General features: G+C 41.8%; 5 protein-coding genes and 1 pseudogene across 37 annotated transcripts; 2 read left to right on the top strand and 4 right to left on the bottom strand.

Moving 5' to 3' along the window:
• Positions 1–5,103: 5,103 nt before the first annotated feature.
• Positions 5,104–32,234, bottom strand: RBM10 (RNA binding motif protein 10). 14 transcript variants are annotated; one of them, XM_070606398.1, is made up of 24 exons: positions 31,970–32,234; positions 29,740–29,881; positions 20,111–20,294; positions 18,386–18,616; positions 16,433–16,502; positions 14,548–14,621; positions 13,061–13,147; positions 10,880–10,940; positions 10,564–10,740; positions 10,029–10,189; positions 9,760–9,857; positions 9,586–9,673; positions 8,789–8,975; positions 8,539–8,681; positions 8,310–8,427; positions 8,133–8,224; positions 7,870–8,034; positions 6,754–6,903; positions 6,594–6,659; positions 6,323–6,511; positions 6,156–6,230; positions 5,756–5,862; positions 5,550–5,679; positions 5,104–5,445 (listed from the first exon to the last, which is right to left on the bottom strand). In XM_070606398.1, exons 1-24 carry the CDS (start codon positions 32,232–32,234, stop codon positions 5,320–5,322), a joined length of 3,186 nt encoding a protein of 1,061 aa, XP_070462499.1. In that variant the 3' UTR covers positions 5,104–5,319. The 14 variants fall into 14 exon arrangements, with proteins under 14 accessions (XP_070462499.1, XP_070462501.1, XP_070462500.1 ...); XM_070606400.1 differs by having other exon boundaries at positions 8,789–8,903; XM_070606399.1 differs by having other exon boundaries at positions 10,032–10,189.
• A 409-nt stretch (positions 32,235–32,643) lies between these two features.
• NDUFB11 (NADH:ubiquinone oxidoreductase subunit B11) lies at positions 32,644–35,571 on the top strand. Its single transcript, XM_070606532.1, has 3 exons — positions 32,644–32,997; positions 35,043–35,173; positions 35,345–35,571. The coding sequence occupies exons 1-3, from the start codon at positions 32,791–32,793 to the stop codon at positions 35,469–35,471; spliced, it is 465 nt and encodes a 154-aa protein (XP_070462633.1). The 5' UTR covers positions 32,644–32,790; the 3' UTR covers positions 35,472–35,571.
• Positions 35,572–57,314: 21,743 nt separating this feature from the next.
• Positions 57,315–72,572, bottom strand: RGN (regucalcin). 6 transcript variants are annotated; one of them, XM_070606519.1, is made up of 8 exons: positions 72,068–72,561; positions 70,728–71,006; positions 70,316–70,494; positions 68,145–68,327; positions 61,875–62,090; positions 60,072–60,203; positions 59,558–59,712; positions 57,315–58,854 (listed from the first exon to the last, which is right to left on the bottom strand). In XM_070606519.1, the coding sequence occupies exons 3-8, from the start codon at positions 70,476–70,478 to the stop codon at positions 58,804–58,806; spliced, it is 900 nt and encodes a 299-aa protein (XP_070462620.1). In that variant the 5' UTR covers positions 70,479–70,494; positions 70,728–71,006; positions 72,068–72,561; the 3' UTR covers positions 57,315–58,803. The 6 variants fall into 6 exon arrangements, with proteins under 6 accessions (XP_070462620.1, XP_070462623.1, XP_070462624.1 ...); XM_070606522.1 differs by having other exon boundaries at positions 70,316–70,491; positions 72,068–72,141; XM_070606523.1 differs by lacking the exon at positions 72,068–72,561 and adding an exon at positions 71,109–72,028 and having other exon boundaries at positions 70,316–70,491.
• Positions 72,573–88,198: 15,626 nt separating this feature from the next.
• JADE3 (jade family PHD finger 3) lies at positions 88,199–216,794 on the bottom strand. Of its 15 annotated transcripts, none has more exons than XR_011536289.1 (14): positions 216,635–216,698; positions 182,245–182,365; positions 177,438–177,505; positions 155,087–155,143; positions 154,229–154,320; positions 133,074–133,231; positions 118,392–118,582; positions 115,169–115,380; positions 109,997–110,164; positions 107,547–107,663; positions 94,798–95,268; positions 93,251–93,368; positions 92,698–92,908; positions 88,199–91,270 (listed from the first exon to the last, which is right to left on the bottom strand). XR_011536289.1 is itself a non-coding variant. In XM_070606447.1 (14 exons), the coding sequence occupies exons 5-14, from the start codon at positions 155,130–155,132 to the stop codon at positions 90,360–90,362; spliced, it is 2,484 nt and encodes an 827-aa protein (XP_070462548.1). In that variant the 5' UTR covers positions 155,133–155,143; positions 177,438–177,505; positions 181,694–181,734; positions 182,245–182,365; positions 216,635–216,698; the 3' UTR covers positions 88,199–90,359. The 15 variants fall into 15 exon arrangements, 11 of the variants coding, with proteins under 11 accessions (XP_070462548.1, XP_070462546.1, XP_070462553.1 ...); XM_070606447.1 differs by lacking the exon at positions 92,698–92,908 and adding an exon at positions 181,694–181,734; XM_070606445.1 differs by lacking the exons at positions 92,698–92,908; positions 216,635–216,698 and adding exons at positions 181,694–181,734; positions 216,239–216,341.
• Positions 120,419–121,290, top strand: LOC103541295 (small ribosomal subunit protein uS5 pseudogene; annotated as a pseudogene).
• A 24,222-nt stretch (positions 216,795–241,016) lies between the features above and the next one.
• RP2 (RP2 activator of ARL3 GTPase) lies at positions 241,017–279,256 on the bottom strand. The gene is made up of 5 exons (XM_070606517.1): positions 278,927–279,256; positions 267,233–267,898; positions 262,345–262,459; positions 245,244–245,329; positions 241,017–243,358 (listed from the first exon to the last, which is right to left on the bottom strand). Exons 1-5 carry the CDS (start codon positions 279,029–279,031, stop codon positions 243,275–243,277), a joined length of 1,056 nt encoding a protein of 351 aa, XP_070462618.1. The 5' UTR covers positions 279,032–279,256; the 3' UTR covers positions 241,017–243,274.
• Between the last annotated feature and the right edge of the window lie 6,968 nt (positions 279,257–286,224).

Genomic DNA, 286,224 nt, shown 5'->3' with positions numbered 1-286,224 from the left:
TGGAGGGGAGTGAGGAAGAGATCGTTGGGAGATGAGATCTGAGGCTGTCAAGTAGGGCATTGTAAGTCAGACTGAAATGTTTGGTTTTTATTCTAAGATCTGTGGGGGGCCGTAAAAGCAGGGGAGTCACATTATATAAATTATGTTTTAGAATAAACAATCTAGCTGCTCTGTGTGGAGAGAACAAACTGTAAGGGGAAAGGGGGAAGCAGAAAAACGAGTGGGAAGGCCACTGCAAGAGTCCAGGAAATGATGAGAGGATAAGGCTCAGGCGGTGAAAATGGAAGTGGTGAGGGGGCTTGGACTCTGGATTGATTTTGAAGGTAAAGGCCAGGATTTGCCAAGAGATCAGACATGGGGCATGAAAAATAGAGAGGAGTCCTGGCTGACTGGAAGCAGCCTGAGCAGCTGGAAGGATGGAGTTGTCATCCACTGACATGGGAAGTATTTCATGAGGAGCAGGTGTAGGGCAAGATCAGGAGCTTGGTTTGGGATGTATTACATTTGAGATGCCTGTTAGACATCCAAGGTCTGGTATGTGTCAGTTGAGTGAACAGTCGGGGACCGGGTCTGAAATTCAGGGGGTGGTCTGGGCTGGAGGTACAGATTTGGGGACCATCGGAGGTGACAACTGAAGCCATAGGTGTGGCCGAGTTCTTCTCTGAAGAATTGATTGCCTTCAAATGGATCAGTGGGACTAATTGAGGCTGCATTTGGACTTTCCCGAGAGGGAAGGGCATTCCAGTTGGAGGGAACAGCTTGAGCAAAAGCCTGTGGAAATAGGGAAGCAGAAAAAACAGAGGGAGAGGGGGAGGCTGGGGCGAGAGTTGTAGCATTTTACATTGCTTCCAGCCATGTATGAGAGTGCCTGCTGGTTCACAGCCTCACTGAGTGGATTGTCAGAATTTAGGTTGTTTGCCAATCCCATGTAATTATAATTTGCGTTTCTCTTATTAGGAGTGAGGTTGGGTATCTTTTCATAGATTTAAAGGTATTTACAGGGGCCAGCCCGGTGGTGGAGCAGTTAAGTTTGCACGTTCCGCTTTGGCGGCCTGGAGTTTGCTGGTTTGGATCCCGGGTGCGGACATGGCACCGCTTGGCAAGCCATGCTGTGGCAGGCGTCCCACGTATAAAGTAGGGGAAGATGGGCACGGATGTTAGCTCAGGGCCAGGCTTCCTCAGCAAAAAGAGGAGGACTGGCAGCAGATGTTAGCTCAGGGCTAATCTTCCTCAAGAAAAAAAATTTTTTTGAAAGGTATTTACAGTCTGTTTTCTAGGAATTTTGTGTGTGTCCCTTATCCATTATCTATTGGGTTATTGTACTTCTTATGGATTTTAAGGAACTTTTTATATATTAGCCTTTTTAAAAAATGGAGTCTTGAGGATGAGAGTGATTTGAACAGTTGTGGTGTATTTATTCGTGCTTCCAAGGTCTGGTACCTGCCAAACTCAGTTCTAGGCATTTAGGACACAGGTGAGCAAGGCACACCAAAGTCCCTTCCCTCGTGGAGCTTTCATTCTAGTGAAGGAGACAGACAATATGGGAAAGGAAGAAAACACATGGTACATTAGAAGGTGAGAAGCGTTATGGAGAAAAGTAATGCTCAGAAGGGGTCATAGGAGTGTGGCAGGGGAGGGTTTGGAATTCTAAATGGGGTAGCCAGGGCAGGACTCATTAAGGAGGTGACATTTGAACATTCAAATGGCATGTCTCCTTCACTCTGGAACAGTTCTTCAGTCTTCCCTTGACCTTTATGATTTTTATGACCTTTGGAAGATTACAAGCCTGGAATTTTGTAGAATGTCCCTCAGTTCGGCGTTGTCTGATGTTTCCTCATGGTTAGATTCAGCTTCTGCATCTTGGATATGCTGTCTCCTCATTTCATCCTATCAGATGGCTCATGATTTTAATGTGGATAATGTTCACTTTGTTCCATTCATTAAGATGGGGGCTGCCAGGTTTCTCCACAGGAAAGATAATGTTGTTCCCTTAGGAATTAACTAATGTATTTCATGGAGAGATACTTTGAATCTATGTAAATATCCTGTTTCTCATCAAAGTGTAACCACTAGTTTTAGCACCCATAGTTCCATCACTGTTCTGTAATTAGCTGACATTCTACTCTAAGGAAGATATTTCTTTCCTCCTCCATTTATTTATTCTTTTATCCATTATAAGTATATAAGTATAGATTCACAGATTCTTGAACCTTATCAAACGCTTTTTCTGTGATTGAGACGATTGTTTACTTTTGGTCTGTTAGTGGAGAACTACATACATACTCGCTTTTCTGTTGTTGACCCAATTTTGCCCTCCTGGGATAAACTCTATTCGATCAAAACATATTTGCTAAATATACTATTGGCTTCATTTAGCTAAGATTTTATTACGGATTTTTACATCTTCAGGTATACGTGAAATGGGCTTGAAATTTTCTCTTCTTGTATTGTCTCATCTGTTTTGGGGATGGAGATTATGCTAGTCTCATAAAATAGACATGCTGTGGTAGGCGTCCCACATACAACGTGGAGGAGGATGGGCATGGATGTTAGCTCAGGGCCAGTCTTCCTCAGCAAAAAGAGGGAGATTGGCAGTAGTTAGCTCAGGGCTAATCTTCCTCAAAAAAAAAAAAAAGCAATTAACTGTTCTTTGGGAGTTTGGTAGATCAAACCTATAAAAACCATCTGGATCCTTTTTTTGGTGGGGAGAGGGAAGCTTTTGACTACCATTTCAATTTCTTTATTACTTTTTGCTCTGTTCAAGTAAGCGGTTTCTTCATGGAAGTTTCCACATTTTATATCCTTCTAGGGATGTATTCATTTCATTTAGACTTTCAGATATACTTTCATTATTTTTAAAAGCTCTGTGACATCTGTACTACAGATTTACTACAAAATTAAACTACAAATTTAATTTTGTATTTGGTTTGCATCTACTGTCTTCTTTAATTGATCAGTCTTGCCAGAGGTCTGTCTTTCCTCTTAATTTTTGTTTCAAAGATTCTGCTTTTGGTTTTATTAACCTGTTGTTTTCCTCCCTATTGCATCTCTTTCTGTTCTTCTCTTATTTCCTTCCTTCTTATGGAGGTTTGCTCTGGTGGTCTTTTCCCAATTTCTTGTCTAATTTACATATGATAAAATGCTCCGATTTTAGTTATACAGCTTGTTGAATTTTTAGTTAAGTATACACGTGTGACCAGCCAGGATACAGAACCTTTTCATTATTCCAGAAAGCTACCTTGCAACCCTTTCCAGTGAATAACACCCTCCCCACCTCCACCCCACTCTGACTACTAAATGTGTTCCGCCTGATGGAGAACTTCACGTAAATGGAATCATACAGTATGTACTCTTTTTTGTCTGACTTTTGTCACTCAACATGTTTGTGAGATTCGTTCATGTTAATGTTCGTATCAGTATTTTGTTCCTTTATATTGCTGAGCTGTATTCCATTGTATAAATCTACCATAATTTATCCATTCTCTTGAATATTTCGGTTGTTGCCAGTTTTTGGCTGTTATGAATACAGCTGCTATTAGTATACATATAACGCGTCTTTTGGCAGACACATTTGCAATTATTTGGGGCAAATATCTAATAATGGAATTGCTGGGTTATAGGGTAAGTGTAAGCTTTATACAAAACAGCCAAACAGTTTTCCACAATGGCTGTACCATTTACTACTGCCAGCCAGTATGAGGGTTCCTTGTGGGATTCTGGGAGCCGTGCTCTGGGGGATGGGAAGAAGGAAGGGAACATGGGAGTGCCTCCAGACTAAATGCCACCCATCCTGACACTGAGGCTCTTCCAGGTGGTCTCTTTCTATTCCTATTTCCTCTCCCTCTCCCCTCTCCTGCATCCCCTCCCTCTCTCACTGGGCAACACCCCTACCCCAGATTGGCACCATTCCACCTCTAGAGGCCCCCTTCTTTCTAACCCCACCTCCTACAACCGGTACAGGGTGATGTGACAATGCATACCAGTAAGTGGGGGAGGGGCTTTGGGACAACTGCTCTTCCTACGCCACCTCCCTTCCACCTTCTTGTCTCACAAGCATGTACAGGCATACCTCAGAGATATTATGGGTTTGGTTCCAAACCACCATAACAAAGCGAGTCACAAATTTTTTGGTTTCCCAGTATATATAAAAGTTATGTTTATACTATACTGTAGTCCTTTAAGTGTGCAATAGCATTATGTCTAAAAAACCAATGTATATACCTTAAATAAAAAGCACTTTACTGCCAAAACATGCTAACCATCATCTGAGCCTTCAATGAATCATAATCTTTTTGCTGGCAGGGGGTCTTGTAAAAAACACATTATCTGCAAAGCATAATAAATTGAAGTGCAATGAAGCGAGGTATGCCTGTCTGTTTAGGGGAGGGGCAGTTCGCAGCCCTGGAGAGGGCAGCCCCAGCACTCACACCTGTGCTCAGTACACACAGACTTGGGAATCACAGGGTGCAGATTGGCTGGCAGTGACTGGAGGGGTGGGGCACTGTGCTAACTCTCTGTGGAGAGGAAGGGGACGAGGGTGGACCCAAGTGGTCCTGGTGGGGCAGCCCTGGGACCTGGGATTGGCAGGCTGAGCTTCTCTATCTCCACTCCTCTGGGGTCATCAGCCTGTTTAGGGGACAGGGCCTACTGGCACCAGAGTGCTCATTGTTGTCCACTTGGAGATGCCCTCGGGCATGGTCCCGAGACCCAGGGAGGGCCAAGCACTGTTTAGCTTTATGATTGTAGAGCAAGTGCAGCTGTGGGGTGGCGACACCACGGATGGGGGGTTCCCAGTCCTGGCTCTGACCCAGGGGGACTTTAAGCCTGATAGTGCCCTGGTGGTGCAACATGACCTGCTGGACCTGACAATGGTGAGGGGCTGTGACCAGGATCTTGTGGGCTGGGGTACAGGCCAGAATCCTATATTCTGCACCGCCTCCCCCCGCCCCCCGACTAAAGTGGTAGCTAGATGCACTAGACACTGTGAATGCCATCACTGCTACCCACCTAGGCCTGACGAGGCCCCTTGTCCATCTGTGTTTATTTTCCTCTGTCTGTGGGCCACAAACTATGAGGGAACATGAGAGAGAGATATGCAAGCTGTGGGCTTTTGAGCTTTTATTACAAAAAGAAGAACATGATCCCAGCCCAGTTCTCCAACTAAAGTCACCAACTCAAAGTCTGACTTGGTCAGGGCTTCTCTGGCTGGGGACTGGGCTGGTAGACAGGTGCAGGGCTCCGCTCAGATCACCCAACACTTCATCCTCCCCAGTCCCGGGCTGGACACCCCACATATATAGAAGTAGCTCTCGCAGCTGCTCACTGGGCCTCGTTGAAGCGGGTCACCATTGTCTTGTGCAGTGTCTCCTTGTAGGACTCAGTGGAGGTGACCCCATAGGAGCTCCCTCGGGCACCCAAGCCAGAGCCCCGCACCCGTGTCTGGGCCTGTATAACGGAGGCAGGCTCTGTCAGGTAAGCCAGGTGATGGGGGCGAGGCAGGGCTAAGTGGGGAGGACTGGAGAATGGGGAAGGGATCATGGGAGACTCACTTCAATGGGTGTCACAATGCCCTGCTTCTTGCGGCCCAGGCCGCTGCCCTCTTTCCAGCCCATGGCCTGGAGCATGCGACTGCCAATGTTGTCACTGCCCAGCCCATCCCGTGTGGGCTGCTCAAAGTCCCTGCAGGGGGCAGTGGTACAGCATGAGTGACCAGCCTGCCAGCCCTGGGCCCCCTCACCTGGCCCTGGGAACTCACACGGAGGCCGCAGACATGCCACCATACTTCCTCCTCTTGGGCTCTGGCGGCTCAGGGATGCCATACTTCTCTCTGCGTTCAGCTGCACGGTCCCGGTACTTCATTTGCTGAAAGTTTGTGTGTGTGAGAATGGGGGAGCTGGTTACTATTTACAGGAAACATGGGCACAGGGGAGGGGGCCCTATGGGGAGCTGGATCTGGCTAACAATCTGAGGTCCATCATGGGCGCAAGTAGTCAGTGTAGGGGAAGTGGGAAGAAACCTTGCAAGAACAGGACGTGAGATGGCTGATGGCAGCCAGGTTGTACCCAGCTGAGAAACTTGAGTGCCAGCTGCCTGAGGGGACAGGGACTTGGCAAGAGACACAAGGGATGGGAGCCCGGGAGTGGGTCACACCTCACCTCCATGTCATTCTTCTCAAGTGCTTCCAGCTCGTTTTCTGACAGGTGGGCTCGCCGGTGAATCTCAAGGTTTTGCTGCAAGGGGGACAGGACGAGGAGTGAAGTGCCTGGCTGGCTGGGCTGGGCTGCGGTGGGCCAGGGTTCCCTGCCAAGCCTCCCTCAGTCACCTTGTGAAGCCCGGAGAGCTGCTGGTGCCGGATGAGTGCCTCCTTGCTGGGGAACTGGCGCCGGCAGAGCAGACAGGCCAGCTTCTGCCAGTCAGTGAGCTTCTCCTCTCGCTCAGGACCCCCACGTTCCTGCTCCTCCTCACTGTCGCTCTCCCCACTGTAGGCTGCCACCAGGCCCCGGGGTGGGCTCTGTAGAAATGATGGTGAGTGCGGGAGGTAAGGCTTGGCTAGATCACAGCCCCCTGCCCCCTTTTCTGCCCTGGGCACTCACTGGGCGGTCATCACTGGCCAGTTTCGGGAGGTCCATGCTGGTGTGCTGTCTCTCAGCTAGTGCTCCCTGGGGTGGAAAGACAGAGAAATTCAGGGACTCCACGGAGGGACTGGAGGGATGACAAGAATTGGGGGGGTGTGGATGGGTGGCCACAACACACCTTCTTCTCCAGGATGGCGTAGCCGGCATCTGCGGTGGCGGACTCTCGCCTTTCATCGTCTCGCAGGGAGCTGATGGGCTGGAAGCTGTTTTTGAAGTTTTCTTTTTGCTTGTTGAGGCTGCGGGCCCAGCGTTCCATGTCCTTGGCAATCTAGGGGCCAGGGTTGGGGTGAGGTTCTCAGGAACCCTCCAACTGCTGGGGCCACCAACTCCATCCACTGCCCCTGAAGCAGCCTGCCCCTCCGTGCCCTGCAGCCTCAAGCAAAGGGTGAGAGGCAGCAGTGACAGTTCCCATTTCTCTGTCATCAGTGCTCCTCATCAAGCCCCCTTCTGGCTTTGCCCCCATCCTGCTGACACGCACTCACACTATTATGTTCGCTGTGTATTTTCACTTCATCATTCTAAAATGCACATGATGGCTTTCTCTGTGCATAATTTTAATTTACATGCCTGATACTACACCACATTCCATATTCTGCTTTCCCCCCAGGCACAAGACCATTTTTAGAATTTACCAGGTTGCCAAGGGAACACTTAGTTCTTGTTTCTAAGTGCTACACCCAGACTGTCAAAAACTCTTCCTCCACAGACAGACACTGAGGTTCCCTCCAACTGCCCACTGCTCTTAAACACTGCGATAGCTGTTTTCCTGCTGCCCCCCGAGGGGCCTGTAAGCAGTTCTCTGGGACATACACACATATAGACACAGACGCACATGAGTGGGGTTCAGGGCCCAAAGGAGTATGCATGCCTGTTCGCTTCCACACACAGGGCTAGCCTGGCTTCAGGCATGTCTGTACCAGCCCATACTCCCACCAGCAGCGTGAAGGTTCCCACTAGGGGACAGGAAAGCTGACAGGGCTCACCTTGGATGGCACTGGCCACCTCAGGGAGGTGGGTAGCCTTGCCACATACTGAGGAGACTGCCCTGGCTCAAAGTCATGCAGCAAAGGGCAGAGCTGGACCAGGAGCCTGGTCTCTCTTGAGCACAATTACTGCCTACGTATTCATCCCTGCAACCCCCCTCCCTTAGCAGTGGAGGATAACAGATGACAGAAATGCATTCATTGCGAGACACTGAACAGCCTGCCAGTGACTGCTGGACTCCAGTCTTCACCTGTTGGGCTGTCTTGGTCTTGTGCTTCTCCTTCTTCTCTTTGCCCTCCTTCGAGGGTGCCCCCGTCTCCTTATGCCCATCGGCTGACTGCTCCAGGGCAGGAACATAGGTTCGTCTTTCCCCATCCCAATACAGGTATTGCTGGCTCTGAGCGTTGTAGTAATACTGGGGGAGGGGTAGGAAGGAGGGGGCATGAGGGAAGACCTCGAAAAGAGGAACTGCTGGACCCCCCTCTCTCCCCATTCCCTGGGCCGCCCTATCACCTGGGAGTTGGGGTCATAGTAGAGACCGGTCTGGGGGTCATAGTAGTAGCCGGATGTCTCATCGTACTGGTAGGTGGAGACATCAGGAACAGCTGAGGGGTGAGAAGAGGGGGTCACACTCATCTCTGCTTTGTTAAGGAACTCCCCAACCCCCACCCACAGGCTGTGGCTACTCACGGTACTGGCTGTAGGACTCCTGGGCAGTGGGGCTGGTGGCCGGTGGCAGAGCAGAGCTGGGATGGGTGGGGCTCTGGAGCTCAGATTTGAGCACAGCGGGTGACATGATGGTGTATGACTGGTCACAGGGCCAAACAGGGGAACAGGGCTCAGTGTCTGTCACTGCTCCCTGTGCCCCCCTAGGATCCCTCCACCTGTCCCCCCCAGGATCCCCCTTGAGCTCCCTTACCTGGCTGTTGGCAGCAGCACCCTGGCTGCCACTTGCCTCGGCTGCTGACTGCTGGTAGATGCCAGGAGCGGCACCAGGCTGAGCACGGGAGAAAGCCTGCAGTGACACAGAGTCTGCCCCAGGCTCCAGGGAGGCCTCAGGACCTGTAACGAGAGACAGGGAGGGAGGAGAAAGCCTGTGAATGGCAAAGCCCAGGACCCTATGCCTGCCGGCCCCCACAATGGACTCAGGGAAAGATGCTGGGGCTCACCTGTTCCAGCTGGGTCCCCTTTGGTTCCAGTAATACCGGGGCCCTTGGCGCCCTTGAGGTAGCCATGGGCATAGAGGGAGGACTCTGTGCCCTGGGTGCTGCCATAGCCCTCATCCTGTTGGTAGTAGCTGTAGTCGACCGGTGGCTCCTCGGGGGTGGCCCAGGCACCCTCCCCACCCTGGGAGGCCTAAGGGGCAGGTGGGAGGGACTCATTAGCAGAGGAGGGAGTGTGGGGGGAGAAGACCCTGCGCTAAGAAGCATCTGTCCACAGGTGATGCTAGTGTCTGTCTGCTGACAGAAAGCATGCAGCCCTCAGACAAGTGAAACACGAGAGCCACCCACAGCATAGCAGGGCAGCAGCAAAAACAAGACCGGGAACCAAGACGCTCGCCCAAATGCTCCAAGGGCTGACGGTGTGTGTGCTGTGTGGTACGTGTGCTGGGCGTCAGACCAAGAAGATATCATCCTCCCCTCCTTTATTCTCAACTCCCAATTTTCTTTCAGCTATTTACAAATTCCTTTCTATTAAAGAAGTTGTAATAATTCAGGATGACAAAATAATTACAAAACAGAAGAGAAAAGCAGTCACAACAGTATTGAAAATGAAAGCCTGGGAGGAGGTAAGTGGGAAGGGAGCTGCAGCGAGGCCCTCAAAGCCTACAGTAGCCAGTGAGAGAGGGTTTGGTTCCACAGAGAGCCAAAACTGCAAGCCGGCCCTCCTGTTGGCAGAGCGGGCGCAGGAGGGTCGAGGCAGCCCAGGTATCGGGATGCTGGGGTAATGGGGAGTCTTTGAGTACCTGTGAGATGGCCCACTGGGCCGCGGCAATGGCAGTGCTGGCCACAGAGGCAGCATTGATGCGACTGCCTTCGTTGGAGGCCATGTCCCTGGGGAGGATGTCAGAGACTGGGAGTGAGATGGGAGGCCCCAAGCTGGGGGGCAAGCTGGGAAGGGACACAGGTGGGGCCCTGACCTCTTAGAACCCTTGGCAAACTCAACGTTGATGGTCTTGCCGTCGATGGTGAGCGGCGGGTGCAGAGCCTGCAGGATCTGCAGAAGCTGGGCTGCCTCCTGGGGGAGGAGGGGAGGCAGGGGCAGAAGGGTCAGGCCCGGGGAGGCCCCCGGCTCCATTGCCCCATTTCCAGGCTTGGGGCCGCGGAGGGGAGCTAGAGTCAGAGTCCCTCCTCCCCACCCTGGGGGCCGGGACCCTGGCTGCCCGGCCCCCCCCTGTGCCGCCCTCACCACGATGGTGGAGAGCTGGATGAAGGCGAAGCCACGGTTCAGTTGGGTCTGCTTGTCCTTGATGACGCGCACATTAGAGGAGGACAGCACCGCGTAGGGTGCCAGGGCCCCCAGGATGGAGTCCATGGTGCTGTGGGGGTTCAGGTTGCGCAAAATGATGGCTGCAGGAAGGGGCCCAGCATTAGGAGATATTCTGCTCCAGCCCTACCCTCTGGTGGTCCCCCATTGCTCCCTCTCCTCTGGCCTCCACATCTTTGCACCTGCTGCTTCCTCTTGCCTCTTCCTCCTGGATAAACTCTGCTTGCCAGTCCAAGTCCCAGCTTGGTTGCTCACCTGCCGAGAACCTTCCCAATACACCCCCAAAGTCGAGTGGGGCAATGCTCCTCCCCTACTCTCCTTGTATTACGTTTGTCCCCCCACCAGGTGGAGACCCCTGGAAGGACTAGGTCCTGATCATCACCAACTCTCTGGCCTCGGAGAGACCAGCCCAGACACCCTAGGGCAGGGACGAAGGAGGAAGGAACAAGTGACTCACTGTCATTGGCGTTCTCTGAACTTGGCTCCGAGCCCTGTGACAGGGCTTGGGAGGCCAGCACTCCCTGGGCCTGGTAGGGCTGTGGCAGGGGAAGCAGGCCCTGGCTTAGCTCCCGTCCACCCAGTGGCAGCGTCTGCTGATCCAGCCTTGCACCCAGGGGCAGCTTCTGCTCTGCCTCTGTCAGGGGTGGCAAAGATAGGCTGGTGACAAAAGGGGAGGCTCCAAGGCTGGTCACCCTCCTCCCAGAGCACTGGCCCCTGACCCTTCTCCCCATAGTGATCAATGTCCCAAGGAGAGGGGGGTAGTAGGGCCTCACCTGACTTGGGCACACCACATTTGAAGCACTTCTCGCGGCGTTTGAAGTTCTGGACACCACACTGTGAGGCACAGGCCAGGCCATCAGAGGGGGTGGGGCTTTCCAGTGCGCCCTCCAAACTTGGATCCAGAGATCCCCCAGGGAACCCCGAAACACCCCGGGAAGGAAGGTTCCAGGGTCAGGGGTGGTAAGGGGCTCTAGGGCTCTGGCTGTCATTCTCCGTCCTGTGAATCTTTCCTTTACACAGTCTCAAATTTGTCCTCAGTGCCACCCCCTCAACTCAGGAATCAACAACTCCCTCACCTGTTACAACTGCCGCCTCCTCTGAAGTACTAACTCCGAGGACTGCCCCCCAATCACGTCTTTTTAGTAGGTTCCTCTTCCCAAAACTTGCTTCCTTGTTCAGAAATCTTCAACATTTCCACCCCTAAAAGCCAGTAGCCCCTCTCTTGCCAGACTCCCACCCCTCCTTTATCTTGAGGACTGGGTCAGATCCTGCCGCTCTTGAGAAATTTGCCTCGGATAGTCCAGCCTCCAGAGACCCCAGCTGCCACCACATTTCTATCTCTGTCCCACGGTCAGGTACTGAGCACTGCTCCTGTGCCAGCTCTGCCCCGCACGCCTAGGATGTGGCCTCTGGCCTCACAGCCTAACAGCAGGTAGCAGATGCAGCCCAGAGGACAGGTTAGTCTGTGGGGACAGGCACCAACGGGGGCTCAGGGAGAGGAACAGACCAAGAGGGATGCGGCTCACTCGCGTGGGGACAGTCAGCAGGGATGTTTGATCTGGGAGGCCCAGAAGTTTGGTTTGGTTTGCTTATGCTGGGAAGCGATTGCTAGCAGAGGGAACAAGAGATTTTCCTAGCTGGAATAGGAGGATGAGGAGAAAGGCAAAGGCCGAGGCTGGAGAGGGAAGGTGATGCTAGATTATGGAGGATCGTCATGCTTAAGCTCAGAGTTGTGGGGGTTTTAAGTGGAGAAGGAGGGACGTGGTCAGAGGTGGTTTTGAGGAATGTTACAGGTGAGAGGGAGGGAGAAAGACTGGCCTGGGCAGTGGGAATGGGAAGGGAGGGTACTTCTGTGATGGAAGTGATAGGACCTGGTGAGCAAGAAGACGTGGGGGATAAGGGAGGGGAAAGAAGAGAATTCCTTGGTTTCAAGGAGCATCTGAAAACATAGGAGGGATAGAGTTCCACTGTCACTTTGTCCCTATCTTCCCAGAGATGTTCTACACCCGCCTTCTGACATTATTGTTATTTTTAACAAACAGGCACCATGCCCCTTACTAGGCAGCGTCCTTCTTGGGAAGAGGGTTGGGGCCTCCACAAGCTCTCAGTCCTCCTCTTAGGTCTCAGGACTGCCAGCCAGCTGTGGCAGGTGGAGCTATGGAGTCACAAGGCTGCCTCGGGGCTGCTTGTGAGGCTGGCCCCAGGGGAGACCTGAACCCATGGTGGCAGCCATGACCACTGTGATTAGGAGCAGGTCACAGCTCAAGGCCAACCTATGGTTTCACCTCTCTGAACCTCAGCTTCCTCTTACAGAATATGACTGCAAACCCTATAGCTTGTACCCTCAGCCTCAGGTGGACATGGCTTTGTCAGAGTGGCCTTCAAGGTTGGGTCACCTGACACAGGCTCTCAGGTTGTCCTGCACTTTCCTTCAGGATAACAGCTGACATTAAATGGTGCTAACTTTGGGCCAGGTGTTGTCTCAAGGGTTACCCTCTCGTCGCCACATTTTAATCCTCCCAACCACCTGTGGGGAGAGGTGGCATTACTGTTCACACTTTGGAGATGGGGAAAGTGGGGCAAAGAGAGGTTAAGTCCCCTGGTCAAAATCAAGGCAGATCTGGAAGAGACTAATTTCAGCCAGTTTAGCTCTGAAGTCTACATTTCACACACCACGTTATGTCTACACTGTCACCAGTCAGTCATTTACATAAGTATTTGTTGAAAGTCTACTGGGACTTCAGGCAAGATTGTGCTTCATGAGGGCAGAGCCTGGTGCTGAGTGAAAGCTCAGTCCACACTGGTGGTGGGGGCGTGGCAAGGAACAGTGGCTACCTGAGCTGAGCCACTCCTCAATGCCCATGCCACCTCAGAGACTCCAGGGAGACAGAGACGTTGCCACCACTGCTGCTGCTGTCTCTATCCATGGCAACCACTGCCCACCACCCCTGTACCTTATTACACAGCCAGTCCTCATTGATCTTGGGCTTGGGGTCGCTGTAGTGCATGGACACCTTCTGGCCCAGGATGTTGAGGGAATGCTGCGGGAAAAAGCAGAGCACAGTGAGGCCCAGGCAGCAGTGCCCCACGCACCGTTTCAGCACAGGAGAAGAGAGTGAGCGAGCCCTTCAGCTGGATGGATGAGGGACAGGGAACGGAGGGAGGTCGGAGAACGGACGAGGGAAGAAGGAAGGGAAGGAGGGAGGGAAAGCGCCACAGCCCTTGGGCGCAGCTGTTTGCTGCCTTTCCTGGCACGCACACATGAACACACGCCACCAGGCACACAGTGCTCGGCTGACCAACGCTTGCCGGACAGTGGGGAAAACCCCCCATTCGGCCCTGACACTGCCAGGCCACACCCAGGGCCAGGACTACACAGGCTACACTTGGGATGATGGGGGACGGGGAGGGGAGGGTGAGGAGGGGAGAGAAAGAGAGAGAAAGCGCACACACGCGCTAGTGCTGGAGAAGGGGAAAAAGAAAGAGCCATATTTAAAAGATGGAAGTTCCTGCTGTGAGGCTGTCTTCCTGTGGCTGGCTGGGTCCTGGGCCCAGGCACTAGCCTACGGACTGGCAGAGATGGCCCCAGGGCCGCCCCTGCTGAGCCCGTTCCACCACATCCGCCCCTTCCTCCCGAGGCTTTCCTTCAGTGTTCCACACCAGTGAGCTGGGCTCTGGGTGGGCCAACAGAGCAGATCCTTGGGTCTCTGAAGGTCCCAAAGCTGCTGGGTTGGGAGCCTGTGCCAGGTTGGGGGAGCAGGCTCCCTTCCCTTCCCAAGGGCACAGCTCCTTGCTGAGAAGGCAGGCCTGCCCCTAGGAGAGCAGGGGCTAGCAGTGACTCCTGTGGGGGTAGGTGCAGTGGGAGGGGTGGGGCAACTGAAGTGAGTCCCAGTGAACGAAACTATCACATTTGACTGGTACTTTAGATCAACAGAGCAGTGCTGGCCTCTCATGTGGAAATCAAAGGGCCAAACTCACATGCGGGGAGAGAGCTGGCAAAACGGGACTTGCTAGTTAGTGTGCCAACAGCTAAGTTTCCCGGTGGCTGGATTTCCAGTGGTGCCTGAGAGGAGAATGAAGTCCTGGCTCTGCCTAACCCCAGAGCAGGGCAGTCCCCCAGGGAGTGGGAACCTTGGTGGAAAGACCCCCCTGGCAGCCTTTCTCTAAAAGCTCAGCCGGGAGAGGTGGAGGGGCAGAGCTAGTGCCTGGCGGTGGGAGGGGCCAGTGGTGAGTGTGGATTCTTGATGGGAAGCCCAGTGGGTAGCGAGAGATGGGAAGAGGAGATAGTGAGGATCAGGAAGGGGGAGAAAAAGGGGGCGGGGGGGGGGTGGGACACAGGGCCACAGGGCAGGGAACTGTGTCCATAAGAATCAGGCGATGGGGAGCGCTCGATTACAAAGTAGTATTTGTTTGGGGGGGGGTTCAAGTGCGGCAAAGCAACCTGATTGGCTTCCATCCATCGTGTAGCGTCCTGCAAGTGACTAAACTCGACGAAGGCGAAGCCCCGGCTCTGACCTGGAGACAGCATTCAGATACAGACGCAGTGGGTTAGTCAACAGCTTTGGACACACGGCGTTCCCGGGGGCGGGACCCGAGGGGAGAGGACCAGGGGCAGAGAGGGAAGGGGAGAGAGGAGAAAGGAAGAAAGGGAGAGAGAGAAGCAATCAGAGAGAGAAAGACCAGGGGGTGGGAGGCAAGGTAGATGGCAGGAAAGAGGGAAGGGGGAGGGAGGAAAACAGCTGGAGAGAGGTGGGCTGGGGGGAGGGGGTGGAGATACACACGCACCAGCTGGGAAGAGAGAGAGATGGGGCTCAGGCAAACCTGCCTGGCCAGCCTGTGGTGACAGAGACGGAGAGAAGGAGCTGGGAGGGAAAGGGTACAAGTAGAAGCCTGTCTCCAGAGAAGGAAGGAGGGCAGATGGGCAGACTGCTGGCTCCACATAGGCCAGAATAAATAACCGAAGGGCAGGGCCAAGTACAAGGCCAGGGGCGCCCAGGAGGGGCCCTGTAACATGTGTTTAATCAAAGGAGCAAAAGAGAAGCTTGGCCAGGCAGCTCGGTGAGGCTAGGGCTCCAGCCCATCAGAAACCAGGAGGAGTTAGGGACCTAATGTCACCTCAGCCTCACCACAGTGCAGGGGAGGTGGGCCTCACCAGGGAGCCACCTCAGGGCCAAGCTGGGAAGATTACAGCCACCCACAGTCCAGGTCCTCCCAATGAGCAGGAGAACGGGGGCCAGGATTGGCCAGGCAGACCTCAGAGTAAAGAATCAGTGGGTGCCTGGAAGAAGTGCCCAGGGCCACAGAGGGGGCTGCACCTGGGACATCACCTTGGGGAGAGAAAGACCAGAATCCTGTCAGCGTGTGGTTTGGCTGGGGTGAAGCAGAGAAAGACCTATGTGCTACCAAGAGAGACCCCAGGCCTGGCTAGGGTTGGAAAAGGGATCCAGGGCTTGTGGCCGTAGGAGAGCAGCTCCTCCTTTGGAGGTGCACACACAGGGAGGGCTTAGACGTGGCAGGGCTTCGGGGAGCATGCTTGATCTCCAAAAGAACAACTGTTAAGATGTACAGGAGAATGGAATGGTATAATTAGAGAGAGAGACAGAGAGAGAGAGGGAGGGAGGGAGAGAGAAAGAGATGGAGGTGTGGGGAGGAGAGAGACTGAGAGATGGAGAGAGAAGCCCAGGCAGAGTGAGGCCCCACTGTGCCTGCCTTCGGGACCTGGGCCAGAGGTCCTGCAGAGACAACTCCCCCCCACCACCCTGCTAACCTCAGGCCAGCTCCAAGCAGCCTACAAGAGGGAGGGAGGGAACAAGTGAGGCCAGAAATCCTGGCTGCTCCTTGGGATGTGCTCTTGGAGAAGAGCCATCCCCTGCCTTCCCTCTTGGGACACATGGGTGGGGCCATGTCAGACCTCCTTTCTGGTCAGAGGCTGTTACCAGAAAAATATGGGGGAGAGCAAGGGCCAGGGGAAGGAGAAGAAAGAAGAGGGAAAGGAATATACTGGGCGAGGTTACCATCTCAGATACTCAGAGTCCCAAAGAGGAGGTTCCCTGGAGCCTGGCCCTGGCCCTGCCCCCGGGTAGCACTCAGCTCTGCTCAGAGCTGCACCCCCTCCCAGACAGCCCCGTGCAAGAGGCTGTTGGCCGGAGCTGTGAGGAGAGTGGGATGAGGGGGAGAGAAGAAAAGAGGGTACCCCCAAGCTGCCCATTCCCAGCTGTGGCAGGAAGGCAGGGTAGGGAGGGTGAGGGAGAAGGCAGAGGCAGGAGGGAGACTCGGAGGCTGAGGCTGGCCAGTGGAAGGGGAGGGCACTGGGAACAAAAGCTCACCTGAGGATTTGTTCCTCATCAGCCGGACCTCCCGTGCTTGGACGCCGTGGGACTGCAGCTGGCCACGGATCTGTACGGGGAGATACAGATTGGGGCGGGCTCAGCACAAGGTGGACTGCTGGGTATCTGAGTCTGGCTGGAGGCTTCCAGCACCTTGAGGGGTCATGGGTGATGTGCACACGTTATCTCCTCTCCCTCTCTCAGGGCTCTTCCCCGAGTGACCGCAGCCCCAGACTCACGCCCAGTCCCCAGTCTTAGCTTTCCGTCCCAGACTCGCAGAGTGAGTCAAATGAAGAAAGGGGCATGGGGCAAGGTGAAGCATGGCAGCACGATAACCCTCAGGGGCAGAGAACAATAGAGGAAGCGAGCCAGCAGCTCGAGAACGGTGGGCAGGGGTGGCCTGACAACACGCTTGGTGCGGCCACAAAGTGAGGAAAGCTAGGATGTGATTCTGGCCCTTCGCCAAGGTTCTGCCCTCCAGCTTGCTCCAAAGAGACCCATGACACAAATATCAAACTGGGAAGGACTAGTCAAACCCCAGCCACGTGCCCTAGACCGAGTGGAGCAGTAACTTTGGGTGGAGACAAGGAGTGGTCACAGGGTTTGGAAAGCTTCCTGGATGAAGTAAGCCAGAGGGAAGCTGCAGAGATAATTTGGGATTTGGACCAGGTGAGGCAGGGTCTCTAGGCCAGTGGCACCTCTTGCAGAAGACTGGGAGCCTGTGCCAGGCATTCTCGGGCAGCAGTCTTAATGCCTCTGGGCCTCAGTTTCCTCATCAGGTTAAAGAACAGAAAGAAGATTAAATACACTCACATACATACACGTGCGCACACACACATGGATGGAAAAGAAAGACGCACAGAGGAGCTTATCAGGACTGTAAATACCAGGGAGGGCTCAGGAAACAGCAAGAACCTGAGTTCTGGGGTCCAGCTTCCCAAGTTCAGACCCCAACTCCTCTCTGTCACTCATTGGCCATGGGACCTGGGGCAAGCCACTTCACTGCTGGGGGTCTGGCTTCCTCATCCACAGGTGGAAATACAAAGAGTACCTTCCCCGCAGGGTAGCTGTGAGGATTAAATCAGACCTGGCGTGTGGCCCACCCTGTGATAAATCCTCAATAAACAGCAGCACTCAGCCACCGACTAACCCTGAACAGGGCAGTGGGCCAGACTTGAGAAGCTCTCAAATACACAGGTGGGCTTTTCTTTGGGACAAAATGGGCAGCCAGCAGATTTGAGAGGATTGCTAAGCAGAGACTTCATGGGGGGCAGGGAGAAGGAGGAGAATCAGGGAGGCTGGTGAGAAGACTATTCTAGCAGCCCTCTGGGGTTTCACTGGTGCTCATTAGGGAAGTCCGTATGAGAAGGAAACAGGAGAAAAGGGATGAACATGGAAGGGAAAGTCATAAAGGAAAACAGGGTGGGGAGCTGACAGCAGCAGTGAAGGAAGTCAGAGAAGAACTCAAGGCCCTGGGGCCAGGCCAGCAGGGAGATCTGATGCTTCTGACAAAAGAGGGCAGGCAGTGGGGAATGAGAATAAAAACTCAGAAAAGCCCACAGGGACCATCCTTACTCCCAGGGCTGCAGGGCCCCTGCATCATCTCTGCCACCAGCAATACCTGGCACCGGGCCTAGTGAGTATCTGGCCCTCAATCAACATACGCAGAATGGATGGATGACCAGTGGAATGTGCAGGAGGAATGCTCTGTTCCCTCCCACACCCACCACCGCAGCCCCTTGGCCAAGCCAGTCTATCCCACACTTCTCCCTTCCAGATCAGGAGATGACGGGGCCTGCCCAGAGGACGGATCAGTGCTGGGGTACAGGAGCCGGTGGGGAGAAGGGATGAAAGGTACAGAGGTCAGGGGTGAGGGAGAAGTTGAGGGCCCTGGAGGAGACCCAGCCTGGCCTCCTGCTCTGCTGCCTGCCCGGGGCCACGGGGGGCACGTACGTCATCCTCAGTGGCTGCCTGTGGCAGCATCCTCAGCATGACGATGTTACTGGCCTTCTCCTCCTCCTCCTCCTCCTCATCCTCCTCCTCCTCCTCCCCTTGCTCGGTCCGATAGTCCTGGTCCCGATAGTCGCCGTCTCGGGGGAAGCCTGGCGGGCCGGTGGGGCTGTGCCTGTGCCGCCGCCGCCGCCTACGCTGAGTCTCGGAGCCCGGGGAGGCCTCGTAGGAATCCTGGCCGACAGAATGAGATGAGAGACACCAGGCGGGCAGTCAGTCTGGGGTGGGCCTAGGGGCTGGCCGCTGGCTCTCTGAGGCAGGCAGGCTCTGAAAGCCAGGGGTGGGCGGGCTCCGGCTAAAGGCTCGGGGCAGGCAGGGTGGGTAGGCCCTGGACTGCAACCCTTTTGGGGTTTGAAATTCTCCCCGGGACACTTTTGGGGGCTGCCTTGTTGGGGAGTGGGGAAAGGCCAGTGGCAGTACTGGTGTGGAGGAGGAACTCCTACAGACAGGTGACCAGACACCGCTTAAACCTCCTTGGGAAGAGATGGTCTGGGGTTGGCACACTAAACCCTGCCCTCCGTTTGTCCCTGCTCCTCCCTCGCCAGGTCAGCTAGTACATGCACAATTGTTCCTTGTACCACAGAAGGCCACACATCACCTGGGCCTGGGCCTTGCAACAAGTTGTGGGTATAAGAATAGCTTAAGATCTGGGCCAGAGCCAGTCAGCAGGGGCTGGCAAAGGTGTGAGGGCCACAGTCCCTGATCCTCTGCCTGGCCAGTCCTCTATCACCACTAGGCTCCCTCCTAACAGAGTGTGGTCGTTGGGTTCTTGGGGATTGCCCAACCCATCATTCCAGGACTACGCAGGCTGGGCCTGGGTCCACACCCTTCCACCCTCAGGGGGGCCAGATAACTCAGTGCTCCACTCCCATTCTTCTCAACAGGTTCACCCAGAGCCCACCTAGTGCCCTGCCAACATCCAGGCACAGCTCACACCTGCCACTGGGGAAGCTTGGCTGCCCACCACAGGGGTCTTTGCATAGCCACCCAGGGCTAGGTTTGCAAGAGTATGTTTCCCACCCTATGGGATAGGAAATCTGCTTGCTTGGACCATGGCCCTGACCGCCCCCTCAAAGTGGGGCTCCCCAAGGCAAAGCTGCTTCTTCCCCTCAGATGGAGGGTCCCTGCTGGTGAGCATCATGCCTCCCCCTTCAGGCTAGGGCTAACTCCCCAACATGAAACTGGCTACCCCTGAGCTCCAAGAAGAGGCCCAAGGGGGTATTTCCCTTCTGTCAAGGGGCTCTGCCACCACTAGGAATGCTCACCGCTGGCCTCCTAGAGCTGCTCTGCTTGGTGATATCCAGTTTCCCAGTTGCCCTCCCAACTCCAGACGCCGGGTCCCATGTAAGAGGCTCTTCAAGGGCCCCAAAGTGTCTGGGAGCAGGCAGTCTAGGGCTTGCAGTAAACCATGGACCCAAACTGAACACCAGGGAAGAAGGGAGAGAGGTGGTGGCCAGGGGCCCTCCGAAATATAGAGTCAAGCATGTGGAAGTCTGGAGACCCAACTGGGGAGAGGAGCCCTCAGAGAGGGGAGTGGGACAGACCCTCCAGGCGAGGCAAAGCCATGGAGCACAGTCCGAAGGCATGGGAGCTGAGAGGTACCTGCTCACGGTGCTGCAGCCAGACAGAGGCCCTGCAGGAGCCTGCCCACCCAGGCCCGGCCCTCACCTCTGCACTCTGCTCCTCAGACGAGTCGTCATAGTCGTGCTTGCCCTCCTGGCTGCCGTACTCGCGGGGATACGAGCGGTAGTCCATGTCCCGGTAGTCATGGTCTCGGCTGCGGTTCTCCCCACCATCATCCTGCGAACGGTCGGTGGCTCCATAGCGGCCAGTCCTGTCTCCACGACCACCTCTGGGGGAAGAAGGATGGGGAGGGATTAGAGGGTAGTCCTTTCTGAAAGGTGAGTGACCCCCTCTCACTCACTCCCTCTAGACCTTCAGCCCCACTCCCCAACAGGGATCCCTAGATCCTGACCCTGCGGGGCGAGCTGGATCCCACTTCTCTCCTTCCTTCCCCCTCTCTCCAGTCCAAGCTTGTCTTCCTTTAACGGGCCCTCAGTGTGGCGTCCTAACTGGTGTCCTCACCTCCACCCAGGCCTCCCCAAGTCATTCTCTACACTCCAAATGTGAGTGAGTGTTCTACAAAGCAAAGCCAATCGAGCCCAATCATATTGCTCCCCTCAACAGCTCCCTCTTATTCTCAAGATGAAACACTGAAATGCTCACCAAGGTCCTATAAGGTCTCCAGGGTCCTGTGGGGTGAGGTCCCTGCCGACCTCTCTCCCTCCACTTCATCGCACACTGTGCCACCCTGCCCCTCTGTTTCACGGTCACCTTGCTAGCACTGGCAGCTGTTGTGTTAAAATTACTCCTGTTGCAATAACTGTAAAATAATTATCTCGAAGTTGATTTAACATGCATTTCTTTGATGATTTAAAAAATCAATAGACGGTGACTTCTGGGGAATGAGTGAGGGATAGGGCTCACTGCCCTATCCCCAAAGCTTACCTTAGTGTATAGTACTCAGTAGGTAACCAAAAATGATTTTTTTGATAAAATAATAATTCAAAAAGTACTCTAAAAGCAACCAATACATGTTACTTAAAACAAGAAAAAACAGATACCACAGTAGACTACTTCTAACAGGATCCCAATGCTGGTCAGGAATGACACCAGAATGTCCATTATTGAAATCATTATTAAGTTATTCTAAAATACTAGCTAAAACAATTAAACAAGGGAAGGAAGAAAACAAGTTAAAAGCTGGAAAGCAGAAGGTATAACTACCATTATTTGTAAATGATATGAGAATATGCCTGCAAAGCCTAAGAGAATCAACTGAAAAATGATTACAAATAATAAATCAGTAAGGGTGCTGGGGATAAAATTAATATACAAAAATAAATACCCTCCCTGTATTCAGAGACCCACTGTTTAGAAAACAGGAAGATGCCAAGTGTAACCGCATTAAAAAGGTTAAATACCAAGCCAGCCCTGATGCCCTAGTTGGTGAAAGTTTGGCATGCTCTGCTTCAGTGGGCCAGGTTCGGTTCCTGGGTACAGAACCAAACCACTCGTCTGCCGGTAGCCATGCTGTGGTGGCGGCTCACACAGAAGAACTAGAAGGTACTTATAACTAGAATATACAACTATGCACTGGGGCTTTGGGGAGGAAAAAAAATTGTGGAAAAAAAAGGTTAAACAACTAGATATGTGCAAGATCTTATGACTATACTTCACACATACAAACCAGGATATATTTGAAATGGGTCAAAGATTTAAATGGAAGAAATGAAACCATCAAAGTAGAAGAAAATGCAAGATAATTTCTTGATAATCTTGAAATGGAGAAAACTATGACCCAAATCTAGAAGCCACAGAAGAAAAGATGATTAAATCTGACTATATAAAAACAAAACACTTCTGCTTTGAAAAAAACAAAGACCACCATAAGCCAAGTCAGGATGAACTGGGAAAAAATATGGGGAGAGGAAGAGAATTCACAGAAAAGAAATACAAATGATTTATATTTGACAAGATGTTCTCTCTCACTCATAATGAAAGATGAAAATGAAAACTACACTGGATAGACCACTTTTAAATAAGCATTTAAAATTCACTTTTGTATATTTTTAAAATCATTTTTATTGTGGCAAAATAACAAATTTACCATTTTAACCTTTTTTTTTTTTTTTTTTGAGGAAGATTGGCCCTGAGCTAATATCTGCTGCCAATCCTCCTCTTTTTGCTGAGGAAGACTGGCCCTGAGCTAACATCTGTGCCCATCTTCCTCAACTTTATATGTGGGATGCCTACCACAGCATGGCTTGCAAAGCGGTGCCATGTCTGCACCCGGGATCTGAACCGGTGAACTCTGGGCCGCTGAAGTGGAACGTGTGCACTTAATGGCTGAGCCACCGGGCTGGCCCCTTTACCATGTTTAAGTGTACAATTCAGCACCACAAAATACATTCACAACGTTGTATAACCATCACCACTATCTATTTCCAAAATCTTTTCATCCTCCCAAACAGAAACTCCATACTCATTAAATAATAACTCCTCCCTGCCCCTGCAACCTCTATTCTACTTTCTGTCTCTATGAATTCGCCCGTTCTAGGTACCTCATATAAGTGGAATCATATAATATTTATCCCTTTATGTCTGGCTTATTTCATTTAGCATAATGTTTTTAAGGTTCATTCATGTTGAAGAATGTATCAGAATTTCATTCCTTTTTACGGCTGAGTATGTACATATGTATGGTATATACCATATTTTGGTAATCCATTCATCTGTTGATGGACACCTGGGTTGTTTCCACCTACTGGTTGTTCTGGGTATTGTGAATAACGCTGCTATGAACACCAGTGTATAAGTATCTGTTTGAGTCCCTGCTTTCAATTCTTTTGGGTATATATCCAGGAGTGGAATTGCTGGATCATATGGTAATTGTATATCTAATTTTTTGAGGAACAGCCAAACTGTGTTCCACAGCGGCTACACCATTTTACATTCCTACCAGCAAAGCACAAAGGTTCCAATTTCTCCACATCCTCACCAACACTTGTTATTTTGCATCTTTTCATGTGCTTATTAGCCATTTGTATATCTTCTCTAGAGAAATGTCTATTCAAGTTTTCTGCCCATTTTCATTTTGTTTGGTGAGGAAGATTGGCAACAGACGCCAATCTCTTTTTGCTTGAGGAAGGCTGTCCCTGAGCTAATATCCGTGCCAATCCTCCTCTATTTTGCATGTGGAATGCCGCTGCAGCATGGCTTGATGAGCGGTGCATAGGTCCACACCCGGGATCTGAACCTGCATTTTGCCCAATTTTGAATTGGGTTTTTCTGTTGCTGTTGTAGGAGTTCTTTATAGATTCTGGGTGTTAATCCCTTATCAGATATATGATTTGCAAACACGTTCTCCCATTCTGGGGGTTGTCTTTTCACTCTCTTGAATAGTGTCCTTTGATGTACAAAAATTTCTAATCTTGATGAAGTAAAACTTCCTTAATAATTTTAGATTTATGGAAAAGTTCAAACAACAGAATTCTTGTACACCCTTCACCCAGTTTCCTCTAACGTTAAGAGAACCATGGTAAATTTGTCAAAACTAAGAAGTTAACTATAGACTTTATTAGGATTTCACCAGTTTTTCCACTGCTATGCTTTTTTTGTTCCAGGATCAAATCCAGGATACCACATTGCATGTAGTCATCACGTTCCCCTTAGTCTCCTGTGGCCTGTAAGTTTCTGTCTTGCCTTGTTTTTTAATGACCCTGACAGTTTTGAAGAGCACTGGTCAGATCTTTTGTAGAATGTACCTCAACTTGGATCTGTCTGATGTGTTCTTGTGATTAGAGTTGAGGTTATCGTTTTCTTGGGAGAAGAATACAATAGAGGTGAGCTGCCCTTCTGATTGCATTGTATCAGGGGACACATGATATCAATGTGACATCACTGGTGATGTGGACCTTGATCATCTGGTTGTGGTGGGGTCTGCCAGGTTTCTCTGCTGTAAAGTTTCTCCTTTTCCCTTTCTACATTCTATTCTTTTTTTTTTTTTAAAGATTTTATTTTTTTCCTTTTTCTCCCCAAAGTCCTCCCGGTACACAGTTGTATATTCTTCGTTGTGGGTCCTTCTAGTTGTGGCATGTGGGACGCCGCCTCAGCGTGGTTTGATGAGCAGTGCCATGTCCGCGCCCAGGATTCGAACCAACGAAACACTGGGCCGCCTGGAGCGGAGCGCACGAACTTAACCACTCGGCCACGGGGCCAGCCCCCTACATTCTATTCTTTAGAAGCAAGTCACTAAGACCAGCCCACACTCAAGAGGAAGGGAACAAAGCTGTACCTCCTGGAGTGGGGAGTATCTACGTATGTTATTTTGAATTCCTCTATAAGGAAGATTTGGGATAGAACATTTTTAACTCAACATATCTGCAAAAGTGCAAATGTTTGATAAACTGTTGGCAAGGCTGTATGGGAAATAGTCACTCTCACATTGCTGGTAGGAGTGACCATGGAACAAGCCCTCTGCAGGGAAATCTGGCAAGAGCTGGCAAAACGAAAAACCTATATATCCTCTGACCCCCATTCTTCTCCTGGGAATTTAATGTACTGATATACTTGCATACAAACAAGACATTATTCAATGCAGCACTGTTTATAACAGCAAAGGACAAGAAATGACCTAGAAGAATCAGGAAAATTCTATTAAAAAGAAAAGACTAATGGGAGGGGGGGAGGAGCCCTACTGAATATTAAAACATATTATAAAGGTGGAACAATCAAAACACGAATGGAAAGATCAGTAAACCAAATAGAGTCCATAGTACACACAAACACATGGGGAAATTTAGAATAAGCCAAAGGTTGCATTTCAAATGAATGGGGGAAAATGGATTAGTTATAAATACTAGTGATGATAACTGTCTAGCCCAGGGATCAGTAATCTACAGCCAGTGGGCCAAATCTAGTCACCTAAATAAAGTTTTCTTTAACACAGCTATACCCATTCATTTCCATATTGTCTGTGGCTGCTTTCAGCTGAGCAGTTGTGACAGAGACCATATGATCTGCAATGCCAAAAATATTTACTATCCTTTACAGAAAAAGTTTGTTGATCTTTAAGAGAATAAAGTTGTTTACTGACCTCACTTCTTACACCAAGTAAACTCTAGATGGATCAAAAATTTAAATCTCTGAATAGAAACCATAAAAATATCAGAAAGAAAACATAAGAAAAAAAATCAATCACCTCAAAAATGGGGAAGGTCTTTCTAAGCAAGACAAAACCCAGAAGTCATTACAAAAAAAACCCCTGATAAATCTGGCTTCATAAAAATTTTAAAATATCTAAAGTGTAAAAAAAGCCCATAAATAAATAAATGTGATAAAGTAAGTATGCTAAAATGTTAACGGCAGAATTCAGTGGATGGGTACAGTACAGAGGTGTTTACTATAAAATTCTTTTAACTTTGCTATATGCTTGAAACTTCATAATAAAATATTGGAAAAACACCATAAAGCTAAAAGATAATTAATGGGGAAAATAAATGTTTCCAGACATTTGGGTTGGTTTCCAATGTTTCATAGTTGTTTGTTCATTCATTTCTTCATTCAGCAAATATTAATGTAACATTTGCTATGTGTCGGGCATCATTCTAGGTGCTGGGGACACCGCTGTGAACAAAATGAAGTCCCTGTCCTCGTGAGCTCAGCTTGGAACCCAACCTGTTTCTTTATGATAAATGCCTTGACAAGAAGTGGCTGGTATGAGTGGTATGAGTATTTTTAAGGTTTATGATACAAACAAGTTTTTTCATGTTTATTTACTATAGGTATCCCTCACTATTTGAACTCTAGTCATCCGAATTTAAGAACTGAACAGGTTTGAATCAATGGTCCAATGAAATCCTGAACTCTGACATTCACATCTAAACCAAATACATTTGGCTATGGAACTCTTGCTGTCTAAACTCAGGAGGGAATGATTCAGGTCCAGTGGCCACAGAGCACTTTGACTAAACACTTTCCAAAGGCAGACCCCGTTTATAATACATTTCTAGGAAGCTGGACAGAAGTATCATATATGAGGACCTCCACAAAATGAGATTTCTGGAAAACATAAAATGCCAAAATTGGCAGAAGCAGTAGACAAAGTGATAATAAAAAACCCAGGCCCTTTTAAAGGTGAGTTTTACCGAGCTTCCAAGGGACAGATCACTCCTATCCAACTTTCTCCAATAAAGAGAGAAACACCAAAAGCTGCCCAATTCATGTCATGAGGCTACCTTGATTCAATGCCAGATAAATACTAGAAAAGGACACTAAGAGGGCCACCTCACTAATGAACACAGATGCAAATATCCTAAATAATACAATATCTAATCATCTAATCAACGTGTTTTAAAAATATATATAACATTACTAAAATAAATTTTCAGCCAAAAATTCATGAGTAAACATTAGAGAAACCCCAATTGAGAAACACCTACAAAGCAACTGACCTGTACTCTTAAAACATATCAAGGTCATAAAAGACACAGAAAGACCGAATAACTGTTCTAGACTAAAGGAGACTAAAAATACAAAATAGCTCAATGCAACACACGATCTTGGATTGGATCCTGGATTACAGAAAAATAGCTATAAAGGACATTATTGGGATAACTGATGACATCTGAATATGGATTTTATATAAGACAAAAGTATTGTATCAATGTTAAATTTCCTGATATTAGTAAGTGTACCACGGTTATGGAAGAGAAAGTCCTTGTTCTTAGGACACACATGCTATAGTACTTAAGGGTCATGTCTGCCACTAACTCAAATGATTCACACACAAAAAATGTTATGTATACAGAGGGGGAAGGGGCAGGGGGAGGGGAAGAAGGGGGAGAGGAAGGGGGAGAGGAAGGGGGAGAGGAAAGGACACAGGGAGAAGGAAAGGGAGAGGTGGAAGGAGCGGGGAGGAGGAGGGAGGAAGGGAGGGGAGGGGGACTGAGGGAAGGAGGGGCACGCACGTAGGTAGATAAAGCAAATGTGGCAAAATATTTACAATTAGTGGCTCTTGGTAGAGAATATATGGGAGTTCATTGTACTTGTAACTTTTCTGTAAATCTGAAATTTTTTCAAAATACGTTATACACATACATACCATGATCGAGGAGGGTATATCTTAAGAATGCCAAGGATGTAATTTAATGCAATTTATGAAATTAGTGGATAAAAGGAGGAAAAATGCATGTAATTATGAAGTTCAATACTCATTTCTGAGCAATCTTAGCAAACTAAGATCAGAGAATTTCCTTGATTTATTAAAGGCTACATTCTAAAAGCCTACAGCACACGTCATACTTGATGGCTAAGCAGACGGGGCTGCCTATCAGGCCTGGACTGACTACCTATCTGCAGATGTCCTTTATGGGAAAGAAAATAAACTATATTGTTTCAGCTACTATTCTTTGGATTTTCTGCTACAACCTGCCAAAATGAATCTTAAATTTGTGCACCCAGCATCACTGACATTAAAGAAAATAAGCTGTCAATGAAAACTACTGAAATACTTAGGAATTACTTTAATGAACAATATGCAAGACCTGTATTTTCAGTTATTCAGATTTTTATGTCTCTCAAATGAAATTTAAGTTAGTTAGTTTAGAGGTCTTGAATGAGATGGTTACTTACAAAGATGACAATTCTCCCCAAATTAATATATAAATTCAATGCACTCTCAATCAAAACTCTGGAATGTTTTTGAGGGACTTGATACACTTTTTATATGAAGCTCCACAAATGGCTAAACTGACTTTGAAAAATAAGAGGAAAGTGGGCGCTATTAAGACACTCTATAAAGCCACAATAATAAAAACAGTAAGATTCTGGCATAAGAATGAGCAAACGGACCAAGGAAACAAATCAGATCACTCAAGACAGATTCATGTACAAGAGGGAACTTGAAATGAGATGAGGTACCACAAGTCAACAAAGAAAGAATGGACTATTTAGGAGGTGGTACTGGGAAAACTGCCTACTATATGGAGGAAAATAAAACCAGAACCCACCTTACACCATATTCAAAAGCAGACTCTAGATGGATTTAAAGACCTCAATGCAAAAGGTAAAACTATAGAGTGAAAACAATCTTTGTGATCCAGAGGTAGGAATGGAGAAGATTCTGAAAGCACAGATCATAAGACAAAAAAGTGATGAATTTTAGCACATCAAAATTAAGAACAGGTATCCAACCGTGGGGGAATCATTAAGTAAAAGGCAGTAGGCACACCCCACGGTGTCTTTGGGGCCAATTAGAAGCAAAGCACTAATATACACACGGCAATATAGACAGATCTTAAAAATGCAGCGCTGAGTAATACAAAGTTTAGGAAACAGAATGAAGACTATAGCACTCTGCCATTTGTGTAAACTGAAGACACAGACACTCAAAACAACACTACATATTTTAGAAGGATACATTTCAAACATGACAGAGCAGCTGCCTACAGCTATGGGAATTGGGAATAAAAAGGAAAAAATAAATATGGCAAGAGAAGGCCTTGTACCGACCTATGACAGACACCTACCTTGAACTGGAAAAGTAAGGTTAAGTCAAATTTCTGCACTTGAGGTCCTTTAAAAGCCAAAAGAAAGCCAGTAGCTTTATTTGCTAAATAAAGCCTGAAGCAAGTATGTCACCTACTCAAACTCAGAAACTGCCACAGAGCACCTCCAGTGAATACCACCCAAAACTGAATGCCTTTCAAAAGACGTTTTTCAAGAAAGTCAAGACTGAATAACACTAGATGATGGCCACATCTCAAATTTGGGCTCACTTTTCAGAAAACAAAATACTATAATTCTCTATTTTTTAAAAGGGGTGGCAGTAGAAGAAACCCTTTGTAAGACAGTAAAAAAATTATTTCATCCCTTTTTGTAAATCTACTGACTTTCAATAGAGGCTTTCTGGGCGAGTTAGGTCTGCCTTCCTTTGCAATCTTAAAACATCAGCAATAGATCAACTGCATTGGAATCAACCGGGGTGATCCAGTAGGATGGTGGTAAGGGTATGGCTCAGGATCTCTGTATTTTACCAAGTGTCCCAACTGTTTCTTGTTCATACCCGAGTTTAAAACTAACTGTACGAGAGCGTCCCTTCCGAGAGAAGTATCGTGCCAACTTCAGCCCACCCCATCCCTGAAGTCTCCTGCTGTCTGACCCGGCTTGCCCCACGTTTGTCTGGGACAAATTCCTGACTCTGAAGGCACCACTCTCATCTACCCCTCAAACCAAAACTACAGCCCACACCTCTCCCCTGAGGATCCACAGGCGCTTGCAACCCACCACCCATCTGCCCTCCACCTCTGCCTGTCCTTCTGCAGTGGCTGTCCACACCTTGGTGAATGGCACCACCCACCTATTTGGGTCACCCAAACTGGAAACCTGGGTATTAGCCTCCATTCCTTCCTTTCTCTTGATCCTTTCCCATCCTCACAACCGAGCATGCCACCAGTCAAGCTGTTTTGTAATCACCTGGAAACTGTGTAGTCTCCCTTGTGAGACCCTGAGTAACAAGGCTGCAGTCTTATCTGTCTCATTGCCTACTGCACTCCCAGAGCCTAGCACAGGTCCTGGTTCACAAGAGACGCCAAACAAATGCCTGCTGAAAAGAAATCAGTCATCTGCTGCGTTGTTACCTCTGCCTGGAAACTCCCTCCTAGCACCCTCCTGGATCGATTCTCACATGGGGACAAGCTGAGGCTGCTTGGTGGTGATGGGAGTGGGTAACTCACCGTCTTTCATACTCCATGTCCTGATAGGGCCTGCGGGGACTGCTGGGACCCCTCCTCAGCCGCTGGCTCCGTTTCACTTCCCAGCCGCCCCCGCTGCTGCCACCATGATCTGCCAGCCTGGGTGATGTCTCCTGCAAGGACTCTAGGGAGAACGGAAGAAAGAAAGGGGTCAAGGCAGTCGGGGCAGAGAGGGCCTCCTTGAGAAACCCTCATTGTCAAGCCTCTCTGCTGTCCCTTAGCTCAGGGATGTTGCTTTCCAACTCCTCGTGCTCCTGTGGACCAGAGCAGGAAGGCAGCCCCTACTTGGCCTGCTCCTTCCTTTCCCCACAAACGTGAGGCCAGAGCTCAGTGGCCTAGAAATAGCAAGGCCTTCAGCAGACAGGGAACAGACCTCATGGTGCCACCCATTCGGCGACCACGGCTTTGCCATCTGAGACTGGTAGACAAGTTCAAGCCCCAAGCTACCTGCCCAGGGGCACTCTCGGTGCTAAATGACTTGTCTGAGATCAGGCATGTTAGGCATGGAGGCAAGACTTCACGACGGGAGTCTCAGGCACCCACCAGGCTCCTTCGATGGGCCCTCAGGTGCCATTTCATCCTCCCAACAAGATGCTGGCTGTCCCCTACAAGACGGCAGGAGAGGGGCCAGCCCCGTGGCCGAGTGGTTAAGTTTGAGCGCTCCGCTTCGGCGGCCCAGTGTTTCTCTGGTTTGGATCCTGGGCGCGGACATGGCACCGCTCATCAGGCCATGCTGAGGCAGCGTCCCACATGCCACAACTAGAAGGACCCACAACTAATATATACAACTATGTACCAGTGGGCTTTGGGGAGAAAAAGGAAAAATAAAAATCTTAAAAAAAAAAAGATGACAGGAGACCACAAAAGGCTTAGGCGGTGAAGGGGCTAATGTGGCAACGAGACAGCTGCCGCCTCCCTGGGCTCCTGGCCAACACAGCTTTGACCCTCACAAGGCAACTGGCTCAGCCCTGAGCCCTGTCTCTTAGGTGCAGCCAGGTCCCAAGACGGCTCTCCCCGCAGAGCTCTAAGCTCAAGTTATTCAGAGGCAAAAAGGAGTCCTTGCGGAAGCTGTCCCAAACCACTGTGCTATTCTGCTGGGATGGAAGGACAGTCACCTCACCCAGCCCTCAGGGCTGCTGTGAGAACTAGGAAGTCTCAAGAACCATGTGATCCGGCCAGGGGTCATCTCGAAGTATCCCAGAATCTTCAGGCCCCACCCTCTGAAAAAGAATCAGGCACAGCCGGGCCGTAACAGCACCTGCCCAACACTAGATTGCCACCACGCCTTTCCTTCATGTACAGTATACACACACAAATTTTTTCCTCATCTTCAAGCCACAGGGAACCAGAGTTACCTGCTCCCGGATGGAGAGAGTTAGAATCACAACCCCAGCGGAGAAAAGCCAGATACAAACCCTTCAGTAGACTCTGGCAAAGCGGCCAGTGTCACACACTGGTATCCACAACAGATAGGAACCAAAGTCACAGACACGAGGCCGAAATAACTACGTCCCCAAATCACAGACAGGAACCCACAATAAATCCGGGCCAAAATCACACACTGAGACCCCCTTTCAAGGGATGAGCGTCAGTCACAGATACGAACTGCCAAAAAGAAGAGGCAGTAAGTCAAATACACATTCCTTGCACTCCCTCTCCACCCAGTAAATGGGTTAGGGCCAGTCGCCAAAAGACTCCCTATGGTTAAGGACTCCTCCCTATGGATAAGGACCAGAGTTATAGACACGCGCCAAGGATAAAGACTAGAGTCATACCGACGTTCTCCCTCTCCCTCCCACCGAGAATAAGGACCAGAGCCGCAAAACACTTTCCCACGGGTAGATAAGTACCAAAGTCACACAAAGCAGACAGCACACCCCCTCCCCTATGGATAAACAGCAAAGTCGCAGACACCCGCTTCCCCACGGATAAAGTTCGATGTCGCAGACACAGTAAGCCACAGTAGCCCACTCTCATCCGTCCCTCCCTTCCCCCAACCCGCGTGCACCCTTCCTGTGTCCCGATCGCGCACGCGCTTCTGCTCTCAAAAGGGGGGAAAAAAAGACACCCCCTCCCGGGCTCAGACAGTGCACGCATCCCTCGGTTCCGCGCGTAGCCCAGGCCTGGGCCCGCAGTTTGCCCTCGCACCTCCTCGACACTCCGCCGCCCCCGGCCCCTTACCTCCGCCCCCACGACCAGCGTCGACGCTCACCTTCTCGGCCCGGGCTGTCAAGGGAGGGCTCCCAGACATCACCTCGGCCCGCTGCCACCTCCTCCAACTCTCCCAGCTCAGCCGGAGCTGCTCCGGGCAACAGCCAAGTCCAAGGCTGGAGGCAGGAGGGCAAAGGAGCGGGGAGGGGAGAAGCGCCAAGAGCGCTACCCTCCCCGGGAAACCCACTGCCGCCTACTCCCCGCCGGCCGCGATCCCCAGCACAAAATGGCGGCGACAAGAAGGGAGCCGGCGCTCCGACCACCATCCACCTACTAAGGGAGCGCGCTCTGGCCGGCCTCGTCTATTGGTCGCCGTCCCCTGTCGGCCAGCCCTCGCCTGCTCTGATTGGCAAGCGTCTGCCACCTCTCCACTCCCCGTGCGAACGCCCGCAAGTCGAGAAAGGGAGCAGCTATTGGCCAATCCAGCGAGGCCCGCTTTTTAGAAGCTTGGCTTCCTTCGAAGATGAAAGACAAGCGGAAGCTCCGCCCCTTTCCCCAGTGGGCAAGGGAAATCTGTGCGATTGGCTGGGAGCTGAATCCGCCCAAATCTCACCGCTGTCTTCCCAGGGAGGAATTGAGCGGACTTCTGTCAGTAATGTCCACAGCCTGCCTGAGAAGATAAGAAAATGGTTGTTCCCACGAGGCCATGACAGGGAGGGAAAGAGGGCTGCTTGGCGCCTAACTCATTCGAAAACGAAATCCAGACTCGGGACATATTTAGCGCGGCGGGGGCGGAGCGACAATTATCGCGCTCGGGCCAAGTGCAGCTGCGCAGAGTCGCATTTCCGTCCCCGCCCCTGAGAGCCTGCAGAACAATCTGTCATGGCGGCCGGGCTGTTAGGTTTGTGCACTCGCCGCCTTTTGGCAGCAGCGGCGACGCGAGGGATCCCGGCTGCCCGTGTTCGCTGGGAATCCAGCTCCTCCCGGGCTGTGATCGCCCCGTCCGCTGTGGTGGGGAAGCGGGGGCCAGAACCGACTACACGCTGGCAGGAAGACCCAGATACCGAGGACGAAAACCTCTATGAGAAGGTGAGAGGGAGGGGAAACAGGACGCGGGAAGGGTCAATCGGCGACCGGCGGACGGGGCGCCGTAGAGGACGTTCTTAGGTGGCTGAGGTTTGCGCAGCTGGCGAAGTTCTCGAAGACTTGGGAATTTTGCCTAGCTTCTTTTTCTCTTTTGTCCCCTGATAATCTTCGGTTCAGGGCCAGAGGCGAGATTGGCCTTATTTTGCAGACAGATGTCAAACTTGAAGTGGGCAGTGCTCAAAACACGTTAGAGGCAATACAGTGTAACGACGATAATATGGCACTTGCTCAGTGCCCGTGTTCTAAACACTTTACATACATTAACTCACCTAGTTCTCAAAACAACCCTATTTCGAAGTAGGTACTACTAGTATACCCATTCTACAGATGAGAAAACTGAAGCGTAAAGATGGTAAGTGACTCGCCCAAGCTCACATAACTGAATATGTGGCGGAACCAGGTCTGCTGTGCTGTGTTGATAGCAGACCCTCTGAAATTAGAATGCTTAGGTTGGAAAACAGGCACTGACAGTTACTCACCTATGTGTCTTGGGCAAGTAGCTTAAACCCTTGATGCCTCAGTTTCTTTGTAAAATGGGGAAAATGTTAGGACACCTTCTAAAAACTAAAATATCACACCACCTCATGTGATGAAATAAGTCAAAATGCTCAGAACAGCAGCTGGCACTTAGTAAGTACTCAGCATTGGAAGGCGTTAATTATTTTATTTTATTTTATTTTTTTAAACATTTTATTTTTTTCCTTTTTCTCCCCAAAGCCCCCCAGTACATAGTTGTATATTCTTCGTTGTGGGTCCTTCTAGTTGTGGCATGTGGGATGCTGCCTCAGCGTGGTTTGATGAGCAGTGCCATGTCCGTGCCCAGGATTCGAACCAACGAAACACTGGGCCGCCTGCAGCGGAGCGCGTGAACTTAACCACTCGGCCACGGGGCCAGCCCCTGGAAGGCGTTAATTATTATTGTCACTTTCCACCTCGCTGGGATATTGTGAAGTTTGTGGATGTGAAAGGCCTGGCACATCATAGCTACTTCATCAGTACTAACCTCAGGCGGAGAAGCTTGGATATACAGGATGCTCATTCATTTGTTCATTCATTCTGTACATGCATATGGAGGGCCTGTATATGCTAGGCGCAGTTCAGGGCCCTAGGGGTTCAACAGTGTGGAAATCAGGTAAAGCCCTTGCTCTCATAGCTTACATGATAGTGGAGAACACAGGAAATAATGTGAAATATTTGAAAACAGTAATATAGAATATGTAATTGATGATATAAGGTTAATGTGATACAGAGGATCTGGGGGAATGCTTCTTTGGTAAACTAATAAATGCTAGAAAGGAAGTTAAATTAAGCAGGATAAGTGGGTGGAGAGTGACTTGGGAGTAGGGGATTATTTTATTAGTTGAATCATAGGAAATTGCCAATATTCAACTTTTTTTTTCTTGAGGAAGATTAGCCCTGAGCTAACTGCTGCCAGTCGTCCTCTTTTTGCTGGGGAAGACTGGCCCTGAGCTAACATCTGTGCCCATATTCCTCTAGTTTATATGTGCGACGTCTGCCACAGCATGGCTTGCCAAGCGATGCCATGTCCACACCCAGGACCCAAACCACCGAACCCGGGGCCACCGAAGCAGAATGTGTGAATTTAATTTAATGGCTGCACCACCAGGCAGGCCCCTATATTCAACCATTTTTGACCTACAAAAATGGCAGTTTCCTATAGTTCAGATTACTAAACAAGGTCACTAGAGTGGGAATACCTCCTAAAGGAAGTGATGATGAAGCTGAGACTTTGATCAAGGAGACAGATCCAGCCATGGGGGAAAGGCTTTCCAGGCAGAGGAAACAGCAAGTGCAAAGGCTCTGTGGTGGGAAGGGCTTGACAAGTCCTAAGACTAGAAAGAGAAGAATTTAGGGAGGGAGGGGAGATTGGTCTGTGGTGAAACTGGAGACCCGCTTATGCAGGGCCAGCGTAAGGCTTTGTGGAGCAGCAGGAAGCCCTCATTGATCTCTTCTTCTCCTTGCCACAGAACCCAGACTCCCACGGTTATGACAAGGACCCTGCTGTGGACCTCTGGAACATGCGAGTTGTCTTCTTCTTTGGCTTCTCCATCGTCTTGGTCCTTGGAAGCACCTTTGTGGCTTATCTGCCCGACTACAGGTGCATGGGGTATCCAAGAGAGTGGGGTGGGTGGGAGCAGAGGCAGGGGTAGAGATTGAAGGGGACTCTGCCAGGAATCGTGTTCCTGCACTGTTGGGAGATGGGGAATTAAGATGGGGATTGGTGTCCAGTGAGGCACCCTCACGTCTGCCCCCACGCTGCTGCCTCCAGGATGCGCGAGTGGGCCCGCCGGGAAGCTGAGAGGCTTGTGAAATACCGAGAGGCCAATGGCCTCCCCCTCATGGAATCCAACTGCTTTGACCCCAGCAAGATTGAGCTGCCGGAGGATGAGGACTGACTGGTTGCCTAGTGGGGCTCAAGAAGCACCACCTTCTCCACCCCCTGCCTGCCATTCTGCCCTCTCCTCAGAGCACCTAATTAAAGAGACTGAAAATCTGGCTGGTGTTGCTTTTGTTGTGAGGGAGATGTGGGAGTCGGGGGGTGTCAGGCCTTTAAAGGGCCACTCAGCCTTTTCTGGGTCTTCTGATTATTGCTGTGGAACAAACACCCTAAAACCTAGTGGCTTAAAACAGCAATGTGGCATTATCTTTCCTGGTCCTATGGTTGACTAGGCTTGCCTAGGTGGTTCTTCTTGGGGTCTTGGGTGCTTGCAGTCAGATGGTAGCTGGGGCTGGAATCATCTGAAGGCTCAGCTGGGCTTGGAGTCCGAGAAGCCTTCTTCACTCACTTGTCTGGCCCTTCAGTCTTCCACGCGGCACCTCTCTCCAGCGGAGCAGCTTGGGCTTCTTGCGTGGTGGCTCCTCTGGATGGGGGTGTAGCATGTAGGAAGAAATTGATGGCAGCTGTCTTCAGGGAGAAGCTGCCACACTGGGACCTCCTATGTTGGCAGAGGGGCCAGGGCGACCAGGGTTTGAGGGTGGTGGGTCAGAGCAGGGCTTTTCTACTGCTGAGGGTGGGTGTTTGTCCCCCTCGCTCCTTCTCTGTTTCTCTCACTTTGAGGTTTCTGTCTCTGTCTGTGTCTTGGTGAGTCTGGATGCCTCTCTCTTCCCTTCTGCCCCAAATCTGGGTGGTCTCTAACTCAAGGTGCATACCTCTGTGTGTGTGCATGTGTGTCCTCCGCCCCCCTCCTCTCTGTCTCTCTGTGTCTTGTCTCAAGCCAGAAGTCGCTCCCCACACCCCCCTCACTTCTCTCTGGGAATAGGCTGTCTCCTTGCATCAGGCGCTCTTTCACGTTCTGTCTGTCTCTGTCTCTGTCTCTGCATCTGGATCTGGATCTGGCAGATGGAGTAGGAACTTGCTGGCTCTGGCTGTCTTTGCTTTTTTCCAGGGAGCCTCTCCTAGATCCCTGGTAAGTCTGGCTGCCTGGGCTCCCCTTCCTGCCCCTGGCATCTCTGCTGTCTCCCTGATGGGCCCACCACCAGAGGTGATGCCCCTACCCCTGGCTCCTGAGTCTTCTTATATGTGACTGAGGCAGGCGCCGTGTCCATGTGAACCTTCCTGGAAGTGAGCAGTGTCACTCCCTGAGTGCTTCCTTCTCGGGCCAGCCTCCCAACTCGAGGATAGGCCCCAAAGCAAAGAATCCTAGTGTGTAAAGGGAGCACTCTCCTTCCTCCAGCCTGCGGTTACTGGGACTATGGGAGTGAAAGGGGCATGTTATCCCAGCCACTAAGTATCTGAGCGTATTGGGGTAATACCCCCTGTAATAAACCTCAGCCGGTTGCAGCCATACCTCACCAATGGCCCAGAGAACACGTCCCCTCACTGACCCCCACCGTGTACACTCCATGAGGGCAGGTGTTCAGGTGTCTGTTCACTTAGAGCAGGGATTGGCACAGTATGTGCTTGGGAAATGGTGGTGGCGTTACTGGTGTGGGTGCCATCCCCTACCATCACTGCCCTTCCAATCCCCCAACTCTGCCCCTCGTCAAGCTCTCAGGCTCTCAAGAAACCTCCATTCCGGTCAAAAAAGAGGCTGCACTTAGACCAAATGCTAAAAGCCATGCCCTTGCCCCCTTTCTGACAGCAACAATACTACCTTCCCCCTCCCTGATTGGGCTCCAGCCACACTGGCCACGCCTTCTTTTCTTAAACCATTGAATTAGAATGTACATACAGAAAAGTATTTACAGTAAGTTTACAAAGCTCATTTACTTTTTACAAACTAGACACACCCATGTAACCAGCACCCAGGTCAAGAAAGAGAACGCGAACAATCCCAGAAGCTCCCCTCAGGTCCAACCCCCCACCCCAGGGGTAACCACTCTCCTGACTTCTAACAACGGGGGGTAGTTTTGTCTGGTTAGGGGCTTCATATAGGTGCGTTCATACGTTTCTGTATCCAGCTTCTTTTGTTCAGCACGATGTCTGTGAGATGGATCCACATCGTTACCTAGTCAGTATTTTGTCCATCCTCATTGCTGTATTCTCTTCCATTGTATGAATAGACCACACTTCATCCATTCCAGTGTTGATGGGCATTTGGGTAGTTTTCTATTTGGGGCTATTAAGAATAATTCTGTGTACATGTCTTTTGATGGACATACACACTCATTTCTCTTGGGCACATACCTAGGACAGCATTCCTAAGTCATAGGAGCGGACATATGACCAGCTTTAGCAAGTCATGCCAATTTTCCAATCTACACTTCCCCAGTAATCAATGCCACATCCTTGCCATCACTCAGCACGCTCCATATTTTTCATTGTAGCCATTCTGGTGAATGACTGACCTTTTAAGGACCACACTGGGATGAAGGGGTGGAAGTTGAGTGCCTACTGTGTGCCAAGACCTGACAGCGCACCAGGCACTGACAGATACCAGGATCCCGGTCCTCAGGAATCTCCCAGGGTGCGGGTGGGGGCTGGTGTGAGTGGTCAGAGAACTTAAACACAATGTTTTCACCCTATGGATAATTGAACCTTGATATTTTGGACCCAGCTTTTCTCTGGGAACATGGCAGATGCCAACCTTCTTCAACCTTCAATCTAATAGAGTATTTATTATAATAGAGTATTTGTTATGTACAAGGCCCAGTCAGAAGTCCCCAGAGCAGACGCTGGCAGTTCCCTGCCCGTATCCCTGTGACCTTACTGCTCTAGTGGGTGCTGGCCACTGCCAACTGCCGGGGTCTGCATCTCTTCACTGGAGGGCTTCCCCTCAAGCTGCAGAAGGCCGTTTTGCCTGTGGGCCTAGCAGGCTGGAAGGACCAGGAAGTGAACACCCTCTGGCAGCAGCACTCAACCAATGACTGTTGAAAGCTGGTAGATAAATACCCCAGCCCCCTTGCCCCTCAGGTTGGACATCTCTAAGGCGTGTGTTCTCCACTGGCCCCCAGAATTCTGTGGTGGAAAGATGCTCCAGTTGCTCACGGTGCCAAGTCACTTGATAACAGTCTTCACTGGCTGCCTTCTCTTCTTTGGCTCCCTTCCACACTCCCCGATTGCCCCACAGGTGCTTCCTGGAATCATGTCCTAAAGAAACGACTTGACTTCAATCCTTGTCTCAGGGTCTGCTTCTGGAGGGACCCAAACTAAGACAGTCTCTGTCCTCAAGAAGTTCACCTCAAGGCGGTGGGTAAGAAGGTAAACAAGCACAGAAATCAACAGATGAGATAAGTTCTGCCAGAAGGCCAGTGTGGTTGGAATATTGTGCTTACTGGAATCACTGGAATCTTCCAGGAAAAGAGTGGTTAGAGATGAGCTTGTAGGGGTGGTCATGGGCCAGATCCACAGGGCGCCATGGTCATGATTGGAAGGAGTTTAGATTTTACACACTACACAAAGTTGACCAGAAGCTTATTGAAAACCCAGCTTAGCAAAGCCCATCCCGGACAATTCTGGATGGTCTAAGGGAGATGCTTACAGTTTCTCTCGTGGATTACCCAGGAAATAAAAACAAAATATCTGACCACATTCACAAAATGACTATTACTGATAAACACAAGCACCACAGAATAAACAGACAACAGCTAAAACTATGAACTTTAAATGTGTTGAGGGAAAACAGATGGAAGGATCCAATGTTCTCAACAAGACGTGAACCTGCAAGTTTTGATCCGGAAACATTAGACTTGGTGAAAATTGGCCACAAATAAAGCTCAGAATGACAGGAGCTATTCATTCAACAAATATGTATTCAACAAATATGAGTACCTACTGGGGGCAAGGCACTGTCACAGGCAGTGGGGATGCAGCAGGGAACAAAAGATTCAAAACTGCGTGCCCTCCGGGAGTCTATTCTAGCAGAGGGACAGAGACAATAAATCAGGCAACAAATTACATTATTTGTATATTGGGAGGTGAGAAGTATGCATTAAATTAAAAACAAAGCCAGTAAGGTGGGTCGGAGTGCAGGGTGGGAGACGCTTGTGTTTAAATAGGGTAGTCAGCTTAGGCCTTGTGGAAAGGTGATTTTTTTTTTGAGGGAAAATTGTGAAGAAAGCAAGAGATGAGCCACACAGATACAAGAGCATTTCTGGCAGAGGGGACAAGCAGCAGTACAGTCCCTGAAGCAAGAATGTGTCTGAGCTGTTCAAGGAGCAGCCCGAGGCCAAGGAGATATCTGGGATGAAGCTATGATTGCTGAAATATGACACAGATAAGAAAAATTGATGCGCGGATCGAATCGTCACCGGAAAAATTAACCCGAAAATGATTCATCCAACTGAAAACAATTTCAGGAAAATGAAAATGGCCAAAATTGGCTTTGGGTTAACTGCATCACTGGATGGCATTGAACAAGGAATTAAATTGCCTCAGAATTCACTCCAGGGCAAACTTTTTCAATACAAATTCATCTGAGGTGGTATAATTCCAATTTTAAATGTTAATGTTTGTAAGCAGAGCCAATACATCAGAGGTCAATTGCATGTGAGTCAGAGGAGCGAATCCAGGACAAACCAGGATCCAGGAGAGGCAGCTTAGAATCAACCGTCCTTGGAAGGGTTCATTCACGCATTCACTCATTCATTCATTCATCTCACAAATATTTACCAAGTGCCTACTGTGTGACAGAGAATATAGCAGTGACTGAAACAGGCAAAGACCCCTGCCCTCTTGGAGCTGATTTCTAGTGTGAGAGACGGACAATAAATGTAAGGAACAAATAACCATTTTGGGTAATGATAATTGCTAGATAAATAGGTAAAATGTATAAGACGATAGTGGTAAGTGTTAGGAAAATAAAGCAGGAAAGGGTGTAGTAAGTATTTGTGTGTGTGTGTGTGTGTGTGTGTGTGTAAATTTTAGCTAGAGTGGCCAGGGAAAAGGGCTCACTGAGATGACATTTGAGAAAGACCTAAGGAAAGTGTCTAACTGAAGAGAGAACTTTGAAAGAAGAGCCATGGTTTCAAGATCGTCTAACACAGCGGTTAAGGACTCGGATTCTAGACCCTGTTCAAATCACAGCTCCTTCCATACAAAATGTGTGACTTTCTTTATGTTCCCATCCTGTTGAGAGGATTAATTGGAGAGTGAGTGCTTATAATATTGCCTGACAGATTAGATGTTTGTGAATATTGGCTGAATGAATGAATCCGCATTAACATTAACATAGTAACCATGGGAGTTTTTTAATAAGTGCCCTAAGAAAGGAACTTCTGGTAACCATGGTTTTGGGAATGTTCAGGTTGTGGAGCCGGGATGGAGGGTAGTTTTGGAACCCTGGCAGTCACTACCAAGAGGTCTGGGGACTGGTATTGAAAAGTGGTGTTTCCTGAAGACGAGGTTTGAAAAACCCAGCCAGTCAGGGCCTTTTGTGCAGTAGTTGTCGGAAAAGCTGCAGGATTCTTGCAGTCAGTCATCTCAAAGGTAGAGAGGGTCTGAGAAACTATACCAGGGTCAGAATGAGGATCCAGGGTCTCAGCTGAAGTTTAGGAAAAGAGCAGCCATTGCTGAATGCCACGAGGTACAGTTCTCGGGGCCCTGAAATGCTGTAGTCTTATCTTTTTATTCTCTTTCCAAATTCCTCACCTCCTTCAAGTCTTTGCTAAATATCAGCTTCTCAAAGAGGACCCCCCCCCTTATTTGACATTCCAACCCCCCTTACTATTCATTCTCTATGATGTTGAGTTTTTTGCCTCCATAGCGCACACAAACCGCATCAGGTGTGTTGTCCTTGTAATTGTGGTCATGCTAACCAAGAATTTAAAAAAATAAATTAGGTTGTTATTTTAATGAGAGAGAGAGACAAAAAGAGAGAGAGAAGGAGTAGGAGGAGGAGGAAGCGGAGGAGGAGGACGGAGAAAGAGAAAGTAAGAGGGAGGGAGGGTAGTGGGGAGGAAGGAACTCTTCAAAAACTCTAAACCTATCAAGATGAGGCAGGACTGGTGTTTTGGGGCCAGATCACACAGGGCTCTGAATGTCAGGCTGAGGTTCGGGGAAGGGGTGTGTGTGTGTGTGTGTGTGTGTATGTCTGTGTGTGTGTGCATTCAAACAGCATCTACCTAAATGAAAACCACTCTCTGCACGCACTTTCCAGCCTCTTCTGCCAAGATTCTAAGTCATATCAACCTCTGGGCCACCATTTTTCTCACAAGGAATTTGCTTTCTCCCTTTTCCAGAAAATTCCACTCACCCTACAAATGTGGCCTCTTTGGGGGAAGCCTTCATTTTGAAAAAACAAGCTCAGGTGGGTCAGTTTGGGATCTGACCCTGAAAAAGGCTTTTGATTAATGAAATTTACCATTTTAAATTTGAAGTCTATTTTGTCTGATATAAGTATAGCTATACCTGCCCCTTTTTTGGTTACCATTTGCTTGAAATACCTTTTTCCATCCCTTCACCCTCGTCTATGTGTCTATGTGCATCTTTAAGGCTAAAGTGAGTCTCTTGTAGGCAGCGTATTATTGGGTCTTGGTGTTTTTATCCATTCGGCCATTCTATGTCTTTTTTTTTTTTAAAGATTTTATTCTTTTTCCTTTTTATCCCCAAAGGCCCCCGGTACATAGTTGTATATTCTTCGTTGTGGGTCCTTCCAGTTGTGGCATGTAGGACGCTGCCTCAGCATGGTTTGATGAGCAGTGCCATGTCCGTGCCCAGGATTCGAACCAATGAAACACTGGGCCACCTGCAGCGGAGTGCGCAAACTTAACCACTCGGCCACGGGGCCAGCCCCCCATTCTATGTCTTTTGATTGGAGAATTTAATGTATTTGCGTTTAAGGTAATTATTGATAGGTAAGGATTTACTATTGCCATTTTGTTCATTGCTTTCTGGCTGTTCTGTAGATCAATTGTTCCATGTTTCTTATCTGCTTTTTTTGTTTTGATATCTTTTGCTATCAGTAGGTTTTGACTTCTTTACCATGTTCTTTTGTGTAATTACTACAGGTTTTTCCCTTGTGGTTACCATGAGGCTTACATAAAATATCTTAAAATTATAACACCCTATTTTAAGCTGGTAACTACTTAACTTCAATAGCATTACTAAACTTTACATTTTTACTTCTCCCCTTCACAATTTAGGTTATTGATGTTACAGTTTATATATTTTTTATATTGTATAATCAATAACACATTATTGTAGGTATGGTTATTTTTACTATGTTTGTTTTTTAGCTTTTAAACTAGAGTTGTAAGTGAATTACACACCACCGTTACCATATTACAGACTCTTACAGAAAACACAATTACAGATCATTTAAATATATATATATTTTAAAAATCACACACATGGGCACACGTGGGTAAAATTTCCCATACCGGGATTCAATTCTGGCAATCCGAATGAAATCCAATGCTAAACGCTAGATGAGAACATCAAAGTAGCAGCTCTCCCAGTTAATCTTGAAAAGTGTTTTGGACCCGCCTCCAGGTTTTAGTTTTCCGTGATGCGGCTGCGCACTTCCAGTCAGGGACATCAACACTGCCCCAGGGCCTCCCTTCCCGGGTGAGACTGGGCACCGAATGCGACACCTTAAAAGGATCAGCAGAGAGAAGCTGAGATGGGCTCAGAGCCTCTTTGCAGATCCGCCTGTGTCTGTGCCATTAGATGTCCGGGAAGAGGCTGGAGCCAGTTGTGACAGATCTGTGGGCCAGTGACAACCCATGGGTTAATCAGCTGTTCATCAGAGCAGCTTTGACACCTTTAGACCATGGGCTCTGCAGCTGAATGGGCAGCGGGTAGCCAATCAAGAGGTCTTGCTCGTGGGGGCTGGGTGTGCTGAGCGAGAGGGTGGAGGGCTGATTGACTAGGCGGCCTGTCGGTGAGGACTGGGCTGGACCCGCAGCTCCTCTGCAAGCAGGGGGCGGGATGGGGACTTGATTGATAGCCTTTCCAACCGGTGAGGACGTCTGAGCCCTGTGTCGTTTGGCAGTCGAGGGTAGGGTCTTGGTTTGACCGACACACTTATCATCCAATAAGCATATCAGTTTGAGCTGGGGGCGGGGCGACTGGTTGCAGAAAATGCGGGTCTTGTCCTTGACTGACTTGTTTCGCTTAACGAGGAACCCGAATTCCACGAGTAGCCCCCCGTTATCAGTTTTTAAGAAGGCTTATGATACTTTAAAAAGTTTGCAAATCACAGCTTTAAAGCACTTAAGCTTTCCCCTGCTGGGCAGACACGGCAACCTCACTGCACCTGTGAAAAAGGGCAGCTCTTAGAAAACGTGGTCTTAGGGTTGGGGACTGGAAATAGAAGTGGTTCTTAGATGCAGCTTAAAGGCAGTTGGCATAGAATTGAAACTTGATTTGAGGTTTTAGGGACTGAGAGACTGAGATGGAGGAGGTTGTCTGATAGATGGTCTCTGGTGAGAGTGCTGGGGGTTTCTGGGGCAATGATGGAGGCCTGTGGGGATCAGTATGGCTGGTTAGTGACTGAGGTCAGTCTGGGTCACCCATGTAGACGCCCATAGTAAGAGCCTATTCTCTGATGAGACCGACTGAAATCAAACAGCTGATGGAGCTTGCACTGCCCAGATCACTGCCATTGCCCCCTGGACTTGGCAACACATCCACCATCAGAGACTGGGCAGAAAGTAAAAGACTCCATGCTTCTGATGCAGACCATTTGCAGTGTGACAGTGATGCATTCAACAATGGGCCAACAGTCAAGGTATTCGATAGACATTCCATGCTCCCTACCATCAGCAGGTATCTGATATTGTTGAGCACTGAAGTGACTCCTCAAAAATGGACTCAAAACGATTTCAGACTCTACCTCTCTCACCTCCTCCTGGTCCACACACCTTAGTAAGGTAGTTTGGTCACTGAATGTGGCTGTCCCCAGAAAGGAGTCATCTCCTATTGAATACCCCCTGGATAATGATCAGGACAAAAGAGGTGAGTTACAGAGACCTATTTTGAAAATTTAGGGGTTCTGCCCAGCCATTCCTGGACGCGATGTATCTTTCTTTCCCCTCACAGCACTCCCAGGCCAGCCTAGTTGGTAACCCTCTAGGTGGCAGCTCAGCCCAAAAGGGGCCTAGGGGATTGGAACTTCATTCTGGTTTAGTCACCTGGATTCTCTTGTTGGGTGGACATGGTTCTAGATGATAACAACAATGACCACTTTATTGAGTACATGCTCACTGAGTTCCCCTACTGTGGCCCACACTGGCCAAGATAGAAGACATTAAAAATATCTCTGTAAATTTTATAAAAATGGCTTTGGTCCTCTTGCACCTGACCCTTCTGGATGAATGGTCTGGGTGCAAGTAGGGGATGATTGACTAAAAGTGAAGTTGTAGGCCCTGGGATGGGACACAGCGATTTCATGGCCATGGGAGGAAAGTCCTTGGATTAGACCCTGTGAAGTTCTGGATGGGGAGACAATCAGTGCTCTCTTTGTCCTCTAGATCAAGCATGGGAGCTGGGCAAAATCTTATATGGCCTTGTGGGGTCAAGAAGCAGGTGCAACTGGCAATCTGACCCACTGCCAGGTTTGTCATCACTTCCTTGGGATGAGAAAAAACAGAAAAACTCATGTGAAAATGGCGGGTCCTAAATTATTCTGCTGTGCCTGATGCATCAACGTCAGCTCCTGAACACAGACCTCCCTCGTACCCATAAACACACACAGGCCAGCACGACCTTGTTTAGGTCTGACTGATACAAATTCCTTTGCTTCTCCTGATACCCGAGTGGCCTTGGTAATTGGTCTACTAGCATTTGATGACACCACCCATGGGACTTAACCAAACCAATGTAATGGTGATCCCAATCAAGCTTAACAACAAATTCTGAACTGAAATGAACCATGCCCCTTTGGGTTATATATTTGTTTATGGCAGAAAGAATGGGGAACAGAATGTCTTTCCGTCAGGGATGGGGTTTTTTTTGGACCCGTGTATTGGCCCCTATAATTATTGACAGTGACACCAAACATCAGCAAGTCAGTCTAAACTCCTTTGTGTGAGTTGCAGTATAATAGTCTGGCCTTAGACTACTTCCTGACCATCTAAGAATACAAGGCCCTGACCACTCATTACCCTGGCCATTCCTCAGGGTTGTGTTGACACTGGGCAACTTTGAGGGATGAGATAATGTCTCCTTCTGGAACAAAGAGCAGGCTGGATTCCCCAAGCTCAGCGTGTCTTGGCTGCGATGTAAACACAGAGCGTGTGCAGCATCCACCTGTGGGACACCAACATGATGTGCATGCTGCCCGCTGTGCTGTGAGTAGTAAAATCCTTTGTCTCTGCCCCAGGAGTCTCATGTCTTCTGTCAGCATTTATAAAACTTGTTAGCTTGCAAGAGGGTAAAATCTCAGGCCCTGAAAATCAAGAACTGAGGGATTTTTCTGTGTCCTCTGACAGTCCCTATGGTTTGGCCATTGGCAGTTTTTGAAGGTCAGTAATCAGCTGCTAGTGGTGTCAGGGATGTGACTCCAGGATTTGAGGCCTGAGGTGATTAGTGATTGGAGGCCTGCGAGGCTGCTGATTGAGGATCTCTGGCTGTCAATCACTGGGAGAGGAGCTGTGATGGTAGTGATTATGTGAGCCAGTGAGGAGTGACACTCTGATTGGGGTTTCTTTGGTCCCTTAATTGGATTCTTTGCGGGTCAGTGGCTCTGGCTAGGTGTCATTAGTGTTTAGAGACTTTTCCTGTGGGAAACGGAGCTGCCCCAGGCCCCAGGTGAGAATGGGTCTTCAAGAAGACATGGAATTGTATTTTTCTTAGGTAAGAGTCACCCTTTAGATCCAGACCTACCTGCACTTGGTACTTAGCTCTACCACTTACCAACTGTCTTAGAAAAACCACCCAGGTCTCCCTCTTCTGTATAGGAAAAGACCCAGCCCTCTTCTTCCTATATGTCTCCTTTACTTTCACACAGAACGTTCCACTTCTGACACTTCTGGTCACCAAATGTGTTGAGGTTTTTCCCCACACCAATCAATTCTCTGCAACGCCAGTTGGATGTCCTACAATTTAACTCAATTCTAACACTATCTACCTGGAGATAGTGTCAGATCCCACAGGTTAAAGGTTCAGTCCTGTGAGACTGCTCATCTCACTTCTGATGCCAATCCCGGGTTACCCACAACTTCTGTCTGATGTGGCTACAAATTGGAGGTTCCCACCGATGTGGATCCAGGCTGCCCCAGGGAGAGAAGCCCAAGGTATCATAGCCTACATGCCAATCTATATGACCTGACTCATGTCTAAAGTTATACGACCACACCATAACCAGACCCCACCTGCACTGATACCATTTAATGACTTTTTACATCATCTTTCCTTTGTCTAGTAAAAATAAGTCATGTACCCATGCCTTATAAATTTAGCCCTAACCCTCAACACATTGCAGCTCTTCACTGCCCATGGGTCCTGTCCCCATGCCTACAGCCCTTTACTGCCTGTGGGTCCTGTCCCCATGCTACTCTCTGAATAAAAGAGCACTACTACCAGACCTTGAGAGTCCAAGAAATCTTTCTTTTGACTCCTCGGCTCACCGAGCCCGCATCACCCACGACCTCCTCTTCAGGTTTGATTAATTTGCTAAAGCGGTTCCCAGAACTCAGGGAAACACTTATTTACATTTACTAGTTTATTAAAGGATGTAATAAAGGATACAGACGTGTTCACTCACCTGGAAGCTCCCTGAACCCGGTGCTATTGGGATTTTATGGAGGCTTCCTCACGTAGACACGATCAGTTATTAACTCCATTTCCAGCCCCTCTCCCCTCTCTGGAGAAGTGGGAGGGGGCCAAGGCTGAAAATTCCAAGCTTCTAATCATGGCTTGGTCTTCCTGGTGACCAGCCCCCACCCAGGAGCCATCCAGGCCCACCTAGAGTCACTTCATTAGACCAAAAGATGCTCCTAGAGCTCCTATCACTTAGGGATTTACAAGGGTTTTGCAGCCCTGTGTCAGGGACGGGTCAAAGACCAACATTAGAACAAGAGATGCTCCTAGTGCTCTTATCACTTAGGAAATGAGAAAGGTTTTAGGAGCTCTGTGCCAGGAACCAGGGACAGAAGCCAACATATGTATTTTCTGTTATGTCACACCAACATAGTTTGACTTTGGTCAAATTCCTTATTCCTTCTGAGCCTCAGTTTCTTTATTTGTAAAATGGAGATAACAGATCATAGAATACATAGTATATAATATGTATAATATCTTAGTATTATTGAGGAAAATCTTCAGCATGTCCATAGCGTAAGACTATACACAATTTGGGGGAATAGGGACAGTAACACACTGGGATGCCCCGCTATGAATTCAGGACTTGGAGGATGGGAGGACAGTGTGGTTGGGGCGTGGTCTTTGGTGAAGCAGTCCGTAGCAAACCGCAGGTGCACACACATCCACTCTCCACGTGTCCCGTCAGCTTCCATGGTTTGACTCAGAGAAAGGCCAGCATGGAGACAGTCCTGGTCCAGAGCTCCTGGTTTTCAGCCCAGGTAGGTTTCTGGGAAGTGTTCAGTTTTGTTGGAAGAAGGAAGACTGTGTAGGTTCCCCAGGATGTGCATTGAAATATCTAGGAGCTCTGTTTTAAGTGTCCATGACATTGTCATCCTGCAGCCTGAGCTGTCGACCTGAGCCTCACAGACCTGCAACCCCTGAAATCACTCAGCCCACAGACCACTAATCCTTACACCTTTCATCTCTTCTACTGGTCTTACTGATCTGGCTAGAATCTTCAGCACAATGGTGAAAAGGAATATTGCTAGTAGAACTCTTGTCTTTTTCCTGATTTAAAGGGAAATCTTGCAACATTTCCCACTGAGAATAATGTTTTTTTGTAGAGACCCTTTATCAGGTTAAAGAAGTTTCCATTTCTTCTTACTTTCCCAAGGTTTTAAAAAATTATAAATGGATGCTAAAATTTGTCAGATGCTTTTTCTGTGTCTTTCTTATTTTTTTTCTTTGATGAGGAAGATTGTCGCTGAGCTAACATCTGTGCCCATCTTCCTCTATTTTGTGTGTGGGATGCAGCCACAGCATGGCTTGATGGGCACTATGTAGGTCTGCACCTGGGATCCAAACTCCCAAGCCTGGACTGCTGAAGCAGAGCACATGAATTTAAGCACTACACCACTGGGCTGGCCCCTCTGTGTCTTTCTTGATAACCACAAGTTTTCTTCTTCTTCTTTTTTTTTTTTCCGAGGAAGATTAGCCCTGAGCTAACATCTGCTGCCAATCCTCCTCTTTTTGCTGAGGAAGACTGGCCCGGAGCTAACATCCGTGCCCATCTTTCTCTACTTTATATGTGGGACGCCTACCACAGCATGGCTTGCCAAGCAGTGCCACGTCCGCACCTGGGATTCGAACCGGTAAACCCCGGGCTGCCAAAGTGGAACGTGTGCACTTAACCGCTGTGCCACCGGGCCGGCCCCATGAGTTTTCTTCTTTAATTTGTACGTATGGAAAATTATGTTATTCAATTTTCCAATAATAAACCAACTTTGTATTCCAGGGATAAACTCAACTTGTTTTGATATATTATCCTATATATATATTGCTAATATTTCATTTAGGATTTTGGCATCTATGTTCATGAATGGGACAAACCTGAAATTTCTCTTTGTTGTTTGTTATGCTGTCTGTTAGGGGTTGAATTGTGCCCCCCAGAGATGTTGAAATCCTAGCCCCTAGTACCTCAGATGTGACCATATTTGGAAATAGTGTCATTATAGGTGGAATTAGTTAGGATGAGTCCATACTGGAGTAGGGTGGGCCCCTAATCCAGTATGACTGGTGTCCTTATAAGAGGACAGCCATGTGAAGACAGAGAGAACTCCATGTGATGACAAAGGCAGAGACTGGAATTATACAGCTGCAAGCCAAAGATTGCAGGCAAACTGCCAGAAACTGGCACAAGGCAGAGAAGGGTTCTCCCCTGCAGGCTTCAGAGGCAGCACGGCCCCGCCCACACCTGGATTGCAGACTGCTGGCCTCCAGAGCTGTGAGGCAATACATTTCTGTTGGTTTAAGCCACCCAATTTGTGGTATTCTGTTACGGCAACCCTAGGGAACAAATACACTATCTTCATACAATGACTTGAGGATTTTACTCCTTTTTCTGTTCCCTCTCTGAGTTTTACAGCATTAAATGATCTGTTCCTTGAGTATTTGGTAGAACTTGACTATAAAGCCAACTGGGCTTGCTGTTTTCTTTGTGGGAAGACATTTCTTCAATAAGACATTTCTTAGTCACCTGCTCTATATCTCAACGCTGAAGATACAGGCATGAGCAAGAAAGGCAGGCCTGCCTCCTTGGAGTTCTCATAGATGGAAAAAATATATTCTGGAGATATGTATTTTTTCATATTCTCTAGGTATTGTCCACCAGGCAATTAGATATATGTAGTGAAATGATTACTACAGTCAAGCTAATTAACACATCCATCTCCCCGCACAGTTTTTCGTGTGTGGTAAGAGCCCCTGATATCTACTCTCTTAGCAAATTTCCAGTATACAATACAGCATTGTTAACTATAGTCTCCATGCTGTGTGTTAGATCTCGACAACTTAGTCATCCTATATAACTGCAACTTTTTGTCCTTTGAACAACATCTCCCTATTTCCCACACCTCCCCACCCCTGGTAACCACTGTTCTACTTTCTGCTTCTATGAATTTGACTTTTTTAGATTCCACATAAATGAAATCATGCAGTATTTTTTTTTCTGTGTCTGGCTTATTTCACTCAGCCTAATGTCCTCTAGGTTCATCCATGTTGTTGGAAATGGCAGGATCTCCTTTTTAAAGGCTGAATAATATTCCATTGTATATATTTACCACAATTTCTTTATCCATTCATCTGCCAACAGATGCTTGTTTCCATATCTTGGCTATTGTGAATAATGCTGCAATGAACGTGGGAGTGCAGATATCTCTTTCAGGTACTGATTTCGTTTCCTTTGGGTATATACCCACAAGAGGGATTGCTGGATCATATGGTAGTTCAATTTTAGTTTTTTGAGGAGCTTCTATACTGTTTTCCATAGTGGCTGCACCAATTTACATTCCCACCAGCAGTGCACAAGTGTTCCTTATCTCCACATCTTTGCCAACACTTATGCTTTGTCTTTTTGATAACAGCCATCCTAACAGGTGTGAGATGATATCTCATTGTGGTTTTGATTCGCAATTCCGTGATGATCAGTGATGTTGAGTACCTTTTCATGTACCTGTTGGCCATTTGTGTGTCTTCTTTGGAAAAATGTCTATCCAAGCCCATTGTCCATTTTTTAATTGGACTGTTTATTTTTTTGTTATTGAGTTGTAGGAGTTCCTTGTATATTTTGGATATTAACTCCTTATCAGAAATATAGTTTGCAAATATTTTCTCTCAATCCATAGGTTGCCTTTTCATTTTGTTGATTGTTTCCTTTGCTGCGCAGAAAATATTTAATTTGATGTACTCCCACTTGTTTATTTTTGCTTTTGTTGCCTGAGTCTTTGGTATCATATCCAAAAAATCATTGCTGAGGCTGGTGTCAAGGAACTTCTCCCCTAGGTTTTCTTCTGAGAGTTTTATTGTTTCAGGTCTTATGTTTAAATCTTTAACCCATTTTGAATTGATTTTTGTGTATGGTGTAAAATAAGATCCAATTTCATTCTTTTGCATGTGAATATCCAATTTTCCCAATGCCATTTATTAAAGAGACTACCATTTCCCCATTGTGTATTCTTGGCACTTTTGTCAAAAATTAGTCGGCTGTATATGCTTGGGTTTATTTCTAGGGTCTCTATTCTGTTCTATTGGTCTATGTGTCTGTTTTTATGCCAGTATCATGCTGTTTTGATTGCTATAGCTTTGTAACTTAATTTGAAATTAAGATGCCTCCAGCTTTGTTCTTCTTTTTCAAGATTTCTTTGGCTTTTCGAGGTCTTTTGTGATTCCATACAAATTTTATAATTGTTTTTTCTACTTTTGTGAAAAATGCCATTGGAATTTTGATCAGGATTGTACTGAATCTGTATATTTCAATATTGATTCTTCCAATCCACGAACACAGGATATCTTTCAGTTTATTTGTGTCTTCTTCAATTTCTTTATCAATGTTTTATAGTTTACAGTGTACAAATCTTTCACCTCCTTGGTTAAATTTATTTCTTGTATTTTATTCTTTTTGCTGTTATTGTAGATGGGAATGTTTTCTTGATTTCCTTTTCAGATAAATCATTGTTGGTGTAAAAAAACGCTACTGATTTTTGTATGTTGATTTTATATCCTGCAACTTTACTGAATTTGTTTACTAGCTCTAACAGTTTTTTGGTGGAGTCTTCATGGTTTTCTACAAATAGGATTATGTCATCTGAAAGCAGAAATAATTTTACTTCTTCCCTTCTGATTTGGATGCCTTTTATTTCTTTCTCTCGTCTGATTGCTCTTGCTGGCACTTCCAGTACTATGTTGACTAGAAGTGATGAGAGTGGGCATCCTTGCCTTGTACTGGATCTTAGAGAAAAAGCTTCCAGATTTTCCCCAGTGATTATGATGTTAGCTGTGGGATTTTCATAAATGTGCTCTATTGTGTCAAGGTAAGTTCCTTCTATACCTTTTTTGTTGAGAGATTTTTTTTTTTATCATGACGATGTTGATCTTTGTCAAATGCTTTTTCTGCATCTATTGAGATGATCATGTGGTTTTTATCTTTCATTCTGTTAACATGGTGTTTCACATTGATTGATTTACATATGTTAAACCAAACCTGCATCCCAGGGATAAATTCCATATGGTCATGTTGTATAATCTTTTTCATGTGTTGTTGAATTCAGTTTGTCAGTATTTTATTGAGGATTTTTGCATCTATGTTCATCAGAGATATTGGCCTATAGTGTTCTTTTCTTGTGATGTCTTTGTCTGGCTTTGGTATCAGGGTGATGCTGGCCTCACAAAATGAGTTTGGAAGTATTCCCTCTACTTCTGTTTTTTGGAAGAGTTTAAGAAGGATTGGTATTAATTCTTTGATTGTTTGGTAGAATTCAGCCATGATGCCATATGGTCCTGGGCTTTTCTTTATTGGGAGTTTTCTGATTACTGCTTTGATCTCCTTATTTGTTATTAGCCGGTTCAGGCTTTCTATTTCTTCTCAATTCACTCTTAGTAGATTGTATGCTACTAGGAATTTATCTATTTCTTCTAGGTTATCCAATTTGTTTGCATATAATTGTTCATAATAGTCCTATATCATCCTTTCTATTTCTGAGGCATCTCTTGCAATGTCTCCTCTTTCATTTCTGATTTTATTTATTTGAATCTTCTCTCTTTTTTCTTAGTCTAGCCAAGGGTTTGTTGCTTTTGTTTATTTTTTCAAAAAAGAAACTCTCAGTTTTGTTGATTTTTCTATTCTGTATTTGATTCATTTCTACTCTGATCTTTATTATTTTCTTCCTTCTACTAACTTTGGCCTTAGTTTATTCTTCTTTTTCTAGTTCCTTAAGGTATTAAGTTAGGTTGTTTAGTTGAGATCTTATTTTTAATGTAGGTGTTTATCACTATAAGCTCCCCTCTTAGTACTGCTTTTATTGCATCTCATAAGTTTTGGCATGTTGTGTTTTCATTTTCATTTGTCTTGACATATTTTTAAAATTCCCTTTTGATTTCCTCTTTTACTCAGTAGGTTTTCAAGATTGTGTTATTTAGTTTTCATGTTTTTGTGAATTTTCCATTTTCCTGCTGTTATTGATTCTAGTTTCACTGCATTCTGGTCAGAAAAGATACTTAGTATGACTTTGATCTTTTTGTTAAGTTTTTTTTTTTTGGTGAAGAAGATTAGTCCTGAGCTAATATCTGTTGCCAATCTTCTTCTTTTTGCCTGAGGAAGGTTGTCACTGAGCTAACATCTGTGCCAATCTTCCTCTATTTTTTGTATGTGGGATGCCGCCACAGCATGGCTTGATGAGTGGTGTGTAGGTCTGAGCCTGAGATCTGAACCTGTGAACTCCAGGCGACCGAAGTGGAGTGCATGAACTTAACCACTACACTACCAGGCCAGACCCCTGATTTTGATCTTCTTAAATTTGTTAAGACTGGTTTTGTGACCTAACGTGTGATCTGTCCTGGAAAATGTTCCATGTGTGATTGCAAAGAGCATGTATTTTTCTGCTGTTGGATGGATCTGTATGTCTGTTAGGTCCATTTGGTCTACAGAGCTGTTCAAGCCCACTTTTTATTTATTAATTTTCTGTCTGGATGTTCTATCCATTATCGAAAATGGGATATTGAAGTCTCCTACTATTATTGTATTACTGTCAATTTCTCCTCTCAGATTTGTCAATACCTTATATACTTAGGTGCTCTGGTGTTGGGTGCATATATATTTATAATTAGACCAGCAGAAATTGGACAGCTAGTGGACTGCAATGAGGGTTGGGGAGGAAGCCAGCCTGTGGCTTCAGATCCACTATGTTCCCTGGAGATCCACAATGAAGAGCCCTTTGCAGGTCGGGTTTGAGCCCAGGCATTCATAAACAACTTTATGGAGTTGCTTTTTCTAGCTCCTGACCTACATATGCATGGATTGCATCCTTATTAACATACCAAAGACTTTGAGAACTGAGCTAATGCTAGACCTCTTCCCAGGTCCTCTGCCCAGGTCCCAGACTGACCACTGGATGGTACACACGAGACAGACTTGAATAACATCGCAAAGCCTGTGAAAACTGAACTGAGATTGGAACCCACAAAAGACAGGATAGAACTTGTGGACTGAACCTAACTATGTATATTGTCTGCTAAAACAAATATATCAACATTCTCCATAGGATGTAAACAAGACCTAGAGTCTCAATGTAATATTCAAAGTGTCCAAGATACAATCCCAAATTACTTAGCATACAAAGAACAATAAAATGCTCAATTCAAATGGAGAAAGACAATTAACAGATGCCAAGAATGAGATGAAGTACATGTAGAAATTATCTGACAAGCACTTTAAAACAGCTATTATAAAAATGATTTAATGAGCAATGATGAAAATTCTCGAAACAAACATTAAAATGGAAAGTACTGGAATAGAAAAGAGAAGACATAAAGATTAACCAAATGGAAATTTTAGAACTGAAAAATAAAATAACCAAAAAAGAAATCACTGGCTGGCTCAATAGCAGACTAGAGATAACAGAGAAAAGAGCCAGTGAACTTGAAGATAGATCAATAAAAATTATCCAACTTGAACAACAGAGAGAAAAAATGTTGAAAAAAATTTTAACAGAACTTCAGAACTTGTGGGACAACAACAAAAAGTCTAACATTCAAGTCATTGGAGTTCCAGAAAGAGGAATGTGAGCAGAAAAAATATTTGAAGAAATAATGGTTCCAAACTTCCCAAGTTAGGTATAAGACATAAACCTACAGATTCAAGAAACTGAGCAAACCCCAAACAGGATAAACCCAAAGAAATCCATATCCAGACACATCGTAATCAAATTGCTGAAAACTAAAGACAAAATTAAAAATCTTGAAATCAGTGAGAGAAAAATGACTCATTACCTTAGGGGAACAATGATTTCAATGACTGCAGATTTCTCATCAGAAATCATGAAGGCCAGAAGGAAATGGCATAGCATTTTTAAAGTGCTGAAAGAAGAGAACTATTGGGGTTGGCCTGGTGGTATAGTCATTAAGTTTGATTAAGTTTGGTGAGGAAGGGACAATCTTCTTCACCAAAAAAAAAAAAAAAAAAAAAAAAACCCAGAAAAAACCAAGAACTATCAACCATGAATTCCATGGCCAGTGAGAATAGCCTTCAGGAATGAAGGTGAAATAAAGACATTCTCCTATGAAGGAACACTAAGAGAATTCATAGCCAGCGTACCTACTCTAAAAGAATTGTTAAGGGGCCAGCCGAGTGGTGTAGTAGTTAAGTTCACACACTGCTTTGGTGGCCTGGGATTCACAGGCTCGGATCCTGGGCGTGGATCTACATACTGCTCATCAAGTCATGCTGTGGTGGTGTCCCACATACAAAATAGAGGAAGATTGGCATGGACTGTTTCCCCTTTCCTGCCTTCTTTATGGTTACTTGAATTTCTTCTTCTTTTTTTTTTGAGGAAGATGAGCCCTGAGCTAACTACTGCCAATTCTCCTCTTTTTGCTGAGGAAGACTGGCCCTGAGCTAACATCTGTGCCCATCTTCCTCTAGTTTATACGTGGGACGCCTACCACAGCATGGCTTGCCAAGCGGTGCCATGTCCGCACCCGGGATCCGAACTGGTGAACCCTGGGCTGCCAAAGTGAAATGTGCGCACTTAACTGCTGTGCCACTGGGCTGGCCCCTAAATGCTTATTTTAGAAAAGAAGAAATATCTCAAATCCATAATCTAAGATTCCAATTTAAGAAGCTAGGAAAAGAGCAAAATAAATTCAAATAAAGAAGAAGGAAGGGAATAATGAGGATAAACCAATGAAATTGATGACCAAAAAATAATTTTAAAAGCCCCCAATGAAATCAAAAGCTGGTTCTTTTAAAAGATCAATACACTGATAAACCTCTGGCAAGACTGACAAAGAATAAAGAGAAGCACAACAAATAACAACAACAAATAACCAATAACCAAAAAAAGGGGCTATTACTACAAACCTCACAGACATTACTAAACAAATAATAAGGAAATACTATGAATAACTCTCCACACATACATTTGACAACTTAGATGAAAATGACCAATTCCTTGAAGCCACAAACTACCAAACCTCACCAAGATTAAATAGATACCCTGAGTAGCCTTCTAATTATTAAGGAAAGTTAAAAAAGACTTTCTGAAAAAGAAATCTCCAGGTCCAAATGGTTTCATTGGTGAATTTTGCCAAATATTTAAAGAATAAATAACAATAAATATACATTATCTTTTCCAGAGAATAGGAGGGAAACTTCCTAACTCATTCTTTGAGGCCAGTATTACCCTGATATCAACGCCAAAGACAGTAGAAATAGAGAAAATTAGGGACCAATATTCCTGATGAAGATAGATGTAAAAATTCTCAAAAAAATGTTAGAAGATTGACTCCTGCAACATATAAAAAGAATAATACACTACCACCATGGGGGGGGGTTTATCCCAGGAATGCAAAAATATATCATATTAACATCTAGAGAATAAAAATCACATGATCATATCAATAAACGCAGAAAAAGCATTTGATAAGATGCATCTGCAATAATAATAATAATAGTAATAATAATAATAAAACTCTCAGCAAACTAGACTAGAGGAGAACTTCATCAACCTGAGAAAGGGCATTTACAAAAAATCCTTCAGCTAACATATTTAATGAAGACAGACTGCATGCTTTTCTTCTAAGATTGGGAACAAGGCAAGGATATTCACTCTCACTATTCCTATTCAACATAGTACTGGCAATCTTAGCCAGCACAATAAAGCAAGAATAAGAAATAAAAATATGCAGATTAGGAAGAAATAAAACTGTCTCTATTCACAGAAGGCATGGTTATATATCCAATGAATTCCAGAAAAGCTATAGAAATATTCTGAGAACTAATAAGTGAATTTAGCAAAGTCATTAGATACAAGGTCAACCTACAAACATCAATCTTACTTCTACAAATGAGCAATGAACAATTGGAAACAAAATATTTAAGAATAATATTTACAATAGCTCCAAAAAATGAAATACTTGGATATAAATCTAACAAAACATGTACAAGATCTGTATGCTGAAACCTACAAGATGCTGACGAAAGAAATCAAAGACGACCTAGATAACTGGAAAGACATACTGTGTTCACGGATTGGAAGACTCAAAATAGTAAAGATGCCAATTCTTTTTTTTTTTTTAAAGATTTTATTTTTTCCTTTCTCTCCCCAAAGCCCCCCAGTACATAATTGTATATTCTTCGTTGTGGGTCCTTCTAGTTGTGGCATGTGGGACGCTGCCTCAGCGTGGTTTGATGAACAGTGCCATGTCCGCGCCCAGGATTCGAACCAACAAAACACTGGGCCGCCTGCAGCGGAGCGTGCGAACTTAACCGCTCGCCCACGGGGCGAGCCCCCTTCTTTTTTTTATTCAAAGATTTTATTTTTTTCCTAAGATGCAAATTCTTTCCAAATTGTTCTACAGATTTAAATCAATTCCAATTAAAATTGCAGCAGAGTTTTTTTTTTGTAAATATAGTCAAGCTGATTCTAAAATTTACACGGAAGGCCAAAGGAGCTAAAACAATGTTGAAAAAGAACAAAGTTTCAGAAATCACACTACCCAATTTTAAGGCTAATGTATAGTGACAGAAATCAGATCAGTGGTTATCTGGGGACCAAAGGAAAGGATTACAAAGGGACACAGGGAAAGTCTTGGGGCAGTAGACAGATTCATTATCTTGCTTTCAGTGTTGGTTTCATTAATCTATATGTATGCCAAACTTAGCAAATTGTACACTTTCAATATGTGTTGGCCAATTATAATGCAATAAAACTATTTTTTAAAAAAGAATTTTTTCCAAAGTGATGTATTACTTTTACATCTATTAGGTGGCAGTTGGAACCATGGACTTTGCCAAAGTGTTTAATTCTTATCGTCCAGCAATATTTTAGTTTATAAAATAACAAACTAAAAGAAGAGTAATATGGGGCCAGCCTGATGGCGCAGCGGTTAAGTTCGCATGTTCCACTTCAGCAGCCTGTTTGGATCCCGGGTGTGGACCTATGCACTGCTTGGCGAGCCATGCTGTGGCAGGCGTCCCACATATAAAGTAGAGGAAGATGGGCACGGATGTTAGCTCACGGCCAGTCTTCCTCAGCAAAAAGAGGAGGATTGGCGACAGATGTTAGCTCAGGGCTAATCTTCCTCAAAAAAAAAAAAGAGTAATATGAAGGTAGATTAGCATTGCAGCATATTTTATAAGATTATGATGAAAATAAAACGGAACATAATCATAATAAATCATTACCAGATTACTATTTATTAGTTTTTTAAAGCTTTAGGTATAGTAAGTATGAGATGCAGAATAAAGAACAGATATGGTCTCTTCCCTCTCCCCTCCTCCACCAGCAATTTGCAAAGAATCAAGAGGCTGGTTGTCAGATGAACAATTCTTTACATTTCTATAGTACCTTTGCAGAAGGTCTATAGGATGTTATGAAAACCACCTGCCCCCCATTTGTTAAAAATGCTCTACCTTTAAAAAATTGCAAAGAAAAATTTAACCCTGTTAATAATATTATTGCTTCATTTTTTTCTAACTAGATTGAAATTTGAGCTCCAGAATTTTCTAGTTATCTTCAAAGTTTCCTCCAGTGGGAAAGAAGGCCTAGCACTCATCCTGCGTAGGCATAGGGAGGAATTCCTTTGACCCCCAGGCCAGTTATCTGTTAAAAAAAGACAGGAGAGAAACTCTGAAAAAAGGTAATTCACAAATATTCTTTAAAAACATTTTTCTGATTCATAATAATATATTTAGCCACCTATTATCCTTGTTTTATTTCCTATCATAAGAAGGAATTACTGGATTAGGTATTTATGGGCCAACCCAATTATTCACATATATAATAATCCAACTAGCAACCATTTACAGTTAACTTGGATTTAAAACTGAATTTATTTCTATCATTTTCCCACCTGTTAAGAAAGGGGTTTGAGCCAGATGATTTCTATATTTCTTTTCAGCTCAAAAGGGGTATAATTTTTATCAGTGTTTGTTTTGTTGCAAAAGAAAAGCTAAAAACCTGAAAATATTCTGTGACATCAAAACGATCAACTGATCTTATAAACATGTTTCAAACACTGGTTTTTTAAGCCTATTCTACTGATTTACAGAATTTCAACAAACACTACTGAAGCAAAAAAAAAAAAAAATTTAAGTACTGTACAAGGTAGGCTAAACACATTGTTCTGGACTTCAGATAAGTGACAGTCTGGAAAATGTAAATAAAGTGTTTTTACGTCTAGCACGATGAGCTTAAAATGCGAGATAGAATTATGTTTTGGAAGTATGAAAAAGCACTCATTGCTCAGTTTCTTAACTGAGACTCTCCCACCTCACCCTCAAAATAAAAGAAATAGCCAGATCACCTTGAAAATGCCACCAGCTTCAGGCTGCCGCGAGAGAGCCTCGGGGTCGAGTCCAGCCCGGGCGCAGGTCACGTACATTTCAGAGTAATCCTTCCCTCCGAAGCAGCACGAAGTGGTTTTATCAACAGGCAACTTCACAGTTTGGAGTCTTTTCCCTAGATCACCAAATATTTTATTAAAATCTAGTTCTAGCAAATTTTCAACCTGCGCAAACTGTCAGGACCCCTTGCGGAGTAATAGGGAAGTTCAAAGAGGATTGTGGAGGTCAGACTTCAACCACGTAGTTAACCTACCTTCCCCGGCAATTTGTTCTGAGCAGAAAGACTTATCTCCCCAGGAAAAGAAGTTCTGACTATAAATTTGGGGCTGTCTTTGGCCTTTATTTCCCAAAATCATCCACTTGAGACCTTTGAATACATCTCTATATGACTTTATTAGTAATGAAGTTTCTCCAGTCCCTGGTGTCTGGTGTTTTCTAGCCATAGCAGGGATTTCCCATTTGGCTTAGGCCTACCTGTCTCAGGATCTAAACGAATCACTCTTCCTCCGTTGTAACAGGCCACCCAGAGCTTCCCCTCAGTATCAATACACATTCCATCTGGGATATGTTCTTCCTTCTCCAGCTTGTAAACACTTCTGCGGTTAGCTGTGGTGAAAAAAACCACACACACACGACAACACAATAGGCCAGTCAATACTGAGCATCAAACAATGAGTAACCAAGCTGATGAGAAACACGGATCGCTTCTGCTCATCCAGGGCCTGGCGTGGGGGCACCACAAGTAGAATGGTTCAGAAGGATTCCTAGCTCTAGAAAATGTCCAGAAACCTGAGCGGGCACCCCTCAACAAAGAGTTTTTACCACACGATTTAAGGTGGATCCACTCCCTTTAGTTTGGGTATGAACACGTCTGTCTAAGCTTTCAGAGAAGAGAAAAAAGAAAGCAGAATTCGTAATCAAATAGGAGCAGATCTTTCTGAGGCGGACCTCAGCTGAGGCCTGCAGGCCCACCTCACGTACGTTTCGGCCTGCGGTTAGGCCTCTGCTGCTTTACTCACAAAAATGCCTACTTTGGTTAACTCCAAGTTCTAGAAGGCAACTTAATGGTGCCATGTGAATAGTTCAAGCACAAAAACAAGTAAGATGTATGAGTTCTGTTTCTGCCTGACTGAATGCTCCGGGATCACCTGTCCAAACTAAATATTAGAAGAGCTTGTTTCTGAAAGGGGGTTGTTCTGAAACCCACTGGCTGGCCTTAAAGGGGGAATCAGAGTGCACAAAAGATAAACATCAAGACCCAGGTCATTGCAATAATCAGACTGAGGTGTAAGGGAAAAAATGTTAAAACCGTGTGTGAATAAAATGGGTAAAAACAGTCAAAAAAGAGAGCACTACATGTTTCAAACCAAAACATCCATACTGGAATATTTTGCCTCTGACTAAATCCACATGAGAGTTTTGTGATTTTTTTTAGCCATTTTTATTATTGGTTTTGTTCTTGTGGTTTGGCATCTTTATGAAACAGTTTCAAGTACTCCCTTCTCAATTCTTCTCACTAATTCCTTCCCTCCCAGTTTCAAGCTATGACTCATGTAGAGCCCATTGATGGAATTGAACAATCTGTGACTACTTCTTTTTTTTTTTTTGAGGAAGATTAGCCCTGAGCTAACATCTGCTGCCAATCCTCCTCTTTTTTGCTGAGGCAGACTGGCCCTGCACTAACATCCATGCCCTTCTTCCTCTAAGTTATGTGGGACACCTGCCACAGCATGGCTTGACAAGCAGTGTGTAGGTCCCCACCCGGGATCCGAACCAGTGAACCCAGGGCCGCCACAGTGGAACGTGGGAACTTAACCACTGCACTATCAGGCCGGCCCTCTGCAACTACTTTGTTTACTTTTCCATTTTGAAAGGTTGTTAATTTATCTCTGACAATTTGCCTATGGTTAACTAAAGTACAAATAAGAAATAGCAACCCCAAACTCTACTTTTCTGGTCTTTTATCCCATTCTGCTGTATATTATTTGCCTTTAGGCACCTCCTGGTAGAACAGGATCCATTTCACACTAAACCTCTTTCTAGTGATGGCGACAAGAAAGAGGATTAAGGATCTATCTATATTAGGCCAACTGTGGCCACATTTAATTGTGTTGAGGGCCATGCCTTGACTGGCAGCATGGTCAAGTCTGCATAATCATTACTGCATTGGAATAATAATATTGGACAGCTCTCTATTTGACAAGTAAGGACCTTTTCACATACATACATATGAAAAAATACCAGCAGTGTTAAGAAAAGTAATGAAAAAGTACTTACAGATCCTTCCTGTCAGCAGGTCATAGTCAAAGGCATCCACAGAGTAGGACAGGCTGTCGATGTAATAGAAGATTTTGTGGTCCAGGGACCAATCCAAACCGTTGGAGATGTCCACCTGGTCAAAGTACTTTTCCACGTGGTGGTCAGGAAAGAGGGCGTACAGGGACCCTTGGTGCCGCTCCGTAACTGCCGGGGCTGTTTCCTCAGCCATGGTGCCTACAAAACCCACAGAGCACTGAGCCCGCCCCGCAGCATCCTGCCCCGTGTGCTACACCATCTTTTCTCACCAGGGTCCCTTTCTCATGACTAGATCAAGGAAATCATTATACAATCCCAATCTGCGTCCTATAGTTCTAAAAAATGACAACTACCTTGCTTATAATGCAAATTAAAACTATACCAAGAGGTTCTGGTTCCAGACAAGGAGGAGTTCATCTGCACCAATCTCATTTTCTCCACTAAGCACAACTACAAAACCTGGACAAAACACACGGCGTAGCTATTTGAGAACTCTGAAAAGTGAATATCAGGCAGCTCAGGGAAGAACACCAGAATCTGAAGTACCACCTAATTGGTGGTGAGTTCTCCATTTTATCCTCTCGTACGTCCCAGCCTGAACTCAATAAAGCCTGGAATTTGGAAGCGAGCACTGTGGTGCAGGCTGACAGGGAGCCAAGAGAAACCCTCTAGATCTGGCTCAAGGAGCAGAAAAGGAAACTCTTGAGGCTCGGAGAGAGTGGAAGAAATCTCCTGGTTGTTTTCCACTCCTTTCTCTCCATTCTCTCATGCACCGGTCCCAAGGCAATTCTGCAGCCAGGGTAGCAATAGCAGAGAGTGGCCAGCAACGGGAACCTACGGGAATCAAACGCTGAGCTAAGGGGCTGTTCCTCTCCGTTTGGTGAAGCTGCAGGGATAAAAGGGCAGAGCCAAACACTGCTGCTCTGGTGTTCTCTCTCTCTCTCTCCCTCCCTCTCTGTCCTCCTGCCATCTGGCCCCGGAGGCAGCACAATCATAGAAGTGGGTGGTTTCTGGCTAGGAATGAAAAGGAGAGCTCCAGGAAACTGGAAAGAACCTGGAGATAGTGAAGAGGGATGTTGCTCAGGAATGCAACCCCCTGAAGCTGTTCATGATCTCCTGGCTCATCTTTACTTGTATATGCAGGGATCTGATTCTAATTAGCATACCAAAGAGTGAGAATGGGAGCGAATGGATAGAACATCTTCTAAGTCTCAGACTGACCCGAGTGGCACACATGTGGGACAGATCCTAATGGTACCTAACAGAAAGCAGCTTGGAACTCGTGGTCTGCACCTAAACATATAGATTACTTACTAAAACAAATATATCAACATTCTCCATAGGATTTAAACAAGACACAGGGTCTCATAACCTAATAGTCAAAATGTCAGAGGTACAATCCAAAATTACTTGGCAGCACACAGAAGCATGCAAATCTCAACTCATATAAGAATCAACACATGCAGAAAATGAGATGCCACAGATGCTGGAATTATTTGACAAAGACTAAAGCAGCTCTTATAAAAATGCTCAAATGAGCAATTTGTAAACAGTCTTGAAACAAAACTCAAAATAGAAAATATCAGCAAAGAAGTAGAAGATATAAAGGATGGCCAAATGAAAATTTTAGAAGTGAAAAATAAAATAACTGAAATACAAAACTCACTGGACGGACTCAATAGCAGAATAGAGATGACAGAGGGAAGAGTCAGTGTACCTGATGCTAGATCCATAGAAATGATCCAATCTGAGCAACAGAGAGAAAAGATGGAAAAACATGAACAGAGCTTTAGGGACCTGTGGGACAAGAACAAAAGGGCTAACATATGTGTAATTGGACTCCTGGAGAAGAGGAGAAAGAATACAGGGCCAAAAAAAATTTGAAGAAGTAATGGCTCAAAATTCCCCAAGTTTGGTGAAAAGCATAGAACTATCTATTCAAGAAGCTGAGCAAATCCCAAACAGGATAAGCCCAGAGAAACCTATACCCAGACCATCATAATCAAATTTCTGAAAACTAAAGTCAAATAGAAATCCTTGAGAGCAATGAAAGAAAAATGACATATTACATCTAATAATTATTATTATTTATTTCAATGTCTGTGGATTTTTCATGAGAAACCATGGAGGTGAGAAGGAAGTGACACATTTTTGATTTGCTGAAAGAAATAAAATTGTCAGCCTGGAATTCTATATTCAGTAAAACTATCCTTCAAGAATGAAGGTGAGATAAGGACATTCTCATATGAAGTAAAGAACTAAGAGAATTCACAGCCAGCAGACCTGCTCTAAAAGAATTGCTAAAGGAAGTTCTTCATATAAGGGAAGTGATACCAAAAGAAAGCTTGGAACATCAGGAATGAAGGAAGAGCAATAGAGATACTAAATACATGAGTAAATATAATAGACTCTTCTTCTCCTCTTTAGCTCTTTAAATATTTCTGATAGTTAAAGCAAAAATTACATTTTCTGATGGGATTTTCAATGTATGTATATAAAGACAACTACAGCATAAAGAGCTGACTACCGATTGAAGTGGTAAAATATTGGTTTTAGTTAGACTATGAAAAATTAACTATATATTTTGCAATCCCTTCAGAAACCCTTAAAAAACTATACAGAGATATAGTGAAAAATTACAATAAATAAATTAAAATTAAATTCTAGAAAATGTTCAAATAATCCAAAAGAAGACAGGAAGGGAAACAGAGGAACAAAGACTACAGACGGAAAGAAGAGAAAACAAATAATAAAATGGCAGATGTAAGTCAAAGCATATCAATAATTACATCAAATAAATAATCTAAACACATCAATTAAGATAGAGACTGTCAGAATGATTTTTTTTTTTTGAGGAAGATTAGCCCTGAGCTAACATCTGCTGCCAATCCTCCTCTTTTTGCTGAGGAAGCCTGGTTCTGAGCTCACATCTGTGCCCACCCTCCTCCACTTTATATGTGGGACGCCTACCACAGCATGGCCTGCCAAGCGGTGCCATGTCCGCACCCGGGATCTAAACCAGCGAACTCCAGGCCGCCAAAGCGGAACGTGCGAACTTAACTGATGCACGACTGGGGCGACCCTGTCAGAATGATTTTTTAAAAATCCAGCTATATGCTGTCTACAAGAAACTCACTTCAAATATAATGACATAGGTAGTGTGAAAGTAAAAGAAGGGAAAAGATAGACCATGCAAATATTAATCAAAAGAAAGCTGGAGAGGCTATGTTAATATCAGACAAAATAGAGCAAAGAAAATTACCAGGGATAAATGGTATGTGTATGCACTTAACAACAGAGCTTCAAAATATGTAAAGCAAAAGTCAGAATTGAAAGGAGAAATAGACAAATCCACAATTATGGTTGGCAATGTCGGCGTTCCTCTCTCAGTAAGAGAAACAAATGGACAGAAAATCAGCAAAGAAATGGAAGAACTGAACACCATCAACCAACTGGATGTAAGTGACATTTATAGAACACTCCACCCCACAACAGCAGATACACATTCTTCTCAAGTGCACGTGAATATTCAGTTAGATAGACTTGAGTGTGATCTCAGGGGCGGAGCAGAACTTGACCGTAACAAAGCAACTGGAAAGCTCTTCTCCTATACCATGCTCCATCCGAAAGAAGATCGAGAGGAAAATGGACTAATACGGGGAAGCTGGAACAGCCAGCCAGCCAGGGCAAGCCCTCCCTCCCTGGGGAGAAGGCTGTTCATGCAGCAGTCTCCAGCTGCGGGTGGCTGAGTTTGTTTCATTAATATTCCTCCCCGCTATCTGCCTCACAGAAAGAGATGCCCAAAACATGAATGTGAATCCCCCACTGCATGGAAAGGGCTTTTTCTCGGAGGGAAAGAATAAGCCGGAGCCCTGGCTTATCCATCATTATCTAGGAGTGAGCACAGACAGGTCAGACCTTGGGTGTGGCACCACCTTCAGGTTACTACCTGCCACCTTGAGATCCCATCTAGACTATGAGGTGACTCCACCCTTTTCCAGTTCAGGGGCCCCTCTCAGCACTTGCTGAAAGCTAGGAACTCTGTCTGCAAAAAGGTTCTCAGGTGCCATTGGCAGAGGCACACAACCAGTATGTACACCCACAGTGATGCCTATAATTTGAAGGGGTTTCCTGAGGGCACAGGCTAAGAAATGGGGACCCCAGGCTAAGAACTCAGGCCTCTGAGGACGTCTTTATTTTGTCTCACGAAGTGCCACGGGACTGTAAACTTCCAGCCCTAAGGGACAGAGAAAATCAGTTCCAACAGGAAGCTAGGGTAGCTAATTACATTTCTTTATCCTGCAGAAATTACTGGCAGAAAGGCTTCCAACGGATTCTCATCTTTAATCTTTCAACCTGTCCTGGACTTTGTCTGTGGTTGTGTAAAGTCCAGGAAGATGGGAATCAATCCAAAGCCAGCTGCTCAGATCTCACCTACCTTCTATGTTGGAAGTGAATGGAGCCAGGACAGCATGGCCGACAACGTGAGAGGGTGGCGTGGGGAGGCGAGACAGCAGGGGTTTAGAATCAACTTTGGCTAACTTAAAGGGTTGGTGTGAGGGGAGGTAAATGAGAACTTTATGTGAAATGCATTATTTAATTTCAAACAATCGTTAAAATTCATTTAAAGTTGTGTATAAGTCATTCTGCAACCATCATGATAAAGATTGGTTCCAGCAAGAATTATCAACAAATGTAAAAGCTAAGGGAGAACTTTTCTTGAGGACCAGGATATTTGCTTGGACTCAAAGCAGCTCCCCATGTTGTAGCCAGCCTCCAAGATGGCCCCTAATGATGCCTGCCTCCCAGTATTCACACCTTGCACATAGTCCCCTCCATCATCATCGGTGAGACCAACAGCACACGGCAAAAATGATGGCATGTCACTTCCGAGCTAGGCAATAATAAGACGGTAGCTTCCACCCTGGGTGCTCTCTGTCGCTCATCATGGGCTCTGAGGGAAGAGAGAGGCCCATGCGGTAAGGAACTGAGCCTCCTGCCAACCCCCAAGTGAGTGAGCTTAGATGCAGACAGATCCTCCAGGCCCCCTCAGAGACTCCAGCGCCTTCTGAGGCCTTGGCCAACAGCTTGACTGCAGCTTCATAAAACAACCTTGAACTAGAACCAGCCAGCTAAGCCACACTCAGATTTTTGACCTTCAGAAACTATGTGAGATAATAACTGTTTCTTATTTTAAGCCACTAAATTTCAGGGTAATTTGTTACACAGCAATAGATACCTAACAAACCTCACAAAATGCTTATAGATTGCAATTAAAAAACAGTAACTATGCAGTAGAGAAATCTGAGAAGATCTTAGCCAGGTGATCAAAATTAACATCACCAATGAGGGACAGATGGCACCTAGAAGGACAAAACGTCACCTACGCAGTATTCTAGCCACAGATGTATAGCGTCAATCTCATCACAAGGAAACATTAGACAAACACAGAAACATGAGGAATGTTCTATTAAAAAGGGGGGAAGTTGGGCGGGACTGTATTCTTCAACAGTGGCAATGTCATAAAAAACAAAGAAAGGCTAAGTTCTGTTCCAGGTTAAAGAAGATGAAAGAGACATGACAACTGGATGCAGTAAGTGATCCCAGCCTGGATCCTGTGCTGGAGGGAAAAAATGCTGTAAAGGACATTATTTGGTCAATTGCCAAAACTAGAGTATAGACAGTATATCCGATAAAATTATTGTATCAATGTTAAACTTCTTTAAGTTGATAGCTGTGCTGTGGTCACGTAAGACTATGTCATTTTTCTTGGGAAGTTCACACTGAAGTATTTTTGGGGTAAAGGCATGCGATATACGCAACTTACTCTCAAATGATTCTGGAGAAAAATATGTTTATATAGAGAGAGAGGAAGCAACTGGAACCAAATGTTGACAAGAGGTGGGTCTAGGTAGAGGGTGTTGTTTGTACTATTCTTAAATTTTTTTTCTATAAATTTGAAATTGTTCCCAATTTAAACATCAACAACAACAAAACCTCTAGTTTAAAACTCATTTAAACTACAAAAGTACATACAAATTTTAGTCTCTGCTAGAGACAGAAACTGAAAGGAATATCGGTGAAATTTTTCTCATGGGATTTTTTTTTAGGAAACAAGCGACTCAACTAATAAAAGGACAACCCAAGCCCCATTATGAATAACGGTTTTCCCACTACAGCTGTGAGACTTTTAGAAGACACATTGCGCTTTTCTCCTGAGCTCAGTGAGCACATGCTGAAGATAAACCATACCAGCAAAGTATCTCCCCGCGGGATCCACCTTCCCGTCATTGAATCGATTGTTTTTCTTGTCTTTCTCTACCGCGGCCAGGACAACTACTGACTGATCTTCCCAGTTCAAAGCACAGAACTTCGTTCCAATTGTGGCGACATAGCCTCCCGACTGGCGGAGGGCCACTGAGCCAACCGGGGCATCTGTGGAGGCAAAGGCAGCAGTCAGAAGGCGGCCCCCTGCCGCCGTCACGCCCCCTGGCGTGTCTACCAGGATTTCAGCTCTTTGGACAATGGGTCGCTCTCCTCCCTCTGTCGAATAGTGAAGGCTATGAAACCAAGTATATTCTTTGAGCATGAACTCTGTGTGCTGTTCTGGGCAGCAGGATAGAAAGGGGAACAAAACCCAACGCCTCTGGAAGCTCCCAGTCTAGTGGGAGAAGCAGAGAAGTCAAACCACGGCAGTCACCATACACGGGGACAGGTGCCACATCAAGTTAAGAGGAGGGGTTCCTAACCTGGGTGGGGCAGGCACCAGAGCAGTTGTCACAGAGCAAGCTACGCTCAATCTGCCTGATCTCCAGGAAATTCAGAGACACAAACTGTGTTTTGTTCCAGCAACTAGGCTTTGTGACATCTCTCTCTCCCTCCAATACAGGACTTGTCTTTTTTTTTTTTTTTTTTTTTGCTGAGGAAGATTTGCCCTGAGCTAACATCCATGCCGATCTTTCACTATTTTTTAGTATGTGGGCCGCCAGCACAGCATGGCTGCTAACAGAGCAGCATAGGTCCACGCCTGGGAACCGAACCCAGGCTGCCGAAGGGGAGCGTGCTGAACTTAACCACTAGGCTACCAGGGCTGGCCCAGGACTTGTCTTTTCTAAGGGGCTTATTTCATACGTATTTAATTGAAAATTGTTTCTCAAACCCTTTTTGGAAGTAAGCATGACAAAAAATAATAAATAGGAATATAGATGCAGTGATAAAACCATCATGTCTTCATTATAATACTATATTTTGTAATTTTAAATTTTAGGTTTTCTGGGTTTAATATTTTTCCATGTATAAGGAAAATTCTTTCTTTAAAGTGGAGAGATTGATTGCTGTGGTGGGCAGTCACAGGAAACAAATTTATCCAAATTTATTTTGAAAACATTTCCTAAGCACCTATTCAGTGCAGGGCGCCGGCGCCTTGGGAGCAGCTCTTACTTAGCTAAAAGCCCTGCTCAGAAGGGTCCCAGGGAATGTGCAGGACACTATTAGGAGGGTCACACCCTCAACAGCGATGCCACCCTGGGGCCCAAGACTTCTGTCAGCTTCCCAAGCTACTGCTGACACCACCAGGCCTTTTCATTTGGGGGGCTTGCAGGTTAGGGGTGGGAACAGCCCCCCACCCTGTGCATGCTGGGAAGGAGCGACCAGGGAAGGCCATGGCTCCCTCCCCCCACTCTGACCTCTGCTGTCCCAGTCACTTTGCCTCCAGCCACAGTCATATCCCTGAGTGAATTAGAAAACTGTTTCCTCTGATTAAAAAAATCTTGAGGTCCCCAGTTGGGGGTTGAGAGAGCATCCCAAGGTCATAGGAATTCCTGGTTGTTTTTCTGTGAACATAGTAACGAAAACAAGAGACTTCTTTCTCTAGCGCTACTCAAGCCCACACCCTTGGGATAAAAGCCTCCTCCAGGAGTCACACCGGCCGGAAGCAGAGCCACATTCAAATGCACTCGCAATTCCTCGTGCATCCTAGTTTGTACAGGGAGCAGATGGTCCCGGGTGATGCTTTCTGAGTCTGAAAGCTCTTCTTTTCACTTTCAAAGAAAGCTATACCTGTTCTTATATTGAAAATTAAGGCCCTGGCCTGACCCAAGGGAGACAGCCTTTGCTGTGCCACAAACCGGTTCTCCAGCTTTCAGTCATCTGAGGGCAGTAAGGAGAGCTCCTCCAGGGCCTCACCATCCAAACCCGATGGGGAACGTTGCCCTCACGCACAGGAGAAGAGGAAAGTACTGACCATCCAGAATTTACTCCGGGGTCAAAGTAGGAGGACCCAGAGAGCAGGACAATCCACAAGTGTGAAAGCATATTCAGTATGCTTAAACACGAAGGGTCCGGGGAATGACACATGAAGTGACCACCCCTCCCCAGGGAAAAGACGGCTGTCGGGCTGCTCGGAGCTGGGCCTTCATCCTTACCCACGGTCATTCGCTGCACTTGCTTGCTGAGCGCATCCCACCGGCAAACCTTTTTGGCAGGAATATCTACGAAGAGCAGAGAGCTGGACGCTTCCTCCCACACTGGCGACTCACCGCACTGGCAGTTCTCGGGCAGAACACACTCAATCTTAATGGAAGACATTGTCACGGGGGATCTACTGAAGGTGACAGAGAGAAAATGGAATGGAATCACGTGGAGCAAATTCAGCAAAACACCTGGCTTAGGAGCCTGGTAAGAACCCAAGACAGATGGAGTTCATTATCAGAACTGGAAAAGCTGGCCACCCTTCCCCAAATCAGAATAAGATATGCAATGCGGCAGGAGGCGGCACGCAGGAAGAAGGTCAGAGAGCTGATGGGCGGCAACACGAGACATCTTCAATCCACTTACCAGTGCTTTTCCTCAAGCTGTCTTTAAAAAGAGGAAGGAAAAAGCAGCACTAACATCCACGCCTTGGCGCTAGTGCTGTTCAGACAAGGCAAGGCTGCCCTTTATGCCGGCGACCGAGGCCCCAGGGCCCGTCAGGGGCCAGGCAGCTCCCTCATTGGTGGCTCCTCTGGGCGTCTGCGGGTCACCGTCTCCTGCTGCCCTCCCCATCCATCGATGTTGTTGATTTCCATCTCTGACTGCTCAAGGCCAGGGCCTTCCTGCTTTGCATTTTTTTCTGAACTGCATTTTTAGAAATACGTTCATCAGTGATAATACACTAAATTAGAACTACCATCCATTTGCAAATGCAGACAATGGAAGGAGTGGAGAAAAGGATGTCACCTGGGCACCGTGGTAGGATCTGACAGCCCCTCAGCTATTTCTTGCTGCCTAGGAAGGCACCAAGCCAGTTTGGCAAGGAGTCTTGAGCTCCAAAAGTGGGAACATTCTATGCTGGGACTTTAGACCAGAGACTGACCAGCGAACAGGGAGAAGAAAAAGAAAAATTATCAGAAAAGGAAAAACATTATCTAAGAAACCCATGTAGGAGAAGGAAGAAAGGCAACTTTCAAGAGCCTGCTATCTTTCCCAACTCTACCCTGATGACCATCCACGCTGCCCGCATCTTCACCTTCTCCCTGGCACCTATCTGCTTTGAAATGAGTGGTCCCACACGTGGATGGGCAAACCAATGAGGGGAAGAAAGGAAAAGAATCTTTGGTTTCATCTTTCCTTCAATAAACTGCATTTGTTTTTAGAGACACACAGATAGTGACGGGCAGTGTCAGAGCACTTGCAATCTTCACCGGCTGTTAGAGATTGGTGCGCACTCCCAAGGCCTTCACGTTATCAACCTGAGATAAGACCCGAGATCAGACGCGGGACTTGTGCAATGGCAGCTTTTAAGCCCCGCTCGGTCATGCAAGCCAGGGGCTGGCAAACGGCCCTTTTCCGCCCGGGCTCGGGGCGGGGGCCGCGGCAGCAGAGCGCTGGCGAGCGGGGACGCGGCGCCAGGGGCCCGTGCGACACCTGGGGCATCCGCGCGCCCGAGGGGCCTCCGCACAGCCTGGTGGCGCCGCTGCAGCCTCAGGCGCCCGCCGAGCCCGGCAAGCGACAGCTAGAGGCCGCCCTGCCTTGTCCCGGGCCCCGTCCCCGGCCGGCTGAGGGGGCGCGCAGAGGGCGGTCTGGTTCCCGCCAGCCGGCCCGGGTCGGAAGACCGGCCAAGCGCGCTTTGCTCGGCTGTCTCCAGAACTTTCCTCTGCAGAGAGGGGGCGGGAGGCTGGCCCGCCCGGGGCACTCACCCGGCTGGTGACTTGTAGACGCTCAAAGGTCAGGCGGCAGAGCGTCTGGGGCGGGCCTGGCACCCCCCACGCGGTCTTCTCGTTCACGGTGGAGGAATCTTGCAAAGCCACCCCGGCGCAGGGGGCGGGGCAGAGGCTTGGAGCCCAGTGAACCTAATCTTTGGAGTTTGGACGGAGAGCTCAAGTTTCTCTCTTACGTAAACCAAAAAGCTGTCAAATGCTAACAGAGAGCTGGGGTCGAGGGTCCGGTTAAGCACAAACAGGTTAAAAAGAGAACAAAGCGGTTAAATAGATTCTCCCTGGGCCGGCGGAGAAGCGTCGGATGGCTGGAGGCCAGCTCTTGCAAAACGTCTGTGGTGCGGGCAGAAGAAAGGCTTGACTCGATTGGATTTCAAAATCCTATGGAGTAAAAGATCCGCAGCAGCCCTTGGCGGCGCCTTCTCCCTGGACAGCCTCAATGTGCTCCTGGTCCTGCCACCTCACTCTCCGCGCTTTCTCTAAATAACCCGCAAGTTTAAAACGTCAGAAAAAATCTTCAGGGAGGGAGGTCAACAGAATGGTGGTTGGCCCTGGGGGATGGGAGCCAGGGGTTACCTGTGAAGGGGAGTTAAAGGAATGTACCAGGGGGATGGAGATGTTTTGCATCCTGATGGAAGTTTGCTGCATAGGTATGTGTACTGTCACACCATACACTCCAGCGGACCCCATGGCCCAGTGGTTAAGTTCGCGCGCTCCGTGTCGACGCCGGGGGTTCCGGGTTCGGATCCTGGGCGCGGACATGGCACCGCTCACCAAGCCACCACTCATCGAGCCATGCTAAGGTGGTGTCCACATGGAAAAAGTAGAAGGACTTACAACTAGCATATACAACTATGTACTGGGGCTTTGAGGAGGGAAAAAAATACCAAAAAAAAAAAATCATCCAGTGGTACACTTGAGATTTGTGCATTTTATTGTGTGTGTTGAATCCAAGGTCAGTATTACCTCATTATTTATATCTCTCATTCTAGTGTCCCATTTCTTGCCATCTGCACTATCCTAAAACCCCTAAAGTCACTCAAATCACGGTCCCTGTGGCATCCTAATTCACTTGAACTCACTAAGGAGGAAGCGCCAGAAGTCAATATGCAAAGGTGTGAGGCCCCAGGCAGGCAGGAGATGCTTGGAGCAATCTCAGCGCAAAGTCTAAAGTTTAGTAACTCAGAAAAACTGGCATTTACAGCCCCAACTATTTCCCCTCCACCCTGGGAGGTCCTGAAGACAACTACTCTCTCACGTCCCCAGTACCCATGGGAAAACACAAGTCTACCCAGTGAGGAGACTCCCAAAGCCAGACATACAGCTGGGGAAAATCTGGCCAATAGCCCAAACCATCAGTAGAAAAATAAGAACTTGAAGGACACTTTCTTGGGTGGGGCAAAGAATGGGGCTGAGATCTCTAGACATGGGGATCTTTGGGGCTCTGTGGTACCCTCTTCCCATCCCACGGCTTCCCCAGGCTGCATCTCAGCCCAGGTCTCTCCTCCAAGCTGCGGGTCGTGGCTCAAACCTACTCCATAGCATCATTGAGCTGTCCAAACCCACCTCATTATTCTCCCCAAGTCTCCTGGACACTGTGTCTCGGCGAGTGGGGACCGTGGTCCAACCAATGGACTGTGCAAGAAGCCCGGACACCTCGCCAGACTTCTCTTGTTCCCTACCTCAAGTTTTTAGTCACCAGATCATAGAAAGTGTCCCTTTAATGTCTTTCCAACTATGTTGGCACTGCGTTCGTTCATTCAGGCCTTCCCCATTTCTTGACCAGATTGTTGTCATCTCCTGGAGGTCTCATGTCACCCTTTGGACCTGCTGCCGAAATGGCCGCTAGACTATGAGTCCTGAAGGGCAGGGGACGCGTCTGATTCGCTCTCGCCTCCCCAGGTGCCAATTCATAGCAGTTGTTCAACTATATGCTTTTTATTTTTTTTTAGGGAGTGGGTAACTTTATTTTGAAAAAAATTTCAGTCTTACAGAAAAGTTGCAAAAATAATAAACAGAATTCATGATTATCTTCACCTAGATTCCCCAAATGTGAACAGTTTACCACATTTTCTTCATCCTTCTCTCTCTTGTTTATATATATATATATTTTTTTTTTTCTGAACAATTTGAGAGTAAGTCACAGCCACGATGCTCCTTTATGTCTAAAACTTTGGTATGCATTTCCTGAAAACAAGGACGTTCTCTTATATAACCACAACACAGTTAACAAGATCAGGCAATCAACATATAGTATATGTGTTACACTAGCTGTATACTTTATGTATATAGTATTATCCAGCTGAATTTCATCAATTGTACACCAACGTCCTTTATAACAAAAGGAAAAAATAGTATTTTGTTCCCAAATCCAGTGCAGGGGAAAGCCTTGTGTTTAGCTGTGTTTAGTCTCTTATCCAGAACAGCTCTTCAGCTTTCCTTTGTTTCATGACACTGACATTTTTGAGTTCAAAATGTGGAATGTTCCTTAATTTGGGATTATTTGATTTTTCCTCATGGTTAATTCAGTTTACACCTCTTTTGGCAAGACTACAAAAGTGATGCTGTATCCTTCTTAGCATCCGGAGGCCAATGATGTTGGTTTGTTAACTGTGATCACAATACGTGGTTATTGAATCTTTATAAAGTACAATCTAATCATAGCACCCTTCAATGGGCCCAAGAGCATACAAACCCCTTCAGACTTGCTAGGAGGCCCTTCTTGGCCTCAGTCGTGGTCTAGCCACGTACTCTCTCTGCTTCTTGCCTTTGAACTTGCTACTCCCTCTGACTAGAACACTTTTCTCCTCCCACTAATCCAACCCCTACCTCTGCACTGGGCTAACTCCTACCTAAGGGTCAGCCTAGTGTCCCCTCCACCAGGAAGCCTTCACTGACCCCGTGCCTCTGGCCTGTTTTTCTTACAGCATTCTGTCTTTATGTTTTATTATCCTTCTCATCACACTGAGAACTGTTGGTGTGTCTGTCTCTCCTGCTGCGTTATGAGCTCTCAGAGGGTAAGTCCTGGATCTTTTATTATGATATAAAGCCATTCATTCAAAGATCACCTCCAGTCGAACAAATCTGGGTTCATCGACTTCTTGCAATGAGGGAGAACACACACCCTGGGGAACCGTGGGATGTCTCGGTAAGAGGGTGTTAGAAAGAACCCATTACAGGATTTGGCCTTGTAGGAGGCGGTTTTGGGGAGAGTCCAAGGATTGGATGCTGTCAGGAAGTGGGGTAATTCTATGCTCGAGCATCTTAATTCTCACCTAGAAGGTGAGGCGAACGGAGTGATTGATAAAGCAGCAGCACTCGTTCATTCATATGAGCTAGAAGAGGGCGATGTTTAGTCATTTTGGGGATTTGGACAATGTTTATGATTAGCCTTGTTTTTGTCTTGGTCCATCACAGTCATGGAGTGGTCTTGTGTGATGCTGATTTTCCATGAAATTGTTCGTGTTCACCAGGAGAACACCACGGCCTTGCTATGGGCGCCAGGCCAGCTTCCGGATGTCAGGGGCTACATTTCTTTCTCACCTCCCAGCTCTGTCCAAGGTCAGATGAAGTCAGGCCAAGGGACGAGAATCCATGTATTCTGATCATCACCACTGCTGAGGTTCTGCCCATCTGAAGGTGCTCAGAGAAAGTTGTCTGTAGTAGGGCTAGGGCTAGCCTCTCCTGCTCTGTTTGTCACAGGATGAGTTGTTGAATCCTCTGATGTGACAAGGGTTGTGCGGTGGCATTTAAGACTCTGGACAGGGTACATGGGCCAAATGCACCCCAGACAGTTCCCGGAAGTGAGATGATCAGTCCTGGTAAGAGACCCTGGAGACGGGGGCCTCGATGGCCAAACCCAGGCCACGGAAACCCGTCCAGAGTCCAGCTGGCCTCTCGTGAAAGCCGGGTGGCTTTTTCTTTTGGCCTCATCAGAAATGGTTCTGCTCGACCTGGAGTATGTGTGAGCGCAGCGAGAAGGGTGTGCGGAAGCGTCCCCTCGCCCTGGGCAACGCCACAGGAAATCAGGGGCTAGCGACTGCTCAGGACGACTCTGGCCGGTGAATTTAAAGCCAAACCGCTTTGGTGGGCTGCTAGAGTAGAAGTGGTGTCGTTTATGGCATCTGCTAAGGGCAGAGCCGGGTTTGGGACCACCTTTCCTCACTGTGGGACTGCCTCTCACAGCGCAGGCAGCAAGAGTCTGGGAATTCCCTGCCTGGGAATTACCCACATCCGCCTCTGCTCGCCTCTTCTCGGGAAAACGTGTTCCACCGGGGTAGGAGGAGTTGAAACATCTGAAGGTCTCTAACAATCAGCCCAAATGTTCTGGATGAGTTAGTGTGTGGCAGAAATGTCCACATAAGAAATGGTCTCCCAACGGGGCCGAGACCCTATTCTCTATTGCGAGAAGGATGGTTTTGCGTGAGGTAATTATATGGCCCTTGAAATGGGCAGATGCCTTGAGTGAAGTTACACAGTTCCTGAAAAGGACGTCTCTGAGGAGGGCAGACGCTTGCAGCCGGGCACAGCCCGGTAGGAGTCCTCCTTCCTGACGGGCAGGTTTTGCTGATAGGGTTGTCATGACCTCAATAGAAGCATTTTGTTGATGTGAGATCAATTTTTACATGACCAAAGTTTGGGATTAATGATGTGAGGGAAACTTAAGAACCAGAAGGGGCCCATCAAAGGAAATGAGCCTTCTACAGAGTTGAAAGGAAGAATGATTAAATTTTTGTCAGCTAACAGTTAAATTCAGAGAAGTAGAAATGGTCTGAGAAAACCTGTCTGGATGTTTTGTTTTTCTGAAGTGGGAGAAGACAGTCCAAAGTCACAGGATGTAGATGAGGGAGACCACGCTGAGGAGCCTTTTTGTCGGTTACTGGGGAGTGTCAAGGACAATGATAGGCAAGCTGGGAGGCGAGGGGAGAGAAAACCGATGCTGAGGAATTGGCAGCTTAACCTTGGGCAGAAGCTGCCGAGTTCTGCAGTCAGCAGCTTCTGGAGGGTCCCTGAGAATCCTGTTTAGAGTGTCCCAGTGGAATGGCCGTGCAGTAGGCGGGACAAAGGGAGGTTTCTCATTTAGGTTGGGAGACAGGAACTTAAGTATCAGCACCTTGGAGTTTTACTGCCCTTGTCACTTGCTAACAGTATTCGACAGGGTCTTTTCCGCTGCGGCTCGAGGGCAGTGGTTCTTTGGTAACTTTTTGGAAAATTGAACCTTCACGTTTGAGATCAGGCACAGGCTGCTTAGGTGTGTGTTTTGAAAATGCAGTTTAGGGGGCTGGCCCCGTGGCGGAGTGGTTAAGTTCACACGCTCCTCTGCGGCAGCCCAGGGTTTCGCTGGTTCGGATCCTGGGCGCGGACATGGCACCGCTCATCAAGCCACATTGAGGTGGCGTCCCACATGCCACAACTAGAAGGACCCACAACTAAAAATACACAACTGTGTACTGGGGGGCTTTGGGGAGAAAAAGAAGAAAATAAAATCTTTAAAAAAAAAGAAAAGAAAATGCAGTTTGTACCTGTTGGTGATAAAGCCGGAGGCAGTGGATGAAAGCCCTGAGGGAATTAGTCCTATCAGCTTGTAAGAGGGCGGAGTCCAGGAGGGGAGCACCTCCCAAAGCACGGGGCGCAAGTTATGCACTCAGAAGACACCCTGTGGACCCTGGAGGGCACAGATGCTCCTGCTGTCAGGGAGAAGGGCAATACTTTAGGCCATGAATGTTCAGGGCATTTCTGAGAGCTTGGGTAATTTTGGTTTTAGAATTCCATTAGTTCCTGGCACCTTTCCTGAATTTCTGGATGATAAGCACAGGGCTACTCTAGGAAATAAGAATAACTCTATCATTTGCCTAAGGCCTTAAAGTTAGTTAGGATCTGGAAATTTCAGTTTTAGCTAACATGGTAAATTCTTGGGATTTGTAGCAATTTAAGAATTTCATAAAATTAAACTCTTTAAAAAGACATCTGTTATTATCATTCCACTGAGTTATTCATATGTATGTTCATATCTATAAAGTTATGGAAACAATGGTATCTTACCTGACTCATCAAAACAGTGGAGGAAATTTAGAAAGTTTAAATAATTTAACCCTGGTTTTGTATGAACCAAAATATTGTGCTGACATTATTTTTAAATGGTAAACTAATTTTTAAACATATCAAACGCTCGTCTTTATCTTGGAATTAAGTTCTTTTCTTGTAACTAGAATAACAAAGGCTATTATGTAAATACATTTGTCAATGTTCACAAAAAGAAACATCATTTAATGACATTTTCTTTTCTTCTTTTAGACATTTTTGACAATTTATCTGGACTAGATATTCCTAGAGTGTACACATAACAACCGAAATTTTAAAATCAGTTAATCTTTAAAGTTGCCCAAGGGGGTAAAAGAGAGGAACAAAAAAATTAACGGGGAGCCAGCTTCAGACAAATATGAAATTATCTTTTTGAAGGAAGAGGAAGAATGTATAGATATGGAAAACTCTTTTTGACGAACATGAGCGAGAAAGAGACAGAAATAGATAGGTGGATAGGTAGATACTGAGGTTACAGCCGGTTTAGACAATAACTCAGGCCACTGACAATTTTACCAATCTCAATAATTTTAAAGCTACCACTCATTAATCCTTGAAATATAGAAATTAGGCTAACTTAGTCTCCTATGTTTAAAAAAAATGATTTCTCTTTTATCTCCTCATGAGGGTTTCTTCCCTTTTTGTTCTAGGGTACCTGTCAAATGAACAACCATTTTTTTTTCTTTTTTGGTGAGGAAGATTGTCCCTGAGCTAACATCTGTGGCAATCTTCTTCTATTTTGTATGTGGGACACTGCTACAGCGTGGCTTGATAAGTGGTGTGTAGGTCCGTCCCAGGGATCCAAACCTGCGAACCCTGGGCTGCCGGAGCGCAGGGCAGTGCACAAACTTAACCACTATGCCACCGGGCAGGCCCCTTCAATGAACAATCTTGTTCGTGTCAAAAATTCCCCAATGTGGCCACGGTAATTTCAAATTGTCCCTAGAGAAATCATGCCAGGTAGAGAACATGACAGTCGGAAAGTGTGAAAGAAGCAGGTGGTTAGTATAGAAGAGCTGCAGCTTTCGATTCAGAAGACCCCGTGAGAGCGTCCGTGGGCCGTAAGGATGGCGCTCGTGCAATCTTGTGTCTCTAGAGCCTGGCTGAAGGCCAACCATTACCCATCAGAGGCTGCAGACCACATGGTTCCCGGCTGATGGAACACAGTTCTTAGGGACAAAGGCAGAACTGAAGTCCCTTAAAGGTTTTATTTTAATAGCTTTATCAATATATGACAGGCATGCAATAAGCTGACATACACAAAGAGTATAATTTGATTAGTTTCGACATATGTACGCATGTCTGAAACCTCACCACCATCAAGATAATGAATATATCCATCACCCCCAAGTTTCCTCCTCCCCCTTTATTATACCTCCCGCCTGCCCCTCTCTGCTCCTAACTCCCAGGCAACTAGTGATCTGCTATCACTCTAGAACAGTTTCCATTTTCTAGATTTTTATATACATGGAATTATATAGTATGTATACTGTTTTGTCTGGCTCCTTTTACTCAGTGTAATTATTTTGAGATTCATCTATCTTGCTGTGTGTAGTTCATTCGTTTGTTTTTTTTTGAGGAAGATTAGCCCTGAGCTAACATCTGCTGCCAATCCTCCTCTTTTTGCTGAGGAAGCCTGGCCCTGAGCTAACATCGTGCCCATCTTCCTCTACTTTATATGTGGGACGCCTACCACAGCATGGCTTGCCAAGCGGTGCCATGTCCGCACAGGGATCCGAACGGGCGAACCCCGGGCCGCCGAAGTGGAACCTGCGCACCCAACTGCTGTGCCACCGGGCCGGCCCCGCATTCCTTTTTATTACTAAGAGGTATTCCACTATATGTAAATACCACAACTTGTTTATCCATCCAAGTGTTGATGGCCATTTGGGGTGTTTCCGGTTTCGCCTATCACAAAGAAAGCTACCGGGAACATTCGTGTCTAGTCTTTATGTGAACATTTGCTTTCATTTGTCCCGAGTAAACGTTTAAAAGCAGAGTGGCTGGATCGCATGGTAGGTGTATGTTTAACTTTGTAAGAAGCTTCCAAACTGTTTCCCAAAGTGGTCGTGCCATTTTACATCCCCACCACCCACGTAGGAGAGTTCCGGTTCCTAGACATTCACCACCCCCTGGTATGCTGAGTCTCTTACATTTTAGCCGTTCTAATAGGTGTGTAGTGGTATCTCGTGTTTTTTTTTTTAAAGATTGGCCCTGAGCTAACATCTGTTGCCAATCTTTTTTTTTCCTTCTTCTCCCCAAAGCCCCTTGTACATAGTTGTATTTTTCTAGTTGTAGGTCCTTCTAGTTCTGCTATGTGGGACGCTGCCTCAGCATGGCTTGACCAGCCATGCTAGGTCTGCACCCAGGATCCAAACTGGTGAAACCCTGGGCCGCCGAAGCAGAGTGCACGAACTTACCACTCGCCCACGGGCCGGCCCTCGTCGTGGTTTTAATTTGCATTTCCCTAATAACTAATGGTGTCGAGCATCTTTTCATGTGAGTATTTGCCATTCATATTTCTTCACTCAAGTGCCCACTGAGATCGTTTGCTCATTTGTTTTATTAGGCTATTTTCTTGTTATTAAGTTGTGAGGATTCTTGACATAATCTGGATACCAGTCCTTTATCAGATAAGTGATTTGCAAATCTTTTCTCCCAGTCTGTGACTTCTCTTTTCATCCTATTAATAGTGTCTTTCAAAAAGTAGCAGTTTTTAATTTTGAAGTCCAATTTACCAATGTTTTATAGAAAGTGCTTTTGGTGTCATATCTAAGAAATCTTTGCCTAACCGAGGTCCTAAAGGTTTTCTTGTTTTTGTCTAAAAGTTTTTTAGTTTTAGGTTTTAAATTTAGGTCTCCGATCCATTGTAATTAGTTTTATATATGGCGTGAGGTATGGATTGAAGTTGTTTTATTTTTTACATGTGGATATCCAGTTGTTCCAGCACACTTTTTGGGAAGAGGATTGTTGAAGATGATCCTCTTTTCACTAAATTGCTGTGCAACTTTGTTGAAAATCAGTTGCCCACAGATGTGTGGCTCTACTTCTGAACTCATTCTGTTCCATTGATCTCTATGTCTATCTTTACACCGATACCACACTGTTTTGATTACTAAGTCTTGATATCCGGTCGTGTCAGTCCTCTAACTTCATTCTTTTTCTTCCGAGCGGTTTTGCCTACCCTAGGTCCTTTGCACTCTCATATGAATTTTAAAATGTTTGTCAACTCTCCCCTGAAAAAACCTAGTGTGATTTTCATTGGAATTGCACTGAATCTATAGACCAACTTGGTGATAATTGACATCTTAATATTGAGCCTTCTGATCCACGAACATGGTGCATTTCTCCAATCATTTTGCTCTTCTGTTTCAGTAATGTTTAATGGATGTCATTGTACAGGTCTTTCACATCTTTTGTCAGAATTACACCTAAGAATTTCACATGTTTGGTGCTATCTAAATGGATTTTAAAAATTTCTATTTCTGATTGCTCCTTGCTAGTATATAAAATACAATAGAATTTTTTTTTGTAAATTGACCTTTTATCCTGCAGCTTTCTACACTCACTTATTAATTCTGGTAGCTTTTTTTGGTAGATTCCATCTGATTTCCTACATGGATAATTATGTCATTTGAGAATAAAGAAAGTTATATTTCTTCCTTTCTAATCAGGATGCCTTTCATTTCTTTTTCTTACCTTATTGCACTGGCTAGAAATTCCAGTACAATGTTGAAGAGAAGTAGTGAGTGCAGGTGTTCTTGTCTTATTCCTGATCTTAGGGGGAAAGCATTAAGTCTTTCACCATTAAATATGATGTTAGCTGTAGGCTTTTCATAGATGTTCTTTATTGGGTTCAGGAAGTTCCCTTCTGTTCTTAGTTTGCTGAGAGGAATGGACATTGGATTTTGTCAAATGTTTTTTATGTATCTTTGAGATATGGTGACTTACACTGATTGTTTTCTGAATGTTAAATCAACCTTGCATTTCTGGGATAAATTTCGCTTGGTCGTTGTTATGGACTGAATGTTTGTGTCTCCCCGCATTCATATGTTGAAGCCCTAGCCTCCAATGTGATTTTGGAGGTGGGACCTTTGGGAGATAATTAGGCTTAGATCAGGCCATGAGGGTGGGACACTCATGATGGGATTAGTGCCCTTATAAGAGGAAGAGAAAGAGCTCTCTCTCCATGAGTGTGCACCAAGGAAAGGCTGTGTGAGCACACAGTGAGAAGGCAGCTGTCTACAAGCTAGGAAGTGGGCTCTCACCAGACATGGAATCTGACAGCACCTTGGTCTTGGGCTTCCCAGCTGTGAGAAATACATTTCTGTTGTTTAAGCCATCCAGTCTATAGATTTTTGTTATAGCAGCCCAAGCTAAGACAGTCAGGATGCATTATCCTTTTGATATATTGTTGGGAGGCAACTGGCTAAAGTTTTAAGAACTTTTGCATCTACATTTATGGAGGATATTGGTCTGTAGTTCTCTTATGTCCTTGTCTGGCTTTGGTATCAGGTTAATGCTGGCCTCATAGAATGAGTTGAGAACTATTCTCTCCTGTTCAATTTTTTGGAAGAGTTTGTGTGGAATTGATATCATTTGTGCCTTAAACGTTCCTTAAAATTTACCAGTGAAGTCATTTAGGCCTGGAGTTTTCTTCATAAGAACGTTTGAAACTGCAAGTTCAATTTATTTAATAATAAACAGCTTTTCAGGTTATCTATTTCTTATTGAATGTGCTTTGGTAGTTTGTGTCTTTGAGGGAATGTATCCATTTTGTCTCTATTGTTGAATTTACTGGCATAAGGTTGTTCATAATAGTCCCTTATTGTCCTTTTAATATCTGCAGAATCTGTAGCAATGCCATTTCTGTCATTTCTAATATTGGTAATTTGCTTTTTTTTTCCTGATCAGTCTCACTAGAGGTCTATCAATTTTATCTTCTCAAAGATCCAGCTTTTGGTTTCAATAATTTTCTCTTTCCTAGTTGACTGATTTCAGCTCTGACTTTTATTATTTCCTATCTTCTTTCTTTGGATTTCATTTCCTCTTCTTTTTAGAATTTCTTAAAGTGGAAGGTGAGGTCACTGATTTGAGACCTTTCTTTTCTAATATAGGCATTTAGTGCTATAGAATTTTCCCAAGGTACTGCTTTAGCACCATGCCACAAATTATATGTTGTGTTTTCTTTTTCATTTAGTTCAAAATACTTTCTAATTTCCTTTATGAGTTCTTCTTTGACTTGTGTGTTATTTAGAAGTGTGTTTAGTTTCTGATCATTAGATTTCCCAGAGATGTTTGTTATTGATTTCCAATTTCATTCCTTGTGGTCAGAGAACATACTTTCTTTGACTTGAATCCTTTTAAATTTGTTAAGACTTGTTCAGGGGCTGGCCCCATGGCCGAGTGGTTAAGTTTGCATGCTCTGCTTTGGTGTCTCGGGGTTCATGGGTTCAGATCTAGGGCGTGGGCCTATACCACTCATCAAGCCATGCTGTGGCAGCGTCCCACATAGAAGAAACAGAATGACTTACAATTAGGATATACAACTATATACTGGAGCTTTGGGGAGAAAAAAAAGAGGAAGACTGGCAACAGATGTTAGCTCTAGGCCAATCTTCCTCACCAAAAAAAAAGGGGGGGCTTGTTCACTGGCTCAGATTATGGTCTATCTTGGTAAATTTTTCATTTGCATTTGAAAAGGATGTGTATGCTGCTGTTGTGGGGTGGAGTGGTAAACGTCAATTAAATCTAGGTGGTTGGTAGCTTTGTTTGAATCTTCTATATCCTTATTGATTTCTGTGTACTTGTTCTATTACTTACAGACATAAACCGTAATTGTGGGTTTGTCCATTTCTCCTTGCAGTTCTATTGGTTTTTCCTTAATGTATTTTGAAGCTATGTTATTAGGTGCATAAACATTTAGGGGTCTTATGGCCTCTTGATGAATTTGCCCTTGTATGATATTTACTATATCCACTTCAGCTTTCTTTTGGTTAGTGCTGGCATGTTATCTTTCTCCATCCTCTTACTTTTTAACTTATTTGTGTCTTTATATTTAAAAGCAGGTTTCTTATAGGTAGCATAGTTACATTCTTTAATCCTCCAGCTCTGCTCAGGTGCCTGGGATCTTCAAGAACTCTCTGAGCTACCCACTTCCTTGTAGGAGGCTCTAATTAGAGCATCATTCCTTAGAATGAGCCCCACCTGCCTTCCATCCCCCCCCCACCCCGAACCCCAGCATTAACACTCAGAGGATTATTTCCACTTCCCATGGAGAGTTTTTCAGACAACAGGGACACCCAAACCTATGACAACACCTCAGGCAGTGCCAGATCCAGTCACAGTGGGTCAAGCAGGCCCACAGAGGATTACTCAAGGCTACCTGAGAAGTACCAGAGACCACCTTGGAAAGAGTGTGAGGGGTAGGAAATAGAAAACGAATGTCTACAAGGGAGGATTTTGATTGAAAAAACACTTATTTCTCCTTCCCAGAAAGCATTTCAACTAAGAGAGAAAGAATGGAACCAACCTAGAGTGGTCAGCTGCAGCCCAGCTGGGCCCTTTGGGAAGGAGGAATGCTTCTCTGAAAGAATAAGGAACACTTGCTCTATACCTAGTGTACAAGTTTCCTATTTCTGCTGTAACAAAATTACCACACACTTAGTGGCTTAAAATAACACAAATTTATTGTCTTATAGTTCTGGAAGTCAGAAGTCTGGAATCATGGTGTAGGCATGGCTGGGTTCCTTCTGGAGCCTTTAGGAGAGAATTCATTTTCTTGCCTTTTTCATTTCTAGAGGCCACTTGCATTCCTTGGCTCATCACTCCAACCTCTTGCTTCCATTGTCACATCTCCTACTACTACTGACGCTGATCCCCCTGCCTCCCTCTTATAGGTACCCTTGTCATTATATTGGTTGGGCCCACCTGGATAATCAAGGATAATCTCCCCATCTCAAGTTTTTTTCTTCTTCTCCCCAAAGCCCCCCAGTATACAGTTGTATATCCTAGTTGTAGGTCCTTCTAGTTCTGCTATGTGGGACGCCGCCTCAGCATGGCCTGATGAGCAGTGCTAGGTCTGTGCCCAGGATCTGAACCGGCGAAAGCCTGGGCTGCTGAAGCGGAGTGCATGAACTTAACCACTCGGCCATGGGGCCGGCCCCTCCCCATCTCAAGTCCTTAACCTTAATTACATCTGCAAAGTCCCTTTTGCCATGCAAGGTAACAGATTCCCAGGTTCCAGGGATGAGGATGTGGACGTCTTTGGGGGCCATTATTTAGCCCACTACACTCAGAGGTTAGACTAGCTATGGAGAAGGTGAGTCCATCAGGCCCCAGCTCCCCATGGGCTCCATCCTGTCCAGATTTGGGTGAATGATCCGGCTCTTTGGATGTAAGCCTCTAAACTATCTGCTTTTGTGTCAGACGAATAATTCTGGTCCAATCATCTCTGTCTAGGATGGCAAGGATCAAGTGGTACAGAACTCATGTGATTAAAACCCCAATTCAGGTTGCTCTGTTCAGGTAGGAGCTGAATGAAACACTCAGAAGAGGCTTGGGGCCCAGGAATCAAGCAAAGTGACCATGAGTATGAGTTGCAGAGGCAACCCTACAGGTTCTAGTCCTAATCCTTGGTCTTGGTCAGCGTTCCCAAGGGACCTAAGCAGCTGTCTTAAAATTGACCTTTAGCCTAGTCTTTGCTAGTGTAGTTTTCAGTCCAGCTTTGCTGACTGGGGCACAAGGACACTGGCACAGATTCTCTCCTGAAGATGCACACAGCCCTGTCTATCTCGTTCGTTGTTATCCCTGTGGGAAAATATGACTGAAAAGACCGAGTGGCCACAGTACTGCCTACAGCCAACAGCAGGCTTGTGAACACCACTGGTTTTACCCTTATGGCCACCTGTCTGCAGAGCTGGAGGAGGTGGGGGCGGGGCGCAGAATTAACCAGAGATCCTTCTTGGGAAGTAGAAGAGAAAAAGTTAGAATGAAAAGAAAAGTCTGTTATCAGAACCCTGGTACATATGCCAGGCTTATCTGAAGCAGGAGTAAGTATGTAATGTTTTCTCCCCTAAGCAATTGAAAGATCTAAAATGGTAACTGCCCAACCTGAAATGTCTGTCTTTTTTGTGGCTGAGGTGATTAATTCAGTAAAATTATAATTTTCAAAATGTCAGCAATTCTTAGCATGAAGCTTTTTCTTCCTGTGAGAAATGACTGTAAAGTAATGAGACCCAATTCCATGTGTGATTTACGGAAGCAGCTTCAATACTTTAGAGAGTAACGTTGACCAGAAGGTGATCCTGCAAATGGCTTCCAAATCCAGAGAACCTGCTGTGCTGAGTACCGCTGCATCAGCCCAATTCCATTTCCTGCTTGTTTATAACCTGACATTCAGTTAAAATAAATGAAACTGAGAAGGTGGGGTCAGAAGCTGAGGGGAGGGGAAGGAAATTTAGGACTTGGGGTGTCTAGGCCTTGAGGCTGGAATGCTCACACCCAAACCCACCTTAACAAGATGAGAGATGACGGGTGCTCTGAGAGTTGATCAAGACGATCAATGTAGTAACCCCTCAGTGACTGGACAGGGCAGGGGACACCAGTCTGGGGCCTGAGCCTCCCCTACCCCGACCCACTTCAAGGACAACTATCCCCATGGCTTCAGGTCATGTGATTTGTTCTATTCCATGAAGTGAGGTTAACTGAATTCACAGAAGCCTCCTTTAACAGAGCTGAGCCTAGTGTTACATAGGCCCTGTGGCAGCCTCAGGGTAGGCATTTATTAACGAAAAGTTACTTTTAAAAAAATCAATACACAATCACTGCTTTCCATAAAACTTGAAAATAGGTGAATTAAGGTTGTGAAAATATAATACACATTTGTTATCAACAAGATATGTCTTTTGAAAACATCACATGAAAGTTACTCAGTGGTAAATAAGGTTTTACGCCTGTCATGTATCTTTCCTTGATTCTTAAGGGTCAGCAAGCATGCTGAGGATTGTCAAGTCCTGGAGGGAAAAACCCCCAGGACTGTGCATCCTCTGGTCTATTTTATGAAGTTTTTTTAAAGATTGGCACCTGAGCTAACATCTGTTGCCAATCTTCTTTTTTCTTCTTCTTCTTCTCCCCAAAGCCCCCCGGTGCATAGTTGTATATTTTAGTTGTGGGTCCTTCTAGTTGTGGCATGTGGGACGCCGCCTCAGCATGGCTTGATGAGCAGTGCCATGTCCGCGCCCAGGATCTGAACCAGCGAAACCCTGGGCCGCCGAAGCAGAGTGCGCAAACTTAACCACCCGGCCACAGGGCCCAACCTCTATTCTATGAATTTAAAAATTTCTTGAACACAAAAGTTCATCTCCCATTGGGAATATAGACATTAGTATAAACCCAAAGCTTCTGTTAACTATAACAGGGTATATTTGTAGTTCCCGTTCTCCAACACTTTACCTAACAATTTGCTGAATCGAAACAGTTATCCATTAATGCAAGGGGGGAGCGGGCAGGGTGGGGGAGGAAGGGAGAGAAACAACCTTATCTCTCCCTTCACTACTGATTTACCTGATGACCTTCAGCAAGTGTGTTTCTCAAACACAATGAGAATGTTTATAATGCCCTGAAAGTCCCTCCATGAGACTACATAACCCTTATAACATTAATATACTCACGGGCCTCCAAACGGAACGAATATTGTAAAGAATGTATATTTAAGTGATTCATGAAGCCTTACCAACTCTGTGACTTCACATAGGATTCAGTGTCCTGGTGACTTTTCACGACGATCCCAAGGTCTGTCTCAGCAGCCTGGTGAAATCATGGTTTCTGGGTAGAGTCCAAGTCCCCAGTTTCCTTTGATGCCTGATATCGACATGAACCATGAATCTGTGCTTCTAAACCTTCAATTTCTCCTCCTTCCTTTCCCCCCACCATCTGTTGTTTAACGAGTAAGATTTTTTTAATATAAAAGGAACATATGTAAGATTTTCTAAAACCCATATGCAAAATAAAAAATTACCACACTGACAGTAGTTAGTAGTTTTCATAATTTAATGAAAAAGTATCGGTAAAAAGGTGACATTTGAAAAAAGACTGAGTTTACCTTGGAAAACTGGACTATATAAGACAAAATGAAAAAAAATTAACAAAGAAGGTTAAGAGGTAATACTTCAAACAACAGCAAAATGTAGCAAATACATTTTGGGGCAATTGAAATTCATACAACTGAAGGCTCCTTCATTTACCTAGGAAAATTCTGTAAAAATATTACAACTATATTTCCCTGACTGAAATTCTTTTAGTCAATACTCTCCCAATGGCATTACACACGAAATTTGGCTGAAGCACTTTTTCAATGTTTGCTTTTACTCCCACTCGCTCAGAATTGAAAGGCATGAAAGGACATGGGCTCACAGACTGACTGCACCGGCCTGTAACAGAAGGAGTTGATGACACAGCTCCATTCTGATTTCGTTGCCATGAAGGTGTCAAGCTAATACCTACCCCAGGAGAACTCAAAGAAAAAGCACAGAAACCTAGTGCAGAAATAGGAGAAATCTCTTCCTCATTTGGATAATTCTAGTTTTTTCCATTCAAACAAAATACAAGACACCACACATGCTAGGGCATGTTCACACATGTACACAGGCATAAAAGAAACATTTTGAAGGCATAGCCAAAGGAGAGGCAAAACACAGAAGTTTTCAGAAAAGGAGGCAAAAACAAAAGCAAAGGAACCCATTGACAAGGCGACGAGAACAAACGTGAGGAGAGACGAACGGGGCCACCTTGACCAACTGCGTATACTGCAGCTGGGCTCTTTCACCAGGAAGCAACCTCAAAATCTAAAATGGCCTCTTTCGTCTGAAAATTCCCACTACACTTTCCAAAACTAGAAGAAAGAGAATAGTAATTTAAGGCTAAGAAGAAAAGAGAGCAGAGAATTAGAGTCAGCTTCACATTTGAAAACCTCTAACACCCCCCATCTTTAAATGGGAAGCAGACATGTTCCACCCCCCCCCCCCCCCGCCCGGCAAGTGTAATTATTCCCTGCCTCCCAGAAATTAATCAAGGCTGATGGTTTGGGAACAGGGTATAAAGCAACTTCTGAAAAATGGCTCCAGCCTTTTTGTTTGGGAACTTGCCTCGGATTCAAAGTTGGTACAAAGCTAAATTATATTCATGTGTTAAACACATGCTTTCAAATTGTTTGACAATAAAAATCTGTTTCAAAATTAAAGCAGGTAAGAATACTTAACCTCTGTGCATTTTACTATATTTAATTATACCTCAATAAAAATTTTATAAACTTTAAAGCAGGTATACAAAAACTGTCAGCCAAACTTATTTAAGTCAAACTTATTCGAAAACAGTAACACAAAAACCCTGACCTGGTATAAATCCCCCAGAAATGGTCTCACTTTGGGAAAGGCTCTGGGATCCTTCAGAAACGCCTAAACTGAGAGAATCAGAGCATTTTCCTTGGAAGTAGTACTTTTGTACTTTTGTAAACACTATCCACAAGTTAGCCTTTTATGCTTGTTAGCTGGGTGAAATAGTTACAAGTGCGTCCCCAACAAGCAAGTCTAGGAACAGGCACTGGACATTTATAAGCATTAGGAGTATTGACTTGGTAAGTTAAGATACTGTGAAAGGAACTCAACCTGTGCAGAGCAAAGGAAGAGGGTAGTGAGTTTGACAGTATCTGAGATGTTGGTCCCTGGTCTCTCCCTGAAGAGGGTTTTCAGATACCAGTGGAGTTAGAAACTTCCTACAGACAGGAACTCTGGGAGTCACATGCTGTAGCTTCAAAAGATAAGTAGTTTTAGTGTCTGATAATCATGGTCTCTTGCAAATTCATCAACAATGCAAGGACTCATAATACATATGCGCATCAACATGTTAATATAACTGGAAAGCTGCCCCAAAGTATTCACTGAGCAAATTAATCTGGGTCCAGCCATTCTCAATAGCCTCTGGCAGACACACTTTTGGACAAGCTGCAATTCCTATAATGTGCTTGTGAAAACTAGACTTGAAATTGTTTCAAAAACTGCAAGCCAATTGACTGTGGAAAAACGTTATCCTTTTCACTACAATTCCTCCTAACATACGCTAGAATCCTTTTGGTGTTTGGGTTTCCCCCAATATATGAGGCAAAGACAAAGACTGAGTTATTCTTGGCAGTTTCTAATCACCTTTGCATTGAACTGTGGGAAAGGGGATAGGTCTTGCCTTTGCTGTGGCAATCCCGTCGAGAGTCATGGGGAGGATTTTCCCTGTCTGAGCTCTCTCTCCTCACCCTGACTTTCTCTTTATTCCCATCACTTTCTGCTTCTGAATCACTCAGCTCTAAATCTGGGCAATACCCATCATTTTCCTGATAAGGAGCTCTCCCTGCAGACCGCCTGACAAGCTGCCTGCCCCACAGCTGCTCCTTGGGGTTCATATTCTTGGTTGGCTTCACGCAGCATTGGAGGTCCTCTGTGGTCCTCACCCACCTATTGGTGGCTTCTTTAAAGGACCTGCTGAAGTGTTCCATGGTAGATTTTCTAAAGCTGCCCTGACTGGCCAAGTGGGAGCTGAGCATGGACTCTTGGTTACAGAACATCTCACTGGAGCTGTCTTTTTGGGTGACATCCCCAGACCAGCTGCCCTCCAGGCCATTGGATTTGGCAAACCTGGGGTTAGGCTGACTTTTCCCATTCCCAATGGAAGACTGTCCATGCAGGGCAGCCTGAAGGACCAGAGGCTTGCCCAGCGACTGCCCATGATAGAACTCCGGAGATGGAATTCTCCAAGCAGGACTGGAATCCTTTGCTTCACTCCTAGAGTGGCTGAGACTGGCCAGCAGACAGTTATTCTTGCTCTCTAGTGGATGCCTTGGGTACGCTTTCATTCTCATTTCTAGTGACTCCTGTGGCACCTGCGTGCTCCTTACATTGTGAACAGGGGAGCTGTTGTCAGGAGAGAGAGGTCCGTGGTCAGGCTCTGTGGAGCTGTTTCTGCAGTCTTCCGGGGCTGATCTGGGCATTTTTAACTTTAAGGTAATTCTTGGTGGTGGGTAAAACAATGAGATTTCTAGTGCACTTGTCAAAGGAAGTCCTGAGATCAAAAAGAAAGAGTCAATTTAACAACTGATTTAAATAACGGCATACGTGCTTATGGCAGAGTGAGTTCACATATCCACTCTTCCAAATGTCTAACAAGCACTGTCTTTGACATGTATGTACGTCACGGGATAGCAGCTGGAGTAAGCTGAACCACAGGTTGGTATGGGGGGGTGCTACAGGTGGAAAACTCAGCAATGCCACTGTTTGCTGTGTGACTCCCAACTTCTTCACCTCTGCTCTCCCAGGCTGTAAAACGATCACAAAGACTAGAGTGCTGCCTCCTATGTCCCCATCTCTGCCTCCTCCATTTCTGAAAAGATCGTCACTAGCAATGGTTTAGAACAGGGTCTCCCTATCTGTGTGTGTGTGCACGTGCGCATGTGTGGGCACCACATGGCACTTAGGATGTGCCTTAAACAGAGCCATTTCAGACCCCACCTTCCATCTCTCCTGGCCCTCCTAGAGCAAGTCAAATACAAACCCTCGGGAATGCAGCACAGGTTTGGTGGGCGAAGAGTACGCGAGTATGTGTTTTAGGAGAAGTGGTAGTGGGTGCTTCCTGTGTATTTTAGGTCCTTAACCTAAGATAATTTCCTTACTATGAATAACCATCACGGAGGTGTGGGGCAGCTTTTGTAGTGGCAAGGCCAGCAGAAAGGAATCACATTCCTTCCTGCCAGTGGCCTGCTATGAGGTTGGCCTGGGGAGTACTGGCAATCAGTTACTTGGTTGTGTCATCTGATAATCATATTTAGAGCAGGTCTCCTCTATTATTTCGATTGCTCTGAAATTAAAAAGAGCGCTACTGAACAGTTCCTCCTTGCATATGGACTTGACCTTTGCTCATTACCACCTTACTGTATAGCCTCGCAAAAATGACAGAGAGAGGACAACTATTAGGTGCCCCAATGGGTAGCATTTGTTCCCTAAGGGTCCATGTTGAACACTTACAGCCCTCATTCTCTACCAGGGGCTGCCACTAGCTGATGCCACAAGCAGGTACAGGGCTGGCTCTCACCAATCAGAAGCCACTGGTCTAGGGGCCAATTTCCTCAGCACACAGGGGCTCCCCACTGCTGTCCTGTGGTTCTCCTTGTCCTGTCCACTACGGTGCCCTTGTGCCTGAGCAGCCCTGCTCCTTCCTGCTACACTATTTGGCTGTGACCCGTGATACCCACAAATGCCCCAGAGCCTTTGATGCCTACCTGACACCGCATCTCTGGGTGTCTCTCTTGCTCTATGGCTGGCCCTTGACAGGGCCTGGATTCTGCACACACTGCCCAATGACTCCTGGTTGCCCAGGCTCTGCCACCGACCTCTGTGTTAAATGAGGCACAGGGAGGTTGCAAATGTCACTGAATGTGGTTGTCATCATTCCAGCTAAGCTCCCCATGATTAGGGCACTGCAATTATGCTCACCTGTCTCTTACCAAGTGGGCAGTGGACTCTGCAGGCAAGGGTTCTGTCTTGCTGACTCTATCTTCTAGCTCAGTTCTTAGTCCATAGTAGGTGCTCAACAAATATTAGTGAATAAACGAAGAGATAAGAACCCAGATCTTCTAACTTCTGGGCTAAGGATTTATTTTAACAGACTATTGTTGAGATGAGTAGCCCTGGAATTAAACGTTTTCTGGAAACAAGGATTAGATCTTATTCTATTGATTTCTAAAGCAATTCGATGATTATAGAATAATTTCATGGCTCCAACTAATGGCCCCTAATATCTATCTGGGACCCAGATTATCTGCCCTAGACCTGCAACTCCCCCAACCCCACCCTGGGATTTCTTGCCTCATGAGCTGACAGTGAAATGGGCCATGTTACAATCAGGGTTGGACTAGAGCAAATGAAATATCTAACAAGAATTTTAAAAGGTTTTAAAGTGAGACAATTGACATAAAATTTAAATAGTTAAAATAGGACGTAAGCAGAGTCTACATATTTGTTAGGACATCTTTACTATACAGGTTACCTGCAGCAATTTCCTGGTTAGCAAGCTGGACTTGCAAATTGAAGATCTGTTCCTGTATTTTGTTCTGTGACTGTTTCAGCTTCTCTCGCCTGCTTATCATGTAGCACAGATTTCGGACCTGAAAGCCCAACCCCCAGCAAATAAAGAATTTTGTCATGTTATGCAAACCTGACGATTGAAATCGTTCAGCTAAAATTAAGACAACTAAAGTCAGATGGGGTGGGGGGTGAGGAGAAAAGACAGAACCCCAAAGCTGCACAAGAGGCACTCCACAGGAATTCACACAGCATGGTCAGTTGGGGGATCGTGGTTTCCATATCAATCAGCATTACAAGCAAAGCCACTTCCTAAAACCTGCTCTCCCTGCAGTGTCATGGGCTCGATATTCATCTGCACAGCCAGGCTGGAAAGACCGAAGGATGATGTAACATTTCAGTCTTCCTTTTAGATCCCTGAGTAAACGATGGCAATGCTGGATCCAGTACAACTTTCGAATGAGTGCTGGCCCAGCAGGATAAAGGTCTGCTGGGAAGACCGGAAGTGGCTTTTTGCTTACACTTTTAGCTCAGCCAAGTCTCCAGAGCCACAAGGGTGAAATCCTCACTCTCTCCTACGCCCCACCTGGACAAATTACTCACCCTTTCTGTGCCCCAGTTTATTCATCTGTAAATAGAAATAATAATAGTACTTTCTTCATAGGAATGTTAGGATTAAATGAGTTACTATTTTTAAAATGCTTACAACAGTGCTGCCACGTAGTAAGTGATATACACGTGAGAGTTAAATTTTAAAAAGTGAGCCAAATCTATTAGTTCCCTTCCAAATTCTGCTAGCAGAGAAAAAAAACATGCCATCTCTATTCTATAATTGTACTTGATTATAAAATTCTCTAGGGTAAACACAAGGCCTAACTTATCTTTGAACCCTGTATACCTAATTTACTAGATACCTGATATAGATATCATGAGTTAAATTGAATTATCTGTGCAAAGGCTCTCAATCAGGGGCGATTTTGACTCCCAGGAGGCATTTGGTAACCTGGAAACATTTTTGATTGTCACAACTGGGTATGTGGGGGAGCTGCTAATGGCATCTAGTGGGTAGAGGCCAGGGATGCTGCTAAACATCCTACAGTGTCCTCCACAACAAAGGACAACCAAGAACTATCAAGCTCCAAATGTCAACAGTGCCGACTTTGAGAAAGTCTGATCTAGCACTTTCCTGAACAAAATTCATTCTTTCTTCAGTCCACAGTCTTGTGTGCCAGTAAAAACATAGTTGAGCCAACTTAGGCTCAACAGTGAGTAAAAAGTAAACCAAATGAGAATTTATTTCAGATTTAAGGTTCATAGAGCACAGAAGTGAGGGCTCTCCAGTTCCCTGAATGTGCTTACCAAAACTGAAACAGAGCCCAATGTTTGGGGCCACAGTGAAATCAGAAGGTAAGGGAGGACACCAAAGCCCACACCATAAATGAGCTGACCTGTTTTTTTAAACTAGAAGTGGGCTCTCCATTTCTACACACTAGTCACAACTGGTCACCTTACCCTCTCTAGGTCTTGCCGTAGATGCATAAACATTCTCATGCGAGTGTGAATACTCTCCTCTTTTGGCTGCACCAGGCCATTTTCTTCATCCTCCTTTGGAGGAAATAGTGGCTTATTAAAGTTACTTTTCCGCTTCAGTTTCCAGTAGTTATAGATAAAGTCCACAGCTAGAGTGGGCATCCCCAGCTCTGAGGCCACATCCTCCACACGGACCAGGGAATAGAACTCCTCCTCCAGCTCCCGAAGCTTCTGTGCCCGCAGGCTGGTCTTCTCGCTTTTGGTCTGGCTCTGCTCTGCAGCCCTGTGCAGGGGGTACTCGGCCTCCCCGAGTTTCTGCCTGTTTTGGCTGTGCTTGAGGCAGTAGGACTTGAACTTCACTTCATCCCCCTCATCTAGGATAGTCTTCATCTCCAGGCTGTGCTCAAAGGCACAGGTGACGTGGAAGGCAGTGATGCAGCTTTTCACCGAGCACTGCAGAAAGAAAAGATGTGTTAAGGAAGCAGGGCTGGGGGGCGGGGGAGTGGAAGCCCTATATCCCTGGGTCTAAAACTGAGAGCTCACAGGAAGCAAAGGAAAGACAGGGAGAAAGTTGGTCCTAAATTGACCATGATGGTTGCTTTACAAGTACCCCCCAAAAATCTGCTCTTATAGAAAACAGCAAAAACAGAGGCCAAAAAGAAAAAAAATTCAAACTCTCCTTTAAGGTTTCAGCTTAAGCATCAAGTTTTTCTGAGAGGTCTTCCTTGACTCCTGTAGAGTCACGCTGTACCTTCCCTGTGTCCTCCATATCACCTTATCATATGCTTCTATAATGGTACTTTTCACACTGTACCTATAGCATAAGAAATGTCAAATTCCTGGCCATAGCTCTTAAAGACAGAAGCTATGTCATTCCTCTTTGCATTGCTGTCAACTATTGAACAAGCAGGTGCGTAAGAAATGCTTCTGAACAAATGAAAGAAAAAACAAAGTCAATATTATTGCTATAGCATCTACTGGTTCTAAAAAGGCCACAGGAACTGCAATATCTAAGTAACCTAACTTCTTGAAACTGTTCTAGAGTTGTGCTGTTCAACATGGTAGCCAATAGTAGCTAACTAGCCACAAGTGGCTATTTAAATTTAAATTAATTAAAATTACATACAACTAAAAATTCAACTCAGTCACACTAGCCACATTTCAACCATACTGGATACCACAGATTCCCATCATTGTAGAAAGTTCTATTGGACAGTATGGTTACAGACAATCTGAAAGTACGTTTATAATATTCTGCCATTCATAGATGCAACACATTTGTTTAATAACACTATGTACCACGCACTGAGGGTTCACGGGAAAGCAGAGCAGGAAGAAGCCGGCCCGAGACTGCTGTCCTCCTGTGCTTCAGGTAGTCTCAATTACCATTTGATATGGTTACAGTGCTACAGCTTTCCTTCCAAAGACTTCAAACGCATGGGTGCATTCAGACGTTGATGCAGAAGAAAGAGGGACAGCAATGGAGGATTAGTTTCTAAGGATGTAGGGGGAATTCCCACGGTTAAAGCCAAGCCTGAACTCGCTTGGAAGCCTGCATCTAGAGGGAAGACTGCTCAATTACCTATGTGTTAGGTTTTTGATAATTAAACACAGAGAATTACCTTGGTTATGAATAAAGACTAAACAAATGCAAACTCTGACAGGTCTCCTTATAATAGATTGAGAAATTCAACACCCAAGAGAGTACAGGTAACCACTGAAGCCTGAGTGGGGCAGATTCCATTTAAACTAACGTCACAGGATAAAGTTCCAGGGATGGGATAGAGTCCTAAAATGCCATCTTAGACAGCCTCACATTTACCATCACTTGTATTTCCTCTAGAGTACCTGATTTCCCACCTCCGCCGCCCCGGTGCAAACTCCTTCCACTTTTCAGCTAAGTGGCACTCTAGTCACTTACTACATTCCCAAGACAGCCCAGCCCAGCTTTGGACAGCTCTACTGGAAAAGTTTGTTACATTACACTGAAATCTGTATCCTTAAAACTTCTATAGGGGCTGGCCCCGTGGCCGAGTGGTTAAGTTCAAGCGCTCTGCTGTAGGCAGCCCAGTGTTTTGTTGGTTCGAGTCCTGGGCGCGGACACGGCACTGCTCATCAAACCACGTTGAGGCGGCATCCCACATGCCACAACTAGAAGGACCCACAACGAAGAATATACAACTATGTACCGGGGGGCTTTGGGGAGAAAAAGGAAAAAAATAAATAAAATCTTAAAAAAGAAAAACAAAAAACCCCAAAAACTTCTATAGATTTGAAAAGCCTCATGAAAACGAGCATGATGAAAGCCCAAAATGTATTTTTATCTGGGCACCTTTTGTTATCACTTGGCTAAGAAACTAGCCAGTCATTAAAACAACAAGTAGCAAAAGGCATTCTTTTTTTTTTTTTTTTAAGATTTTACTTTTCCTTTTTCTCCCCAAAGCCCCCTGGTACATAGTTGTATACTTTTAGTTGTGGGTCCTTCTAGTTGTGGCATGTGGCACGCAGCCTCAGCATGGCCTGACGAGCGGTGCCATGTCTGCGCCCAGGATTCGAACCGGCAAGACCCTGGGCTGCCGCAGCGGAGTGCGCGAACTTAACCACTCGGCCACGGGGCTGGCCCCGCAAAAGGCATTCTTTAGCAAAAGATTAAAGTGTTGGGCATACCACTTGTTTGCTGTTTAATAACCAATAAAAATATGGGAAGAGAAAGCAAAAGGACTGTTTTCTATTCAAGGGGACAAATGTGTCACATAAAACAACTACTAATGGGAAGCTAAAAACAGATTCTCTCTTTCACATCAAATTTATAGAATGTAGAGACACAAATATAAATTACTCAAAATAAAAGACAATACACGAGGAAGAATTGGGTACCTAGATGAAAAATGGAATGTCCTCAGGAAACTCTGCTATAAAATCTATCTAGTTTCAAAAAAGGTCAGTCTATGTTATTTATAGCTGGAGTTCTATATACTTTGGTAGTAAAGGAGAGATGTCAACCAAGTTTTGGTGCCAATCAAATACTTATTTACTTTTTCCCAAAAACATATATTTGGTACATTCTATTAAGCAAACTGCATTTGTATACATCTCATTTATTTCTACTGTAACCACTTAAAGTGACAGGAGAGGTATTATTATGCCCATTTAAAAAAACAGCTGTATTGAGATATAGCTTACATATCATAACACTTCTTTTTTTTTTGTGGAGGAAGATTTGCCCTGAGCTAACATCTGTGCCAATCTTCTTCTATTTTGTATGTTGGTTGCTGCCACAACATGCCCGAGGAGCAGTGTAGATCTGCGCCTGGGATCCAAACCCATGAACCCAGGCTGCCGAAGTGCAGTGTGCTGAATTTAACCACTACACCATGGGACCTCACCAATTTTAAGTATACATTTCAATGGTTCTTAGTATATTTACAGAGTTGTGCGACCATCACCACTACACAATTCCAGTACATTTTGATCACCCCAAAAAAGAAATCTTGTGCCTATTTGCAGTCACTCCCTGTTCCCAACCCCAGCCCTAAGCAACTACTAATCTACTTTGTCTCTCTACAGATATGCCTATTCTGGGCATTTCATATAAGTGGAATCATACAATATGTGGCCGTTTGTGTCTTGCTTCTTTCATTCAGCATGTTTTCAAGGTTTATCTATATTGTAGCATGTATCAGAATTTCATTCTTTTAAAAATATGGTCAAATAATACTCCACTGTATGGATATGCCACATTTGTTTATCCATTCATCAGTTAATGAAGATTTGAGTTGTTTTTACTTTTTGACTATTAAGAACCAATGCTGCTATGAACATTTGTGTACAAGCTTTCATGTGGATATATGTTTTCATTTCTCTTTGGTAATGTGCAATAAAGGGTTAACCTTGCCCAAAGAAAGGCTTGGCCCTTTGCCCCCAGCTCCTGAGAGGTAACCTCAGACCCTTGGGATGTCCTGCCTAATAAGAGTGTCTTTGTTTAGCTGGGGGCCGTGGGCCATGTCAGATGGTGTATGCTAACAATGTGATTTACGGTGGAGGCTTTGGGCCACGTGGTGTCAGCCTGACCTCTGGAGGGACTGGAGACTAAGGTCAGCCATGCAGGTGGTGAGCTGTGTCTATGTGGCCAAATCCTAATAAAATCTCTGAACGTCAAGGCTTGGGTGAGCTTCCCTGGTTGGCAATACTTTGTGTGTATTATCACACATCATTGCTGGGAGAAATAGGCACTGTCCACAAGACTCCGCTTGGAGTGGACAACTGGAAGCTCCTGCTTGAGCTCTCCTGGACCCTGCCCTATGTGCCTCTTCCCTTGCTGATTTCTTTTGTGTGTGTGAGGAAGATTGGGCCCTGAGCTAACATCTGTGCCAATCTTCCTCTATTTTATATGGGACACCGCCATAGCGTGGCTTGACGAGTGGGGCTGGGTCCACACTCGGGATCCAAAGCTGTGAACCCCAGGCTGCTGAAGCAGAGTGCGCGAACTTAACCACTAGGCCACCGGGCCATCCCCGTCCCTTTGCTGATTTTAATCTGTATCCTTTCACTGTAATAACTGTAACCATGAGTATAATGGCTTTTCCGACTTCTGTGAGTCCTTCTAGTGAATTATTGAACCTGAGGGTGGTCTTGGGGACCTCTCAAACTGCAGGTATATACTTAGAGTTATCATGTGACCCAGCAATTCCACTCCTAACTTTTTGAGGAACTGCCAAACTGTTTTCCACTGGCTGTACATTTTACATTTCCACTAGCAATGCACAGGGTTCCACCTTCTCCACATTCCTGCCAGTAATTGTTATTGTCTGCCTTTTTGATTATCACTCTAGTGAGTATGAAGTGATATCTCATTGGTTCATTCACTTTTTTTTGAGGAAGATTAGCCCTGAGCTCACATCTGCCACCAATCCTCCTCTTTTCGCCGAGGAAGACTGGCCCTGAGCTAACATCTGTGCCCATCTTCCTCTACTCTATATGTGGGACGCCCACCACAGCATGGCTTGCCAAGCGGTGCCATGTCTATACCCGGGATCCGAACCGGTGAACCCCAAGCCGCCGAAGCAGAACGTGCGAACTTAACTGCTGCGCCACCGGGCCAGCCCTGGTTTATTTCCTTTTAAAGAAAGGAAAAGACGTAATTTTCTACATATTCTTCAGAAATTGTAGAATAGAAATGAGTTTTTAAAATCCTTTCCTTAGAGGGAAAATGCTACCCTTATATATTCACACGTGTAAGGGGAGCTTCTGCGGGATGAGAATTGGATCAGATAGGGTGGTTGGAATAAATATCGTGAAAAAGAGCATCTAGGAATTAAGGTGCTTCTTGCCTTTTTAAAGAAATATTTTGTCACCCCTGAAAAGAAAATAGTGTGTCCTTCTCAAAAGCAGATGATACCCTCCTGGAACACCGAGGGCCTGGAACATATATCGTCAGCAGTTCTTGTCCTGTTGGAGGACAGTGTCCATTTGTCTGCCCTTAATCCCCAATAATTCGTGAACAAAGAAATGGGTGGTATCAGAACAATTTTCTCAAAATTTGGTCACTAAAGCAATGTCATAAATGGTTCAAGCCAGCCTACAAAACCTAGTTCAGTTATTGGGTACTGAAACTCCAGAACCAGCAGTGGCCGCTAGCCCTCTGATCTCTCAGCCCTCAGGGCCTGCGGTGTCTGAGGAGAGATGCCGCTTCAGCGCGATTCAGCTTTTCCCATGTTTACACCTGGCCTCCCTTAATAGACTCTAAACTCCTAAAGGCAGGGACCAGAAATGACTTAGAACAAGAACAATTTGTACTGACAAATAAAATTTGGAATATATGAGAAAAGTATTAAAGTGCTTTCCCTTTTAGTTTTTTTTTTTGGGTGCCCTTTAATCTCAATATTTAATTTCGTTCTCTACTAGCAGCACTTCTAATAGTCACTAAATAGGTGTACTTACATTTCCCCGTTTGTTAAAGATTTTAATTTGTTTTTAAAAAGTTTACTTCCTTCATAGTGAAACTCATTAGCCTAACAGTAAACTCATGTTGGCCTACCGACTTATCCTGACTTCCATATACTTGCATGTGACTTCAGACATGACCACATCCCTCTACTGTCAAAAGGGGCACCTACCTCAGCACCAAATGTTTGATGATTCTATTAAGTTTGGCTAGATGAGTCCTAGGGCTTTCCATTAGCAAAATCAGATTGACTCCAACGACAATAACAACAAGTACAACTACTAGTACCACTAACATTTTCTGAGTATTTACTATCTGTTAGGTACTGTGCTAAGTTCTTTTTTTTGAGGAAGATTAGCCCTGAGCTAACATCTGCTGCCAATCCTCCTCTTTTTGCTGAGGAAGCCTGGTCCTGAGCTAACATCCGTGCCCATCTTCCTCCACCTTATACATGGGACGCCTACCACAGCATGGCTTGCCAAGCGGTGCCATGTCTGCACCCAGGATCCGGGCTGGCGAACCCCGGGCCGCCGAAGAGGAACGTGCGCACTTAACCGTTGCGCCACGGGGCTGGCACCTGTGCTAAGCTCTTTAACATGTTATTAAGTAGGTACTATTATCATCTCCATTTATAGTGTGGAAACTGAGGCACAGATATGGTAGGTAACTTCCCCAAGAACGCATAACAGGAGGTGGAACCAGGATTTGAACCCCAGGTGACTGGCTCCAAAGGCCATATTGTTAACCTCTGTTTGTTCTTTTTTCTCAGAGAAGGCCTAAAGCATCTGGATCTAGGCTGAATGGGGCTTGAACATAAGATATATAAGGACCCTACAGAAATTCTGAAAAGCTGGCAGTTAGAGAGACTGTGTCCAGGGTCTAGGCAAAACCCAGAGCTGTCTGGGGCATCTGAATTTTTTTTTTTTTTGAAGAAGACTAGCCCTGAGCTAACTGCTGCCAATCCTCCTCTTTTTGCTGAGGAAGACTGGCCCTGAGCTAACATCTATGCCCATCTTCCTCTACTTTATATTTGGGATGCCTGCCACAGCATGGCTTGATAAGTTGTGCATAGGATCCAAACCGGCAAACCCCAGGCCACTGAAGCAGAATGTGCAAACTTAACCACTGTGCCACCAGGCTGGCCCAGGGGCATCTGATTTGAACCCAGTCTTTAGGATCTGTTCCAGGATTATCAGAAACCTTCATGCTCAGGAGAAAGGTTCAAGCTCCCAGATATGGAGGCTGTAGATATTGGCTAGTCTAGACCCCAAATCCACCAGTGTTAGATTCTATCCTTGCCCACTGAACGTTCCCAAATCAAAAGAAGAGGAGAGATGCGGGTATTCCCAGTACTGGGAGATAGGAAGAATAAATACAATTCACAGACAGTTAAGAAATTTCCATAAAGAGTTTATAAAGCAAAACACCCAAGATATATTACTAATCACAAAGATTCTTAAATAAACCTCTGAAGAACAATGACGCTAATAAAACTTGACCCTCTAGTGAATTACTGTACAGTATTTCTTTACTATGTTTTTGATTTCCGTACAGGGAACAAGATGCTAAATTACTAATGGTTTTGGAATTAACTACTCAGTGGTTGTTTAAAAGGGAAAAAAGGTTTTGGTCTGTTTTCCCACAAGAAAACTAGGTGTCAATCATGGAAAGCAAAGACCACTCTATTAGTGTAAACAGAATGTAGGTGGAGAAAAATACAACCACACTTAAGAAGGTCACCTGAAGTTCACTCCCCCTCACTCAGAGGGAGGATCTTTAATGCAGCTTGGCACTCACACTGCACTTCCCCAAACCAAAAAACTAGTTCACACCTTTTCTCTCCTGACCCTCTCGACCTCACCCACATCCTCACTCTCAGCTGATGATCCTGTTTCCTACCTCACTGAGGAAATTAAAACAAGATAAACAAACAGACACACAGATAAGGACAACAGATTGGTGGTTACCAGAGGGGAAGGGAGTCGGGGAGGTGAAAGGGGTAAAGGGGCACATATGTGTGTGACGGATAAAAACTAGACTAGTGGTGGTGAACATGCAGTCTATACAGAAGCTGAAACATAATAATGTACCCCTGAAATGTACACAATATTAGAAACTAATGTGACCCCAATAAAATAATTTTTAAAAAGAGCACTTCGGCAGATCACAATCAGCACACCTACCTAATACTGCACCTACACACTCTGCCTTCGAGCCTGTTACCCAGGAAGACCTATCAGTGCTCCTGCCTCCAGCTATCCCTCCACCGCACACTTCACCCCACCCTCTCTCACCCACTGAAAAACCTCACTCCAGCAGCTCTTCCTCTCCACTGGATCACTCCCTTTGTATGCATACTGTTATGTTCTACATGTTAACATTTTACACGCGTACTTTTATTTCTTCTAACGTAAAGAAAAGACCTCTTTCCCCCACTTTTCTGAACTGTTCCTACTCCATTTCTTTGCCCTGACTCTTGGCAATCTAACTTTTGCCATCACCACCCCACCTAAACCGCTCATCCAGATTACCAATAATCACACTGTTAAATACAGGGGTCAACTTGTAGTCCTCAGCTTATTTCCGCAGCATTTTGACACCACTAAGCTTTTCAAAAGGAGAAGGAAAAGCTTTCTTCCCTTGATTTCTGGTTACTACACTCTCTTGGTTTTCCTCCCGTCTCCCTGGCAGCTTCTTCCTAGTCTCCTCTGCTATTTCTTCCTACTCTCCTTGATTTCTTAACACTGGAATGCTTCCAGGTCCAGTGCTTGGTACTGTTCTCTTCTCTATCTGCACTTACTCACTCGCTGACCTTACCCAGTCCAGGCAAGAGCTATCTATATGCCACTGACTCCCACATTTATGTCTTCGGTCCACAACTTCCTCCTAAACTCCAAACTCACATAGACAACTGCCAGTTTAACGTTTTCACTAGGCTATCTGATAGACATCTCAAATTTCAATGTCTCAAACTGAACTTGTGATCTTTCCCCCCAAATCTGTTCTACCTGCAGATTTCTCCATTCCGTTTATGGTAACTTCACCCTTCTCACTGTTTGGGTCAAAAACCTGAAGGCATCCCCAACTCCTATCTTTCATACCTCCTAGCCGATCCAGAGTCAATCCTATTGGCTCTACCTTCAACATTCATCCAGAATCCAACCACTTTTCACCACCTCCAGGGCTACCACTCCGGTCAAAGCCACCACCACCATCTCTCATGGTACTGTAATAGCCTCCTAATGGCTTTTCCAGTTTCTAATCTTCCCTCCTCAGTCTATTCTAAATACAGCAGCCGGAGTGCCTATTTTTGTTTTCAACATTTTACTACGGAAAAATCTATATAACAGCATGGAGAATACTATAATAAACCCCATATACCTGTCGTCCAGCTTCAATAATTATTAACATATGACCAATGTTGTTTCATCTTTAAACCCCATGGTCGCCCGCCCTCCAAATTATTTTGAAGTAAATCTTAGACATCATATCATTCCACAGAATGATCCTTTAAAAACATAAATCATGATTTCACTTGTCTGCTCAAAACCTGCCAATGGCTCCCCTTTCAAATCAGAGTTAAAAAAAAGATCTCCTAAGGGCCCTGGAGGCCTTACCTCAGGGGCTGGCAAACAATGGCCCACAAACCAAATGCAGCCAGCTGCCTGTTTGTGTGCAGCCCATGAGCTAAGAATGGGAGCTAAGGATGGTTTTTACATTTTTAAATGGTGGGAAAAGAATCAAAAGAAGAATATTTTGTGACACATGAAATAATATGACATTTAAATTTCAGAGTCCATAAATAATTTATTGGAATACAGCCACATTCATCTGCTTAAGTATTGTCTATGGCTGCCTTCGTGCTACAAAGGCAGAGTTGAGTAGTTGTGACAGAGACTGTACGGCCTGCAAAGCCTAAAATATTTGCCATCTGGCCATTTACAGAAAAAAATTGCCAAACCCTGTCCTAACCAATCGTGTCCCCATATAATCTCTCTGATCTTCTCTTCCCAAACACTCCATTCAGTCTCATTGGCCTCTTTCCTGTCAGTCAGACAGGCCAGACAAATTCTTATCCCAGCGCCTTTGCATTGGCTGATCCCTCAGCTGAATATTTTTACCCCAAATATCTGCATTGTTTTCTCTCACCTTCAAGTCTTCGCTCAAATGTCACCTCTACGAGTCCTACTCTGACCACTCTATTTAAACTTGCAGTGCATGCACTCTGCCTCACACTCCATCTTCTTCTTTTTTTTTTTTTTGGAGGAAGTTTAGCCCTGAGCTAACTACTGCCAGTCCTCCTCTTTTGTTTTGCTGAGGAAGCCTGGCCCTGAGCTAACATCATGCCCATCTTCCTCCACTTCATATGTGGGACGCCTACCACAGCATGGTGTGCCAAGCGGTGCCATGTCCGCACCCGGGATCCGAACTGGCGATTCCCAGGCTGCTGAAGCGGAACGTGTGCACTTAACCGCTGAGCCACTGGGCAGGCCCCTAACACTCCATCTTCTTACCATACTTCACATTTTTCCTTTGCGTAGCACTTACCATCTTCTGATGCATTGTTTAATATCTATTGCTTATTATCTATTTCTCCCAACTAAAATGGAAGTTCCATGGTGCAAGGTTCTTTGTTGGTTCATTGATAAATCCAAAGTGCCTAGAACAGTGCCTCCTGACTCAACATGTGTTTAAAAATTGTAACTCCTGGGGCTGGCCCCGTGGCCGAGTGGTTAAGTTTGTGCGCTCCGCTGCAGGCGACCCAGTGTTTCGTTGGTTTGAATCCTGGGCGCGGACATGACACTGCTCATCAAACCACGCTGAGGCAGCATCCCACATGCCACAACTAGAAGGACCCACAACGAAGAATATATAACTATGTACTGGGGAGCTTTGGGGAGAAAAAGGAAAAAATAAAATCTTTAAAAAAAATTGTAATTCCTTATAATCAAAATTTCAGGAGTCTTAACTCAGTAAGATCTTTACAAAATGCAGACTCTAAACTCTAAGTAACAAAAATAAGAACCACTGCACTGCAAATGAAAAACCTACTCCAGAATGTTTCATCCACCCATCTGTTCATCCATCCATCAATCTAATATTTACTGTCTGTCTGCCACATCAGGGGTGTGAGGGATCTAAGGATGAAACAATCTGAGCCTACCGTCTACTAGGGAAGATAAAACTCACAGACAAGTAACTATAACAGAGGGCAGAATGTGGTGATGTGGGGCTGTAATGAAACTTAGGTCTGCTAAGGTCAAGGCCAGCGTTTTCTCTCACCACAGTCACTTTACTGCCAATTACTAACTGTTGTAAAAAAAAAAAAACAAAAAAAAAAACAACCAAGCCCCATCCTTTACAACAGCAAGAATAAGGGAAAAATGCAGCTACCACAATAAGGAAAATAAGTAAATTAATGGGTATAAATTAAATGCTATTATAAAATGATCAAATAATAATTATGAAAACATGGAAAATATTTTATTTTTGTATTGGGGAGAATGCATATTACAAAGTAATCTATGATACAATTAAACATGGGTATATTTATTCAGTAAACACTAATTGAACACTGACAATGGGCAGGCACTCTCCTTCGTGCTAGGGGAAATCCACACAATGATGTACAACCTTGGCCCTCAAGGGGCTCACCTATGGGGAGCGACCAGGAGAGAACTTAAACAAACATAAACAGGCAATGGATTAAGGTTGTAGACCCTGTGGGAATAGTTTTCCTTTACATTTTTTTACTTTATAATTGCTATAGTGCTGTACTTAAAATAAATAATATCAGCAGAAAAAGTTAAAAAAAAAGCAAGATGAAGTGTCTCGTTGTGTCAGATGTAAAAATAAATTTAAAGAATTAAAAGGGCTTTTGGGTCCAGACTGTCCTTTAAATACCATTTCCCAGTAAAAGAAAGAACCAGGGTTATTTGGAGGAGTGGCTGATCCCAGGTCTGGAGGAAGAAATCTACAAGATGAGCCAGACAGCAAGGAACCTCAGAGAATACCTAGAGCCACTGTCCCTAAGCTATGACCTCACACGGCTCCTTTTCTGTGAAGAAGGTCAGCACGCAAATCTAACTCCAATCAGCCTGTAGCCTCTATACAGGAAGTCTTGGGAGTAGAAGGGTCAATTCTTCTGCCTTTGCTGGAGGTAACTGGCCTTTCCCAGTTCCATCCATCAGCCCCCCAGCTGCTGTTCTTGGGTTCAGCAGCTACTACTTCTACTTCAAGCAGCTGAATTCCTGTGCCCCAGATGTCTCAGAAAACTTTACTTGGACTACCATATGCAACAAATGTGCCTATGAGAATGACTTTCAAACCAATCCACCAGAATTTATCTATTCAGATGCATCTTTCCCTATCAAAATGAGCAGCACTTAGTCCAGCAACAGAGTCAACTGTGAAATCATCCTGGAACCTGAGTCCATCCACAGTCAGTGAGTAAGCCCACACAAGAACATGGGACTGGCTGTTGTAGAGTTATGGCTTGTTTCCACCGAGGATGGTATCATATAACTTCAGGACTCACCTAACACGTCAGATTTGACAGCAACGAATGGAAATTAGCTACCACTATGGATACTGAAAAGAATAAGCTGAAAGATCCAGAGGCAATTCCAAAAAAATAGTTCCAGAAATGGTCTGTCCAGTGGCAGAGCCCTAGGAGTAAGTGGGAGGCCTCCTGAGTAACCTTGTAGGTAACAGGATGCTCTCACTGGGAGGGTGAGTCTGGCCAATTTGGCGTTAGTCCACCCCACTACTTCTCATGAGGACTTACCTGAATACAAGCCCCTGTCTTCACCTTGCACAGGCTGCAGACTAAGGCCCACCGACTGGGCGGGATGTGGGAGACCTTTGTGATTGGTTCCATCCTCTCAGGACAAGCAATGCTGACCTACAAATAAAACATCACCATAAGGCAGAGGCACTAAGGCATTCCAGAAGTACCTTTCATAAACCGTAAATGATGTTACATGAAGCTCAGAACATCAAAACACTGAGGTGAACCATGTCTCCTAAGGTTACTACGGAACCAAGAATAAATAAAACCTGTCTCTAGCCACTGTTCAGACTTTCAACCATCTCCAGTAATGTAAACTATTCATCTATAGGATGAGAGGGCATGAGTGGAGACTAGGCATCGTTATCTTAATGAATCAAAGATATCTACACTTTACTTAGGAACCAAAAAGTGCTACTAAGGAAAGGAATTAAAATCCACAAAATCTAGCACCTCTCATACGTTATAGATGGTGCCACATGCCTTGTTTTTTCATGTAATTAACTAAGGATGAAAAACAGAGGCAGTGACAAGCCTTTCAGTTCAGTTTACAAAGAAGCATAATATTGTGGGCAAGTAGCAGCAATGTATGTGTAATGAAGAGACTGCAGCATGTAAGTAGAAAGGATGAGGATGATAACATTTTTAAACCAAAGTCTTTAAAACCACATAACTATCATCAGCTTACTCTACTCTCTCAGCCAAAGTAGCATCAAAGTGAAATTACTCTTGGGGAGAGCACTGAAAGGGATACTTTAAAAAAAGATGGAAAAAATTTTTTCTACGTGAAAATAAGGAGTCAAGCAACTTCTGGTAAAAAATGTTTTCTTTTCTTTCTTCCTTTTTTGTTTTTGTTGTTTTACAAATATGTACATGACTTTCTAAGAGAGAGACAACTTTAAAAAGTGAAGGACTGTTGAATAGGGGTGGTTAAACTAGCAGAAGTTCTGCCCACACTGAGAAACCAACAGTAGAAAGATCAAAGAGATGCTGAACAGCCCACAAGGTACTGGAAATCATAAGCGACTGTCAATAGGTGAGAAAGCTTCTTTTACTTTTAAAGAACTCTTCCTGAGTCATGTTCCAGACTTCTACATGCTGAGAGAGTCTGCTCCATTAGTTGGGGTATTTGCTGCTGGAAACCAGTCACTCTCAAGCCAGAAACCTGAGCGTCCATTTCACATATCTATAAGCTGGATGTTCTTAGTAAGAAAAAGACATCACTACTCAAATATGGATACCATAGTATGTATCTAGGCCTTTCAGTCTAACTCTGTGAGCTCGACTGTTAGATTGAACTGACATTAACAAGAATAAAGCCAGGCAAGTTTTAAAGGAGAATGAATTACTGATACAGTATCATCACCTCCCCCATGAACTGAATTTTGCAGTCTCTCATGTCCTGCAGTTAAATTGCCTAACAAATGTGCTGGCTTGGATAGGGGTTGGGGAAAGAGGAAGAGAATGGGATGTCTAAGCAGTAAAAAAAAAAAAAAAAAAAAAAAAAGGGCAGCCATAAGAAGCAAGGAGAAGTAATGATGCCTGGAAGCCCTTTTTAATCAACTTAGTGTGCATGACGTAGCTCCTCAGGAAGTATCAGCAACTGAGGGACCAGATTAAATAATGAGGGATGGAGTTTTGAATAAAGAAGCTCTTAGAGAAATATTGAGTTGAAGCTCTGAAAAGAGCTTCAGAAATCAAAGGGCAACCATCATAGTGGGGAAGAGAGCTGCTGCTTGCTTTATTTGTAATGGCCTAAAACTGGAAATAACTCAAATGTCTATCAAAGGAGAATGGATAAATAAATCACAGTATATCCATACAATGGAATACTACTCAGCAACAGAAGGGCATGAATGTTGATATACACTACAACATAAGAATGCCAGCCAGACTGAAGAGTGCATCCGGTATGATCCATTTATATGAAGTTCAAAACCAGACAAAACTAATCTTTAGTGACAGAAATTAAAATAGTAGTTTCTCTTGGGTAATAGAGGCCCAGATAGGAACTGGAAAGTGAGTATGAGGGATCCTCCTGGGGTGCTCCATGTCTACTTCTGGGGTGTTCCATGTCTTGGTCTGGGTTGTGGTTACAGATACATTCATGTGTAAAAATTCATGAAACTCTACACTTAAGATTTGGTATTTTAAAGTAAGTTTTACCTTAAAAACTCTGCTATTCATACTCTGGGGTTTTTTATACCTCTCCTCTCACACAAATGTATCCAATACCACTGGTAGTACCACCTATAAATGAATCAGCATGAGCTTGCATGCTTCACTTGCATCCAAGAAGGATACAAGGGAACTCAAGTGGAAGCATTATCAGCTCAGAAACATGGGCAGGCACGAAGCATCTCCATGAAGCCTGAGTCAGTCTGAATGCTGTGGGAAATGGGGGCACCCTGGAGCAAATGGCCTCACAGGCTCAGACAAATTCTTACCTCTGGAATCCACAGGGCACAGCTGACGTGAGCCCATTTAGTCCCTGTCCTGGTGGTCTTCATGGCTCCACCTTTTTTTGGACATAACAGACACTGTGGATGAATGCCCAGGACACAGGAGCGACACAGCCAGCTGCCTTCTGGGACTTTAAGGATGCCGTAGCAGGCCTGGAGGCATGAGGAGGAGAGGGAAGAATGGTTAGCATCCTCTCACCGGAACTGTCTACTCTGGTACACAGTTACAGAGTACCTTCTGCTTTTAGGAGAGAGAGGCCAATAAGGCTGAACAAACTCATATCCAGGATTTAGCAATTTTAAAACACTCAAAAAAAAAAAAGACAACTCCCAGTATCTGTTCTAAGATCAGCATGTCCATCTATGAGAACTGACTTGCAGGACAATAGAATAGGACTAGAAGGAAACATATACACAGGCTAGCCCAACTGTTATCTGAGTTTTGGGATTACATGTTTTTTTCTTTTTTGCCTTCATTTTCTAAAGCTTCTTCAATGATTACACATTATAATTAATCAGTCATATACTTATTGAACAACTTCTACATGTCATGTACTGTTGTGATCAAGAAAAAAAGAGTTAGAAAATAAACAGAATGAAACTTCTGAGGAGCAAATGAGCTAATGTTTAAAGAGCCTAACAGTGCCTAGTGCATAAAAGCGCTCATCAAATTGTAGCAATTACTTGCTTGGTTTGAAGACAAAGGGACTTGTGAATGAACCCTGAACTGAATAGACGATTAGACTAATCACAACACTCCATAATGAGTTCTGGAAGCTGCTTCAAATCCTTTACAGAATGAAGTTGGACAAATAAATAAGTGAATTACTGGGGTGAGGAGAGAGATTAGTTTGAAAAACATTCTAGACTTCCTTTTTACTCCCTCCAATTTCGCCCAGCCTTCTTCCCCTCACTGCTCTACCCTCACCATTAGAGACTCAAGCTGGGGCCACCTGGCTCTCCATGTGGCCTGGCATAATATCTCCACTGCTGCCTGATTCACCACAGCAGCTTCAAAAACTGTGCTTGCCCCAGGAGGTTCACCCATGGCTCAGATTCAAGTTACGACACTTACCATCACGTTACCCCCCAACGGGCTCCCTTTCCAAACTCGCTCTATCCATATCACTACCATGCTTCCCAGCTGCCAGATACAAATTCCTGGACTCATATTATCCACTTTCCTTCATCTACTGTCCCTGGGGTTTGCTAGTCCTCCCTACACAGTGGCCCCTAGACTCTGACCTTCTTCTCCATCTCCACCACAACTGCTCCATCCAAGTCCTCATCACATCATCCTGGAGTGATTGATATCTAACTTCTCTTCCTCCCCCTTCATATCTTCAATCCTTCCTCTATTTGGCTGCCATATTCTTTTTACTAAAGCAAAGATTTCATACCATTGCACAGCAACAAACCCTCTAGAAATTCCCTCTGCTTCCACCCCGACCCCCATCTAAACCAGGGGTTGGCTATCTACTACTTGAGATCTGTTTTGTAGGGCCAACAAGTTAAGAATGGTTTTCCTATTTTTAAAGCGACGTTAAAACAAGAAGAATGTGTAACAGAGGCTGTATGTTGCCCTCAAAGTCTAAAATATTTACTATCTTGCCCTTCAAAGGAGAAGTTTGCTGGCCCCTGATTGAAAGGCTGCTGCTCCTCGCCTCACTTCTCAGGTCCCTGTAGCCCCTTCTGTCTGCTCTACTTCCTTACCCCCACCCTCTACTCAACATAGTTTTCCTCACCGGGTGCCTAGTTGGCAGCATGTATTCTTCTCTACTTTGGCTGTTAATGTTTCATCTCCTCAGTGAGACTGTAAGGTCACGGGGGGTAGGTCCTTTATTATCAATTTATCTGGAATGCTCTCTATGCTGAGCCCCAGTAGGTGGCTTGGTAGAAAAAAAATTAATTTAGCTCAAGAACTGAAGCTGGACTCCAACCAAATACTCTCACAACAACAGGGCATCATTTTATAAGGTTCCTAACCTTCAAAGCTTGTCTTTCTCTGAGGTCCAGCAAGTTTGGTAGGAAATGAAAGCAAGCTTCCTCCCTAAAACAGAGCCTCTTTGAGACCAGCAGAAGAAAAACCAGTGGCTGGTTCTAGGAATATCCTTTATCTCCTGGCCATTTTGCTGGGCAGAAAATCATCTACTGAGCCTTCGTGTAGACTTATGCCTGGTCACAAGATCACAGAAGCTTATATTTCATAGCAGTGGTTCTCAACTTTTTCTAGACCATTAAATGATGAAGGCTGTGGATTCTCTTGAGAAAACCGCACACATGCACGGACATATGTTTTACATATAATTTCAGGGGGTTAATAAACTTAGTGCCAAACATTATATATATATGACAGATATAAAAACTATAAGCATGTACCCTCCGGCAAATTAATTTAGGCCTCAGTTTGAGTGTTCAATACCGGGGCTAAGAAAAAGAAAATGGAACATATAAAGGGACTTGGAATGATCCCAATTTTCACATTTTTTAATGCAAAAATTTTAAGCTCATTGTTAAAACCTCAAGTCTATTGATGTAAACCTCTCTTCTAAAGTATTGACCATAAATGCAGTACAGTCACAGAGGAACAAACATTTGACATAATACGGTGGCATTAAAGAAGAAAAATTATGTTTAAAAAATACAGACGTTATATATGTCCCCGATTCTGTTAAGGAGTAAACCAAATCTTCCAAATCATTTTAAGTCACTTTTCAGTCAATAGAGGGAGCTCCAACCTAAGTATCTCTTTAGAAGTCAAGTGAAAATAATCAATTTAGAATTTCTTTTATATGAAACTTTATGTGGCACCAACATCTCATTTTAATACATACCAGCTTACCTTCTGCAAGGCCTGGTCAGGTGTTACTGACACCTCTTTCTATGTAAGGAAAGGGCATCATTTATAGTCACTACTGGGTGTGTTTTCAAAACAAATAAAATACTTTTGAGGAGAATTATTATGCTACATTTCATTTTGTTAGTCAAAGAACGTGAAAATAATTCCTTAATATTTTGTATCAACTGTGAAGGACAAATATACAAAATATGTACAGATGACCTCTGTACTATTCCCTTCAAGCCTACTATAGATCCATAGTCATTTATCTAAAAACTCTAGGTTGAGAAACATCAGGAAATTGAGAATTGTTCAGATCTTAGGAAAGTAATACAGTACATACATGGTATACTACCATACCCCACAATGGGACCCAAGGGCAGTACCATATAATCAAATACATTAATATTTCTCTAACAAAATTCATGAGTATTTGCACAAAATGGGATAAAGACCATAAATAGCCCCATATTGGGTGAGTTCTAGTATTGCCCCCAAATCAGTTTTGGTGCCAAACTTAAGCAAAAACTTGTGGTTTTCAGAGCTTCAAAATTTTGGAATTGCAGAGAAGGGACTGTGGACCTGTATTGTGAGATACTTAAGTTTACACTTAAATGGTAAAGATTTTCTCTCACTAAAGCTGTGATATAAATGCCAATAACTGGTAGAGTGAAGATAAATTTTTCAAATTCACTCTTTTAAAGGACACAGTAAAATGAAGAGAAAGATCCAATAGGTCACAGAATAATTTTTGAGCACCTTCTAATTCAGAGGGTAACATTAGGTGGCCCAGGGAATTAAAGTCTTAAGCCCTGGTTTCTCTCTCTCTTGTGTTATCTAATCATTTTAGTCATTTTGTAGCCAGAATGATCTTTCTAAAATACAAATCATACCCTGCAGGGTTGACAGGACAAAACCGAAGTCCCTCAGTTTGTCAGAAAAGGCCTTTCACATGTGACCCTCGTGTCTCTCTCTACTCTCACTCTCCTTGCCTTCCCGACTCCACCCTACCATTCTCCGCAGTTCTGAACCACTCAGAGCTGCCTCCGACATACTTTGTGCACTCTCACTACCCTGGCTGGACATGTCCTCCTCCCCACCTGAACGCACGCTACTGTTTTATCTGGCATCTCCTTTTGGCCATTAAGATTCCGCTTGGATGTCACCTCTTGGAAGTTGTCCCTGACTCCCCTCTCTCCCATGCCCTTTGACGGCAGCATGGACTTCTATCTACAAAAACATTTGGCATACTATGCTAAATGGGCAGTTTCCCTTAGTCCCTACACCAGACTCTGATCTCCCTGGGGGCAAAGACCACGTCTTCCTCTTCATCACTGACTGTATCTTCAGCATGCGGCACAGTCCTGCCACATGGATGGTATTGCATACCTATTTGCCAGATAAATTAACAAAATGAATGAAACACAGAATAGGTTCAGAAGAGAGAAAAATCACTTAGGGTAGGGGAGTTGAAGAAAGAATCTGAACCAGACCTTGGAAGATACGTAGATTTTTGACAGCTCAAGGTGGGAGAAGGCATTTTAAATTGGGATGTAGCTGAAACATAGAGACAGGACAGTATCAGGAATATTCATCACTGCCCCCCTTGAATAACCTTATGTCACTGGAGGATAGGGCTTGTGGGGGAAGAAAAGGAAAGAGCTGAAAAGAATGCTGATATCATTGTTATTACTATTAATTAAAAAGGCACTGTGGTAGAAAGAATGACAAATAACTAGCTGTAAGAGCTTAGGTAAAGTCACTCCTCCTCTCCTGGTATTATCCACAAAATTGAGGAGTGGAATGACCTTTTACAGCCCTAAAATTCTATGATCTTTAGAAGTGGAGTGATCTAGCTTCCTGGGAGTTATATATTTGTGGGGTTGGGGAAGGCTCTGGGTGCCAGGATAAGGAATCCAGACTTCCTGCTGTAGGCAGTGTAAACTCACCAACGCCACTGACCATGGGTGTAATCTGATGATGTGACAGGGATTCGAAGGCAGAGGAGAGACTCCCAGGCAGGCAGCAAGGAGACTCCCCAGGGGACTGTAAAAGTATCGAACTGGGCATCTCAATGGTATGGGCATTGAAGCAATACAATAAAGACCTGGGGTTGGCCCCCTGGGGTAAAGTTAGTAAGTCAGTCATCTTGGGGATCCTAAGAAGTATTGTTTCTAAAGGAATTACTGGAGAACAAGCCAGTCCAAATCTTTATGTTCACTGTTAAATGAAAGCTGCTACCCAGATATGGGTGCTGGAGATCACTGAGCTTCAGAAATGCTGACCGTGGGTAGGTGGCGGTCTCCACTCTCACTAACCTGATGCACACAGATGTTACACTTATCACAGAACACCATATCATTCCCTTCTTCACTGTCTGGAGACCGGCACACATCACAGATCACATCTTCATCATACTCTATGCCTAGCCCTTCCTCTGTCTCAATAGCATGGTTCATATGTTCATGGCAATGGCGTTCCAGGACTTCTACTGTCTTTTCCATAAGATTCTCATCAACTGGCCCACAACCTGCACAGAAATACAAACAATCAATCAACCCGTCAGTCAGCTGTCATTCCCAAATCACCTACTGTGAGCCCAATGCGTGGGTAGGGGGATTCTAAAGGATAAAACCATCTCTCCCTTGATCTAAAACAACCAGATTTCAAGGAATCTTTCACTAGAGCCATTCTAATATTTACCTATCATCACATATTAGTGTTTGGCACATGAAAGGAGAAATGCATTTCATCATATTCCTTATAAGATACATTACTGACCCTTTCAATTTTCTGTCTAAATCCTAGCCAGTCTCCTCCTAAATCTCTCTCTCTTTTCTCTTATTTCCACTGAGGGAGAACTTTCACAGCTTTGTAATTCTGAACACTTTAACTGACAGCATAATAAAATAATGAGAATCACATAACTATTTAAACATAAATAATAATTCATTCTTAGCAAATTAGTCCCAATGAGCACATCTAATGGTTATACAAAGATATTTTCATATAAAAAGGTATTAAGGCATAAAAGAAAATTCTAGGTAATGTATATATAATCACACATATGAAATATTTTGTTTTCCAAACCTGACTTTAAAAAAATCCAATAATATTGTCCAATGGCAAACTATAATATAAAATAAACCCATTAGTATTCACAAAGGTCTAACTGCAAATTCTGAAATTGCCTTTTTTGCCTCTTGATTCCTTTTTCCTTCTATACTTTTAATTTCTCTTAGCCTTCCATCCTTAACAACCTAACTAAAAGATCCATATGGTGGATACTGGTAACAACTAAACATTTTTTTTCTTAGAGGGACTAATGATTTTGTGAGAGTATATATACTTATTCTAATAGCTTATCAACAATCCCAAACAAATTTACCCAAGTATTGCCCTTCATTTGTAATATACGATACCCTAAGGAACTTTGGAATTCCATATATGGAATTTGTAATGTTGTAGCTACTTAGGAAACCAAAAACTACCCAGGTAGTATGTTTCATTTTTCCAGCCAAGACAAATCACACATTTTCTTTCTGGAGTGGAGGAATAGAGTGTCTGGTTACAAGAGCACTTGGATTCAAATTGCAACTTGACCTCATATTGGTTATGTAAACTTTGACAAGTTATTTAGCCTCTGTAGAGCTCAATTTCCTTATTTGTAAAATGAGGATAATAATACCAAACTCACTGATTTCTTGTGAGGCTGAGATGAGGTAATTGTTCGTACATTGCTTAGCACAGTGCCTGGTATGTAGCAAGCACTCAATTTTTAAAATTCCTTAATCTGAACCAAAAAAACATGCTTAATTTAATATTGTTTTTCAAAGTTCATTTTAGGCTCTTAGAAGCCTCGATACAATATCATTCACACTAAAGGAATGCTTGAGATAAGGTAATCCTCTTTTAAAACTCGTCCAAGCCTAAATGTAATGTGGTATCCTGGATGGGCTCCTGGAACAGAAAAAGGTCATTAGTGGAAAAACTGGTGAAATCCCAATAAATCCTGGAATTTAGTTAATAGTAATGTACCATGTTGGTTTCTTAGCTTTGACAAACGTACCATGGTAAAGTGAGATGTTAACACTAGGGGAAACTGACACTGTGTGAAGGGCATACAGTTAACTGTATTAAATGTGCAACTTTTCTGTAAATCTAAAACTACTCCAAAATTTAAAAGTTTATTAAAAAAACTCATCCAAAGAGAATTAACTGCAAAATACCAAAGGGACTTTGTTATAAGGTGGGGTCATGTTGAAGGCAGCACTGTGATGTTGTAATGTATATGGCTGCTGTATGGTTCATAAACACAAGTGCACATCGAGCCATCAATCCACTTGATTATGCCCTCATACTCTGATTCTCCCTCTCTGTCAGTCTTTTATTCTCTTCTCTTTGTGGTTCCCAGCCTAAACTGACTCATCTCCTCTTAGAAGGCAAGCAAGAGAAGACATAAGACAAAAGGCTTTAAAAAGCAAGAAGGATTGGTTACTGGTAGAATAAGTACCACCATCATACCAAATTGGATTTAATAGAATTTTATTTTTTATTCACACACAGATATCAACCTCTAAAGAAAGAAAAAAAAGGGAGAGAGGAAAGAAAAGGAAAACCACTGATCCTTGTTGTACTAACAATGAACAAATGTGATTCAAACAAAAATGAAATCGAATGTATCTTTTATCATAGCTCATATGGAGACCTAAAAACCACTCGTTGTTCCACAGGACCACTTGGACCTAAACGCTGCTCAGATTGAAGACAGGTCAAAAAGAGCTGTGTGTAAGTATAAAGTGAGTTTCCTTTCAGTCTAGGATTTCCCAGCATCACCAGTATGGTACTGTACGGCATATATTTATTTTAAAATTATAATTATGTTTATTTCCAAGCTGTTGCTTTGCTTGTTTTTGCTTTATTTTACTTTATTTTTTGAGAATTGCACGACAACTCTATAACTCACTGGAAGTAGCTAAGAACTGCTCTGGGGATGTTTTGCCCTAGGCCTTCCATTCTTCTGGGCACCAAACTTACAAGCCCTCCATTAAGGCATCCTGGTCACGTTGACCTGTCAGCTGCAGCGGTGCTGCCTAAAGCTGATGTTGGAGCTTCTTTCCATCAGGTGGAGGTGGCAGAGGCTCCGCTACCCCTGGCCCTGCTCATTGATCAGAGTGCTTTTCAGGGCTGAGCAAGGAACCAGGCTCAGAATCCTTCTCAACCACAAGTCCAATCAGCCATGACCATGCTCACACTCAGAATTGGGAAACATCCTCCTGAAACCTACATGCCATCCCTGATCTGTGCTATTCACCATGAACAAGGAAAGAAAAGGTCGGATTTAAATGTTACTGCTCTATATCAATATATGTATGCGTTTCAAGAAATGCCTCATTAGATAAGATCAAAGAGAAAAATAAATGAAAAGACCAGAAAAGAATGGAAGCCACTAGATGAAAGCAAGTTAAATGGTCCTGACAACTTTAAAAAGCCCCACAAATCAAGTCAAGGAACAACTTACTTGTTGAGAAAACAACTTACCCATTTCTGCGAGGTCTTCATTGAGTTCCTGGAGCCAGAAGATGTCCATGTCATCTAGGTCATAGCGACACACAGATGCTGCCAGCTCCATGATGTTGATGTAGCCAGGCTCTGCGGTCTCTGGGCTGGAGCAGTGGATGTACTTCCTGGGCCGAATAAACAGAACCTCCTTTATCTTCTCGGCGATAATCCTAGAAAGGCAAAAGAAAGATACCAGTAACAAACAAATGACAGATTTCACGCACTTAGGCCAGACAGCGGAGTTGAACACTCTCCCGTTCTACCCTGAGGAAATCCCCTGCTCTGCTAACTGGGAGGTATGGCAGATCTCTTTCTAGAAAGCAAATGGTTCTACAAATTCAGTTTTATCATCTGCTGTGAACACTGACTGCTAACAATCTGCTTCATTTACCTTCATGGCTCCTAGGTTCCTACTACCATTCATTCTAATAAAATGTTGCTGCATTGTGTCTTTTGGGGCAATGACCACCAAGTTTATTTAGAAGGGGAAATTTAGGAAGGAGTGATACTGGCACAAAGGCACAGGCAGATTCCACGTCAAAGATATATTTCAGCTAAATTCATGGTTTTCTGCCATGGAAGCAATACTGGATGGTGGTAAAAAGTACAGGCTATAGCCTGTATATATATATATATATATATATATATATATATATATTTATATATGTATATAATGTATATAATGTATGTTGAATAAAGTTAATAACTACACACATTTGCACATTTTAATTTTTCCAGCATATGGAGTTTTTAAAGACAAAGGCAACAAATACTTGAGGAAAAAAGCAGAACTCTAAAATATTAATTGAAGCTAAAATTTTGGAAACTGCTGTCAGAGGCCTGTTTCCATCTGAAATGAACCCAATTGAAAAGGACAAGACATACATATGAATTCTAGAGAGACTATGGGATTAAATATGCTGTGCTTTTTTAGTATGGGCTGTGAGATAATTATAGATATCTAAGTATCTAATTTTTTTCAAAATCCATCTTTTTCTAAATGGAAGAACATTTTGCTAACTATTTATCTCAACTGCCTCAAATTCTACGTGGAACAAGGTAGACTATAAATTTTCTTAAATTAAAAGTAATATGTTTACTAAGATTCTGGAAGAAAACAAAGGGGGAATATCCTTATGACCTTGGTCTAGGCAAAGATATTTTAAATAAGACATAAAAGCCATTAACCATAAAGGAAGAGATTGAAAAACTTGTGTTTATCAACAATATATAATAAACTTTTACAAATCAATTAGAAAAAGACAGACAACCCAATTAAAAACTGGGCAAAAAACTTGAACAGACATTTCACAAAATAAGGCTATCCAGATGGCAAGAAAACTTTTAAAAAGGTTCTCAACCTCATTAGTTATCACAGAAATGCAAATTGAAATCATAATCCCTATTACCTACCAGAATAGCTAAAATTAAAAAGACTGACTAAAAATTGATGATACTAAGTGTTGGTAAGGAAGTGGAGCAAACGGACTTCTCATACACTGCTGTGGGGAGTGTGAATGGGTAAAATCACTTTGGCAAACTATTTGGCAGCAGATGTTATAGATGAACATAAGCATATCCTATGATCTAACAAACTCACTCCTAGGAATATACTTAAAAAGAAGTACACATATGTACACCAAAAGATGAATAAAAATGGCCATATTAGCATTTTTCATAATAGCTGAAAACTGGAAGCAACTCAAATATCTATCAAAAGCAGAACAGATAAATAAAATGTGGTATATTCACACAATGGAATAGGACACAGAAGTGAAACAATTAACTACTACATGCAACAGCATGGATGAATCTCACAAGCATAAAGATGAACAAAACAATCCAGTCTTGGTATGAAGTTCAAAACCAGGAAAAACTGTCGCCTATGGTGAGGGAGGTCAGTTAGTGGGCAGAAGCAGAAGGAGGGCTTCTCGGTTTTGGTAATGTTTTATTTCTTGTTGTGGGTGACAGTATATTTAATTCATAAAAATTCATTGACTTCTTCTCCGAGAAAACACCAAATGGCGAATGACGCCGGTGCTGTGGGAGGGCCTGGAGGGCCTGGAGGCCCTGGGGGCCCTGGACTGGGAAGCTGCGGAGGCTTCGGCAGTGGAGTCTGGGGCCGGGGTCACGGCCGCAGAGCTCGCGGAGGCAAGGCCGAGGACAAGGAGTGGATCCCCGTCACCAAGCTGGGTCACCTGGTCAAAGACATGAAGATCAAGTCCCTGGAGGAAATCTACCTTTTCTCCCTGCCCATCAAGGAGTCTGAGATCATTGACTCTTTCCTGGGGGCATCTCTCAAGGAGGAGGTTTTGAAGATTATGCCGGTGCAAAAGCACACCCGTGCTGGCCAGCGGACCAGGTTCAAGGCATTTGTTGCCATCGGGGATTACAATGGACATGTCGGTCTGGGTGTGAAGTGCTCCAAGGAGGTAGCCACTGCCATCCGTGGGGGCATCATCCTTGCCAAACTCTCCATTATTCCCGTGCGACGAGGCTACTGGGGGAACAAGATCGGCAAGCCCCCATACTGCTCCTTACAAGGTGACAGGTCGCTGTGGCTCTGTGCTGGTGTGCCTCATCCCTGCCCCCAGGGGCAGTGGCATTGTGTCAGCCCCTGTGCCCAAGAAGCTCTTGATGATGGCTGGTATTGACAACTGCTACACCTCAGCCAGGGGCTGTACTGCCACCCTTGGCAACTTTGCCAAGGCCACCTTTGATGCCATCTCTAAGACCTACAGCTATCTCACCCCCGACCCCTGGAAAGAGACCGTGTTCACCAAGTCTCCCTATCAGGAGTTCACTGACCATCTTGTAAAGAACCACACCAGAGTCTCCGTGCAGAGGACCCAGGCTCCAGCTGTGGCTACCACATAGTTTTATACAAGAAAAATAAAGTGAATTAAGCCTGTTAAAAAAAACCAAAAAACCAACAAACAAACAAAAAAATTCATTGAGTTATACAGTTACGCTTTGGTTCCTTTTCTATGTGTATATTATATTTCAGTTCAAAATTTATAATGATGATGATGATGATATCTCACTCATCTTTTCATACGTATCTTAAACTAAAGGTCTGAATCTAAGGACTGAGTCTATGACAATAAAAAATCATAGACTGAAACAGTAATACCAAAGGCAAGGAAATATGTGGGTAAAAGGTGAAGTTAATACACAAGGACAAATTCTTTCTCAGAAGGAGAAATTCTTGCATTTATAATGACAGAGGGAAAAGTCTATGAGAATTAGTGAAGAAATATTACTTTGGGATTTTTAAAAATGCAGCTTTAACATCTTCAAGTACCTATAACCTTGCTACAGCTAGAGGAAATCCCAGGATTATCCCTGGGTAATTTTCTTCTCTCGTCACTATATACTAAGTATAGAGACACTCTTTGAATGGTCACAGACCACTGATCAATTCAGCAAAAGCTTGCAAGCCTAGAGGCACGAGCAATTTTATTTGGATGACATAGTAAGTACAGTTTTCAATTTAGATGCTTGAATGTAAACGAATATTTTAATAACTTTCTAGATGATTGACCTTTGGTGAAAGGACCTATAACTGCACCTGCTTAGCCCCATAGAAAGAAGGCCTGTCCACCTGCTTGTCAGGGTAGGCCAGCTACCTCTGGCCCGTGTGAACACGAGGAGGCAGTAAAAGGAAGCTGCAACCACTCTAACCGACCTATGGGGCCTCCTCCAGTGTCTTATGCACAGTGAGTCCCCAGTGTGTCTTCAGTTGATCTAAATATTTGGCAGGTAGAGACTATGCTTCATTTCCTAATGAGTAGATTGGAATCATTTGTGAACAGCACATAAATTGCACAACTATTATAACATCATGGATTCTTTAAAGGCTTGAAATAAATGTCTTAAAAGCTAACTAAATAGGAGCCCTTTGTAATAATATCTCTAGGAGTAGTTTCCCAAGACGCCCCTTGTTAATCTGGCCACTCTGGGGTGACGGTTTCTCTATAAGACTTCATGCCTCATCTATGAAACAAAGGACACTTATAACTTCAGTGACAGATGATATTTTCAAAATCCCACATGCTCTTCTGCAATGTGACTTTGTTACTCCTCCATCAAGTGGTGAACTCTAATTTTCCCTCCTCTTGAATCAGGGATGGCTTGTGACCGTTTCCACCAACAGAATATGGCAGAAGCAATGCTATGAGAATTGCGAGGCTGGGTCATAAAACGGAACACAGCTTTCACTTTGTTTGCTGAAACATGTGCATGTAGAACCCCGTGACTGAGGCCTATAAAAAGTCTGCCTATGCTGAGCTTGTCATGCTGTGAAGGAGCCAAACCACATGGAGAGGCCATGTGCAGTCTTTACGTGATCCCAGCCCAGGTGACAGACATTAGTGAATAAACCTTCAGATGATTCCAAGTCTCCAGTTGCTGAGTCACCCCCAAACTTCAAGTCTTGCCAGATGATGCCCTAGACATTGTAGAGCAGAGACAAGCCAACCCCACTGTGCCCTGTCTGAATTCCTGACCCATAAGAATCCATGACTATGATAACACAGTTGCCTGAAGCTGCTAAGTTTGGGGGCAGCAGTAACTGGAAAAACAATTTATGCAGCAACAGTAACTGGGAAAACCCCTAAAGGACTGCTTTAAACTTTAAGTAAGATAAATGTGTGTACGAAAGTGCTCTGTACATTGTGCTCTTTATTGATTCTCATAATTGAAAGCAAGAATGGTAGACTGCTGCTGTCTAAAATGGAAGGGGAAAGGAAGTGTGGGAAGAGTGGAGCAAGGAGAGTAGGGGGAGCTGAGTGGGGCAGGATGATGAAATACAGCAGGAGTGGGAGGCAGGCTTGTGCTCCCATTTATCCTTAGGGGTTGTTATTCCTTTGACTTACTATACGAAATCTGAATATCTTTTGAAAGCAGTGCCAAGAGGATCTCCTTTAATATTGAATATGGGGTATGAGGCAATGAAGAATCAAAGATTACTCTAAGAATTTTGGCTTGAAACACTGAAAAAACAGAGTTACAACAGGAAGGATGGATCTGCCATTAGTTAAACATGGAAAACTACAGGTGGAACTAGTTTGAGAAGATGTTCAGTAGTTCAGTTTAGGGAATTTTAAGTCTGTGACGTCTATTGGACATCCAAGTGGAAATGTTGAATTGGTGGTTGTATATTTGAGTCTGGAGTTTAGTAAAGAAAGTATTGCTCTCCAGAGCCCAGTTAGTCCAACATTTACATTTCAAGGAGAAATAGGGGCCTGTCTGAACATGTGACTATTCCTTCTTTCAGTATCATTAATGACTCAGAAGTGTATCATGATATATTGTTAAGTGAAAAAAGCAAGTTTAGAATGTTCCATTTATATTTACCTACAAATACATGTGTGTGTATAAGACATATACTATATAGTTAATGTTCTGTAGTCTGATTATTTTTGTTTGTATGATAAGCCATAATTCATCTATAATTTTAAAAACATACATGCACATACATGGTAAATACATCATTAACCACTTGTATGTCATACAACGTATAACGCATGCTTCCTCTCAACCAAACATGAAGCATTGTTTTCCTTCCATTAGAACTTCATTGTAATAGAAACTAATTTAAATATACAAATGAAAACCTAAAAACAAAACCTACCTGAAGTTTGTTTATTATTGACTAGCATCAAAATCACCCAGATCTACCTAAAAACATGTAACGAGGTTAACATCATCTTTACTTGTTGAACTTACTTTTGAAAAATTCCTTGAGGTAGTGAACAGACTCTTCTAAGCAGCTGTAACTGAGAGTGTGAGCTGGCTCCATAATTCTCCGTACCCCTCCCCTCAATCACCACAGATAGGCACAACACTGCACTAAACCAAGAGACAAGAGAACTGCAGAGAGGACAATGAAACAGGGAAAAACCTAGTCTGAAAGCCAGAACAAAGACTCCTGATAGGATCTGCTCCACGTACTGTTGTATCTTTTTTTCCCCTTTTCAATTATTATAGCATGAATAGAGTAATTCTAGCACCCAAGCATCAGGTCAATTAATTTATATTCATCCAAAATTACTTCTCTAAGTCCATTAGGAAATGAAATTCTGAAGCATTTCGACAATCCTGTGGATTAGGTAATAAATAAAAAGCAAGTGTGTACTTTAGTTTATTAGTATCTATGTTTCTCTAGTTGACTGATTAATCTGTCTGTAGGCAGTAAGGCAAGTCAGTCAAATACAAACAATAAAAACATTACTATTGTGACGGACTGAAGGTGGTGAGAAATCCTTTGCCAGTCCTTCTGTTGAGAGGTAGGGTCTACTTCCTCCCCCTTCAGTCTGGGAGCTCTCTGTGACCGCTCTAATAAAAATACGGTGGAAGTAATACTGTGCCAGTTTCTGAGCCCCCAGGCCTTGAGACTAGCAGCTCCCACTTCCTATCTCTTGGAAAACTCACTTGTGGAGCCCGGAGGTGCCAGGTAAGAAGCCAGACTACCCTACTCAGAGACCACGTGGAGAGGTCCTAAGACTATATGGGAATCTGGGCAATGCAGATCATAGCATCAACTACAGGGTTACAGTGATGAATAAAATCAATAAGGTTTCTGCGCTCATGTAGCTTTGAGTCTGTAATGCCACTATCAAAGAGTAGCAGAGAAATGCCATGTGTTCACCAAATCGTGTTTCATTTTCCATCTAGGCACACAGCAAGACTATATTCCCCAGCCTCCTGTGCAGTTACGTGGGCCATGGAAGTGAGTTCTGGCTAATGGCATATGGGTGGATAAGCCACTTCAAAGCCTAGCCCTCCCCTCCCAGCATCTATCTGCACAACCCTCCACACATTGTCTTTACTTTTCCTGCTGCCTGGATTTAGAGGTTTGGGGGTGGAGGAGGGAGTGGGAAAGGAGCTGGCAGATAGAGGGGCCACTCATAAAAAGAGCCTGAGTCCCTGAACGACTAGGTGGGGCACAGGTAACCCACATCCCAAATCCACATTGGACAGAGACATGTGCAAGAAATAAAACCTTCATTGTGTTAAGATGTTAAGACTTTTGGGGATGTTTGTTATAGCAATTGGCCTATCTTGACTAATACATAAGGGTAAAGAATTATTTCCCAATATTTTCATATATGTTTTACATTAAATCACTATTGTATTACATTAGATTCATTCTTAAATTTCTCTAAGAGATTTATATTTTAGAATATTTTCTCCAGAGAAAGGAGATTTCCATCAGTAGAAAATAACTAACCAATTAGGTTTTAATTTTACCAAAACTAACATGGAGGAGCCAACTCAAAATAATGTATTAAAAGATGTGTTCTTATATTCCGATACTTTTCATATGCTATTATGAACTGCTATAACATTATTAAAAATCTTTAGCGTAATATTAAGGAATGTCATCATGCTTTTAAGGCACACTGATTTACAATTTTTAAAATTTGGAAGGCAGGAAGAATTTTTACACTGAATAATTCTTAATATTTCTTCTTTATATGAAAGTAATACATGATCACTGAAGATATTAGTTTTAAGTCTAAAAGCAACCATTGCAAGGGTTTGTTATGAAACATTTACATTTGCTTAGATCTGGCAGTTATATCAGAAGAAAACACTTTTATTTTTGGCTTTTGTGAATAAAGCTACTATCTTTTAATTTCAAAAACTGTTTAAATAAATATTCTCAATAGTGTAAATAACCAAATTATTACCAGGCACCTCCTTAGCTTCTAGGACTTTTGTAATCTATGAAGAAAACAAAAACAAAAACATACAGGAAGTTATAAAACTAACCAATAAAAAAGGAACATAAGTGGTGTTTTATTATATAGTGTGAGAAAAAAGTATATTTGGACAGAGTGAAGCATAAAGTAGAGACATTAGCATCTCAGTTCAAGGTAGGAAAAGTTAAAAAGTCACCTTTTTAGACTTGTGAAAAGGGGGATTTTAAAAAATGAAATTGAGGTTTCTTGGTGATTCAAGAACTATGTTTTCCTCATAGCAGCCTGATTCATGAGGGACTCATAGAATCAAGGTGGCTGGAGTTAGGGTATGGCGAGTGTCTACCACTTTCAAAGAAGAGGCTGCTCAACAAATGGGGCTGGGACATCTGGAGATCCACATGCAAAAAAGAATGAAGCTGGATCCCTAATACCTCACATCATATACAAAAATTAACTCAAACTGATCAAAGACCCAAATGTAAGAGATAAAACTATACAATTCTTAGAAGAAAACAGGTATAAAACTTCATGATCTTGGTTTAGGCAATGATTTTTCAGATATGACACCAAAAGGACAAGCAACTGAAGAAAAAACCAGATAAACTGAACATCAAAATTAAAAACTTTTGCACCTCAAACGACACCACCCAAAAAGTGAAAAGAAAACCCACAGAATGGGAGACTATATTTGCAAATCATGTATCTGATAAGAGACATATCCAGAATACGTAAAGAACTTTTACGACTCAACAATAAAAAGACAAATAGCCCAATTTTAAAAATGGGCAAAAGATCTGAATAATTTCTTCAAAGAAGATATATAGAGGAGGTATGCATGGATGCACTATATAAAAATGGGACATTCTGGAACTGCTGGTCAGGGGACTTTGTCACCCTGTTCACTAAAGGGTCAGATTTTTAGCAGCCAAGGGCATCTGTCCCAAAGTGAATGTGATGGAACATAAAGAAGTAAACTGAGACAATTCACTTCGGCTATTTGAACAGCAGTGTTTCATAGGAAGAGAAAAAAAGATCAATCTTGTCTTTTCTGACCACATAAAGGCTTCTTCTCTTTGTAATAAAGCACAAAAGCTCTCTTCCAAAAAGGATATACAAATGGCTAATAAGCACATGAAGAAAAGATGCTCCACATCATTAGCCATCAGGCAAATGCAAATAAAAACCACAATAAGATACACTGCATACCCACTAGGATGGCCATAATCAAAAAGACAGACAATAACAAGTGTTATCGGTGAGGACATGGAGGAAATGGAACTCTCATACATTGCTGGTAGGAATGTAAAATGTTGGAGATGCTGTGGAAAATGGTTTGACAATTCCTCAAAATGTTAAAGATATAGTTACCATATGACCCAGAAATTCTACTTCTAGGTATATACACAAGAGAAAGGAAAACATGTGGCCACTCAAAAACTTGTACAAGAATATTCAAAGCAGCATTATTCATAATAGCCAAAACATAGAAGCAACTCAAACATCCATCAACTGATGAACAGATTAACAAAATGTGGTATATCCATAGAGTGGGATATTATTTGGCCATAAAAAGTAATGAAATATTGATACATACTACAACATGGATGAGCCCTGAAAACATTATGCTGAGTAAAAGAAGCCAGACTCCAAAGGGCACACATTGTATGATTCTGTTTATATGAAATATCCAGAATAAGCAAATCCATAGAGACAGAAAGTAGATTAGTGGTTCTTATGGACTGAATTGTGTCCTCCCCAAATTCATTTGCTGAAGTTTTAACTCCTAGTGTGGTTGTGTATTTGGAGATGGGGCCTATAATAAGGAGATAAAAATGTTTAAGTGAGGTCATAAGGGTGGGGACCTAATCCGATACGGTTGGTGTCCTTATAAGGAGAGGAAGAAACACCAGAGATCTCCCTTTCTGCGTGCACACAGAGGAAAGGCCACGTGAGGAGACGGAGAGAAGGTGGCTGTCTATAAGCCAGGAAGACTTCACTGGACACTAACCCTGATGGCAACTTGATCTTGGACTTCTAGCCTTCAGACTGTGAGAAAATAAACTTCTGCTGTTTAAGCCACCCAGTCTGTGGTATTTTGTTATGGCAGCCGGAGCAGACTAACACAGTGATTACCAGGGGGTGGGGAAAAGGGAAAATGAGGAGTAACTGCTAACAGATGCAGGGTTTCTTTTAGGGGTAATGAAAATATTCTGGAATTACACAGTGGTGATAGTTGCATAACTCTGTGCATACACTAAAAACCAGTGTACAATTTAAAAGGGTGAATTTTATGGTATGTAAAATCTATCTTGATAAAAATATTTATATCAATTATACCTCAATTTAAAAAAACTAAAAAAAAAAAAAAAGAGAGCTGCACATTTATAAAAGCCCATGGTTGGTCATATGACAAACTTGGAACTTGACCTGACTGAGGAACTTAGTGAAATCCCCCCTACATCCCACTTTCCTATTTTGATTTATAAAATCACTTGTTAGGTGTAATGTATGTTTACTTACTCTAAACTCTTTCAATCGAGTGCTTGAGAAAGTAAAAAAAAATCTTTTTACTTTTAGTATAGGAAAGGCAAGTGGTGAAAATGGAAGGTTCAGCCTTCCTATTTGCAGTTATTCCCTAATCTTCCTTGTTTTTATGCTCTTCCCTTCCTAGCCTCATCTCTGTTTTTCTTACTTGCATCTTTTGGTTCTTCACTAATTTTCTTTCCTAACACCCACTCATTTTCCTCTTTGCTTCCTTTGTCGTCTTCTCCTTCTTAAAATGTGAATTAACATTGTTTTATTAACATTATTGAGGTAAAAATGACATACATTAAACTGCATGTATTTTAAATGTACAAATTAGTAAGTTCTGACACACACGTATATATACATCTGTGCAAACAGCACTACAACCGAGACAATGAATATATCCATTACCTCCAAAAGTTTCTGTGTGCCCTCCACTGTCCCCTTCCAAAAACCACTGATCTGCTGTCACTAAAGATTGCAGATAGTCCTTGCTTGCACAGTGGCATGGTCCTGTAAAAATGACTGTGCAAGCTGAAACTGTGAAAAGCAATCTTTATAATCAATGGGGAAAATTACAATTGTTCAGTGACCTTTAAAATTTTTGTCAAAACATTAAAACTCTCACTGTTGGCTACAAATATATAGGGAAGTAAAAATAGTAAAATCAGTATGTATTTAACACACTATAATTTAAAGCACTGAGAATTTAAACTTATTTTTCTGTAAAATCTTATCAAGAGTACAGTGCGTGACTCCTTCTTTTCATCACATAACTTATGATACAGAGCAAGCATCTTTTCTATGCCTTGGCAAACTGTCATACTCCTTTCTAAATTTGGATTAGTTTTCAACATTTTGTCCCTTGTGCTTTCAACATTGTAAAATATTTCTGAAAGTTCCTTTAATGTGCAGTTTTTTGCTGGCATCATTTTCTCTGGGACATCTTCATTCTTGTCATCACAATCACTTTCTTTCTTTATGTCCATAAGTTCGCTTTCACTAAGTTCCTCTGGCTAAATATCTAGAGCCTCTCAGACAACAACAGTATCCACATTCCCATGGTCAGCTACTTATTCTATAACTACATTTAGTTTGATTCAAATTTCTCTTCCAGTATTATCACTTTTTATTTCTTTAAATGTTTGGTAGAATTCTCCAGTGAAATCATCTGGGCCTGGAGGTACTTTTAGAGAGAGTTTTTAATTACAAATTCAATTTCATTAATAGTTATGGGGCTATTCAAGCCATGTATTTCACACTGGGTGAGTTGTGGTAATTTGTTCAGGTAACTCTCAGGAAGGCAGGAAAAAGAAAACAGAGAAATGAGAGAGAGAACACACACACAAAATAAAATGGCAGACTTAAGTCCTAATATATCAATAATTACATTAAATGTAAATGGTCTAAAGCCATTAATACAGAGTGGATTAAAGAACATGATCCAAATATATGCTGTTTACAAAAACAAACTTAAAATATAGATATATAAATCAAAAGTGAAATAATGGAGAAAGATATACAAGCAAACATTACTCAAAAGAAAGCACGAGTGACTATATTAATATCAGATTAGACTTCATAGCAAAGAAAATTACCAGAGATGGAGAGGAACATTATATAATGACAAAAGGATGGATCCACCAAGAAGACATAGCAATCATAAATGTATGTGAATCAAACAACACTCCTGCAAAATATGTGAAACAAAAACTGATTGAAATGAAAGGAGAAATAGACAACTCCCCAATTACAGTTGGAGACTTCAACCATACAGAAAATCATCAAGGATATAGAAGAACTCAACACCATCAAATTGACATTTATAGAATACTCCACCCAACAGCAGCAGCATATGCATTATTTTCAAGCACCCATGGAACACGAACCATGAAAGACCATATCCTGGGCCATACAATAAACCTCAACAAATTTAAACAAATTGAAATTATACAGTGTGTGTTCTCTAATTACAATGGAATCAAAACTAGAAATCAGTAACAGAACGACAAGAAATTATTCAAATACTTGGAAACTAAAAATCACATTCTTTCTTTTGCTGAGGAAGAGTAGCCCTGAGCTAACATCAGTGCCAATTTTCCTCCACTTTTTTTTTTTTATGTGTGGGTCACCACCACAGCATGGCTGATGAGTGGTGTAGGTCCACACCTAGGATCTGAAGCTATAAACCCGGGCCGCTGAAGCGGAGTGTGCCAAACTTAACCACTACACCATGGGGCCAGCCCAAAATCACACTTCTAAATAAAAGAAGTCTTGAGGGAAAAAAATATATCAAAGTGAATGAAAATGAAAATACAACACATTAAAACACACCTAAAGCAGTGCTGAGAGGTAAATTTATAACACTCAATGCTTACACTGGAAAAGAGGAAAAGTCAATAAGCTAAGCTCCCAACTCAAGAAACTAGAAAAAGAAGAACAAAATAAACCCAAAGAAAGTAGGACTGATATAACAGAGATAAGAGCAGAAATAAATACAAAATAATGAAACAAAAAGATGGTTCTGTGAAATGGTCAGTAAAATTGACCAACCTGTAGTAAGAAAAAATGTAGGGAAAAATTGCCAATATCAGGAATGAAAGAAGGGATATGATTGTTTCACTTGCTCCAAGTGTGTTCATAATTGCTCAATCAAGCACTTTTATGATGGCTGCTTTTAAATTTTTGTTAGATAATTCAAATATCTCTGTTGTCTTGGTGCTACAATCTATTGATTGTCTATGATCAAGTTGAGATCCTCCTGGTTCTTGATGTGAGTGATTTTTTTTTAATGACACCTGGACCATTTTGGATATTATGCTATGAGACTCTGGATCTTCTTTAAACCTTCTGTTTTGGCTGGCTTCCTCTGACACTGCTCTAGCTGGAGATCAGGTTGGGGGAGGGGATATCACTTCATCACTGCCAGGTGTTTGTAGAAGTCCTTGTTTACCATTTGGCCTCTGTCGACATGGGTCGACAAGGGTCCCAAGGGTAGGGACTCTGTTACTGCTGGGTCAGGTTCTGGCTCCCCATTAGGCCTCCACTGATACCTTCCTTGCTGGGATTGGTAAGAGTGCCTTACTACCGCTCCCTATGTGGCTTCCACTCACAACACGGGGAGAGGAGGTGTCCTCATTACTGTTGGGCAGTGGTGAAAGTCCTGACTTTCTACTAAGTCTCCTCTGACATCACCCTAGATGGGGGGAGAAATTACTGCTGCCAGGTTGAGGTGGAAGTCTAGGTTCCCCACTGTTACTATTACAGTAGATAAAAATACTGACAGTAAGGACATGAAAATGCCTGACTTGTGTCCATTCGTGATGCTGTTCTAATTTTTAGGAGGCAAGAGATGGTGTCAATGATGATAAGCTAGTGAGGCTGAGGACGTATGTTGGGCAAGACTGTGGAGCTTTCCTTAACAGAGCACAGACAGTCTCTCTGTGGGTGGGACAGCCTGGGCTTGGGTTTTAGAAGTGATTCAATAAGCATTTCTGGAGCATGACTAGGAGCGAAGAACCTGGTGCTAGGGGCAGAGAATTCAAGGATGTGATCTCTGCCCTTTAAGAACCTATTATGTACTAGAAAGAGAAAGATGTACAATGAGATGTACAATTTCTCACAGTAACCAGCAGGTCCCACCAGCTCTTTTATCTGGTGCTATTCCTTCCTTCCTTTCTTCCTTCATTCACTCAAACTTATGCCAAGCATTTTATTTCATGCCAGCCTTTGTGCAAAGCACTGGGAACACAAAGACCAGTAAGAAAAAATGGCTTCCAAAACCAGTCATTACTCGTGAGGAACTGAACTTACTACTACTTCCGGCAGAAAAGTCCTCTCCCCTTTCCACAAAACAAAAGTCCTCTCCTACTTAAACTTTCTTCTCAAGTCTTTGCAAATGAAGGCCACGTGCTTACAGTCAACCCAATTATTCCAGTTATCCCCTTCACTTTGGGTTTATGCATTTTACAAACTCTGTATGTTTTGGCCCTCTATAGAGGCTATCACTATGAGGTCCCGATTATAATGAAGCAAATTCTCATGGAGTTATGTATTAATAGAGTTATTATGGGGTTATATAATTAATGCTCTATTTCTCTTCAAAGACTAATAGATGCTACTGATTGTTGAGTTAGACCTGGAAATCCTGGTCTCCAAAATCTTATCATAACTTCAGACTGGACTTCAAACAGTTTTATTCTGTGAATGGGCACATATTATATCCCTATATAAATGAGCTTGACTTTAACTACTGATCTATCCTAGCCTGGTATAATCTGCCATTGGTCTGAATGAACCGGTGAACATGATGTGTGACTTTGTATTCTAAACATATAATTAGCTACTCAAAGTCTCTCCCCAAGCAGCACAAAGATAACTATAAGAGCATTCATTCCCTAAGCCAGAGGCACAAGCATGCAAATACCTGAGGGAAGGCTGTGGAAGAGTCTCTGGACTGGCTGGTACCTGGACTCCCTTTTCCCATTCTTCCTTCCATGTATCCGCAAAGAGGTAATAGCTGTCAGGATTAATGTGGTGAGAATCTGGAAGTTTCATGGCACTGATGAGGTCCTTCCGGAATACCTGGGAAGACATTACACACATCTTGAGAAGACCATCACTATGGAACTAACACCATTTAATGTTCTTTTAAAAAGACCATCCCCACCCACTCTATGCTTCAACAAGAGAAACATCTCTAACTTCCTAAACAGCCAGATCAACTTGTTTGGAAAGGGTTTGAAGTGCTGACAAGGAAGCCAGCTTGTTCTGGATTTAATAAAGAGTAAAGAGGATATTCCTGAATTATTTTCTTGGGCTCCTTGAATTTAAATCAATACAGGTTACTCTAAAACAGTTTGTATAAAACAAATAATCTTTAAAACTCTCAAATTAAGAAAAAAGTATCCTCTGATAACTTATATCTGTTTATTTAGTCATTACCTTAGTTTTTATCTACTTAGAAATAACTTTAGGCTTACAGAAAAGTTACAAAAAGAGTACAGAGTTCCCACATACCCTTCACATAGCTTCCTCTAATGTTAACATCTTACATAACCAGAGTACAAATATCTAAACCAGGAAATTAACATTGCTGCAATACTATTAATTAATCTACAGACCTTATTAAAATTTTACTAATTTTCCCCCTAATGTCCTTCTGTTCAATCCAGGATCCCACATTGCAATTAGTTGTCATGTCTCCTTAGTATCCCCCAATTTGTGACAGTTTCTCAGTATTTTCTTGTCTTTCAAGCCTTGACACTTTCGAAGAGTATGGGTCATGTATTTTATAGAATGTCCCTATAATCTGGGTTTGTCTGACGTTTTCTCATGATTAGATTGAGGTTATTCGTTTTTTGGCAAGAATACCACAGAAATGATGCTGTGCCTTTTTCATTCCATTATATCAGGGACACATGATGCCAATATCTTATTAGTGGTGATGTTAAACTTGATCACTTGGTTAAGTAGGTTTTTCTGTTTTTCTCCACTTAGGTTACTATATTTTCCTTTGTAATTAATAAATATCTTAGAGGAGATACTTTGAGGTTATAAAAATATCCTGTTTCTCTTCAAACTGTCATTGACTAATTTTAGCATCCACTGGTGGATATCTTGCCTGCAACAATTATTACTGTGGTGTTCTAATGGTGATTTTCTATTTCCCTCTGTCCTTCAACATTTATTAATTGGAATTCCTCTGAAAGAAAGATCTGTCCCTTCTCCCCCATTTTCTTATTTATTGAATTATTTATTTATATCATTAGAGACTCATGAGTATCTATTCTATTCTTTGGGTTATAATTTAGTATTATTATTTATTTGTTGCTCAGATTTTCCACCTTTGGCCACCGGGAGTTCTTTCAGGTTGGCCAGTGCTCTTTCGACATGTCCCATCTTTTTTAAAGCATTTCCTTAATTTCCTACATTACAACATGCCCCAGGCATGTTTACATCCTCTAACTGGTTATAAAAGCTGTTAATTTTAGATGTTAACTTCATATTCTGCTACCTTACTGAATTCTTTTATTGCTTCAGTTTCATCATTGATTTTCCAAATATACTATCATATCATCTACAGAGTTTTGCATCTTTTCTACCTAGTCTTATGTCTCTAATTGGTTTTTCTTGTTCCATTGCATTGGCTAATACCTCTATTAATATTTGGAATAGTAACAGGGATAGTGGGTATAACTGCCTTCTTCCTGAAATTAGTGGAAATGCCTTTAGTGTTTCCCATTAAATAAGAGACTAGGTCGAGGACTATGGTGTACATATTTCATAATGTTAAGAAAGTATCTTACAGTTCCTATTTTCTTAAATGCTTCATAATGCCTGGGTATTGAATTTTGTTAAAGGCTTCTTTAGCATATATGGAAATAATAATTTTTCCTTAGACATATTAATATGCTGTATGATAATACTGGATTTCTTAATAATGAAACAAACTTGCATTTCTGGAATGAATGTGACTTGGTCATGATATATTACTTCCTTAATATGGTATGATATTATTTTCTAATATTTTAATATTTTTGTATCATACTCATGAGTGTTATTAATCTGCAGTTTTATTTCTTCTGATTGTATTGTCTTTGTCTTTTAGGTTTAGGCAACAGTGTTATGCATGCTTCATAAAAGGAATTAGAACATTTTCCTTCCATTACAATGCTCTAGAATAATCAGAATTATTGAGACTATCTGGTCCTTATGAAACCATCTGGACTTGGTGCTTTTTTTTGTGGGGTAGTTCCTTAATAATTTTCTCTATTTCTTCTTTGGAAATTGATCTCTTTAAGCTTTCTACCTCTAATGGGGTCAATTTTGGTAATCTGTATTTCCACAGAGAATTATCTATCTTATCCAGGTTTTCAAATTTATTTGTACAGAGGCTTGCAAAGTATAGGCAGTTCCACTTTGCACAACAATGTGAGACCATAAAAATGATGGTGCATGTGGAAACTGTGAAAAGCAATCAATAGCTTAAGGAAAAAATTATGATTTTTCTATGATCTTTGAACATTTTGGTCAAAATATTGGAAACTCTCTTACTGTTGGCTATAAATGTATAGAGAAATGAAATAAATAGAACTAGTGTTTATTTAGTATACTGTAATTAAACTTTAGAGACATTGAGAATTAAAGTTTTTTTTTGTAGAAAAACTTATCAAGAGTAGGTGGAACACTGGGGCTGGCCTGGTGGTGCAACAGTTAAGTTTGCACGTTCCGCTTTGGCAGCCCGGGGTTTGCTGGTTCAGATGCCGGGTGCAGACATGACACCGCTTGGCAAGCCATGCTGTGGCAGGCGTCCCACATAAAGTAGAGGAAGATGGGCACGAATGTTAGCTCAGGGCCGGTCTTCCTCAGCAAAAAGAGGAGGATTGGTGGCAGATGTTAGCTCAGGGCTAATCTTACTCAAAAAAATAAAAATTAAAAAATAAAAATTAAAAAAAAAAGATTAGGTTGAACAATGCTTGCCTCTTTTTTCTCATATAACTTAACAGGCAAACATCTGAGATGGAATGTTTTCATTATCATTACTTTTTTTTTTCTCTCCAAAGCCCCAGTACATAGTTGTATATCCCAGTTGTAAGTCATTCCAGTTCTTCTATGTGGGATGCCACCACAGCATGGCTTGATGAGTGGTGTATAGGTCCATGCCCAGGATATGAACTGGCGAACCCCAGGCTGCTGAAGTGGAGTGTGTGAACTTAACCACTCAGGCATGGGGCTGGCCCCCATTATCATTATTTTAAAAAAATCTATAATTTCAGTTTGTATTTCCTCTTTTCACTCAAGAGTTGTTTAATAGATGATTTTAAAATTTCCGTAGGGATCTATTTTTGTTAGTAATTTCTGAGTTTATTGCACTGTGATCAGTCTTGTTTATAGTACTTCTACTTAACAGAAATTACTGATGTTTTCTTTGTGACTTAATATTTGATCATATTTTGTGCATGTACCACATGCATTTGAGAAGGTGTGTTCTCTATTATCTCTAATAACAAGGTGTAGAGTTTGATATATATTCATCAGATGTACCTTACGGCTTATGTTGTTTAGATCTTCTAACATCTCACTTATTTTTTTGTTCACTTAATCTGATACTGAGACATGTGCTTCAAAGACTCCTATGATTAGTGTGTTTATGTCTCCTTGCATCTCCTATAGTTTTTGTTCCATAAAGGTGGTTGCTGTGTTATTGAGTGTATGAATATTCGTAAGTACCATATCTTCATGGTGAATTATAGCTTTTAGCATTAAAAAGTCTCCTTCTTTGTTTGGGGGGCTTGATTTCTACTTTACCTGATATCAGGATCACTACTCCTGACACTTTTGTTTCTGTTTTCCTGGTATACTTTTGTCCATCTCTTTATTTTCAGCCTTTCTGAATAGGTGTTTTTGGTATACTCTTGTACACAGCATATAGTTGGGTCTTGTTTTTTGAGCCCCCAATTTTTTTTTAACAGATGTCAAGTCCCTTCATATTTATTGGCACGACTTATATTTGGTCTCAACTGTCATATTTTATAACTACATGAATGATGTTATATTTCCTATGTTTCTTTCTCTATCACATGCATACTTTTCGCTCTTTTAATTATATATATTTTTCATATTTAAGAAGGTTTGTAGTTTTATTTTAGTTGCTATCTTTGTACTTAGATCTTTTAAAAACGTCCTTAGTCTCATTTTCTTTTTTAACCTTTTACTATCTGATTTACCAGTTTTTAATTTCTCTCAGTGAACTCCTCAGGGGTGAGAAGGATAAGAATGACATGTTTACTGTGGTAGCCAAGAGGCTTCGCTGTGCAAGCCTTAACCCTACCCCCGGCAAGGAAGCCCTAACTGCGTGGAAAGCTCAAAGGCCAGAGGTAGGGGATAATGATATGGGTACAGCTACAACTTGGACTTGTGGAAACAAAGAGATTCCCCATAATCCATTTTCTACACCCTAAGCACAATTAGGTACTGACAATACGGGGACAGGGATCCATCTAAAATTTGATGTACTGTTATCCTCTGGTTGAAAGGGTGCCTGGGGGACTAAGGGGCACAGAACTGTGCTCACCAGCCTGGAAACATGACTTACATTGCTGTGGCAGCCTAAGCTTTGTGATTCTGCCTTTTCAACAACAGAAAAAAAGTATGCCCTGAGTTCTTAAGCTAACCTGGCAATGATTTCAGAGATGAAGGCCCAGTTAACTAATGTCTAAGCAACGAGGGAATACATTTTCACATAAAAGCATACATATATTGGTCTATACCTCACCTACTAATTTCTAATTCCGAAAAAAAAAAAAAATCAACCACTTGTAGACTGAAGATAAATGTGTCCACATTTCTGGAAAATCAAAGAAAGAGATGCTATTTAAGCAAACGTTTTAGCCTTTAATGCTAATAAAGGTTCCCTGAAGACAAACACTACCCAAGTTATGTGTAACATGAAAGGAGGCAGCATAGAGCATGATCCAATAAAGCAAGGAATTCTCAGCTGGTGAAGTTCTGTTTAAACTGACATTTCACAGAGAATAGAACTGAACTATCACACAATCAAATGATGCCATTTAAATGAATAAGGACTCATTCCATTTGCTACTTTGCAGGGACAACTCTGCAAATGCCTGTTGGTTTCACTCAGGGGAGATTTATAATTAATAATGGGACCTGAGCACAGTAGAGAAGGAAACCAACCTTAAATATGCTGGTGGCCAAGTGGCAACAAAATGATTTTCCTACCAAGAATCCTAGCCAATTAAAGTTAATTGGGTGCTGTGCAGTGAGAAAGCCAAGTCTACAGAAAACAAAAACTGGTGATTTATTACATAATACTTTGTATAAGAGGGTAAGAGAGGATCACAGACACATCCATTTAACATGTTTTGCACAGAGCTCAGTGTTCTGGGTGGCTAGAGGCAGAAACTAAATCACCATTTTGCTGAACACTCTGATCCATTTCTATAAATTACTAGAGTGCCTTTAATGAGCGAGTGGTTAAGTGGCAGTGGCAATTTACAATTGTGCTAAACTACTGTCTTCAGGAAAGACAGTGCTGTGGGAAACCCTACCTTAGATCTGGAAAGAATACTAGAGTCAAACATTTTTCAATCTCCTGAAATATTTTATTATTCTCCATGTGATACATTTCACAAAATAAATCAAATGATTGCAAAATCACGCTTTTGGCTTAATACCACTACACCATCTAATCACATAGCATAAGTCATATCTTAATACTTGGTATAACTGCTTATGAAAATCTGTTCTGTATAGTTCCCTAAGTAGCTTGGAAACATATTGTAGTGGGTTGAATGGAGGCCCTCCCAAAAGATATGCCCATGTCTTAATTTCTTGGACCTGTGAATGTTCCCAGATTTGGAAAAGGTATCTTTGCAGACGTAAATAATTTAAGGATTCTGAGATGAAGAGATCATCCTGGAATATCCGGGTAGGCCCTAAATCCAATAAGTGTCTTTACAAGAGAAAGGCAGAGGGAGATTTGATACAGAAGAGGAGGAGTCAGTGTGACCATGGAGGCAGAGATTGGAGTGATCGACTCTTGATCCACAAGTCAACAAACGCTGAGAGCCACCAGAACCTGAAAGAGGCAAAGAACAGAATCTCCCCTTAAAGTTTCCGGAGGTAGCACAGCCTGGCCAATTTTGGACTTCTGGCCTCCAGAACTGTGAGAAAATAAATTCCTCTTGTTTTAAGCCACTTAGTTTGTGGCAATTTCTTACAGCAGCCCTAGGAAACAAATACACATATTTACCAAACAGAAGAGTAACTTGAAGACTCTAGACAAAGAGATATAAAAGCCAAGGCCAATGAAATCTGGCCCTTGTCCATGGCTTCAGAAAGACCAAATCTCCAGGGAACAGGCACTCTGTGAAGTCTAGGAAATCTTGGACTGCAGGAACACTAATCAACTCATACCTATTTTTCTTAAGCAAATGAAGGCTAAATCCAATGACTATTATAATTTTCCCTTTCGCCTTTAGAGAAAAATAGCAGACTTTACATGATAAGCCTGATTTCAATTTTACAAGCTAGCCAGATTAAATAGCATCAGATCCAAGGTTTCTAAAGAAGCATTTTTACTCAAGGCAGAGTGCAAGAGTCTGCCTTATCTTGCTGTAGAAGTCAAACATCTCAGGCATGAGGCAGAACATAAAATGTTGAAGAGGGGTTAGGAATGTAAGTTCAGTACTCAGGCAGATATCTGCAAAGTGATATGAAATATATTTACCAGACTGGTCTCATGAATCTGCTTCTGAAAAGAAAAGGCATTTTTTTTTTAGGTTTTTAAATCAAATACAGGCAAACAAAATAGCTATAGCATTTCCTGGGTTGAGGTGTGAGTTTTATACACATATAGTGGCACATACATACACACATATATTTGTATATATTTTCATAAAGAAACAAAATGATAAACCATAAACTTTTCCAAAAAATGGTTAACTCTGCGGAGGGGGGAGAAAATACGGAGAAGAGAGAGACAAAAGCTGGATCTCTCTGTATTTCATTTCATAGTTTGATGTTTGAACCAGGAAAATATTTTACATAGTTAAAAATGAAATTAAAGGGGCTGGCCCCGTGGCCAAGTGGTTAAGTTCCCGCACTCCGCTGCAGGTGGCCCAGTGTTTTGTTGGTTCGAATCCTGGGTGCGGACATGGCACTGCTCATCAAACCACGCTGAAGCAGCGTCCCACATGCCACAACTAGAAGGACCCACAACGAAGAACATACAACTATGTACCGGGGGGCTTTGGGGATAAAAAGGAAAAAAAATGAAATTAAAAATCTTTAGAGAAAGGAATATGGGTCCAGGGACAGACTACCTGGATTGGTCCGCTGATTTCACCACTTACTAGTTTGGAGCAAGTTATCTAAATTCTCTGTGTCTCAGTTTCTCATCTGTAAAATAAGGATAACAACACCACCTCATAGGGTTTGTAAGGATTAAATGGGTGAATTTATGTAAAGGGCTTGGCATGGTATTAGGATCATGGCAATTGCTAAACAAATTCCACTGCAGTTATTTTATTATCATTATTGTCTCAACCATATACTGCTTTCTGCTTTTAAAAGTACGGCTGAGTTTTGCTACCTAGTCCATAAAGTAATTGTTAATGGGGTAAAGGAACCGTGAGTTCATGCTCAACTAAAATGTGCATGGTTTGGCTCCCAAAGACAGGGTTCTGAGGCAAGAGCCCCATCAAGAACTTTAACCAACATTCTATAGGCCACGAGGTAATGCAGAAACTTCACAAAATAAAACACGGTCGTTTGTTGCTAAAGTAAAGATTCTGAATGAGGGATTTGGATGTTGACACTGACCTAGGTAATGAAGTTGAGAAGTTTTACAAATTCTTAATTGTGTGCCTATTTTATATGCACTACTAGTCTCCCCAAAAGATCCTGAAACAAAAAGGCTTTGTACTTACCAGATATCTGCTCATTTATGGTCAAAGAGGGGATTCACAGGCTAACATACAGCCCAGAAGCTATGCCAAGTCCAACAGTGCATGCACATCTTGGCCTCTCAGATGCTTGCAGAAACAAAGGAGGCCTCACTATGAATTCAATTAGAATATCAATGCTTAACCTGCCAGAGCCACAAAATGAAAATGCCCTTCATGGACAGCTCTGGCTTTTACTGCTCTCATTAACATCTCTCAGTGGGCAATTTCTTAAAGCACAGTTAGTCTGAACATTTTTGTGATATTTTTTAGACGAAAAGCCAAAACATTTACTTCCTGTATGACACAAAGGGGAGCACTGTCTGGCCCATGTAAATGAAGCAAAGAGACTGACCAGTTTTGATTCATAAGCGCTTAAATCTGAAACTATACATAACTGACCACAAACAGATGCGTCACCCCCAAAAGCACAAAACAACAGCTGCAAATATGGTAACTACATTTAATCAAATGGAACTAACTGTAAGCAATTTTCTTAGAATTATACAATCTTAAGGCAAGAAAAGATGTTTGGGTTATCTAGATGAATCAGCCACTTAAAGCAGAGAAAACCTAGCATAGAATATAAATTTGTTCTTATATGATAACAAAGGTACCTAGTATTGTCAAGACATTGTGTCCCACATTGATTTTTCCAACGAAGCAAAGCTTATTCAATTTCTAAGTTTAAAACTTTAAAGACCATGTGAATATTTTTAAGTAGTTTAAAATAATTCTCAGGTTTCTTATAAAGAATAAACAGGACATTTTTGATGGGTATGGGCTAACATAAACTGGTACATCAATTATCATAAAGCCATGTACTTTGGGGTTACTTAGGTAGGTTTGATTATTCCCCCTACCCTGTACCAAACAGAGGTGTATGCATCTTGGTAATGGAGGAGGGGGAGCAACTGAGTCCGACTTGAAGATCTGGGCAATTTTCACACAAGAGATGACATCTGAGGTTTGCTTTGTAAATTTCTCTTCCATCCCTCAATGTCCCTTTCTGTGCAGTGTGCATTTTCAAGTTTAGCGCTTTTTATCTGCTGTGGGTTGGAAACCAAATAGTGAAGATTGTTAGAAATACATGTAAAATGATGTAAACAGGCTCTATTTGAGGGTATTGCAGTGTTCTCTCCTGAGTTAAAATACATGACCTTTCACTCTGCTGCTATGAAAGTCTCAGACATAATAAATGAGACTCTGGGCCTATAGATGATATGCAGTCAATCCTTTAAAACAGGTTGATATGGGGGCTGGCCCAGTGGCGTAGTGGTTCAGTTCACACGCTCTGCTTCGGTGGCCCAGGGTTCGCGGGTTTGGATCCTGGGCACGGACCTACACACTGCACATCAAGCCATGCTGTGGTGGCGTCCCATATATAAAGTAGAGGATGACTGACACAGATGTTAGCTCAGCAACAATCTTCCTCAAGCAAAGAGAGGAAGATTGGCAAGAGATGCTAGCTCAGGGCCAATCTTCCCCCCCACACAAAGACAGGTTGATATGTTTTATAGACAAGTCAGACTAATATTAGGCGAAAACACTCAGGCTTTTGAGAAAGAATGGAAGACTTTTTAATATATTCAAATTGATCATCCAATACTATGTGCTTTTTCTAGGGTAATTAGCTTTTTAAAAACATCTTTAAGAGCATGGGCCCTTTGGAGAAACAGATGAAGGCTACTAGCTCAGAAAAAAAATACATGTAAAAACATACCCTTAAAAGTCTGTATACAATTTTCAGAAGGTACCAAAGCCCCTGAATCATATGTAGGATTCACACACCCCTAGGAAACTTCTCTAGAGGATAAATCAGGGGGAAGCATGCACAGGAACCTTACCGAAGCACTAAACATCAAAGAAAATAAGTATCTATTAATGCAGCCAATTAAGCCCTAGCAAAAACAATCATTTATATTGCATTTCAATGACTAACTCCCAGGAGAAACATAAAATTTCATCTGTAGAGAGTCAGAAAAAAGAAACTCCCATCCTTACAAGAAAAAGGCAGGACAGGCAGTAAATTAATGATTTTTTTGTGAACTCATTAGAGAAATGAGTCACAGCACAAACGGCCAACTCAAAGGGAGACACAGGATGGGAGCATTTGCTTACCTGGGGCAGAAGCCACAGTAGGAACATTAAACTAGAAATTGTGATGAATCGTTGGGGGCCAAGTGGGGACCACTATGAGAATATGAAGTTCCTGGGGGCTATAATCATGGAGGGGGTCCCACCCTCTTATAAGTTTTTTCTCCAGACCCAACTAGGCTCTCATAGGGAAGATGGGGGAAAACCTGGAGAAAGCTCCCCCAGTGGTGCTATCTGGGCCCTTGGTGCTCAGTGCGCTGGCTCCCTTACTGAATAAAAGGCTTCTTCTGCAGGGGAAGGATATCAAGAGCGGCACTGGTATAATCTCACCAGTGTTGGGGGAAGGGGAAAAGCGCCTTAATCTATAGGAGGGAGAACCTCAAGGACACAGAATGAGAACACCAGAGGATCCTTGCTGCAGGCAGATAGAAGAATAGGGGCAGGGGCAAAAAAGCTCTACCCTTGAAGTCCACCTCCCCTATCCCATTCCCAGACACAGGACCACTACACACTCCAAAGACTGGGACATAATCAGATTAGAGAACAGTGCCCCTCCCCCATACCCTACCATCATGCTAAAGCCTCCAGTGATAACAGTGGCTTACAGCTGGGAGAGCTGCAAAAGCTAGAATCTCTCTGAGGACAAGCACAAAGGGGAGACTCTAAGCCAAGAGAGGAGACAAAAATAAGGTCACAGAGGAATTCAAAGTCTCTGGTGCCCCTAGCAATGACAAATTTCAAACACCCTCATACACTGCTGGTGGGAGTGTAAAATGATGAAGCCCCTTTAGAAAATAGTCTGACATTTCCTCAAATGGCTAAATAGAGTTATCATATGACCCAGCAATTCCATACCTAGGTGTATACTCAAGACGACTGAAAGCATATGTCCACCTAAAAACTTCTACATGAATGTTCATTGCAGCATTATTTATGGTACTCCAAAAATGGAGACAATTCAAATGTCCATCAGCTAACGAATGGATAAACAAAATGTGATATATCCATACAATGGAATACCATTTGGTCATAAAATGAAATGAAGTACTGATACATGCGACACCACAGATGAACCTTAAAAATATTATGCTAAGTGAAAGAAGCCAGACACAAAAGGCCATATAGTGTATTGTTCCATTTATATGAAATGTCCAGAATAGGCAAATCCACAGAGACAGAAGTCAGATTAGTGGTTGCCAGGGGCTGGGATTAGGGGGTTTGGGGAGTAACTGCTAATGGGCAGGGGGCTTCTTTCTGGGTGATGAAAATGTTCTAAATTTAAATCGTAGTAGTGGTTACACAACTCTGAATATACTAAAACCCATTGAATTATACACTTTAAATACATAAACTATACGGTGTGAGAATTATATTTCAAAAAAGATGTTAAAATTTTTTTACAAAACGGTGATTGTTGTGGTATCAATGGACATCACCTGAGAGGCCCTGACATCTATTCCCACCCAACAATACCAAGGTGACCCTCCTCCTCAATGTGGTATTGGCAGAGACTGTATATGGAGCCTGGAGCGTGTCACCTCTGGCCATCAGTAACATGGTACTCCTTACCACCACCACGCCCCCTGCTATCAGTGGAGGCAACAAGGTGGGGATTTCCACTCCCACTAAGTAGTAATGAGACACCCCATCCCCTTTCCAGAGAGATAACAGAACTGTCTTCCTAGAGACATAACAGAACTAGAATGGGGAGCATAAGAATTCTGCAACTGGTGGTAAAGAGTCAGCGCCCCTCTTCCCCACTGGCCTGGTTATTATGGAGGCCTACTAAAACAGATTTAAATAAGACTTAGTGTCTGATAACATAATACCAAAAAAGTCCAGGATACAACAGAAAATCACTCATCATATTAAGAAACGAGAATGAGAAAAGACAATCAATAGACAAAAACATCAAGAGGATACTGATGTTGGAATTATCTGAAAAGGATTTTTAAAGCAGCCATCATAAAAATGCTTCAGCAAGAAATTACAAACACTTTTTTTTTTAAAGATTTTTTATTTTTTTCCTTTTTCTCCCCAAAGCCCCCCGGTACATAGTTGTATATTCTTCGTTGTGGGTCCTTCTAGTTGTGGCATGTGGGACGCTGCCTCAGCGTGGTTTAATGAGCAGTGCCATGTCCGCGCCCAGGATTTGAACCAATGAAACACTGGGCCGCCTGCAGTGGAGCGCACGAACTTAACCACTCGGCCACGGGGCCAGCCCCCGAAATTACAAACACTTTTGAAACAAATAAATTGACAGTTTTAGCAAGAAATAGAGGATATAAAGAATAACCAAATGCAAAATTTGAAATGGAATAATGCAATAACTGAAATAACAAACTCATGGGATAGGCTCAACAGAAGAATGGAATTAGCAGAACAAAGAAGCAGTGAACAAGAGAAGTTACCCAATCTGACCAACAGAAAGAATATATACTGAAAAAAAAATGAAGAGGGACCTGTGGGAAAATCACAAAAGATCTAACATTCATGCAATTGAAGTCTCAAAAGAAGGAGAAAAAAGGTGGAGTTAAAAAAACAGTTGAATAATGGCTGAACATTTCCCAAGTTTGGCAGAAGACATAAACCTAGATTTAAGAAGCTGATCAGAGAGGTGTCAAGATGGCAGTATAGGCGGACTCTGAACTCACCTTCTGCAACGAACACAACCAATTTACAACTACTCTGGGAACAATTACCCCTGAGAGAGAACTGAAAACTGGATAAAAAGAACCCTGTAACAAGAGACAAGGAAGGGCACTACACAATAATAAAGGGAACAATCCAACAAGAGGATTTAACACTTGTAAATATCTATGCACCCAACATAGGAGCACCTAAATATATAAAGCAATTATTAACAGACACAAAAGGAGAAACAGACAGTAACACAATAATAGTAGGGGACTTTAATACTCCACTTACTTCAATGGATAGATCATCCAAACAGAAGATCAATAAGCAAACATTAGCCTTAAACGACCAGATGGACTTAGTAGATATATACAGAACATTCAACACAAAAACCACAGAACACACATTCTTTTCAAATGTACATGGAACATTCTCCACAATTGACCACATATTAGGCCACAAAACAAGTCTCAATAAATTTAAGAAGATTAAAATAATACCAAGCATCTTTTCTGACCACAAAGGTTTGAAACTAGAAATCAACTACACGAAGAAAATCAGAAAAGCCACAAATATATTGAGATTAAACAAATGCTGCTGAACAACAATTGGGTCAATGAAGAAATCAAGGGAGAAATCAAAAAATACCTGGAGACAAATTAAAATGAAAATACAACATGGCAAAATTTATGGGATACAGCAAAAGCAGTTCTAAGAGGGAAGTTTATAGCAATTCAGGCCTACCTCAACAAACAAGAATCTCAAATAATCTAATAGTGCATCTAAAGGAGCTGGAAAAAGAACAAAGCCCAAAATCAGTAGAAGGAAGGAAATAATAAAAATCAGAGCAGAAATAAATGAAATAGAGACTAAAAAAACAACAGAAAAAAAAATCAATGAAACCAAGAGCTGGTTCTGTGAAAAGGTAAACAAAATTGACAAACCTTTAGCTGGACTCACCAAGAAAAAAAGAGAGAAGGCTCAAATAAAATCAGAAATGAAAGAGGAGAAATTACAATGGATTTCTCAGAAATACAAAAGATTTAAGAGAATACTATGAAAAGCTATACACCAACAATTGGATAATCTAGACAAAATGGATAAATTCTTAGAATGATACAATCTTCCAAAACTGAATCAAGAAGAAATAGAGAATCTGAATAGACCAATCACCAGTAAGGAGATCGAAACAGTGACCAAAAACCTCCCAAAAAATAAGAGTCCAGGACCAGACGGCTTGCCTGGGGAATTCTACCAAACATTCAAAGAAGACTTAATACCTATCCTTCTCAAAGACTTTAAAAAAATTGAAGAGGAGGGGAAGCTTCCTAACTCATTCTACGAAGCCAACATTATCCTGATACCAAAACCCGACAAGGACAACACAAAAAATGAAAATTACAGGCCAATATCACTGATGAACATCGATGCAAAAATCCTCAACAAAATACCAGCAAATCGAATACAACAACACATTAAAAAGATCATACACCATGATCAAGTGGCATTTACTCCAGGGATGCAGGGATGGTTCAACAACCACAAATCAATCAACGTGATACACCACATTAACAAAATGAAGAATAAAAATCACATGATCATCTCAATAGATGTAGAGAAAGCATTTGACAAGATACAGTATCCATTTATGATAAAAACTCTAAATAAAATGGGTATAGAAGGAAAGTACCTCAACATAATAAAGGCCATATATGACAAACCCACAGCAAATATCATTCTCAATGGAGAAAAACTGAAAGCTATCCCTCTAAGAACAGGAACCAGACAAGGATGCCCACTTTCACCACTCTTATTTAACATAGTATTGGAAGTCCTAGCCAGAACCATCAGGCAAGAAAAAGAAATAAAAGGGATCCAAATTGGAAAGGAAGAAGCAAAACTGTCACTACTTGCAGATGACATGATTTTATATATAGAAAACCCTAAAGAATCCACTAAAAACTTTTAGAAATAAAAAATTAATACGGTAAAGTTGCAAGATACAAAATCAACATACAAAAATCAGTTGCATTTCTATACACTAACAATAACGTAACAGAAAGAGAAATTAAGAATACAATTCCATTTACAATTGCAAAAAAAAGAATAAAATACCTAGGAATAAACTTAACCAAAGAAGTGAAAGATCTGTACACTGAAAACTACAAAACGTTGAAAGAAACTGAAGAAGACGCAAAGAAATGGAAAGATATTCTGTGTTCTTGGATTGGAAGCATTAACATAGTTAAAATAGTCACACTTCCTAAAGCAATCTACAGATTCAATGCAGTTCCTATTGAAGTTTCAATGACACTTTTTACAGAAACAGAACAAAGAATCCTAAAATTTATATGGAACAACAAAAGACCCCAAATAGCCAGAGGAATCCTGAGAAAAGAGAACAAAGCTAGAGGTATCACACTCCCTGATTTCAAAATATACTACAAAGCCATAGTAACCAAAACAGCATGGTACTGGCACAAAAACAGACACATAGATCAATGGAACAGAATTGAGAGCCCAGAAATAAACCCACATGTCTATGGACAGCTAATTTTCAATCTGGGAGCCAAGAACATACAATGGAGAAAGGAAAGTCTCCTAAATAAATGGTGCTGGGAAAACTGGACAGCCATATGCAAAAGAATAAAAGTGGACCGTTATCTTACACCATACACAAACATTAACTAAAATGGATTGAAGACTTGAATGTAAGACTTGAAATTGTGAAACTTCTGGAAGAAAACATAGGCAGTGCACTCTTCGATATGGGTCTTAGCAGCATATTTTCAAGTACCATGTCTGTCCAGGCAAGGGAAACAATAGAAAAAAAATAAACCAATGGGATTACATCAAACTAAAAGGCTTCTGCACAGCAAAGGAAACCATCAATAAAACGAAAAGATAACCTAACAACTGGGAGAAGATATTTGCAAACCATATATCTAATAAGGGGTTAATATCCAAAACATATAAAGAACTCATACATCTTAACACCAAAAACCTAACAACCCAATTTAAAAATTGGGCAAAAGATCTGAACAGACATTTCTCCAAAGAAGATATACAGATGGCCAACAGGCACATCAAAGGATGTTCAACATCATTAACTACCAGGGAAATGCAAATGAAAACTACAATGAGATATCACCTCACTCCCATCAGAATGGCTATAATTAATAAAACAGGAAATAAGTGTGGGAGAGGATGTAGAGAAAAGGGAACTCTCGTACACTACTGGTGGGAACACAAACTGGTGCAGCCACTATGGAAAACAGTATGGAGATTCCTCAAACAATTAAGAATAGAACCACCATACAATCCAGCTATTCCACTGCTGGGTATTTATCCAAAGAACATGAAAACACAAACACGTAAAGATGTATGCACCTTTATGTTCATTGCAGCATTAGTCACAACAGCCAAGACTTGGAAGCAAACTAGGTGCTCATCTAAGGGACAAATGGATAAAGAATATGTGGTATATATACACAATGGAATACTACTCAGCCATAAGAAATGATGAAATCCGGCCATTTGTGACATGGATGGATCTTGAGGGTATTATGCTAAGCGAAAGAAGTCAGAGGGAGAAAGTCACATACTGTATGATCTCACTCATAAATAGAAGATAAAAACAACAACAAACAATCACATAGAGACAGAGATTGGATCGCTGGTTATCAGAGGGGAAGTGGGGAGGGAGGAGTGTAAAAGGGGTAACGTGACTGGTGAACATGATGTAATCTACACAGGAATAGAAATATAATGATGTACACCTGAAATTTATACAATGTTATAAACCAATCTTACCGCAATAAAAAAGAAAAGAAAAAAAAATTTCCATCTGGGGGTCGGTACTGGGGAGGGGTACAAGGAAAACTTAGGGGATGCTGAAAATTTATATTTTGATTTGGGTAATGATGACATATATAAAAATCATTTGGGCTATAAAATTAAGATTTGCATATTTCACATACTTTACTCTATGCACGTAGTATTTCAATAAAGAAGTTAAAAAAAAAAAAAAAAAGAAGCTGATCAAATCTCAAACGGGATAAACCAAAAGAAATCCATGCCCAGGCACATCATAATCTAACTTTGGAAAACTAAAGACAAAAAAACATCTTGAAAGCAACTGGAAAAGAGATGACAGATTACCTACAGGAGAGCAACTATTTGAATGAGAGTAGATTTCTCATCAGAAACCGTGGAGGCCAGATGGAAGTAGCACATTTTTCAAGTACTGAAATAAAAGTACTGTCAAACCAGAATTCTATCTCAAGTGAAAATGTCCTTCAGGAATGAAAGTGAAACCAAGACATTCTGAAATGAAGGAAAATTAAGAGAATTTATCACTAACAGACTTACCCTAATAAAATGGCTAAAGGAAGTTCTTCAAACAGAAAGGAAATGAACAAAAGGAAAGTTGGAATATCAGGAATAAAGGAAGAACAAGAGAGAGAAAATATGAGTAACTATAATAGACTATCCTTCTCCTCTTGAGTTTTGTAAATTATGTCTGATGGTTGAAGCAAGTATTATAACCTTGTCTAACATAGTTCTCAGTGGATGTAGAGAAAATATTTAAGACAATTATATTATAAAGATGGGGGGATGGATAAACAAACCGAAATAGTGGTAAGGTTTCTATACTTCACTTGAAGTGTTAAAATGTAGAGACCAGTAGGCTAATAAGTTATATTTGTAAATGGTCCACCTTTTTTTTTTTTAATGATTTTATTTTTTTCCTTTTTCTCCCCAAAGCCTCCTGGTACATAGTTGTATATTCTTCGTTGTGGGTCCTTCCAATTGTGGCATGTGGAACGCTGTCTCAGCATGGTTTGATGAGCAGTGCCATGTCCGCGCCCAGAATTCAAACCAACGAAACACTGGGCCCCTGCAGCGGAGCACGCGAACTTAACCACTCAGCCACGGGGCCAGCCCCAAATGGTCCTCCTTTTTAAAGGTTGCTCCCCAAGAGCAGCCACTAAAAATCTACACAAAGATATACACTCAAAACCACTACAGAAAAATTAACATGGAAATAAAAAAAACGTTCAAGTAATCCACAGGAAGACAGAAAATAAAACAGAGGAACATAAAAACAGAGAGAACAAATAGAAAAGAAACAATAAAATGGCCAACAAACCAAATCATACTAAAATTTACATTAAATATAATGGTTTCAATATGTCAATTAAGATAAAGATCGAAAGAGTGGATTAAAAATTGACCCAACTGTATATCTACAAGAAACTCATTTCAAATATAATCATATATACAGACCGAAAGTAAAAGAATGGAAAAAAATATACCATGTAAACATGAATCAAAAGCAAGCCAGAAATGATATTCATATTAGATAGTGCAGACTTCAGAGCAAACAAAATTACCACAGACAGAGGGATATTACATGATGATAAACTCACCAAGAAGACATAGCAATCCTAAATATGGATGCCTCTAACGATGGAGCTTCAAAATACATAAAGCAAAACTGACAGAACTGATGAGAAATAGACAAATCCACAATTACAGCTGAAGACTTCTACAGCCCTCTCTGAACAAGTGATAAAACTACTAGGCACAAAATCAGTGAGGATACAGAAGAATACCATCAACCAACAGGACCCAATAACAACAGAATACACATTCTTTTCAAATGCCCATGAAACATTCACCCAAGATAAATCATATCCTGGGCCATAAAACACACCTAGACTAATCTAAAAGAACTGAAATCATAAGACTACATTCTCTGACAAAAATGGACTCAAACTAGAAACCAATAACAGAAGGATAGCAGGAAAGTCTCCAAATGCTTGGAAACTAAACAATACGCTTCTAAACAATCCATGGGTCAAAGAGGAAGTCTCAAGGGAAATAAAAAATATACTGAATTGGATGAAAATGAAAATAAACATATCAAAATTAATAGGATGAAGCTAAAGTAGTGTTTAAAGGGAAATTTATAGCACTAAAATTCTCATATTAGAAAAGAGGAAAAATCTCAAACAGCCTAAGCACCCACCTCAAGAATTTAGAAAAAGAACAAAATAAACCTAAAGCAACAATAACAAAAATAAGAGGAGAAATCAATGAAACTGAAAAGAGAGAAACAATAAGATGATTTGACTGATTTATGGAACAATTTAAGCAACATGATATATATAGTATTGGAATATAACCCAATGTATAAAATAAATATACAGGAGTCTATACTGATATAAATAAGTTATTAGATAAATGTTTAAAATGAAAGAAGCATCCAAGGCGATTTTTTCTTTTTGAGGAAGATTAGCCCTGAGCTAACTACTGCCAGTCCTCCTCTTTTTGCTGAGGAAGCCTGGCCCTGATCTAATGTCTGTGCCCATCTTCCTCTACTTTATATGTGGGACGCCTACCACAGCATGGCGTGCCAAGCAGTGCCATGTCCACACCCGGGATCCGACTCAGCAAACCCCGGGCCGTTGAGAAGCGGAATGTGCAAACTTAACCGCTGCGCCACCAGGCTGGCCCCAAGGAGATTCTTATAATTGCTTAGTTTGGGGAAACAATCAAGATTATCTAATATAAAGCTCTTGGCACAAAAAATTTCAATAAATGGTAGTTATGAATGATAAGTGTGATAATGTCCATGTTACGATGACAAATTACTTCAGAGAGGTGAAATAAGCCAGCAAAACAAGACATTGTACCAATCTCTTCTAATGCCAAGTCTAGTTTTGTCAAAAGAGAGAATCTGATATTACAGAACAGAATGTGAAGTATAAACAAACAAATTTGCCGCCAGTAGCCCACATCGCCTATCCTTTGCAACAAAAGATTGCTATTCTCACTAACCTGGAGGCAGCAGGCCTTAAGACCCAAAGCTCTTGAGTCACTTTATCTTCTAGGACCAGCTGTCCTAAATGGTATTAGCAAAGTTTCTTTCTTATCATTCCGTAGTCAAAGCCTCCTCTGGATAGGTGGGAAATTTGTTCTGTTCTTGTTTACACGGATTTTACTCCCTAAGTTTTTCTGCATGAGACAGACACACATAAATACACTCTGATATTCTACTGTGCCTGGAAAGATCCCTGCCAATAGATGGCAATGAAAAATGACCTCTGAGAAAGGGAGAAATACTGTCTCTGGCTGACAGCCTAAAGCAATGTCCTCCATGAGTGAGAGCAGGTGGAACCTGTGACTTGCTTCTAACCAACAGAATATGGCAAACGTGATGGGATGCTACTTCTTGATTAGGTTATGTTACGTGGCAGATGTGGTGCGATGTCATTCCCATGATTATGTTATGTTATATAAGACTCAGTCTCAGCAGACTGGAGAAAAGACTCTCCCCTTGCTGGCTTTGAAAAAGTAAGCTGCCATGTTTTGAGAGGATCTATGGAGAAAGCCACACGGCAAGGAACTACAAGCAACATCTAGGACTGGAGACTGGTCCTCCACCATAAGCCAGCAAAAAAATACGGACCTCAGTCTTCCAGCTACAAGATGAATTCTGCCAACAACCCAGATGAGCTTGGAAGAGAATTCTTCTCTGCTAGAACCTCCAGATGAGAACATAACCCAGCCAGCACACTGACTACAGCCTTGAAAGACCCTGAACAGAGAACCTGGTCATGCTGTGCCCAGACTCCTGACTCACAGAAACGGAGATAATAAATGTGTGCTGCTTTAAGCCATTAATTTTGTGATGATGTGTAATGCAGTAATAGTTAACTAATACATTCTTTTTCTTTGCAGCCAAGGAACTCTACTCATAGTAGAAGTGAAGATACACAAGGTCAGTTTCGCATCATTTAATCGTCACAGAGGAAAGTCTGTGGGACACATTAAACGATTATGAAGTGCAACCCTAGCACTTTGCTGCCCTGGGGGCAGAAGATGACCAGCCTCACAAGGAGTGCCTTGTTCTTCCTGGGCTGTCAGTGCTCTGAAGACTGTGAGGACCCATCACAGCCCACAGCCCAGATCTCCAACACAGTCCTTCCCTTCTTCATCTGTAACATCCTCATCTATCCCTTCCTGCACTGCCTCTTACCTGCCAACTTAGCTCTTTCCAATCATGGGCTAGATCTTTGAGTCCTCAATTCCCAAAGTCTGGCTCCCTTTGATTTCTTGGCTAGGGGAGGCTTTATATTCTAAAGCCAGGCACTTAAGTATCCTCACCAAAATAAAATCACAGTGTGAAGATTACTGTTTTCCCAAAGGGAAAAGAAAATGGAAAAACAAAGGTTCATCAGAAAACAAGCATATCCACTGGCACACAGTTAACTCCTCACATCTCCAAGATCTGAGTATTATAACTATGTAGGCAGGAGGCAGCTATCTATCCATTTTTTAAGTCTAAAAACTGAATATTTGATCTTACCTCAGCCGGCTTCTTGCGTTCATTTGGAATTTTTGACTTGCTCCTCCTATACAGTGACCCAGAAGCAAAGGAAGTAGAAGGACCTGCAAAAGCTAATTAGAAAAAAAATACTGAGACTGATTACTCACTAATATAACTGTCATCCAAGAGAATGTGAAAGATATGATGGAGAAGAGCACAGTGATCTCATACCACTGAAGAAAACAGTTAAACTGCACCCAAGAAAACCTCATAATGGAGTTTAACAACATTTATATGTGACCTGCCAGCATACAAAAGCGCCAACAATGCTAATGCTGAGGAGATTTGATTTGGTATAATCATACCTCATAACATTTTAGAATAATACAATTCATGTTCCACCTGGAGAAAATGGATCTGCAAAAGCAACTGGAAAAACGAAAAATGTGGAACAAGTAATCTGTGCATCCTTCAGCACTTCCCCAAATGCTACTGTTAATAAAGTTGTTGCCTTTTACAAATGATGATTCATGTAGTCAAACATTTAGTACCCGAGCTACAATTAGGATTGTAGGGCCTACAATTTTTGCTCTCATACTTTTCTTCCTTTCTAGAAAAGCACTGTTAAATCATTATCAGATTTGGCTTTTGTTGGTTTGGTCAATGAAAAGTGAAAAACAAAATGTTATAGCCACACAAAACCAATTTTCTCACCTAACTTACCTATTTCTAATGAAATTTAAATGAATAAGAAAAATAGCACCCCAAGCTTCCTTCCTAGAAACATTATCTTTTAACCATTTAAGGAATCATGAAAAAGCTTGTCCTTAAGTCAAAGAAGAAATCTTCAAGGAGTATAGATACAGAGGTTACCAGCTGTTGGCTGGTTCTACTCACTCTCGTCTGAACTGTCACCGCTGCTGAGAGTTCTATGGCGTTTCATCCTGGAGCATCCTGGGAAAAAGAACAACACTGAATAAAACAATCAAACACATACACACCCATCCCAGAGGGCAGTCAAACTGTCCTACAGATCCCAAGAAGCAGCAGCGGCAAATCACATAAATCAAATGATTTCTGTCAAGAATATTCTCAAATGACCTAGAGTGATGGGAGAAGAGGACTATCAAACTTTCCAACACAGAGGGTGTCAAAGATTGGCTGAGGCCACATATTAGCCTTAGGAGGAAGCCCAAGCAGCACAGGATGAATGGTACTGGATTGGCTGGAGCCTCAGATGTGGCCTCATGAGCACTGTCCAACCAAACAAAGGGGGGCTGCCATGGGGTCATCATCAGCCAAGGATCCTCAATAAGGGAGGGGAAGGAAAGGCAAAAGCCGTCACAAAGGCAGAGCTATCGAGGGACAAGGTTGAAAGATATGAGACATGGTTGGCTGAAGAAAGAATAAGTCAGGCATGTCCCATCTTTAAGAGCACAGCCACACTGCTTTTCCACCTGCCGTTTCTCACTTTCATCCTGCAAACAATTAGCTTAATTTAACATTATATCTATAGATACACCACAAGAAATGTTATAGAAAGCTCCTATATTGTGAAAAATACATAATGCTCTTGACTAAAACTTCTAATGGTTTAAGTGTCCTTCCCTGTGTGTGTGGCCAATGACAGAAAAGCAGCACCATCTTTCTGGGAACACACCAGCAGTGGAGTGTAGGAAAAAAGGAAGACACAGTTAGACACTTCAAGTCACAAAAGAAGTGATGAAAATGTAAACTAGAAAAGACAGTAACTGACATTCTTTTATGTGCCACAGTACACAAAATGCCACTTGGGGCAATCATGATCCCACAAGGAGTAAAGGTTAGGGCTACTGCCTTCAAATCACTCATAATCTACCAAGGAGAAAGAAATCCAAGTACAAGGGCACTGTGAGCCATTAGGAGTAACAGAAACAAAACTGTATGTTAAAAAGTTAATAGAGAGACTTCCATTTCTGGCATGACAGTGTGAAGAACTTTGTGGACCCACTCCCCAGGGAAACTGATGGAAATTATTAAAACCCACTATTTAAAATCTCTGGAAATGGTCCTAAGGTCATAGAGCAAATGAAGAAGCATTTATTAAAGGAAATCTACTAAAACTCAGTAAATAAAGAGTTTGTGGTATTTGGACCTAGACCCTCTCCCTCCATCTCCCAGCACAGATCTCACACCAGATTGGAGCAGCCAAGAACACAGAGCTCCCTCTTGCCCAGCTCCCAGTTGCAAGGCTTTCTTCCTGGGAGGAGCAGGATGTCAGCATTTCTCATCCTGCCCTCAGCTACCTGTTTCTGAGGCTAAGTTCCAGACAACTGTGGCTGACAGGTGGGGGCTCCTTCCTTCCAGTTGGCCCCTACTCCTGGGATGGAGGCTATGCCTTGGGTGTGGTGCTACCAAGAATACTGAGGCCCCAGCTGCTCTGGCTCCAGCTTGCGGAGAAGGGGTTCTACACCAAGAGATGCAAACCTAGGATACCTGGGGCTGCCACTCAGAGAGAAGCACATCATTGTCCCTACCCACTACACCAGAGCTGTGGTTCAGAGATTTTGCCTACGGGGGAGAAGCAGGTCATAGAATAGAGGGCTCCAAATCTCCCTACAATGGAACTGACCTCATTCCCAACCGAGTGTGAAGAAGTTCAAGCCTAGGCTGGCTAGCATGCTGGAGAGAACAAGGGACAGAGACAGCTGAGAGGAACCATCCTGGGGTCAGAAGAAATCTCAAATACTGATCTAAGGAATTAGCCCATCAAGGGAGCCCTAATTTGACCGGATCGGTTTGTGGAGCAATTTATGCCCCCAAGGCACTATTAAAACCAACAGAGCAATCAGCCAGCAATTAGTGGAATATAACAGCTGGGTGTGGTCAGGGAAAAAGTCAAAAGGAACCCTGCCAAAACCACTGTCACCCTAGAGTGACTACGGGGCATACCAAAGGCTGCACCTCTAAGAAGCAACATCAAGACTTTACGCTGTAGGGAAAACTCTGGGGAGTAAATAGACTTCAAATAATCCAGTCAGTCACTAAAGAAGTAAACAATAAAGATCCCTGATGGTGGGAGGGGGGCTGCTGCCAGTACCCAGAGTTGCTACATTATATTATCTAAAATATCCAGTTTCCAACAAAAATTTATGAGATATGCAAAGAAACAGGAAAGTATGACCTATACACTAGCAAAAAAGCATGCAACAGAAACCGCCTGTGAGAGCAACCAGATATCATATTTAACAGGCAAAGACTTCAAACTAGCCATATAAACATGTTCAAATAAAGAAAACCATGATTAAAGTAAAGGAAGGTAAGAATATCACTAAAGAGATAGAAAATATAAAAAAGAACCAAATCGTAATTCTGACATTGAAAAATATAATAACTAACTGAAAAATTCACTAAAAGGGCTCAAGAGGAGATCTGAACTGGCAGAAGAAAGAATTAGTGAACTTGAAATAGATCAGTAGAGATTATACAAGTCAAAGAACAGAGGAAAAGAAGATGAAGAAAAATGAAGAACAGCTCAGAGAAACGTGGGACACCATTAAGTGCACCAACACATATGTAATGGGAGTACCAGAAGGAAAGGAAAGCAAAGAGAAAAAATATTCAAAACAATATTGACTAAAAAATTTCCAAATTTACTGAAAAACATTAATTTGCACATCCAGGAAACTCAACAAACTCCGAGTAGTTTATACTATCACTACTATCATCTGCAAAGAGATCTACAGATACATCATGGTAAAACTGCTGAAAGCCAGATAAGGAGAAAATCTTGAAAGAAGCAAGGGCAAGACTCCTCACTTATAAGGGAACTCCAATAGGATTAACAGCTGACTTCTCATCAGAAACAATGGAAGTCAGAAGGCAGTGAGATAAGCTATTCCAAGTGCTCTGTAGTGATGTTTGCACATATCAGTGAATATATTAAGAATCATGAAATTGTACACTTTAAATGGGCAAACTGTATGGTATGTAAATTATATGTTGATAAAGCCGTTATTTCAAAAACTAATAGGATTAGTACAAGTATCAAAATCATTAATCAACGTTCTATTTGCCTACTGTTAAAGTCAAATGAATATTTCTTTCTTTAAAAAATTGAGACATAATTAACATATAACACTCTATTAGTTTCAGGTGTACAACATAACCATTCAGTATTTGTATATATTGCAAAATGAGGAATATTTCTTTAAATAGAATGTTAACCTCCCATCATATAAATTTTGGGGGCTACATCTGGCTCCTTGATGCAAAACTTAAGACATTCAAACACTTTTGAAATGCAAACAAAAACAATAACAAAACACTTCCCAGCAAAAAGTAACATGTAATTTAAAGACACAATGAATGTAGAAATTTAAACAAAAATAAAAGTAATATGTTCTCTAATCATTCCCTATTGAATGCACTAATCTACCTAGAGTAGCAGTTCATTTGTCTGATATCATTGGGATGCTCCATTTATGTAAACTTTCCAGATAAATGGTGTACTCAAACATTTAAAATCCTATTATCAATGGGAGCTTCTCTAAAATATCCATTTACTAGTATTCTATTGTTGTAGTATCAAGTTACCACAAATTCAGTGGCTTAAAACACAAATTTATTATCTTACAGTTCAGTGGGTCAGAAGTCTGGTATGGGTATCACGGGGCTAAAATCAAGATGTTGGCAGGGCTGCACTTCTTTCTGGAGGCTCTAGGAGAGAATGCATTTCCTTGCCTTTTCCATCTTTTAGAGGCCACTCACATTCCTTGGATCTTGGCCATCTTCCTCAATCTTCAAAGCCAGCAACACTGCATCTCTCTGACCCTGCTTCTGTCATCACATCTCATTCTCTGACTCTTCTCTTCTGCTTCCCTCTTCCACTTTTAAGGGTCCTTGTGATTAAATCAGGCTCACCCAGATAATCCAGGATAATGTCCCTATTTTAAAGTTAGCTGATTAGCAATCCTAATTTTCCTTTGCCATGTAACCTAACATATTTATAGGTTCTAGGGATTAGGGCATAGACATCTTTGAGGGTCTGTTATTCTGCCTACCAAAACCTAACGTATTTTTGCATTATTAAAAGCAAATATACTCCCACACAAATATGCCCAAAAGATTTTTGACAAAGATAGAAAAATGATCAATGGAGGAAAGATAACCTTTTCAATAAATGGTACTGGAGTAATAGGGGAAAAAGAAGAAGAAGAAGAACCTCAACCTAAGTCTCATACCTTATACAAAAGTTAACTCAAAATGGATCATGGACTTAATGTAAAACTATAGAACTTTTAGAAAAATATACAAGGAAATCTTTGGGATCTAGGGCTAAGCAAAGAGTTCTTAGACTTGACACCAAAAGCATGATCCGTCAGAGAAAAGTTCGCCTTCATCAAAATGAAAAACTTGTTCTGAGAAAGACTCTGTTAAGAAGATACAAAAATAAGCTACAACAAACTGGACAAAATATTTAAAAACCACATATTTGACAATGGACTTGTATCCAGAATATGTAAAAACCCCTCAAAACAATAGTAACGAAATGAATGATTCAATTAAAAATGGTCAAAAGACTCAGACATTTCATCAAAAAGCAATACAAATGGCAAATAAGCATACGAAAATATGTTCAATATTATTAGCCATTAGGGAGATGCAAATTAAAACCACAATGGCTGAAATAAAAAATAGTGAAAATTCAAATGGTGGAGAAGATGTGAAGAAACTATATCCCTCATACATTGCTGGTGGGAATGTAAATGGTACAGTTACTCTTGAAAACAATCTGGACATTTCTTTAAGAATTAAACATGCAAGTACCATAGGACCCAGTAATTGCACTCCTGGGCACTTATCCCAGAGAAATGAAAATTTATGTACACACAATAACATGTACACAAATGTTTATAGCAGCTTTATTCATAATAGCCCAAAACTGAAAACAATCCAGATGTCTTTCAACAGGTGAATGGTCAAACTATCTGTGGTACATCCATTCAGTGGAATACTATGCAGCAATAAGAAGGAACAAAGTACTGATATATGCTAGAACATGTAAAACATGTAAAAAAAACTTTGCGAAAACATCATGCTCAGTGAAAGAAGGCATAAACACAAGATCACTTATTATATGATTCCATTTATATGAAATGTCCAGAGTAGGCATATCTATAGGGACAGGAAGTAGATTAGTGGTTGCCTAGGGTTGGGAGTGGGAATGCAGACTGACTGCAAATGGGCACAAAGCTTCTCTTCAGGGTGACAGAAATCTTCTAAAATTGGAGAGCAGTGATGGATGCAAAACCCTGTAAATATACTAAGACTCACTGAATTGTATACTTAAAATAGATGAATTTTATAGTATGTAAATAACAACTAAATAAAACTTTAAAAAAAAACCTTTAAAAATACAGTAACATTTACCAATGACAAATTTTTAGGCAGAGTCAAGAAGAGTAGCAATAGGAAAATTCCATCTATTGAATGTAACCTCCATATGGATAACTCATACTGGGATCGAAAGCAGTAAATACCATAGAAGAAATACTTTTATTCTTTAAAAACTCTCAGTGAAGAAATCCAACTGAGCATGGACTCTCTCTCCTCACTTCCCTGAGAGTTTCAGGAGATCAAAGACTTCTTGTGAGATAGATACTCCTCTCATCTTATGTACTTAAGCCAGTAGCGTCTCCATTTTCTATAATATTCTGTTCTTTAAATGAGTTACCAAACTGTTCATGACTGAGGGAAGCACAGATTTTTAAGAATCTGCAAAATTTGGTGTTTTTTTAAACTACTACAGGAACAATCATTTTACTATAGATAGAAACAAAAAATCTTGCATTATTAGTAAAGAGCCCAGGAAACAAGATTACCTAACACCAGTAACACCAGTCCTGGAAAATAAGAAACTGGGTTGCTAATGATTTTTAGAAAAGAAAACAAAGCAAGCAAATGTTTGAGTCTGAGTTGTTGTAGTTCATTGATCTGTCTATCCACTTCTGTGACAGTACTGCTGTTTTCATTACTGTAGGAAAATGACAAAGAACAGTAAATATCAGCAGAATGATTCCACGATGGTAAATCTTTAGATCTGTCTTTGTTATTTCTAGTCACAACAACAGTCCAACAAATAGCATCATCACCAGCCATTTTACAGATGAGGAAATTAAGGCTCAGAAATGTTAAGCAACATGCTTGGAGCCATACGGCCACCAGAGGGCAGAGGTGGAAGGTATATCGGGAATGGGCACTCCAAGTTGACCCCCAGCTGTGAGGCAGGCTGGGGGAAGGACAACAGGAATCTGCCCCTTCTAGGCCCAGCCTCCTGAGCATGGCCTTCGAGGCCCAGAATACTGACTCCGATCTGTTAGGCCTCATTAGCTGCTGTTCTCCTGCCTTCTGCACATGCTATGCCTTATGTGATTCCATGAACACATCATCTTGTTTCATACTTGCTGGCCTTAGCATGGGACTCTTCCTTCTACCTACAGTTTCCCTCTCCATTTACCCTGACTAGCCCATTTTCCCCCAACCTGGTCCTACCCATTTGTTGGATCTCCTCAATGAAGCTCGCCAGATAACCTTCTCCCACAGTTATTCACTCCTTTGCTTTCTATCCAAGTCTGTCCATGCTTCTGTCCATGTCAAAACCACCTCACAAGCATTGTAAATGTTCTTTACATGGTCAACTCTGCCACTTAGGCTACAACCATCTTCAAAGCAAGAATTATGTCACAGTCATCTCTTACTCCCAGGTCTTACCACAGTGTCCTGAACAAAATAAACATACGAAAGAGTAACATATGCTGTAGTGCCTTACCCAGATCCTCTAGCTAGCACACCCACCGCCCAGCTACTGCCTGCTGGCCACTAACGGCTCACAGCTGTCCCCCTCCCCAAGAGCTGGAGTCTCACCAGGGAGATTATGTTCTCCCTGTCTCCCTCCCAGGGGCAGCCAGCAGTCAATAATTGTTCTATACGCCCCCCAACCAAAACAGGCTAAGGCTAGACTTTCCTAAGACCATACCTTTACTTTAGCTCTTTCCTCTTCCCTGTCCTCTTGTCTTTGCTCCCTTCTAAGCTTCTCCTGAGAGCACTCCCTCAATAAATCACCTATGTTCAAATACTGTCTCAGGGTCTGCTTCTAGGCACCCCTACTTAAGACAACATGTGAATCTTCATTAAGTGGTACACTTTAAAAAAGTACTTTAGAATAAAATTTTTTGTTAAGCAAAACCACAAATGAGTACAGTGCAATCTTGGAGTAACTTCACAACGTGCTTCGATGTCTTACGTTTGGATATATTACTCAGTTTATTTTTCTGGTCCTCTATTCTGGGCACGGATTTTATAAAGGCATTCTTTTCTTCCTTACCTCCCACAATGAATATTCCTTTGTTTTGGCAGAAATGAAATGTGCACCAGCCCTCACCTTGCACCCTTGGGAACAGTAATTTGATGGCAGTTTTCAGATCTTATTCCTACTATAATCTCAACCAAAATGATTAACAGCACGTGATTTATTTTAACAGTGACTATTAGCTAGGCAAAATACAAACATATAAAGTAAATGCCTTCCTTGGGTAGAATTCCCTTTTAAAGGAGCACTGTCTGGAAGTCAACCCATCTGGGATTATTTGGGACTGGAATCTAAGTCTGTGGTTTGGTGGCTACTTGACTCCCCATTAATATTCCCATGGAAGAGCAGGCAGGCAAGGAAAAGTGATTAACTCAAACACAGCCCTTTCCTTTCCTTCTATGTGCTGAAAAGACATACTTCTGAAATGCATGGTCAGTGCGAGACGCCCCTATTCCTATTCACTGCCCTCTGTGAGGGCATGCAGCAGCTTAAAAATAGTCCAAAACATAGAAAATTATTTATGAACAAATGTCCATCAAAATTCCATAATAAAAATAATAAATTAAACCTAGCTATCAAAAGAGGAATGATTAAAGTATATTAATATTATGGTATTTCATTCAATCATTTAAACATGGTATACAGGGAAATATTTATGTTAAAATGTTAAGTGGAAAAGACTATAAAAATTGGTTTATAGCGAGATTACATCTATGAAGTAAAATATGAAGAAAATCGCTGAAGGCCATAAACCAATTTACTATCATTAATAACATTGAAGAGATGGATTTCTGGGTGATAAAAATAATCTTTCCAATTTTCTTCCATTCTCCACATTTTTACAGTATACATATAGGGCATTTATAATTAGAAAAAATACTCATAAGGTTTCAAGGTATCTGTCCCCCCATGCCACCCACAAACGATACAGCTGACCTAGAAAACTGAAACTATCAAAGTAGCTGTCACTGTCATTCAAGATGGACATTAACCAAAGTTGGAAAAAGTCCAGAAAAGTATAATACAATCAAGTAGATAGAGAAGCCTTCATATTATAAAGATAGTCCCAAAAGCACAAAACTTGGCAGTTTGTGAAAGACAAATATCCAAAGAGTGGTTCTAAATTGAAGGCAATTTTGTCCCCCAGGGGACATGTGACAATATCTAGAGACAGTGTTACTGGCATCCAGGGGGTAAAGGCCAGGGAGGCTCTAAACATCCTACAATACACAGGACAGTTCCTTACAACGCCCAGATTTATCTGGCTCAAAATGTCAATGCTGCCAAGGTTGAGAAATCTTGCTCTACAACAATGAAGCAGAAATTGATAAGAATCAAGAAAAGTGTATGGGCTGGCCCCGTGGCCGAGTGGTTAAGTTCGCGCGCTCCGCTGCAGGCGGCCCAGTGTTTCGTTGGTTTGAATCCTGGGCGCGGACATGGCACTGCTAATCAAGCCATGCTGAGGCAGGGTCCCACATGTCACAACTAGAAGGACCCACAACGAAGAACATACAACTATGTACCGGGGGGCTTTGGGGAGAAAAAGGAAAAAACAAACAAAAAAAATAAGAAAAGTGTAGAAATGATTGACTTGAATTTATTCACCCAATCACAGAGTTAAAGTAACAAAGGGGCACTCCCTGAAACCTAAAGGCAATTTTATCAAAAAGAAAGCAGGACTTTGAGCAGTGCTTAGGGAACTTAGGGAACTCATCAGCTCAAGAAGTGGAACAGAATGAAAATGTAAACATGTTCAAGAAGGAATGAGATAAAATCAGAGAGGATAAATCCACGATGGTATTTAGAAGTAATCCTTAAGTAAAGAAGCATTTGACAGTCCACCTCCCTAGGCTTTCAGGAAAATATCCTTCAGAGCCATTACAGAGACAGATGTTTGAGTTAGGCCACTGGTCAGACCAGAGCAGCACACTTCTTATATCCTAAACGGTCAATTCCTGCCCATGTGCGCAAAGAACGTCCCAAACTATTTCTTAAAATGAAATCATGAATACTATAAATGTGTTTCTTGAGCTAATAACCACTGCTTGGGGTAAACAATACTAACCCTCTGCACACTGAGACCATTTGAGTCCAATGCCTATGCTTTAAAATTCAGAATTCACTCCTCTCTACAAAACAATTCAATCTATCACTGCTTCAATGTGGTGGAAACAAAACTTCCCTTCAAGCCTGTTCACCTTGCATATCTTTCATCTCTAACACATTTTAGTAGTCTAGTGACTAAAGCCATAAATATCTAGAGACTGAGTAAACAAAAAATAATCAGAAGAAAAAGAACATACCCTACATATTTTGCTGCTTTTCCTCACTCCCAACAAATCTTTGTCTTTAAAAAAGAACAGATACCAGAAGTTGGAGTAGATAACCTTTTCTGTACTTTCTAAGAGAAGACTACCTTCATCTCAGTCATTTTAAAGCTTGTTTTTAAAAATTAAGACATCATGTGACTCATGAGTCCCCATGACCAGATGAGGAGTCTGGAGCTCAACTTTTTTCCAAAGCCCTCAAAAAGCATTAAAGAAAAAAGAAGAAAATACAAATTTACCTAGGTAGGTTCCCACCACTCAAACAAGTATTTCTATGTCAACCACAGTTATCCCTGTTGCCAGGAAGCAGGCTTACTTACCCTCTTTAATATACAGACTTGTTAACAAATTATTTGGGAATTTCAAACTCCCCAAGTAGAAATCATCTTGCATGGGAAGGCCAGGTTGGGAAGTAAGTTTAAATCAGGGTTCTGAGACCTTTTTTGTAAGGTACCAGATAGCAAATATTTTAGGCTTTGTGGGCCATGTGGTCTCCGTTGCAACTACTCAAATCTGCCATTGTAGCATGAAAGCCACCACAGACAGTACATAAACAACTGAGCATGGCTCTGTTCCAATAAAACTTTATTATATTGAAATTTGAATTTCATATAATTTTCATGTCATGAAATATTATTCTTCATTTTTCAATCACACAAAAATGTAAAAACTATTCTTAGCTCGCAGGCCACAGAGACACAGGTGGCAGGCTAGATTCGGCTCATAGGCCATAGCTTGTCAATCTCTGGTCTCAACTACAAGAAACCTTTCTTTTAATGAAAGAAAGAATATTGAAAACTGGAAGCATACAATTGAATTATCACTGTCCTAACACCACCCCTCCCCTTCCCAATCTCTCAGCCCACTTACTGGCTGATACAGAACTCACTGGAAAGTTTCAACCTGCGTGGACTATTCTGTGATGTTATCTTGACAGATTTTAAGGGTTCTAGCCCTTTCTAAATTAAAGTCTGTTTTATGCCTTTTAAGAAAAAAGGCCCCAGTTCCAACAACTTTTTAAAAATTAGCAGTACATTTTCTTTTTAATTTATGTACATATATTCAACAAGTTCAACTACCCAGATAAATAAGTAGGCTTGGCATCTTAAGAATAAAAAGAGAGATATGTATAAAACATAAATCCCTTTAAGATAAAATATCATTTGCAAATAAGACTTTAGAACAAAGTAAATCAACAAGAATAGATTTTACTATGAAATACACAATTCTTCAGATAGAAACTCAAATCATTTTAAAAAATTATTTCCATTATGTCTTAAATGCTGTTGTGAGTTGCTTCCACATTGAAATTTTTACTCACATGTACCCCTAATACATTTACAATAACAACTACCTGATTTAAAGTGATAATCAGAATTTATTAGGAGGAAAAAGAACCCTTAGCCTAGGTTTTAGCAACAATAACAGGCATGTAAGCCTCACATATAAGGTCAAACAAACAGAAACAATCCCCAACTTACTGAGCAAGTTCAAATCCACTGCACACCAACTGTTAATACTGTGCTAATAAGAGGGAAGGCACTGCACTAGCCACCAGAACGGAGAAACCAAGTCCTCTGGCTCCCTCAGAGCCAGGGTCACAGGACCAGGTGCACTAGACACATTGTCATTATGGCTTGGGTGATCACAGCCTAAAACTAGTAACCAATGATGTGTGAGAAACCAATCAGAGGGAGGTTTCGGAGTTAATCCCCAAATCAATCAAGGTGGTGTGGGTGTGAAGTGGAGGAGGGTTGCTGTTAAAGGCTCACCTCTGGTCAGAGCAATGCCCATGGAAAAGGAGAAATCAGACATGGAAGTTAACATACAGGGAAAGAGTCAGTACTGATACAAAAAGTGAGGGAAAATGAAATGGCCACAAATTTTCCTCAGGAGAAATGAAAGGGGCTGGGCCATAGATGACAACACAGGTTAAACCCTGTGTATCTGGCTTCCCTAGCAGAGGTTCTCAATCCCCATTACACATTGGAATCATCTAGGGAGCTTGTAAAAATCCCCATGCCCAAACTACACCCATTACCAATTAAGTCAGAATCTCTCTTTTCAAAGAACCAGCTTTTGGATTGTTTTTCTCTATTGTTTTTGTTTTCAATTACATTAATTTCTCTTTTCTTTATTATTTCCTTCCTCCAGCTTGCTCTGGGTTTATTTTCCTCTTTTTTTTCTGTTTTCTTGAGGTGGAAGCTCAAATTATTCATTTGAGACTTTCCACCTATTTCTCATATAAGCATTTAGTGCTATAAATTTCCCACTCAGCACTGATTTAGCTACATCCTACAAGTTTTGATATGCTGTATTTTCATTTTCATTCAGGTCAATGTATTTTTCAAATTTCCCTTAAGACTTCCTCCTTGACCCACGGATTAATGAGAAGTGTGTGTGTTTAGTTTCCATGTGTTTGGAGACTTTCCTGTAATCTTTCTGTTTTTGATTTCTAGTTTGACTTCATTATAGTCAGAGAATATACTCTGTATGATTTCAATCCTTGTATATTTGTCGAAGTTTGTTTTATGACCTGGGATAGAGTCCATCTTGGTGAATATTACATATGTACTTAAAAGGTAAGTATATTACGCTGTTGTTGAGTAGAGCATTGTATGTCAATTAGATCTGGAAGATTGGTGGGGTTATTCTATATCCCTGCTGATTTTCTGTCTACTGGTTCTATCAGTTACTGAAAGAGGGGCACTGAAGTTCCCAACTATAATTGTGGATCTGTCTATTTCTCAATTCAGTTATGCTGAATTTTGCCTCACGTGCTTTGAAGCTCTGTTATTTGGTGCATATTCATTTAAGATTGCTGTGTCTTCTGGGTAGAATAACCCTTTGAATCATTATGTAGTGTTCCTCTTTGTCCCTGGTAATTTTCTTTGTTCTGATGTCTAATTTATCTGATATTAGTATAGCCACTCCAGCTTTCTCCTAGTTGGCAGGTATGGTATATCTTTTTCCATTCATTACTTTTAAATTACCTAGATCATTACATTTAATTGGAATAGAGTGAAATGTGCCTATTCCATCTTGTCTGGAGCAGAAAGATTGCACTCTGTACTATTTTTGAAACTTCTCTCTAAATTTAGACTATCTCAAAATCTCTTATTTCAAAATTTAAAAAATTATCTTAAAATAAAAAAATTAACTGTTAAGAAAGTAAGTATATAATAAAAAGAGAATTTTATTCATGTTCCTAACATATCTGGAGAATATTAAATTGAGACAGGAAAAGAATCAACCTATGGAGACTTGTGAGATTTTCACTTACTGCACTCTCCCAGAGCAAGCAAGCAAACAGGCTAAGAAATAGGTAAAACTCCCAGCCTGGGGGTAATTGGGAGGCTGACCCCCTATCTGTGGGCCATAAGGAGGAAAGTTAATTAGTAACAAGGGTGCATCTATTTTCCTTAAAAGATAAATATTCACCACACCTAGTGCTCCTGGTTTTCTGGGGGGGGGGGGGGGGGCGGTGGGCAGCTGTTTTTCCAGTACTTGCATTTTTTAGTTTCCTTGTCTGGATTTTAGTTATTTTACTACCTATTAGCATTTAAAAAAGGTTAACAGAGAATATTTAAAATGTTTAACTTGAGAAGGAATAAAACTCTAATTAATTAGTTACACCACTTGTTAGTTCTGTAAAAGAAATGATGAGTGAGAAAGTTGGAAAGTACTGACTAAAATGTGACTTTCTGAGAATTAGTTGAGTTCAGTCATTTATGCTGTTCATGCTTCACTACGCCAGGAAGCCAGATTTGGATACAGATAAGTAGTCATTTGAGACAAAACAGCAAAAGGTTACCCCTGAATTGTCTGAAATGCTAACGGAAGGGATCACTAAAAGATCTAAGATGAGGACTAGAGAGCATAGATGGAACTACACAGATATAAACTCATTAGTTTATAATTATCTTCTCTTGGCCCCAGAAAACCAAACATTCATGTAAACTAAAAGTATCCATATAGGAATATGAATCACAGAGAAAAGGAAAAAGATTTTTCTTCTCTATCCATTTCTCCTATCATCTCAGTGCTATTTTAATTACTTCAAGTGAGAGTGTTTTACAAAAATAGACAAATAAAAAGTAAAACTCAAAAACTGAAATAAAGATTCATTGTTGCTTTGTGTGGAAAGTGATTACCTTGTCAAAAATACATGTGAGCCCAGACCACAGTTGATGGTCATAGTGATGAAACTTTCCTGGACACTAAGTCTCAATATTCTCTTATCTGAGAATGTGCGATTTAATTTCATCCTTCAAGATCAAAGGCACATAAATTAACGTGGCCCATTGATTCGATGAATCTAGGGAAAGCTGCCAGGTGAGGCAGGTCCACAGAATAACTCATTAGTTTATAATGCTTAAAACAACTTTGGGCAAACTGTTGAGAATTCAACAGAGATTAAAACACCCAAAGACACTCATAAATATATCTTTCAACATAGTTGACCAGAAAACATCCAACTTCTACTTGACCACTCCAGCAACAGGAAGCTCACTATCTAACAAGGCAATCCATTCCAAATTTTTAGACAGCCCTAAATGAAGAAATAATTTTCTAAGAACAGAAAAAATCTGCCTTTTAACTTCCTAATTCTGCCTTTATACTAGATTTGCACCTTTTAACAGGTTCAGATCTCTCCCTACCTTTATCCCCAAACTCTCTTGACCCTACATCATTTTTCTCTATTTAATACCTAATTTTTTTCTTTCCCCTCTCTTGCAAATTCCTCAGAAAGTAGTCTATGGTCTGTCCTCCCTTCCTTGCCCTCAGTCACTCCTCAATTGGCAAAGTCACCAGTGTGTGCATATTTCCCAACCGTCATCTCTAAGTTCCTGTATACTGTATTTGACATGCGGATCACACCCTCCCCCCTTCCCACCGCTCCTCTTGAAACGACTGCCTTGGTTTCCAAAGGCGTTTCCCAGGTTCCCTGTGTTACTCCCTAATATCCTTTTCTTCCTCTAACCATCTTGTAAGTGATGGTGTTTCCCCAAAGTGCCCTATTACACGACACACATGCTTATGGCGGAGAGGAAAGGAAAGGCAAAGGAAAAGAAAGAGGGAGGGAAGCAGGGAGGGAAAGAAAAGGAAGGAAATAAAAAGAAAAAAATCCAAAACCCCCTGCAAACCAGATACATCAACCTGGAAGATGATCAGCACCAAGGCCACTATCCTCTCTGCTTCACTGGCTCTTCCTTCCTTCTAGTGGTCTCAGTTGGCACCCTCCTCTATGCAGTCATAAAATCCAGAAAAACCTCTTAACTCTTTCCTTTTTCTCAACATCCAGTCATCAAATCCCGCCAAGTTAACCTTTGAAATAATCTAAATCAATATTTCTATCCCATTTTAGCCTTCATGTTCCTAGTTTGTGACCTAACCATCTCCTGAAGTGGAGACTACAACAGCAAGCAGCTTCCTAACCTGTCCTAGGACTCCTGATCATGTTGCCCTCAGATTCATCCTCCACCCAACTGCCAGACTTATCTGAAACACAAATTGGACCATGCCCCCTCATTGCTGAGAGACTTCAATGGCTTCCCTTTATTAGGGTCCTCCTCAAGGCCAACAAGTTCCTCCACAATCGAGCTGCACCTACTCCTGCAGCTTTATCCCTCACCACACTCTGCCCTGGTCTTATGCTCTAAGAATCCTGAAACTCTGTAGTTCCCACTTCATGCTGCTTCTCACCCCTATGCTTTATAGAATCACACCATCCCTCTTGCCTGGAAGGCCCTCTTCTCACATCCTCACTTTGAAAACATATAAACTCATCTTTATAAGGCTTAGCAAATATGTCACCTCTTCTAGAAAGCCTCCCTCACCTGACTCATCCACACCTTGAAAATCCCAACCGCAGCAGGCTCTCAGAGTGGCCTGTGTACAGCACCACCACTAATAAACTATCTCGTAACTACTGATATATATTTAAAAATCTCCAACTAGAATATGAGTTCCTACCAGGTATGGGCTAGATTTTTAAAAAATTCATAATGGATGTTATTCTTCATTTCTCTGAAAATCTGAGACTTTAAAGTCATTCTAAAATGATTCTCATTGGGAATGAATTTATTTGCTGGTTGCTAATTTGGACAACTGTCCTTACTTTGAAATTTTAGTTTTCACGCTAACCTTGGAGAAAGTTCATTTCCCTCTTTCATTCACCCTCTCCATTGAGAGTTGCTTCCTCCCAGGATTCTCAGTCCCATCCCAACAATACGGAGAAAAATACAGATTTAGACAGTAAGCCAATAAGACACTTGTCTCTGCACCTGAGTCTCTCTCCACTCTCCTGCCTGCCACTCTGAATAGAAGTAACATCTTTTTCTGTCTCTGTTCATGAGTAATCCTTGACTTCACTCGTCAGGGATCATTTCCGCCATTCACTGAGTGTTTTGATCCCCATTATCTACAAATATACAATTCCCAGCCATCTCTACTGTTTTCTGGATCTAGAGTCCAGCATGTCAGTAACTAGAGGCCCTACCAATCTCCACTTATTGTTTCATGTTTCTGGTCCAAAGATTTATCTTTTCTTGATCACAGATATGTCTTTCTAATTTTTTATTTTATCTATTATCACTTCATTTAGAAAAAGAGATATGAGCTTAAAGTATGAAATCAGAGTCATCTTGACCAGAAGCCCTTAGGTTTAAGTTTCACAAGTACTACATAATTTCTTAGATCAGGGATCAGCAAACTACGGCCCTAGGCCAAATCTAGCTCACTGCTTGTTTTTGGTGTAGCCGTGAGCTAAGAATAGCTTTTACATTTTTAAATGGTTGAAAAAAATCAAATGAAGAAGAAGAAGAGTTTGTGACATGTAAAAATTATGTAAAATTCTTATTTCAATGTCCACAAATAAACTTCTACTGGAATACAGCCATGCCCATTCATTTACACTGTTCTGGTTATCAATTGCTGTGTAACAAACCACTGCAAAACATAGTGGCATAAAGCAACCACCACCAGTTTATCATCTCACAAATACTGTGGGTCAGGAATTCAGATAAGACACAGCAGGAATGGCTTTCTTCTACTGCAAGATGTCTGGGACCTCAGCTGGGAAGACTCAAACAGCTGGAATCATCTGGAGGCTTCTTCACTCATCTGGCACCTTTGACAGAAATGACTGGGCTTAGCAGAGACCATCTCTGGAGCACCCACATGAAGCCTCTTTAGCACAGGGGGCCCTCAGGGTAGTCAGACTTCTAACACAGCACCTCAGAGGTCCCAGCATGAATGTCCTAATGAACAAGGCAGAGGCTGCACTGCCTTTTATGGCTTAGCTTCAGGAGTCACATACCGTATTTTACGGGTTGAAGAAATCACAAGCTCACCTAGATTTAAGTGTAAAGAGACAGAGGCCCCGCCTCCTGAGGAGAGCAGTGTCAAAGAATCTGCGACTATGTTTTAAACTTCCATTTATGGTCTTCACATCATTTAGTAGCAAGGACAAAGAATTAATGACTGACTTAAAATGTGAGGCACACTCAGGTATCAGAGCATCCAAGTTTTAAAAAAAATTCAGCTTCACAAAAGAACTGTCATCAAGGCCCTGACTTGTGAACAATTTTAATATTTTCCTAGTTGTTTCTGATCAGTCTTTAACTTTAAATATACAGAACACATGAGTTTTTAAATGTTACAGGAGTAACTGAAGCCTTTAAGAAATCTGTATTTATGTTATAGGTAGCAAAAATGCCCCCAATTCTTCACCCTTTTCTTTATCTATGCCCTTTCAAAGTGACTTTGAAGCTTGTTTCCACTCCTTGAATCTGAACTGGCTTTGTGACTTGCTTAGAGAAACAGAACGCAACAGGGCTGATGGTGTGCCAGTTCTGAGTCTAGGCCTCAAGAGGCCTTGCTGCTTCTATTCAGTCTTAGAAACCTGCCCAGCTACCATAAAAACAAGCCTGGGCCAGCCTGCTGCAGGGTAGCAGATGTATAGCCTAATGCTCCTACCCCGTACCACTGCCTCAGCTGACAGCCAGACAACCTCAGAAGCAGAGCTCCCTGCTGACCTGTAGTTGACCACAGGCATAAGGGAGACCAGCTAAGAACAGCAGAACCATTCAGCTGAACCCAGCCCAAATGGCTCACAGAATAATGAACTGAATAAATAATTACTATTTTGAGCCACTAACTTTCGAAGCGGCTAAGTATACAGGAATAGTTAACTGATGGAATTTAGAAGGTAGTTTTTAATGATTAACCACAGAATGGAAATTTCATCACATACCTCAGTCCTAGTACACTGAATCACTTTCAACATCGAATAATTTTCCAAAGCAGGCACTGCTGCTGGGCTCCACTAAGAAAGGCATTCTAGCTAATACCAAGGTCACAGAGGGGTCAAATACCTCGCCTAAAAGAAGAAATCTGTAATAGTAGACATACAAATAGCAAATGTCACTCTATCTGCAAGTTTCTCAACCTACTTGATGCCAAGGCAGCCATAAGGTACCTCCTCAGGCCAGAGGTGAGTGGCACCTGCAATCAGCAGTTAATTAGAATGTCACATTAACACATCCTACACCCCTAACATCTCACCTGAAGAGAACTTAGCATTGCTATTAGAATCCTTATTCTTTTTAGTTATAATCCCCATCCTCTTTATCTGCACGGTTACCCTTCAGTGCACGCCAGTAAAGGCAGAGCAGATACCAACTCAAAAGATTAATTATACACATGTAAGTACGAAGTCATTAAAAAATATGCGAGAATTTACACATCCAATTATAGGCTGACTTGCAAGAGACCCTCTGAGGTAGCAAATGTTTGTTCCAACAATGCAATTTCTCAAAATACTTAGGACATTTTTTGCTTGGATTTGCCTTCTGTTCCCTTTGGCATAACATGTTTCTTTAAATAAGGTCAATGGAAGCAAATTTTTTCTCTGAGAGGGAATTTAATTTTGGAAACAATCAAATGTTATTCAAAGTCCATTCAAGTGAAGACACAATTGAGGTGTGTAAAACTAGTTTTAGTCAGTAACAAGCTGGGACAGTAAATTGCAAAGCTGACTGATAATTCCAATTCCACTGTCATTAGCTGTCAGGTTAAAACTCTAAAAGCACAAAAACCTTTAATGGCTTCCTACAGCTCACAGCACAAATTTCAAACTCCTAGGCCTAGTATCCAAGGCACTCTACAATGTGGCCACAGCTCATCTTTCTAGTTTTATTTTCCTTGCATAGTCTTTTCTCTAGGAAGCTGAGCCCCTCATTCCTCCCCACTCACATGTCCTGGTGCTTTCTCGCGTGCATGCATCTGTTCACACTCCTCCCATGGACCACCTGCTATGTCCATGTCATCTGTCCCTGTACCTGATACAGTGCCCAACACTGTACCTACCTCAAATAAATACCCAAGGAATGAATGAAGTGAATAATCAATTCCTCAGGTGGCTTATAAAATGGCTCTGAACGGGGGCCGGCCCCATGGCCAAGTGGTTAAGTTCCCATGCTCCGCTTCGGTGGCCCAGGGTTTCACTGGTTCGGATCCTGGGCACGGACCTAGCACTGCTCATCAAGCCATGCTGAGGCAGCATCCCACATGCCACAACTAAAAATATACAACTATGCACCGGGGGGCTTTAGGGAGAAAAAGGAAAAATAAAATCTTAAAAAAAAAAGGGTTGAGGTTTAATAAAAATTGATCGTTTAAAAAAAAACGGCTCTGAAGGTAATTCCAAAAAGGAGAGCTCCAAAAACATTCTGAGTAAGGTAGTAAGTAGCTGGCCTGCAACATGCATTTTGAGGATGAAGTTATGAAATGGTGGAATAGCAACTGTTTGTAGTCATGCCTAATGACTGCGTAAGAAGGCCTAGTGAATCAGGTACCGGGACAGAAATGAATTAAAAATTCGAGGCTACTCCAGTCTACTAAGACATGGATCACAATACCATTGTATTTAAGAGAACGGCGTTTTAGATTTCTTTGGGATTCTCTCTCAAGAATATCCAAGTTAAAAACAAACACTACTTTTGGATATATACCTAGAATTGAGATTGCTGGATCATATGGTTGTTCTATTTTTAATTTTGTGAGAATCTCCACATTGTTTTCCATAGTGGCTGCACCATCTTATATTCCCAGCAACAGTCTACAAGAGTTCTGATTTCTCCACATCCTTACCAACACTTGCTATCTTTTCTTTTAATATATATAATAGCCATCCTAACAAATGCGAGGTAATATCTCATTGTGGTTTTGATTTGCATTTCCCTGATTATTAGTGATGTTGAGCACCTTTTCATATAACTGTTGGCCATATACATCGAAAAGAATTGAAGTCAGGACCGCGGAGAGATATCTGCACTCCCATGTTCATTGCAGCATTATCCACAACAGTCAAGATATGGAAACAACCCAAATGTCCACTGACAGAGGAACAGTTAAAGAAAATGTGGTATATACATACAATGGAATATTAGTCAGTCTCAGAAAAGAAGGGATCCTGTCATTTTCGACAACATAGATGAACCTGGAGCACGTTATACTAAGTAAAATAAGCCAGTCACAGAAGGACAAATACTGCATGATTCCACTTAGATGAGGTACCTAAAACAGTCAAACTCAGTGAAGCAGAGAATAGAATGGTGGTTGCCAGGGGCTGCGAGGAGGGGGAAATGGGGAATTGTTCAATGAGTATAAAGTTTCAGTTATGCAAGAGGAGTAAGTTCTAGGGATCTGCTGTGCAACATAGTGCCTATTAACAATACTGTATTGTGCACTTAAAAATTTAAGAGGGTAGACCTCATGCTAAGTGTTCTTACTACACACACACAAGAGGCACAAGGAAACTTTTGGAGGTGATGGATATGTCTATTACCTTGACTGTGATGATGGTTTCACAGGTATATGCATATGTCCAAACTCATCAAATTGTGTACAGTGAATGTGGAGTTTCTGTATATCCATTATACCTCAATAGGGCTGCTACAGAAAACACCAGTTCGATAAGTGATGGACATGTCACAAATTATTATAAAGAATAAGACTCTAAGAATTTATGAGATCCTTCCCCTTCTGAAGTTAAGCCCAATACAATAGTAAACTGAGAATATTTTCAAAGTGTGTGGCAAAATTAGTTATTATTAGGTTAAACCACATGAAATTGCCATTGTTGTAGATCAAAATGTTTGAATATCAGCAACGGTTCAATTGAATACTGCAGGATTTTGCTCATGAACAAAAGTAAGTAAAAAAAGAAAAGACTCTTTCCTTTGCTTCTCTCCCTTTGTCTCCAAAGCTCTCGCACACTCTGGAGAACCTTAATTCCTATGAACCTTTGAGGACTTACAATAAACAAAGAAATACAGGAAGCCTTGCCTATACATATATTATTTCCTAGTTCAAAACACCTAGTTTCCTTTAGGAGTTGTATTCCACTTACCAGACTCAAGGTAATTGGCCTGTGAGTCCCCAGTGGGGTATTAGGTCTCTTCACCTACATCTCAAATTTCTGGGTCAGATCTGAGCACCCTCTTCCCATGTTCCATTTACACACTGCAAATAGGCCATCACATCCAGGATTCCTGAATGTTGTTTAATTCAAGAGGAGGTTGCTGACAAAAAGCCATCTGATTATTACTGTCAGCGTGGGCTTGGTGGGTGGGTGGGGGGGGGGCGGGGCTTGATTTTATTCTTATTTCTTCCTTTTTTCCCGCCCCAGAGTTGCAGCCAGCTGGCTAGACTATCCTCTCCAGGTCTCTTGTCGGTCAGAGCAGGAGAAGCCTCCTAGGCAGGATTCCTAGCCCTGCGTGTGTGGCTGGAGTGGTGAGGCAGCTCCCCTCCATTTTTCTGGGCAGCAGCAGGAAGACCCTGTGAGGAGGCGCAGGTGCTGGGACTAACTGGCACACTCCCAGGCCACAGTCAACACCACGTGCTCCGAACAGAGGCTCAATTTTAATCCTTCTGAGACACCATTTCAGGAATCAGCTAATACACAGACATGTAATCAATGTAATGCTTTTGTGTGCTTGTGTGGGTCTGGAACTGGTGAATTTTCCACATTAAAATTTTTAGAATTTTCTACATAGAAATTTTTAGAATTACCCAAGACAAGTATAAATGCAGTCTTTTTTATGGTAAATGTTATCTCATGAGAAACACTGAATACATAATTTCAGCTTCAATGGTCAGGAGATCCTGTGCTTTCAAGTTTACTGTTAGAAATGCAAAACAAAGACAAGCAAAACTCCGTCATCCCACCTCTGTTCCCTCAGTACAGGATGTTTTCCTTTTTCAAAGGTTTTTTTAAAAAATAAGATCATTCATCCAGTGTGTTTTAAATAACTGATTTTCTCTATTTTCTCAAGAAGATTATTGCACAGTCTAATTAAGTTCTCCCTCAGGAAACATCAGCCTTGACACGTAAAGAAAGACAAAACAATGGTGGCAGATTGTAGAGACAGGAATATTTGATTTTTTCCAACAGAAAAACTATAAAAATTAAAAGTGCCAAGATTATCCTTATACTATTAACATGCAGTGATTTGAAATATCAGCAATTCACAGGAGACTGGTAAAAAGTTCTTTGTTTACTTACTGTTTTTCCCAGGTTCTGAATTCAGAATCCCACACTCCTACTTTGACAGCTGACAGCATTACAAACACCTAAAAACAAGTTCAGAGGGTTCCATTGCAGACAGTATAAGTGATGCTTGTTTTCTGCATGACCTGTCTCAGAAGTAAAGTCAAGAAGGAACTGCGTTTCATTTGTTCACTCTTACACAGGGCCCATCGAAGAACTCAGTAAAGATTCGATGAAGGAACTTGGGCTGGAATTTGGGAAACCTGGGTGTTAGATCAAAGTTCTAGTCCGTTACCATACAATTTTTATTATAGCGGCTTTGCAGTAAGTTTTAATCTGGTAAAGCAAACTCTCCTCACAAGTTTTCCTGATGATTCTTGGGCATTTATTCTTTCCAAAAATGCAAATCTGATCATGATACTCCTGAGATTCCCTTGTAGCCCCCTGCAGGACTGCAGTTTAGTAGAGTGGACAGTACAAGTTTAGGACCAAAGCTGACTGCTTAAAAGGAGAGGAGAAGCAGTGCCACCACTAGAGAGCTCCTTTCTCTGCCCTGATTGCCCACCAGGCTCACTCTTTCCTTTGAGTAAGTGTTGAACAAATATTTAACAATGGTTCTGCAAGGGTGCTGTGTCAGGGGTCCCCAAGTTCTGTGATTCACCAGGAGGACTTGCAGAACTCTGTATATAATCATACTCATGGCTATGATTTATTACACTGAAAGGATACAAAACAAAATCAGCAAAGGGAAAAGGCACACAGGGTGAAATCCAGGGGACACCAGGCACAAGCTTCCAAGAGTCCTCTCCCAGCGGAGTCTCACAGGATGCACTTAATTTCCCTAGCAACAGTTGTGACAACACATGAAATGTTGTCTACTAAGGAAGATCATTAGACACTCAGCGCCCAGGGTTTTGACTGGAGGCTGGTCACATAGGCACCCTGTGATTGGCAAATACCCGAATTCTAGACTCTAAAAAGGAAAGCAGATACTCATAAGAAACCACACTATTTGTATAAACAGTTGAGGCACAATGAGCCACCCTTACCAGTTCTGGGAATGGTGGGAACCCTCCCCAAAATCAAGTTCCCAGATGCCAGCCAAAGGACAACCTTGTAAGCGGGCCTTTCAAAGTCAGGCCTGCTAATGATAACACTTTTTTGCAGAGATGACAATCATTAGCCTGGCTGGGCACCAAACCAACATGTCCTGCCCAGGCCTGGATGGGGTAAACAAAATCATGATAGTTCTCTGAGCAGGGTAAAGGGAGCAGGAATGGAGCAAAACCCACCCTCTCCCAGTGGCAGGAAGGAAGGAGCAATGACGACTGCTTCCTGGGAGAGGCAATGCCTGAGCCAGGTCTGGACACATGCCAGATATTGCAGCATCCCTAGTTTAAGTCCCAACCAGGTAAGTGATCTTGGTTAGTTAATTAACTAGACTAAGCTAGATACCAGATAGTGAGTTACATGAACCAGGGCTATTAATCACCGATTCCCTGCTTAAACTTTGTATGGCTTCCAAACCTCTTACAAGCCATGTGGCCTTGCTAGAGGTGGTGCCAACCTACTTCTCCAGTCCCACTTGTGCCTCTCTGCCCCTTCAGTCTCTGTGATCCAACCATCCTGGCCTCCTTTCAGTGCCTGGAATATGCTCCTTTCTACCTCCAAGACTCTGTGCATACTATTCCACCTCCCCACCCCACCCCTAGATCGCTCATCATCATCCTACCAACTTCACATAGCTAAGCCCTACTCATGTCAGATTTCAATCCAAATGACACCTCCTCAGGGCAGCCTTCCCCTACCTGCCCCAGAGTACCTCAGAACCTCTGTCATTTGCCTTCCAGCACCACTAACTTCTCCTTTATCACTGTGAGCAGATTAAAGTCCATTTTTTTAATACTTACTTCAAAAAGGCTGAGACCATGCCTGTGTTGTTCACTGTGATAACCCCTGAGCTTAACACAGTGCCTACCACATAGTGGGCACTCAGCAAATGTATGGAAGAGGAATAAATGAGTGGTCCATGTGGTCTGGGTGAAGGCAATCTCTGTCCCCACGCCAGAACAGATACACACCTCCTGGGTCTAAGGCACATGACCCAGGCTAGATCAACAAGTCATCCAATGGTTTTGACGGAAGTATTGGGAGAGGGGCACTGCATCTGCTGCAGATAGCCTGCCTGACAGTGAAACTAACTCAGAGGAAAGGCGAGGTGAGGAGATTCAGGGCTGCAATGAGTGTGAGGATGCAGCCATTCCTAAAGGCAGTAGTCCATGGGCTATTCGTTTAACAGTAAACTTTCTTTGGCTAAATTGAGTTGGGGTTCTGACACACGTAACTAAGAATCCTAATACAATCCTAATACAAAAATACTAACTGGAATTAGACATGTAATTGGTCCCAAAGAACAAGAGAAAGACCACCAGCAAGCCTAACTTGTAATGATCCAAGCTACTGGCTTAGAGAGTCCTTATACTTCCTTGAACTATGACCAGGTTTGATTCTGGTACAAGGAGAAAAGACACCCTGGCTGGGGAGTAGAGCACGGCATCCTAGCTGGTCATAACCCTAAAAACTACCTTGTTCCTCTCCTCAGGGCTAAAAGACTATTTGCAGCTATGACAGCAGAATCACTTCCTCTCGTCTATGAAAACTCACAGACACCAGACTTCACAATAGGCTGGAGAGAAGCAAAAATCTCTTTTATTTTCAAAGGGGTAGAGTATAATCATTAACAAATAAAAAGTCTGAATTTCACTCTAAACTAAATTTTAGACCAGATTAATAAAGCAGTGGTTGGATGAGCACTTGAAAAAGAAAAAAAATTGTCATTAGCAGCCAGCACAGGCTCTCTAAAATCAGGACACATCCAACTTAACCAAGACTCCTTTCTATTCCAGTCACTCAATTCATTTATTGAGGTAATTATTTATAGGTATAGTATATGTGGAGGCAGCTCACAAAGGCTATCAGGATTTTCCAGTTGATAAGATGAAGAATCCAGGCTATAGGCAGGCAAACCTGAAAGGTGTCTTGTGGGACACAGAGCTATACCCGTGGCCCTGTGCTGATCAAAACTTTGATCAGGAAAATAGATGAACCTAGGATGATTGACTTAGGAGGGATAACATTCATCAGGGGAAAGGGAAAAATTCAAAAGCTAACATGACAAAGAAAAACAGGATGAAATTTAACTAGAACATATGTAAAGCCACTGCAATTTTAAAAACCCTGTTCCCTAAATATAAGATGATAGCAGGTCAGTTTTTGGTGCCACCAAATACCACAGCTCCTCAACTTGGGCTGAATTTGGAAAAATACCGTCTACCTCAGTCAGCCAACAACTGGACAACTAAGTTCCAGTCTGAGCATCACAGAGAAACAATGACCAACAAAAGTGAATCCAGAGAGGGGAACCAAGATTAGAAAAAGGTTTGGGAATCATGTCACACAAATGACAGCTGAAAGGGTGAGAATGTAAACTGGTACAGCCAGTTTGGATAGCAAAGACAGCATTCTGTAAAACCGAAAATATCCATATTCTGTGACCCAGCAATCCTATTTCTAGATACATATCCTGGAGAAACACTCAAAAATTTACACAATTGCCAATATGGAATTGCTTATAAAAGCAAATTTTAGGAAGTACTTAGCTTCTGTCACTAGGAGAATAGCTAGACAGAATAAGACCTATTTACACACTGCGAAACTTTGCAGCACCTACAATGATGTAGGTCTACTTATCAATCAGGATGGGCTAAGTTTGCCAAAGTAACAAAAGGAGCCTAAAATCTGAGTGGCTTAACACAACTAAAGTCTATTTATTCCTACACTACATGTTTAAAATGAGTTGGCAGGAAAGCTCAATGTAGTTATTCTCAGGCCCAGGCTGACAGAGGCCCCATCTCTATTTGCCAGGGGAATAAAACATGGTAAATCTCATACTGGCTCTTAAAACTCCCATTTAGAAGTGCACCCATTACTTTCGCTGACATTTCATTGAGCACACCAAGTACATGGCCACACCTAACTTCAAAAGGGGCATGAACTACAATCCTGCCATATGTCCAGATGGCAGACAGCCCAAAATATGTTATGTTATATATAATGACTAATACAATATAAACTATGGAAACATTAATACAAAACATATGAAAAGATCTAAGACATTTTGCTGTGTGGAGAAAACACACAGACACATTCATAATACCATTTATGTAAATTAAAAGAGATCCAAAACAAATCTATATGTTGTTTATACATACCTATTTATGCATGAAAACTGGGAGGCGGGAGGAAGATGACACTAGAAGGGGTGATCAAAGGGGAAATAATCATTTCTGTAATGTTTTAATTCCTTTATTTAAGAAAATTAAAAATATGACAAAATTTAATTGTTGATAATTCTGGCTGGTGGAAAATACGAGTGTTCATTATATTATTCTCTGAATTTTTCCACTGCATTAAAATCCTCGAAAGAAGCTGTCGAAAGAACCAGGAATTTTTTAATCTAAGAAATCACAGGTGGGAGAAAGGGGAATGGGAAGTAGAAAATAGATGGCTTTAACTATTTTGGACAAAGGAGATTTACTCTGTGTGGCTATGGAGAGAAGAGCTGGAAACAATGGCAAGAGTTCCTGGGAGGCAGACCTTGGCTTGGGAATAAAGAACGACCTATCATGGAAAGATGAGTGAGTAGCCTCAAACATGGATGGAGGAAAAATATGTATTCTTTGGGGGGAAAAAGTAGTCAAGAGTCAGACAACTTCCTGTCTGACAGAATATTGTAGAGAGGATTCCTGCACTGGGAAGGTACCTGGATTTGGTGATCTCCAAGGTCCTTCCACTTCTCAGGTTCCATCAACCTTGGACCAGAACCTCTCAGTTTAGAGCTCACAGGCTCTGGGAAATGCAGCACAGTTATCCCAGGACAAGCTCTAAAAAATAATGAAACAATCTGAATTCAATACAGCCTTTGATGGTGTTACCTGGAAATATTTCATAATCAGTAAGAAATAATTCACTTAATCGGGCCTGAAAATTATTATTGGCAGGGGGTCACAAGAATTATACTGGCCTTGAATAAAGCTAGCTTTAATTCCCATGTTTTGGTCAACTTCATGCACATAATTAAATTGGTATTATTTGTAGAACTGTTGACTATTTAATCACTGTTTCTGTGACTTATTAGCTGTTCTTCCAGTACCAAAGTCAAATTGTTCCCACTGCTAAAGAGATCTCCACTGAAACATCCCACTGAAATGAATATTTGTAAAATGAAAGAGTAAGAATAATGAGTGTGTTTTCTTTGTAACCAGTTGCTTTGGCTACTGCCAAAAGAAAAAATAAAAGTCTTAGCAGTGGAAACGAGTATCACTGACCTGTCCTTGTGTGAGGAGGGTCAGTCTGGCATAAAAACAGTGGGCTCAGAATTCAGGCAGCCTCCTACTGCTGCCCTGCTCCCAGCCAAGAAGACACTGGATTTTAGCAGGAGTAAATGAGACAGCATGCTGTACCTGAGGATTTTCTTTCCAAAAGGTACCATGTCTTTCACACCAACAAGTTTTTATCTGTACATAGTTAATATACGCCCAGAAGGTTATGAGTTGAGCAGCCTTACATGCCTGGAACCTGATGGATCTAAATAGACACCTGGGAAGTCCACTGTGGTTTTTAAGGAACGTATGTTTCCATCATAAAAATACTGAAAGCATGCTACAACATAAAAACATGTGCTTTTTGCCCATGTGATTTTGCCCATTTAGGATCTCCCTCCTGCAGGGATTCTGTATCACATAGCTAACAATAGGAAATACATAAAAAGTAACTATTATTTAGTAGTTTCTTATTAAATTTCAAGATTAACAACAAACAAAACAAAATCAAAAAATAGCTGAGAGGGCTCTGATCTATTCCCAAATTAATGAAATCAGTGTGGCTTGAATACCACTTTCTTTCTAGACACATATTCCTGGCTGTGCTGGAGCTTCATGTGGCCTGGCCCCATTACCACCAGAAATACTGTATGAGAGAAAAAGCCCTAATATGCTGGAAAAGTGGCTGGCTAGACCACCACAATGCCTTGCAGAGACTCAGGTCTGGTCCTAACCTATGAGCAAAAGCTGATTACTCACCCCCACCTCTCCAGCCTAGCTTCTCCATCCTTCAAGTGCAAGCACTTACATCCTAAGATGTCACAGGGCAGTGTAATTATCCTTGGAAGACAGACTCTAGTGATAAAATTAAGACTGTAATGTTAGGAAGGAGAGAGTGTGGGGGAAACCAGAGACAAACAGAGGAGGGAGGAGGAGAAAGGGGTTGATGAATGAAGTCCTGGGGGCAAAGGTTACTGGAAAACAGCAGGACAGAAGTAAGAGAATGTGACAGAAAGGCAGCGCCAAGGAAAACAACGAGGTCAATGATATGCTGCATGAGGACAAAGAGCTGTACTTCCGGATGAGATTGCCTTTGGAAAATTGGCTTTGTTTTTCAGGAGGTCATTATGCATTCTGCCAATAGTGTAGCTCCTCTGCTTATCCTTAGAAGCTTTTGTCCACTAACTACGCCAAACACTACATCTCTGAAACTATTATTTCAGATATAAATACTTTGGGGAGGAGGGGAAACTAACCCAAAACATCACTTAAATATCAGTTAAAACTTCCAGTTCCAGGTAAGATGGAATAAACACACCCACCTTTACGTACACTGAATGCAACTATAAATTCTGTACAGAATGCATGGGCAGCGATTAGAGAACACTTTAAAGCATATATCAGCAGGTGGATCAGGGAAGAATACCGGAATGCCAAGAATGAACTGTTAGTGCCTTTACTATTTTTTTCCTTCCAGTATTCTCTGGCCTGAACTCAACACAATACCTGAAAGTGAGCACTGTGGTTAGAGCACATGTTCTGGCTCAAGGTGCTTTTTTTGGAAAAGGGAACTACTAAAACTCAGAGAGACTAGGGGGAAATCCCCTGGGTTTTTCTCTCCTTTTTCTCCCTTCTTTCATGCCCAGAAAATCCCATGGTGGAGGCTGCAGCAGCAGCAACGAAAGTGATTGGGAGAGGGAAAGTTAAAATTCTCGAGGGAGAAGAACTTTCCATTTCATTTGGTGGAGCTATAACTCCAAAAGGGCAAAGTCAAATCTCATTGTTTTTTCTTACTTTCTCTCTGCCTTCCTGCCCCTTGTGCCCCAGAGGCAGTGCATCGTTAAAGTGGGTGGTTTCTGACTGGAAGACGAAAAAGGAAAGCTCTAGGAAACCAGAAAGCACCATGGAAACAAAGAAGAGGGAAGAAGTGAGGAAAGCAAACTTTAAAGCCACTTATGAGCAACTCGGGTGACCCCCCCCCCCCAACCTCTCTGCATGTGTGGATTTGATCCTAATTAGCATGTCAAAGACTTTGAGAAATGAGCTAACAGATGAACAGTCAGGTACCAGACTGACCATGGGTGTCACACATGGGACAGATCTGAATAGCACTGAAAAGGCATTGAGGGCCAGCCCTGGTGGCCTAGTGGGTAAGTTCAGCATGCTCCACTTTGGTGGCCCAGGTTCAGTTCCCGGGCGCAGACCTACACTACTTGTCTGTCAGTGGCCGTGCTGTGGTGGCAGCTCACATACAAAAAGAGAAAGATTGGCAGCAGATGTTAGCTCAGGGTGAATCTTCCTCAACAACAACAACAACAACAAAAGGGGCACTGAATGCTGAACGGCCATTGGAACTACAGCCCACAGAAAATGAGCTGGAACTTGTGGTCTGAACCTAACCAGGTCAACTGGCTGCTAAAACCAATATATCATCATTCTCCATTGGATTGAAATAAGATCCAGAGTCTAATAACATAATATTCAAAATGTCCAGGATAAAATCCAAAATTACTCAGTATACAAAGAACCACAAAAATGCCAACTCATATAGGAAAAGACAATCAACAGATGCCAACAATGAGATGACACAAATATTGAAACTAACAAGTATGTTAAAGCAGCTATTATAAAAATGCTCAAATGAGCAATCACCAAAATTGAACATTCTTGAAAGAAAAGTTAAAATAGAAAGTATTGGCAAAGTGAAGAGACGATATAAAGGATAATCAAATTGAAACTTTAGGAATGGAAAATAAAATAACCCAAATAAAAATTCACTGGAAGAACAGAATAGCGGAACAGAGGAGGCAGTGAACTTGAAAATCGATAAACAAACTAGCCAATCTAAATAACAGGAAGAAAGAGATGGGGGTGGGGGGAGGAACAAAGCCTCTGGGACCTGTAGGATAAGAATAAAAGAACTAACATTTGTGTAATTGGAATCTAATACAAAGAAGAAAAGGAGTGTGATGCAGAAAAATATTTGAAGAAAAAATAGCTGAAAATTGCCAAGAGGTTGAGGGAAGACCAAACATAATAAATACAAAGAAATCTACACCCAGACACATCATAATCAAACTACTGAAAACTACAGACAGAGAACTGAATAAACAGACAATCCAACACTAACAGCTCAACATCCCACTCTTGATAATAGATACAACCACCAGAAAGAAAATCAGCAAGAATCTAGAAAATTTACACAACACTACCAAAAAACTGACCTAGCTGGCATTTACCAAACACTCCTCCCAAGATGAGCAACATACACATGCTTTTCAAGTACACATGGAACATTCTCTGGGAATTGCTGGTACGACTACAAAATGGTTCAGCCACCTTGGAAAAAGCGTTGGGCAGTTTCTTTCAAAAGCTAAGCATAAATTTACCATACAACCTAGCAAATCTACTCTTAGGAGTCTACTCCAGAGAAATGAAAATGTATGTGTAGACAAGAATATGTACATGAATGTTCACAGAAGCATTATTCATGAGAACCAAAAACCGGAAACATCCCAAATGTCCAACCACATTGAATAAATAATCACAGTGTGGTATATCCATATAATGTAATGCTACTCAACAATAGAAAGGAATGAATTATTGATGCATGGCACAACCATGGATGAACCTCAAAAACATTATGCAACATGAAAGAAGCCAGACACAAAAGACCATATGGTTTATGATTTTATTTATATGAAATGTCCACAAAAGGCATTATCCATACAGACAGATAGTAGATTAGTGGTTGCCTAGGGCTGGGAGGAGAGGACTAGAGTGACAGCAAATGGGCAAAAGGAATCTCACTAGAGTGATGGAAATACTGTAAAACTGGGTTATAGAGATGGTTACATAACTTGGTAAATTAAAAAGCACCGAGTTGTGTATTTAAACGCGCATTTTGTGGTATGTAAATTGTACTTCAATAAAGTTGTCATTTTAAGAATGTTATAGGGGCTTGGCCCCATGGCAGAGTGGTTAAGTTTGCGCGCTCTGCTTTGGCGGCCCAGGATTTCGCCAGTTCGAATCCTGGGCGCGGACATGGCACCGCTCATCAAGCCATGCTGAGGTGGCGTCCCACATGCCACAACTAGAAGGATTCACAATTAAAAATATGCAACTATGTACCAGGGGGCTTTGGGAGAAAAAGGAAAAAATAAAATCTTAAAAAAAATGTTATATAAATAAAATCATACAGAAAATAAACTTTTGAGACCAGCTTTTTTTCTTTCAGCATAATGCTCCTGAGATTTATCCAAGTTGTTCCATGTTATCAATAGTTCATTCCTTTTATTCCGTTATATGGATGTACCACAATTTGTTTAACCATTTACCCACTGAAGGACATTCGAGTTGTTTCCAGTTTTTGGTTATTACAAATAAAGCTGCTATGAACATTCCTGTACAGGTTTTTGTGTGAAAAGGACACTTTTAAGAGAGTGAAAAAGACTCTCTCAGACTACAATGGACTTCTATACAGGCTATTTAAAGAACTTCAATATGAATTAATAAAAAGACAGACAACTCAACAGAAAAATAGCAAAAGTCTTAAAGAGATTCTTCACAAGAGGATATTCGAATGGCGATAAATTATGAAAAGATGTTCAATATATCAGTCATCAGGGAAATAAAAATTAAAACCACATTAAGACTTCCAGAAAGACCCAAAATATCCACCAACAGGAGAAAAGATAAATTTTGCTACATTTACACAATGAAATACTCAGCAATGAAAGAGGATGCACTACTGATACATAAAACATCATTGATGAATCTCAAAAATATTATGTTGAGCAAAATAAGCCAAAAACAAGCCAGACACAAGAAGATATACTGTTTGATTTTATTTACATAAGTTCAATAATAGGCAAAACTAATCTCTGGTGACAGAAATCAGATTAGTGGTTGTCTCTGGTTGGAGAGGATTGACTGAAAAGAGACATGATGGTACTATCTAGGGTGAGAGAAATGATCTATATCTTGACTGGAATGTGGGTTACATGAGTATATACATTTGTTAAAACTCAAACTCTTAAAATATTTTCATTTTACTCTATGTAAATTATGCCTCAATAAAAAAGAAATAAGAAAGCCACAATGAAATATCACTATTATCCATTAGAATGGCCAAAATTCAAAACATCAACAATACAAGTGTTGACAAAGATGTGGACAAATGTTGACAAAGATGTGGACAAATGTTACCTCTTGTATACTGCTGGTGAGAATGTAAATTAGTATAAATGCTTTAGAAAGCTGCTTGACAATATCTACTAAAGCTTAATATATGCATACCCTATGACCCAGCTCTTAGTTATATATCCAACAGAAATGCACACATTCATTCCTCAAAAGACAGGTGCTAGAACGTTCAGATGAGCACTATATGTGATAGACCCAAACTGGAAACAACCCCAATATGTTCATCACAGTATAATAGGTTTTTTTTAAACTTTGAGAGATATATATTCTCCATCTATGCAGGATTAATCTATAGTGACAGAACTCAGGACGGTGATAACTTGGTAACCTTTAGGGTAGAAAGAAGGGGCAGTCATTGCCAGGAAGCAGGAAGGGGGCCTCCCAGGTGCTTTTCTTGACCTGGGCACTGGTTACATGGGTATGTTCATTTTGAGATTATTAATAGACTTGCACAATTATGACTTGTTCACTTTTTCTTCAGGTACATTATACTTCCACTTATATTTCAGATTCTGTCCCTTATGCTCTATGTATGTATATTTAAAGTTTTCTCTCTTTGCTCACTACCACCACCACCCCCTTTATCCTTCTTTAGCATATACACTTCTCTTTCTCTCTGCATTCTTGTCTGCTGAACTATCAATAATACTTAGTATTAACCTGAATCTTTGTCGCCAGTGACTAGGAACACACAGAGTCAAAACTGCAGCGAATGAAGTGAACCCACAAAATAACCGCAGAGAGAACAGAGGCATCTTTTACACAGGCAGAATTCCACGAGTCAGCATCAAAGAAGCTGGCCCCCGTCTGTCCACAGAGAAGAAACCATCCTTTAAATAGAAAGATTAGTTCATTTGCCCACATAATTCCAGGACAAAGCTGTAGACCCAGAATGATGTTCCTTTATGTGCTCCTTCCTGTATAGGAAATCCTTCCAAAGGCACTTTCACAGACTTTAGCAATTATCAGAGATGAAAAATTATAAAGGGGGCAAAACAGATGCCCAGGAATTGATTCTTAACCCACAGTTTACAATTTTTTTTTTAAAGATTTTTTTTTTTATTTTTTCCTTTTTCTCCCCAAAGCCCCCCGGTACATAGTTGTGTATTCTTTGTTGTGGGTTCTTCTAGTTGTGGCATGTGGGATGCTGCCTCAGCGTGGTCTGATGAGCAGTGCCATGTCCGCGCCCAGGATTCGAACTAACGAAACACTGGGCCGCCTGCAGCAGAGCGCGCGAACTTAACCACTCGGCCACGGGGCCAGGCCCCACAGTTTACAATTTTGATTTAGGGATCTTAATCTTAGAAACTCCCACTGGCTAATTTAACCTTCACATTCCCTTTAATTGCAAAGAATGTTATTCACTAATTTATCCACACTCCAAATTTATGTTCAGGATACTACAGGTCTGACACCATGCTTGGTACTGCAGATACAGGGACAGATAACTCCAAGACCTGTAATCTCGAGGAGCTCAGAGCTCTGGTGGAGGGATGAGGAAGAGAGGAAAACAAATTACCACAACCCAGGGTGACGGGTTTTATAACAGAAGAAGAGAAGGCTCCAAATGTCCTAAGAACATGACTGAATCTGTCCAGAGAGGGCATGGAGGCTCCATGTTGGAAGTGACACATTATCAAGATGTGGACCAATCAAAGAGCATGGTACCTCTCAAGAACTTAGAGATGAGCAAAACGCAGTTGTTTACTCTGAAAAATAACTAGTAAAATCCACATTTGAATGTGACTGGACACCTCTGGGGGCAAACCCCGATACTGCCTGTACAGGGGACCAAAAAGCTCATCAACACCCAAAACTCCAAACAAATTAATCTGGGAGGGGCATGGATGCAAAAAAAAAAAAAAAAAAAAAGTGAGTCTGACTTAATTTCAGGGAAGCAGGATTGGAATGACTATAATTTAGTAAAAGTAATTATATTTTATATTCTACTTAGTATGGAAAAAGACTGTGAGAATAAAAGGTGGATCAGTCTGAAGGATTGAAAAAAACAGAAAAGTCACACAGGCAGAAGTTCCCGCCTAAGCATGGCCCAGAGGAGATGGAGCTCATGTCCAAGTACTCACCCCTCTGGGCTGAGGGACAGCAACACCACAGTTTCAGAAAAGGACCAAGAGGAGCTCACATGCTGATGACATTGAACATGAGAATCACATCACTCAAGTCCCTGGTCAAGGTCCACACTTGTGATGTAATCTTAACATGGCTTGGAGTCCCACACAAGTCACCCAAAGAGACAGAGAGATAGTATTAGTGATGTGCTGATAAATGTTTAACTTCAGGCTCTCCGGGGTGGGGTGGGGGGTCTCTGATTTGTAGTTTACTGATTTCTGTGATGCAGATACTCTCACCAAGGTCAATTTCAAGCTACTAAGATGATATCACTCACCATGGAGTTTGAAAGTGATGTGCACAATCAGCTTTTGCAATCTAGTGTGAGTTGGCTACATCACACGAAAATGCAACCAGTTGAATTTTCACTATATATTGATAAATTGCCATCTTGGCTTATACAGATCAGATCTCAAGAGCTGGGTGACCTCAAGTCCATCCCTAAGTAGGGGTCCATCCTCAGTATGAACAAGATTGGGTTTCAGAGTCCACCAAGTGGAAGGCCAGACATGGACCAAGGTGAATTCTCCAAGGTGAAAGCATAATACACATGACTGCATGGAAAGGCACAACATGCTTAAAACAAAAGAAAATGAACAAACTAACAGACCAAAAAAACCTATAAGTAATTCTGTATGATTAGACTAGAGAGTGGTATGAGAGATCGATGAGCAGTGAGTTTGAGGAGCCAAGCTAGGAACAGACTGTAAAAGAGTGGCACGGGGGACTATACTCATGGGGGCATCTTTTGCTTTTGTAGATGCTTCACCTACTTTAATTCATTCAATCATACCTGTCACATGATATTATCCATTTATACAAAACTGCCTCAGTGAGAGATCAGGGAGCTGAGATTTGAAGCCATGGACTGATTCCCAAAGCGACACTTCCCCCCCTAAGTCTTGCTACCTCCATGGGAGGGCCAGGTGATGATGTAAGAACGCCCTCTCCCCAATCCTGCTCACTGCCCCTTAAGACCTCTACATTCACCTAAACCCCCAAAAGGGAGACTGGAATTTTCTTCTCAGGCCCAGCTGGGGAATTCTACTGTATCTCTTTGGGATCCATTTCAGCATTTCAACAGTTGTTAGAAATATTTCCTTCTTTTCCTAAACCCATCACAGCAATGAAGTCTTTATATTATTTTTAGTACTTATAACTGGCCACTACCAAATTTTGTTTAAAATGTCCCTAGTACATTGAAGGGGCACCCTCTTAATCTTCTCTTTTGCAGAGTTAGTGATCATAATCTTTTACCTGCCACTCTGAAGTCTTGCTTTCTAACTCGTTATCATTCTCCAAGTTTTCTCAAGCCAGACACTGTTCTAAAAGGCATGGCCACTGATAAATACCACAAGGAGGTTACCCAGTAGGCTCCTGTATTCTGTACCACCATGTGTTCATCCAATTATTAGAAAAAGTATAGACAATGGAAAAGGAATTCTCAAAAAAGGAGTAAGAATGATTAAGGTGGTTAAAGAACTTTTAAAAATTTTTGCTTAATCCCTACTAATAAATACAAACATGGTTTGAGGAAGAGGAAAACAAATACTATAAACTTTACCTATATGCAAAAGATACCACTAGGGTGTATATAGGAATTAGAAATGTGACAAAAATCAAGTGTAAATTTAATAGCCTTTTGAAACTTATGATTCAGAATTTCATATAATTTTCAGGTCATGGAATATTATTCTTCTTTTGATTTTTTTCAACCATTTAAAAATAGAAAAACCCATTCTTAGCTTGTGGGCTATATGAAAACATGTAGTGGGCCAGCTTTGGCTGGCAGACTATAGTGTACCAATCCTTGCTCAAACCAAGAGCTGATGCCTCTCTGAAGGAATTTAAAATTTCAGCCTTTCTCTGATTAAAAAAAATTTAGACATTTCAGGGCCAGCCTGGTGGTACAGTGGTTAAGTTGGTGCACTCTACTTCAGCAGCCTGGGGTTTGGGGGTTCGGATCCCAGGTGCAGACCTAGCACCACTTGTCAAGCCATGCTGTGGCAGCATCCCACATAAAATAGAGGAAGATTGGCAACAGATGTTAGCTCACGGCCAATCTTCCTCACACACATACACAAAAAATGTAGACATTTCAAACCAGCATCTCACCATAAACTTATGTTAAAGTTTCAGCTTGGGGGGAAGTGCAAATTCTGTAAGTGCACAGCAACATACTATAGTGTAAATGGAACTTGAAAAACTACCTGCAACTTACTAGGTGTGTAAAGCCACAAAATTCACTCACTCTCTCTGGGACTCAATTCCCTCCACTCTAGTCCATTTGCAACAATCTTCCATATCACTGAAAAGGAGCAGAATTACAACTATACTTTATTAAACTAATGTTAAATTCTGTCTGGGATATATAACAAATATTTCTATTTCTACTGTGTGCAGGTCCCTATGAAGCAAAGACATCTTCAAAAGAAGTCTTATCATTATTATTCCAGCCTATTCTGGAATCTAGAGCCTACTTACGATACACTGAATAGCTTGAAGAGTGAAAAACCCCAAACAGAATAAACCCAAAGAAATCTATGTTCAGACATATCCAAATCAAACTGCTGAACATAAACACAAAGAAAAAAATCTTGAAAGCAGCCAGAGAAAAACAGCACATTACCTTACAGGGGTAAACAAATTTGAATTACAGTGTATTTTTCATTAGAAACTGTGGAGGTCAGAAGGAAATGGCACAACATGTTCGAAGTGTGGGGGGAAAAAGAACTGTCAACACATAATTCTATAACTAGCAAAAACATCCTGCAGGAATGAGAATTTATAGCTAGCAACTTGCTCTAAAAGAATTGCTACAGGAAGTTCTTCAGAAAATTGAGAAATTATAGCAGAAAGAAATTTAGAACATTAGGAATGAAGGAACAGCAACATAAATGGTAAATATTTGGGCAAATGTAATAGACTATTCTTCTTGAGTTCTTTAAAGTATGTTTGGCAGCTGACAGCAAAAATGATAACGAAGTGTGAAGAGATTTTTAACAGGTGTAGATGTAATATATAAGACAACTATAACATAAACAAGGGAGGGTAAAGGGACCTATAGGGTAGTAAGGTTTCTGCATTCCTCTTGAAGTGGTAAAGTATTGATTCTATGTAGACTGTGCAAAGAATATATAGATATATAATCCCTAGAACAACCACAAAAATATGCAAGGAGACGAATTCAAAAATCACAATAGATCAATTAAAGTGAGGCACAAAAACTGTTCAAATGACCAAAAGGAGGCAGGAAAGTGGAAAAAAAGAGGAAATAATAACAGAGGTAATACAAAGAAAAGAAATAAAATGGTAGGCCTAAACCAAGCATATCAATAATTACATTAAGTATAATGGCCTAAACATACAATTAAAAGACAGAGACTGTCAGAACAGATTTAAAAAACGTGACCCAACTACACACTATAAGAAAATCACTTTGAATATAATGATATAGACAGGTGAAAAGTAAAAGGATGATAAAAGATAGATGATGCAAACACTGATCAGAAGAAAGAAATCAGAGCAAAGAAAACTATAAGGATAAAGTGGGACTTAGAGGGATATGACATAATGCTAAAAGGGTTATTAACTCACCCAAAAGACTTAACAATCCTAAATGTGTAAACATCTAACAACAGTGCTTCAAAATACGTGAAGCAAAAACTGTCAGACCTAAAATTAGAAGTAGAAAAAATCCACAATTATAGATGGAGGCTTAAAAACTCCTCTCTAAATAATATACAGAACTAGTAGACAGAAAATCAGGAAGAATATATAAGAACTGAACACCAGTATCAACCAACTGGAATTGGCTGACATGTACAGAACACTCTACCCAACAACAGCAGAATACATATTCTTTCAACAAGACAGACCATATACTGAGTCATAAAACAAACCTCAAATATAAAAGAATTGAAATCATAAAGTGTTCCCTAGGCATAAAAGAATTGAAATAGAAATCAATAATAGAGAGATAAGAGGAAAAGCTCCAAACACTTGGATACTAGATAACACACATCTAAATAACCCACGAATCAAAGAGAAACTTTCAAAGGAAATTAGAAAATATTTTGAATTAAAGAAAAATTAAAATACAACATAACCCAATTTGTAGGCTACAACTGAAGCAGTGCTTAAAGGGAAATTTATAGCATTAAATGCTCTTTTGCGGGGGGGGGGGAGCTCTCAAATAGATAATCTACATTTCCACCTTAGGGAATTAAAAAAGAGAAAAAGAAGTCCAAAGCAAGCAGAAAAAGGAAATAGATAAAGCAGAAATCATGAAGGTGAAAACAGAAAAATCAATGAAAGCAAAAGCTGGTTCTTCGAAAAGATCAATAAAATTGATAAACCTCTAGCAAGACTGAGAAAGAAAAAAAGAGAACACTCAAATTACCAATATCAGGAATGAAAGAGGGGATTATCACTAGAGGCCCCACAGACCTTAAAAGGATACTAAGGGGATACTATGAACAACTCTACACACATAAATTAAGACAACGTAAATGAAATGGACAGATTGCTTGAAAATCAAAACTACGAAAACTCATTGAAGATGAAATAGATAACCTGAATAATACCATATCTATTAAGGAAATTAAATTCACAGCTAAAAATCTTTTTAAAAAGAAATGTCCAGGCCCAGATGGTTTCACTGCCATATTCCAACAAACATTTAAAGAAAAAGTAACACCAATTCTGCAAGATCTCTTCCAGAAAATAGGAGAGGAGGGAATCCTTCCCAACTCATTTTATGAAGCCCTGATACCAAACTCAGACAAACACAGTACAAAAAAAGAAAACTATAGACCAAATATCCCTCATGAATATAGAAGCAAACATACCCAACAAAATATTAGCAAAACTAACAAGCAATATATAAAACCCTACAACCAAGTGGGGTTTATCCCAGGAATGCAAGGCAGGCTCAATGTTTGAAAATCAATCAATGTAATCAACCACATTAAGTCTAAAAGAGAAAAATCACATGATCCTATCAGTTGGTGACGACAAAAGCAGTTGTCAAAATTCAGCATGCATTCATGATAGAAACTCTCAGCAAACTAGGAATAGAAAGGAGCTTCCTCAACCTGATAAAGAACTTAAAGGTGAAAGACAAAGGTCAAACAAGAAAAAGATGTCTGTTTTCACCACTCCTATTAAACATCATACTGGAAGTCTTAACCTGTGCAATAAGGGATAAACAAACAAACAAATAAATAAAAGGCACAGAGACTGAAAGAAATGAAACTATCCCTACTCATAAATAACATGACTGCTTAGAATATATCAGGGAATCTATTTTTTAAAAACTAGGTTAGCAAGGGAGCAGGACATAAGGTCAATATAAAAATCAATCATAATCCATATGGTGGCATAAAAAATTGGAAACTGATTTTTTAAAAAAATACATCATTTACAATAGCTCCAAAGAAATGAAATATTTAGGTATAAATCTAACAAAACATGTACAGGATCTATATGCTGAAAACTACAAAACACTGATGGAAGAAATCAAAGAAAATCTAAATGGAGAAACATACTATATTTACGTTATAGAAGATTCAACATGCTAAAGATGTCAATTCTCAGGGCCAGCCCCATGGCATACTGGTTAAGTTCAGCATGCTCCACTTTGGCAGCCCGGGTTCGTGGGTTCAGAGCCCAGGCACGGACCTACAGCATTCGTCAGCCATGCTGTGGTAGCAACCCACATACAAAAGAGAAGAAGACTAGCACAGATGTTAGCTCAGGGCTAATCTTCCTCAAGCAAAAAAAAAAGGGGAATATTGGTAGCAGATGTTAGCTCAGGGCAAATCATCTGCAGGAAAAAAAAAAGAAAGAAAAAAAGATGTCAATTCTCCCCAAGTTCATCAGACTCATCATTAGATTTAACCAAATTCCTACAAAAATCCCAACAGGCCTTTTTTGTAAATATAGACAAGCTGATTCTAAGAACAGCAAAAGATCTAGAATAGCTAAAACAAATTTTAAAAAGAAGAATTAAGTTGGAGAAATCACACTAATTGATTTTAAGGCTTATTTATATAGCTATTGTAATCAAGACAGTGGTACTGGTGAAGTGATAAAAGAGAACAATGGAACAAAAGAGAGTCCAGATATTGAGCCACATAAATATAGGCAACTGATTTTTGACAAAAGTGCAAAAGCAATTTAAAGGAGGAAGAGTAGTCTTTGGGACAAATGATGCTGGAACAATTACACATCCATATGTAAAAAACAGATTTCCATGTAAGCTTCACATCATATACAAAGATTAACTCGAAATGGGCATAGACCTAAATGTCAACGTATAACTAGAAACCTTTCAGAAGAAAACATAGGAGAAAAATCTTCATGACCTAGGGTTAATCAGAGTTCTTAGAGGTGAGTCCTTTAAAAAAATAAATTGGATTTCATCAAAATTAAAATCTTGCTTGGTGAATGACACCATTAAGAGAATGAAAAGCCAAGCCTCAGTTGTAGAGAAAATATTTGTGATAAACCACATAACCAACAAAAGATTTTTATCCCAAATATTTAAAAAAAAACTCTTGGGTCAGCCCCAGTGGCCTAGTGGTAAAAAGTTCAGTGTGCTCCACCTCAGTGGCCTGGGTTTGGTTCCCGGGCATGGACCTACACTGCTCTGTTAGCAGCCATGCTGTGCTAGTGGCCCACAGGCTAAAAAATAGAGAAAGAGTGGCACAGATGTTAGCTTAGGGCGAATCTTCCTCAGTTAAAAAAAAAAAAAACCTCTCAAAACTCAACAGCAAGAAAACAAACTACTGAACTTAAAAATGAGCAAAATACTTAAACACTCCTCTCAACAAATACTTCAGCAAAATAGAATACTTCTCTCTGATGGGTTCAATAAAAGTCATGAATTTGAAGTTAGTCCATCTTTTTTAAATTGTAAGGGTGGAAGCAACACTCCTTCCAGCTCTCTACATCGCACAGAAGAACTGATTATTTTTTCAAAAACTCTTTATTGGGAAATATTAAAGAATTTTGTTTCAATAATCACCAGGGAAAAAAGTGGGTTGAAAATTTCCCCCTCTCCTGTTCTACATCCTCAACCCACTCCACTCCCTCCTCCCTGGTGTTTTAGAATCTTGGTTCAGACTTCCTCTGCAGAGGATTCCCTACGCTGCATGACAAGTTGGCACTTTGGTCTTTGTAAGAATGGGCACTATACCTGGATTATTTCTGAGTTTGAGTTTTTATTGCCAGATATTTGTTTTATGCCTCTTTCAATAAAGGTGTCAAACTGATTCAGAATATTTATAAATACCAGTTGTTAGTGAACCATATTTTAACTTGCCCTTCCTCTTTCTCAGGATGTTTCCAATTTGTATGTATTTAATACTCAGTGGTAGATAACGAAGCTTTTATTACTGTGAAAGAGATCCACTCTTTTGCTTAACTCCATTTTAAATCCTCTGGGTGCTGAGAGGGCAGACTGCAACCCTCCGTTTGGGCTCTGTCCTCCATTTCCATCCCGGACGGCTGCAAATCAATGCCTGACACTGAGCACTACCAGAGTCTGCGGGGGGCAGGGGGTGAGGGTGGTCAGGGCTGACCAGTGCCTAGTGCCTGGAACACACTGTTTCAGTGTGGGGGGTGTTTGCTGAATTTATTTCATTACGCTGTTCAGTAGCGTGAAAAAGAAAGTGTTAAAATAAAACCTGTTAGGGAAAAGGAGGCTCTATTACAACGAGTTGCAGTATATTTTGCCAAAGCTATTAGATTTTTGAGGCAGCTGGTAGTTTATCAATTTTTATTGCCCCAATATAGTTATTTTATGGCTATTACTAGCAAAAGAGGATTATAGGAATAGTGTTTGACAGGAATGAAGGGCCCAGTATGAGTCTGTTTGCTCTGGATCTTCTAAAACAAAGGTTCTTAATGTCACTCTCTCAGTTTGTACATAGAACAATAACATAATAGGAAGGAACATCAGTTTCTTATTTTGTGAGTGTAGTTCTAGACTATCCTTCTGCAGTGTTCTTGAGCACCTACCGAGGTATCCAGTTTTTTCCTGTGAAGACCTTTTCAGGTACCAGCATGATCACAAAGGTTACTTCCAGGTGCTGCTACAGCATTAAGACCAGCAATCAGTAGTGGATTTCAGGGACTTTGTACAGGATGGGGCATGACCCACAGGCAATGTTGTAGGATGTTTGGAGTGTCAAGATATAATTTTCAAAATTAAAAACATGACTCATATACAAATACAGAATGAACACATGTCAAAGACTAATTTATTAGTGAGGGAACCAGCAGGACGTAGGGCTGATTCAAAGAATATTTGAGAGATTCAGTATATACCGGTACTGAAAGTAAAAATGCTAGAATAAGACAGCTAAATTAGATAGCAAAGTGGTTAATACCCTATAGGACAGTTAATTCGTAGTCTTTGGGACTATTTCTTCTACCAAACAGAAATTTTTACATCTCTACCAGACAAAAATCTGTAAGTTAACATGTCACTTCAAAAAGTCTGGACCCTAAACATTAGTGCATAATGAGCCAAACAAAGACGCAGACCCCTAGAGAACTAAATAATCCTTGGGTGGGCCTCTCAGTCAATGCTCCAGTATGACAATGAAAGGACATTTGGTCATCTTTTTGTATTATTTTTAAGTTTTAAATAATTTCTATTAGCAGGGCTAATGCTTTATTTTACACCTGAGTCTAAGTCTTTAGAAGTAAAAATTTTAGAAGTAAAATTAAGGTTCTAGGGGCCAGCCTTTAGAATAGCGTGGTACTGTTTATATCTTTTACTTTACACAAGCCTTCCAAAATAGTCACTTATTTACCTTTCAAACCAATCACAAGATCTCAGAAGTCATCTGAGATCCAGCCATCTCCTAGGGCAGGAATGCTTTCTTTAGCAGTCTTGACATGTGATCAAGAAGCATTTTTGTGCGAGGAAGGAAACTAACATTACTGAGTGCCTATTACGTGCAAATTTATTTTCAAAGGGTCAAATTTCTTTTCTCACAGTAACATGTTACCTATACATTTAGCTACATTTATCAAATAAATGGATGTCTTCAGTATAATTGCTTTGAATTATACCTTAATTTTAAAAATTTATACATAGTATAATTTACCCTTTTTAATGAACAGTTCAAGTTCTGACAGATGCATACGGTGGTAATTGCCACCACAAATAAGATACAGAACAGTTCCAAGCATAATTGCTTTTTAAATGTCAATTAATCAACAAATATTTATTGACTACTGATGCGTCCAGCAGTCACTGGTTAGTCTCTGGGGATAGCAGAAGAGTGTGAAAAGGCAGGAGAAGTAAAAGATATACCTGCCTCCAAAGAACTTTCACAGCTTAATCAGCAAGGCACAGTTTCACGCATATGAACCAAGCACAAATAAGCAATCTACTAGGTAATAATCTGCATGAGAAGTGAGTTCTGGTATCGATACTGCCATCATGTGACTTTAAATAAGCCATTTATTATAATTATTTCTTATCTGGGCCTTCGTTTCCTCATTCATAACTTGAAGGGTTTGTCCTACACAATCTCTAAGGTCCCTCCTAATTATAAGGACATGTGAATCAGGTAGTGAGTAATGAGGGTTCAGAGTGATTACGAAGGGCTGGGAATTTGAGAACAGCTTTATGGCACTGAGGCTATCCATGAGTTGGCCCCACGGGGTTGGTGAACAAGGGTAAATAGTGAGGGATGGAGCATGGAGCTAAGAGGTACAACCTGTCATGAGGCTGTGAAGGGAGCAAACAGATGAATGTTGGTCCAGTGGAGCGAAGAAGAACTGCAAGGTGTCATTCTGGAAGACTGTTGAGCCTAAGCTTTGATCTGTTTGAGAGCCAGAGAGACATAGGGATTGGGAAGCTTGGTTGTCTATCATGTAAAGAGAGGAGTGACACCATGATGACAGTGATCCACAACAATCTGTTACTGAAAATCTGCCATGGGCATGCCCTCTAGGCCCTGGGAATCCAGCAGCACAAACCCTGCCCTTTCAGTTATTTGCTGCTGCATAACAAATTACCCTAAAACTTAATGTCTTAAAATAACAACCATTTTATTTGCTCACAATTCTGTGGGTCAGCAATTTGGGCTAGAATTAGCTGGGTGGTTCTTCTGCTAGTCTTTCCTGGTGTCCCTCATGCGGTTATAGTCATCTAGCAATGTGCCTGGGGCTGCATGATCTAAGGTGGCTTCACTCACATGTCTGATGGTTGACTGTTGACTGGCCTCTCCAGATCACCTCTCTTGCTCCAGCAGGCTAGCCCGGGCTTCTCCAGCTGGTTGCTTCAGGGTTCCCAGGGAGCAAGAGGGAAGCTACAAGACTGCTTGAGATTGAGGCTCAGAAGTCACCCAGCTACTCACGCTGCATTTTACTGGCCAAACAAGTTACAAGAACAGTCCAGATTTGGGGAGTAGAGAAATAGACACCTATTGACAGGAAGAGCTAGAAATTCACACCATAAAGGGGTGTACATACAAAGATGAAAGGACTTGTGGCCATTAAGCACTCTATCGTACCATCCCATCTGGGAAAATGAGTGTGGAGCACATTTAGTTCTGTGGGCCTTCAGAGATGGTAGGAACCACTGAGGTGACAAAGATGAGCTTTTGACTGGGTCCTGAGGAACGTGCAGGATGGAACAAACCCAGAGGAATGTGGAGAACTTCAGGCAGGGCAGTACAGAGTAGCAGATGACTCACAGAATATTTAAACTCTAGTGAATACATGCCTGGGTGGAGTGGGCAGAGAAGAGGATTTGGGAAGTTAGAGGTAAGGATGGTGAGGAAGGATACAATTGGGGTGGGGGGCTTTAACTGTCAGGATCTCAGGAGTAGAGACACTACCTACTAAGCATTGAGCAGTCAGGGCTCAGTGGTGGCCTAGTGACCAGGATGGGGATGGTAGTATAGGGAAGATGCCTTTAGAGCCTGCACTTTATGGACAGCAGTCTGGAAGAAAGCTGAGTTGGACCTGGAGTTTAGAGGCACGGTGTTCACGGCAAGAAAGCAGCCTAGAGATGGTTTCCCTAAAGGTAAGTGCCTACATGGATTCTCCTCAAGGGGCTAAAGTGCATAATTAGAGCTTTTATACATAGATTTATTTAGAAGTATAAAAAATGTTTATCCTGAATTTAAATTGGTTATCCTAGAGAGAGCTAAATTTATGCTCATAATACACACACACACACCCCTCTCCCATATAAGATGTGAGTTTTATATGAGACAAATAGGATACAACTATTTACAGTCAAACTCTTGCCTATATTTGAAAAGAAAAAATTCCTAACGCTCTCTCTAACATTGTAAGTGGGCAAGGAATCATGGGGCAGGCTAGAAACTATGAGGGAGCCAGGGAAAAGCTGCCTGCAGTTTTGACTGTAATCTACACTGTGAAGCTATGCTTTGCCCAGGCAGGCTGCATGCCACACTTTTCACAGTGGCAGCATGGCACAACACCAGTTTTCTTTTGACAGTCTGCAAAATGCATATTTCTTTTCCAAACTACTGCTTTCCACAGGATTTATGTGGCCATTAGAATATGTTACAAATAATTTTTTAAATATAATATGAGAATTGATGTTTAGTTTGTTAATTAAACAGCAGGCAGCAATTCTATTTCAGGTATTTGTGGGAGACAGAATGTAAAGAATTTGAGGGTTTCCTACACTCTGGGAGCGGCAACCTAGTTGTAAAACCTTGAGGTTATCTGTACACAAAACAGGTCACCAAGTAAGGAAGTATGGCATTAGGTACCAAAGTGAATAGAAAAGACAGGACTTAATGAGGGAGCACGGTGTAGGGGATGGCATCCAAACGAGTGGGGGTTCGGGGACAGGGAAGAGCCTCTTGCTGAGCTAGAATTTGGAAGAACTAGCCCAAGCAGGACTGGCAGGGCAGAGACGGAAGGATGTTCTAGTTGTGAGGAAAGGCTCCAGTTAAACTTGGTGTTGAACTGTTGGTGGTACTAGGGAAGGGGAGGCAGTGAGGAAACAGTTCAGAGATGACATCCCAGACTGCGTGTTCAAGACTTCTTGTTCCACACAGTTCCCCTGAAATCCCAGGTGAAGAATGGTCCTCAGCTGATAGACTGTGTCACGTGAAAATATTATAAAACAACTGAACTATAACAGACAAGATAAGAAAGGACATTTAGGTTCCCCTTTGCACATATGGGGTTTCATCCACTGTCTAGTAGATGAATGGGTACCCCTTTGTGCACACTTCATAGCATAGGGAGATGGTCTCCAGGGGGAAACACAACCCCTCTGCCCTTGAGGCTTGCTCAGACTGAGTGAGACCATACTACAGAGCAGCTACGCAAGAAAGGGGCCTGCACTGCATTTCCTAATGACACAGTGCTCTAAGGAAAGATTTGAGTGGGCATGCTGAGTTTTTGCAATTCTCCCCTCAATGTGCTCCTCAAAACTGGGGAGGTTGCCTATAAAAAGAAGTGCTTTAAAATAGGATCTGAGAAATTGTAGATGGTTCACATCATGGGGGCTCCAAGAAATCACGCCTCAGTGTCTCAACAGTTAGCTTTATTTAAAAAAAGTACAAAAATAACATTTAGTGACTATCTAAATTACTTATTTTGTGGGGAGATACTCAGGTTTATACACTAGCCTGGGGCTTGGTATATAGCAAGCACTCACTGAGCGTTAGTTGATTCGGAGCTACTTTTTGCAGCTTCTTTATGAAGTATAAATTTTTGGTGAACATGATTCTTTAATGTTGGGGGGGGTGGCAAGTAAAACCATCAAAATTGGGCACCTGGTCCAAACTTTGGATGTTATATAGGACTCTCATACGTCTACGTCCTTAAATGTTTTTACCATCAAGGACAACTTTTTTTTTTTTTTTTTTTTTTTTGGTGAGGAAGATTGGCCCTGAGCTAACATCTGTGCCAATCTTCCTCTATTTTGTATGTGGGACACCACCACAGCATGGCTTGATGAGTGGTGTGCAGGTACACACCTGGGATCTGAACCCACGAACCCCAGGCCACCAAAGCAGAGCATGTGAACCACAACACCACTGGGCCGGCCCCAAAGACAACTTTTGAAATTTCCCCTCTAGACAGCATGCTTTGAAGGCTTGCCTACCAAACACACCACACTTATGGATTACTTAATTTCTCCACTTTAATCAATCAAAGATGAATGTTTCTGACAGGAAAAGGCTCTATTAAACATGAGATAATAATAATAAAAAATTTGGCATGTCAGACATTGCTCAGCATTTTATCCTTAATATGCCATTAATTCCACACAACAATTCCAGTGGTTGTTATTATTAACTTCATTTTACAAATGAGGAAACTGGGTCACACAGAGGTTAATCTCACTCAAAGCTGCAAAGCTAGTAAGAAGCAAAAGGAGGATTCAAACAACTTGAGTCTCTGCTACTCTATCCATTCTAGCATTCAAACTAGCTAACGAGTTTTACTATGAACGGTAGTATGATTCTAGCAATCTTGATCTCAGGTATTTACCCTAGAGAAATACAAACGTATGTGCACACAAACACTTGCACATGAATTTTTATAGCAGCTCTACTTATAATCACCAAAACTGTTAATAATCTAAACGTGGTAGACTCATACAACGGAATACTACTCAACAGTAAAAAAGGAACAAACTATTGATACACATAACTTGGATGAATCTCAAAAGCATTATGCTAAGTGAAAAAAAGCAACACTCAAAAGACTGCATATAGTCTGACTCCATTTATGTGTCACCTCAAAGTGACAAAACTATAGTGATAGAGCACAGATTAGTGGCTGCCAGGGGTTGGGGTGGGAAGAGAGTATAACTAAAGAGATAGCACATAGGAGTTCTTTGGGGTGATGGAACTGGTTTTCACCTTAATTGTGGTGGTAGTTACACAGATCTATACATGCGTCAAAATCCACAGAACTATGCACACCTCAGAAAAGTTAATTTTACTGTATGATAATTAAAGAAAAAGGCAATATAGTTCAGCTTCTTTTTGGCGAGTACTAACTTCTGCTATTTCTCATTTACTCACAGTGGACTTTTACCATTCTACCTATTACTAACAATAGCTTTCAGATTTAAAAATTAAAAGAGTTACACTATAATGTGAAGCAAAGAACCATTATCAGGCTACACATCCAAACTAAATGATGACAGTATCTCTTTAAATAAATATTCCTATTCCTTAAAAGTTAAATGAATTTGAGTGCTTATTCTCTTAAAAATAAAAGTATTTCAGTAAATTACTAGATGGCATGATATTTGATATAGCAATTTGCATAGCAAAACAAAAATAAGTAATCAGGGGCTGGCCCAGTGGTGTAATGGTTAAGCTCGCGTGCTTTGCTTCGGTGGTCTGGGGTTCAAAGGTTCGGATCCCAGGTGCAGACCCAGCGCAGCTTGTCAAGCCATGCTGTGGCGGCGTCCCACATAAAATAGAGGAAGACTGGCACAGTTGTTAGCTCAGCGACAATCTTCCTCAAGCAAAAAGAGGAAGACTGGCAACAGATGTTAGCTCAGGGCCAATCTTCCTCACACACATACACAAAAAAGTAACCAAAATCAACCCTGGGAAGGAGAATGTGATGAAATGAGGATGTCATGGAGAACTACAGCTCTTTCTACAATTTTTCAATTTTTATTAGAAGGCATTCATGTATCCCTGGTATAATCAAAAAGAGAATTTTATGGGGCTGGCCCCATGGCTGACTGGTTAAGTTCCTGCACTCTGCTTCGGTGGCTCAGGGTTTTGCCGGTTTGGATCCTGGGTGCGGACATGGCACCCCTCGTCAGGTCATGCTGAGGCGGCGTCCCACATGCCACATGCCACAACTAGAAGGACCCACAACTAAAAATATACAACTGGAGGGCTTTGGGGAGAAAAAGAAAAAATAAAATCTTAAAAAAAAACAGAAATTAAAAAATCCTTCTGGATTGAAACAGAGATATTTCCCAAGTTGCAGTATCCTTCCATCCACAAGGCTTCCATTGCCTTCAGGAACCCCGTGGTTACTCCACTTACCAGGTCAGGCTTGTTTGTATTCTACGCAACACCTAGTGCCTCACTCACAGCATAGTGGGCACTCAACAAATATTTGCTGAACTGAATTGCACCTGTAAATGTGAGGAATAAAAATGACAAACACATGGTCACTAACAAAACCTATAATCTAGAAAGACTAAATCATGCTCTAATTTTGAATGAGGCAAATTATTACTGAGTACTGATGATGTGCTCAATAATTACAAAGGCAGACACAGAATTTCGGAAGAGAGCAAGACAAACATATAAGATACTGCCAATGGTGTAGAGGTGTTTAAAACCCCAAATAGGCATAACTCAAACCAGAATCAATTATTCCTGGCTCCCTAGCCATAAAACCATAAAATTCAAGGGGGTGAGAAAAAGAAAAATAAGGGGAAAATCTAACCTGTACTGGGTTTCTATGGGCCATGCATTGCATTAGACATTTATATAGATTAAAACTTGAGGATTCAGGTTTCAGCTCAGACATGTAAAGCACTGGGAAGCCACCATTTCCACCCTTACAACAAGAAAGAAGCTACACTGAAAATTAATGACTCTTCTTGGATCTATTAGAGAACCGAGGTCACAGGGCAAACCACCATCTCAATATCTGAAGACACAGGTGCCTGCAGGCAGATACAGGATCCAAGCACTAAGCTGGGAGGAAGATGAAACTAGAAATTCTGACACATTGCTTGAGGCCAGAGTTTGGGATCATGAGACTATGCAGCTCCTGGGCTCCATGTGATGAGGGGAGGAGATTCTCATTCTCTTACCAGTTTTCCCTAAGGGAATTCCACCAGGCTCTTACAGGGAGGATCAGGGAAAAATCCCAGAGGAAGCTTCCACTGTGGTGCTGGTTGGCCGAGGAAAACAGTACCCACTGTGAAATCCACCCAAACTTCTTTCCTTATCTCCAGTAAAGCACAAAAGCCTTAATCTGCAGGGGGAAGGGCTTAAAACCCATGGCTTGAGGACACTGGTGGATACTCACTGCAGCTGTGGGAAAGGAAAAAGAAAAAGCTCCACCCCTGGAGGAGGGGCAGGAAATCTTGTGAAGGGCACACTCAAGACCCAGGATCCAGTACCTGCCTAAGTCTGAGGCCTAATCAAATCATGAGAGAACTCTCCCCTCCCCCACGAACCACCATCTGGCAAACCAGCTACGAGGTTAGGAACACTGGAATACAACTGGGAGGGTTGCAAGAGACAGCTCTCGGGAAACAGCACAAAGGCAAAACCCAAAGCCAAGCAGGAGTCAAAAAGAAGGTATCACTAGAGGCATTAGAAATCTCTGGTGCCCAGAGCAAAAACAAACGTCAAACACAAGCCAACTCCTGACTAGATTAACTCAAATCTCAACACTAAAGGCCTAGCAGAAGGTAACCTGTGTTCCCCAAACATATCCAATATTTACCTCAGTATCTCCTGCCCATGTTCAGCTTTCAACATGTTTATGAGGCATGATAAAAAGGCAAGCAAATATTCTAAGTGACAAAGCAATCATCAGATCCAGACTCAGTATGACATGGATGTAGGATTATCAGAAATGAAATTTTAAAAAATTATGATTAATATGCTAAAGACTCTAACGGAAAAGGTAGACAATATGCAAGACCAGATGGATAATTTCAGCAAAGAGACAGAAACTGTAAGAAAGAATCAAATGAAAATGCTAGAAATAAAAAACACAGTAAAAAAACAACATGCTCAACAGTAGACTTGACAAAGACAAGGAAAGAATCAGTGAGCATGAAGATCAAGCTTACTGATCAGGTCAATGAAAATTAAAATTAAAAGAGACAAAAGAGTGTAAAAAATAGAACATAGCATACAAGAACTGAGAGACAATATCAAACAGTATAACATCCTTGTAACTGGAATCCCAGAAGAAGGAAAAAAAACAAAACAAAACAGGGCACAAGAATTATTTGAAGAAATAATGGATGAGAACTTTCCAAAATTAGTGACAGACAACAAATCACAGATACAAGAAGCTCAGAGAACTCTGAGGAGGATAAATATGAAAAAATTAAAAAGCCACACCTAAGCAAAAACAAATAGCTCAAAGGCAGCCAGAGGGAAAAAAAAGACACACTAACGTTAGAGGAACAAGGATAAGAATTATGGCAAACTTATCAAAAACCACATAAGCAAGGAAACAGTGGAGTAACACCTTGAAAGAGGAAAAAAATGGTCAACTCAGAATTCTATATCCCACGAAAACGTCCTTCAAAAGTGAAGAAAAAATGAAGACTTTCTCAGACAAACAAAAACAAAGAATTTACTGTCAGAAGACCTGGCATAAAAGAAATGTTAAAGGAAAATTCTTCAGACAGAGATTATGATTAAGGTGGGAACTTGGATTAGCATTAAGAAACAAAGGGCATTGGAAAAGGAATAAATGAAAGTAGAATATAGTATTTCATTTTCAAAATGTTTCAAAAGCCAATTTCCAGACACCAGCCAAGGGCCAATCTTGCCAGCAGGCCTTCTAAAGAGAGCAAGCAGCCTCAGGCCTGCTATAGTAACTCTTTTCAGCACAATAGGGTACTATACGTTTAAAAACCTACAGCTAACATCAAATTTATCGGTGAGAGATAGAATGCTTTCCAAGATTGGAACAAGTTAAGGATGTCCTCTCTTACCACTAGAATTCTGATAAAGAAGAAAAAAAGAGTACTCGTATTGCCTGATTTCAAGACTTACTATAAACTATAGTAATCAACAGTGTGGTAACAACAAAATGACAGACACACAGATCACTGCAACAGAACAGAGAGCCCAAAAATATACCCACACAAGCACAGTCACATTTTAGACACAGGTGCAAAAGCAATTCAGTGAAGAAAGGATAGTCTTTTTAACAAATGGTTCTGAAACTACCAGACATCCATGTGTAGAAAAACAAACCTTGACACACACCTCATATTCATGGCTGGTGGGAATACAAAATGGTCGAACTACTTTGGAAGACAGCTTAGCAGTTTCTTACAAAAACTCAGCAATCTCACTCCTAGGTATTTACCCAAATGAATGGAAAATTTATGTTCACACAAAAACTGGTATGCTAATGTTCACTGGAGCTTTATTCATAATTACCAAGAAACTGGGAGCAGCCAAGTTGTCCTTCAACAGGTATATAAACTGTGGTTCATCCATACAATGGAATACTATTCAGTAATAAAAAGCAACAGGCTATTAATTCACATAACATAGATGAAGCAAGTAAAGAAGCCAGACCAAAAAAGACTACATATTGTATGATTCCCCTCATATGACATTCTGGAAAGACAAGACAATAGTTAAAAATTCAGAAGTACACTATTCTAAGGCATTTCTAGGAAATAAAACTTACTGGATATATTTTTTAATAGAGATAGCTCTGACCAGGTCAACTTGGGTGGGAGTCCATGAAAGTGCACATCACCATCCACCATCTCTTTTTATATAAATGCATTTAATTTTTAAAATCAGGTAATATATTCACATGGCTTAAAATTCAAAAGGTATATATAAAGGTTTACACAGTGAAAAGTCTCCCTCCAACCCTCTACCCCTGACCATGTATGCCCCAAAGCTATCAGTGTCTTGAATATCCTTCCAGAAATATTTTATATCTATGTAAGTGAAAATGTATATATTAATGCCCCACTATCTCACACAAATGGTAGCATACAAACACACCATTCTGTTTCTTGACTTTTTTCATTTCATACATCTTGAAGATTATACAATATCAGTGTAATATTCTACTGTATAACCAAGCCTTGACCAATACTTAGGATATTATCTTTTGCTATTACAAGCGATACTTCAAGTAATATGCAAATATTTGTTGAATAAATTCCTGGAAGTGTTTGCTGGGTCAAATGATATGTGCATTTATAATTCTGATGGCTATTTCCAAGTCACTGACTTTTAAAATGTCAGGGATTTTTCATTTTTAATTTTTACCCTAGGAGGAAAGAAGGGAAGCTGAGCTTCTAACACCAAGCAATTTTCTGGAGGAATGTACGTACAGCTCTAAGATTTACAAAGTGAGCCTTCTACTCAGTTGCCCACACATGCTTCCTAAGGTCCAGTTGCATCTTCATGTAATATACATCAGGCCACAAGCTGGTTGTAAAGCCTATTTCAGTTACGTGAAAGGTCTTACTTCTGAAATCTTCACGAGCAGAGGCCAAAGGCTGATGCCCCAAACTGCTGGTCACTGGCCACTCGCTTCACAGCACCATACTGAATTCTTCACTGCAGTCACAAGGAGAGTTTTAAAATCTTGACCAAATAAAATGTATCTACAGAGAATCCTTCGTCCTTATCACAATGCCCAAATAAGGATTTCTTCTGTTAGGTAACAACTATAAATCACATAAAGATTATGAGGAAAAGCTGCAAACATTTCTCTCACCTTTCAGGTAGTGATGGATTCCCAATTAACCATCTTTTTGCTTGACTACAAAACCTAGTACAGCCTAATACACTACAGTTTTTATGATAAAGCTTGAACAGGAGGTTGGGGAAACCCAAGGGCTCCTTTGATAATAACCATACAAAATCAGTAAGCAGTCAAGCCACCACCCATGAGAATATCTATGTCCAGAGCCACACTATCTCCCTTTGGCTTCCTTCTAGAAAAATCATCACTCAGCCCCACACTCAGTAGAAGAAAAGGTAGAAAGGGTGGTACAATCATATCAGTCTCAAGAAAACACTACATTTAAGTGAGCGTTTAACAAGATTTATCAAAGGAAAAGAGGTTACATTCGTTAATAATTACTATGCATCACTGCAACAATGGCCCCCAATTTTTTCACATCTCCTTGTAGCTACACCTTTGGATGGTCCCCTCCCACAATAACTCTAGGCTTGGCCATGAAAGCACTTCAGTGCTTTGGCTGATGGGACAATATCAAATGTGACATAAGCAAACACTGGAGAAGTGCTTGTGTACCGGTGCTTGCTCTCACTTGCTCCTTTTTGTGCCTTTGAGACCACCATGTTAACAAGTCCAGACTAGCCAGCTGGAGAAGAGACCACTTGGAGTGGAGATGAGCCATCCCACCTTAGAGCCTCTTTGACCAATCAGCCTGCCAACCACCAGATGTGTGAGCAAGGCCGTCCTAGATCATCCAGCCACCAGCTAAGAACCCTCCCTGCCAAAAAAGCTAATTAACACAGCTACCTCAGAGTAAATGTTTGTGGTCCAGTACGTACAGAAAGGGTAAGAGAACACTTGTCTTCCTCCCATGAAGTTTACTCTGCATGTAAGAAATAGTTTCAAACTGAAAAACCTACAGTACCTGGATGAGAATAAATATATAAGTATTGAAAAAATGCCTAAGTCTTCCCAGATTCTCACAAATGTGCTGTCTGCCATCACAGATGGCACACACCAAAAAAACAAAAAAACATAAAAAATTTCCATTTAGTCACTGAAGCATCTTTACCATGATATATTTAAACCAAGGTCTTATACTCAACATTTCTAACACTGAACAACAACTCAGGTTTCCAGGAATTACTTTTTCTCCCAATTCTACTTTTTTCCCCATTTCACAGGGCTCAGTGAAAGCTGAAAGAGCTCCCTTAACACAGCCTAAAAAGCATCAGACATATGAGCCTAATTAAACCTCCTTCTAGAAGCATTCTGCAAAACCAGCTTCTTCCAGCATCACAGCAACTCTTTTTAGCCATGTTAATGGAAGGCAGTAAAAACTGCTTAAGATCTACACATTTGGGCCAGAAACATTGCCTCTATTGGATCACAAAGTGGAACACTGAAGGGGAAATGGCTTTCTCAAGCCACTTTTGTTCAGGCCTCACTAGATGCTTTTCTGGATTAAACAAACACACACACACACACACACATCATACAGTTTAAGAAAAGGTGAAAAACACCTTTCAGCAGCCTCCCATTGCCCTTGGAATAAAACACAAGCTCCTTAACAAGGTCCCCTAAGGCCCTGTCAATCTTCCTCTGCCTACTTCTTCTCTTTACCCAGGTCCTAGCCAAACCTCTGTGGATCCTTTCCACATCTCTCTCCCACCTCAGTGCCCTCACAACACCTGCTGTTTCCTCTGCCGGGCGATCCCTTCTCGCTGACTTTTACCTTGCTTATTTCTGCTCATCCTTCAGGCTCCAGGGTACCTTGCTGGTCTCCCTCACAGAAGTGTTCTACCTCTTACTTGCTGTGTGACCTTGGGCAAGTTACCTTTGCTTCACCTCCCTGAGCCTCACACCTCAGAGAGACACCCTATGTTAAATACTTAGCACAGTGCTCGGCAGACAGGAAATGGTTAACAAATCATTGCTGTTGTCACTGTTATTATCCCATATAATGATCTCCATCATAGCTCCTAGTACAGTTAGTAATTAGATATTTATTTGTAGAAAAATTAGAAACACCACCTTAGTTCCAACCTTAATACCTAACACTTTTCATGCTATTTCCCCACATACTGCATTTTTGGAGGGGAAGATGAAGTCAATGTTCACAGAGCAATTATTACCTCAATTAATTATTACATCAGAGACATGGTTTGGCAAACAAAGATACTGAGGCATAGAGAAGTTAAGTAACTGGGCAAGATCAAGAGTAGATTAGAATCCAAGCTGGCCTGACCCCATAGCCTGTGCCAGGTGTACGACAACAAAGGCCTCCCTAACTCGTGAACCTTGCCATCTAAGGGCAGCAAGACTGAGAAGATGGATCTCCACATTTACGTACATCCCAAAGGACTCCCAAGTATCTACTCTTCAGATCCTTAACCAGCCTAGTGTTCTAATCACCCCCTGTAAACCCTTTCAGCGAATATTCTTCCCCCTGACTGTGATGGTAAATTTCCTTACTTCCTTTCCACTGGATGTTGAACTGTTAAGGAGATGAATATCCTTCACCTCTTATACCCCTAGCAAACAGGAGGCATTCAATACATGTTTGCTGAATGAATTAAATGAAAATGTTGGAGAATATATTATGGCTACAAAGTTAGGGAGTGGCAGAGTTGATTTTCATAACAGTATTAAAGTTTGGCATAGTTAGGAACAAATCCGACAAGAATGATGACAAAAGGGGAGCCTATCTCAACCACTTTTACAATTGATAATGATTTCTATATCTAGCTCTAGAGATTACATGTGAGTTACAAATGCATGCTTCACAGCTATAGGTAGACCTTACTCTACCTCTGGGGCCCTGTATCACCACCAATGTTCTGTTAGATCCCACAGCTACACCTGAACCATCCTTCATGACAGGAAGTCCTTGACAAATACCAATCTCTCATTGGTTACTCTCAAATGGTTCAGAAAAAGAACCAAAAAGAGCAAATTGGAGCAAACTGTTAATAAATGGTGATCTTAGGTAAACAGAATACGGGAGTTCTTTGTACTATTCAACTTTTTTGTAATAATATTATATCAAAGTAAAAAGGTTTTAAAATCTAAAAAAGAATAACAACAATAATTTTCCCAGGAGATTCCAACACACAAGGTCTAGTGTACTGGCTATGATGATATCATATTCTCGTCAGTTGTTCCAAAAAAACATACTCCAGGCTCGGGTTTCCTTGCCTATCAGCCAATATCAAGGGACGAAGAGCTCCTTGAGTAGCAGCCTTCAGCCATAGCTTCTGGGTTCTGGCAGAGATTAAATTACTTACTGCTTGAAGAGTATTAACAAACGCATAGGTATTTCCTATTGATCAAAGCCCTAGAACGATTTTCCCACTTTCTTCACTTGGCTGCCCTCTGAGTTTTTACTTTCCTTTTCCTAAGCTTAGCTAGGGGGTCAAATTCTCCCCAGGACCCTCCTGTCCCCCAAGAGGAGCACAGAGGCAGCTCTGATGGTAAGAGCTTTGCTGCTATTGTCTATGGAGAGCCCTACGGGAGGAGGGAAAAATAACTATAAGGGAGTCACAAAGGTTCCAGAAACAGAAAACTCAAAGCAGTGGTTACTTGGTCTGTAAAGACCACTTGCTAGCAGCCTTTTATTCATTCATCACTTCTACCCACTCATCCTAGAGCCTCCTCACCCAACAAACCAGAATGCTTCGGCTTTCCCAGCCACTGTAGCCGGAACAATAAGTAGAAACTTGTAAACCATTCAAGTGTCCCCATATTAGCCATTTCAGGAGAGTGCCAGATGGGTGTCACCCAACACCCAGCCCTCACCTATAAGGTGAGGAAAGTAAAGGTCATAGAAAGTTATCCCCTGATGAGAGATTTTCTTAATGTAAGCCAGCATATGAGCTCTACCTTCCTCAACTGCTGTTTTGTATAAGCTCCATGAGGAGGGAGGTGCATTATGTCCTATGATAACGTTCAACGTCTGTATTCCTGATGAAGGCTTACAAGGGCCCTCTGTAATGCCACATCTTCACGAACACCCGATGCCTCCTGCCTCCCCCAGTTCCCCCAAAATACTTGCCTAGTTCTAGCCAGACCTCAAAGTAGTGGGCAAAAAGAAGAAATGGCTTTGCGCAGCTTAGGGGAGAAATGGGTTGTTACGGTTGGTGGAACAGAAGGGAGAGAAAAGACAAGCATTATCAAAGGAGAGGATCATGCGACCTACAAACCTTCAACATCCTTTGTTCTTTTTTTTTTTGAGGAAGACTAGCCCTGAGCTAACTACTGCCAGTCCTCCTCTTTTTGCTGAGGAAGGCTGACCCTGAGCTAACATCCGTGACCATCTTCCCCTACTTTATATGTGGGACGCCTACCATAGCATGGTGTGCCAAGCAGTGCCATGTCCGCACCCGGGATCCGAACCCGTGAACTCTAGGCCGCCGAGAAGCGGAGCGTGCGAACTTAACCGCTGCGCCACCAGGCCGGTCCCCATTCTTTGTTCTTGAAAATTTCTTAACTCATACTTTTCACCTATGTTGAGAGCCCTGCAGCACCGCCTGTCCTGAGCCTGGGAACCTCCTCTACAGGCCAGAAGGTGGGTCACAGGCACCCCTAAGGCTGCTTCCAAGTCACTCCTGGCTCCCAGCTGAACACAAACACTTCAGGGAGCAGTGGGAGGCCCTTCTCCACCTTCCCCTACCTGCGACCAAGATTCACAGGCGAGAGGGCATTTACCACACTGCCAAGACACAGCAACGTGACTCAGAGAAGAGGGAGACAGAAAGTGCGGATTCTAGAACCAGACCTGCACTCCTGAGTATTCCAGAAGTGACCGGATGAAGAACGCAAGGAACTGTTTCAAGGCAACAATATTGGGTTAAGAGCTCTTCTCTAGCAAACAAAACTGTAGAGAAGAGCACAGCTGAAGAAAAGGTGGCAATGATGGTAGTAGCTACCGCTGAGAAGCACTTCCCAAGGATCTCGTGTAAACCTCTTACCCTTTGAAGAGAGGTATTATCCTTTCAGGGCTCAAGTATTTAAGCTCAGAGCTCACTTTAAATGAAAAAGAAAATGATATGTTATGGAGGTAGAATACTCCTAGGCTAAACAAAAAAGAAAAAAAAAGTATTTTCACTTATCCGGAGAGTAATCACATGAAGCTATAAAAGTATGAGAACTACACTATTCAAAGGGTACAGAGGCCAGGATCCACATTCCCATTGTTTACAGATGTTATGAAAGTATTAAATTAAATAAAAACACAAAACTTTGTTCAAGCTGACTCCTTTCTCATCCCCCACCCCCCAACTCCCAGGCTGACAAGAAGTGGCTGCAGGGAATGTATTTAAGAAAACCACTCTGGGAAAGTGGATTCTGGGTTGCTTAAACTAAGCCAAGATGTTGTGCAACCAGTTTTTACCTAAATTATTTTCCATTACTTTCCGAGTTTAGAGAGAAGCAGTTATCTTTATCAGACTGAATACAGGGAATGAGGCCGCCTTCCCCTCCAGGCCACTGGAATCACCATCAACACGGTTTTGATTTCTTATACAATCAGCCAGCGGCGGGAGGGGCGTGGGGAATCTGCTCCTCAACTTCACAGATAAACGGATCTCACATGGAAAAAAAAAAAAAAACCCTCGTGCACATCTGAGGCCATGGATTTCCTTGCAACTCAGATAAGCCAGAGAAGCGGCCAAACAAGTTTCTTGCCAAAAGCCTAGGAGCTACATACGTCCCGGGGCTACACAACGATACCAACTTTTAAACACGCCTTCACATACCCCTGTTATGGTCACTCATTCGAGATCCCGCCCTCCTTTCCTCCTCGCAATAAACGCAGGTTGCCCCGTGCAATTTAAAGCCAGACTTCAGAGCCGACGCCGGGGCTCTGAAAAGCGAGAGGTAAAGATTGGAGGGAGGCTCTCTTCTGCTTTTCTTTTTCATCGATTGCCCCACGGCGAAGGGAATAACACCAACTCGACCGCTGGAGAAAAGTTAACTTTGCCGTGCCCAGCGGTGGGAAATTTTTCCCGTAAGACTCGCAAAGCCCTACTGCTTTTCCCACCCCCCGGAGCGCCCGGCGCCCGGCGGCAGCGGCGGCCCCGAGCGGCAGCGCCCGAACAATGACGGCAGGGGGAGGGAAAGTTCGTCAGCCCGCGGGGCGCCCCGCTCGCCGGGGGCCTCGCCGCTCCCCGCACCGCCGGCCCTCCTCCGCAGGCACTCGGTCCTTCCCGCCCCCCGCCCTGCAAACAGCCCGGGCGCGCCCGCGCTCCCCGGAGCATCCGGCCCCAGGCGGCCCGCGGGGCAGGTCCTCCCGCCGCGGGGCTCACGCCGGGAGCCCCGGGACCCGGCAGAGCACGGGCGGAGGGGGCGCCGGGAGGGGGCACCGGAGGGAAGAGCCGGAGCAGTTATGGCGCTCAGTCGCTGCCCGAGCGGAGCTGCCGCGAGCCCGGGCGACCGCCCCCGACCCCCGCACGGCCCCCGGCCCTGCCCCGGCCGGCACCGGGGCCGCCGGGCACTTCACCTCAGCCCACACACGCCCACAGCCCGCAGCCGCCGCGCACGCCCGAGGCGACCGCGACTCGGAGCCAGCGACCCGGCAGCGCGCTGCGAGGCTGACCGGGACGCCCGCTCCGACTCCCTGCGGCCGCCACTCCCACCGCCCGGGCGGCGCGCCGCGGCCCCCTCAGGGGCGCCTACCTTCGCGTGGCTCGTCGCGGCGCCTTCCCGGCTCCACGCTCGAGCCCGGCAACGTGCCGGGCGAGTCCAGCAGGGGAGGTACCCGCCCCCTAACCGCTCGCTTTCTTCTCTCCCCTCCCTCGCACCTGCCCCCTAATCTCCTCCCCGCCCCCGCCCCCGCCCGACCCGCCGGGGCCGCCCCCTGCGCCGCAGCTCCCGCCCTCGGCTCCCGCCCGCCGGGCCCGTCAGGCCTCCGCGCTGGGCAGGCGGTTGGGCGGCGGCGGCGGCGGCGGCGGCGGCTGAAGCGGCGCCGAGCACTATTGTATTCCTGACACTGTGCGCTCCCACGCTCCGCCTCTTCCCCTTCCTCCCTCCCCCCACTCACTCCCCCCAACCCGCCGGCCGCGCTCGCCCTACCCGACTGGCTCCCCGCCGTCCGCCCGCCGCGCGCTCTTCTGGCGGGCTGGGCGCCACAGCCAGCGCCGCGCGTCCCGAGGCCCCGCCCCCTTTTGCTCCCGCACCCGCCGCGGCGCCGGGCTCCAGGTGGGTTCCCCGCGGCTTCCGCGGCGCGCGTGCCTTCCAGGAGGAGCCTCGACCGGCCGAGTGCCAGAGAGGGCGGCGGGGAGGTTCCTGGGCTGCGGCGAGAGACAACTAAGCTTTCATGGCCCCTTTCAACTCTGAAGTTCTCTAAGTGGACCCTCGTGTATTCAACTCGTTGTCCAGCCACTGTTGATTTAAATCGTTTGCGCTTGGATTACCTCTGAGAATAAAGCCCAGGTGGCTATCATATCATAGCATAAACTTATTCAATTGTAAGACAAATCGTTGATGATGTCGTGTGGCTTTTTGATGTGTCAACTTGGTTAGGCTCCAGCCCCCCGGTTTTCAATCAAGCACGAATCTAGGTGTTGCTGTGAAGAGATTTTGATGTGACTAAAGCTCCTGATCAGTTGACTTAAAGTCAGGGAAACTACCTTGTATAATCTGCGTGGGCCCCATCGTTCCTTTCTGACTGCATGCCCTGCAGATTTTGGGTTTGCTTAGCCATCCCCACAATTGTGTAAGCCATATATCTCGTAATGAATGAATGAAAAAGCAAATTATATACGTATGTATATATACACACAGCCGCAGTCATGCCTCACTTACCCCCGGGATATGTTCTGAGAAATGTGGCGCTTTCATTGTAGTGTGCACTAAAGGGGAACAGAACTTGCTACCTCAAAATGTCTCTTTAACATGAGGATTATTTTGAAGAAACAAAAGACAAAGTTTTTCTTGTTACCTCCCCCTTAACTGCCTAAAAGAATTCAGATTTAAAAACCTGTCTCAGGATGCGAGCTATCACCTTAGCATAACGGGAATTAGATGGTAGACAGGGAGGAACCTAGAAAAGCCTGTTTGTTGGGTTCTCATCTGTGTTCTTTTACTTCTCATGTCGGTTTAATTCTTAGACCAGCTGGAAGAACCTCGAAGGGTAGAGGAAAATTTCTTCCTCCCCTACGGTACTTAGGCAAATCTAGATGGTATAGCTTACTACACACCTAGGCGCTATGGTACTAATCTTATGAGACCATGGTCACATATGCAGTCCATCGTTGACCATAACGTTATTATGCAGCCTGTGACTATATATATATTGTCCTGTTGGTCTGCCTCTCTGGTGGAATCCTGCCTCATATAGATGTTTAAGCAACAAATCCTTTTTGATTTACTACCAGGGTTTGAATATGTACCATGTGGAATTACTATGAACTCATATTGTCATTTTCATTTACTTTTCTAGGCTAAACAAAAATGTAGGCTCTTTTATATTTTGTCTGTTTTTCATATCGAAGATGTAGTTCTATTTCATAATATGCAAATATGTGAGTTCTAAAATATTCACAGTCCTTCAGACTTACCTCATTCTATATTTACATATAAATATATAAATATGACATGTATTATACATATTATGTTATATAATTATATATTAATATAATACTGTAATAATACATATAATTATATTTAATAATTTATAATTTATATTATATATTATAAATATAAAGATATTTATATATACCTCATTATACTCAACTCATTTTGAAATGTTAACTTAAAAAGCAAATTCACTAGTTATTTTACCCTCAAAATGAGTTTATTGGGAAATAGCCAAAAGAATTGCGATTCAGGATGTGCATGCTATGGTGAACCATAAGCAAATCCAGAGAGACAAAAGAAGGGGCTTGCTTTTGTAGGGCAAAAGGGGTAGCAGAGAAGGGCTGTTCTAAAGGAAAGTCCATTGGAGGAAAGTAGCAGTTCACGGTGGTGACAGCTTCTCGTTCGCTGAGCTGTGGCGTTTCTCATTGGTTGCACTGTTGCTGGGCTTAGAGAGAAATCTTCCTTCGGTAGTAAAGTAGTTGTACTTCCTGTTGGAAATGCAAGCATGGATCTCTTTCTGTTTGGAGTAATTGATGATGTATCATAGGGCATGAGAGCTTCCCCTACAGGCCTTCTGGACTCCAATTTAGTTGAGGTTTCTTTTATTGATATCACAGAAATAATTATAGCTTCACAGGATCCGTAAAAAATATTACAGAAAAGTCCCATGTATTCTTCACCCAGTTTATCCCCGTGGTAATATCTTACATAACCAACATATTGACCTTGGTACAATCCACAGACCTTATTCAGATTTCACCAGTTTTACATACTCATTTCTGTGTCTGCATATATAGTATTATGCAATTTTATCACATTTGTAGATTCATGTAACCACCACAATCAACTATTTCTCCATCACAAAGATTCTTCTTGCTACCCAATATAGTCACAGTCACCTCCTCCTACTCTAACCCCTGGCAACCCCTAACATGTTCTCTATCTCTATAATTTTGTTATTTCAAGAATATTATGTAGATAGAATCATACCTTTTGAAACTGGCTTTCCTTTACTGAGCATAATTTCCTTGAGATCCACCCAAGTTGTAGGCATCAATAGTTCATTCCTTTTTTTGCTGAGTAGTAGTATTGCTATGGTATGGATGTACTATATTTTGTCCACCCATTGAAGGACATTTGGGTTGTTTCCGATTTTTGCCTGTTAAGAATTAAACTGCTATGAACATTCATGTAGAGTTTTTTGTGTAAACATAAGTTTTAATTTCTCCAAGACAAATACCCAAGAGTGTAATTGCTAGTTCGGATGGTAAGTGTAAGTTTAGTGTTAGAAGAAACTGCCAAAATTTTCCAGGCTCTCTCTACCATTTTACATTTCCACCAGCAATGTATGAGAGATCCAGTTTCTCCACATCTTTGCCAGCATTTGGTGTTGTCACTGTATTTTTATTTTAGCCATTCTAATAGGTGGGATATCTCTTTGTTTTAAATTGTATTTCCCTGATAGCTAATGATGTTGAGCATCTTTTCATGTGCTTATTTGCCATCTGTATATCCTCTTTGGTGAAATGTCTGTTCATGTCTTTTGCCCATTTTCTAATTGTATTGTTTGCTTCTTACTGTTAAATTTTGAGAATTCTTTATATATCCTAGATACAAGTTCTCTGTCAGATATGTGGTCTGAAAATATTTTTCGCAGTTTGTAGCTGGTCTTTTCATCCTTTTAAGAGATTTTGCACACCAGAATTTTTAATTTTGGTGAAATCCAACTCATCAATGTCTCCATTTATGTATTATCCTTTTGGTGTCATGTCTAAGAAATTTTTTGCCTAGCCCCAGGTCCCACAAATTTTCTCTCATATTTCCTTGTTATAGTTTTATATTTTACATTTAAATCCATGATTCATTTTGAATTAATTTTTGTATAAAATATGAACCTAAGGTCGAGGCTCATATTTTTGCCTATGGAATTTTTTATTAAAATGACTATCTTTCCTCCATTGAATTGCTTTTGCACCTTTGTAAAATCAGTTGGCAGGGGCCAGCCCCCTGGCCAAGTGGTTAAGTTCGTGTGCTCCACTTTAGTGGCCCAGGGTTTTGCTGGTTCGGATCCTGGGCGCGGACATGGCACCGCTTGTCAGGCCATGCTGAGGCGGCGTCCCACATGCCACAACTAGAAGGACCCACAACTAAAATATGCAACTATGTACTGGGAGGATTTGGGGAGAAAAAGCAGAAAAAAAATATTGGCAACAGTTGTTAGCTCAGGTGTCAATCTTAAAAAAAAATCAGTCGGCATATTCGCATTGGGCTATTTGTGTGGGGCTACCTCTCGGTTCTCTGTTCTTTTCTGTTGTTCTATGTGTCTATCCCTCTGTGAATACCAAACAGTTTTGATCACTGTAGCTGTACAGTCTTAACATTGGATAGAGTGATTCCTCCCACTTTATTCTTCTTCAAAATTGTTTTTAGCCATTCAAGGTCATTTGCCTTTCCATATAAATTTTGGAATGAGCATGTCTGTATCTACAAAAACCTTGCTGGGATTTTGATAGGAATTGTGTTAAATCTTTAGACTGATTTGCAGAGAATTGACATCTTTACTATACTTAGTCTTCCAGTCCATGAACACAATATGTGTGTCTCTCCATTTATTTAGATCTTCTTTGATTTCCTTCATGAGCATTTTGGAATTTTCAGCATACAGATCCTGTAAGTGCTTTGTGAAGTGTATACTGTATTTCATTTTCTTTGGGGTGATTGTAAATAGTATTGTGTTTTAAATTTCAGCTTCCTCATTCATTGTTCATTATTAGTGTATAGAAATGCAATTAATTTTTGTGTTTTGATCTTGTCTCTTTTGACTTTGCTGAACCCATTTATTAGTTCTAGGAGTTTTTTGGTAGATTCTTTGGGATTTTCCACATAGACAATCATGTTCTCTGTGAATATCGACAGTTTTGTTTTTTCCTTTCCAATCTATATGCCTTTTCCTTTCTTTGCTTGCCTTACTGTGCAGGCTAGAACTTTCAGTACTATGTTGAATAAAAGTGGTGTGAGCGGACATCCTTCCCTTGTTCCCTGTCTCAGGGGGAAACAGTCCATCTTTCATCATTAAGAAAACTGTTAGCTGCAGGGTTTTTTGTAGATGTTGTTTATCAAGTTGAGAAAGTATCCTTCTATTCATAGTTTGCTGAGAGTTTTCATCATGAATGAATGCTGAATTTTGTCAAATGCTTTTTCTGCATCAATTGATATAATCATGATTTTTCTTCTTTAGCTTGTGGATATGATAGATTACATTGATGGAATACTGATTTTTGAACTAACCTTGCGTATCTGCAATAAGCCCCACTTGGCCATAGTATAATTCTTTTCATACCTTTCTGGATTCTATATCACTAATATTTTGTTGCAGATTTTTGTGTCAACGTTCATGAGAGAAGTTTTGAGGGTTTTCGTCACTGTCTTTGTCTGGTTTTGGTATTAGGATAATACTAGCCTCATAGAATGAGTTGGGAAGTTGTGCAGAAAAGAGTTAACATAGTAGGCTCTTGGCGGGCACCTGGGAGCTTGGATTTCAGGAGAGTTCCCACTGTGCCCAGAACCGATAAGAGTGGCTCACTGTGCCAATCCATTTGTGGCTCACTGTGCCAATCCATTTGTACAAATGTGATTTATGCTGGGACTAGGATTCAAGTCTCCTGATTTCCAAGCTGTGCAGAAAAGAATTAACATAGCAGGCCTAACTGCTATCCTTTGAAAGGCCTGTTTGCAAGGTCGGTCCTTAGATGGCATCTGGAAACTTGGATTTGGGGTGAGTTCCCACCGCTCCCAGGACTGATAAGAGTTGCTCTCTGTGTCTAAACTGTTTGTATAAACAATATGGTTTGTGTTGAGCATCTGCTTTCCTTCTGGGAGTCTAGAATTTGGGTAACTGCTAGGCAGAGGGTGCCTACGAGACTAACCCCCAATAAATGCCCTGGGAACTGAGTTTCTAATGAGCTTCTCTGATAGACAACATTTCACACGTGTGATCACAACTCTTCGCTGGTTGCCTTAGGTGCGTCCTGTGTGACTTCACTGGGAGAGGACTCTTGGAAGCTTGTGCCTGGTTTTCTCTGGACTTCACCCCATGTGCCTTTTTCTTTTGCTGATTTTTCTCTACTTTCTCTTGCTGTAATAAATCATAGCTATGAGTCTGACTATGTGCTGAGTTCCTAGTGAATCACTGAGCCCGGGAATGGTCTTGGGGACCCCTGACACAGAAGTGTTCCCTCTTCTTTGGTATTCTAGGAGAGATTGGGTAAAATTGGTGTTAATTCTTTAAATGTTTGGTAGACGTCTCCAGAGAAATCATGTGAACCTGGAGCTTTCTTTTTTCAAGAACTTTTAAATTACAAATCCAATTTGTTTAATTGTTACTGGACTATTCAAATTATAAATTCCATGTTAGTTGAGTTGTGGTAGTTTGTGGTTTTCAAGGATTTGGTCCATTTTATCTAAGTTATCGAATTTATGTGCATAGGATTTTTCATAGTATTCCTTTTTTTTTTAAACACTTCTATCACCTCACAAATTTATCCCTTTTTTTGGTGAAAACATTTAAGTTCTACTCTCTTAGGAAATTTCAATCATACAATATGTTATCAACTATAATCCTGATGTTATACATTGAATCCTCAAACCTTATTCATCATATAGCTAAAAGTTTGTACATTTTTACCAACCTCCCTCTATTTCCCCATCCCCCAGCCTCTGGCAACCACTATTCTACTGTCTGTTTCTATGAGTTCCACTTTTTTTTTAAGGTTACATATATAAGTGATACCATGCGGTATTTGTCTTTGTCTGGCTTATTTCACTTAGTGTATAGTATATACACACACACACACCGCATTTACTTGATCTATTCATCCATTGACAGACACTTAGATTGTTTACATACCTTGACTGTTGTGCATAATGCTGCAATGAACATGGGAGTATAACCATGTCTTTGACATAATAGTTTTATTTCATTAGGATATATACCCAGAAGTGGGATTGCTGGATCACGTGGTAGTCCTTTTTTTTTTCGGGGTGGGGGCTGTCCCTAATGTCAAAGAAATTTAATAATTTGCAAGTTTGTTTTCCAAATAGTGACAGATTTTATGAACATTTTGTTCATGGTTTGACTATATATTTGCTATGGACAGACATTCACATAGCATCATTTTTCCAAAGAATTTGGGAACTGAGTTGAGAACTTTATTTTCTTTTCAATGGCTGCAGAATCTGTAGTAAGATCCCCTGTCTCATTTGTGATATTAGTGATTTGTGTCTTCCCTCTTTTTATCTTAGTTGATCTTGCTCTAGGTTTATCAATTTTATTGATTTTTTTCAGAGAAATAGCTTTTTGTTTAATTGATTTCCTCTATTGTTTTCTATTTGCAATTTTATTGATGTCTGCTCTTATCTTTATTTCCTTCCTTCTGCTTGCTTTGAGTTCATTTTATTTTGCTCTTCTTTTTCTGCTGTCTTGAGGTGGGAGCTTATGTGATTGATATAAGACCTTTCCTCTTTTCTAATGTAAGCATTTAGTGTTCTAAATTCCCATGTCAGCACTGCTTTAACTACATTCCATAAATTTTGATATATTTTCATTCAGTTCACTGTATTTTTTAAAATTTCCCTTGAGATTTCCTTTTTGACCTATGGATTAATGAGAAATGTGTTGTTTAGTTTCCAAGTGTTTGGCGATTTTTCTGTTGACTTTGTTATTGAGTTCTAGTTTGAATCCATTATGGTCAGAGAACATACTCTGCATGATTTCAATTCTTTTACATTTGTTGAAGTTTGTTTTATGACCCAGAATATGAGCTATCTTGGTGAATGTTCCATGGGTATTTGAAAAGAATGTGAGTTATGCTATTGTTGGGTGGAGTGTCATATAAATTAGATCCTGTTGCTTTATGGTGTTGTTGAGCTGTATAATCTTACTGATTTTATGTCTAGTAGTTCTATTGCTGAGAGGGAGTATTGAAGTTTCCAACTATAATTGTGGATTTGTATATTTCTTCTTTCAGTTCTATCAGATTTCGCTTCAAGTATTTGGAGCTCTCTTGTTTGGTATATACCCATTTAGGATTGCTGCGTCTTCTTGGTGGACTGACCCTTTTAACATTATGTAATAGTCCTCTTTGTCCCTGGTAATTTTGTTTGCTCTGAAGTCTACTTTATCTGATATATTTTTTATTTTTTAATTATCTTATTGCGGTCATATTGGTTTATAATATTGTGTAAATTTCAGGTGTACATCATTATGTTTCAGCTGCTGTATAGACTGCATCGTGTTCACCACCAAAAATCTAGTTTCTATCCATCACCATCCATGTGTGCCCCTTTACCCCCTTTGCCCTTCCCCTACCCCCTTCCCCTCTGGTAACCACTAATCTATTCTCCTTATCTATGTGTTTATTTGTTTATTTTCCACATATGAGTGAAATCATATGGTATTTGGCTTTCTCTGTCTGACTTATTTCACTTAACGTAATACCCTCAAGGTCTATCCATGTTGTCGCAAATGGCACGATTTCGTCTATTTTTATAGCTGAGTACTTACTATTCCATTGTATATATATACCACATCTTCTTTATTCATTGTCTGTTGATGGACACTTAGGTTGCTTCCAAGCCTTGCCTATTGTGAATAATGCTGCAATGAACATAGGGGTGCATATACCTTTTCAAATTAGTGTTTTCATGTTCTTTGGGTAAATACCCACAAGCGGAATAGCTAGATCATATGGTATTTCTTTTTTTCTTTTTTTTTTTAAGACTTTATTTTTCCTTCTTCTCCCCAAAGCCCCCTGGTACATAGTTGTATATTTTCAGTTGTGGGTCCTTCTAGTTGTGGCATGTGGGATGCCATCTCAGCATGGCTTGATAAGCGGTGCTAGGTCCATGCCAGGATCCGAACCGGTGAAACCCCAGGCCGCCAAAGCAGAGTGCACGAACTTAACCACTCGGCCATGGGGCCAGCCCCACATATGGTATTTCTATTACTTTATCTGATATTAATATAGCCACTCCTGTTTTTATAAATTGTTTGACTAGTATATCTTTTTTCATCATTTCACTTTATGCATACCTATGTTATTATATTTGAAGTGAGTTTCTTGTAGACAGCATATAGTTAGGTTATTTTTAAAAACCATTCTGTGAATCCCTGTTTTTTAATTAGTATATTTAGACTATTTATGTTTAACACAGTTATTGATATCTTAGCGCTAAAGTCTAACATTTTATTATTTGCTTTCTGTTTATTCCTTCTGTTCTCATTCCTCTGTTTTCCTTTTGTTGCCTTATTGTGGGTTACTTGAATATTTTTTAGAATTTTATTTTGACTTATATAGTGTTTTTGAGTGTTTTGAGTATTTTGAGTATATCACTTTGTGTGGTTTTCTTAATGGTTGTTCTAGGTATTAAAATATACATATATAACTTATCACAGTCTACTGTCATCAACATTTTACCACTTCTAGTAAAGTGTAGAAACCTTATTTTCATTTAGGTCCCTTTACCCTCCCACTTTTTAAATATAATTTTTTTAGTTTATTTTTTTTAAAAGATTGACACCTGAGCTAACAACTGTTGCCAATCTTTTTTTTTCTTTCTGCTTTTTCTCCCCAAACCCCCCTAGTACATAGTTGTATGTTTTAGTTGTGGGTCCTTCTAGTTGTGGCATGTGGGCCGCTGCCTCACCGTAGCCTGATGAGTAGTGCCGTGTCCGTGCCCAGGATCCAAACCAGCGAAACCCTGGGCCACCGCAGCAGAGCGCGCGAACTTAACCACTCAGCCACGGGGCCAGCCCCTAAATATAATTTTTTAATCTGTTTCTTCTACATACATTGAACCCAACATTATAATTTTTGCTTCAACAATCCATCATGATGGAGAAAACTCATGAGGAAAAGGATAGTCTATTATATTTATCCTTATTTTTACACATTTCATTGTTTTCCTTCCTTTGTGAGGTTCCAATCCTTCTTCTGTTATCATTTCCATTCTGTTTGGAGAACTTCCTTTAGCCATTCATTAATGGTAAGTCTGCTAGTGAAAATTTTGTAAGTTTTCTCTCATCTGAGAATATTTATTTCCCCTTCATTCCTGAAGGATATTTTTGCTGAACATGGAATTCTGAGTTGAGAATTCTTTTCTTTCATCGTTTGAAAAATGTACTACTTCCTTCCAGCCTATATGATTTCAAATGAGAAATCTGCTATCATCTGAATTAGTGTTCCTCTACAGGTGGTGCATTTTTTCTCTCTAGCTGCTTTCAAGATTTTTTTCTTTATCTTTAGTTTTGAGAAGTTATTTATGATGTGTCTTGGCATCGATGTTTTTGGGTTTTCCTGTCTGGGTTTCACTGATCTTCTTGAGTCTGTAGGTGTATGTCTTTTGCCAAATTTGGGCTGTATTTTTTTTTTGAGGAAGATTAGCCCTGAGCTAACTACTGCCAATCCTCCTCTTTTTGCTGAGGAAAATTAGCCCTGAGCTAACATCCATGACCATCTTCCTCTACTTTATACGTGAGATGCCTACCACAGCATGGCTTTAGCCAAGCAGTGCCATGTCTGTACCCGGGATCCGAACCGGTGAACCCCGGGCCACCGAGAAGTGGAATGTGCGAACTTGACTGCTGCGCCACCAGGCCAGCCCCAAATTTGGGACATTTTAAGACATTATTTATTTGAATTCATTTTCAGTCACACTCTCTCCTCTCATCCAAGGACTTCAGTGATAGGAATATTAGCACTTTTGTTATTGTCCAACAGGTCCCTGAGACCCTGGGTCTTTTTTCCCTCATTAATTTTCTCTCTTTTGTTCAGACTGGAGAAATTCTATTGTTCTGTCCTCAAGTTCACTGATTCTGTCCTCTGTCATCTTCACACTACTATTAAGCCTACCCAATGAGTTTTTTGGTTATTGCATTTATCATTTCTATAACTTCCCTTTGGTTCTTTTTTGTGACTTCTATTTCTTTGCTGAAATTTTATTGTTTTCTCCATTTGTTTCAAGAGAATTTGTAATTGCTCATTGAAGCGTTTTTTATGATGGCTACTCTAACATCCTTATAAGATAATTCCAACATCTGATTCATCTCAGTGATATGTCTGTTAATTGCCTTTTGCCATTCAAGTTGTGATTTTACGAGTTCTGGGTATGATGAGCACTTTTCCTTTGTCTCCTGGACATTTTGGATGTTAGGAGATTCTGGATCCTACTGAAATCTCCTATTTCAGCAGGCAGTTACCCTATTTTGGTTTAGTGCACAGGTTTAGTGTACTTCTGTGTGCTGTGGTTCCAATGACAATGTAGTTTTTAGAACCCTTTCAGTGCTATTCTGGTCTGCATCGTTTGTGTGCTACTTGAAGCCACCTGGCAAACTTAGGCCGTATTCCATACTGTAGTTCAGGTCTCAGACCTTCAGGCACGTTCCTTTAGTCAGTTTTACCTTTGGGTCAGTCAGGTGTCTTTCCAGGACTCCCTGTGCAGATTCAAGAATCCCTTTCTCCAGCTTCCTCCTCTCTGAGATCCTTCCTTTACTCCCTAATTGGGAGGGTGAGGGGCACCAGCTGCCACTGGCAGATGAGGGTGAAAAGTCCAGACTCCTCATGCTGTCTCCACTGATGTAGCAACATCGGGTAGGGGGCGGATCTCTCTGGATCATCTGCTGATGCCGGCCGAGAGGGGAGCAGCAGATGTTCAGAATCCCCCACAGCTCTCAGCGGACACCGCTGGCAGGAGAAGAAAGTGCCTCCCCAACCACCTGCCACTTGGTGGGGGTCAGGAGATCCTGTGCCTCCCTGGGCCATTTGGTGTCAGCAGGTGGGGATGTGGGGGTGGCAGATGCCAGTTGTGCCAGGGGCCGAAAGTGCTAACCTTGGCTACCTGCTGCTGCTGGGTGGGGCACGGCTGTATGGATTCCTCGCTGGGCATCCGCTGACCCACCGGCGGGGGCAGAGCACAGCTCCCCTCCTGTCTGGTGCAGTGCGGTTCAGGCTCCAGCTGGCTCTGGCCAGGTGCCGCTGGGGAGGAAAGTGCTTCCCCAGGCTGCCGGGTGCCGCGGGGACGCCCACTCAATCTCGGCTTATGCTCCCAGAGGGAGAGGAAGGCGGTCCTCCAGCAGCCTGAGGGTTCTGAAAGGTGGACCGAAGTTTGTGGTCCCTACTCATCCTCTGCTGGCCCTGCCGGCTGGGCTAGGGCGGGTGTTGTCAAAAAGATTTCTCTCCCGCTGGACTGGGTTTCTCTCCTTTCCTGATCCTCTGGCCAGAAAGAGCAGGTTTTTCTTTGGGTTTGTTGGTTTGTTTTTGTTTGTTTGTTTTTTGTCTGCGCTGGAGATTCCAAGTTTGCAGGCTTCTCCTGCACCCAGTCTGGGATATTGAAAAACCAGGGAGCTCACTGTGTGTTTCCTCAAGAGCTGGGTTTTCCAGCCAGCCCACCTTCCTCTTTCTACTACCAGAGTCTCTTTATGCTGAGATTTTTGTACTATTTCCAGGGATTTTAGTTGTACTTAGCAGGAAGGAGCAAGGAGAAATGAGTCTATGCCATCTTGCCTGGAACTTGAAGTTACCTCATACGTAATGAAGTTACATCATTAATGAAATGATTAACGAAGAGAGTTTTGTTTCAGTTGGAAAACAAAGAATTTGACTTTGGAAGTCATGCTGACTTCAGTTTGCACTTTAAAGCCAAAACTATTTTTCTTTTCTGTCTTTCTTTTGTAGTTTGTAAAGTAGAGCTGATGATGCTCGGACTTTGGTGGAGAGATGCTTACAGCAGGCGTGGGAGACTGACTGTCTGTGTTGAGCCACCCGTTGATGAAACTGGATGCAAGCTCTTTAAACTTCCTGTGCTACTGTGCAGACACTACCGTGGTGTAACTTGCCAGAAATGGGCTCAGGGGACCAAAAGTGAAAAGGCCAAAGAAATATAGAGAAGTAAATTATCTCTATTGGCAAGATCCCCCTTCCTTTTTCTCTTTTCTTTCTAATCTCTCTCTTATCCATCACACCAAATTTCGCATGATGAAAATCGAGAAGGGGCCCCATTTTCCTTAGACAAGTAAAATAGCTACTTTCCACATAAGTTCATCTGACTGTACCCCGCAATATACATGTAAATCCATAGACGAACGGTCTGGAAGAATACAGACCAAACTGATAATGATAGTTACCAAAGGGAAGTAGGGATCAAAGAGGATTTTAGATTTATCTCCAATTTTTTGGGGGGAAAATAAAATGATATTGTTTGTGTAATTAACAATAATAAAACAAAACAACCTGTGCATCTGCCAAGTCACATGAGAGAGTGATACGAACAAGAATTTAAGATATGTGTTCTTTTACCTCAGTCAAAATTCTTTCAAACTTGTGAAATCTGGTGACACCTAACATTTGTTCAGAATCTCACCACTATGACTCACAGAAACATTTTCAGATAAGAGGTGGAAAATCGCTGACTTTTCAAACAAAATAGCGATTGTAAACACATGGCAATTTTATCTGCACACATGGGTGAAATGATAACATGTAAAAATGGTCTTCATATGCACATAAATAAGTGCAAAGGAGACCATAGTGAGAGAGTATAGTCAGCGTGAGAAGTTGGTGTGCACTGGTAACCTCCCTTGATTCTTTGCTACATATTGATATCCCAAATAGTAGTAAACAGAGATAATCTGCAAAAAAAATTGCAGAGAACTTTTAATTCCCAAGACTTCACTTGTGAAGGCTATATTCATGGAAGGAGGCAGAAAATCACTATTTGTGGCACATCTACTGTGTTCCAAGTGTTTAACTTTTATTTTCTCATCTAATCCTCCCTCAAGATAGTAATTATTATTCCCACTTTAAAGGTAAGCAAACTGAGGCTCAGAGAGAAAACTTTCCCCACACCATCAGCAGACAGTAGGTGCGCTTCAAAGCAAATGCTTTCTATTCATGTGTAGGTTTTGATATTTAAAGCATCCACCATTTTTATCTCAAGGGAGAGTAGAAATGGCCAACTAACCTAGTCCAGTACTCATTAAACATTTGTGGCATGAGGAAATGATTTACAAATGAAGAAATACACACACACCTGTTCCTTGAAATCCTTCCTTTTTAGGTGTTAACTTCAGTTGAATTGGAGAACTAATTTTTTTACGATAAACTGAAAACAGTTTAGTGGAATCAGGCAATAGCATGCACGCAATGGATGCATTATAATCAGTGAAGTTTCCTTTTACCAGATGGTTAATGACCTTCATAGACCAAATATGTACTCATGCTGATGCCACAGATTGATAATATTGACTCTCTTTTCTTGGAATTCTGTCTGGGCTTGTGATTTATTTTCACAAAGAACACAGTGTTCACTGATAGAAATTTAAAACGAAATGAAACACCAACTGTCACTGTAATAGTCAGTTTTATGTGTCAACATGGCTAGGCTATAGTCCCCAGTTATTTAATCAAACACTAACCTAGGTGGGGGTGTGAAGGTGTTTTGTAGCTGTGATTCAGGTCTGTAGTCAGTTGGCTTTAAGTAAGGAAAATTATCCCAGCTAATTTGAGTGGGCCCGATTCAATCATTGAAGGCCTTAAGAGCTGAACTGAGACTTCCCTGAAGAAGAAATTCTGCCTGTGAACAGCAGCATCAGCTCGTGCCTGAGAGTTCCAGCCTGCCCTTCCCGACGCTCTGTTGGATGGGTTTCAGATTTTGAACTTGCCTAGCCAGCCCCCGCAATAACCTAAGAACTCAGTGCAATAAAATTATATATATATTAGAGAGATATATATATCTCCTGATGGTTCTATTTCTCTGGTGGAATCCTGAATGATAGAATCACTGTCTTTTATGTAAAAATCCCAAATCTGTATGCACTTAGGAAAAAATTAATTTTCCCTGAACTTTGTATTCTCTTTTTAGATTGGTTTTTCTAAATCAGACCATTCAAAAGGGATTAAGAAAGTGTCTGATTCTGGAGAATGCCCCACTTTAGAGACTAGCCATCATTTTCCATATTAGAGGTAAGCTGCACCGTGTGTGGCTTAGGAGAGAGTAGTTCCTCTTGGGAACCCGCATCTAAGTGGCTTCTCAGAAGGCTCTGTATTCAGCTTTCTGAAGATAGAAGCACCGGGATCCTATGGGACAGAAGCCCATGAAAACTGTTCCAGACCTTCCATGCTCTATTCACGTCCATCCATAAGTCCTGCATGTCTGATGGGATATAAGTACTAGTTGTGTTTTTGTTTGTTTGTTTGTTGTAATCACAATAGCAATAATTTTATTCCTGAAGTTCTTCAGAAATTTCTTGGGAATTTTTTACTTCTCTGGGAGACCTTACAAAAACAATTGCATCTTATTCTTTATCCCTCTGAAGAAACTTTTGGGTTACTTTTGGAAATGTTCTTAAACTTTTCCCCTCTCGTCTGTTTGTGGTGTATTCTAAACTAAACAGATTGTAAGCTTCATGTGGCAAATACTGATAGTTGCTTACCCAATATGTATTCTTTTCATCTTTACTATCAGAACCTCAATTTTTCAGGGAGACGATGTGCCCAGTAAGAATATTCACCTCCCCAGACTCCCTATCGGGTAGGATGGCCATGTGATCCAGCTCTGGCAAGTGAGATATAACTAGAAATCTACTGAGTGAGGCTTCTGGGAAAGTTATTGTTTTCCCTATGAAAAGGGGCAAACTTATCTGGCCTTTTGCCATTCACCTCTTCATTCTTTCTACCTAGAATGCAGTCACAATGCGTAATGGTGTGAGAGCCATCTTCCCAGTGTAAAGAAAAAGCTACGTGGTTAGGATGGCAGAGCAGGAAGATAGAAAGAACTTAGGACCTTCAAGATATTGTGGAGTTGCTGGGCTGCGTAGCTGACTGCCTCAAGACTTTGTGTTACATGACACCCAGGATGTTCTTCTTTTTTTAATACCCTGGTAACAGTTCCCTCCTCCCATCCTACAGCGTTCAGCTCATGGGTTCAGTACTCATAAGCATTCACCAAGAGTTACTGATGGGCATTAGAGTACTAGAACCCCTTCAAACATGTTCGTGTTTGTACTCATCCAACCAGTGTTCATTTGCTTCAGGCAGTATTTGGCTGCCTGGGGCCAAGAGGGGGCAGGTGTAGAAGTCTTGGCGTCTGTCCGCAGAGAGTTTTGTGTCATTTTGGAAAAATAAGACACAAGAAAAATAATACTTCAAGGTTTTGTATGATTAAGGAGGAGAATAACTAACACTGAGGCTGGTACTTTTATTTACTTTATGTCATGGGATACTCAAAATAACTGCAAAGCAAGCTTAATTCTCATTTTACAGATGAGAAAACTAAAGACATAACCTAGCTTGCAGAGATCTTCATAGGTAGTATGTGGCAGAATGGAAATCAAACCCAGGTCTGATGGTTCTCAAATCCACACTTGTTGTTCTTGCAACTCTGACATGACTAGTCCAAATGATCAGGGGTCAGTGGCTTACCGGAGGATATAGAACTTGGGCCAATCCTGAAAGAAGGGCAAAATTTGAAGCTTTTGGGTAAGGGAGTGGGAAAAGTGGGAGAGTGATCAAGGAATTCCCGTCATGGAGAGGAACAAAAGCAAAGACCAGTTTTCACTGATCATACCCTATTCCATAGTCAGGAGATCTAATGGCTAAAGTGGAGGATTGAGTTCTTCAAACAAATACAGTTGTTGCTCGGTATCTGGGGGATATTGGTTCCAGGACCTGATACTGGTAGATGCTTAAGTCCCTTTGTTACTGAACTCAATGGGTTCATCTCTTGGGGAGTGCAGAGCTGAAAAGCACAACCAAGGCTGAAGTGGGTGAAGAAAAGGTTTATTGCCTGCACAAGCAATGGAGAACACTGGGGATAGCTCCCAAGGCAGGGTTCCCTGAGCCTAGCGTGGTGGAGACTTTATACACGGGTGCACTGGGTAACAACTGGGCACAATCAGGGTGCGTGTGTAGGCTATTACATAACGGGTTCATGGTATCATTACAAAATGATTTCAGTGTAACATGCCATTACAGAACGAGGTCAAGATACCATTACATAACAGATTCAATGCAGCATGCCATTACATAACGAAGTCAAGGAACATGTCATTACATACTGGGTCCTTGGTAACTTTTGGACACTTGGAGCTGGAGCAGTTTGCAGGGGTCTTGCTGGAACCATGTAAGTTTCACTGTAGGATGGCAATATCTGCAAAAACGGGGACATCAGTCTCTGAAAACAGCACATTTAGTTTTCTCCTTGTCTGGAAAATATTTGACAGACCATGTTAGTTATTTATCAGATTCTCAGTAACACTTTCCTTGCCTGATTCCTAGTTACGCCTTATATAAAATGGCCAGAGTATTTGCGTATACCTATGCCCGTCCTCTGGTATACTTTAAATCATCTCCAGATCACTTACGATACCTAATGCAATGTAAATGCTATGTAAATAGTTGTTACACTGTATTGTTTAGGGAATAATGTGAGGGAAAAAAAAGTCTGCACATGTTCAGTACAGATGCAACCAGCCTTTCCAACTGTGGTTGGCTGAATCCACAGATGTGGAACCTGCACATACAGAAGGCCAACTCTAAGTATCTCTTGACTTATCTCAACATCCTGTGATAGCCAGTGTGGCGTATACCAAGGTTAATTTTGTGAAAGTACTTGACATGTAGTTGCTGCTCAGTTTTGTGGGTTTTTTCTTTTGAGGGAGATTGGCCCTGAGCTAATATCTGTGCCCATCTTCCTCTGCTTTATATGTAGGACACCTGCCACAGCATGGCTTGATAAGTGGTGCGTAGGTCTGCACCCAAGATCCAAACTGGAGAACCCCAGGCCGCTGAAGTGGAGCATGCGAACTTAACTGCTACACCACCGGGCTGGCCCCGCTACTCACTTTTTGATGTTGTTTTTGTTCTTTAAGAAAGTGGTCCCAGACTTCAAAACGAAGGTACTTATCATATGGATTACTCAAAAAGCTGACAATCTAGCTTGGGAGAGAATGAAATTATTTAAAAGTTCCAAAATAGAGGGGCTGGCCTGGTGGCATAATGGTTAAGTTTGCACGCTCCACTTCGGCAGCCCAGGGTTCACAGGTTCAGATCCCGAGTGTGGACCTACACACAGCTCATCAAACCATGCTGTGGTGGCATCCCACATACAAAATAGAGGAAGATTGACATGGATGTTAGCTCAGGGCCAATCTTCCTCACCAAAAAAAAAAAAAAGGAATTCCAAAACAGAAAGTGTCACAAGATGACAGGAGACTAGTGATAAGAAAACCACCTGCAAAGACTATGCTCTCTTGCCCTGCAGTGTATGGGATGCTCAGGAGGACTCAAGCAGAGATCTTAAGTAGGGGCCCCAACGAGCAGGCTGATGTGGTAACCGTGGGGCCAGTGGCACACATTAGGTTGATGAGGATGGGCATGAAAAGGAGACGATGGAGAAGAGAAACATTTCAACAACAGGGCTAGTTAAGAGCAGCCTAGTGGGGGTGAAAAAAGAACATTCTAAGATGACCCCAAAGTGTCAATGGTATAACTGAGGTAATTGCCTATCACCAGTGGAAGGGAGGATGCCAGGCAGGGAAACCATCTGGGAAGGAGGAGTGTGATGAGTTCAGCTTAATACATGGTGAGACCAGGAGAACAATGAACTATTCAAGTGAACATATTTGGTATAGTTAAAGATTGAAGAACAGCGGTCAGAGGAACAGCTGTGCTTAGTGGTGCCGGCTGAAGCTCTGAGAAAGGTTCATGAAGCGAAAGGAAAGCACATAGGGATAACAGCAGAGGACTCAAGACTGAACTTTGTGCCATGATGACAGCTGAGGGCACAGAGAAAAGAAATGAGGAGCTAGCTAAAGAGACTAAGTCTCAGCGAAGTAGGAAAAATCGAGTCTAGCACCATGCCTGGCCCAACAAGCAGTGCTCAGTGAATCACGGATGGCGGATGACTGCAGTCATTATCACAGGAACCCAAGTGGGAGCAACTTTGCAGAATAAGAAAATGATTATCAGTGAAAATGCTACAGGGAGCAAAGTGTGATTAAGAACAAAACCAACCTATGGATCTTGACTAGAAGGCTTAGAGGCGCTTTTCTGAAGTCTAAGTGATATTGACACTGATAGCATTCTTATGAGGTAAAAAGGAGGAGTAAAGCACGTGACCAGCAATAAAAGATGTGCCACTGACTTGATAGTTACTCGGTTCCTATCCCTTAGTCAAGTCGGAGCTCTTCCCCAACTCCCTCAGTCACTCAGGAAACATCTTGCTATCTGGATCCTAGGTCCAGTCTATGGTATCAGGCCAAAGGTCATCTCTTTCCAGCCATCTCTGGGCACTAACTTTTTTGCTTTCCCTGAATTCCATCCCAAATAAAAAAAAAAATCACCAGGTAGGTTTTGGAAAAGTATTCCCATGATTTTTTCTACTCGTTCTTACTCTGTTTCTCTTTTAGTCTCTACTGCCTTCTTTCTGCTTCTTTACTCCCAACTTTGATTTAAAAACAAATAACATATTTACAAAGTTCAAAAATCAAAACTGTAAAAAAGTGTACATTTAGAAGTCTCAGTCCCACTTCTGACCCCATCTCCTTCATTTCCTCTTGATTCCTCTGGGTAACTTTTATTGGTGTCTTATTTGTGCTTTCAATGGTCCTTTATGCAAAATTAAGCATATATATACACACATTTATTATCTCCCCTTTCTTATACATAAGGTAGCATAGTGGGTACGTTGCTCTGGGCCTTGGTTTTGTAACCTAAAATTAACATTTCTCCTTATCAGTACATAGAGATAGATCTTTGTTTTTTGTTGTTTTTAACTTCATGCTATTTGAATGTTCTTTCTCTGCCCATCTCTGATCTTTTTTTCCCCACCTTTAATGTTCTGTACAGTCACCTTGTTTAGGCTTTCTAAATGCCTGGAGGGCCATATGTATTTTAAAAATACCCACAAGTCATTTTGATATGCCCTCCCCTCTGGAATAGAGGTTAAGAGACAGACATTGGTTTAAACCCTAGCTCTACCACTATGGTAACGCTGGTCTTTAGGGGAAAGGAAGCTCAGAGTTACTCTTCTCCTCCCCGACTCCCATCTCCACCTCCTCAAAAGGAGTGCTGATGTGGAGTGGGAAGATTCCCGGGCATTAGGCTGAGCCACAGTCACAGTAAGCAGCCCTTTCAGAGGAGTAGAGAGGTAAGGGGTTCTTACATGTTGTCTCCATCTTCTGTCTGGAAGTGCCTTTCTGCTTGCTTGCCTTCCCTTTGCAGTAGCCGTGTTCCAGGGGCAGAGACTCCCAGGCATCAAGACAAATGGTCTTTCTTTCCCTCTAGCACCCCTAGGTAGGGCCTTGTGACATCCGTGGAAGAAGAGCCGAGCGAGAATGTGGGCTTTGGGGGCCTCAGGCCCATCTAGCATAGAAAAATCGAGTCTTCCAAATTGGCCAGCCTCACCCCTTGCAGTGGTACACGGGAGTTTGGGGGCAAAGCCCCAGCTAATAATAAAGGGTCACTTTCCTTTGCTTTATCTTCCAGGCGTACATGTCCCTCAGAGACCCCCTGGAACCAGGTAATCAGGGCAGGATTCAGGTTCTGCTCTATCCTGGCCAAACACATCCTCAACCATATTGATCTCATTCTTTAATAGATTCCCACTTACCAATCTCAAACATGTGACCCCTAAACAAATGAGGTACTGGGCCTAACTTTCAATTTCTTCAACTGGCAAAATGGGACCAATAATACAGTTGTCATACATTTGATGTGAAGGCTAAATGGCTTAAAGTATGCAAAATACTTAACACGGGGCCTAGCCACTATAGCAGGTGCTCAATAAACGGTTGCAATTATTTTTATGTATTATTATTGCTGAGCAGTAGAGTGCAATGGTTAGGAGCACGGATTTTGGGCTTAACCTGCTCTCGGGCCTCGGGTCCAGACTCTGCACTTAGCATCTGTTTGACCACGGTCAAGTTAGCTAACCTCTCTGAGCTTCAATTTCCTCCATCAGAAAAATAGGGATAATAGTAGTACCCTTCTCTTCGGGTTGCTGAGAGAATCAAATGAGACTTTATATGTAATGTACTTAACACAGACCTGAGATATAAGTAGCTGCTTAAATGAGATTTTATATGTAAAGTGCTTAACACAGAGCCTGACATATAATACGTGGCTGCTCTAACAGCATTTAAAAACCCAAACCCAACTGCACTTAAATGATTTCTGCCCCTTCAGATGAGATGGGAGGTACCTCTTCACATATAATTGAGGGGAAGAGGAATGCAACATTTTCCCATAAAAATGTTCTCATTTAAAATTTAAGAGGATGGATCTCATGTTGTGTGTTTTTTCACCATAATTTTTTTAAATCGCTCATAGAAATGAGTTTTCTAAGGGTGAAGGAAGGGCACTGTCATAATCTGAGCATCTATTATGTGTCCAGTGGCTTACATTTTTCCTTATTCTTAATACTAATATAGAAATAATCAGGCCAGCACCTGTAGTCCTGCTGTCGGATTCAGCATGAAGAATGCCATGGAGGCCTCAGACGCTGCCCTGTCTATTGCCATGGCCTTCAATCATTTAGTTCACTGTGCAAGTACCTGTTAACACTAAAGGATTTGTAATACGATACACTTGAGTAAAGATGTGTAAAGGAGGTCAGCGGTTTGTTTTTTTTTTATTTCAAGGAGCTGAGCCCTGGTTCAAGTCAGAAACATCTGACTCTTCAAACCTAAGCGCCACATTCATGCAGGTGTTTTTCTTTTTCCTGTGTTAGGTTACCTTTAAAAAAGTAACAGGAAGGGAGCGGTCATATGCCGCCTGAATCCTGGCCTACCGCTACCATTGACCAAATGCAAAGAACTACTTTCTAAATAAGAAATTACAATTTAAGTTTCATATGAAGACATCAATATATTTATACTGAGGAGACAGAAAGAAAAACCATTTAAATAAAGGGTAGAGTCTACATTTAGGATTTTACTTTTCTTTCAAATTTTAGATTTACAGTTAAGCCTTTGTTCTAGGAAAGAAATAAAGGCTACTGTCTCCATCATATTCTCCCCAAAATTTAGAGCAACACGGAACACTTCCCTGGACAATCCTGCACAAGTCTTATTGAGGATGGCCAAGCTCATCCCTGAACACTAGAAGTGGGACGATGTCAAGAGATAAAGAGGGAGGATGACAGGTCTGAGAGGGACCAGGTGCTTAAATTTCCCCACAAGCCCAAAGCGGGTAGCTGACTGCTGTTTTATTTTAACTCAGCCCCAAGCATCAACACATCACTCCGGCTCCATGCAACATGTTTCCTAATAGAATAAAACCAACTTGAATACGAAAACACATCAGAAGAAAATTTAAGTCGGAAACCACTGTGCTCTTCTCTCTGTTTCTGATGAATACCACTGGCGTTCTCAGAGCTCCCTGGGAGCCTCAGTGAGCAGAGACCGCAATTACTATTTCAACACAAAATAGGAAGGAAAAAAGTAAATATTGTAGAATGTTTTTTATTCCAAAGCCCAATCAAGGAGAGTAGAATGAAGCACTCGATTGTGTCATTCAATCAAAAACATTTATTAAATATAGATCACGTTACTGGACCCTAAGCTACTCTCTAGGAATACAAAGATCTCTAAGCCTTGATTCTAGCGCTAGAGGAACTAACCGTCTAGGACAGAGCTTCTCAAACTTTAATGTGCATGGGAATCCCCTGAACACCTTGTTAAAATGTAGAAGCTTATTCAACAGATCTGGTGTGGGGCCTGAGATTCTAACAAGCCCTAGGTGATGCTCACGCTGCTGGTCCATAGATCACACTTTGAGTAGCAAGGGAGGCCTGGACAAAGAAATAGAATAAAATGTTTTAGGTACTTGGCAAACTATACAGAGCACTGTGTGAGCACCAGGGAGGGAATGCGCCTTTCTGGGAGTGTTAAAAAAGGCTTCATACAGGAGAAGACGAGTGAGCTGAGCCTTGTTCTCCCGGTGATCTCAGGGGAAAGCCAAGAGGTCTACATTGTGGTTCAGTGATTATGGTGTGAATGGACAGGCCATCTAAACTTCTTTTTTTTTTTTGTGGCTGCTGGAACCTGTGTTCCCAGATTGCAATTCTCTTTTTTTTCCTTTTTTGAGGAAGATTAGCCCTGAGTTAACTACTGCCAATCATCCTCTTTTTGCTGAGGAAGACTGGCCCTGAGCTAACATCCGAGCCCATCTTCCTCTACTTTATACGTGGGATGCCTACCACAGCATGGCTCGCCTAGAGGTGCCATGTCCACACCTGGGATCCAAACTGGCGAACCCCGGGCCACCGAGAAGCGGAACATGCGAACTTAACCGCTGCGCCACCCGGCCGGCCCCAAAACTTTCTGACCTTCAATTTTCTCGTCTGTAAAATGAGGGATTGAAAATGTCCAGTCTTCAAAGTCCTAAAACTAGATGACTCTAATGAGATAAATTTTAAAATCACTTAATCTGTTTTGAAGTTAGGGTGAAATAGTATAAAAGGTTTTATTAATGAGCCTAACAAACTGACCTACATTTGACAAATGAAAGTAGATCAATCAGTAAGAAAACAGCACTTAAGTCTTAACAGCCTCTTATATTTGTTTTCTCCTATTCAGTTGTCTATTTGTAGGTGGGTGTCGGGCTGCACAGCTGAACTACTGTAAAAGAACACCATCTGTACTCTGCTCGGCACAATACTACTTAACATTCATAAGGTACCTTTCACTTTCAAGGCACTTTACAAACATCAGTTAATTACTTGTCACACTACTTGCAAGTTACTTTTCCAATTACAAGTGGACCAGATTCAGCTGAAATGGGGAAGGCAGGCCCCGGGGGGAGGATCAGAACCAGTGCCCTCTGCTACCTGTGCTCCTGCTCCCTGACCAGCTATTTATAGGTGAGAACCCACTCTCACCAGGAAAGCACCAAAACATGAGAAAGGGAAGACATTGCTGTTTCTGAACATCTTGCTGGAGTTTGCCACTAAAAGTCAAGATGTCAAAGGAGAGAGAAGTGTATAAAGGCTTATTGCCTTCCCGCCAACATTCCATCTGCCAAAACAGAAAACCATGTCAACAGTGAATGACTCCATTTGCACAAAGGAGGTTTTCAGTACTAAAATTCAAATGAAGTTTGGCTTTTTTAGTGTTATACTTTTAAAGTATTTTCTAGAATGGACTTTGAAGGAGTAATCATATCCTAATTACAGTATCTTCTCTTCCTATAGAGAACAGAGTTAAACATGTCCGTTTTAAATGAGAAAAATTTCAAACTCAGCATAGCAAGAATTATCCAATAAATAGAAAGTAATTTTTGCTATTGTCTCGTGCATTTCTGGTGATTTCCCCCCAATGCTCTAAATGTACTTGTAGAAGCTTTATATATAGAAATAATGATACTAAATGAATTTTAAAAACTAACCAATCTGCAGTTTCAGTACTTCTGATTTATGGGCTAGGAGAGGGAGAAGTTGGGTACAAAAAGCTGGTAAATTTGGCAGTAATTTAAAAATAAGGTCCATTTGTATAAACCTGAAAGAAGGTATACCACAAACAATTCATTATTTTCTTAAATATGGAAGAGAAAGATGCCTAATCTTAAGAAATACATTAACAAAGGAAGCATTATATTGGAAATTACTTAGATTAAAATAGGTTTCTACTTTCTTTGCATTTCTCCAGAGTTCTTTGTACACACGCGCGTGCACACCATACAGCTCATTTCTCATTAACATAAGACAGAGGTTAGACCATTTTATTTTATTTTTATCATTAAAAAATTTGTGTCATAAAATTTTGGCACATGTATGAGTAAATGTATGTTTTAGAAGTGCTCTTCAAAAATGAGTGTTAAGCCACTTTCGTTTTAACAATATTTATTACAAATCACATTTTATAAACACTAAATTACATATAAAAGCTAGACATAAATATACAGAAGCAAAAACAGCAGCCCTATTAACACAAGAGAAATAATCTAATCTAATGTTGAAACATGTATAACTTAAGAAAATTGCTAATTTTTCATTGCTAATAATTTTTCACGAATTCAAAAGCTATTCAGAAATGAAATGTTGTATACCATGATTACTATCAAAGTTTATAATTATAGAAACAACCACCATAGCACGACTTATTTTGAAAAATCTTTTCAAACATTCAGAAGCCAAATCACTGTCCTTAAAGACAAAATAAACTTGGGTAAAAGCTCTTATCTAACTGAAGAATATACAATTTTAGGCTTTGATTAGTAGTTACTAAATTTAGTGGGAAATTTTAAATTAACATCTCCCTTATATATTCCTGAGTTATTGCTAAAATACCATAGATAAAATAAAGAACTCAATTTACAGCTTTGCATGACATTGTATTACATGTTTGAAAGACAAAAAGTATTGTGATTATTTTAAATGTAAATAATGAGGTTTAATAATGTAATCATGATCACAAGGAATATGTTTAATTCAACTTAACTGTGGGACAAATTAATGCCCTCTGACCACTACTTGCAAAGCTCGTTTGTAAATTATGATTGACATTATATTAAACCTGTCACCAATTTTTATTTGCATCTTATTAAATCATTTTGACTTAAAGGAGAGGTTGACTATATAGTATAGAATGCTATTATAAAAAGATTAAAATGATGCAATGCAAATAGTTAGCACAAGGCCAGGCACAGGCTAGGTAGTCAATATTACTTACTAATTTAAAGTGAAAATTCTTTTAATGTTTTACGTCTGAACAACACATAATTCAATGTAGTAGTTAATATCTAAAAGCAGTTTAAACATGAAAATACATTTTTAGTAACAATCATATGGAGAATTTTTACAGGTGGCTATTTTCAGTCTTAGTTTTACTAAAATAGAATTAAATTTAAGGTTCGTTTTAAAAATAGACCTATGAAAGCTAATTTTCTATTAGCTGCTATATGTGATGTGGATGGCAGGTTCAGTCCCTTCTCACATGATCAACCTATCAACATCTTCTGACCTGATTACTTTAGATTACTACAAACCCCTTAAAACAGAGTTTCTCCTGGAGACTGAACCCGTGCATCTGGGGATTGGGTCCAAGAATGTGGATTTTTAAACAGTTAGCTCTCCCCTGCCTCCTGGTAAATTATTTTGGTCAAGTTGATTTAGAAAATAATGCTTTAAAGCAACAAAATAATTTTATCATACTTGAACATTATTTGATATGAGTGGCATGTCTAATGAAAATCAAATTTATCTAGCTTTTTAATAACCTGCATAGCTTATCATCATGCCTAAGTATTTCTTACCTAAATGTCACAAGATTTTGTTCTAATTCTCCTAATAGCCCTCAAGAGCTGATAAAATGGTAATCACCTTCTGGAAAACTGCCGGTGATTGGAATTTCACAGTTTTAGTGTTGCATATGCCTTTTCTTACCAGGAAGCAGAAGAGTCATCTAGCAGCTGTATTCAAAAACTAAACGGTGTGGAATTGATTCAAATAATTATTCTACTCACAAAGTAGTCTTTAAACAGCTATACTAACATCAGTTAGTAGAGTTACTTGTAAAAATGGTTATCAAATACCTATTAATTTAAAAAATTCAGTTTACAAAGTATTATGTCAACTCTGTGTACAAAATTTCATTCTCCATATTATGCACCTAGGAAGCAATTATTTAACTGGATACGTATATATGAAAAAAATATGCATAGGTTTGTTCTCATTGATCAACTAGTAATAAATCCCTCTAAATTAAAAAAGAAAAAAAATAAGCAATGGAATGTATTCTCAAACACATATCACAGGGCACTGAGGAAAGTTTAAATTATTAGAGATCTGAAAGAACATTTAATTAGGATTAAAATCATGAACTGTTACCCACTTTTGTTTTCTAATAACAGTACCATATGCAGAGAAACAAAACTGCGAGCTTACTGAAGTGGGGTACATAGTTTTTAAGCTGATTGAAACTACTTAATTGAAAATTAACTACTTTTGAAAGTCAAGTAGATGATGCAGTATTCAATGATTTATTAAAAAGTCAACTTTAACAATTTTAGCATTAGTAAAACCCACTGCTAATACACAAATTGGAAAGGACTTAACATCCAGTTCTTGGTTCCGCACTGCATTTCATATTCCCATCTGTATATCGGCAAAGTTGTAGAAGCTGTCTACATCTGCAGATGCTGTCTCCTTGCTTTCCGATACGAACATCTATTTGAAATACAAAAGAAACAAAAAATAAATACTAGTAATCTCCAAATTCCAAAGCCCACGTTCTCCACAGAAAAAAGTCACAAGCTTGCTATTTAAAAGAAATGCAAGTACATCATTTATAATATTTAATCAGTAGATTTTCTGTAGTATCTATGCAATATAGTTTCAATGGCTATAATGTAGATTGAGCTCTTTTTTTTTAAATTTTTTTTAAAGATTTTATTTTTTCCTTTTTCTCCCCAAAGCCCCCCGGTACATAGTTGTATATTCTTCGTTGTGGGTCCTTCTAGTTGTGGCATGTGGGACGCTGCCTCAGCGTGGTTTGATGAGCAGTGCCATGTCCGTGCCCAGGATTCGAACCAACGAAACACTGGGCCGCCTGCAGCGGAGCACGCGAACTTAACCACTCGGCCACAGGGCCAGCCCCTAGATTGAGCTCTTTTAAAAGCACTTCTGCTATAACTAAAGTCTTCGCTTTCCTAATACTTCAGTTGTATTTTATTACACTTGGAGTTTTATTTTGAATAGTGAATAGGGGCTGGCCCCGTGGCCGAGTGGTTAAGTTCGTGCGCTCTGCTTCGGCGGCCCAAGGTTTCGCCGGTTCGGATCCTGGGTGTGGACATGGCACCGCTCATCAGGCCACGTTGAGGCAGCGTCCCACTTGCCACAACTAGAAGGACCCACAACTAAAATATACAACTATGTACTGGGGGGATTTGGGGAGAAAAAGCAATTAAAAAAAAAGAAGATTGGCAACAGTTGTTAGCTCAGGTGCCAATCTTTAAAAAAAAAAAGCTACTGAATAAAGAGGTTTATTCAGAGAACTCTTAGTCTTTTTATTTTCTAATAATAATCTCAATAGGCTGAGAAGCAAAATTTGAGGTTATCTTTTTAAAGCTGCTAAAGATATATTATTAATTTTAAATGAATTATTTTCTAAACATAAATAAAGCAGTACTCAATAGAACCCTTCAAAAGTAGCTTTCACAAATGTCAGCCAGGAATTAGAGGAGACCTGGCTTCTATTCCAGCTTTATCATAAACTAGCTGTGTGATGCTGACAATTTAATAAACCTCCACGGGCTCAGTTTCCACACCTGTAAAATGTGGAAGCTGGATTAGACAATCTTTAACTCATCCAGATCTAAAAACTCCAAATCATATAGCCATTCCCTCTCTGTTTCTTTTTCTATTCAATCTGATTATCTTTGCCCTCTCCCTTAATACTGTGTGATGATAAAATGAGACAAAAGACAAAGTGTACTTTAAATTATGTAAGTTCAAATAATCATAAACCAAATCAGACTACAAAACCAAAAATTCCCTCTCAGATATTTATCAAAAAATAACCAGTTATATATATATATATACTCATTTAATCCTCTTATATGTTTGGTTTTTAAGTTATTTAAGTCTGAAATTCTTAAATACAGCAACATCATCAACATATCTAGAAAATACCTACATGTAATGATTTCTAGATATAGCTCAAGTTCAATTTCTGAAGCAAATAAAAACGAATACTGGGCAATAGGATTGTCTGTCTAAAAGATATAATCATAGAAATATAACATCTTTCAACATATCACTATTTTAAAAAAGGAAGGACTTCAAGAGGCATTTCATGAGACTTGACTTTAGAAACATGCATTATTGGAAGTTTTTAATAAGTAGATTCTTATTTTGTAAATTTTTAAGAAATTAAAATTTTAGTTTGGCAAAGCTTAGCTCTCAATTATTTAACACAGGTTCTAAAATTCATGACCTTCTATTTTTCTTTTTAATTCCAAGCAATACCAGGGATAAAAGTACTATTTGATTGTAAGGAAAAGGAAATGAAATGAAAAACTTTGATTGAAATGTAGTCAATAAAATCTTGTACCTTGGTGCCATTGAATGTCTCGTTGACAATGAGTTGACATCCTTCTACAGCACCGTCTCCATTAAACTCCAAGGCAATAACAGGACCTATAAGCAAACCCAAGAAGTCCTGTCTTATCATGAATACAAACCCATTCTAATATTAATCTTTTTATTTTTCCCTGAAGACTCTCCAGCCTCTTCTTTGGGAGGAAGAGAAAAGGAAGAAGGAAGTAGACAGATGGGACACATCACTTCAGCTACTTCTTCCTCCTCTAATCATAAAACAAATGAGCGCAGGGTCTCATCACGTGACGAGTAGCTTCAGTGCTATTATAGGACTAGAGTCACATTTTTAAGGGTTGTAAATAGTCTGGCTTTTCTGGGTTTCATTCTTCTATAAAAACCATAAAAATCTACCCATTTAGCAGTACAAAAAATAGTTGATAAAATGACAAATAAGATCAAAGGCAATTTAAGTCAGTTATAAGCAGGTTTTGCCAGGCAGCCAACCTTGCTTCCCACTCTCCTACTTACCAGCCAAGTTCTGGGCCACCAATAATGAAGCTAAGCCGAACAGTAATTGAGGCCAGGCACCAAAAGGAATGACCATCTGAAAGTATTTTTCTTGAGTGTGCCTTAAAACTTCATTCTAGAACCAACGGCCAAGTTTTTATTTTTTAAGTCTGAATAGCATATTGTGCCTTCTTTCCTACAAATTCATTTGAATACTTTTAAACCACTTGTACTTTAAATTCCAGTATAATGATTCATGGTTTAGTTTGGCTTGGATTTAAATGTAGCATTGGCACTACTGGTGTCAAATTGTTAGCAAACATGGCCATAAGTTAGCCAAACAAAATATGCCCTTCAATTCAATTAATATTTATTCAGCTACCACTATATTCCTAACAGATTTGATTTTTATCTCCTACAGTAATGGAGAAGTCTTGACCTCCAGGAAATTACAAATTTCTTGAAAAAAGACATAAACCCATTAAATAAATATGGAACAAGGGAAAATAATGAAATGTTAAGTAATGAAATACTAAGGTGAATGTAGTCATGTGCCATAGGACAAGGCACAAGAAAGAGAAAAGATCACACCACACTGGGCACCAAAATAACTGAGGGCTTGTGATTTAATACAGACAACAAACACAGAAAAGGCAGGATATATAACAGTCAACTGTACAATTAGATACAGAGAACAAATTAAAGTATGAGTGCTTTAGCATCACAGTGTAGATCAAGATAGGTGCTGAGTAAAGGAAAGAAGGTAACTGGGGACCATTTTCTCAGAAAAATGGATGATTCTCTTTCTGGGGCAAGAAAAGGGTAAGATCGACCTGGAATATCTTATTGAGCCAAAAAGTGATGAGGCTATCGAAGGCCAATGGGGTTGTATCAGAAGGACACAGGAGGCAGCCTGAAGGGGCTCCCAATGGCCAAATGAGACATGGTGAGATCAGAAGGACTAATGATAGCAATGTATTAAAACATACTGCAATATATCAAAAGTCATGAGTTCATAATGACATTTAAAAAGAGAAACAATTCATTGGACACCAGTGTAGGTTGCTAGGGCACCAATTCATTACTCTGAAAACTGATGCTAAATTATTTTCCCTTCATTTATTGTGCTTTTCTGATACGAAGCATATTTCAAGTTAACCAAACAGCTCTGATGTACAAGGAGAAGTTCTGTTAATATGCCTTAATAAATGCAGAGGTAATGACATGATTAGAAAATGATCAGTTTGCAACTCGTAATAAAATAACTGGATCAGGCAACGATCATCAGTGGTTTTAGCATCCCACAGGGAAACTGACAAGAAACTTTACAATAAAAAGAGAAGGCTGTCACCACCTGAACCTACCGATCCATCTTAGCATCCCTAAAAGTGCAACAATTAAACATTATGTGCCCTCTCATTTCACGCTATAGGAAATAGTACCACTCGTGAAATATTCTTGCCAAAAAAAAAAAAAACTAAACGAGTATAAACACGGCTTTGATCTAACTTCTAGTCTACAAGAACCATAAAGGAACAAATTAAACAAACTCATGCATACCACAGGACAACTGACCAGGTTTCTTTTACAAGACAAAGGCATGAAACAAAAGGGGAGTAGGAACACCTGTTTCTGGTTAGGAGAGCTATAAGATACAAAACAAGCATATACAGTGAGGGAGCCAATTTTAGATCTGGATCAAGTTAACTGTAAAAATACATAGATTGTATTGACAATTAGGGAAATTCGAATATGAACTGGGCATTAGATATTAAGGAATTGTTGTTAATCATGATAGATGTGATAATATAATGTAATGTTTAAGAAAACATCCATTTTAAATTTTGTTTTGTTTAAGACACATACTGAAATATTTAGGGATGAAATGACAGGACATATCAAAATTTGATTAAAATATTTCAGCAAAAGAAGAGATTATAGATTATTCTTTAGAGTATGGCAAAAAGTTGATAAAACTGGGGGATGGGTACACATGGGGTCATTGTACTCTCTACTTTTGAGGAGACAGAGTACATTTGGAAATTTACAAAGAGTTTAAAAAGCATTTTAAACTGAATAAATACTGAACTAAAAAGAAAAAACTGATGATAAATGTAGAGTTTCCAGTTTTGCAGAGAGTGGAAAGTTTGAATTAAGGTAGAATAGAGAATGCTTTTATTTAGAATTCACCACAAGGAAATACAGAAGATATATTTTTTAAGGTCAGACATTTATTACTGAAAGTTCCTGTATTCTACAAAGGCAATATAATCTAGGACTCAGAAATACAATTTTGGTAGAATTACCCAGGTACATAACTTGGCTGATATTCTTTGAGTAGAATATGATGAACTTCCAATAAGTGACCTAAAAATTTGCCAACAAAGAAACACGAATGAAAAATGTGGACAAGGGCATTAGTTTTGATTAACGTGTACATAATCTTAAATTTTTTAAAAATTACAAAGCTGACACCACACTTTTTAAGCAGTCATATTTGTCTGTCTTATGATGATGACCACAATTACTGTGATTATTTCAAACTGAACTATGAGGTCAACAAGGATCATCGGTCATGTTTTTAGGGTTTTAATGCTAACGTCTTATCAAATAGTTCGCAGCAGCTTTAAATCTAAATATTTGAACTGGCATGAAAAATTGTGAGACTTTGAAGTAAACAAAAAAGATTCCTGGATGTCCTATCTAACAAACTCTTCTGTGTTATCTAACGTGACCTTGGAAGAAGCCACTGTCACGTCTCCATTAGATTACAGCAACCACCTCCCAGCTGGTCTCTCTGCTCCCCCTAGAGCAACCAGAAGGAGAAAAGCTACATTTTAAAGGGACCAGGACATTTCTCTGCTCTGAAACCTCCAGTCAAATATGATCTATATTTTTCTTATTTTTAATTGTTCTAAAAATAACTGACAGTTTAAAGTAATAATATGAACAATGTATTAGGTGTTTATAGCATCTGTAATAGTAAAATATATAACAGTGACACAGGGATGGGAGGGAAGATTTGAGAATATAATGTTATTAGGTCCTTATATGCTATAGGTAAAGTGGTATAATATTATTAGAAGGTGGAGTCAAATTACTTAAATACGTATGCTGTAAAACCTAAGGTGACCATTAAATAAGATTTGGAAAAAGAGGCATAAATAATGTCAATAAAGGAGATAAAATGGAATCATAAAAAAATGCCCAATAAACAGAAGAAGAGGTAACAAGAAACAAAGAACAAATGGAACAGAAAGAAGCTAGCAAGTTGGTAGATGTTGATCCAAATATTATGAATCCCTTTCTATGTGAATGGTCTAAACATACCAGTTAAAAGACATAGATTGTCAGATTGGATTAAAAAGCGTGAACCAACTATATGCTGTTTACAAAAAATTCCTTTTAGATGTACAAACTTTGATAAGTTTAAAGCAAAGGGATAAAGATATATCATGAAACAGTATCAACCAAATGAAAGCTGGAGTAGCTACATTTCACACAAAGTAGATTTCAGAACAAGGAAGATTAGCAAACAAAGAGGGACATTATATAATGATAAAAGATTCTCCAAGGAGACATGACAATCCTAAACGTGTATGCACCTAACAACAGAGTTTCAAAATTCATGAGGCAAAACCCCATAGGACCTGAAAAGAGAAACAGATGAATCCACAAGTATAGTTGGAGTCTTTGACATTCCTCTCTCTTTAATTCATAGAATGAGTAGGCAGAAAATCAGTAAGGAAATAGATGACCTGAACAGCACTATCAACCAAATGGACCTACTGAACATTTATAGAACATTCCATCAAACAAAAGCAGATAATACATTCTTCTCATATACACACAGAATACTCACCAAGATAGACTATATTCTGTGCCACAAAACAAACCTTAACTAATTAAAGAAAATAGAAATCATACAATGTGCATTTCCAGACCATAACAGCATTAATCTAGAAATCAGTGACAGAAACACATCTGGACAATCTCCAAATGTTTGGAAGTTAAACAATAGAATTCTAAATAATCCATGGATCAAAGGAAAAGTTTCAAGGGAAACTAAAAAATATTCTGAACTACAGTCATGCATCACTTAACAACAGGGATATGTTCAGAGAACTGCACTGTTAAGTGATTTTGTTGTTGTGTGAACATCATAGCATGAACTTACACAAACCTAGATGGTATAGCCTACTACACACCTAGGCTGTATGGTACTAATTTTATGGGACCACCGTTGTACATGTGGTCTGTCATCGACTGAAACATCATTATGTGGCACATGACTGTACATCAGGGGTCAACACACTTTTTCTGTAAAGAACCAGGTAGGAAATATTTTAGGCTTAGCGGGCCTTACAGCGTCTGTCAGAACTAATCATCTCTGCTGTTATAGGGCAAAAGCAGCAAAACAACAGATAAAAGAATGAGCATGGCTGTGCTCCAATAAAGCTTCATTTACAAAACATGCAGTAGCCCATAATTTGCCAAACCCTGAATTAAATGAAAATACATCATATCAAAATTTGCAGGATGCAGCTAAAGCAGTGCTTACATTTTATACAGTTGATCCTCATTATTTGCAGATTCCTTATTTGCGAATTTGCCTACTTAGTAAAATTTATTTGTAAGCCCCAAATCAATACTTGCAGTCTTTTCATGGTCATTAGTAGACACACACAGAGCAGTGAAAAATTTGAGTTGCCTGACATGCATGTTCCCAGTGAAGGCAAACAAAGTGATGCTCTGCCTTCTTTTATCAGCATTCATTCTGTAAACAAGTGTCCTTTTCACAGTCTATTTAGTGCCACATTTTTGTTGGTGATTTTGATGTTTAAAATGGCCCCCAAACATAGCACTGAAGTGCTGTCTAATGTTCCTAAGCTTCGGAAGGCTGTGATGCGCCTTACAGAGAAAGTATCTGTTAGATAAGCTTCACTCAGGTATGAGTTACAGTGCTGTTGGCTGTGAGTTCAATGATATATACTAAATAAGGTGTCTTTAAACAGAAACACAGATACAACAAGGTTATGTATTGATTGGTTGACAAAAACGTTGTGACCAGAGACTTGCAGGAACCTAACCCTGTATTTCTCCTCGGAGCAACAGTTCAGTACTTACTAATTCAGCATTCACAGTGACTTTATAGAACATTACTGTGAATAACAAGAATCAACTCTATTAGAGAAGTATCTGAAATCAGTAACCTAAGCTTAAACCTTAGGAAACTAGAGAAAGAAGAGCAAATCAAACCCAAAGCAAGTGAAAGGGGAGGAAATAAGTATTAGAGCAGAGACCAATGAAATTGAAAAGAGAAAAATAGAGAAAAAACCCAGTGAAACAAAAAGCTGCTTCTTTGAAATTATCAATAAAATGATAAACCTCTATCTAGGCTGATGGGAGTGGGAGAGGACCCAAATTACCAATAGCAGGAATATAAGAGGAACATCACTACTGATCCCACAGACATGACTAAGAATAAGGAAATACTATAAACACTCTATGCCCATAAATTTGATAACTTAGATGAAATGAAACAATTTCCTGAAAGACAAAAACTATCAAAATTCACTCAAGGAGAAAAAGACATTCTGAAGAGCCCTATAAATAATAAATAAAATTTATAGCTAAAAATCTTTCCAAAAATTCTCCAGGCCCAGATGTTTTCACTGGCAAATTCTACCACAGGAAGAAATGATACCAATTCTCTATAATCTCTTCAAGATCATAGAAAAGAAAGGATACTTCTCAACTCATTTTATGAGGCCAGCATTACCCTAATATTAAAGCCAGACAAAGATATTACAAGAAAACGACAGACTAATATTCCTCATGAACAAAGATGCAAAAATCCTCAATAAAATAACAGCAAATCAAATCTGGCAATATATTAAAGGGATAATAATACATCATGATCAAGGGGGTTCATCTCAAAAATACAGGGCTGGTTCAACATTCAAAATCAACCAAAGTCAATCACCAGATTAAATGACTCAATAATAAAAAACATATGATCATCTCAATAAATGCAGAAAAAGCATTCAACAAAATTCAACATCCACGTGTGATAAAAACCCAACAAACTAGGAATAGAATGGAACTCCCTTAGCCTAATATAAAGTATGTATAAAAAACTTACAACTAACATCATTCTTAATGGTGAGACTGAACACTTTCACCCTGAGATCAGCAACAGGGCAAGGATGTCCTCTTTTCACTCTTCTATACAGCTTCATAGTGGAAGTCTTAGCCAGCATCATAATGCAAGAAAAAGAAATAAAAGGCATGTCAAAGGGACAGAGGAACCAATCTAAAAGAGCTCCCAAAGGCTAAAACTGCAACAATTTGATAGTATTGGATTATAACCCAAAGAATAAAATACATATCCATGAGTCCCTATTGACAGACATAAATGATTGAATAAATAAATGGGAGAGAAGGGAAATATCTTTCTTACAGAAGAATTCCAAATAATGTATGTACATAATCCCTTCTCTAGGAGGTAGAGCTTAATTCCCCTCTCCTTGAGTGTAGGTTGGTTTTAGTGACTCAACTTCCAAAACACAGAATATAGAGAGGGAAAAATAGGAAGTTTACAGTGTTCAGGAAACCTGGCAGATACCACCTGAACCAAGTCACTAAGGTCAACATCATCAGCAATAAGTCATGTTGCTATCGCTTGCTCTCTTATGTGATGTGATGAGAAGGGCACTTCATTTTTTCCCCCAAACCTATAACCCACGTCTAACCAGAGAAAACATCAGACAAACCCAAACTGAGGGACATTCTACAAAATAACTTTACCAGTACTGTTGAAATGTTTCAAGGTTATAAAAAACAAGGAAAGACTAAGGAACTGTCACAGATTAGAAGAGATTAAGGAGACATGACAACTAAATGCAATGTGGGATTGAATTCTGGAACAGAAAAAGGACCTAAGTGGGTGCCAGCCTGGTGGCGCGGCGGTTAAGTGCGCACGTTCCCCTTCTCGGCTGCCTGGGGTTCACCAGTTTGGATCCTGAGTGCAGACATGGCAGTGCTTGGCACACCAGCCTCTGGTAGGCATCCCAGTATAAAGTAGAGGAAGATGGGCATGCATGTTAGCTCAGGGCCAGTCTTCCTCAGCAAAAAGAGGAGGATTGGCAGCATTTAGCTCAGGGCTAATCTTCCTCAAAAAAAAAAGGACACAAGTAGAAAAAGTGATGAAATTTGAATAAAGTTTATAGTTTAAGTTAATAGTATTTTACCAATGTAAATTTCTTAGTTTTGACAAATGTACCATGGTTATGTTAACATTATGGGAAACTGGGTAAAGGGTATATGGAAACTCTCTGTACTACCTTCACAATTTTTCTGTAAATCTAAAACTATTCCAATATAAAAAGTTTATTAAAAAAAATAAAGGACGTCAGCAACATGGCAGCGTGAGCTCACCCGGGACTCTCTTCCCTCCAAATTACAACCAAAAAGAGCAACTGCTTTTCAACCAAAAAAAAAAATCCTAATAACAGAAATCGTCAGAGACCTACAGAAGCCAAATGACGGAAGGCGGAGAGGCTGCAGCCGGCCTTGGAGGAGCTGCAACAGGGTAGGAGAGAACTTCGCTCCCTCCCCTAGAGACTGGGATCACTGCCGTGGGTGAGGGAAGGAGTGGGGGAGGGGCTGTGCATCCACAGGATCATCCAGGACTCCCACTGCCTGTGCAGGGAAACCCTCTAATGGGAAAGCTTTCGTGTGGGGGAACCCCAGCAAGGCAGGGCCCCGTGAGACCAGAAAGTGAGAGCTGATCCAACACGGGTCAGCGTGAGTGAAAGTGCCCTTCCTCCCTCCACCCACGCTGCACGCGGCCATCATGGCTGAAGGTGGAGGGCTCAGAAAACAAGGCTCTCGACCCCCATCTAGTGGCGACAGGCTGTAACTGCAACCGAATAATAGCATCATGCGCAAAAACTGCTCCTCTACCATCCAGCAATTTATAAAAGCTCCAGTCCAAAAGGAAAATAATAAAAATACAGAAGTAGGTCCTGAGGGCTTGGAAATGGGTAAACTAAGTGAAGATGAGTTCAAAATAGCTATCATCAAAATATTCAATGAGGTAAAGGGAAATATAGAGAAACAAGTCAACGAGTTCTGGAGTTACTTCACAAAAGAGATTGAAATTATAAAGAAGAATTAATTAGAAATACTAGAGATGAAAAATACAACGGATCAGATAAAACAGAATATGGGTTCCCTGAATGCCCATGCAGACACCATAGAGGAGAAAATTAGCATAATCGAAGATAGACAGGCTGAATGGCTCCAGACAGAGGAAGAAAGAGAACTAAGAATTTAAAAAACTGAAGAAAATCTCAGAGAAATAGCTGACTCAATGAGAAAATGCAACTTGAGAATCATCAGAATTCCTGAGGGTGTGGAAAAGGAAAATGGAGCAGAAAGTGTGCTCAACAAAATAATAGAAGAGAACTTCCCAAATCTAGGGATTGAGAGAGAAATGTGTGCGGAGGAAGCTTTCAGATCTCCTAGATTTGTCAATGTAAAAAGACCTACTGCAAGGCATATAGTAGTAAAAATGGCAAAAATGAATGACAAAGAAAGAATACTCAGGGCAGCAAGGCAGAAGAAAATAACCTACAAAGGCACCCCCATCAGACTTTCAGCGGATTTCTCTACAGAAACCTTACAAGCTAGGAGAGATTGCAGTGACATATTCAAAACTTTAAAGGATAAAAATCTTCAGCCAAGAATACTCTATCCAGAAAAAATATCCTTCAGATATGAGGGAGAAATTAAATCTTTTCCAGACAAACAAAAGCTAAGGGAATTTGTAGTCACAAGACCTCCACTACAAGAAATCCTCAAGAAGGCTCTCATACCTGAAAAAAAGGGAGTAAGGGGTCACAAAACACAGAGTAGGGAGAGAAATAGAATCTGAATAGGATAGTAAATATTCAACTATAGCATTAGGATAAAGGGAAGGAAATCAACAAAGCAAAGACAATCTTATCACTCTAACCACAAACTCACAACACAAGTTGGAGTAAGAGATGAAAATAATAATTTAGGAGGGGAGGAGGAAAGGGACTGAATCAGTCTAGGCTAAGGAAGTAAGAGACCACCAGAAAATGGACTATGATATACACGAGATTCTGAATACAAACTTCAGGGTAGCCACTAAACTAAAAAACAGAACAGAGACACAAAACATAAATAAGGAAAAATCTAAGAAACCCAGCATAAGAAATTGCAGAAGTCAATGGGTAGGCTACAACACACACAACGAGAAACAAAGGAAACACAGGAAAACAGGAAAACGAGCAACAGAATGACAGCATTAAGCCCTCATGCATCAATACTCACCTTCAATGTAAACAGATTGAACTCTCCAATAAAAAGACACAGAGTGGCAAAACGGATTAAAGAACAAGATCCAACAATTTGTTGCCTCCAGAAAACACACCTTAGCTCCAAGGACAAACACAGGCTCAGAGTGAAGGGGTGGAGGACAATACTTCAAGCTAATAGCAAACAAAAGAAAGCAGGTGTCGCAATACTTATATCAGACAAAACAGACTTCAAGATAAGGCAGATAAAGAGAGACATAGAGGGCCAATATATAATGATCAAAGGGACACTTCATCAAGAAGAAATAACGCTTATAAATATCTATGCACCCAACACAGGAGCACCAAAGTTCATAAAGCAACTATTAACAAACCTAAAAGAAGATATCAAAAATAACACAATAATAGGAGGGGACCTCAACACCCCACTTACATTAATGGACAGATCGTCCAGACAGAAAATCAACAAACAGCGGAGCTAAACGAAAAGCTAAAACACTTGGACTTAATAGACATATATAGAACACTTCATCCAAAAACAGCAGAATACACATTCTTCTCAAACATGCATTGAAGATTCTCAAGGATAGACCATATATTGGGAAACAAGGCAAGCTTCTACAAATTTAAAAAAATTGAAATAATAACAAGCATCTTCTCTGATCATAATGCTATAAAGTTAGAAATTAATTAGAAGAAGAAAGCTGAGAAAGGCACAAGGATGTGGAGACTAAACAATACGCTATTGAACAAGCAATGGATCATTGAAGAAATTAAAGAAGAAATCAAAAAATACCTGGAGACAAATGAAAATGATAACATGCCATACCAACTCATATGGGATGCAGCAAAAGGTGTATTAAGAGGAAAATTCATCACAAGACAGACACATCTTAACAAACAAGAAAAATCCCAAATCAGCAATCTTAAACTACACCTAACTGAATTAGAGAAAGAAGAACAAAGCCCAAAGTCAGGAGAAGGAGAGAAATAATAAAAATCAGAGCAGAAATAAATGCTATTGAAACAAAAAAGGCAGTAGAAAGGATCAATGAAACAAAGAGCTGGTTCTTTGAGAAGATAAATAAAATTGACAAACCCCTAGCCAAACTTACAAAGAAAAAAAGAGAGAAAGCTCAAATAAACAAAATCAGACAGGAAAGAGGAGAAATAACAACAGACTCCGCAGAAATACAATGGATTATAAGAGAATCTACGAAAAACTATATGCCAGCAAAATGGATAACCTAGAGGAAATGGATAAATTCTTGGACTCCTACAATCTCCCACAGCTTAGTCAAGAAGAAGCAGACAATTTGAACAGACCAATCACAAGGAAAGAGATTGAAACAGCAATCAAAAGCATCCCAAAGAATAAAACCCCAGGACTAGATGGCTTTCCTGGGGAATTCTACCAACTTTCAGAGAGGATTTAATATCCATCCTTTTCAAGCTATTCCAAAAAAATTAGGGAGGATGGAACACTTCCTAACACATTCTATGAGGCCAACACCACACTGATACCAAAGCCTGACAAGGACACCACGAAAAAAGAGAACTACAGGCCAATATCGCTGATGAACATAGATGCAAAAATTATCAACAAAATTTTGGCAACCCAAATACAGCAATTCATCAAAAGGATCATACATCATGATCAAGTGGGATTCATACCAGGGACACAGGGATGGTTCAACATCCGCAAATCAATCAACGTGATACACCACATCACCAAACTGAGGAATAAAAACCACATGATCATCTCAATAGATTCAGAGAAAGCATTTGACAAGATCCAACAGCCATTTATGATAAAAACTCTGAACAAAATGGGGATAGACGGGAACTACCTCAACATAATAAAGGCCATCTATGACACACCCACAGCCAACAACATACTCAATGGGCGAAAACTGAATGCCATCCCCCTGAAAACAGGAACAGGACAAGGATGCCCTCTGTCACCACTCTTATTTAACACAGTACTGGAGGTCCTGGCCAGAGCAATCAGGGAAGAAAAAGGAATAAAAGGAATCCAAATAGGGAGGAAAGAAGTGAAACTCTTGCTGTTTGCAGATGACATGATCTGATATATAGAAAACCCCAAAGAATCCATTGGAAAACTTTTAGAAGTAATCAACAATTACAGCAAAGTTGCAGGGTATAAAATCAATTTACATAAATCAGTAGCATTTCTATACTCTAATAACGAACTAACAGAAAAAGAACTCAAGAACACAATACCATTCACAATCGCAACAAAAAGAATAAAATACCTCCGGGTGAATTTAAGGAAGTGAAAGACCTATGCAATGAAAATTACAAGGCTTTTCTGGAAGAAATGAATGATGACATAAAGAGATGGAAAGACATTCCATGCACATGGATTGGAAGAATAAACATAGTTTAAATGCCCATTCTACCCAAAGCAATCAACAGATTCAACGCCATCCCAATCAGAATCCCAATGACGTTGTTTACAGAAATAGAACAAAGAATCCTGAAATTCATATGGGGCAACAAAATACCCTGAATTGCTAAAGCAATACTGAGAAAAAAGAACACAGCTGGAGGCATCACAATCCCTGACTTCAAAACATACTACAAAGCTACAGTAATCAAAACAGCATGGTACTGGTACAAAAACAGGTGCACAGATCAATGGAACAGAATTGAAAGCCCAGAAATAAAACCACACATCTATGGACAGCTAATCTTCAACAAAGGAGCTGAGGGCATACAATGCAGAAAAGAAAGTCTTTTCAACAAATGGTGCTGGGAAAACTGGAAAGCCACAGGTAAAAGAATGAAAATTGACCATTCTTTTTCACCATTCACCAAAATAAACTCAAAATGGATCAAAGACCTAAAGCTGAGACCTGAAACCATAAGGCTTCTAGAATAAAATGTAGGCAGTACACTCTTTGACATCAGTATTAAAAGGATCTTTTCAGACACCATGTCTTCTCAGACAAGGGAAACAATAGAAAGAATAAACAAATGGGACTTCATCAGACTAAAGAGCTTCTTCAAGGCAAGGGAAAACAGGATTGAAACAAAAAAACCCACTAACTGGGAAAAAATATTTGCAAGTAATACATCCGACAAAGGCTTAATATCCATAATATATAAAGAACTCACACATCTCGACAACAAAAAATTAAACAACCCGATCAAAAAATGGGCAGGAGACACGAACAGACATTTCTCCAAAGAAGATATACGGATGGCCAATAGGCACATGAAAAGATGTTCATCATCACTGATCATCAGGGAAATGCAAATCAAAACTACACTAAGATATCACCTTACACCCATTAGAAGGACAAAAATAATTAAAACAAATAGTAACAAATGTTGGAGAGGTTGTGGAGAAAAAGGAACCCTCATGCACTGCTGGTGGGAATGCAAACTGATGCAGCCACTATGGAAAACAGTATGGAGATTCCTCAAAAAATTAAAAATAGAACTACCATGACCCAGCTATCCCACTACTGGGTATCTATCCAAAGAACTTGAAGTCAGCAATTCCAAAAGTCCCATGCACCCCTATGTTCATTGCAGCATTATTTACAATAGCCAAGACGTGGAAGCAACCTAAGTGCCCATCAACAGATGAATGGATAAAGAAGATGTGGTATATATACACAATGGAATACTACTCAGCCGTAAAAAAGAACAAAATTGTCCCATTTGGAACAACATGGATGGACCTTGAGGGAATTATGTTAAATGAAATAAGCCAGATAGAGAAGGACAATCTCTGTATGACTCCACTCATATGAGGAGCTTAAACATGTGGACAAAGAGAACAGATTAGTGGCTATGTGGGGAAAGGGGGGGGTGGGGGCTGGGCACACAGGGTGAAGGGGTGCACCTACAACATGATTGACAAACAATAATGTACAACTGAAATTTCACAAGATTGTAACCTATCAACTCAATAAAAAATGCAAAAAAAAAATTAAAAAATAAAAATGTTTAGTAGCTTCTCATCTCACTCAGACTAGAAGCCAAAGTGTCTACAGTGGCCTACAAGGCCCTAAATTATCTAACTCCTCCACTACTACTTCTCAGATCTCATCTACTATGTTTGTTGAATAAATGAATGAATGACCCTCTAAAACAAAGGAACCCAAGTCTGACTAATCATCAGAATCATCTGGGGAAATTTTTAAATGCATATTCCAAGGGTATATCTCAGAGACATTTGGCTCAGTCTTTCTGAGGCAGGAGTTGGAAATTTACATCTTTGAAAGCACCCTAGATGGTTCTGAGGATTAGTCAGGTTGAAGATTCTCAAGATGGAAAACAATGAATTCTCTCATTAAGCAGTCACATAGATTTATTAATTGAAAGTACATAACGATGACTACTTTAACTGAAGAGGAAAATTTAGAGACTCTAAAGTACAAAGTATTTGAAAGAAAAGTGAATTTTCAAAAGAGTAAGTCCACCCTCAGCTCAGAACAGTGCTTTGCAACTGGGAGCAATTTTACCCTCCAGGGAACATTTGGCAATGTCTGGAAACATTTTTGGTTGCCACAATTGGGGCAGTGTGCTACTGGCACGTAGTCAGAAGAGGCAGGGACACTACTAAACATCTTAGAATGTACAAGACAGCCCCCCACAACAAAGAATTATCTGTCCTAAAATGTCAATCATGCTGAGGCTGAGCAATCCTCCTTAGAATGACTGATGGCCACTTTTAGGTAAGGACCCAATCCATCCAACTCCTGGTGGAATATCTCCACTGACAGCCTGCTCACTATTCCACATCAATCAATGCACTACTGGGCAGCTTAAAATTTTTCCCCAACTTTTTATTTTGGAAAATTCCAAACACCATAGAAAAGATGAAAGAAGAACATAAACATCCATTTGCTCTTCGCCTACACCCGTCAAATGTTAACATTTGGCCAAATTTCCTTTATCACATGCTATACCCAAACACACATGCACACATACACACACACTGTTTTTGTTTTGCTGAGTCATTTGAAAATAGCAGACATCATGATACTTCAGCGTGCATCTCCTACATAACCAGGATACCACTAGCATACCTAAGGATACTAACAATAATTCCACACTATCATTTTCAAACTTCCCCAGTTGTCTCCAAAATGTCTTTTACAGCTTTATAACTCACCCACCCCCAATCCAAGATCCAACCAAGGTCATCCCTTGCATTTAGTTGTTTCTTTTATCCAAGAACAGTCCTCCATCGTTTTTGTTTGTTTTCCAGGACATCGTCTGAAGAGTCCTAGCCAGCTGTCTTGTAGAATGTCTTCAGTTGTGGATTTGTCTCCCTGTTTCCTCATGGTGTCATTTAACATAACCCTAGATTTCCTTTCTTTCCTATAAACTAGAAGGCAAGTCTTGGATCGATTAGATTCAGGTTAAATATTTTTGGCAAGAAGACTTCATAGGTGATGTTGTGTATTTCTTGTTGCGCCACATCAGGAGAAATACACTGGCAGGCTGCCCTGCCATCAGTGACGCTAAGTTTGATCACTGGGTTAATGGGATCATCAAGTTTCTGCTGTAAAGGTACACTCCGCCTTGGAATTAGAATGTATAAATACTCTATTTCTTATCAGCTTTTCCCCCAATAGTTTTAGCATTCACTGATAATCTTTGTCTGAAGTATTATATCGAGGGCTGGAAAAAGTCTATCATTCCTTCTACATTTATTAGCTCACAGTATTCTGTACAGAGCAGAAGAGCTTTCCTTTATTTCCTCTTCCCCTCTTTTTTATTATGACTAGATGCATAGATCTCTGCTGCTGTTAAATAAATTCCTTTCATTATTCTTTTTGATGCTCAAATTGTCCCACATTTGGCCAGTGGAAACTCCTTCACGCTGGCTCCTGTGACCTTTTGATGTACCTCATTAGTCTTTGAGTACTTCCTGTGAGTATCTCTGGTTTATATGACATTTATTTGCTGAAATTCCTATAACATCTGCCCATTGGTTTTGGTTCTACTTTTTGGAGGAACAGAACATTTTACTTCTTCCATGTAGAATGTTGTGTTAAGTAAACACAGATATTATATTTGGGTTGGAGCAATTCTATGAAACCACTACACTAACAGTACATGAGTACATAGATCATTAATGTAGACTTACTCGTATGCTCACTTCATCCCTAATTCTCACACTTTAGGATGTCCATTACACTTATTACTTGATTCAATTTATAAAAGCTGCTGAGAGTTTAAAGGTTCATTTTCAAGGTTCCATCAGAATGTTCCCATGTCAAAATGGTCGCACCAAAGGAGCCAGGTCACGATTTCCTATTGGTAATCTGGGAGAGATTCATGCACTGGGTTGGAGCGAATCCTTGATGCTACTCGAGTAACCACAAGGTATATGAGATACTGTATTAATACTTAAGGGCTGACTCACACCCAGCATTAGTTATTAAAGTTATCCTAACAATCCTCCAACGTTTTCACACAGGTTTTTGCAGTTTATTACAACTTCTTTATTTATAAAGAGCATGTAAATGCAGATGCACCCTCTTTCTAGGGTATACCCCTTCAGCATTGCATATCTCTACACATATTTGCTCAGGCTAGTCAAGAAAAGTCTGATGAGCTTTGAGCAAACAATGTCCCTGCTCTGACAGATAAATAGTATTCTGTCCTCTAGAATAAGTACACCTTCAAAGGCATACAGGCAGACAGCAGCCCTTCAGGAGGGCACATGAGCTCTAGTTCCTCTGTGTGCAGACATATTTCCAGCATCTGAAATTTATTGGTGGCAGTCGCCCACTGGGGAAAACAATTCTAATTATGCATGAGAAGTTAATCAATTATATCAAATACATAAAATAGTACACCATTTTATTTATATTTCTTATTTCTTTTCCAGTATGGTCAAAGCACACTGAAAGCAGAAAGAATCCTCATCAAGTGCTTTGTAACTGTGGGCAGGGAAAATGAAATGGTCACTCACTGTAATACAATAATACGACAATAATTAAAAAGAATAAAATACATAATAATAAAATGTGACTTTCAAGTACTAAGATGATAGAATAGGAAAAAATCCTAATGCCTAACTTCTGGTTAGTTATATAAGGTTTTTTGAATGATGTGAAATTCTGACATTTCTGAATAGTAATAGGAAAAAACATAAAACAAATGAGAAAGAGAAGGCAATGGAAGAGAAATGCTAAAGGCAGAAATAAATCAAATCAGCATGTCAAGAGAATAACCACAAAAGTAGACCAATCATCCAGAAGGTACCTTTGTTCAGAAGAGGAAGGAAGTCAGCTGCTTTTTCCCGAAAAACTCTCTGAGCATCCTCAGCTTTCATTGACACTTCCTTTGTCTGAACTAGGAAAAAGCCTTTATTAACCATCTGTGGAAAATAAAATTTCATTTAGATTTTAAAATGACCTTCTGAGAGTAAAACAATATTTTCCTATTCTCGTATTTTTCTGCACCAAACGCAACACAGCCTGCTGCTTTTTGTTTTAGCGATGACTCTCATTCAGGGTGTTTGCTCTAACATGTTTCCACATATACGGGGTTCTTCCTTCCAGATGGGTGGTTCTGGTTAAGAATTAGTACTGCAATGCCTACTGTTAAGATTAGAGTCCAACAAATGTGAATTATCCCTCAAAATTTAAAACATACTTAAAAATTTTCTTTGACTGAAACTAACAGATGGAAGCTTTAGTTTGGTGATACTGCAAATGTCCAATGAGAGGAGAATGGTTAAGTAAATTACAGTACATTTACATGATAAAGTATCATAGTTCATCAAATATAACAAATAAGATGGGGAAAAGCTTACATGATAATGTTAATCTTAAAAAGCACGATACACATGTATACAGTGTAGCACAATAACAATAGATTACATTTATGGAGCAGTTACTATGTGCCAGGCAGTTTTGTGCACTTTGCGTGTATAACACATTTAGCCCTCAGGTGAGGTACCTATTACTACTCTCATTTTATAGACAAGAAAACTAAGGCACAGAGTGGTTAAGGAACCTGCCCAAGGTCACACAACTATTAAGTAACAGAGCTGTGATTCAAACCCAATTAATCTGATTATAGACTAAATAAATTAAAAATTATTCCTAAAAAGACTATTCAAGGTACATTATGGATTATTTTTAAACTTATTTCTACAGTTTTCTACAATAAGTACATATTAATTTTTAAAATAATTATGGAAGTAGTTTTAAAAAATGCAAAGTCATTCAACCAATTAATTTTTTTTAGCAAAGCCTCTTGGGGTTTTAATTATAAAAGTAACATAGGCTCAATACAGAACATTTGAAAACAAAGAAATATCAACCAAAGTGCTACCACTCAAGGATGCCACTGCCCATATCGGTGTACTTCCTTTTACTCTCCCAGTTTTCTTTTTCCCCCATTACAGAAATAATACATGTTCATTGTAAAATCCATAGAACCACAAAAAAGAAAACTCTGCTCTTAATCCACTTCCTAAGAATAACCATAACTGTTAACATTTTAGTATATATAATTTTCCAGACTTACCTACTTTATTTAATTTTTTAAGGAAGATTAGCCCTGAGCTAACATCTGCTGTAGATTCTCCTCTTTTTGCTGAGGAAGACTGGCCCTGAGCTAACATCCGTGCCCATCTTCCTCCACTTTATACGTGGGACGCCTACCACAGCATGGCTTGACAAGCGGTGCCATGTCCGCACCCGGGATCCGAACTGGCGAACCCCAGGCCGCCAAAGCGGAACATGCGAACTTAACCACTGTGCTACTGGGCCAGCCCCAGACTTATCTACTTAAAAAAGAATCAGATACTTACATAATATTCTACAGATTTTCACTTACTTGATTGTGAACATTTTCCAGCAATTCTACTATAAAATCAGTTTTAATGGTTGACAGTATTTCATTCTATGGCTACATTATTCCATACCATTCCATCAAATTGGAATCAAACTTAAATCTGTTTTCAAAGCCCTCAATGCTGCCTCAGAAAAAAGAAACATACATAAAAAAGTAGCAGAAAATTACACGGACATCACTGCCAGATGATGACTGCAAAGTTACTTAAAATATCAGAAACAATCCTACATCTGCTTCTAATTTTCTAGACAGCTCGTTACCTCTCACTTTATAATCAGACACATAAACTGACAAAAGATGATTAATTCAAAATGCCGTTACCTAAAAACAAATAAGGAACTATGAAAACTATATCTGTTTTGATATATCACTGCAGATTGTTGAAGAGACTCTTTTTCATGAAAATTCTTCTACTTTTAAAGACTAGAAAATAGTGGTAACTACCCAACTTAAATTATGCAATATTTTACTTCCAAACAATTGTGCATACTTTTACTCTAATTTTCCTGTGCGTATCTGTGATGCAGGTAAGAGCCTGCAAGAAATCTGAGTTTTAGGTGAGAAAACTGAGGCCCAGTAACTTCTCTTGACTCCCAAGGGAATGTGCTCTGCTTTACCCAGCTTTTCTGGACTTCCTACTCTCTTAAGTTTTATACTTCCTATCTCAAAAAAAAAAAAACATTATGATAAGTTTAATTTATGAAAACGTGAAACAAAATTCTGTGATACTCCTAGGGTTTAACAAAAGCAGAGTTAGCAACCACAGTTCCAGTCTAAGCTATCCTAAGCTATTTGTGTTATGAAATGAGACTCAAGTTTCATTTTTCCATCTCAGAATTAACTAGCTTCTACACATATTTTCCTGGGAACTCGAGCTTCATTTTTTAAAAAACACGTAATCTTGGGGCCAGCCCCGTGGCTGAGTGGTTACGTTCCTGCGCTCCACTTGGGCGGCCGGTTCGGATCCTGGGCGCAGACCTTGCACCGCTCATCAGGCCACGCTGAGGCAGCGTCCCACATAGCACAACCAGAGGGACCTACAGCTAGAATACACAACTATGTACTGGGGGCTTTGGGGAGAAGAAGAAGAAACAAACAAACCAAGATTGGCAACATGTTAGCTCGGGCGCCAAGCTTAAGAAGGAAAAAAAGAATTAAAAAAAACTTTGTAACCTCTCTCTTAATATGTAAGTCACTGGTCTTTCAGCACATTTGATACCCTCTTCACAGGTACTTGGCCTTTTCTTCTCTTTTCATTCCTTAATTCCGATTTCAGAATTAGATAGGATAACTGTAGCCAGAAAGTCCCAGGGCTTTTCTTTCTAGGCTGGAGGGTAGTAGCTGCCTTGACTCCACATACTTTGGATCACATTCCTGTTCCACCAGGCTTTTATCAACTTCCCTTCACCACGGAGGCAGCATGGTAGCAGCATGCTTAAGGGTTAAGACTGTGGCCTACAAAGCGAGACTGCCCTGGATTTAAATCATGGCTCTGCTGTTTACCAGCTGAGTGACCTTTTGAAGGTTACTTACCCTCTCTGTGGCTCATTTTCCTTATCTGTGAAAAGGGGAATAATGGTACCTATTTCATAGGTTATCCTGAATTAAGTGAGTTAATCCATTTAAATCCCTTACAACAGTGTCTGGTATATAGTAACACTGTATAAATGTTAGCTATTATTGTTGTTGTTGTTGTTAGAGTTTTGTTTGTTTTTAATTATTTTGTAATCTAGAAGGACATCTAAAGAATATCATTCTTCCTGGTCATGTTGCTTTCAAGTGCACACAACACTGCCATTTCACACGTCAGATACCAAAAGTTAAAAGGTGAAGAACATCTGATGACTCAAGAAGGAAGACAGCTTGTTTTGATGGTTTTTTTCTTTAAATATGCTACATATTCTTTACATCCACTCCTCACTACCTACCAAAAAGGGGTTTAGCCTGAATAGTTACGTCTTTTGAAAACTGTACGTAGATCTTTTTTAAAAAATCACCTCATAGTATAATGAAAATATCACCTCTCAGATGTTGCATTAGCATGTGATTCAACAGCTCAAAGGCCAGAAGCACGGTTTTCATGTCTTACCACATTCACAGCATGTTTTTATCAGATTGGCATAATAAAAAAAGAAAATATCAAAGTCTGAAAATGATACCTTGGCTTCTGTTGTTTTTGAAAACTAGACCTCAGATATACTCTATAGATTTCAGACATGGGTTTTCTACCTTGTAGAATGTAGAGCTATAGAGAGGTAGTCATTTTTAGTTTTTTTCCTAAAACCATTCCTTTTGACAGAACTGTTACAACTTTTTAAAAATCCATTAAAAAAGACTTGATGAGTTTTCCATTCACTTCTCCATTTCTGGAAGTTTGATTTTTAAACTCGAACAGACTCCTCCTGAAGAACGTCTGATTAATGGATGATCAAGGCATCCTTCTGCTGCCTCTCCGCGGGAGCGCCCAGCAACACAGCAACCGCTGCTGCTGGAGCCCCTGACCTCTACGGCCCCAGTTATTTTTCAAGTGGAAGCTGCTTGAGAAAAGAACCCAGAGAACCTTTCTACACTCACGAACTCACCACACGCCCCTGCTCAGGAGCCCACAACCTCTGCTATCCCAGCTCCCACCTCATTCTTCCGCACCAACCTCCCCTCCTTGGCAATAGGGCAAAGGAAAATAAGGAAAGCAATGTGGAGGTGGCTCTCATAGTCAAAAGGGGGTCCTATTCCTAAATGTCTTTGCTACCTCCTAACCAATGAAAACTCCAAATAAATTTCCTCACTAAATCATTATAAAAGGCTGTGCCTTACTATGCAGTGCTACTTTTGTGAGCTTCCATGGAAATCATTTATTATGAAGAACACAAGTTCTTTGAAGGCAGAGAATTTTGTCTGTGTCTCTCCACCTCCAGGAGATACTATATTTCATCAGCTCTAAGTTGCTGTCACTTGTAGGATGCATTTCAGATAAGTGAAAATGTGGAAAACAAATGGGCATCCTCTAATCAATGAAATATGATAACAGAGTAACTTGCACATAGTAAGTGCTTAATAAATGCTTACTGAATTGAATTATATTTTTAAAAAGTTTCTTTGGGAAAATATTTTGGGGCCTAAGCAACCTCTGTAAGATTTATCTTACAGATAAATCTGTAGGGAGCAGAGGACTATAACTTAAGGATTGCCTGTATTTCTAACAGCCAATTTGAAAAAAATGGAAGTTCTTGGAAAGCGGTGTGTTTCTATCTAGTTGTATGTCTGTTTCTCTTCTCTCTCTCCTTACCTCATCAATTAGTTTCCTGGCATTTGCGATAGTATAATCGCCAGCAAATAATACCACTAAGCATGATTCATCACTGCTCTTCTGTCTCTGACCCCTGGATACTGGAACGATACTTCTGTTGCCTTCTGTGGAAATGCGGACAGCCTTGAGCTCTTCGGTGGTAGGCAGAGGAACACGGTCTTGAACTACAGCATCTTCTGGAAGAAGGCTCCAGTTGAGTTCTCCTGACACAGGTGTAAAGTCATGAACGTTACTCCAGGTATTATTGAAGATACTTAGCCCTGCATCTTTGAACTGGAAAGCTAATTCAGGGTAGTACCATTGAAAACAGCCAAATTTGATATTTGTGGAAGACTCAATGATGGGCTGAGTGGCGCAGCACAAAAAGACTTCCAGCTTTCTACAATCCCGCACACGAAACTGCTGGCAGGCTAACGCGCATCGGCAATCTCTGCAATTTCGGAAAAACACACTGCCTTTCACGGGTCCCAGAAAGATTACGCAGTTAGTACAGTCATCAATTGTGACTGTAGCAGAGTGATCAAAAATATAGATGTTACAGTTCTCACAGTCTTGAATGAGAAACTGTTGCCCTGCCACTTTCCCAGGTAAGCGGCCTACTGTTTCATCCTTCAGGCCACTCAGCAGGTAGTCTTTCGGATCAACCTGCAGAGACAAAACACACACCTTGAGTATTATTAACATTATTCAACAGATACCAATTAAATGTCTATTGGGTGCCAGGCCCAATTCTTAGTGCTAGAATAATACGTTCCTACTTTCACTGACTTTGCGACATAGTAAGAAAATGAACAGTGCAAATTTTTTTTTCCAATAAAGAAAAGGCATGGGCGGGGGTGAAAGGGAGAGGGAACTATTATAGATAAAGACTCAATAACATATCAGCCAAACAATGTGCGGACAGTGTTTGGATCCTGTTTCAACATATCAATCGTAAAAGCACTTTTTTGAAACAATTAGCGAAATTCTCACACATATACACAGCATAATGGATAATATTAAGGAATATTTCAGCTCTGACCCTTTTTCTGATGCTTCACTTTTAAAATAACTTCTGCTTCTTTAAAACTTCTGAAATTGGAAATACACCCAGATTGAAATATAACTTCTCTCTTTTTTGTGTGAGGAAGATTGGCCCTGAGCTAACATCTGTTGCCAATCTTCCTCTTTTTGCTTGAGGAAGATTGTCATTCAGCTAACATCTGTGCCAATCTTCCTCTATTTTATGTGGGATGCCGCAACAGCGTGGCTTGACGAGCAGTGCTAGGTCCGTGCCCAGGATCTGAACCTGCAAACCCTGGGCCGCTGAAGCAGAGCACGCAAACTTAACCATTACGCCACTGGGCCAGCCCCTGAAATATATTTCTCTGTTCTTCCATAAATTGAGGCATGGGTCTTAGTTTCTAAACCCTGACTGATTTCTGCAACACATTACAGAAAATGGAAGAACCTGAAAGCACAAGAATCACTATATGTCAGAACTTGCATCTACTAGATATTCCAAACTAAAGCTCACATAATCTTTTAAACGGTATGCCTGGAATCTGTCACATTATTTTTTTAAATTTTAACTGGCATCTCAAAATATAGTCATTAAAAGGCCATTTTGGGGCTGGCCCCGTGGCCGAGTGGTTAAGTTCGTGCGCTCTGCTGCAGGCGGCCCAGTGTTTCGTTGGTTCGAATCCTGGGCGCGGACATGGCACTGCTCATCAAACCACGCTGAGGCAGCGTCCCACATACCACAACTAGAGGAACCCACAACAAGAAATATACAACTATGTACTGGGGGGCTTTGGGGAGAAAAAGGAAAAAATAAAATCTTAAAAAAAAAAAAAAAAAGGCCATTTTGATTTTTCCACATTATTTTTGTATTCACTTCCACTGTTTTACCTGTTTGCAAATATTAAATTTCATGCAAAACTTTATGCACCAGAAACAGGCTCCCAGAGATACAGTATGCAAAAACCCGATTTTTTTTTTTAAGATTTTATTTTTTTCCTTTTTCTCCCCAAAGCCCCCTGGTACATAGTTGTATATTCTTCGTTGTGGGTCCTTCTAGTTGTGGCATGTGGGACGCTGCCTCAGCGTGGTTTGATGAGCAGTGCCATGTCCGCGCCCAGGATTCGAACCAACGAAACACTGGGCCGCCTGCAGCAGAGCGCGCGAACTTAACCACTCAGCCACAAGGCCAGCCCCCCGATTTTTTTTTTACAAAGGATAATTTAATCATCGTAATTATTAGCAAACTAGCTTAAAGTGACTTATTCAATATTGCACAATAAATGTACTTATCCAGTTTTACATAATGTACTAGAAGGGGTACTGGTCTGTAGCACGAGGCAATAAAAGAGGCACTTGTTTTCCAGTCTCAATTTTGTCACCTCTGAGCAACATGATCTTGAAAAAGGCACTTCAGCTTTCTGGATCTTCAGTTATTCAACCAACATTTGAACACCCAGTATGAGCCAGACATTGTTTTAGGCACTGAAATGAATACGACCAGTTCTTTCCATAAAAGAAGTAAACACTAACCTAAACAGATCATTTAAAAACCACTTGACTGTGTAATGAGAAATGCCCAGAATATTCTGGAAATACAGAAGAGGAACACCTGGGGCGGGGGACGTGGGGGTATAAGACTTCCCGTATGAAGTGAGAATGAATAAGCTGGAGTTCACCAGGTAAAAGGGGTGGGAGTAAAGAACCCTCCCTTCGCACGCCAGGCAAAAGTGAAAGGAGGAGGAAAATAAAACTCTTCAGGGAGGGTGAGGAAAACTGGTGTGACCGGTGACACTGGAATGGGAGCAGAAAAAGCTAGAGAGGTAGGTGGGGGCCACAGTATAAAGCTTGGAAGTTATCCATGGGCAATAGGGTGCCACAGGAGGATTTAAATAATTTACATTTCAGGAAGATTATTCTGATGGGAATAAGGAAAAGTGGATCGCAGATCCGAGACGCTGTTGCAGTTGTCCAGAAAAGGCTGGAACTAGAGCAGTGGTTAGCAGGGAAGAGGAAAATGGGATAAATTTAAGAAATATTGAGGAAGTAGAATCGGCAGATTTGGTAATTCAATGGCTGTAGGAGGTAAGGCCGAAGGATGGATCAAAAATGATTCCTAGTTCTCTAGTCGAGTGTTTTTCAACCTTTTTGACCACAATCCACACTAGTACATTCTTCAGCACAGTCCAGTACACATACTTAAGAGTATTTGTGCATGTCCGTGTACCAATGAAACAAAAGTTTCACAAAATAATATTTACCCTTATTTTGTGTTAAGCCCCTTAATACCTTCTATTATCCCACTCACAGGTTTGAAAAAACATTGCTCTGGCTTATGTGATTGGATGTTGGTAGTGCCACACACACAAAATGGAAAACACAGGAGGCAACACAGGTTTAATGTGGGAAGATGTGTTCAAGCGATTTCATTTCTAGGAGTTTACAGGTGACGTACATATATAAAGGGCCAGTGTTGCTGCTGGCTCCCCGTTGCCCAAGATCAACCCCAAAGGGACCAAGTAAGGAAAACACCAAGAAAAGGGGAAACTCTGAGACACCCCTGTGGTGGGGTGTGGGAGGATACAATAGTAAAGGAACACCTGAGATTTCTGCTCTAGCTTCTCCCCCTCCCAAATCTTGAGACAATAGTGCTTCCCCCACACCTGCTGGGACTCAGACCTCTGGTCTAGACTTCCCTGGGAGTAAACGCAGGGCAGGGCAGAAACCCTGAGTTGGTGAAGAGCTGAGAAAAACACGTGGGGACTAACTTTGACAGTCATTCTGGACCTCTCCAAACCCTCAGAACTGGTGAATTAAAATCTAAGGAGTGTCTTCGAATGCTGTTTCTCTCAATTATTGATCGGTCAAGTGGAGTAAAAAAATAAAATCAACAAAAATATAGAAGATCTCAACCACACGATGAATAAGCTTGAGTTCTGCATCCAATAAGTATACTCACATTTTCTTCTTAAGCACACATTAAAGAGTTTTTTAAAATCATGTACTAAATCATAAAGAAAGCCTCAACAAATTTTAAATAACAAATAACTTACAGGTCATGATAGTGGACCAACATGCAACTAAGTTAGAAGTTAATTAAAAAAAGATACTTTTAAAAATCTTTGCCTATTCAAAAAATTTTAAAAACACACTGCTAATAAGTCATGGGTTAAAGAAGAAATCATAATCAAAATCTAAAAATACTTAGAATTAAATGGTAAGACACCACATATGGGAAATCAACAGTTCAAAGAGATTTATGCATCCCTATGAGGGGTATGTACTATCATTATCTCTATCATGGCTTCCAGCAGCATGAGGCCAAATAACTTGCCCAAGGTCACAGAGTTAGTAAGTGCTTGAGCTGAGTCTCAGACCTAGGCAGTCTGGCTCCTAAGTCCATTCTCTTGGCTGCTTCTTCATACTCAACTACATTCAAACAGAAAGCAGTGTTTACTAGGCATATAAACCAATGGAACAGAACAGAGGGTTCAAAAATAGACATGTGTATATTGACAAAGGTGCAAAGGCAATTCAATATAGAAAAGATAGTCTTTTCAACAACTGGTGCTGGAACAATTGGACATCCATATGTAAAAAAAATAAAAAGAATCTCCCATACCTTGCACCATATATAACAATTAACTCAAAATGGATCACAGAACCTAAAAATAAAATCCAAAAGTCTAAAAACTCTAGAAGAAAACAGTGGAGAAAATCTTTGTAATCTTGGTTAGGCAAAGATTTCGTAGATGTGAAACCAAAAACACAATCCATAAAAGAAAAAATTGAAAATCAGACTTTTATCAAAATCAAAAACTTTTCTTCCTCAAAAGACACTGTTAAGAAAAGACAAGTCATTAATTGGGAAAAAAAATGTTTGCAAAACACATATATGACAAGGGACTTATATCCAGGATATATAAAGAACTCTCAAAACTCAATAATAAGAAAACAAATAACCCAGTAAAAAATAGGCAAAAGATTTTAATAAACACTTCACCAAGGAAAATATACGGATGGCAAATAAGTACATGGAAAAATGCTCAAAATCACTAGTCATTAGGGAAGTGTAAATTAAATCATGATGAAATACCACTACATGCCTATTAGAATGGCTAAAATTTTTTGAAAACTGACCATACCAAGTGTCGGTGAGGATGCAGAGCAACTGGATCTCTCATACATTGCTGGTGGGACTGCAAAATGGCATTGCCACTTTGCAAAATAGTTTTGCAATTTCTTATAAAGTTTAATATACAATTTCCATATGATTCAGCAATCCCACTCCTAGGTATTCACCCAAGTGGAATGAAAACTTATGTTCACTCAAAACCCTGTATGCAAATGTTTATGGTAGCTTTATTCATAATGACCAAAATTGGAAACAACACAAATGTCCTTCGACTGGTGAATTGAGCAACAAATGTGGTACATCCGTATAATGGAATACTACTCGGTAATAAAAAGGAACTCGTGTACATGTAGCAACACGGATGAATCTTAAATGTACCATGCTAAGTGAAAGAAGCCAGACTCAAGAGGTTACATACTATATGATTCCATTTATATGACATTCTCAGAGAGACAAAACTATAGGGATAAAAAACTGATCAGAGGCTGGGGGCAGAGCTGACCACAAAGGAGCACGAGGAAATTTTGGGGGACGATGGAACTGCTCTATACCTTGATTGTGGTGATAGTTACACAGCTGTATTCATTTGTCAAAACTCACAGAACTGTACACTTTAAAAGGGTAAAATTTGCCGTACATAATTTATACTTCAATTAAACAAATTGCTTAAAATTGAAACATTATTAAGTCATTTTCAGGGCTACATAGCTATACAGCTGAAAGGTTATTTCATGAATGAAAAGGCAGTGCCATGTAATTATAGAAATAATATCAGTACTTTGGTCTTAAATACACTGATGACGAGAAAAGGTGCAGTACTATATTTCTGTTAGCTCACTGTGTTGCTAACTATATAATCACAAAATAGAATTATGGATTTTTAGGATCAGAAAGGATTTTCCACATCATCTAATCCAACCTGAATCTAATCTTACATCCTATCACATTCCCCTTGTTTACCCAGATTTGCCTGAATGCTTGTAGCAACGCTTACCTCCCCTCATGAGATGCTCAAGGAATTAGAGAACTGGAAGGGATCTTAGGAAACTGAGGGCTGGAAAAGCTAATTGGCTTTAGCGGTAAGGTGTAGTTGAGTGCAGAACACAAATTAAAATTCCAGTCCCATACACTTTCCACTCACTACGCTTTTTCCCTTTATCAAAACTATATGAGTGAGGAAATTGGAACACTCATACACCACTGGTAGAAATGTAAAATGGTGCAGACACTTTGAAAAACAGTTTGGCACATCCTCAAAAACTTAAACATAGAGTTACTATATGACCCAGGAATTCAAGTCCTGGGTTTATACCCGAGAGAAATAAAAACATATGTCTACACAAAACTTGTACACGAATGTTCATAGCAGCTTTATTCATAATAACCAAAAAGTGGAAACAACCAAAATGTCCATCAACTGATGAATGGGTAAATAAAAAAATGGATAAATAAAATAATATATCTAGGGGCTTGCTCTGTGGCTGAGTGGTTAAGTTCGCGCACTCCGCTGCGGCGGCCCAGGGTTCGGCTCCTGGGCGCGGACATGGCACCGCTTGTCAGGCCACGTTAAGGCAGCGTCCCACATCCCACAACTAGAAAGACCTGCAACTAAGATATACAACTGTGTACGGGGGGTTGGGGAAGATAAAGCAGAAAAAAAAAAAGAAGATAGGCAACAGTTGTTAGCTCGGGTGCCAATCTTTAAAAAAAAATAATATATCTATTCTGTGGAATGTTACTCAGCAATAAAAAGGAATAAAGTAGTGATACATGCTACAATATGGATGAATCTCAAAAACGTGCCATGTGAAAGAAGCCAGTAACAAAAGACCACGTATTGTATGATTTTATTGATATGAAATGTCCAAAATAGGCAAACCTATAGAGATTGAAAGTAAAATTGTGGTTTCCAGGGGCTGGGAGGAGCGCGTGGTGCGGAGGAAGTGCTAACGAGAGTGCGAGTTTCCTTCGCGGGGATGGAAATGTTCTAAAATTAGATCATAGTGATGGTAGTAACATAACCCTGTGAACTTATTAAAACTATTGAGTTGTACACTTTAAATGAGTGAATTATATGGTATATGAATTACATCTCAATAAAGCTACTTTTAAAATGAATAAACAAAGAACTAGCTATTGCCGTTAAAACACAACAACTTTATGTAAAGGATTTTAAAGCATGTTGACAAATTCTTTGACAATCCTCCCATCAAGAAGTCCCCTCCCCTTGGACCTGGTTGGACATGTGTGATTGCCTCAACCAACAGAATGTGGCAGAAGTAACACTAGGTCACTTCAGAGGCTAGTTAGAAAAAGCCACGCCGCTTCTGCCAGTCTCTCTTAGGACACTCACCCTTGGCACCCGGCCATCACACTGTGAGGAAGCCCGGGCTCCATGAAGAGGCCCCGGGCCCTCAGTCCCAGCAGAAAGCCAGCATCAACTCGCCAGCCAGCTCTGCGATTAAGCCATATTGAAAGCAGGTCCTCTGGTTCCCAGTCAGGCTGCCGCAGGTGATGCCATGTAGAGCAGAAAGCCAACCCTGCTAAGCCCCACACAAACTGCAGAGTTGGCAACACAATAAGTACTTACCATTATTCTAAGCCATGACGTTTTGGGGTGGTTTGGTATGCAGCAATGGATAACTAGAATACCTTATATACTTGAAAGGCTAAAAGTAGCATCTAGCCCCCTACTCAGTGCAGACGCTTCTTTCCAGTAGGTCACTCTCCAACCTCTGTCTGAACGTTTTGACTACCTTGGAAATCAGGTCCTCACAAAGCCACCCCTCCCACTGATGAACAACTCTGGGAATTATGACCTGCCTTATGTTCAGACTCGTTCTGTCCTGCTCCGTCTCTGGTCCGAGTCTTATCCTCAGTGGTAACATTACCGTCTAACCTCTCTTCCTCAGGACAGGCCTTGACCTTATTAAATAGTACAGAAATCTTTAGCACTGTTCCATTTTATAGCCAAGGAGCCTGCAATGTCCAACTTTCTCCAAAGTTACACAACAGGTATTGAATAAAATGCAGTTACTTGAATCTCTGGTATAAAGCTTTTGTTTAGTATTATTTCTATCGAATATGAGACAAATGTAATGGATACAGGATGTGTTGTCCATACTCAAACTCACAATTTTCATACTCATGCCATCATTGTTTAGAAGACTAATCCTCATTTCTATCATCTAGGAGAAGGAGTATTGGTATGAATAACTGGAAAATGAAAACTACTTTTCTGCACCACTCATCCTCCCCTTGTTCGTACTTAAATATTTCCTATTTTAACTCAAGAAAGCCAGTCAGCTCTTCGGGGCAGGGATCATTCTTAGAATTTTGAGTCTTCCTTGGTGTTTCAGTACATACATACTGAATGATTTGCCTGGCTATGGGAGACAGCATACAGATGAGGATAAAGGCACTTCTTTCCAAATGATTTAAACACATATCTTACAATCAAAAAATATTTCTCATCATGTCAATGTAGTAATTGTACAGTAAACTTTTTTCTTTTTCAAAGTCAGCAGCCATAGAAATGAGCTTCTCACACTGTTGATTACAGTATATCAGTTGCCATGACAACCTTTAGTCTCCAAACATTCTTTCTAATTGAGACAATTTCTCCTAGCTTCAGTCCCCTAAGACTGACCCAATTACACAACTCAAAAACCAAAACCCAGAGGGTGCCTCCCCATAAAGATACTCTGATTACACAACCTAAGGAAAAATTTAAACACCACTTTTCCAAGTTGCAAAGGAAACTTTTCAGCCAACGAATTTTGTTTTTAGACCTAAAGTCTTATAAATTGAATGGTAATTGTCTAGCATAACTTTAAAATTATATATGCTATACTCCAGGATCACATTATAGAAGCCTAAACTTTTAATACAAACCATTCTGTTAATGTATATACAATATATCTCATTTATGTTCTCTGGACTGTATTTGCATTCTATTCCTTTTAAGGTACAATTAAACTCTTCTAAGAGCAAACAAGTATCAGTAAAAGTATCATTAGGCTAACGCAGAACATTTGTACACTAGCCAAATCGGCCTCAGGAGAGGTAAGGAACTAGGGAAAAAAAAATCTTCAAAATCATATAAAATGTAGCAGTCTGTCATAAATGAGGCACCCTAGTCATTCCAAAAGAAAAAGAAAAATTCCCAAAAGAAAAAGCAATGTTGGGAAATGTGGTATCTGCATTGTTTCAAAATGTAAGCGGGGGGGGGGGGGGGGGCGGTGGGGCGCGGCCCGGGGCGGCCCGGTGGCCGAGTGGTTAAGTGCGCGCGCTCCGCTTCGGCGGCCCGGGGTTTCGCCGGTTCAGATGCTGGGCACGGACATGGCACCGCTCACTGAGCCACACTGAGGCGGCGTCCCACATGCCATAACTAGAAGGACCCACAACTAAAATACACAACTATGTACTGGGGGGCTTTGGGAGAAAAAGGAAAAATAAAATTAAAAAAAAACGTAAGCTGGGAATTCTCTTTAATAGTCCAAAAGATTTTTTTTTTTGAGGAAGATTAGCTCTGAGCTAACATCCACTGCCAATCCTCCTCTTTTTGCTGAGGAAGACTGGCCCTGAGCTAACATCCGTGCCCATCTTCCTCTATATGTGGGACGCCTGCCACAGCACGGCTTGCCAAGCGGTGCCATGTCCCCGCCCAGGATCCGAACCTGCAAACCCTGGGCCGCCCAAGCGGAGCGCGCGCACTTTAACCACTGCGCCACCAGGCCGGCCCCCAAAGGATTTTTAAATTGGGTTGTTTTCGGAATATAATGCTCATTTAGTTAGAAAAATTTTGATTAGTTGAGTTGATCAAGATTTTAACTTTTACTATACACATACGCAGAAGCATGAACTTATTTTATATTTCCAGTAACATCTCTTACACCTCTACAACTACAGTATCTAGCAGTGTTCCCCAAAAACGTTCCCTGTAAGCTCAAAACAATGTCTACAATGGAAAGTTTACCGTACGCTCATTGAGGGAGCGGGGGGGTTTAGATGTTGGTGTCCACTATTCTATTTTCCAATGTGTTTACTTAGCCAAAGAGCAAAAGAAAAAGTCACAGAACACATCCATTTATCTAAAAGGACAAAGATTAACATGCGAGATTCCAATTAACCCAAACATTACGTTAAGAAAGGTTAACTGTAAGACAATTTATTATGAAGTAATGAGTCAGAGGGCAACCAAGACTACTCTAAATAAAAAACTAAAAGCACTTTAGTTTTAGCCTATGATTTCAAAACAAAAAGCTAAAATAAAAATAAAATACACAATCTTCTCTATGGCAGACAGTTAAGCTTAAAGAATATTGTCAGAAATAGTAAGGATGAGGAAATGAATCTTTTAAAAGCTGTCCACCAAATGACTTTAAATGATAGGTGCAATCTTCTCGTACGACAGAAAGCACAGTACTTTCCATTCCTACATTATAAAACGTTGCTATCAAGTATGGATACGAGATAATAAATATACCGAGGAGGATCTGAGAAACAGGGGCAGAAAGATGGGGCTGAGAAGTCTGCAAAAAGTGTCCAATTTCTTAAATCTGACTCTTGGAGAATCAGGTTTACATGAATAAATGCTGCTGGGGATTGGAAATCACACAGGAAGATCTATGAAATCAAGACATTAATTAGAAATTTACTACAAAGTATTCATGGATAAAGATATGTTGCATTAAGCAAGGAGTTAACTGTTCATAACACTCATTTAAAAACCTCATTTTGTCTGGAAGACAAAAATAATTGATAAGTCTATCCAAATATTTTACTAAACACAAATGGAGAACTATGTAGAAAGAGGAAGCATTATGAAATTTATGACTAAGTGAGTTTTGAGCAAGACTAGTGGACATTTCCAAAGCTTTTTTGTTTCTGGCTACATATAAAATTAGAAATAAGGGCGTTTTCATTCACTTATAGCGATAGTAAAATACTGCCTGGTTTATGCTGGTTATTTTCACCTTTCACTCTTAACAGACATTCCAAGGCGGATTCGATTTTCATTATTCCTTTCGGGTAACTGGAAGAGGAGGGAGGGCAGAGCTGTACGTTCAACAGTCCGCTTCGTAACAGAAAATTCAGCAGTGGACATACTATCAGGCGCCGAAGAGATTTACCGGCTAGAGAGACAAAAGAGAAAGCCACAGAAAGAACAGAAGCCGCGAAAGAGATGAGAATCAGTCCCAAGTGTAACTCGAGGACTGGACGAAACCCCGCTGGGCGCTGCGGGTGAAACGAGCAGATCTGAGATCGGGGCATTCGCTGCTCTCCTTCCTTCTCTCGATCCCCTCCTTGGACGGGAGGTCAGGGTGCAGAGCACAGAGAAAGCCCCCAGGGGTCCATGCCCTGGACAAGGCGCACTCAGGCCCCCTCCAGCGCTTCCCAGCCCTCCGGGGCGCCCTCCTCGCAAAGTCATTCACTGCGACTTCAACTACCCGCGTGAGAGCGAGCGAGGGAGCCGCAAGGGCCCGTCGCGGAGAGGATCGGGAGGGCTGAGCCCAGCGGCGACGGACTCTGCTCACCTTCTCGCGCTGGTCCCAGCTGTACTGCTTCGGTGGCTTCTCTCCGCCCTCGGTCTTCTTCGGCTCCTTCTCAGCCTTCCGCCTCTTCGAGAAGAAGCAGCCCATGGTCCCGACCCGCGGGGCTCTCCGGCCGCTCCTCCTCGCCCGCCCGCTCGCTCAGGCCCCTCCCGGAGTGCGGCGTGAATCGCGGACGCCCGGGGCCCCCAGCTCTCCGCCCAGCCTTCTGCAGCCTCCGCTCGCCGTCAGGCCCAACACCCCTGCTCTTTTTCCTCCCAGTCGCCCTGACAACCCACCGCAGCCAATGACCGCTCGGCGCCCGGTGAGCCAATCAAAGTCTGCAAGCAGCACCGCGCGGCCTATGAACAGAGGTCGACGTAAGCGCACAACCATTCCACGCCCGGCTCCTGCACCAGCCCCCAGGGGCGGGCCCACCCGCCCCGGCCCCCGCGCTGCCCCGCCCCTTCTAGGAATTAGTGGGGCTCTCCAGCTGCTTGCGGTGCCCGCTCGGCGGTCCCGTCTGTTTGCCCTTGGTTCTCAGTGTCCAAGTTCTAGGCGCGGGAGGGATCCGTGATGCAACGTTAGACTTCAGATTTATGATGCAAGTGGTGAGGGAAAAGGAATTGCTGCTGATACAGGAAGGGGCCCTGAAATTCGCGTTCCTCACTCCCCTTCTCCCCTCATCGCCCGTCCTCCGCACCCACATCGTCTGGCCAGTGTTGCCCGCTCAGGAAACTTCCCCCAACAGCCTCCCCAACCCTCTTTGCCCTCTCTTGTGTACTTTCTTAATACTTCCACGTGTCATTGTAAAGTTGCACTTGTACTTAGTAAAACAATTATTTGCGTATCCTCTCCCTATGGGAACTGTGAATTTCTTGAGACCAAAAATGTACATGCCCTGTCTTAAAGGCCTGGCCCAACTCCACACTAGGTACTCAATAAAACGTTTGTCAAATGAATGCATGAATGAATACCTACACACTAGCATTTATAACCTTTTCCATATTTTCAAAGAAAGTGACTAAACTGTCTATGTGTGTGTGTGTGCGGAGGAGAGGGGTGGAGTTATGGTAAATGGATTTGCCTCACGAAGTTTATAGCTTAGTCAAGGACCTAAGCATTGCCATATAAACAATCAGGTAAGTTCTAAGCAAATGGTTTCAGGATTTACCTGAAGATATTAAAAATATATACACTAAATATGAACATTTGTTATACTTGGGCTGAATTTACTACAATACAAATGTATTGCTTATGTAATAGAAAAGGTAAGTTGTTGGTTTAATTCTCTGAGCAAAATACTTTGACATCTTGGTAGGACATCACACGCTGATTGCTTCAGGTTCAAATATGGCTATCTTGGGGCCGCCGGGTGGCGCAGCGATTAAGTGCGCACATTCCGCTTCCGCGGCCGGGTTCGCCAGTTCGGATCGCGGGTGCGGACCCATTTCGGATCCCGGGTGCGGACATGGCACCGCTTGGCCAGCCACGCTGTGGTAGGCGTGCCACATAGAAAGTGGAGGAAGATGGGCACGGATAGTAGCTCAGGGCCAGCCTTCCTCAGCAAAAAGAGGAGGATTGGCAGCAGTTAGCTCAGGGCTAATCTTCCTCAAAAAGAAAAAAAAATGTGGTTATCTTTTTACTTTCTCACACTTGATCACATCTAGTGTATATCCTAAATGAGTCTCTGACTTAACTTGAGCATTAAGAATGTTCCCTTTTTTACTTCCTGTCCTTTATTGCAGAATCAGGAAGAAAAGTGCATGTGCTCAAGTATTAGAAATTACTGCAAATTTAAGTTCCAGATCTTAGGCAATAGAGCCTTTCCTCAGCACACACTTTTTCTTTTTCAGAGTGAGATGAAAGGTCTATGTGAGGACGTTTTCGTTAAGGATCCTGGATATTTTATAGTCATGGAATGTTAAAATTGTGACCACCACGTAGTACAGTGAGGGGAACAGAGGTCCATAGAGGTGATGGGACTAATCTGTGGTCACAAAGAGAGTGGCCGAACAGGGACTAGAAAAACTCAGAGCCTGTGTTGGCCAGTGCTCCCTCCTGCCCTCAGTTTGTTCCTCTCTGATTCATCTGAAATAAAGACGTATCTCCTCAGGCCTTCTGATGCCTATGGGAGCTCCGTCCCACAGCGATGCTGTGCCTCTGAATGAACAAACAGCATAACTAATTTTAAGAAACAATCCGAAAACTCTCAGAGTTTTGGAGTATTCATTCACGAAAAAGTCAGACCTAAAACAAAATCTATGTCCAACAGGGATCTTTTCAGGGATCCTTAAATAAAAGTGAAGACAAAGTCCCCTTTCTATTAAATCCTATCCCACCGTCACTCTCGACCAAAGATAAAAGAAAGGAAATTTTAATTTAATTTCGCAAACTAGGGACTAGAAAGCCAATGAACAGAGCCAGTGCTAGAGCTTTCTCATGCTCTTTCTTTCTCTCACTCTTACTCATCCCCCGGCCCCTCGCCCCCCGCCCCCCCCCCCCCCGTGACTCTCATCACTACTGTCCCCGCCCGCCCCTGCAAACCAGCTCTCTTTACTTACATGCTCGTCAGCATACACATGGCTGAAGAACAGCCATCCCACCCTGATTCCTCATAGCCTTTCCATCCAAGGGCCTGCCACGGTCTCTTTATATCAGTTCAGATTCTCGAAGCGAGAGAACCAGATAAATTGCTGGCCAATCAATAGTAGAACGGTTGCCCGTCAGTCAAGTGTACCCACCGGTCTAATCGCCGCAGCTGCAGGGGTGGGCGCCATATTACAAACACGGGTGGGGAGCAGGGCCCGAAAGGGAACGCGTGCTGGCATCTCTGACTCCACAGAGTCCAGGCAAAAGTTGGTTGCTCTTTCTCCTGTACCCCTCCTGCTGCTTATACGCTTGTGACTTCTTTTCTGTAGAAAGCAGCCCTCCGTGTTCCGCTGAATGGATATATTCATCTATATTAAAAAGCTGGGTTGTGAGTTTGCTCCTGGCCACAGGTTCCAGAGATGGTCTGGGTCGCTTGTGCGTCTTGACCATGGAAGTGACACAGTTGCCGCTCAGAAGACAGTCCTGATGGGGTATATCTCCACAGCATGAATACGTAAGTTGCTTCAGCAACAACGGCTGGAAAAGTCCCTATTTTTGAGTTGACCTGACACGTGCTTGCTCACTCTGCACTCCTAAGGAAACACTTGACAGCAAGCGAAGGAGAAGGAAAGGAGGAGTCTTTTCATTATTTGTTGCTGCCTAACAAACCATGTGGAGCTTAATGGCTTAAAACAATGGTTATTTATTCTGCAATTTATCGTTATCGCAATTTATTATTTTGAATCTGCAATTTACGCAGAGCTCAGTGGGGACAACTTGTCTGTTCCATGCTACATCCAGAGCCTCAGCTGGGATGGCTCGAATGGCTGGGGGATTGGCCAGGAATCCTTCTATAGAAATCTCAGGGCCTCCCCATGTGATCTCTCCCGCCAGGGGGCCTTGGGGTGGTGGGACTTCCTATATCGTGCTGAGGGCTCCAAGAGTGAGCGTTCCAAGAGACCAAGGCGGAAGCTGGAGGGCCTCTCATGAGCTAGTCTCAGAAGACCTGCAACATCACTTCCATTGGATTCTATTGGTCATGCAGGGCTGGCCCTGATTCGCTGAGAGAGAGGACTAAACAAGGGAATGAATACTAAAAGGGGCAGATCTTTGGGGCGTCATCTCAGAGGCTGGCTCCTACAGCAGGCGTCAATTCTGTCGATGGTATTACATATGTACTGAAGGAGAGGATTGGAAGGTTAAAAAAATTGTACCGGCAGGTAACTTTTTTTCTTCTAAAAGATTTTTGAACTAAAATCTCTTCTTATACTTTAGCTTTTAGGTAGTTCTTACCAATTTCCTTTCACCATCTTATTGACCCGTTCTAATTATTTTTAAAAGCATCAAAACTTATGTGTAGTCAGGTTGTAAGGACTGTATATTTCTCCGACTGCTCCTAGCATAGCGTATCTCATTCACTGTTGGTAAAATTCCTAATGTAAGCCACATAAAAAAATATTTGGAAGTTAGTACAGAAGAAGAATAGCAGGAGGAACAGACTTGTCGCTCTGATGGGGTGGGGAGGGTTGAAGAGTCAAGAAAGGCTTCTCAGAAGTGAATGGTTTTAACAGCATAAAATAAAAATAATTCCAGTAACTTTTTACAGCAAAGTAGTTCCAATGGAAACTATTTAAAAAAATAGTTTCTGGACTGAAAAAAAATCTTTTTCAAGTGGAATTTCCATCTTCCAAATAAGCATTTCAATACTCTTCAGGAAAGGACAAGCTGTGATTAAACTAAAACCGCGGAGCTAATCAGTGTGTTTGTTCATAAAATTTGTTTTTATCCTTAGGATTTTATTAATAAAAGAGAGCTACTTCCCATTTTGCTCAAGCTAAATGAGAGATTACATTTCCTAGTTTTTCCTACACATATAGACCGAAAATAAGCTCTCCATCTGACATCTAGAAGATCCCAACCCACATAATTGCTAGTTGTCAACATTTGTACAGTATAAAATTTCAAAATAGTGAAAAGGAAAGATTTGGGCAAGATAACTGATGCCACAAGGCAAAAGTTTTAGTAAAATTATATTTAATAACATGTCCTAAATCTTACACAAGAAACTGGTTGATATCATGTAGATGAGCAACACTTACGCAGGGCTGGGAGTGCCTGGGGCTATTTCTTTCCTACTCACCCTTCTCCCCGGCCCCCAGTTCCTACCAAAAGCAAACAAAAGTAAGGGCTCATTCTAGACAAAATCTTCTCTTAGAACCCCCACTCCCCTCGCTAGGTTTTGGACGATTTCCACCTCCTCATCTCCCAACCACAAACACCCAGCTGCACGGTACATTCCAAGACCAGAATAAGAAAGTGAATCAGGCATCCAGGGAATGTCCTACTCAGTCACTAGACAAAGCCTGGTAAACATGGACCTTGCAACATTCTTCCATTTCTCCAATCTCTCCAACCACTCCCATCATCCCCAGGATAAATTTCAAACACCTCAGGGTAGGAATGCAGGATCCTTGTTCATCTGGCCGCGGGTGGCCCTTCAGTCTTGTCTGGTCCACTTCCCTGTGAGTACACCATGTTTTCAACACATAGTATGGTTTGCCACTCCCCAGGCTCCCCAAATGAGATATGCCTGTGTTTCCTGTGTCTGGACAGGCTATTCTTCTGCCTGGAATGGGTCAAACCCATTTTCCATCTCATGAATTTCTAGCCATCCTCCAGGAGTCAGCCAGGGCATCGTCTCCACTGTCTTAGCAGGTAGGTGGTGGGAAATATCCCACTTCTGCACGCTCAGAGTTTCTATGGAGGAACACATAGTGACTCTCAACCCAGGATGCTCATTACAATCCATGTGCTTGCAGAGCTTTAAGAAATACAGATGCTGGGCCCACCAGAATATCTGAAAGTAAGAGAAGAGGATCAGCATCAAAAACAAAACAATGACAATAAAGTTTAAAATTTCGAAAAAGCAAAAGAAAATTAATCAAGGAGGAAGACATGTCTTTAGCACTTCTTTCATGTATTCACTAATTCTCATGGTGCTAAGAGTGGCATCTAATAAACAACAATTCACTCTAAGACAGGGAGAAATCCGAGATTAGTAGGGTTTGGAGTGTATACAATTTGGGTTGGGTCCTTTTTTTATTGAGGTATAATTGACATACAGCTTCAGGTGTACCACATAATGATTCAATATTTGTATATATCGTGAAATGATCATCACAATACGTCTAGTTAACATCCATCACCATACATAGTTACAGAATTTTTTTTTATTCTTGTGATGAGGACTTTTAAGATCTACTCTCTTAGCAACTTTCAAATATGCAGTATAGTATTATTAACTATAATACTGACAGTCCCTGGGACTTTTAAATCCCGCCGTGCTGTACAATACATCCCTGTGACTTATTTATTTTATAAATGGAAATTTGTACCTTTAGCTCCCTTCACCCATTTTGCCCACTCCTCACCACCCACCTCTGGCAACCACCAATCTGTTCTCTGTATCTATGAGCTTAGCTGTTTTTTTTTTTTTTTGATATTCCGCATATAAGTGAAATCATATGGTATTTGTCTTTCTCTGTCCGACTTATTTCCCTTAGCATAATGCCCTGCAAATGTCCATTCATTTTGCAAATGGCAAAATTTCATTCTTTTTTTTTATGAAGCGCTCCGCACAGAACTGTACACAACTATTCTAAGGAATACATTGTAAAATTTCTGTATCGATCTGGTGTCCACACCAATGAACCTGTCTTTGTAACTGAACTTAGTGGTGATAACACAGGGTTTGTTATTAAACTACTTAGAATCAACCTCAGCTTTGTTTCCTACTGTCTGTCCTTGGAAAATGATTTCATTTCTCTGAGCCTCAGTTTCCTTATCATTAAAATGGGTATGATAATAATAGTACCTATCTCACATAATAGTTTTGAAGTTTGGCAATACTGTTAGTAAAGCATCTACTACAATATTCCAGCACATTCTAGGTGATCAAGTCTTCTTTTTAAAGTTATTTTATTGAGGTCATAATGGTTTATAACATTGTGTAATTTCAGGTGTACGTTATTATTTATCAGTTTCTGTGTAGACTGTATCGTGCTTACCACCAAGAATCTGATTTTTATCTGTCACCTGTCATACATGTGTCATATGTCATACATATGTGCTCCTTTACCCCCTTTGCCTTCTTCTCCCTTCCCCTCTGGTAACCACTAATCTGTTCTCTTTGTCCATATGTTTATCTTCCACATATTAGTGAAATCATGCAGTGTTTGTCTTTCTCTGTCTGGCTTATTTTGCTTAACATCATACCCTTGAAGTCCATGCATGTTGTTGTAAATGGGACAATTTTGTCTTTTTATGGCTGAGTAGTATTCCATTGTGTGTGTGTGTGTGTGTGTGTGATACGCACCACACTTTCTTTATCTATTCATCTGTTGATGGGCACTTGGGTTACTTCCACGTCTTGGCTATTGTGAATAATGTTGCAATGAACATGAGGGTGCATAAATCTCTTTGAATTGTTGATCTAAGATTTCATTCTTTTTTATGGCTGAATAATATCCCATTGTATACATATGTACCACGTTTTCTTTATCCATTCATTCATCAGTGGATACTTAGGTTGTTTCCATATCTTTGCTATTGCAAATGATGCTGCAGTGAACATGGGGGTGCAAATATGTTTTTGAGTTAGTTTTTTCATGTTCTTTGGATGAATACCTGGAAGTGGAATGGCTGGGTCATAT

Source organism: Equus przewalskii, chromosome X (assembly GCF_037783145.1).
Source record: "Equus przewalskii isolate Varuska chromosome X, EquPr2, whole genome shotgun sequence".
Lineage (NCBI taxonomy): Eukaryota > Metazoa > Chordata > Mammalia > Perissodactyla > Equidae > Equus > Equus przewalskii.
This window is presented reverse-complemented; position numbering and strand designations above follow the sequence as displayed.

Bases quoted from the DNA above. Each gene is read 5' to 3' on its own strand.
- RGN (XM_070606525.1), bottom strand. From the start codon at position 70,478: ATGTCTTCCATTAAGATTGAGTGTGTTCTGCCCGAGAACTGCCAGTGC. The intron at 60,204-61,874 runs GTAAGTACTTTT...TTTTCACCACAG, and splicing joins CCTGCTGACAGGAAGGATCT to CTAACCGCAGAAGTGTTTAC. The intron at 59,713-60,071 runs GTAGGCCTAAGC...TTGGTGATCTAG, and splicing joins TCGTTTAGATCCTGAGACAG to GGAAAAGACTCCAAACTGTG.
- NDUFB11 (XM_070606532.1), top strand. From the start codon at position 32,791: ATGGCGGCCGGGCTGTTAGGTTTGTGCACTCGCCGCCTTTTGGCAGCA. The intron at 32,998-35,042 runs GTGAGAGGGAGG...TCCTTGCCACAG, and splicing joins ACGAAAACCTCTATGAGAAG to AACCCAGACTCCCACGGTTA. The intron at 35,174-35,344 runs GTGCATGGGGTA...TGCTGCCTCCAG, and splicing joins GCTTATCTGCCCGACTACAG to GATGCGCGAGTGGGCCCGCC.
- RBM10 (XM_070606398.1), bottom strand. From the start codon at position 32,234: ATGGTGGTCGGAGCGCCGGCTCCCTTCTTGTCGCCGCCATTTTGTGCT. The intron at 20,295-29,739 runs GTGAGTTACCCA...TTCTTCCCCCAG, and splicing joins GACATGGAGTATGAAAGACG to AGGTGGTCGTGGAGACAGGA. The intron at 10,941-13,060 runs GTACAGGGGTGG...TGTGCCTCACAG, and splicing joins AGGACTGGCTGTGTAATAAG to TGTGGTGTCCAGAACTTCAA.
- JADE3 (XM_070606451.1), bottom strand. From the start codon at position 155,132: ATGAAACGCCATAGAACTCTCAGCAGCGGTGACAGTTCAGACGAGA. The intron at 95,269-107,546 runs GTAAGTCCTCAT...TTCTTTCTGCAG, and splicing joins AGACAGGGGCTTGTATTCAG to TGCTCGGTGAAAAGCTGCAT. The intron at 93,369-94,797 runs GTAAGGTGACCA...TTGGGCTTTCAG, and splicing joins TACGGCAAGACCTAGAGAGG to GTCCGAAATCTGTGCTACAT.
- RP2 (XM_070606517.1), bottom strand. From the start codon at position 279,031: ATGGGCTGCTTCTTCTCGAAGAGGCGGAAGGCTGAGAAGGAGCCGAAG. The intron at 267,899-278,926 runs GTGAGCAGAGTC...TTGTCTCTGCAG, and splicing joins GCTGGGACCAGCGCGAGAAG to GTTGATCCGAAAGACTACCT. The intron at 245,330-262,344 runs GTACCTTCTGGA...GTTTGCTTATAG, and splicing joins CCTTCCTCTTCTGAACAAAG to GTCCTGTTATTGCCTTGGAG.